Source organism: Myxocyprinus asiaticus, chromosome 10 (genome assembly GCF_019703515.2).
Source record: "Myxocyprinus asiaticus isolate MX2 ecotype Aquarium Trade chromosome 10, UBuf_Myxa_2, whole genome shotgun sequence".
NCBI lineage: Eukaryota > Metazoa > Chordata > Actinopteri > Cypriniformes > Catostomidae > Myxocyprinus > Myxocyprinus asiaticus.
Window position 1 is genome coordinate 37413053 of NC_059353.1, and position 288358 is coordinate 37701410.

The window sequence follows — 288358 nt, forward strand, 5'->3', positions numbered from 1 at the left end:
AATTACATTAATAATTATAATTAGAAATATTAATCTCAGGATATTCTACAGTAAACTGAGCAAATACAAAGGCTGCTGTGCTATTAACTTACCTGCCACATCTGCTGAGGTTGAAACAGACATGGAAGGAACAGTAGGATCAGTGGATGCAGATGCTGGTAAGTGCTCCTCGCCTGCAGAGGATGGACCTGATGAAAGATGAAAAAAAAAATAATAATAATAATAATAATAATAAAAGCTAGCCATGTTAGATGTCATATTAGAAGGTAATGCAACTGTCTACCAAAAACAAAAAAGATCTCACAAAAGGCATGGTTTATTGGGATTGCTGAAAACTCACCTGCTGTATCATCATCAGCTGTAGCACTGGCACTTGGGGCAGGTGGCGTTGGTTGTGCCCCACCTCCAAAATATTTCAACACTGTTCCTAGGGAAGTTTCATAAGAGTACATAGTTGACAGAACAGAATGTTATTTTAACAGCATAAATTATTATACACAGCAGCAAGCCATCTGTACACCTAAAACAACAACTCTTAATCTATAACTAGCTAATTGAGGCATAATGATATTGTAATATAATAGCAAAGACCCCAAAATGGAAGGCTAATATAAATAATGTTAAGCTGTTATCAGTACCAAGTTTATGGAACAGAAGCTTATTTTTATTACAGAAATATATACCCAGGAACAAGTTATTTTTACACAGAAGACAAAAACTTTAATCTAAAACTAGCTAAGTAATATGATTTATTATAATATATTAAGATGTCAAGGTTATTTAATAAAACGTGAAATTTCCTAAAACAAGAAGATATGCTACCTAGGCTATGTTAACTAACTAGCCAGCTAACATTAGCTTGCAACATAGCCTAGCTACTTAACATACCTTTATCATGCTGTTTTTTCTCTTCCTCTGTTTTCTTCTTTTTCTCTGCACCAGAGGGATATGTCCTTTTTTGTGACATTGCTGTTTTGCTGCAATGCTGCTGCCTCTTCAATCAACTAACTGTCTGACTGTCTTGCATCCTGCAGCCCGTTAACATAATATTGCGCTTAATATTGTGTTTTTGTATAATTACCATTGTCCATTTACATAATATATCACAAAAAATAAAAGATAAATCAAGCTGTCATTTCATGTGCTCTTGGGAGCCCTCACAGGGGCCCTAAGCAGCCGCTTAGTTCGCTTATGCCTTGGGCCGGCTCTGCTAAGGCTTATCGTTCGTTCCTGTCCCAGTACTCTGAATTATGCCCTTCAGCCGTCTTCCTACCCTACAGATAAGGCCAAGGTGACTTATGTCACACTCTGCTCTCCGGTCGGGCTCGGGAATGGGGAACGGCAGTGTGGGACAACGAACACCAGTGCTGCTCGTCCTTCTGCATGTTTTCTGAAGAACTCACCAAGGTTTTTGATGGTTTTGCTTCTGGAAATGAGGCGGCGAGAGAGCTTTTGGAGTTACATCAAGGTAATCGCTCTGTTTCCAACTACATTGAGTTTTGCACTCTCGCAAATCTCTCGGATCAGTTCCTGGCTGGGCTCTCCGACTGGTCAAAAGACGAGATCTACTCCCTCGATCTCCCTAAATGACTGGACGATCTGATTAATCTGGCGATCAGAGTGGACAACCGTCTTTCCCTGTGACGTCGACAGTGGCATTCCACTTCCTCCATGTCTGAATTGTTTGTCTCTTCAGATACCACACCTGATCCCATGTTGGAGGAGGAGCCCATGCAAGTTGGGAAAGCTCAGCTTTCCCCCAAGGAACATTATCGTTGGCTGGTTAATGGTCTGTGCCTGTACTGCGGTTGACCGGAGTACACCGCCGCCATCTGTCCAGTAAAAACCCCAGCTCACCAGGAGGCAAGGGGTTATTGGTGAGCATGACACCCCTTCATAAATCCACTGACAGTAAGACCCTTCTCCTGGCTAAAATCCAGTTTCATCACGATTCTTATTTCATTCAAGCCTTGGTTGACTCTGGAGCTGAAGGGAAATTTATGAACTTGGACTTGGTTACTAAATGGGCTATTCCGTTGCATCCTCTCACAGATCCTATTCCGACCAGTACTTTGTGCGGCATTTCACTCACCATGGTTACTCACACCACTGCGCCCATCACTATCACCATCTCGGGCAATCACGTGGAGGAGGTATGTTTTCTTGTTATCTGGTCACCTTTGGTTCCAGTGGACCTGGGACAACCCTGGCTGGTAACACATAACCCCTAATTTTAACTGGGCAAAAAATACAGTTTTGTCATGGAGTTCGTTTTGTCTGTCACAATGTTTTGTTTCTGCTTTGTCCCCTGTCTTGTCTTTCTCTGTGTCACAAGAGGAGCCGGTGGAACTCGAGGGGGTGCCTGATGTCTATCATGATTTGAGGGCGGTGTTCAGCAAGTCCTGAGCTGCTTCTCTTCCTCCGCACTGCCCATACGACTGTGCGATTGACCAACTTCCTGGTACTTCTCCACCACGTGGTCGCTGAGAGAGAGGCCATTGAGAGGTATATCAGTGACTCTCTGGCAGCAGGTATTACTCGTCCTTCATCCTTTCTGGCTGGGGCAGGGTTCTTCTTCATGGAAAAGAAGGATGGCTCTTTAAGACCCTACATTGATTATCAGGGGCTGAATGACATCACGTTTAAGAATCGTTATCCTTTGCCGTTGATGTCCTCAGCCTTTGAACTCTTGCAGGGGGCCACTTTCTTAATGAAGCTGGACCTACGCTATGCTTACCATCTTGTCCGGATCAGGGAGGGGGATGAATTGAAGATGGCTTTTAACACACCCACTGGGTATTTTGAGTGCCTTGAATGGGCCCAACCAAGGTAAAGGCAGTTGCCGATTGGCCAACCCTGGACTTCCATAAAACGGTCCAGTGGTTTCTGGGGTTTGCCAATTTTTACTAGCGATTCATTCAGAATTTCAGCCAGGTAGCTGCTCCTCTGACTTGTCTAATCTCCACCAAAACACGTTTCTGTTAGTCACCACAAGCGCAAGCTGCTTTTGAGAATCTCAAGTGTAGCTTTGTCTCAAACGCCATTCTAATAAATCCTGACCCTACTCACCAGTTGGTGGTGGAGGTTGACGTGTCGGAGGTGGGGGCTGTTTTATCTTAGCAGTCTGCATCTGACAGAGGTTGCATCCCTGCACTTTTTTCTCTCATCGTCTCACCTCGGCAGAACGGAATTATGACATCGTTAATTGGGAGTTGCTGGCTGTCAGGTTGGCGTTGGGTGAGTGGCATCATTGGTTGGAAGGGGTTCCATTCGTGGTTTGGACCGACCACAAAAACCTTGAGTACATTCACTCTGCCAAATGCTTAAATTCTAGGCAGGCTTGCTGGGCACTGTTTTTTGGCAGATTCAATTTCATCATCTCATATTGCCCCAGGTCTAAGAACGGTAAGCCGGACACATTGTCTCGGTCTTTTGAAATTGAGAGCACTTCAAAACCTCCAGATATCGTTCTTCCTCCTGTTAAGGTGGTGGCTATGGTGTCTTGGGGAATTGAGGCCAAAGTCCGCTCTGCCTTGCGTAACGCTGCTGTTCCCACAGAGTGTACAGTGAATCTGTTATTTGTTCCTGAGTCAGTCCGGACTCCCCCAGTGGGATCACTCCTCTAACCTGGCCTGTCACCCAGGAGCTTCTCGCACCCAGGCATTTGATAAGCAGCAGTTCTGGTGGCCTTCGCTGTCACAGAACATTCGTGAGTTCATCTCTGCTTGTCCAATGTGTGCATGTGGTAAGATTTCCTGTCGGCCTGTGGGGCTTCTTCAGCCGCTGTCAGTCACTTCAAGACCCTGGTCACATATTGCCATGTATTTCGTTACTGGTTTACCCCCGTTCGATGGCAACACAGTCATTTTGACTGTGGTGGACCGGTTCTCAAAGGTGGCTCATTTAATTCCCCTCCCCAAATTACCTTCAGTGAGGAAGACAGCGGCTGTTGTCATTGACCACGTTTTTCGCATCCATGGCCTCCAGACAGATGTGGTTTCAGACATGGGTCCCCAGTTTGTCTCTAAGTTTTGGGAAGAATTCTGCCGACAACTACTGGCTACTGCTAGTCTGTTCTCGGAATTTCATCCCCAAACCAATGGGTAGGCAGAGCGAGTCATCCAAGATTTAGAGAGGTTCCTGCACTGCGTGGTCTCTCGGGATCCGCTGACTTGGAGTTCTAAACTCGCCTGGGTCGAGTGCGCACATAATTCTCTGCCGGCTTCGTCTAAGGGTCTGTTGCCATTTCAGTGCTGTTTAGGCTACCAGCCTCCTCTGTTCACCTCCCAAGAACCCGGTGCTTTTGTTCTGTCCGTGCACACTTTTCTCCAGTGCTGAGTGTTGCCAGAGAAGCCTTTCTCCAGACTGGCAATCAGAACAAAGAGTCGGCAGACCGCCATAGTTCCAAACCCCCAGCTTATGTGTGTGGTCAGAAAGTTTGGTTGTCTTCCCATGACCTGCCTCTAAGGCTGCCCTCACGTAAGCTGGGACCTAAATTTATTGGACCGTTTACCATCTCTAAGGTGCTTAGTCCAGTGGCGGTTTGGCTCAAATTGCCCCCCCCCCCCCTTTTTTTAAAGAATTCTTCTGGTGTTTTATGTCTCGAAGATTAAGCCTGTTTTCTGCTCTCCCCTTCATGCCAACTCTCCTGTTCCCACCTCAGGGGTTGATCGATGGAGCTCCAGCTTTTTTGATCAGGCGCCTCCTTGATGTGAGGCGGAGGGGCAGGGGATATAAATATCTGGTAGACTGGGAGGGCTATGGTCCAGAGGAGAGAAGCTGGGTTCTGGTTCAGGACATCCTGGATTGCGCCTTCATTGACGATTTCCATCAGCGTCATGGTGGTACTTCGGTGGACACCAGGAGGCGTTCTTAGGAGGGGGGGTACTGTCATGGTCTGGGTGATATCACTCTGCGTTCCTGTGTGTCTACATGTTGTTGTTTTGTTGTTTTTGTGTCATGTGTTCGCTCTGCAATGCGGGCAATGCAGTTTACATTTCCTTGGAAACGCTGATTTGCTCCACTCACAGCTGATTGTCTTCACGTGTGTCTCGTTATCCCTGCCTATATATTCCCTCTCATTTCTCGTGTTCATTGTCAGATTGTTCGTGTAGCTGGCGTGTCTAGTCTTGCCTGTCTTGTCTCGCTTTCTCTCTGTTTCCCTAGTCTGGACGATTCCTGTGCTTATTTCATCACCTGGATTTACCTCTGTGGATTATTACTGGACTGTTACCTGTTTGTTTACTTACCTCATGCCATCGTTGCTGCACATCGCCGGGATGTCCTTCATCTATCAACTCCTGTTCTCATCTACAGTTCCTGCCTGCTCGGTTCTACATTTTGTTTATGTAAATTTTTTCTCAGTCACCTGTTTGTATGTTTACATCAATAAACTCATCAATTTACCTCTGCTATTTGCGTCCTTGTTTAAAACTTCCTGACACCTGGTATGGTATGGTTTTAAGCCCTAGGTAGTGAACAGTGTTGGAAAAGCTACTTTAAAACTGTAGCATGCCAAGCCTAGGGCCCTATGAAATCTGTTTATTTTTTTCTCCCCAAATTCAGTGTTTTCCATTGTATTTTCTCTGAATTCCAGGTTTTAAAGTTTAATTACATGTTATCATTAAAAAAAAAACAATAATAATAATAATAATCAAATTAATTCATAGAATTTTAATCAAATGAGAACAGAACAATTACTTTTCAAGAAACCATTGCATTATATTTATCAAATGAAGAGTTTCTGTACTGATGTACAATAAAAAATAAATAAATAAATAAATAAAAAAAACTTTTTTTTTAAATTGTTACATTTATTTTTTTATTGTTATTTATTTATTTTTATATGGTCAAATACAATGTTGCACAGTAGAGCATCAGTATTAATGAAAGCAGTGATGAAATGAGATATTGCTTAAATATAATGTATTTATTAATTTTATATTATTATAATTACTACTACTACTACTACTACATTGAATATTACATTTTACTATACAGAAGTAATATATTTCTGTTGCATCTTTTCAATTTCATGTGTCTAGTGAAATCGAGCTTTTTTTTGCCATTTTTGCAGAACACCGTATGTTTTTGATGACTTCTTACCTCCCGAAAAGCAGTTCGCTAATGGGATAATGTGCTTATTAAACTGCAAAAGGCTATGATTTACTTATATAAATATATAGTCTGCATGTGCTTCGCTTCACAGTTAATAAAGTGCTCTGCTCCTTGTCATTAATACACACACAGAGCGCACATTATATTAATGATGCGGTTAGTGTATAAGCAGCGGCTTCTCAAATTCACTTACTGTTGAAGCTCATGCAAACCATATATTTGTTTAATTAAATCTCAGCCTTTTGTGGTTTAAGCATCACACTAGGACATATTACTATTTTAATTTGACTAATTGTGCATTTATACACTCATTTTATCCCAAATACAGTATGTCAAATTCTGTGACATTCCACATTTTATAGGTAATTATGTTTTCATGACTGGAATCCGCGATTCCGTGTTTTCTGCATCGGGGAAATCACAGGGCCTTAAAAGCTACAAGATACTCATTATTTGTGTAGAACTACAATCAATAGTTAGCTACAAGCTACTAACAAAAAGTAGATAACTACAAAGTAACTACACATTAAAACATATCATATATATCATTTATATTAAATAATTTCAACTCATATCAATATTTAATTTCCATTTCATTATACATTTGTAATAAGCAGAATAATCTACAGTCATATGGCTTCTATGGTCATTATTGCAAAATACACCCTTTTTTCTGCTCTGCATCAGGGCCCTGACAACCCTGTTGGGGGCTATTTTGTGATAATGTCCAGCTGACTGCAGATTAGCCCTTACATATTAAACACTTAACACTACTTGTTGGAAAAAGTAGCTCATGACTGGAAGAGCTACACTTCTGAAAACAGCTGAGCTTCTGGCGGTTAAGATGCATCATTAATTTTAGTTAGTAATTCCCGAACACTGGAGACGTAAAAATAAAAAACCCAAATACAAAAAATAAAATTAAACATTTCCAAATATTTTAGCAAAAGATCATTTCCATTTAGTGGTCTTGATGCTGAGCAAACCAGTTATGTCAATGCCCATGCATATTCTGAGCTGTTCTTGCAGTGTTATTTTCCGGCATGTTTAAACAAGAAATTATATCGCTGTTTATGTCAGCCCTGAAAATGACTGTTTGTGTTTGTGTTCTGTATTAACATAAGAGATTTGTCACTGACAGCAGGTATGTTTTGAATACCCAGATCATGTATTTCAAAGGGGATTACAGATATGTTGATAGACATAGGGCATGTTCTTGTATGACTGGTAAACCACATTGAATGAACAATGAGCCTGAGTAATTCTTGTGGTGTATGGCAAGGATAACATGTAAAGTATTTTGCCTTTGATATGGAAAAACATTCTGTCTTAAATTACAGTCACGTTTGGAGATTGGTGTCTCTCAGAGAACGTGAACATGACTTTTTCTCTCTCTCCTTAGATAAAAAGTCCTGAGATCAGTCCTGCCAAATCTAAACAACTGAGGTATAAAATCTTTTGACTAACAACCACTGGGGTGAAACAAACAATTGTTTTGTCAATAGAAGAGGTTCACGAGCACTGAAAAAATTATTTCCATAGCTAGTATTTTTGTCTCGTTATCTAGTAAAAATATCTTAAAGCCTTTAAAGCATGATACATTTACTTGAGAAGCAAACTGACATAAGATATCATGGCTTGTTTTCAAAGAAATATAATATTTCAGTGCGGTTTATGGTTAAAATAAGAATGAAAATTAGGGTAAGAAAATAAACTTGAAAAGTTTTCAAGTTTATTAATATTAATGCCTAATAGTTTTTGCTCGTTTTCTGTTTGTTGTGCTTTAAACATAAACCTCAGGAAAATGGACACAAAACTTAATCTCTTTTTTCATTTTGCTTCTCATGTTAATGTACTGTACCTTGTTTTAAGGATGTTTCGAAAAAAAACATTTTGCAGTGAGATTCCAAGCCTATATTGCCCCTTATCACAGAGGTGTCCTGACCTTATTCAGTGACCTAATCCTATGAGCTCATAGTCTGTGAGTTCTGCATGATTGCTGCTGCCCTAAGAGATGGCAGGAGGGAGTTTAGGCTCCAAGTGAAACTCTGCTAGTTCCCTCTGCGACAGTGACCTCATTGTACAATTCGCATTATCAGTGCGGTGTGAGAGAGGTGAGCCCTGCCGGACTAATCCCTTGACCCCCAGTGCATTAAAGTGACCGTTAGTGGACGTGCAAGGTCAGTCTGTCACTCCCCAACCCCCCAAAACCTAGCTAGGGGGAGTTAGTGGGGGTTGGATTGTGAAGGTTGCTGTAGAGGGGTAATGGATGCTGACATAAGGGACAGCATAGATGATGTCGGAGTCTATAATAATGCTTGTTTTTCAGGGGGAGCGCGCTTTGAGCAACTCACACGGCTCAATATCACTTGCTGATCCCCTGAGAAAGTGAAGGCCCTTCTTGTTTATTCAGTACCGTTACACTGTGGTGATTTTACGAGGTTTAAATAAAAAAATATCTGGACATAATGGATAAATTAATGCAAAAATAAAAAAATTAAAATGACAGAAAACAAAGTTACATTTCGCTGCTTGTCCTCCCTTTAAATTGATTCTGCGAAACTGTCCAAGTTTACATTAAATATTGCTAGGACCTTTTATCTAACATATAAGAAGTACTTTGATAAGGGATGGAACCTTGCAATACAATATTGTATTGATATCTGGGTTGCAATATGATAATATTGTTATCATTTATGTTTAGTGTATTGCAATTGTACAAAAAAGAAGAAAAAAACATGTTGTATTAATACATTAAATTGTTTATTTGCAAGCAACAGCAGTATGCAGGATTTTGTTTCTTGTTTTCTTATCTCTAGTGTTTTGCAATTAAAAATTATGAACATTGTCTGGTGTAGTCCAATTACAAAGTAATTTATTACTGTAATCTAATTACTTTTAGTCAAAAAAGTAGTGTAATTTTAATTTCTTGTAATCAGATTATAGCTACTTACTGCCTTTTAATTAATTTAATTACTTTTAAGTACATTATAGGGTTATGCTTATTTTGAATATATTATTTGTGTAAAATATATGAATTATGACCCCGTAATGAGTCATTGTGAAGGAGAAATGTGAGGTGCTGAGTGAATGACTTGTGTGTAACAATGAACAAGGAAGAAATATAGACAATATTTTGAATTTATTTAGTGGAAAAGTGTTTTAGAAAGTGATTAAAAGCTAAGTAATTAGTAATGTGATTACTTTTTCAAAAAAGTAATTAGTAAAGTAATCTTATAACAGTTTTAAATACTGTAAATAATTAATTATTTGTAGTGGGTTACTCATTTTTAATTAGCTTACCCAACACCGATTGTGAAATATTGTGATCTTTCACTCACTTGTTTCTCATTCATCTTCATTGGGCTTCAGTGGTTTGCACAACAAGTAGTGAAAACCATGCTTTACTTCACCTTAGAGCCATAGAAGTAACTTCACATCAGACTTTATGTGGTGGTGAAATGCTCCAATAAACTATTTTCACAACATGAAGCTCCTTTAGCAGTGTAGTCATTGTTAACAATGGTAAACAGTTGGAAGCCCCTTTCAAATGGGATTATATCAGGTCAGGTGCATTTAGACCTTGATTACCCTTGACATATGTTTGACCATTCTGTTACTGCTGCAGAGGCAAGACTTATTAGGGGCCAAGAAAAAAAGAGGTCATCAAGGCCAAGAGCCCCCTCCCCCACACACCCCTAACATCGCAAGCAAACAATCATTGGGTACGGCAAATGACTGATGAGCTGATATTGGATACTTTGGCTTAATTTCTAGAAGACACGTGAAGATCCATTTGCATAGAGTGGAAATATCTGCCATCAATGTCATAAAAAAATGCAACAAAATTGACTCTGGACTACGTTACAGCACAAGTAGTGTAGAGTAACGTTACTTTTAAAAGTAACACGGGAAGTAAAGCGTTACGTTACTTTTGCGTTATTTTGCGTTACTTTTTTCTCACAGCCATTTTCTCTTCTGCTATGCATTCCATACAAATAAGCCATGCACTGCATACAAGAGACATTACAGGTCATGCTAGCTACTGTACAAAACAACATAGTAAGCAAACATATATTTAGAAAGTAGGTCTTCATGTCATATTTATAATAAAGAATCAATTACATGAACATGCATGATTTGTATTTCCATCAACATGGCAGCCAATAGGAATAATGAAGAATGACCACTGTCTTACCTAAAGCAGCATAGTCCAACACTTGAACCTGCATCATATATGTCATCATGTGCTGTGCCCATCGACAATGTCATCTCACTGCACGCTTGTTTTGAGTTGATCCACGGTGCATACAGACGCTACTGGTTGATCGCATATAACTTCAAAGGCGCATGTTGATACAACTTGGATGGAATTGTTTTTTAATGCTACCAAAAGGTCCTAAAAACGGTTTATTATAAAACAAAAATTTAGAATCTTTTTAAAAACTAAGACATTTTCTCTGTGTACACAATCGTTGTAGAATGTTGCTTGAAGCCACTGATCCAAAGTCCAGTTAAGGGGATCTGTAACACGGAGAAGTTCGGCTACATACGTCAGTGAATTGAGTGAGTATTTCACCCTGTGTATCAAGTCGTGGCCAGTGGAAGACTTATAATCCCTCTGCCTAAATGTGTTTACTGATTTTTTTAATGCAGTGTGTATTAACACATGAATCAATCGCGTTTCACTCAATCGAATGTTGACGTCATATTATGCTAAAAAAAATTCCTGGCTTTTATAGCTAAAGCATGCGTGTTAGCGAGTTGATTAACAGGCGATGTCTGTATCTAAAAGGTTATTGCTCTTTTACCTGCAAGGAGTGACTTCCTTTCTACACCATTGACTGTTGGGTGCTAGAGTTTCTTGGTTGGGTGTTCCAATTTCTCCCATTCATTTAAATAGAAGTGACTCGTCTCTGCTAAATAATCTCTGGCCTCACACTCTATAAAACTACAATACCCATCATTTACTACATCTCCTCCCCGAAGTTTGTACACTTTTACTCCTGATTTCTCGCAATACAGGTAAAGCAGAGGTGTACAAATGTAACTCTGATATTATGGTCTAAAAAAAAATAAAAAAATATTGCATTACTTTACTCGTTAATTGAAAAAAGTAATCTGATTACTTAATGTGCATTACTTGTAAAACGTTACCCCCAACACTGAGCACAAGACTGGGATGTCTGTCTGAATGTGTATTCCTTTAACAGTGGGGCTTTATAGGGTATGAAAGACATAAACTACCTTGCAAACTGTCAAGTCACATAAGTACAGTGTGATGTCAGCATGCTAACTGACACACCACCGCAATTAATATCATAATATATAAACTATCATGTAGATAAACTAGCCAACCTCACTAGTAGACCATACTGGATGAGTACTTGACAACTGTGATTAGTTTGCTAAAATGAAATCTGTTTGATTTTTTTCAAATTTATGGATACCACTGAAAGTTTGAGTATAATCTGATGTTAAAAATATGTCAAATGGCGAAATAAGATGGCAGACAAATAATTTCAACTCAAGTGTCTGACTTGCAGATAATGCAGACAGTAATTAGAAATCTTCAGAAGTTTAACATAGTGGCGAGATACTCAAAAGAGTGCACTGACTGCGAAGAACTTGACATCACTTAACCAGCTGGGCCAGGTGGACTTTTATGGAGGCTTAAAACCAAACGTCCTGGTTACTTTCGTAACCTCCGTTCCCTGATGGAGGGAACGAGATGTTGTGTTGATGTAGTGACACTAGGGGTCACTCTTGGGAGCCCCAAACACCTCTGCTTGTTTGAAAAAAGGCCAATGAGAATTGGCGAGTGGAATTTGCATGCCACTCCCCCGGACATACGGGTATAAAAGGAGCTGGTATTCAACCACTCTTTCAGGTTTTGTGCTGAGGAGCCGAGAACAGGTCCCGGCCATTTCAGCGGGTAGTACAGTGTTGTGGCAAGAGGGACACAACGTCTTCTTACCTCCATCAGGGAATGGAGGTTACGAAAGTAACCAGGATGTTCCCTATCTGTCACTCATTTGACGTTGTGTCGATGTAGTGACACTAGGGGTCCCTATACAAAACGCCACAACTATCTGAACTGTGTTACATGAACTGGTGGTGCGTGATGGGCAGACCGCTGTGTGCCTCATAGCCAGCACACCAGGCCATCACATAACCTCCCCCAATGCTCTTATGAGCGTCGAACAGTCCATCAGGAACAAGTCGACTGCCCAATGATAGGGACAGGCAAGCCCAGCTGAGGCTTCTTTCACTCTCTTTTCTCCCCAAAAAGAGTGGAATTTGTTAACCAACTGGGAGCCATAAGTGTCTGCATCGGGGGGTGTCCCTCCCAAGGGGAAGACACCGTGGAGACCACACCCTGCCCACAAAGGGGGTATTTTGAGTGGAATACATCACATGGTCTTACTGAGTCTTGTCAGAAGTATGTCATGTGGAGAGTCCCCATGGTAGGTCCTACCCGAAGGGGGAGGAGTTTCTACAGAGCATGGCGACCGGGGGCAGAGGGGCCTCTGCCCAAGGAAGACGCAGTTTGCCAACAGGGAAACGATTTTGCGGAAGATATCACATGGGGTCGCCTTCGGGGAACCAGCACATGTGGAGCACCTACCTCAGTACATCATTACATCAGGGCTCATTAGCGCATGTACTGGGCAGGCAGCGATTTTCTCCGCAAACTCAGCTGCCAGACGGCTAAGGAGGAAATTCATCCATGGATCACAGTCTGTGAACACGAATGGGAATCAGGAGCGCACATCTTCACCTCAAGGGAGGGGAAAGGCGCTATGCGCAAGTGGTACACCCGGCCAGCTGTCCTGGAACTTACCTGCTCATGCCTGCCAATACACGGGACAAGATCAGCTCAACCCGGAGATTGTGGAACCTTGCAAAGGTGTTGGGTGTTGCCCAGCCCACTGCTCTGCAGATGTCTGCCAAAGAGGCGCCACTTGCCAGGGCCCAGGAGGCCACCACACTCCTGGTAGAGTGGGCTCGTAACCCTGTAGGAGGTGGAATGTCCTGAGCCTGATATGCCATCGCAATGGCGTCAATGATCCAATGGGCGATCCTCTGTTTGGAGACAGTGCTTCCTTTCCGCTGTCCACCAAAGCAGACAAAGAGCTGCTCGGAGCTACTAAGTCTCTGTATGTGATCCAAATAGATGCTCGCACTGGACACAGCAATGCCAAGGCTGGTCTGCCTCCTCCTGAGGCAGCGCTTGCAGGTTCAAAACCTGATCCCTGAAAGGGGTCGTGGGTACCTTGGGCACATAGCCCGGTTGGGGTCTCAGGATCATGTGAGAGTAACCCAGACCGAACTCCAGGCACGATTCGCTAACAGAGAACACCTGCAGGTCTACTACCCTTTTGATGGAAGTGAACGCAGTCAGGAGGGCAGTCTTCAAAGAGAGTGCTGTAAGCTCAGCTGACTCCAAGGGCACAAAGGGAGCTCCCTGTAGACCTCGAAGGACTACAGAGAGGACGAGGCGCGGTCTGTAGGGATTCAACCTCCTAGCGCCTCTCAGGAACCTGATGATCAAGTCATGCTTCCCCAAGTACTTACCATCTAGCATCACAGCATCGCGATGAGCCGAAATAGCGGCTACATACACCTTCAGGGTGGAGGGTGACAGCCTCCCCTCCAGCCTCTCCTGCAGGAAGGAGAGCACCGATCCGACTGCGCATCTCTGGGGGTCTTTGCGTCGGGAAGAACACCATTTAGCGAACAGACGCCACTTCAAGGCATACAGGCGCCTCACAGAAGGCACCCTAGACTGAGTGATTGTGTCTACCACCGCGGGTGGTAGGCCACTTAGGTCTTCCATGTCCCATCCAAGGGCCAGACGTGGAGATTCCAGAGGTCTGGTCATGGGTGCCAGATGGTGCTACGTCCCTGAGAAAGAAGGTCCTTCCTCAGGGGAATTTGCCGGGGGTGCTGTTGCAAGGAGCGTGAGATCCGAGAACCATGTCCGGGTGGGCCAGTAGGGTGCAACAAGGATGATCTGCTCCTCGTCCTCCCTGACCTTGCACAAGGTCTGTACAAGTAGGCTCACTGGGGGAAATGTGTATTTGCAAAGTCCAGGGGGCCAGCTGTGTGCCAGCGCATCTATACCGAGAGGTGTCTCGTTCAGGGTGTATCAAAGCAGGCAGTGGGAGGATTCCCGGGAAGCAAACAGGTCTATCTGTGCTCAAACGAATTGACTCCAAATCAGCTGGACCACCTGAGGGTTGAGTCTCCACTATCCCCTGAGGGTAACCTGATGTGACCTGCTGTGGTGTTGAGGTCGCCCAGGATGTGAGTGGCTCGTAGCGACTTGAAGTGCTGCTGACTCCAGAGGAGGAAACGGCGGGTGAGTTGTGACATGCAACAGGATCGTAGACCGCCTTGACGGTTGATGTATGCTACCATCGCTGTGTTGTCCATCCGGACCAACACGTACTTGCCCTGGATCAACGGCCAGAACCTCCGCAGGGCGAGCAGTACTGCCAACAACTCTAGGCAGTTGATGTGCCAAAGTAGCCGCGGGCCAGTCCAGGAGCCGGTGTGCACACAGTGAGACTAAGTCCAACTCCAAACCAAGAAAAGAAATGCTCTGAACCGGGGAGAGCTTGCTCTTTTCCCAGCTGACCCGAAGCCCCAGTCGGCTGAGGTGCCGGAGCACAAGGTCCCTGTGTGTGCACAGCAACTCTCAAGAATGAGCTAGAATTAGCCAGTCGTCGAGACAGTTGAGGATGCGGACACCCATTTCCCTTAACGGGGCAAGGGCTGTCTTGTGAAGACACGAGGGGACAAGGACAGGCCGAAGGGGATGACCTTGTACTAGTATGCCTGGCCTTCAAAGGCAAAACCGCAGGAAGGGTCTGTGTCAAGATAAGACCGAGACGTGGAAGTACGCGTCCTTCAGGTCTACCGCCGTGAACCACTCTTGATGCTGGACGCTCGCTAGAATGCGTTTTTGCATCAGCATCTTGAATGGGAGTCTGTGCAAATCTCGGTTCAGTACTCGCAGGTCCAGGATCGCAACCCACCGCCTTTCGAATGCTGTAGAACCCTTTCTTCATTTCGGCTGGAGGGACAGGCTCTATCGCGCCCTTGCGCAGAAGGGTAGCGATCTCCACACGCAAGGTAGTGGCGTTCTCGCCCTTCACCGAGGTGAAGTGGATGCCGCTGAACCTTGGCGGGCACCTGGCGAACTGAATCACGTAGCCAAGTCAGACGGTCCGAGTCAGCCACCGTGAGGGGTTGGAAAGTGCGAGCCATGCGCCCAAACTCCAGGCGAGTGGGACCAAGGGAATGATCACGTCGAACATACCGGCGTGTGGGGCCTCGTGGCGGGGCGGAGCTCGAGGTGCCATGTCGAGGGGATTCAAGCCCCGTGGCCGTGCTGAGTCCAGGCACATCAAAGCACTTACCTGGCTCCTGCTGCCCACCATAAGATTGGCCGAGGAGGGGGGAGGAGGAGTCTCATCCCCGTAGTCCACCGGAACCAATCCGGTGTGGGTGCATTTGTGCCACAGCTGGGCGCACAGGGGCGGGGGGTCCGCCGCTAGTGCGCCATACCTGCAAAGATGGGACGGTGGACGGTGGTCATGACGACAGCCGTGCGCACCGGACATGTGACCCAGGGAACAAGAAAACCGCTCTTTTGTTGCCTCTTGGACATGCGGCGAAATTAAATGAAAACGAAACAAAAGATTCTCCTCCCGTCCCTCCACCAGGGGATGGAGTGGTCTGCTCACCAGCTCCAGAGAAGCGGGTCTCCTTGCCCCTGAGTCGCCCGTCTCAGGGGCGCTTCGAAGCCTTCCTCGGGTTCTTAGCGGCCGGCCATGAGATGGGTGGAGTCTGCTTCCTGTGTTGGGCTCCACACTGGGGCTGGGCCATGGGCTGGTGTTGTTGCTGCAGGAGGATGCCCTTGGCAATGAGCAGACGGGGTATGGGTTCTTGAGCCGTGCAGGGGTAGGATGTGTTGTGTGGCCTCCATCTGCTGCTTCACCACCAAGACCTGCTGGGCAAAGTCCTCGATGGTGTCGCCGAACAGGCCAACCTGGGAGATGGGGGCATCAAGGAACCATGTCTTGTCAGCCTCTCACATCTCAACCAAGTTGAGCCAAAGGTGGTGCTCCTGGACAACCAGAGTGGACATCGCCTGCCCGAGAGACCGTGCCGTGACCTTCGTCGCCTGGAGGCATCCGACTGGACGAGCCCGCTCTCTGATGCAGCGCTCGATAACTCGTCTTCTTCCTGGGCTCCGAACAAGAGGTCAAACTTGCCCTGAGACGAGCCGGCGATCTCGTCTGAGCACATGACTGGGGCAAGCGAGCGTGCTGGGGAATGGGAGGTCCGTGGGGGCATACCCGGCAGAGGTGGTCACATTGATGTCCCCAAATCGCCCCCAGTGTGTTCTTACGAATGCAAGCTGCGACCGCAACGTTGCCATGGTCATGTTCTCGCAATGAGGACAAGACCCATCCATGAACGAAGTCTCCGCATGGGCAGCGCCCAGACACGTAAGACAGCGATCGTGGCCATCAGAAGCGGAGAGATAACGACCGCAATCAGGAATAACACACAAACGGAAAGCATCTTTAAAAAGACGTTCCATGTGTGCCGCTCTTTTAGAAAGAAAATATACTCTTTTAGAATATACTCTTTTTGTTGTTCTGCCGAAGCGCCCAGGGGCATTCTCTGCACTCCACGGGTGCAGAAGAGGAGAAGCCGCTGAAATGCACCATAGAATCCAGCAGATGAGGTGAATGAACTTTGCGGATGAATTCAGCTTCAATGAATAGAACCGCTCGGCTCCGAAGAGAAAACCTGAATGAGTGGTTGCATACCAGCTCCTTTTATACCCGTATGTCTGGGGTAGTGGCATGCAAATTCCACTCACCAATTCTCATTGGCCTTTTTTCAAAAAAGCAGAGGTGTTTGGGGCTCCCAAGAGTGACCCCTAGTGTCACTACATCGGCACAATGTAGAGTGAGTGACAGATAGGGAACCAATGCCACAGGTGTTCAACATACTCACAAATCTCAATGCAGTGCTTTACATGGCAGTATTTAGACAATTCAGTGGTTCTCAACAGTTTTTTCTTCAAAACCTAGATTATACATTGGATATTAAGTGGTCAACACAGCACCATAATTATTTATTGTACAAAAGTAAACAAAAACATCCTTTTAAATGTATAAAATAAAATAAAATAAATGTATTACTAATTTACTGGTCTCATGATCTTGGCAGCCAATAACTCACCATTTAAAACACATTGCGGTTGGCACAAACCATGTTTATCCTTGTTGCATCTATTGAAGTCTGGGTCATATTTTCTTTCACCTTAGTTTTGTTCATTATAGTTTTGTTTATGGTTTTTAAGGATGAAGACATGTCCCAAAACCCGTCCATCTTGGGAAACAAAGAATAACAACAAAAATATGGCAATTGTTTTCTCCTTGCTTTTAAAAGTTGTATGGTTAATTACACTGTATTGTTTGTATTTAGCATTGTTACTCTGCTATTCACAACCTTATTAGAAACCCATCAATTGAGAACCACTAACCTCTGATTACTGAATACAAGGGACCTTTTTAAACTGTTGCATAAGGATATAACAGCTCTTTTTGTCAGAGCATGGGACATCAAATTTGTGCCTTATCTAAACATTCAATTTGATGCATGGGACCCTAGCAGTAGAGCCAAAACTGTGCATTCCCATGAACTAGCTTATATATTGTATCTTCAAACAAGATACGCTGCTGTGCATTGTTCTCCAGAATATGATTTTTCAGCCTGCATGATGAAAATATGTATTTACTTTCAGACATCTTTACAAACAATACATTGTATCCAATCATTTTTACTGCACTATAAAAACTTATTTTGCAAGACTACATATTAGTTGATATTAGCTGGCAAGATAAATGCAGAAGGTCATGTCAAGACAAGGGATATTTCATCCAATTAGCATAACGTTTCTTTACATTGAAATCAGTGCTCTCAACATTGCTTTCGGTGCCAGTCATGGGGGCATACAAGGGTAAAGATGACATAAATTACAACATAAATGACATAAATAAAACTATTGGTGTGATCTATTTAAAGCATATTTTTATTGAATCATCTTTAATGTTTGAACAAGCATCCAAAGCAACAAACTAAACAAACCACATACTGTACGAGTAACCCAGATACAGCAACAAATGTAGTTAGGTTGCTAAGACAATCCCTAACAGTTAATAGGAGACAGGGCTCTCTTGTGTTAGATAAAACTTTTATTTTGATATCAGCCTTAGTATCTTATATACCTTGTTGCTTATATTGTTAACCCATTGAATGTTAATAGCCTATTCCCAGAAATGAGTGTGCTAACAAGTATACATGAATGCTTAATAACAAGAATAACCATGAACACAGCATTAAATAGTGCAATCTAATGAAAGCATTTTAATTTTGAGTGTTCTTTTGAAAAAAGAAAAACAATCAGGGGGATTGTTTTCACCTTTCACTTGAAATTTAGAAATAGTGTAGAATCTTAAATATTTCTAATTAATTTTACATAATAACTTTTCTCAGTTTTTTGTTTTTCAAAAATCCTATTTATTTATTTATTTTTTATAATAAAACAGTATATGGATCAAATTTAATCACAAGAACAGTGGCAATAGAACATGAGCATTTTATCAATTTTTTTTTATGGTTTTCAGAGTTGTCACACTCTTACCAGTAAATATTAAACATATTTAAAAGGCAAAATACAGTAAATCTAAAATAAATGCTTCTAATTAAGGACTTTTTACAAATACATACCTACAATAGATGTAAACACTGCACTGCGCATCTTAGATACAATCAGAATCAACCCTCTGCTCATTAAGTTTCAAAGTAATCATCAGCTTATGAATTCCTTTAAATTACTGCCCTAGGTTCAGCTACATCAACATACCAATTGAAATACATAATGGCTATTCAGTATATGATGTTTGTATGCTCATTACCGATGATTGTCACAACAATGATTAAAATTATGCATTTCTTATTCATGAAAAATTGCACACATGGGACAAAAGGAATTTTAAGTTCTCAGGGAACTTCAAGTTCTCAGGTTTATCTTGACACAGTATTTAATTTTCAGGGCTGCATGTGTGTTTGATACTGTATGTTTTTAACCTTCTCCTCTTGTAGAGAATACACAGCTTGTATTGTGTTCACAAGTGGAAAGGAGGACCAATTAAAAGAAAATTATAGGAAATGATAACTCTAGATGGGTAAACAAAGTCTTCTTTATATTTATGTTCACAGAAACAGTGCAACAACTGAGCTATCTCTTAAGTGCTGAAGTGCTGAAGAAAGACTCCAGTTTATCATTGTATCAAAACTCAGGGTTTAAGTCAATTTTCAAGAAGACATATTGACACTAGTCAAATAAGCAGAGCTATAGACAGACAGACAGACAGACAGACAGACAATGGATGGATGGATGGATGGATGGATAGATAGATTAACTGTAAAAGGCACACCTTGTTAGATAATAAATCTAACAAGGTGTGCCTTTTACAGTTTCTAAAAATAAATAGGAAAGAATTTCCCTGTGGCTTTCCACCATCTTATTTTTAACAACACTAAGACCTGCAATCTGGTCGTCTTGCAGGGCAGTGTAATTATTTCTAATTGCATTCCTCTTTGGGTTTCACTGCAATGACTAATAACTGTTAAAAATATTTAGTCATTTCTCCTGCTCTGAATTCTTGGTGTGCTTAAAGCGGAACACACAGTAGACAACAGTTATATCTTTATTACAGAGTTTCCTACTCCATTTAATACCGCTGCAAATGCAGTTTCAACTCCCCATCGCCTGGACTGAGTGCCAGAACAAATCAAATCAAAACAAATCAAATCACTTTTATTGTCACACAACCATATACACAAGTGCAATAGTGTGTGAAATTCTTGGGTGCAGTTCCGTCGTGACAGTGATGAGACATATACCAATCTACAATAAACATCAAATTTACACAACACAATTTAAAATCTAATATACACATAATTACACACTACACAATATACAAATAATAACATACAATGTACATTATACAATACACACAATATAGAATACACATTATACAATAAAAATAGTATATACAGTATATATAAAATATACAGTAGGTTGTATTGTACTGTATTGACATTCAGGCTGTCGGTTGATAGTAAGTTGCCAGTGTGTTGTTAAGAGAGAATATAATTTATGACAGTCCGGTGTGAGATATAAGAGTAATAAGAGTAATAAAGTGCAGTGCTGATGTATTTTGATCGTGAGAGATCAAGAGTTCAAAAGTCTGATTGCTTGGGGGAAGAAGCTGTCATGAAGTCGGCTGGTGCGGGTCCTGATGCTGCGATACCGCCTGCCTGATGGTAGCAGTGAGAACAGCCCATGGCTCAGGTGGCTGGAGTCTCTGATGATCCTCCGAGCTTTTTTCACTCACCGCCTGGTGTATATGTCCTGGAGGGAGGGAAGCTCACCTCCAATGATGTGTCTGGCAGTTCGCACCACCCTTTGCAGGGCTTTGCGGTTGTGGGCGGTGCTATTGCCGTACCAGGCGGAGATGCAGCCAGTCAGGATGCTCTCTACAGTGCTGGTGTAGAACCGTGTGAGGATGTGGCGGTTCTTTCGAAACTTCCTCAGCCATCTCAGGAAGAAGAGGCGCTGATGAGCCTTCTTCACAACGGCGTCAGTGTGGACAGACCATGTGAGATCCTCAGTGATGTGGACACCCGGGAACTTGAAGCTGCTGACTCTCTCCACTGGTGCTCCATTGATGGTGATGGGGCTGTGTTCTCTTTCTCTTCTCCTGAAGTCCACCACAAGCTCCTTTGTCTTACTGACATTGAGGGAGAGGTTGTGCTCCTGACACCAGTGTGTCAGAGTGTGCACCTCCTCTCTGTAGGCTGTTTCATCATTGTCAGTGATCAGACCTACCACCGTCGTGTCATCAGCAAACTTAATGATGGCATTGGAGCTATGTGTTTCCACACAATCATGTGTGTACAGGGAATACAGGAGTGGGCTAAGAACACAGCCCTGCGGGGCTCCAGTGTTGAGGGTCAGTGATGAGGAGATATTACTGCCCATTCTAACCACCTGGCGTCTGCTTGACAGGAATTCCAGGATCCAGCTGCACAGCGAGCTGTTTAAGCCCAGAGCCCGGAATTTCTCATCAAGCTTGGAGGGCACTATGCTGTTGAATGCTGAGCTGTAGTCTACAAACACCATTCTCACATATTACTGAATGTGCGGTTGAGTCATTATATTGCAAAAGGCTTGGTCAAAAGAATACTTTTTATGACTTAATAGCAGGTTTGGGGAGTAACGGAATACACAGGATTTAAAATACAAAATATAAGTAACTGTATTCCACTACAGTTACAAAAAAGTATTTTGATTACTGAAGAGATTACTTTGCATTTTATTGTCATTTGTTTCATTTAATATTTAGTCCTTTCAGATGGAAAACATTTATACATATAAATGATGCAATCCAAAGTGCATTTGAACAGAGGTGAAACACTTTCTTATGATGTGTTACATTCATACGAGCAGACAGAGAAGTAAATTTGAAGTAAGTTTGGAGCAGAAGAAATAGAAATAAACCTTGTGTAAATTGTCAGCTTTACGCTAAGCTAAAATGCTATTTCTAGCCATTTTACATGCATGTTACCAGGCACGATCATATTTTTTTATCAAGAAAATTCACGTTGGATCATAATTAATTTTTTTTTCTAGTAAGACCTTTGATATTAGGGCAAAAATCGTATTCTTGATCATTTTTTTATTGTTTTCCTGTAAAAATATCAAAAAATCCTTAAAACAAGATCAATTTGATTTATCTTGTTTTACAAACAACACTGCATAAGATATTTAGGTTTTTCAGAGAGGTTATTTTTAACATGTGTATTTTGTCTTGCTGTACTGGTTTTTATAGTCAAAACAAGTGAAAAAATCTACCAGTGCTGAAGAATTAATCCAAAGTATTCAGAATATGTTACTGTCCTTGAGTAATCTAATGGAATATGTTACAAATTACATTTTACAGCATGTATTCTGTAATCTGTAGTGGAATATATTTCAGAAGTAACCCTCCCAACCCTGCTTAATAGAGGTACATTTTTTCATAGAATTGAAATGAAAAAAGGAAGACCTTCACAGACATCACTATTAACAAAAAGTGGTATAAGGCATCTTTTGTTTGTCTTAAGCAGGAAGTTTCACTGATTTCTCTTTAAAGCACAGTCAACACATCAGCCTAAAGGTATTTTTGAAAAACAGAAATACCTTAGTATGACTAAATAACTAAACCAAATATGCAACCACTCATTTTTTCTTGATTAAACACAAAGATCTGTTCTAACAGCAACTTACTAAAAAAGTAACAAAGGAATGATGTAACAACTGGTAGTAAATGAACTGTCTTGTGATCTTTTCACAAAGAGATGCTCGAACCACTGCACATGAAAAGACAGGACAGGTCACATCGGGGCCTTTGAGTCCTGCTGTAGTCACAAGACTTATCTGGTTGCTTGTGCCAGACAAATAATGACTTCATGCCATCATCTTGCCCATTTATACATGGGGCCATCTGAGGATGCAAATCAGGTGCTTAACCTCTGCAATCTCTAACCCAAAAGCCTAAGGATGAAAAACTCAGCAAGTCCAATTACAGACTTACAGTGATATTTGATGACAGTACTGAGCTTCCATTACACGGCTCATAATACACTAAAGACACATCGTTGGCGCAGTTTCAACTATTCTGTGCCAGATTGGCCATCCCTCAGAGGACTCAGGTTCCTCCAAAATCCCATACTTCTTTCTTTACCACTTTATTTTATCTCCTGATCTTCAACCCTTCCCTGTATATCCATTTCCATTAGGTACTTAAATTCAGCCTGATTAAGCCCATGTAATGTACAGTCTCTATAGATGTGATTAATGACAGCTGAAAAGTGGAGGTTCTGACCCCAACTCTTTCTGTTCCCTTAGAGATGGGTCAGAACAGGGCCTCCCCAAGGTGGTGAGTCTTTCTTCTGTCTGGTTTCATGAAGGCGTTTTCAATGATAACTGCCATCAAAGTGACAGGAGCTTTTATGAAAAGTGTGTCCCGCCCAGCGTTGAATAGATGGACGGTGATAGCGATGCTCATTGTTAGCATGTTGGCGGAGTAGTGTATCATATAAAGTGGGCAGAGCCTGCAAGGCATGGTGGTGAATAGGCGTGTAGGGTGTCCATGCCCTTTGGTGCCCTTCCAGGTGTGGGAAACAGAGGGCAGAAAGCACCTGCAGGGCCTTCACACTTAATCTCATTGTATCGCATGCCAATATGGTGGTTGTTTTTTGCAGCCATCGTGTGATATTCTGAGCCAGAGAGTCTTGTTTCATTTATCACGTTGTCCATGAATGGACCAAGAGTTTCCACCTAATACACTGACAAAGACATATACACAAGCATGCATCACTCAAAACCTGCCTGTTTTACAGTGAGACAATGAATAGGCTCCTTAGATGCATGAGATGCTGCCATAAAGCCACCAACGAAGAACAAAGAGTCAAATGAGAATTAATCTCTGCCACATGTCCTGAGCCTACACTCAATGAGCACTTTATTAGGAACACTATGGTCCTAATAAAGTTCCTGACATGGTCTTCTGCTGTTATAGCCCATCCACCTCAAGATTCGAAGTGTTGTGCATTCTGAGAAGCTATTCTGCTCACTACAATTGTACAGAGTGGTTATCTGAGTTACTGTAGCTTTTCTGTAAGCTTGAACCAGTCTGGCCATTCTCCATTGACCTCTCTCATTAACAAGGCATCTGACCCGTATTTGTATGATTTTATGCATTGCACTGATGGCACACAATTGGCTGATTAGATAATTGCACGAATAAGCAGGTGCAGAGGTGTTCCTAATAAAGTGCTAAGTGAGCGTAGGTCTCATTAATGATTAATGAACATATCCCCACCACTTTTTGTCCCCTTCCTGATTTTGTCCACACCACTTGATAAATTAGCACTGCAGAGATGTATCTAATACAAAAGAAGCCTCTCCAGTTGTCAAGCATGTGCTTTCATTTTGTTTGTGTGAGTTATAGTTAATGGCGATTCTGTGCTAGAATTTATTTTTTACACTGAGTGGTCGGTTGAAGATCATGTTAAATTATTTGTGCATAACATAATTAATATTAATAAGCTAAGCTTTTGCCATTCTGTGACATCATAACCAGCTCATCCGTGAATCCCCCCATTCCAACTGTCCTAACCGCTTTTCAAAACAAATTGACGCCCATGGTTCTGAACATGAAACTGATGCATCAGTCATTATGTTATACTGCATAGTGCCACCTATGATGTTTTTGTTTTCCTTTGCCATTCCTTACATTCCTCATGGAATTTCAAACAGGACCCTTTGCAGTGGTATCAACTCTAAATGACAGCATTTTTCTAGACAAGTTTTAACAAATAATACTGCTAAGGTTACATAAGCATCATTAGATGTCCTGTAATAAGCACTTTGCAAGCATGGCTTGAGCTCTTTACACTTAAGAACGTAAAGCACCATTCACATTTATATGAGCAGTGGTAGGGTAACACGGGTAGATTCAGGGGGATTTTATCTAACATAAAGCTGGAGCATTGTGATATACTATAGATACAGTGGCATTTTGGTAAAGGGGATAAGGAAAACTGATCTGTATTACATATGAGAAAAGGTCAAGGCAGCCAATCTAAGCATGAGATTTAACTTTGTAAGCCTGGCACCAACCACAATGCACGTGTTGTTCTAAGCCATTCTCTGTAGTGTACCCTTTATCTTTGCCACCTCTGCCCGAATTTAACCTAAAAGCAATAGAAAAATGTTCTCTGGGGGTATTTTTCTGACCAGAACTGAAACAATAACTAACTTGAACTTCCTTGAAAATAGAAAGAATATCAATCATTAAAGGGATTGCTCACCCTAAAAAAGGAAAATTATGTCATCATACCAACCCTCATGTCTTTCAAAACCTTAAAGAATAGTTCACACAAAAAATAAAATTCTAACATTATTTACTCACCCTTATGCCATCCCAGATGTGTATGAATTACTTTTTTCTACAGAACACAAACAAAGATTTTTAGAAGGATATCTCAGCTCTGTAGGTCCATACAATGCAAGTGAATGGGTGCCAACATTTTGACACTCCAAAAAGCACATAAAGGCAGCATAAATGTAATCCATATGACTCCAGTGATTAAATCCATATCTTTAGAAGTGACATGATAGGAGTGGGTGAGAAACAGATTGTCATGGTTACTAGCGTAACCTCTGTTCCCTGATGGAGGGAACGAGATGTTGTGTCAATGTAGTGACAATAGGGGTCACTCTTGGGAGCCCGAGACACCTCTGCTCTTTGATAAAAGGCCAATGAAAATTGGCGAGTGGTATTTGCATGCCACTCCACCCGGACATACGGGTATAAAAGGAGCTGGCGTGCAACCACTCATTCAGGTTTTATGCTGAGGAGCCGAGACAAGGTCCGGCCATTTCAGTGGGTAGTTCAGCGTTGTGGCAGGGGGGACACAACGTCTCTTTCCTTCCATCAGGGAATGGAGGTTACGCAAGTAACCATGATGTTCCCTATCTGTCACTCACTCGACGTTATGTCGATGTAGTGACACTAGGGGTCCCTATACAAACCACCGCAACTGGCTGAACTGTGTTATGTGAACTGGTGGTGTGTGATGGGCAGACAACTGTGTGCCTCGTAGCCAGTGCACCAGGCCGACACGTAACCTCCCCCAACATAGTTATGAGTGTCGAATGGCCCTTTGGGGACAAGTCGACTACCCAAAAGATAGAGACAGGCAAGCCCAGTCATGGCTTCTTTTTTTCCAACTCCCTAAAAAAAGGAGGAATATCCGACTGGGCCGACCAGGTCTAGTCAGGGGGTGTCCCTCCCAAGGGAAGGACACCGCGGAGACCACACCTCACCCAGAGAGAGGGGGGGATATTTAAGTGGAAAATACGTCACATGGTCACTTGCCGAACTATGTCGGAAGTATGTCATGTGGAGAAGTCTCATGGTAGATCCTACCCAATGGGGGAGGAGTTACTACAAACATGGAGACTGTGGCAGAGGGGGCTATGCCCAAGGAAGACTCAGTTTTCCAACAGGGAAACGAATTATTGGAAGATATACATTGCATGGGGTTACCTTACAAGGAACCGCCACATGCAGAGCACCTACCCCAGAACAGGGCTCTTAGTTAGCACGTGTACTGGGCCGGCAGTGAGTCTCTCTGAAAACTCGACTGCCACAGGGCTCGGAGGTAGTCAACCAGGGAACATAGTTTGTGAACACTACTGGGAATTAATGGCGCACGTCTTCAGCTCACAGGAGGTGAAAGGCGCTATGTGCAAGCGATACACCCGGCCACCAATATCCACTTGTATTCCGTGCCACTACCCGGGATGAAACCGGTTCCACCCGGAGGTTGTAGAACCTGGCAAAGTTGTTGGGAGTTGCCCAGCACGCTGCTCTGCAAATGTCTGTTAAAGAAGCACCCCTGTCCAGGGCCCAGGAGGCCACTACTTGGTGGACCTGCAGGAGAGCCATGGCGTGCAGGGCAGAGGCGGCTTGTCCAGCAGCACTGTAGGCTTTGGCCGTCAGGGACGACGTGAACCTACAGGGCTTGGACAGGAGCTTTGGGTGTCCGCGCCAGGTGGCGGTGCTTTGTGGGCATAGGTGCATCGTGAGCGCCTTATCCACCGGGGGAATCGCCGTATAGCCCCTGGCCACCCCGCCATCAAGGGTAGTGAGGGCGGGGGAACTGAGAAATCGGGAACGGGCAGTAAAAGGTGCCTCCCACGATTTTGTCAGCTCCTTGTGCACTTCCGGGAAGAAAGGCACTGAAGCGGGGCATGGCTGCTTTGAGCGGCACTGCGAGCCCAGGAACCAATCATCAAGCCGCAAGGGTTCGGGGAGAGCGGAGGATTCCACTATAGCCCGATGCTCGTGGCCGCCCGGGAAAGCATGTCCGTCATTTCCGCATCAGCCTGTGACTGGGCAATCCTCCCCGAATGGGGGAGCACAGCTGAGGCTTCTGCATCCGACTGGACAAGCCCGCTCTCCGATGCTGCACTCGAGAGCTCATCAGCTTTGTGGGCTCCGAACAAGAGGTTGAACTCACCATGAGATGAGTCGGCAGACTCATCCGGAAGCCCGATCGGGGCAGACAAGCGTGCTGGGGAATGGGAGGTCCGTGGGGGGATACCCGGTGGAGGCGGTCCCATTGGGGTCCCCAAATCGCCCCCAGTGCTAGCCACGCTGGCCTCATACCTGTAAGTAGAAGGACCGAGGCGGGGAGCTTACGAAAGCAAGCCGCTACAGCAACGTTGCCATGGTCATGTATGTTTTGTACCCGTATGTCTGGGGGAGTGGCATGCAAATACCACTCACCAATTTTCATTGGCCTTTTATCAAAGACCAGAGGTGTCTCGGGCTCCCAAGATTGACCCCTAGTGTAACTACATCGACACAACGTCGAGTGAGTGACAGATAGGGGACGATATTTATGTCCATTTTTGCTAGAAATGTTTCCCCCTGCCCAGTAGGGGGCATATGCATAAAGAATGTGAATCACCAAAAACACAAGAAGAAGAATGTAAAAGTGAAAGTTAAAGTGGAGATTGACTGAGCAGGGAGAAGAATTGATAGAAAAAAATTGCCTAAAATATTTATCTGTTTCTCACACACTGTTTCTCAAATCGCTTATGAAAACATTGATTTAAACACTGGAGTCATATGGATTACTTTTATGCTTACCTATGTGATTTTTGGAGCTTCAAAATTTTGGCAACCTTTCAGTTGCATTGTATGGACCTACATATTCTTCTAAAAATCTTTATTTGTGTTCTGTTGGAGAAAGAAAGTCATACACATCCAGGATGGCATAAGGGTGAGTAAATGTTGAGAGATTTTTCAATTTTGGTGAACTGTTCCTTTAATGTTAGTCTTAGTCACCACTGACTTTAATAAAATAAAATAATAATAATAATAATCATACAACTGAAGTGAATGGTGACAGAGGCTAAAATGTTGCCTAACATCTCCTTTTGTGTTCCAAGGTAGAAAGAAATTCATACATATTTTAAAAGACATGTGGACATTAAATTTTTGGGTGAACTATCCCTTTAAGGAAAATGTTCACAATTGTTTGTTTGAGATTATATCTCAGTAACAATTTGTTTCTTTGTTGTACCCATTATTAGCTTTAGGGAAGACATACAGTATTTACTAATCTTTCGTCTTTAAGGAGAGATTAAAAAGGTTAGCAGGATGTATTTTTGTATCATGCACAGTGACGTGAACTTGAAGGCATTGTGGATTAAGAAAAATAAGTATGTCATTCCCATGACTAAGTGCTTTCCCAGAAACACAGACTTCTGTTCAAAACATGCAGATTTGATATATTTATAGCACCATACTGGACTGTTTGTACATAACCCTTCCTGATCTTATTAATTCCTTATTAATGCACAAGAAAAGATCAGTCCCATGAAAATGACATGTTTTTGGTTGCATTATGAGGATTACTTTTTTCCCTTGCAGTTCCCAAATGTTTGTCCTGCATCTTTTTCTCTTTTTTTAGACTCAGTTTAGAGCAGAGAGGATGAAACATGCTATTTTATCAGCAGGTCATTCCTGGAAATCGGTTGATATGTCTCGTATGAAAATTTGTTTGGGTACTAGTCCAACAGGCTGATGGATTTAAAGTGCATCTTTTTGGATGTAATGTCAGGACACGACCTGACCTGGCCTGATGGGGGGGGGGGGGGATTTGCAAAACCATCTGTTGGACAAAAGCCCTTGGAAAGCACACTAATATGGACTTAAGATATTATTTTATGCACAGGTGGGAATAGGATGGGATTTGGAGTTTGAAAACAAAAGGTTAGAGAAATAAAGTCAAACAGAATTTGATTATGTATTGTTAACTCATACTGCAAAAGCAGGTATTAGTTAGAATTGATCAAAATGTTAGAATTAAGGGAAACTGTGACTGAGTGTGTAGATGCAATCTGGCCAAGCTCACAGAGTATGTTTACATGCACTCATTTTCGTCAATCCGAATAATTTAAATCCGATATCAGTGCTGTTTATTTGTCCCTTAAATTTTGCAATCCGATACAAATATTCTTTTACCTGTGCTTTACATATAGTCCGAACAAAACTTCTGCACATGCAAAGAGCATCAGTTGTCATGTTCTGAAGAAATGGAGAAAGGCAGAGAAAGCCACTCCGTGCTTGTCACAAAAAGTCCATAATTGCCGTTTTTGCTTTGTTGACATATATAAAAAATATGCCAGAAAAGCTTTCTTCTAATGTTACTCACTTTACTCAGCAAACAAAGAGAATTAAAGGCAGCATCCCAACATCCTGTCTTAACCATATTAGCCTCATGCATGCCTATTGCTTCTCCAATGACCAGGCATCTCTAGATGAGTACAAAGATTGCGGGAGAGAGTTGTTTACAGATGTGGAAAGGAAACAAAATATTGGAATCATACAGCATTCTTTTTTGCTTTGTGGGATGTCATGACAGAACATATGAGTTCATAAACACACTGTTTACTACACTGTGCATGTGGGCAATGTATTTTTTAATCGGAAAGTACAAAGTAGTTAGATTCAAAGGTTTACATGGTTAATATTCTTCTGTTTCAAGAGTAGATCTGGCTCAACTTTACCCACTCACAAAGTGCATGGATTAAATCAACAATAATTAAGCATTTTCTCGCACTTTCCAACCCATCGTGGTGGCTGATCCGGACCGTCCGACTCGGCTACGCGATTCAGTTCACCAGGCACCTGCCCAGGTTCAGTGGCATCCGCTTCACCTCGGTGAAGGGTGAGAACGCCGCTACCTTGCGTGTGGAGATCACTACCTTTCTGCGCAAGGGCGAGATAGAGCCTGTCCCTCCAGCCGAGATGAAGAAAGGGTTCTACAGTCCTTACTTCATCATATCGAAGAAAGGCGGTGGGTTGCGACCAATCCTGGACCAGTGAGTACTGAAATCGGACTCCCGTTCAAAATGCTGATGCAAAAGCGCATTCTAGCGAGCGTCCGGCATCAAGATTGGTTCGCGGCGGTAGACATGAAGGACACATACTTTCATGTCTCAGTCTTACCTTGGCACAGACCCTTCCTGCGGTTTGCCTTCGAAGGCCAGGTGTACCAATACAAGGTCCTCCCCTTCACCCTGTCCCCTCGCATCTTCACGAAGGTCGCAGAGGTTACCCTTGCCCCGCTAAGGGAAGTGGGCGTCTGCATCCTCAACTATCTCGATGACTGGCTAATCCTAGCTCACTCTCTCGTGAGTTGCTGTGCGCACACAGGGACCTCGTGCTCCGGCACCTCAGCCGACTGGGGCTTCGGGTCAACTGGGAAAAGAGCAAGCTCTCCCCGGTTCAGAGCATCTCTTTTCTCGGTCTGGAGTTGGACTCGATGACAGCGCACCTCACGAACGAGCGCGCACAGTCAGTGCTGAACTGTCTGAAGGCATTCAGACAGAGAGCAGCGGTTTCACTGAAACTTTTTCAGAGGCTTCTGGGGCATATGGCATCCTCAGCGGCAGCCACACTGCTCGGGTTGATGCATATGAGACCGCTACAGCACTGGCTTCAGATTCGAGTCCCGAGATGGGCATGGCTCCAACTGGCACATCGCGTTGCCATCACGCCGATCTGTCACCGCCTCTTCAGCCCTTGGACCGACCTTTCATTTCTATGGGCAGGGGTTCCCCTAGAGCAGGTCTCCATGTGCATCGTGGTTACAACAGACGCCTCCAAGATGGGCTGGGGCACCGTATGCAATGGGCACACAGCCGCCGGCTCCTGGACTGGCCCGTGGCTGCGTTGGCACATCAACTGCCTAGAGTTGTTGGCAGTGCTGCTCGCCCTGTGGAGGTTTTGGCCGTTGATCCAGGGCCTAGACCTGTTTGCTTCCCAGGAATCCTCCCACTGCCCGCTTTGGTACGCCCTGACCAAGGACCTTCTTTCTCAGGGACGGGGCACCATCTGGCACCGGCAACCAGACCCCTGGAATCTCCACGTCTGGCCCCTGGACGGGACGCGGAAGACCTAAGTGGCCTACCACCCGCGGTGGTAGACACGATCACTCAGGCTAGGGCTCCCTCTATGAGGCGCCTGTATGCCTTGAAGTGGTGTCTGTTCACTAAGTAGTGTTCTTCCCAACGTGAAGACCCCCAGAGATGCGCAGTCGGATCGGTGCTTTCTTTCCTGCAGGAGAGGCTGGAGGGGCGACTGTCCCCCTCCACCCTGAAGGTGTATGTAGCCGCTATTTCGGCGCATCACAATGCAGTAGATGGTAAATATTTGGGGAAGCACGACTTGATCATCAGGTTTCTGAGAGGTGCTAGGAGGTTGAATCCCTCCAGACTGCGCCTCGTCCCCTCATGGGACCTCTCTGTAGTCCTTCGGGGTCTACAGGGAGCTCCCTTTGTGCCCTTGGAGCCAGCTGAGCTTAAGGCACTCTCTTTGAAGACTGCCCTCCTGACTACGCTCACTTCCATCAAAAGGGTAGGGGACCTGCAGGCGTTCTTTGTCAGCGAATCATGCCTGGAGTTCGGTCCAGGTTACTCTCACGTGATCCTGAGACCCCGACCGGGCTATGTGCCCAAGGTTCCCATGACTCCTTTTAGGAATCAGGTGATGAACCTACAAGCGCTGCCCCTTGAGGTGAAGACGTGCGCTCTTGACTCCCAGTCGTGTTCACGGACTGTGATCCCTGGATGACTTTCCTCCTTAGCCCTTTGGCAGCTGAGTTTGCAGAGAAACTCACTCACTTGCCCAGTACGTGCACTAATGAGCCCCTGACTGGCTCCACATGTGCTGTTTCCCTGAAGGCGACCCCATGTGATATCTTCCGTAAAATTGTTTCACTGATGGCAAACTGCGTCTTCCTTGGGCAGAGGCCCCTCTGCCCCCGGTCGCCATTCACTGTAGAAACTCCTCCCCCTTCGGGTAGGACCTACCATGGGACCTCTCCACATGACATACTTCTGACAAGACTCGGTAAGACCTTCTTTTTGGGTGGCGTGTGGTCTCCGCGGTGTCTTCCCCTTGGGAGGGACACCCCCCGACGCAGACATTTATGGCTCCCAGTCGGTTAACAAATTCCACTCTTTTTGGGGAGAAAAGAGAGGGAAAAGAGGCCTTGGCTGGGCTAGCCTGTCCCTATAGTTGGGCAGTCGACTTGTTCCTGATGGACTGTTCGACTCTCATAAGAGCGTTGGGGGAGGTTACGTGACGGCCTGGTGCGCTGGCTATGAGGCACACAGCAGTCTGCCCGTCACACACCGGCAGTTCATGCAACACAATTCAGCTAGTTGTGGCGTTTTGTATAGCGACCCCTAGTGTCATTACATCGACACGATGTCGAGTGAGTGACAGATAGGGAATGTCCTGGTTACTTTCGTAACCTCCGTCCTCTGATGGAGGGAACGAGACGTTGTGTCCCTCTTGCCACAACGCTGAACTACCTGCTGAAATGGCCAGGACTTGGTCTCGGCTCCTCAGCACAAAACCTGAATGAGTGGTTGCATACCAGCTCCTTTTATACCCATATGTCTGGGGAAGTGGCATGCAAATTCCACTCGCCAATTCTCGTTGACCTTTTTTCAAAAAAGCAGAGGTGTTTGGGGCTCCCAAGAGTGACCCTTAGTGTCACTACATCGACATAACGTCTCATTCCCTCCATCAGGGAATGGAGGTTACGAAAGTAACCAGGACATTTATATTAAGGTTTTTCAGTCCTACTGAGCTAACTAATGTAGTTAACTAATGTTACACATACATGTATAACATTAGTTAAAGAACTAACAATGTACAGTACTTTTACAAAAGGTATACATTTTTGTTAATGTTAATTAAAAATATTTGAATGGACTTTTAACATTAAAAGCTGTATATGTAAAGATTAGTAAATGCATAATGAACTAACATGAACTAACAATTAACAATTTGAAAATGAACAATAGACAAAAAATAACATTAATCAAGAATAATAAATTCATTAAAAAAATATTGGTCATTGTTAGTTCATGACAACTAATGCATTGACTAATGTTAACGTAGATACAGTGTCAAGAAAATGTATGTGAACCCTTTGGAATTAGTTGGTGTTCTGCATTAATTGGTCATAAAATGTGATCTTCATCAAAGTCACAAGTATAAACAAACACAATGTGCTTTAGCTAACAACACACAAACAATTATAATCGTTCATGTCTTTATTGAACACATCCCAATTAACATTCACAGTGCTGTGGAAAAAGTAAGTGAACCCTTGGATTTAATAACAGGTCGTTCCTCCTTTGGCAGCAATAGCCTCAAACAAGTGTTTCTGGTAGCTGCAGATTTGACCTGCACAACGTTCAGAAGGAATTTTGGACCATTCGTCCTTACAGAACTGCTTCAGCTCAGCCATATTCTTAGAATGTCTGGTGTGAACAACCTTCTTGAGATCATTCCACAGCATCTCTATTGAGTTAAGGTCTGGGCTCTGACTGGGCCACTCCAAAAGGTGAATTATTATTTTATTTTTAAGCCATTCTGTAGTGGATTTACTTCTATGTTTAGGGTCATTGTCCTGCTGCATCACCCAGTTTTTACTGAGCTTCGGCTGGCACACAGCCACCCTGAAATTGTCCTGTAGACATCTTGTTAAACTTGGGAATTGATGGCAAGTGGTCCAGGGCCCGAAGCAGCAAAGCAGCCCCAAATCATGATGCTCCCTCCACTGTTGGAATTATGTTTCATGTTAGCATGCAGTACCCTTTTTATGCCATATGTAGTGCTGCATGTTCTTCCCGAACAATTCAACCTTAGTTTCATCAGTCCACAAAAAAATATTCCAGCAGTGTTGTGGAGTGTCAAGGTGGTATTTGGCAAACTTCAGGCATGAAGCAATGTTTTTGTTGGAAAGCAGCAGCTTCCTTCGTGGTGTCCTGCCATGGTCACCATGCCTGTTTACTTTTTTCCATATAGTAGACTCATTAATAGAGATGTTTACCAGTTCCAATGATTTGTGTTATTTGGTCAAACAGATTATATATATATATATATATATTAAGCAGCTGTCCCTCTGAAGGGTTTTATGTACAGGGTGGAAGGGGCTGTGGTGTGCCATTCAATGTATACAACTATAAACAGTGTCAGTAACCCTTCAGTTCAGATTGCCTTTTCTGGATGATTCAGTTCCAGGAAGCATAAATCAAATAACTTGGCATGCCCCAATACAAAAATCACTCTCCAACAAGATATCCTTATTTGTATACCAGTTATCCTCTGATGCTTACACACTCCTCAACTCTGCAACACTTGAAAAACTTGAGTCTTTTGGGTGTTGCTAAGTGGTTGCTAGGGCATAATGGCTGTTAGATTGTTGCTTTACTGGCCCAATTTAAAAAAGACCCCTCCCAAAGTGTCTATGATATCCTGATCCCTAGATATGTTTGGGGACATTTGCAATAAAAATATGTTGGATTTTTCACTTAATGGTAGTCTGCCCTAATATTCTGAAATAAAAATCATTTAGAATATAAACCTTACACCTACAATGTGTTTTCCAAATATCAGCATTTTTCACTCAAAACAAAAGGTTTACTATATACTGTATATACTCTAAAAGGATAGTACCACCACTGAGATTGTGTTCAGTGTAAAAAAGAAGCCTATGCCAAGCCTGTGGTCATGTTTCTAATCAAAAAGGTGTGCTGTGTCTATTGTACTCTGTCTTTTTTGACCCGAACAAAAAAGTTGTTAGATATTTTCTTACAAAACAGAAGGGTTAAACAAAATTAATTCCTACATACAAATGAATCTTTGACTAATTTCATTATTTTATGACTGTTCAATCCCAAAAAAGCCAAGAAAAAAAGTCCAGACTGTGAATCCCACCCAAAAAAGCTGCATACAAATGTTACAGATTAATTCAGCATGGGATCCCGGCAGTACATCACTCAATGCTTAAATAGGAGGGGAAGGAAAAAAGGCTCTTATGAGATTAATAGCCGCAACATTAAGCTGTTAAAATCTTATCTTCGATGAATCATTTAGAGAAGTCCTGGAATTTATTAATGCTCAATAAGGGGGGTTAAATAACAATTAGCGGTCTTTGCCTCCATCAGATAGGGATCAATCCGACATGAAGGGTTTTTGAGTATGTGGTGTGGCCTTACAGAATTTAAGACTACTGTGGTTTTCCTGATTAGCTCTGTCCTCTCTGAAGCTGATGCATATCCTGCTGCCTTTCAGTAAACCACAGATCTCTCCTTAACCAGAGCTGACAGATACTATTTTTTTCTGTTCAAACCCAAAATTTCCTAAACCCAGTTTCCATAAACACAGGAGTCAGTTGCTTACTTTCAATATACTGAATCATCCATTTGAAAATTGAATTTTTTTTATTTATTTTTTTGTCTCCAATTAGAAACATCAAAGTCAAATCTAAAATGTATAACTCCAGGGAATGAATGTTCATCAGAACCACATGTATCATCTTCAGTGGTGATCTGCTCACTTTGGGTTTTAATCTGCAAAATGAGATGAGGAAATATGCTATCCCAATGCAAATCATAATAGTAGCCTTGTTTCCCTTTCAGAAGTTCTTTGATTGTTTAATCATTTACAGCATCACCAAATTTGACAAGCCACTCTACAGCATAAATAAATGGGAAGTTGGGAGTTTATAGAGGGAGGAGACCAAATCGAACTTAACCCAATCTCGATGAAGTGTCCAAATGTCTGAGCACTCTCGCTAACGATCAACGAAGCTGACTACACTGCAGAATAAATCTCTTATTTACATTGTTTACCAGCTTCTATGATAATTTATAAGGGCGCCTACACATTAGAGTTTACTTTGCAAGGATGCAATGCATTGCAAGGATGCATAGGAAAAATGCAAGGGCTTGAGAAACCTTTGACACAACAAGAGTAGGGGGTTGGAATAGTTATTATAACTTTCCACATTGGCAATATAACTTTATAAAAGAAAAAAAAAAATTAACAGTCAAAATAGTCTCTTCAAAACCAAAGCAGTGAGGTGTGAGGGATCTTTTCTACCAAAAGTTAGGCTAATATATTTCATAGAGTTCATTAGTCAAGGGCACTTGGATATTAATATTTCAAGATAAGATCAACATTGGTTTTCAAGCTGGGTGACAGCAGTCTAGTTTTTGTGTTCAAATATTTTTACATTCTGAATATTTATTTTTAATTATCTTTACATTGTAGGGACATAGGAGTACTTTTGACAGAGAAAATATAGGTTACTGTATGGGGTTTAGGGGTAAACCCTGAGAGAAAATTTATAAAATGTAAAAGTCTGAATGGACCATTTATATATTTTTCTAAAGTGAGAATCTTATAACAATAAACTAACATGTGACGAGTAGGAGGGCGTGGCCGGGCCATAATGATGCACGGTTGGCACTGAATCAGCTGATCAGTGGGAGAGCTATAAAAAGAAGAGCCGGAGATGCCAGTTAGAGAGAGAAAGACGCACGCGGCCGCATTGCATGTGTGTCTGGGTTTGTTTATGTTTGTTTTATGTTGAGTTTCTTATTAAACTTTATGTTTACTGTTCAGCCGGTTCCCAACCCCTCCTTGCCCATCCTTTATCTGTTACAGTGGTACTGAAACCCGAGAGGGAGGAGGGATGCGCTGTCGCGGAGTCCTCACCGCTGCCATCCGCCAGGGGAGCAGCCGCAGCCGTCTGCCTGGGAGCGGAGGGGTCGTTGCCGGCCGCCGAAGAAGGGGAGGAGCGTTTCCGTCCGCCAGGGGCCAGAGGACTCACTGCCATCTACCGGGGGAGGAGCGAGCTGGCGTCCGCCAGAGGGTGGACTCTCTCTCTCTCTCTCTGTGTCTCCGCTCGCCCTTTCCGTCACCCCACACCTCCCCTCGTCTCTCCCCCAGGTTCACAGGAGGCGGGGTGGACCACCAGCTGACAGAACGGCCGGAAGAGCAGAGAAAGGGGGGAGTAGGCACCGGCCTGAATCGGGCGGGGGAGGAGTGTTACGAGGAGGAGGGCGTGGCCGGGCTGTGATGCTGCACAGCTGGTGCTGAATCAGCTGATAAGCGGGAGAGCAAGATAAAGGGGAGCCGGAGATGCCAGTTCGAGAGAGAGAGAGATGCAGAATGTTACACGGCCGTCTGCCTGGGGACGGAGGGATCGCTGCCGTACGCCGAAAGCCAGAGGAACCGCTCCTCTCCTTCTTCAGCAGATGGCAGCGGTTCCTCCGGCTCTCAGCAGACGGCAGTGATCCCTCCAACCCCAGGCAGATGGCCGCGTAACATGCTGATGAATAAAGCTAAATTTAGATGGAAAAAGATGTTAGTCTAAAAAGGTGACACAGGAACTTGTCCTGTCACAAACCTACTTTAGTTGAACCATCCAAGTCATTTATCAGACAGATGAAGATAGTTTCACTTTGCTTTATTCTCATTTTCTGCAGTGTTTTAGCAAAATATGCCAGTCTCCATCTACATTGCTGCTCACTGTGTCTCCGCTGCTGTTGTTAAAATAACCACGCCTGTAACTCTAGGTAGCCTAATCAGGCTTTGTGCGACGTCACGTGTGTATCGCGAGGGAGAGAGGCAACATGCACGGAGCAGGAAATGAAGCGTGTTCAGCGCTTGAGAAAAAGATGATATAGCCCTGATCGCCCATGAGTGCTTGTGGTGTTTATAGCTCCATTGTTTTGATGCACTGCTCATTAAAACTTTAGAAAGGTTAAGATAGGACAACCGTTGTCATTATCTCACAGTCCGGATGGAACCAAGCCGGGGTCCGGGGTCCGGACTCGGACCGCGGTCCGCTAATTGGTGACCGCTGTTTTAGGGTAAGGATATCTGTTTTGTTCACCTTTCATTTATCTTTTTGAACATTATCGGTTAGGTTTAGGTTCAAGTGTTAGGTTTGGGAGGTCCGTTTTACTCATTAAAACATCTATCTAGTATTCATCTGAAAAACCTTGCCTGATTCCAAAATAGTTTCACTCGCTTTGGCCATTTCATGGAAATTTCATGAGATCAGGCTGTTATTGTCTAGCCCTACTACTGCAAAGTTTAGTTAGTGTAAAAGACATGGGGAGAAGAACATAGAAGATCGATCCATATAAACCTGGATGTTTGAGAGATATAGGCTGATCTTGTGGAAACATAGGTGCAAATTTGATATACTTTTAAGTATTTGTAAAAAGGATAGAACACTGCAGGTGTTTCTTCCACTATCAAGCATGTGACATAATCAGGTGTTGCCTTGCTGTTGACTATATTGTTGCCATATTTAGTCACCATCTAGGGCAAGAAACGATGCAGATGTATACAATTAATTTGGACAGTTAGGTGATTATTTGTTTTTAAACTTTGTAATGCCTGGTATCATGCATTGTATCATGAACTAACAAAGTACAGTATTTTTTTCTGCATTAATGTTAATGCAGTAAAATGTTATTGTTTAATGTTAATGGTAACACTTTACAATAAGGTTTAATTCATTAACAGTAGATAATGCATTAGGTATCATGAACTAACATAAAACAATATATTTTTTACAGCATTTATTAATCTTTGTTAATATTAGTTTACAAAAATACAACTGATCATTGTTAGTTCATAGTGCATTAACTAATGGTAACATATTAAACTTTTAAACAAATAGTTTTTTAGTATTATGCTATTTAGCAGTAGTATCTGAAATTAACATTAACCAAGATTAATAAATGCTGTAAAAGTAATGTTTATTGTTAGTTAATGTTAGTTCATCAACAACGAATGCATTTGTTAACTAATAATGCAACTGTGACTGGTCCTGCTTGACCCGCTCTGAGCAGGATTTGAACCAGAGTCAGCCAGCATGGAAGACAGGCACGCTAACGAGGAGGCTAAAGGCCTCTAGCATCAGTCACTAATGCACCTCCTGAGTACAAGGGTGTGAGATTTACACATACCGCGCAGCTATCATGTACCAGCTGGCTCCCGTTACACAACCTTATTGTAAAGATTTACCAATAAACCATTAAAAATGTATTTAATAAATAAAGGTGTACAGTACAATAACTATTTGGTAAGGAAAGAACATAAAGAACAACTAAGTATATGGGTCATGTCAGCCTAGTTTCTAGATCTCAGTCCTATTACACCTGTGCCCTACTGTACATGATCTTACAAAACTGTGGCAGAAGAGCTAATAAGAATAAAGAAAAACTAAGGCAGGTCGGAATGCTTAAACAGAGAAATGTTAAAGTTGTCTCTGCATATTAGGTTTGGATAAGAGAGACTATTTTAACATTGGAAAAGTTAAACACAATGAGAAAAAGTTTGAGAGAAAGATATGACATTTAGGACTATAAACCTTTGTTCAACACATCCTGAGCGAAATTATCAAAGTTCTAAATAACAATCTGTTCCCTATTTTTCTGTCCAAGATCCAAAAACAAACCACCAGCCACTGCATTGCAGGGAGTTTTTTTGTTGTTGTTGTTGTTGTTACATGCACCTTTCCCCACTGATACTTCTACTTGAAGTGCTGTTCCAACTTCAAGTTTCATAACATCATCATATTCAAGAAGTTATTTCTTGTGCAAGGACAAACACAGGGCAAGCAAACACAAGCATGTCCCTACGTGGCTTTGACCTTGATTGTGATGGTGTGATCTGTTTTGGGGTGGTAAATAATGTTCAAATTGTTTGGGAAAGACCCATCAGTCATGCTTGAGAAATGACTAAATCATTGCCACAATGAGGTAACTGAAGTTGAGCCAGTATCACACACTGAGTTTATGGTGCTTTTCCAGGGGGATTTTCTGAAGTATCGCTCTTGTCTTATTTTAAGAAAGATTACTTGTACAGTGTGAGTGGGTGAGTAACAAAATATTGTATATACATGATGTAATTGTTCCTCATCCATTGCAAGGTCTTAATCATGGCTACAATACTGTCAGTGTTTGGAAAGACAACCGCATTGATTAAGAAGTGAGACTCTTAATTGTCCTGTTTAGTAGACAGGAGCCGATCAAATAATGTCTGTATGAACAGGTAACCAAAGTCAATCCAGTTTTCTAACTGGCGATATCTTTTATTAATGCCCGGAACTAACAAATAACGATAGTAAATATCAAAAGTTAGTAATGTATCTTTAAGGATTTTTGTTTTTTAATTATTATTATTTTAACTATTACATTACAGCCAAAAGCTCATCAATCAATCCAGTTTTTAACCCAAACACATAACTGGAGTTATAACTGTAAGCATATTGTCACTTTAAGGGTTAAGGGTTTTCTTAACTTAAGTGGTTTCTTGCAACCGGCTTCTTTAACATTTGTGTAGCTTAACAAAAGTGGTCTATCAGGATCTGTATCAAGATACTTTGAATTCTGTCATTTTCAATGCATGATTATATACATCAGCTCAATCAATTTTGACAAACCTGGAACATAGAGATACATGAGGTTCTCCACATCCCCAGCACACACATTTTGATGATGGAGCATCTCACGTTACCAAAACAGAGACACTTTCCTTTTGCAAGATTTGTGCAAACACATATGCAAGGCATGAACACATGCCCACACTTACATATGCACAAATATACATGTACAAAAACACACGTTTTGACCTGTTCAAGATGTGTCAGCATTGAATTCACTGAGAGGTGGTGGGTGACCTCTCTGTTCAACCTGTGCTGGTTTCATCAAAGTTATATGAGCAGTGGCATGAAACTGGATATGGACCAAAATGTGGGCACTTAACCCTCCTGTCAACAACTCATTCATCTAGCACTACTCATTGTTGGCTTATTTTTTTCTTCGTTACATTCCTTTTACAAGAATTAGCAAACAATGAGCCTGACGGGGGGATTCACTAAGAATGAATTGCACCCACAAATAGATGTTTGTGTTGTTTTGCACCTAATTCACTAAAGGCATTACACAAATAAGACAGTGAAACAAACACGCCCACAAAATCAGTTTTAAGCAAAACTCTTTAAAATGCTGAAAGTGCGCTTGACTACTGCATGTCTGGACATATGCCCAATTATAACGGTTGATCACCATTTGATGAATTACGGCTGCTACGATCAACAGAAAATGTACACAAACAATTTTACCATCTGCTTTTCAAGAGCAATAATAGTGCAGCGTTAATTGCACCAGGCAAATAGTGTTAAATAGTGCTGAGTTTTTTTAATAAATTCTATAATAAGCCTAATTTACATAGTAAGGAGGCATGTTGGTGCTGAAAAGAATAACAATGACATAATTTAAATACTCTGTTTTAGCATGCTAGTTAAACTAGATTGAGGGTGGTTAGTGAAAAATACCGTAATACTGTGTGCAAAAGTGCCTGGAACTGTTTATTGAATTTGCCCCTGAGGTTCTTTTTCATTTGAGACTGATTTTCATGTGAAGTTTTCCTAAGACCCATCAGTCAAAAAAACAAACTCAAAAATACTTTTTTTTGGATCAAGCTTTTAAAGGAACCGTTCACCCAAAAATGAAAATTTCTCTCATCATTTATTCACCCTCATGCCATCCCAGATCTGTATAACTTTCTTTCTTCTGCTGAACACAAACAAAGATTTTTAGAAGAAAATCTCAGCTCTGTAGGTCTATCCAATGCAAGTGAATGGGTACCAAAATAATTTGAAAGCTCCAAAAACACAGAAAAGAAGCATAAAAGTAATCCATACAACTCCAGTGGTTAAATCCATATCTTCGTAAGTTAAATGATAGGTGTGGGTGAGAAACAGATCAATATTTAAGTCCTTTTTTACTGTCAATCTCCACTATCATTTTCACATTCTTCTTATTTTGTTTTTGGCGATTCACATTATTTGTGCATATCGCCACCTACTGGACAGGGAGGAGAATTTATTGTAAAAAGGACTTAAATATTGATCTGTTGCTCGCCCACATCTATAATAGCGAACCTGAAGATGTATATTTAACCACTGGAGTCTTATGGAATACTTTCATGCTGCCTTTATGTGCTTTTTGGAGCTTCAAAATTTTGGTACACATGCTCTGCATTGTGAGGACTTAGAAGGCTGAGATATTAGTCTGAAATCTTTGTTTGTGTTCAGCAGAAGTAAGAAAATCAGAAACATCAGTAAATGAGAGAATTTTCAATTTTTGGGGTGAATTATTCCTTTAAGCCCCAACATTATAGGGATAGTAAACTGAAAAATTACAATTCTGTCATCATTTAGGCAACTCACCCTCACAAAAAAATTACAGCCTCAGTCACCATGTATTTTCATTGTCTGGAGAAACGATGCAAAGATACTGCCTAAAATCTCCTTCTGTTTCAAATAAGAAAGTAATGTGGGTTTAGAACAACATGGAGGCAAGTAAAAGATGACAGATTGTTGATCTTCGGTTAAACTATCCTTTCAAGGTTTTGTAGTGGATTTGCTTCTTTCTCCTCTAACTCCATTAGATCATGTGTGCTTTGGCTGTAAATGGTGGGCTCTTATAGGTCAAGAATGTGTTGACGTCATGACATGTCTGAGGAGATGAACTGTCTTTTTTTTATATTTAAAAGCACAACAGAACAAACCTACTCATGCTGTTTTTACTCACTGCCTATCACAAAGACAGCATAACCACCCAGGCCCTCTCAAACAAAACAATCAAAGAGAAACATATCTGAGGTTATCTGCTCTAAGAAGAGCAATAGTGCAGTTGAACAAAAAGCATACGTGTGTGCACATGCATAAACACAGCAACAAGGACACATAAACCATATACTACAAAAACATGGCAAGGAAAGGAATTCTTGTTGATTGCACGTACGGAAAGTCTTGTAATGCCTTTGGCTGAGCATTTTTGTGGGATAAACAAATTACTTCAAATTTAATGGGCAATATTGTTTGTGATTCTTAATGTGGCTGTGTTTAAGAGGCTCTATTTAGGCCTCTGGATTCCATTTACTGTAAATTCTTACATCTATAACTGAGCAATTATTTTCCAAAGCAGCTTATCCCTTTGAAGTGCAAAGAAGCACAAGTTTGGTATAATCATAATGCCATCAGTTCTAGTTTGGTAACTTTAAATAAAAGGCATTGGTGTAAACAGCTCATCAAAGTTGCTTATAAAATCAGCTTAAGCCTTCTTGTTCTTTTGATCTTAAACTCACATTTCCAAGCTAAACCAAACATAAACCCAACAGAATGCAGACTCCCACAATTACTGTATGTCTCATTCACACTGTCTCCTTGTAAAAGTCAATAAACAAACTTTTACAACTTGCAATCGTGAGCCATTGAATATGCACCGATGCACTCACAATGTAATACATTTCATATTTCACTGCATGGATTCCTGCTTTACAAATGCAGAGCAGCAAAACTGGTGTCATATTAATAGAAAAGTTCTCCCGAAAATGTAAATTTTGCCATCATTTACTCACCGTCATGTTGGTTCTTCTAACTCATATGACTTTTTTCTTCCATGGAAGATGCTGGGAGATGCTAAGCAGAACGACAGCCTCAGTAACCATTCAGTTTCATTGTGAGGCTGTTTTTTATAAAGATGTTTTAAAAACAAAGTAGCTTCTGCTGTAACATGCTACTTTTTATAACAAGTAGCAGTGTAATGCAGCAGTGTAAATGCTTTTTGAGTGAACTGAGGCAATAATACACTCTCTTTAGCATGGAGAAGTATGAGATCCTCACTGTTATTGGGTCCGATTCTGTAATTACTGCTCAGATTGTAACAAAACATATAATATGTCATATGTTCACTACTTAGTTTAACTGCCTCAAATGAGTAGTTTGTAGCTTGACAAGCTACAGTTTCAAAGTAGCATCCCCAACACTGCCCACTTGGGGTGTAAAAGAGAAGCTGAATTGTTTGTTATCACTGGGTAGCATTAGGCTCACAAAGGGATTGCTTTTTTTGACATGTGAGAGGGGTGTCAGACATTAAATATTTAACAGCTCTCGGGCCATTTGCGCTTGGTGTTTGACTGTGCTATTGGTCCTGCTGTGCTCTCAGCACTGACTGTGGTGAGCCACCACCCTGATCCACTGCCAGTGTGACTTAGTCAGGGCTCTGCCCACAACAGCTGCCACACGACACTCACAACTCCCAGCCCTTTAAGAATAAGTATCAATAGTGCAGGATGAGAGCCCGATTATTTTGACTAATTGTGAATGCCCTGGCAAAGCTTAAAGGAATAGGTCACTCAAAAATGTAATTTTTGTTGTCATTTACTCACCTTCTTGTTGTTCCAAAACCATATAACTATATTTTTATCTGTGGAACACAAAAGGATGTTTTAAGCAGAATGTTAGCCTCAGTCTCCATTCACATTCACTGTATGAAAAAAAAGAGCAACGTCAATATTCTTCACATTTTCTTATGTTGCACAGAAGTCATGCTGGTTAGAAATGAGTAAATATAATTTAAATCTCATTTAAATATAATTTTTGGGTGAATTATCCCTTAAAAGTGTGTCATTTCTGCAGCACCAGCGGAGACAAACAGAATTGCAACTATAATGAATGTTTTCCAAAAACAAGATCATTTTTAATGATTCTTATTGATTTGGGAATGCAATGCCAAAAAATTTGTATTTATTTATTTATTCCCTTTCTTGCTTATATCATAAATATGGCAATCTATGATGAGAACTTGAATATGTTGACATCAATATGGAAGGGACACTCAAGGTGTATGAAGGAGCTCAGCATGTATACAATTTGAATAACATTCACAAAACCAAAAATACAGAACATTTGGCTGGTTTTATAAGGTTATTTAAGCCGGTTCATGGTTCACTGAGCACTATCACATGAGCAAGAGTACTCAGCTGGTAAAGTACGGCACAAGCAACGCCAAGGTCGTGGGTTTGATTCTCAGGGAATTCATATACTGATAATATACTAAAAATAAACCTAATAACCTTGAATGCACTGTAAGTCGCTTTGGATAAAAGTGTCAGCCAAATGCATAAATGTAAATATATTAGCACAGCTGTGATTTGGCTGTAGGCATGATAATAGTGGTAATCCCAGCCATGCTGATAATGGGATACAACAGCACCACAACCAGTGTAGACCGATTTCCGAACAAATGACTCAGTTCTTTTGAATCTACAGTGTGCAACATACTGCACAGCACTACTAGTGTAGTGCAGGTTATGCTTAAGTATCCTGAGACTTAGTCGCAGCCTCAGATGACACACCCATGGACTGCTCGCACAGTTCGTGCTCTACATCTGATGCACATTACACACAAAAGTGGAATACACATTCACGGTCAACTCAGCGCAGATCTGATTGGCTGATTCGATGGAACTTCCATGAGTACATGCACACAGGACTTTTTATCAGTCCCCCTGGAAGCCGAGTTGTGTTCACAAGGTTCCTCTTGATAGAATGAGTGCTTTTGAGGACGAAATAATCACAGAATTTGTTAATGGAACCGTTAAGGAATTGGAATCGTTAAGAGGAATCGGAATAGTTAAATTCCTTATGATTCCCATCCCTACAAGTAAGTTACATTTCAGACATCATTAAATGGGCAGTTTTTTGGTCTATTTTTGCTCTGCCAATAAAAACTCCAAAGCTCCAAAATAAGCCAAAGCAGGATCTACATTTGCGTGTCACCAAGCAACGCAGAGACTGATAGCCTGTCTGGAATGCTGCGAACACAGACAAGTGGAGTGATACAAAGGGTGAAATGTTTGTTGTCTTAACCTCAAGTCTGTTAAAAATTAGCATGTGGGTCTGTTTTAAAGACCATAGGCTTTTTCTGGTACTTCACATCATAATGAAGACTTATTTAAGTTTTGATCCAGAACAAGGTTTGCCAGTTGAGAATTATTTATATAGGATAACAGATTTTATGAGGGCAGTAAGATGACAATGCCAACTAAAAGTCAGAGAGGATTAACAGACTTGTTCTACAACCTTACAACTGACTGAATGCAACAGGAGTTTCAACAGTGGAATTCTTACAAACTCAGCAAGTGTGCTAGAAGTGAGAGAGTAGAATGACCCTCTGAAAGCAATATATCAGCCTGTGCCATGTGTAATTCATAAGACATTTTCTCCACATCTGCAGTCCACTGGTTCTGGTTATGTTCCAGTTCTAGTTAGAAAAATAGACAAAAAAATAAATAAATAAATATGTTGACTGTGTCAATTGAGATTAAACAGGCAAGAATACTTCCCAGCATACCGACATAAAAACCAGGCAGCAGACAAAGCAACATTGCAATTGTGGTGTCTACAAATGGTTGAGACATATGCGCGGCTTTGAAGTTGTTTCCTGCTCTTAGGCAGTTCCCCTTGTTTAAGGGCACTTTGGTTTTCGGTCCAACAGGTCCTAGTTCTTTCTCGCCTCTCTCTTTCAAAGTCTTCCAGTTACGGGAAATACAACAACATGAAACAATTTTAAGATGTTTGACCCCATTTACAAAATGTACAGCATAAAGATCTGGTATATTTAACTTTAAAATATAAACCAGGTTATTACAGGAATTAATTTTTAATTGAGCTTTTTTATTATTATTATATTTTTTTTAATTTTTTTATTTAAGTTAGTTTTGACTCTGTGTCAGTTTTGCTTTTGTCTTTCCAGTATTTTGTATTAACTGTAGCTTTATATGCTAACTTATATGATTTTGTCGGGGTAATGGATAATGGATAATAAACCACTTAGAGTCAGGACTTCAATACATTGGAAAGAATTTAATGAAGTTAGATTGTTCTCTACGATTTCAATCATACATGAACAGAGTGAAAGTCAGAAGTGAAGAGCTAGTTAACATAAGAGCCATGAGTAATTAGTCATATGAAAAATTTGATTCAAGGTGTCAACATTAACACATTTTTCTAAGATTCTTATAGGTTACAACAAAAAATATTCTAAAATAATTAGGGGGTTAGAACAATAATCAAGTTACCATCATAGGCTTAAATGGGCTGTCACACTACACATTTCATTCACACACATTCAAACTTATCCGAAGGTCGAAGACCAAAAACACTAGCTCATGCAAAGCAATTTCAAACTACGTAAGAAAGCTCAAGTTTGGTGAACTCTGACCTGCAAATCTGGATGACGAGAAGACGTGTGACCAATAGATTGAAACTTTACAGACTGACCTCTTGGCTCAGTTCAAAGAATACAAATTCAAAACCTCATTTTTTGTTGTTGTTGTTGTTGTTGTTGTTGTTGTTGTTTTTGCTTTTTGCTGGAAAGTGAGTAGACGCATATTCTAACATTTTGCTTTTAATATTATTTGTCATTTGTTATTTATTATTAATTAAAAACTAGAAGCCCTTGCACGTGACATCATTTCCTGGTCCATTGCGATGTCTAAAATAGGTTAAATATCAGTTGTGAACACTCCGTGTTTGTTAATCTCTTTGAGGTTCCAATTATTTCACAATACAATAAACAAAAACACAGGTAAGGCCATTTGATGGGAGAAAAATGTTAAGTGTTGTAGGTGAAGTTTAGTAGTATAACAATTTTTGTTTTGGCATCAGGCATCTAGTTTATCCAGCAATAATGGCACTGGGATATCTTCACTCAAATGCTACTGATCGCAGTTTTTTTAGAGGATGTACAAATCCTAATGATTTGTCACTGGAACACTTTTGAAGTTAGTATTTGATATATCTCTCTTGATTTTGAGAGCATCTCTGGTGTGGGTGATGCTGAACAATCATGATGGGTGCTTTCACACTATCACTTCTGGTGCTATCCCAGGTTCGAATGACATAAAGTTTGATTCGATTGGATGATGTGAACTCTGTTTTCTGAACTCGGTTGTACACTCATGAACCGCACCAGAGTCCGCTTGAAAAAGTGGTCTGGGGTACGGTTCATGTGAACTCCAGTACGGTTTGCTGCTGATATGAACGCAATCGTACCAACCATGGAAGTAAACCGCTATTCTTTTTCTTTGCAGGCTCCCCATCATAATTATTATGGTATATTCACTTATATATATATATATTTATGTTTAATTTGCCCATTATGGATAACAATGATAAAAGGCAAGTGAAAATGAAAACATTTATCATGCGTACAGTAACTCTGTACTTACACTTCAATGTTTGCAATAAATAAGTCTGAAAATGTCTGTCTGTATTTTACCTCAGTTTCAGTTAACTTGTTAACATTCAGCTGATCTGTTCGCCACCGAAGTTTGTTAGAGGTATACTATTCATTATAGATATAACTCGCTCTGGCTTTCAAGAAACAGGAGAAAATCCAGACTTTAAACAAATAAATAATTAAATGTGTAGGACGTTTGGGTTGTAGGGATGTAGATATAAAATCAGTGATTGAATGTCTTATGTTTACTCTCTGTGAAGAGAAGATTTTCTATTAAGTCAATAGAGGCACTGTAATGTTTGGGTTTAGCAATATGGCGGCAGAGTGGCTTCATTTTTATGACATCATCAGCAGTCCAATTCTATATTATAGATCAGTGGGTATACTGCATTTCTCTACTTGCTTGTCTTCAAATCATTCACCTTCAGAGAGCAGCTCACATTCTTCACATCTCTTGAAACACATCCGCGGCCTTACGGCAGACAAATGCTAACATTCAATACATCATTGCACATTCAGTGCATTCATTGCAGACAAACGTAAGTGTCATTCTGTGCATGGAACGTTTTGGTGGTAAATCCAAAGAGACAAACAATACTTCACTTACCATAGTGAAGCTGATGTCTTCTTGGCTTACATAGTTACAGTGGTAAAAGGCTGCCACTTGTGCTCACATTGATGATGCTATCGCACCAGGGTTTCAGAGCCAAATAATTCGATGGGAACAGAGACCAGCGAGGGCAGAGGGAGGGGGGAGGAAACCTGAGTTCGGACCAAGCAATCGAACCAAGTGTGAAAACACCAAGTTTCCAGTGGCCCTTTAAAAAATAAAAACCAAACCATGAGAAAATTGAATTGTTAAACCGCTAATTTATAGGCTATATATTATGAATAAACACATTTATTATAACAAATAATTCTCAGTATGAAAATTAATAATTCGTATTAATATATATATAATTAGGAGGCACTCGAGGCTGTAGGGATCCTGTTTAATGATTGAGGAAAGCACAATTCTAATACAAGATGAATCTAAGAACTACTCCAACCCTACAATTTCAGTAATTAAACAAAAATAAAATATGTTCTCATTTATTTTTTGTTAACAATAGCAACATTGTTCTACATCTCTCCAAACAAGAGCAAGACCACTATTCATTGAAAATCAACTTTGAAAAAAGTTTTTTAATAATCACAGATATTCACACAGGCTCGGCTCCAGCTCTAAGATATAAGATGGCCCATGGGACCCTCCGGGTGGGCCGAACAAGTGGAGGCATGGGTGTGGGTGGGGTTGTCAAGGTTGGCCAAGCTCATGAATGTGGAGCCGGGCCTGTATTCACAGGAATTGGTTTTCGAAAAATGTGCCTGTTGCAGGCCACTGGCAACATTTCACAGTCTCCCAGTTACAGGAAATACAACAACATGAAACCATTTAAAGATGTGTGACCCAATTACAACATGTACAGCACAAACCATCTGGTAAATTTGACAATACAATGAAAACAGCTGAAAATTGTGTCTAGCAATGTATTCATTAAGATGTCATAGCAAAGTGGCATGTTTATGAGGTAATTTTCTGTTTGTTTACATCTTAAAATAAAATTGACCTTTGGTTTCAGTCTGAGAACATCTGTAGAGCAAATTATGACTTCTTAATCGGGGAAAACCAAGTTATAAAGACCAGTTATCAAAACAAAATGTACTACATAAGAATGTAAATCCTAAAATACGGAGACAGAGTGCGAGGTGTGATTAAAAGAATTAATGACAAACTGGGTAGTAGGGACCATGTTTACATGGTAAGCCTTTTGTGGTTGCCTGTAATGGTTTGCAAAACAAGGAGGACAAACTGTATGGTCACAGGGTGTAACAGAGAGGAAGGACAAAACAGCACAGGCTGTTCCTATACAGCCATCATAACAGTTACAGTCTCACCACACATTAAAATAGGAAGGCACATTTAATGAGCTGCTAAATTACCTTTCAATTAAACAACTGATTACTTTTTTATTATTAACTTCAATGAATATGTTCTAGGTTGGTAAGTAAGGAAGGATTTGCAGATGGACTAAATATTCTTGAATTTAGAAGCATGCATGGTTTTACAGAGCTTGTTATATATAAACGGTTATTCATTATATTACAGGATTCATGTTAATGTGTATTTGCAAGTACTGAGTAATACTAAATGACTACTTTTACGTGGCAAGAAAACAATATCCCTTTAAGCCCAGTTAAGCCAGTGTGTTAATGCGACCCTGCCCTTACCTGTTGTAAAATCACTGTAACAGACATCTCGTTTTTTTTATTTTTTATAGTAATAATAATAACTGTGCAATATTTACTGTGGAAAAAAAAAATTATGTGAACCCTTTGGAATTACCAGCATTTGTGCATTAATTATTTATAAATTGTGGACTTATCTTCACCTAAGTTCTAATAATAGATCAACACATGACATTCAAATAACTGCACTTGTTCTTGTCAATACTGAATATACTATTTAAACATTCACAGTCTAGGGTTGAAAAAGTATGTTAACCTCTGGGCTAATGACTTCTAAAAAACCAATTTGGAAGCAAGTGTTATAGTCAATTAGATGAGATTGTAGGTGTGGATTGCAGAGGTGCCTTTCCCAATAAAAACAGTACAGTCTGGGTAATGACAGATTCTGAACTTCTCAAAAAGCATGTGAACCATACCCTGGTCAAAAACAAATGTCAGAGGATCTTAGAAGAAGAATTGTAGAGATGCATGAATCTGGAAAAGGCTACAAAACAATTTCTAAAGAACTGGATGTTCACCAATCCACAGTACAACAAACTGTCTCAAACGGAGGAAATTCAGCACTGCTGCTACTTTTCCTAGGAGTGGGTGCCCTGCAAAGTTCACCCCAAGAGCACAATGCGCCATATTGAAAGAAGTGAAAAAGAACACAAGGGTAACAGCAAAGGTCTGCAGATATCTCTTGAACTTTCTAAAGTCTCTGTTCATGTGTCCACTAAAAGAAAAAGAAGAATGGTGTTCATGGGAGGACACAACGGAGGACATTACTGCTCTCCAAAAAAACAAAAAACAAAAACAAACTAAAAATCATTGCTGCATGTCTCAAACTTGCGATAGACCACCTAGATGCTCTACAAAGCTTCTGGGATAATGTTCTGTAGACAGAAAAAAAAAAAACAAATATTTATTTTTTTGACAAAAATCCAAAAAACTATATTTGGATGAAAAAGCACTGCACATCAACACCTCATCAAAATTGTGAAGCATGATGGAGGAAGCACCATGATTTGGGACTGGTTTGCTGCATCAGGGTCTGGACAGCTTTCAATCATTGAGGGAACAGTGAATTCAAAATTGTATCAATATATTTTACAGGAGAATGGCAGGATAGCAGTCTGCCATATGAAACTTAAAAGAGGTTAGGTGGTGCAACAAAAAAATGACCCAAAACACACAAGAAACTCAACAACATTATTTAGATTTTGTGGCATGACCCAAAGAGGGCTGTTCATGTATGAAATACCATAAATATTAATGAACAAACAGATTTGTAGGGATGAATGGTGTAAAATCCCTTCTCAGCATTTTACAAGGTTGATCAACAGTTACAGGAAATGTCTGGTGGAAGTTACTGATGCTCTACCAGTTATTAAATGCAAGTGTTCACAGACTTTTTCCAGCATGGACTGTGAATAATAAAACTAAAATAATGTTTAATAAAGACAATTACTTGTTTGACATTATTTAAAGCAGAATGTATTTGTCTACAGTGGCGTGAAAACATATGTGAACCCTTTAGAATTAGCTGGTTTTCTGCATTAATTGGTCATAAAATGTGATCTCATCTTCATCAAAGTCACAAGTATAGACAAAACCTAGTGTGCTTAATCTAAAAACACACAAACAATTATAATCTTTCATGTATTTATTGCACACATCCCATAAACATTCACAGTGCTGTGGAAAAAAGTAAGTGAACCCTTGGATTGTAATATCTGGTCGATCCTCCTTTGGCAGCAGTAACCACAACGAAGCGTTTCCAGTAGCTGCGGATTAGATGTGCACATGCTTCAACATTCAGGAGGAATTTTGGACAATTCTTCCTTACAGAGCTGCTTCAGCTCAGCCATATTTTTAGGATATCTGGTGTGAATGGTTCTTTTGAGGTCATTCCACAGCATCTCTACTGGGTTAAGGTCTGGGCTCTGAATGGGCCACTCCAAAAAGTGGATTTTCTTTTTTTTTTTTAAGCCATTCTGTAGTGGATTTACTTCAGTGTTTAGGGTCTTTGTCCTGCTGCATCACCCAACTTTTACTGAGCTTCAGCTGCCACAAAGCAGCCCTGACATAATCCTGTAGGATATCTTGATAAACTTGTGAATAAATTTTTCTCTGGATGATGGCAACCGGTCCAGGCCCCCAAGCAGTAAAGCAGCACCAAATCATGATGCTCCCTCCACCATATTTCACCATTGGGATGATGTTTTCATGTTGTTATGCGGTGCCCCTATTATGGCATACATAGTGCTGCATGATTTTCCTGAACAGTTCAACTTTAATTTCATCAGTCCACAAAACATTTTCTTAGTAGCGTTGTGGAGTGTCAAGGTAGTCTTTGGGGAAACTTCAGGCGTGCTGCAATATTTGTCTTGGAAAGCAGCGGCTTCCTTTGTTGCTTGTTTAATGTTTTCCGTTTAGTAGACTCATGAAAAGAGATGTTGATCAGTCTCACCAACAAGAGATGATGATATAAACACAGAGATGGTGCGCAACAGTGAAAGCTGTCCATGTAGCGTATGGTCATAGAGTAAAATCGTTCCGCAACCCTGGCAGGGCGCACTGAGCTGAAAGCCCCAGGGACCTGCAGTACATTAATACGGCCCTGGGTAAGGGGTGTTTTTCTGCACAATGTAAAGTGGAGAGCCTAAAACCCTGCTTGCACAATCTCAAGTGGCTATTTCTGTTTTTGAAAACAAAGGTCAACAGCAATATGATGAAAGACAGTTCAGTTACTCGTAAAAGTTCAGTTAGTAGTAAAACAATTTTATTAATAAAAATATTACTATGAAACAACTCTTACATCATGTAATACAGTTAATTCGCTGTATGGCTGTTTACCATTGCTAAGAACTGTAGCAACTTGTCACATTAATCTATCTGCATGAGTCTATCTGCATTTTACAATAGCTTTGAACATGGCTTGTCTATTTAGAATTGAGAATCAGAACTATCTGTAACGTAATGTGTAACAAGGACTCAGAAGCACATACATAAACAAATAACAGCATCATGTGCCTTTCTAAACAGTGCAAGAAGCTTCAATGAAAGCTTAATCGCAGCTGCTAAGACTGATAAGAACGGAGAGAAAAGGAAGGAAGGCGGGTGACTGCAGCGGGCGGGCAGGGGCCGGGTTAGTGTACGAGGTCTCCAGCTGCCCGGGTGTCAAGGTTAGTGGGACTTGGAAGCAGAGAGATAATCAGCTTTATTAGCGCTGCTAAAACCAATTTAGGAGCAGACTCAGAGGATCAGACGGGCCAGCTGTCCATACCACCCCCACTCACTTCTCATTACCACCCTGTTTCAGTTTATTCAGCAGGAAGGGGAAAAAATACATCCCAAAACAAACATGTATTATAATGTAATTATTAAGCCTTTCTTTAATTTCTGGATAATGGAAAAACAATTATGTAGGAATTCACTGTCAAAGTTTTTTCATTATTTGGGAAAAATTCTTGCACAATTATTAGTATAACATTTTTAAATATATTAATATTTTGCAATAATAACAACATACTATTCAATAGTTTTAATAATAATATTAAATGCTACTATTTAATGTACAATTGAAATAACTGTAATAATTGTAAAAATATATAATATTTCATAAACTATTATTTTACATAAGTTAATAATAATAATAATAATTGTTACTATTTAATTTACTATTTAAATTATGATATATTACTATTACTATAAATACTAGTATTTTCGAAGTTGTATAAACAGTAAATAAATACTGTTTATTTAAAAACCACTCCACAAATATCACACACAACTGCATGCTCTGCAAACAGCAAACTTCATTTATGTCATAGATTTATTTAGCAAAGTCAATTTTATACTATGATTTTGCATGGCACCCTAAATGTCTTTTCCAAGGAACACATAAATAACCAACGAAAAACATCCTTAACTGCTGACCCTTCCAAAAGTGAGTGTGATTACATCATAACATTTCCTTGAGTGGCGTCTACTCTGTAATTACACGGTGGGAAGGAAAGCACAAGAGAAGGAAGTGGGAGGGGCATGAACTCAAATTTAGGGCATACTCGTCTTAAAAAGAGAGCCTGAATTTCCACAAGTCCCATGACAAGGTGGCCCAGACAGACAACTTTAAAAGTCTCAACTTAATCACTTTCCAGTCGTCGAGAGAGATCAGTCCATGCCATCTCACTCTTAGCCACAACAGTCCGACTGGAAATGAGAGCACTGTTTACCTGCAAGTGGACGTGAGCTAATTACCTTATTTAAAATGGCTAAAATTAGCCTAAAATGCCGCAGAATACAGCATGCAGGTGATGTGAATATTGTGGCAATGTAGGCCAAAGGAATGTATTGCATCATGGTTGTATCTTAAAAAAGGGAAAGTTAAAGTAACATCATAACATTTTATCAAACTAATGGCCTACAAACTTACTTAGAGTCAAACAACTGTGAGACAGTACAGTGAACCTTGATGCACTCCTCTAGACCAGGGGTTGCCAAACTTTTTTTTAGCTGAACCTCTTTGACCTAAAGGATTTTCTTGAAGTTAATTTTGGAACTGTTGATTTTTCTTTTTTTCAATTCCTATTGTTATTTTAATGAACCTTTATTACATCTTTTGTCCTTTTCTAATAATATTTATACATTTTATTTAAATAAATTTACCATTGACATTATATCCCAGAGACAAAAAAAAAAAAACAACAACAAAAAAACCTGTAAAATAACCTATTTTTATCTGTCATTTCCATGATAGTTTTTGTATGTACACTCACTGATCACTTTATTAGGTACACTATGGGCCTAAAAAAGTGCCCGACGTGGTCATCTGCTGTTTTAGCCCATTCACCTCAAGGTTCGACATGTTGTGCATTCTGAGATGGTATTCTGCTCACTACAATTGTACAGAGTGGTTATCTGAGTTACCGTTGCCATTCTGTCAGCTCGAACCAGTCTGACCATTCTCTGTTGGCCTCTCTAATTAACAAGGCGATTCCAGCCGCAGAACTGCTGCTTACTGGACGTTTTTTGGGGTTTTTTGGGCACCATTCTGAGTAAACTCTAGAGACTGTTGTGCGTGAAAATCCCAGGAGATCAGCAGTTCCAGAAATACTCAAACCAGCCCATGTAGCACCAACACTCATTCCAAGGTCGAAATCTCAGGAATCAAATTTTTTCCATGATTCTGATGGTTGATGTCAGCATTAAGTATAGCTCCTGGTCTGTATCTGCATGATTTTATGCATGACACTGCTGCCACACGATTAGCTGATTAGATAATCGAAAGAATAAATTGGTGTACAGTTGTTACAAATAAAGTGCTCATTGAGTGTACATTCAGTATCTTATTTAGTCAACATTTACATTTTCAGTAATTCTAACGACTTTTCATAACAACGCCAAGGCTGAAGCAACCATTATAACCTGGGGTGGGGGAACATTTTCTCCTTACAAATAGCATTTTTTTTTTTAGGAAATGAAACATTATATTTATTTTCTTAGGAAATAAATAATATATTCTATTATATTTTAAAAGTTTCTGCAGCCTTGCAAGGAAATAGTAGCTTGCCACCTAAACGACACCTATAAGACCCAGCAGAAGCCTCCTTCAACCGGTTGGAACCATCCACAATTGATTTTCGGTAGTAGGGCATCAATGTCAGGGTTAATTTAGGCCTACTTGTGCATTAAAATATGCCATTTTCTCACTCTCTTGCTCTCTGTCTCACACAAATATGTGCAGCCTGCCCAGGGAGAGAGAGAGTAAAGATGCATAGGAAATGAAAACTGATGTGCTTGGTTTAAATTGTGTTCTTTCTTGTTTTTTGTTTTTTTATCAAATGACATGTAACATTTTGAATTTTCCGTCAATGTTTTTAAAACTCGATAAATGACAGATTTCGTTACACAACCTTTTCACTCTCTCACGAACCCCCTGGAGTTCCCTCACGAACCAACCGCTTTTTGGGAAACCCTGATCTAATGCAATGAAATCCACCTAGTTTTAAAGTGGCCTGTGGCTACTGTACCATAACAGGCAAAATCTAAAGAAGTACTAAAAAGCCTATGCAAAATTCCAATTACCAGTAGACAAATGCAATACTGATGTTTTAAAAATACTCTTGAAAATGACAATTCTACTGAAAAAAAAATGGGATTACAGTAATTGGCATAATGTCTGAGAACTATATACCGTATTTTGTTACATTAAATGAGGTTCCTCGGGGTGGAACATCCTCATTAACTGTCTCATCTATCTCATCTCTCAAGACAAACCATTTAATAAACAGGATGCGGGAATAGGTGACAATGCAGGTCACATTAGGCATGTTGCGTGGCACCTTTTCATTGGTCCAACACGTTCAGCACCTAAAAGGCTTTTTAATACATGTTTGGGTGACCTGATGTAGTACATACTGACTTTTGACACCCTAAGCTCTTGTCTACCTGCACAGTGGTCATCTTGCATGTGACCATACACAGAGGGAAAACACCGCTCCCACAAGTCTGCTTGAGCCAAATCCAACTTAATCCGCTGTTTAACAGTTGTTTAAACAACGACTATTAACGTTAACTGGGTTGCCTCTGTAGGCTTGAATTGGAGGCATTTACCTCTCGCAAACACAGGCACTGGGGCCTCAAGGGTTGCCCAGAGCAGAATTTAATTTGAAAAAGAAAGCAGCCATTCTCCCTCCCTGTCATCCCATTTGATTCAAATCAGCTGAGGTGAGCTCATATATTATGAGTAGCTTGTTTTTCATTGAAGGTGTTTGGAAGGGGGCAAGATCATTTATTACAAACAAATAATCATTATTTTGTAAATCCTTACAAAAAAGACATAAAATGTCATGCAGACGTGTGTGCAGGGAGTCAAATGAATAGATGAATCATTTTTTTAACTGATGAATGCCATGCATCAATTTCAGGTATGAATAAATAAATGAATTGGATTCCCAATGTTTCATATGAGAGACAGAGTTGACATTTTAAGCGAGTGTGTTTGATTAATTCTGTAAAGCAGTGTGTGCAATACAATGTGACAAAACACCATGCAGTTTGTAATGCTACACTGCTTGTCTTCCTTTTAAAATTCGATAAATGACAGATTTCGTTACACAACATCTTTACTCTCTCACAAACCCACTGGAGTTCCCTCATGAACCCACCGCCATTTGGGAAACCCTGATCTAATGCAATTAAATCTACTCAGTTTAAAAAGCTACCTTGTTTTGAAAACAGCATAGCTACTACCATGCTCCTAAAGAATTTAGCTAAATTAGTAATGTTGCTACTTTTAGTTAGTTACTCCCCAACACTGTTTTGTTTTTAGAATCAAAAGTGAAACAGCATTAATGTAGACTTGTGTGCACTCTTATGATACTAATCCCAAAAGAAGGTGACATCAGATTTTTGTGTTACATCCACGTACATGCCACAAGCCTGAACTAACAAAATGGGTGATTCTGATAGATCTATGTGCACATCTCGGTCTATTTATTTCTGTGTTTGCAGAGTGTGTGTCTGTGTGAGAGAGAAAGAAATGAGGCTGAATACATCCTTCTGTTCCTATGGCTGCTTTCAGAGGTAATGTGGCAGCAGGTCTGACAGGAGTGGGTTAGAGGTGTTGCGCATTAACTCATAAGAGGGCAAACACTGCTGAAAAGGGCCGGGTTTCAAACAGGGCTTCAGGGGATTGAGTGATTTACTACATCTCTGCTGCATTATAAACGCCTCTTGGCTTTAATGAGCTTGTACAGTATTTTCTTTTATTCCGGCACCATGACTTTCTGATTGCAGAACATTAGGTGATTATTCATTCTCGTGCCTGAACGCAACCCTTTCAATGCTGTACACGTTAAAAGGATAGTTCAATCAAAAATAAAATGTGGTCATTATTTACTCAACCTCATGTTGTTTCAAACCCGTATGACTTTCGTTCCTCCATAGGCCACAAAGAGAGGTGCTTGATAGGATGTTCATGCAGCTCTTTTCCATACCATGAAACTGAATGGTGACCAGGTGCTTTCAAGCACCAAAAAAAGCACCATAAAAGTAGCCCATATGATTCGTGCTGTATATTCCAAGTCTTATGAACTTATAAAATAGCTTTGTGACAGAAATTTAAGTCTTATTCAGTTGAAATATTCAGCAAATAATGACAAAAAATGTTCTTACAGAAAGCTATCATGTGGCTTCATCATATTTATATATAGCCTACAAGTCATATGGACTTATACATTGCTTTTCTGGTGCTTTTTGTCATTTTTGGAGTTTGAAAGCCACTGGTGAAAATTCATTTTCAATGTATGGAAAAGGGCCGCAACAACATTCTGCTAAACTTTCACCATACAGATTTGAAACAAAATAATCATTTTTGGGTGAATGTGACAGTACACATACATTTATTTTTCTAATCACAGTTAAAAACATCCAGTACTGTATATCTTGTCTAGCAGTTCTCTTTCTCTGTGATTGTACTGCAGTTTGATCCAAATAACATACTGGTTCCAGCTTATTGAAAATGTACCAATAATTGTGGACAATTGGACACTGGAACAAGCCAAGAACAAATAGGCCACATGGCATTTTAAACAATTCAGTGGCACTCATTCAGGTCTTTTTATGAGTTAAAATCCCTCAGTCTGGACACTGAGACCATACAGACACCTGAGATATATATTATAAGACCACAACTCTTGCTGTTGGAAGGGGAGAATTGTTTAGCTTTATTTTTTCTAGATTCTGAGTCAAAGTCATGGCTAAAGATCATTCAAAATTCTAAATCCCTCACATCACTATCTAATGGTAAACTTATAGAAATACAGTTATCACATAAGTAGACATTTATGATTACAAAAAACACAATAGCAATGAATCACAATAGTGATATCTTAACCATCCTCTGTTTCTATAGATCATCACCGCATTATCATGTTTCTCGACTTAACACCCACACAGCCTAAAGCAGGGTGTGACTCCCATGTAAGTGTGTCACCCACATGTCACACAACCAAAACAAAGAAGCCTGAGCCTTAGCTTACCTGAGGTAACCGGACACCTCTTAAAGAAGTGATCAGTTAGCCTGAAAGTGCTTGCCAACAGGGAAAGCATTTAAGTCTGACAAACATCCAGTAAATAAGGGCATCGTCATGTAACTGACAGACTACCACTGCTATATCAAATTCTGGTTTTTAGATTGAGATTTAGAGAGACTACTCAATCTTCATCCCTGGTAAAGAGTACAAGATGCAAATTTTTATTTAGGCTCAACAACACTTTAAACTAAGTTACTGTTGGCTGGAAAATATATATTGACACATGTTGTATATGGTTAATTAAATCTGATTTACCAGCATGGAACTGCATAAAGCTGTTTTTGAGTAGGATCAGTGCACACTGCCAGTGAAGTCTGACATTTAGGCTAATTGTCTGTTGAATTGTTAAAGAGAAATTCTTGAAATTGCTTGTCTTTTGCTGCAGGCATTTCTGTATCAGACTTCCCATAACAAGGGGCGTGTCTAGGATTTTTTGCCAGGGGTGGTAAAGGGGTGGCAAAAGTCGAGTAAAGGATGGCATCCATTAAATTTGTGTGACTGGGGGATGGGGGAGTGGTAAGTGGGGTGGCAAAGGTCATTTTTAGGGTGGCAGCTGCCACCCCGTGCCATCCTTCTGGCCCCGCCCTGCATGGTCCATAATGTTGTTATGGACCATGCGCAACATGGACGGGTTAAGCCGTTGCGCACCGTCTCCCGGACGCAAGCGGGGTCCAAGTTGGGGTGGCAAGTGGGGTGGCAAACCTCCGCCCTTGCCCAGAACCCTTCAAAAGCATCTCACCACCTTTTCCAGGATCTCCTGCTAGTCTTGGTAAATACACACCATAGAGATGGTCAGAAGAGGGGAAGAGTCTTGGAAAAAATGACTAATAGATAAAAGATTTAATACTGTGTGAATCCTAAATAAAATGTAAGTTTAAGCAATGAAGAGAAAAATATGTTTATTAAAATGTGCAGTTATAGGAAGAGGCTATCTTTCGAGTAATAACATTACAACTGATCATCTTTATCATGAAAATCAGCCGACTCCAAACTTGTGGGTCTGCTAATCTAATGAAGTTATTATTATTACTACTATTTAAGTACACTCCCAATGTACTTTGCTTTTAAAGCAATGAGCAACCAAACTAAGACTTCAAGACAAGCCAAGGACAAGTTTTCCTGCAGGAATGCTCTGTTGATTCAAGCCTCCAAAGAAACTGCCAAATCCTTCTGTCAATAAACACACGAGATGTAAACACAGTAATAGGCTGGAGGTATTTGTGTGGAAAGGCAGTACAATCCATCCTAAGATGATGCAATTTGCACTAATATGACTCACTAATAATCTCTTTGAGGTAATCACAAAGCATTGAAATCTTAAAAATGTGTCAGGTTACAATTCACATACACAAACACCCTTTTTTAGCATTATTGTTGAGAGAACAATATAGTTAGTAGTACACTACATAATAATAGTACTAGACAAGAGAATCACTGGGGTCGATCAAAGCAATGAGCTAATTGAAATCTACCTATGGTGAAAGCACCACTCACAGCAAAGGCTGTGACTATGTGAAGGAATTCCACAGCTTTTTTTCTCATTATCAGAATCAGGGCTAATAAATAGCAGGTGAGGGAAGAGATACAACAATGTCAACACCGCAATCGGAACCAAGCACTGGCAGCTCTCCAAACCTCTTCTTGACAAATAAATGCTTAATACTTACGTCAATAGTTTGAAACACAAAACATAAGCTAGAAAGAGGCTAATGGCCAGTGTTGGGAAACGTTACTTTTAAATGTACTGCGTTTAATTTAGAAATGCATTAAAAATTAATATGGTACAGTTTTACTTTCTGTGGAAAGTTCTGTGTTAATTCATCAATAGGCTGTGACACTCTCTCTTCCAGGATGGTATGTGCTGTTTGGATTGCAGGTATTTTAAGTCAACATGAAATCAAAATCGACCCCTATTTACTTTAATAATACACATTCCTGGTCTTTTATGCTGAATGGTTGTTTGTAAGTGTTTTTCTTTATAATCTTTCATCAAAATAACTTTTTCTGCAACTGAAATGACTTTCCTTTTCCGCTTTCATTACATCATAATGTAAGCACGGTTTAATGGTTAATATTAACTGATAGCTAAATTAGGCATTGTTTCAGGCTACTGTTGAACGTAATGCAGCTTTTTTTAAATCTTGCCAATATTTAGCATTAGTGTAATAAAGATTACTGCAATAATAGCAAATAACAAACCATTGGGAAACATTGACATGCCTTCAATGGTAAGCTTGACCTTCAGCCTCCATATCCCTGCCAAAATAACTCCTCAAAATTGGGTGCCAGAAGTGTTTCAGGTCCAATGTAAACTCACATTGAGGATTTGCCACTTTTCACAATCCTATCAATTCACAAAAGCTTAAATTGTGTCCTACTCAACACAGTTTTCTTGTTGTATAGCCTGTTATATTCAGAAATGGGAGAAAATATGGGTTGCAAATACCATTTCATGGTAAATTTTAAATTCAAAGGGTATATTTTTTGTTGTGGAGAAGGTTAGTTCCCCTATACCCCTATAGATGTTGCACCGCTTGCACTGATATCTTTGTTGATAATTGAGAGTGATGTAGTTTTGTTGCACCATGTTGTGCTGCTTGCTTGCACTTTAGAAATTGTGTCACACTGCGTAGGCCTGTATGACTATATGGGAAAGTGAGGGGTTTTCAATTGGATTTCTCTGTAAAAAAATAAAATAAAAAAAAAAAAAACAAAAACAGAAAAGTAGTGTTCATTACTTATTTGAAAAATATTATGGTGAAAATTCAAAAAGTAGTACTCTATTTTCAACAAGTTATCCAATTATGTAATGCATGTTACTACCAAACACATTACCCCCCAACACTGCAAATGATATGTTGTCTTTTCACATGGACAGTAAGTTAGATCAGCTGAAGAACTGCACACTCTTTTGTGGAGAGCACACAACTATTCACACAATAACTGATGGACATGAAAAAATGTTTCCTTCCCACTGTCGCCTTTGGCTTGCTCGCAAGGGATTGTAAGGCACTATTCTTCGCAAAGCTGCTTTGGGAAGATTTGTATTGTAAAAAGCGGCATTCAAATAAATTTGAATTGAAATGAAATGAACCCAACCGTTATAAATTGAGATTAAGCTCCGGGGTCATGCAGTACAAACCTGGAAATTGCAACAAAAGTTGAAATAATAAGGATAACTTGGCTGTCATGCTCACTTGACTTATTGTTATACAGATATAATCTGCTAGTGTGTTCTGTTGTGAAAACATGGAGTTTGCTGGTCTGTTTTTTTTTTTTTTTTTTTTTTTTTTTATTTAATCCATTTGATGGTCTGGAACATTTTCTTCCCAACAAATCTGACCTCCTATCCAATCAAGCAAAGATTAGACTCTCAAAAAAATAAACAAACACAAAACCCTTAAGTAAACAAACAATCATAAATATGCAAAAAAAATTAAAATAAATAAAAAGCTTTTACCAGTTTCTAGTGTCTACTTTTGTTCTCCTAATAGATCACAGGTCACTGTCTAGCTGATGTTACGTGACCATAGTGGGTTTTTTTGTTTCCTGGATTAAGCTACTGCTTCTGGAATGGGGGCGGATGGAGCAAGTGTCTATGTGATGTTAGTTTGTGTTGCCAAGGCTGCTGTGCTCAGACAGTCTAGATTCTGGTAGTGTTTTAATGAGATTCCACAGATCTGCTGTGATTAAGGTAGCACTCATAATACAGGCTGCAAACTGAATAACCTTAGTCATCAGAACAACCTCTTCATCAAGAAATAGTTCACCTAAAAATTAACTATTAAAGTTATAACTGACCTTAAAATTTTAATTCTGTCATCATTTACTCACCCTCATGTTGTTCCAAACCCGTTTGACTTACTTTTTGGAACACAAAAGGAGATATTACACAGAATGTTAGCATCAATCATCTTTCTCTTGCACTGCATCTTTTTTTACATAGAATGAAAGTGAATGGTAACTGAAGCTAGCATTCTGCCTAAAATCTCCTTTTGTGTTCCAAAACAATAAAGCCAAAAGTATACTTCAGTCAGACGTGAACGCTGAGTGTCCGCATACAGGGCGCGTGATGTAAATCTTGTGAGCACTGAACACACACATCCCGATTTTTCAAACAACGAGTCTTTGAACAAGCAGAATGTGCCTGGAGTTATCTGCACAAATTTTTGGGTCTACAAGTTGACAACACTTACAATCATCTTACAACAAGTGTTGAAGGTAAAAACAACAACAGTGAATGTGCAAGTCAAGTGCATGTGTGTGAGGTGATCTGGAGAGACCTGCATTTGTATAATTTGAGTCAGAAGGAACAGACATAGACATCTTTATGGGTCTAAACTACTGAAGACAAAGTCCGGTGTCTCATAGCAATCTTTGCGCGAATGCGCCAACCATCTCTGTATTCGTGCACAGTTATGTGGAGTATACTTTGACAGGCAAGTGTTCGACTGTACGCAGACTCTGAACGTTCACATCAAATAGTAGTATACTTAGGGATTAAGTCATACATGTTTGGAACAACATGAGGGTGAGTAAATGATGACAGAATTTAAAATTTTAGGTCAATTATCTCTTTAAGGAATGTGTTTGAAAGGTTTGAAAGGTGTTTGCAGGTAATTCAAGGTTTCTGCAGGCATAGCTACAGGCTCAGGAGGATTGCAGTGGTTTGAGAAGTGTTAAGTGACATGCAGCAATGACTACAGCTGGTTGGGGGTTTAAGGCAAACAGGAGGCCCCAGGACATTTTCAGATGGACTGTCCAGTTTACAGCCTGTTTATTATAAGTATGTTGAAATGCCCTGACTTCTTGTCTCACTACTATCAATTGCAATTGTATTGAAAAGACGGACTGAGATATTTATTAAAACATATCCTTTCTGCATAAGAAAGGAAGTCATGCGAGTTTGGAACAACACAAGTGTGAGTAGATGATCGCAGAATTTTCATTTTTGGGTGAACCATTACTTTAAATCCTTCATTGCATCAATAAAAAGTTTTAATAAAGATTAAACTTGTCATTTGCTGATAATTTCAGAAGGTATCAACAGAGAAAACTCAATAAATGTACACCTGTACACTAGCTGACCTCAATTGTGCAATAGTGAGCATGTGCAAATCAGGTTCATTTTACCTCCTATGATCCAGAGATCAAGTTGCTCAGATATCTTGACCTGTGAGCACTGTACCGTGAAGTGTAAGTTGTTCGTGTAGCACTGGATCATGGCTTGTTGGTAGACGTGGTCTGAGCCATTAGTTGCATTGTAAGCTGGAGACACTATCTCCTGTTTGATTCAAGCAGTAGAGGACTGTGTTCACAACAACTGCATTCCACAGGCATTATAGAATATGCAGGCACACTTTCAATGGGCAAGTGATTAGATCCCCAAGGCTAGTTCAAGTACCTAGGTAAAAGAAGGGATTGTTTAGTCAAATGATGCTGTAAGAAATGGTAGGATCAAGCTGTTTTAGTTAACAAAACCAACTTCTGTGCTCTTTGCTTATAAAAAGGAATTGCAGAACTGAATTATTAGAAGAGAGGATTGATTATTGGGAACACTTCCCAAGATGCGTAGATATTTAATTGGAGATATGCAAGTTGGGTTACAGCAGGATAAAACATTGCAAATGGAAACACTGAAAGGATAATGTTGATTACGGAAAAAAGGTACAAAGTGTGCACAGTTTGCTGGAGTAAAAGATAATGGTAGTGCTTTATTTTGCAGTACTGTTCTACATTTATGTACTATATTATTACAACAACAATAATAATTACTAGGTACTAACCCTAAACCTAACCCTAACCTTAACCCATATTAAGTACATGTAGTTACTAATAATACTTAATACTTTTTTGGTTAAGTACACTGTAAGTATAGTGAAAGTACATGTATTGTAAAGTAAAGTGCAACCAAGATAATGCAGCAAAACTACATCTCTGAGAATCTCAAAGGGTGTCAGTGAGTATGTAGATTGGCATGAAAATGGGAGGATAACATCAGAAGGGAAGCAATCAGAGTCAAGATGTTGTCAGCTGGTTGCATACACATCATGCACCTACTGTAGGCCCCAAAAGATAGGCAAAATGTTTGCTGTGTAAACCATAGAGTTAAATAGTCTTTTGATCCAGTAAACAACTCTCATACAACTCTCTCTTATGCAACTGCTTAAGGCCCACAATAAACCTTTGTGTGACTTATTGTTCATCAAATGCCCAGTTTTTCTACAAAGCCACAAAATGCTTTTGGATGCTGGTAACATGAGAATTCATTTACTAGCTAAACGGATAATCTTCAAAGGTGTTTAAGGTACTATTTCAAAAACATATCAAGGAACATTTTATGGTTGGTAGATAATCTTTCTGCAATTAAAATTTCCAATATAAATCTTGGTTTTCAGAACTATGAAATTGTACAAAGCCTACAGTACCTGCCAAAGGAACAATCATCCTTTCTTTTTGGCAAAGGGACATCAAAGAAGCCACAAAGCATGTGTGCAAAGGCAAGCAGTGAAGAGTAAATTCATTCCTCTAGCAGTGAAGCAATGAAAGGGTTACAAAAGCACAACAGGGCAACCTAGCAACCTCTGACCTTCTCTTCCTGTGGTGCTCCCAAGAGGAATCAAGTAACCCTGATGAAGCTTATATTATCCTACAAGTGATCCACAAACCTTTGTAGTTTAAACTTAGCTTGGGGGACTTGGTCAGACAATCTCAATTCAATCATATGTTAAAAGAAGAAGAAGAAGAAGAAGAAGAAAAAGAAGAAGAAGATGAAGAAGACTGGACCTTGTCAATGAGTCAAACCTGAAAAGATATCAAAAAGATCTTTACATCAGAAAAGCTTGTACTAAATAGGGGAAACGTTTTGTACAGCATGTACTGAATTTGGGCAAAACAGATAGGAGTCAGGAAAAGTGTTGACACATCCTCATACAACAGCGTATGCAAGGTACGTAGATGTTTTATCTGCCAGTTTACTGTTAAGCCTAGTTCCTTTAAAGTAACAGATATACTGACTTTCTGTCAGTATATCTGTTATCTCCTACATTCATACGTCCTTATTTATTTATAGACCATCTTTTTCTGTGTGGCATTATTGAGAAACACGAAAGTGTCGTCAACAGTTTGGAGGGAAAGCTGTATTGGAGAGCCTCACCCAAGCAACTGGCAAGAAGGACGGTTTCCTTTTTTTTAATGCATACATGAACAATGCATATCTCAATCCGAGTCCATATCAAGATGTGGCCTCACCCAAGGATCCTTACAACTCTACCTGGTTTTTCGGGCTGAAAAGGAGAAGATAGCATTCAAAGCGCTATGACAAGAAAGTGACGCACATTTCTTCAGCATTTTATCAGCTCATCAATTCCTGTCAGTTCACGTTTTGACAGTGCCACCAACCCTGAGAAATTAAACAAGAGCACCACAATTCATCCACTGTTAGGGAATGCAACCTAGATTCGGAGTTACCGCCAGATATCAGGTGCCAAGAAATTAGATGATTGAAGATATGAGATATTTCTGCAATAAATCATTATTATGTCAAGCATTATAAATCAAGAATAGATGTATTGTGAGTGTTACCTCTAGAAAACCTGGCAAATATTTTCTTTACCGGAGGTTACCTTGTCTGTGCTAAAATAGGACTCTGTGTGTATGAACCTTCAAGACATGTTCTACAGACCTACTTTTTGTAATCTAAAGACATGAGTGTGGAAATCTCCTGGAGAATTTTCAAGAAATACTAACCTAGAGTCAATATAGCATTGGGTAAAGGTATCTGATTAATCACAATCTTTATTTGAATGATCCCAATATTGATTCTTAAAATCCCCAAATCGATCTTTGATTTTTAAAATTTACTACAAATTACTACGTCATACACTAAAAAAAAAAAAATTTAAAAAAAATAGTTTTGCAGCTTTTTCAATTTACTTAATTAAAATGAACTAAATCAACACAATTCTAGAACATTTTGTCACAACTTGATTTCATTGCATTCTAACCATTTAAATTCGTAAAATGGAAGTTTACTTATTCCAGTTGAGTTGGGACTACTTTTTGTGTTGTTAATGTAGCATTGATGAAACTGAGCAGGGGATTTCCATTTCCCAGCATGCTTTGCATCGGACTCGAAAGGGAGAGTAAAATTAAGTGTTATGTTTTTGTGCAAGATGAATATTAAGGGGGGTATTTGTTAGTGTTTAATGTTTTGTTATGTTGAAATTTAGAAGAGTTTCTGTTATTTTGGAGTTTTGGGGGTTACCATTATGGTGAAGTGTGGAGTTTGAGCTAACGATGAGGACAGGTAGATGTCCCACATAAAATTGATTGCTTGCTTTGTAGATTGCCAACCATAGAATAGTTACTAAACTACACTCTGTAGTGCTTCCAACCACCCTGTATTTACCATGCTAACATTCACTTTCAATAGTAAGTACATAAAAAAATAAAGATATTTATTTGAGTTACAATGACATGTCTAATTTTGTTGGTTTTACCCAAATCAACTAGGTTCTTTCTACACAAAGTGTTTGAGTTGAGATTACATAGTAATTTTAAGTTAAGAAAACTCATTTCAAACACGTGAAAACACTATCCATGATAGAATCAAGTTCAGCGAAAGAGTTTTTTTTTTTTTTAGAGAAGTTTGGTCACTGTTTATAATTTTTCTAATTAATATTTTTGGTAATGCAGCAATCGGTTCTCTGATAATTTACAGCATTGGCTGAGAGAGAGTTTCTTTTATACTAAAAATTTATATTTTGTAATAAAAATGGACATTAAAGCAAATTGGGAAATCTGTACTGATATCCAGCCCTAATCAATTAAAGCTTAAAGATAAAATAACCTATAAGTTCATTTTGCTGCAATGCCAACAGAGGACAAAAGTCGATAATATTTAAAGCAACATACAAATTAAAATCAGACAGCTGCATGAACTGAAATTTTCATCTCTGACAAATTAGAATCTAGACAAACATTCTAAGACTATTGGGGAACAATTCATTACATAACAGTAGAAATGCAAAATTAGATTAAATAGTTAATTATCCTGATATCTACATGTATCAGAGACATGTTGGTTAGCTTTCTTATGCAGAGCGGTCACACACCCTGAAGATGGATAAAATTGTATTGCGAGAAGACGGAAGTGTTGATTATGGAAACGGGATCTTGAGATCTTGAAGGGGATGAGATATTTATGGGCTGTAAGAAAATGTTGAAAATCTATATCTCTACATCTCTGAGAATCTTAAAGGGTGTCAGTGAGTAGATAGATTGGCATGAAACTGGGATGATAACATCTGTATATGAACTTTCCAAACATGTTCTATAGACCTACTTTTTGGAATCCAATGCCAAGGGAATGGAAATCGTCTGGAGAGTTTTCGAGAAGTGCTACCCTAGAGTCCTTTATCATTTAGTGAATTAGCTTTAAGATAAAAGAACTTAATTATAAACAGATTTTCAGAGATAAAACAACAGGATATTTCATTGAATAGAATCCTATCAAAGGGTATTCCTGTAGTACCTTTTAGGACACACAGCTGGTCAAACCACCTGTTAACAACCAAATTATCATTGGAATGTAACAGAAAAAAGCTGTGTGTGCTAAAAAGTAAGGGCTTCCTGTCCTCCCTGTAAAATGGGTAGCATAGACCAGCACAGGGGACATGGCACAATTTAACACACAGAAAGTGTGGAGTTCAAGGAGAAATTGGGGTCAGAGGTGAACTCCTCCCATGACAGAGGTTCTCATATTCTACAAGGTGGGGAAGAGGGGATCCAGGGCATGTAATCAGAAGGGTGAAGGAGACTGCACTATAAGTTACACACCTGTCAGGCTTGAACATGGAGAGGTGAAAGGGGGTCACCATGCAATTTGTTAGCTCATTGGATTTTCAAAAATACTGTGACGAAGTTGTCCGGTGATTCTTCTTGGTGTCAGCACTTAAAAAAGGTCACATGCTAAGCTGAATGTGTGTAAGCACACCATAACACCCATAAATAACCAGGTCTCCTCTGGGAAAATACAAGATAACATGCAAAAGACACACTATACGTTGTTCGGGATCTTTTCCAGACCAGCGCAATGGGTGATGATAATCCAATAGGTACATTTTAATTGCATAACAATAGTAAGGGCTGATGTCAGAGCTGTTGCATAGTGGGTAGGTCACATGCTTATGACCCATAAGAGATGTGTGCTCACAAGGACATGGGTTCAAATCCAGCCTGCATCATTTCCCAATCACATACCACATCTATATCTCTTTCCACTATTATATCAAATAAATGCAAAAAGGCCATAGAAATAAAAATGTTAACAAAAAACAAAATGACAGAGTGATATAATAACAGATTGATCTAAAGTTAAATATAAAGCATAATAAAATAAATAAAAACATTTAAATACAACATCATGTATTTATCCATTTCAAACTATTCAATGATCTATTCAAAAGCTACAGAATAAAAATATGTTTTTAAAAAAGATTTAAAAATGGCTAATGATGAAGTTGACCTCACATAGAAAGGGACACTATTCCATAGATTAGGACCTATCACAGAAAAGGCACAGTCACCCTTAGGCCTATAGTGGCAATGAGGAACCCTCAATAGAAGTTGATCAAAAGACCTGAGCGCTCTGGTGGGGGAGGAAGGATGTAGAAGGTCACTGATATTTTGGGGCGTGAGACCAGATAGTGCCTTGTAGACAAAAATCTACATCCTAGATTTTAAAATCGACCCTGAATTTCACAGGAAGCCAGTGTAGAGATGCTAAAACCGGGGAAATGTGATCCCTCTTTCTTGACCCTGTTAAAAGCCTAGCTGCCGAGTTTTGACCTAGCTGTAGGCAGGATAACGCAGTCTGGGGCAGACCAATGTACAATGAGTTACAATAGTCTAACCTTGATGTTATAAGTGAGTGGATCACAATTTCCAAGTCTTTATGGGAAAGAAAATGTTTTATTTTAGCGATAGATCTCAGGTGGAAAAAGCTACCCTTGACAACAGCATTGATCTGCTTATTGATAAGTAACAAGGAGCCTAAAATCACTCCAAGACTCCTTACACGAACTTGTACATTTGACGACAGAGGACCTGACTGGGAAACCAGGCCAGGTAAGGAGGACATGGAGGAACCTAAAATCAGAACTTTGGTTTTGCTTCAATTTAATTGTAAGAAATTGTTTGCCAGCCAATTTTTAATATCTCTGAAGCAATTTAGGGCATTCTCAGATGAACAATTCTTGTCTACACTCACTGGGAAATAAAATTGGGAATCATTAGCATAACAGTCATAAGATATGCTGTACTTCTGAAAAATAGAGCTCAGAGGAAGCATATAAAGGGAAAATAACAAGGATCCTAAAATAGACACTTGAGGGACACCACACTGCAATTGAGCCGAAGTAGAAAAAAAAATACCTAAATTTACCCACTGGAGGGTCATACCCTGGATGCCAACCATACATTCTAAATGATAGAGAAGAATATTATGGTCGATAGTGTCAAATGTGGCACTGAGATCTAATAAAACTAAGACAACAGGTGAACCTGAATCCATGGAGATTAAAATATAATTAGTGACCTTCAACAATGCAGATTCAGTGCTGTGTAAGGGTCTGAAACCAGACTGAAATGTGCCTATTTAGATAGGTGTAGAGCTGCAAATAAACAACTCTCTCCAAAATCTTGGAAATAAAAGGCAGTTTTTAGATTGGTCTGTAATTGTTGTGTATTGCTGGATCCAAAAAAGGTTTTTGTAACAAAGGATATGGAATTGCATGTTTAAAAATAGTTGGAACAACTCCACTGGCTAATGATTGTACTTCATAAATAAATATGGAATGAGTGACCAAATTTGTTCACAGATGTTTACTTTCTAGCTAGCTAAAATTTGATGCCTGTATTGTAAAAATGTTATCTTCTATTTGTTGACTGGCTGGTCACAATGGTAATAAAAGTCAAGTCGTATGATATCTTACGATTTTGGCATCTAATTCAAGTAATTACAAGTTGTGATGAGACAATGTTGTGTAAAGAGTAACCATTACAAAAACCAAGAGTTCTGGCAAAATTTGTCTCTCATTATTTTTACATGCAAATCGGCTTAGCGGCAAACTCTTCATTGACGCCACAGGTTTGCTGCAGGTTCACCACTACCGTGACAACAGGGGGGCTTTTTACCCCAGATACTCTCCTTTCACTTATTGGATGTTATTTAAAAAACTTTTGATTTAATCACCTTGAACAAAAGTGAAAATGATAAATAAGTATTATTTCTCAAAATAAATGTTGAATTCAAGGATTTTCATTAGCTACATACATTTGCAACATTTAAAAAATTATTACAAATTAGATCAAACTGCCTCAGGTTCAACTTTTAGACACCACACGCAAAGATATCCTGGATCAGGAAAATTTTGCAGTGCATAGTGATAATCAGGTGTTTAGGAAAGTGCTGTGGTAGTTTTTGTTGCTATTTAGTGTTTTGGGAGAAAATCAAATCAAAGGCCTTTAGCCCCGTTGTATCCTAATCCATAATTCAACTCAAATGTTTTTATTAAGATTCAGACCTCTTAACATAATGACCCAATAACCAAAGCAATTCAGGCAGTTTACAGTAGTATAGTAATCTAATCTGAAGCAGATCTGCATCTCACCCCAGACTTTTTTGCGACAGTCTTGTATGCAAAATGTTAAATATTAGATTGAATCTTAATGATTACTGCATATCTTTCCGTTTAGAATGGAGTTAATGGGGGTAAACATACAGTATGTGGCAAGTAGTACTGAAGAGAATTACACAAAGTTCCCTGCTGCCCTCTAGTGCCTAAAGTAAAGAGTTTTCCGTTCAATTTATTGTTATACAAAAAAAAAAAAAAAAAAAAAAAAAAAGAAAAAGAAAAAACAAAAACAAAAACAAAAAAAAAGCAGGCCAAACCACACAGAACCACACATTACGGGAAAGGGGCATTTTTCCAGGTCAGCGTCCAACTTCAGAGGCCTTTAATTTGTTTCTCTCTCTCTATCCCTGGAAGCGCAACTTTGTCATTAGCAGAGAGGATATTATGGTCGGGCGCGTGCTCTGGCACCAGCACTGCTAACACGACATGAAGGAAAGAGTCGTTTATGAGTCACAGATGAGCATTTAGCTCTAGATAATATCTAGGGTCAGGCAACAGCCATGTACAGTCACACAATTAGTTTATCTCACAGACTGGATTTTTTTTTTTTTTTTTTTTAAACGCTCCCAAACTCTTACACAGTGGGGTTCTGCAAATGTGAATTCTGAAATAATTTACCAAAGAAGAAATGTATCAGATATTTTCCTGTGAAACAGTAAGTGGTTCAAGTGGTAATGTCAATCAAATAAGCCATAAAGAGATAGTTCACCCAAAAATGTTAATTCTGTCATCATTTGCTCACTCTAATGTTCTTCAAAACCTGTATTGCTTTATTGCTTTTCTTTCTTTTTAAGTTGCACGGAGGAAAGAAATTCATGTGGGTTTCAAACAACACAAGTGTGAGTATTTGACGACAGAACATTCATTTTGGGGTGAACTATCATTTTGTTGCTACTAAAGCATCTTCCGGGATCTATATAGATGGCAATCTAATCTGCCTAAAATAAATAGGAAACCTGCTATCATGTTTCTAAACCATGGGCTCTGAGTCATTGGAGAGGAGAGTAACCAACCTCCCACCCCACCCCAACTTTCCTGTTCTTTGAAGTGGCCACACTGGTCAAACAAAATAAACCTTCCCACAACAAACCAGCCCAATCAGCACCTGCTAAATGGCGTTTCCACTAGTTTAATGGAAACTTTAATGTTAAAATGTTAAACATGCTTTGTGATAACATCGATAGGGCTATAAAACTAATGGGTGTGAATTTGGGGTGTAAAGGAAGTCTAGACATGATGGGGTTCCCACTGAATGATTCACTAATATGCCTAACCTCAACGTGCATTCAACTACTTACTCCCATTAAAAGGCAGACAACAGTACACTTCGAGTGGGTATTTTTAACTAAATCTACATTGAGATAAACAAAAGAGGCACTGATTCTTGGTGTCACTGCTTGTACATGGTTCAAAGAAGCAATGTAGCATATGATAAATGATATAGAGTCTAGTTTTGTAAATGTTTACATGACACAGTTAAAAGTAAAAATAAATAAATAAATAATAATAATAATAATAATAATAATGGTAAACATTAATTTATATATATACTTTCTAACATTTTTCTCTGTACACTTATTTATTGTCTTTAATAATCAAGGTCATTTAGCTATCCCTCGGACTCATCTACGCTCTATGGGTGACAGGGCTTTTTCTTCTTTCTTCTTTATAGGGCTCTTTATGGGGCTTTATTTTCCAAAATTGTGGAACTCGCTTCCAGCTGATATTTAAGAAGCACAGACTTTTGGTATATTTAAATCTTCTCTAAAAAAAAAAAAAAAAAAATTTCAGGGCAGCTTTTTTAGTTAATTTTTTTATTTTTTATTGTGCTTTAATTATTAACTCTGTTTTGATATGCATGTTTATATACTCTTTTTGGTTTTTATGCTTTGTATTCTTACATTGATCTTTTTCTATGTAAAACACCTTGAGAAGCTACCTTTAAAGGCTCTGTATAAAAATACATTCTTATTTACTATTAACAATGGTTGGCCTTAAAGGAATATTCCGGGCTCCATTCAAGTTAAGCTCAGTCGACAACACTTGTGGCATAATATTGATTGCCACAAAAATATACTTTGTCTTGCCCCTCCTTTTCTTTATAAAAAATGTTTTGTTTTTTTAAAATCTGGATTCCAGTGAGGCGCTTACATTGGAATGAATGGGGCAAGTCCATAAATGTTAAAATACTCACTTGTTTCAAAAGTATAGCCACAAGACAAAACAATATGAGTGTTATGAGAAGTTATAGCCAGTTTTACAACTTTGTTACAATGACAATGTAATGTCAACAAACCTTAAAACAACTGTAAAAAAATATGATTTAAACAACTTTACAGCTCAAATAATACATGAGTTTTAACAGAAGGATTAATGTAAGTGCCTCACTGCAACCTCGATTTTTGCTTTTTGTAAAGAAAAGGAGGGATGAGTCAAAATAATTTTTTGTGGTAATCAACATTATGCCACAAATGCTTTCAAATGAGCTCAACTTGTATTGAACCCGGAATATTTCTTTAACAAATAGCTATAAGATTAAAATAAAAAGTACACTAAACAGCCAACAACAATCACAATTCAGCTAAAACACAAGATGAGTGAATTTTATTTACTCATTTACCTCATTTCCATTCATCTTGGCCCAACTCTATTAACACAGAATTTTTTAATGAAATGGCATCCAAGCACTGTATATTTCACAATTTTTTTTTATTTTTTATTTAAGCTCATATATGTGAGGCTGAGAAAGTAGCATACATATTTTTGTTAGGCATATGGGGTCTGTTCTTCCAGAGGAAAAATATATACACTGGCGGCCAAAAGTTTGGAATAACGTGAAGATTTTCCTCCTATGGAAAGAAATTGGTACTTTATTCACCAAAGTCAACTGATCACAATGTATAGTCAGGACATTAATAACATGAAAAATTACTACTCAAAGAGTTCTCATCAAAAAATCCTCCACATGCAGCAATGACAGCTTTGCAGATCCTTGACATTCCAGCTGTCAGTTTGTCCAGATACTCAGGTGACATTTCACCCCACGCTTCCTGTAGCACTTGCCATAGATGTGGCTGTCTTTTCGGGCACTTCTCACACACCTTACAGTCTAGCTGATCTCACAAAAGCTCAATGGGGTTAAGATCCATAACACTCTTTTCCAATGATCTGTTGTCCAATTACTGTTTCTTTGCCCACTCTAACCTTTTTGTTTGCAAAAACGGCTTTTTCTTTGCAATTCTTCCCATAAGGCCTGCACCCCTGAGTCTTCTCTTTACTGTTGTACATGAAACTGGTGTTGAGCGGGCAGAATTCAATGAAGCTGTCAGCTGAGGACATGTGAGGCCTCTATTTCTCAAACTAGAACCTCTGATGTACTTATCCTCTTGTTTAGTTGTACATCTGGCCTTCCACATCTCTTTTTGTCCTTGTTAGAGCCAGTTGTCTTTTGTCTTTGAAGACTGTAGTGTACACCTTTGTATGAAATCAGTTTTTTGGCCATTTCAAGCACTGTATAGCCTTCATTCCTCAAAACAATGATTGACTGATGAGTTTGCCATTTTGTACCTAATATTGACCTTAAGACATGCCAGTCAATTGCATACTGTGACAACTCAAAAACAAACACAAAGACAATGTTAAGCTTCATTTAACAAACCAAAGAGCTTTCAAATGTGTTTGTTATAATGGCAAGTGATTTTCTAGTACCAAATTAGCAATTTAGCATGATTACTCAAGGATAAGGTGCTGGAGTGAAGGCTACTGGAAATGGGGCCTGTCTAGATTTGATAAAAAATTTCTTTTTTTTAAATAGCGATGGTGCTGTTTTTTTACATCAGTAATGTCCTGACTATACTTTGTGATCAGTTGAATGCCACTTTGGTGAATGAAAGTACCAACATCCTTCCGAAACAGCAACATCTGTACATTATTCCAAACTTTTGGCCGCCAGTGTATATATTTATATATGTTAGATGGTATTTGTTTAAGAAGTCAGCTTTGAATTTAAATACTTAAGTAAATTCTTGTTGGTTGAGTGTGTCAACAATACATGTTAACTAACTATTTACCTCTGGATAAGTGTACATTTCAGTTTAAAAAATGTATAATGGCATTTCTTAAATAATTACACTTTTGCTTGTTTGTTTGAGCAAGCTTGTGAATGTCAGAGCAGATGATTGGAATGGTAATAGTAGAAGTGAAATATTTCCCTGTACGTTAATAGACTAACATCACAATCCATTTAATATACAGTCTAAAAAAGTAAATATATAGATATAAAAATGACGCAAAAAAAATAAAAATAAATAAATAAATAAATAAATAAAATCATTTGTTTATTTAGGAACATCTGGACTAAATTGGAGCCATAGTTTGTGTACCACTAGATGGCGTAATCTTCACTTATCTTCAACCTTGCTTCAAAATTGAAGCATTTGACTTGTCAGATCGGCCATTTCAAATTTATGAACGTCCTAAGAAGAATACTTATTTTTTTGCTTTTACTACAGTAGGTCTCTCTACCACTAACATTTTAGGTCAGTCTTGGATAAGGTAAATCTGTTGTTGTTGTTTAAATATTATTTGACAGATGTGAAGCAATTGCTAGCAGTCAGGTAGAATATTATCACACCTTCTAAGATGTGTTTTATGTTTAATTTAATTACATTTGATGCAGACCTCTAAATGGCATAATTTATGCCGTTCATGCCACTCGTGAACAAATCGCTGTTTTTAATTAATCTTTTTAGTAAACAAAGCATTCTCATTCACTCGTTTATGTTTTTTTTTTTTTTTTTACAAATCAGTTGAATCAATGATTTAGTGATTTTCTCAACTCATTACACACATTTGTTGCCACCTTACTGCTGTAAAAATGTGATATAATACGGAAATGGTTACTGAACGCATCAGTGAACGTATCTCTTTGGAGATTCAAAACACTCAAGTCAGTGGGATCAAAATTAATCATAATCTCGCACCCCACACAGGTTGAAAATGTTTCCGGTTACACATGTAACCTCGGTTCCCTGAGATGAAGGGAACGAGACATTGCAGTAAAGGCTTTTGGGGAATTCCTTCTCCGATGACCTAATATGAAGCCCTTGTATAATAACGCCAATCATATGATTGGCAATGGTGTTTGAGCCCTGCCCCTCAAGGCGTGCAGTTGGCCTATATAAGCAGGTGCTCAGTCACCATTTCTTCAGAATTTTCTGACTGAAGGACAAGAGCGTATCGCTCATACCTCGAAACTCTGAAGTAGTAGTGCGTCCAGCTTTCGCAATGTCTCATTCCCTTCATCTCAGGGAACCGAGGTTACATATGTAACCGGAGACATTTGCTTCAGATCACGGTTTATTCAACATTGCGGATAATGCATTTGGGGAATGGATTCCCATCATGCCACACTACATGACGTCATACCCAGAGAGATACACCAGGGTATAAACACTTGTAAGAATATGTAAATGAGGTCACAACATATTTCGAGTGTAAAATGTAAAGAACAACCCCACATGGTGACAACCAGATGGGAAGGTAATCTTAGGCTGGGGATATAGATGAGTCATATAATACACACAGTATAAATTTAACCTCTTCATAACCAGAGGTTGGGAGGGAGGTTTATTCTTATTGGAAGTGCTTGTGACTTTAGAGAGAGTAATTTGAATAACAGCCTACACAGGCGGTTGTTTTAAAATTATAACAGGTAACCCACCATAATAAAGGAGCTTGGGCTCACATGCTTGGTGTTAGGATAGTAATCTCTCTAGGCAGAGGACTCGAAGATATTGATGCCACGTCTATATTATAAAACCTCGCGAACGTGTTTTGCACAGACCATCCTGCTGCAAGGTATATGTGCTGCAGGGACACACCGTTTGTCCATGCCCATGTAGAGGCCATGCCTCTAGTTGTATGCGCTTTCACACTAATAGGGCATTTTGTGCCCTGTGAATTATAGGCAAGGGCGATCGCGTCAACGATCCAGTGAGAGAGCCTTAGATACGGACATGCCTTTTGTGCGTCCTCCATAACAAACAAAGAGCTCATCTGACAGCCTAAACATATGTGTGTAATGCCCACACAGGGCATAATAAATGCGCTAACTGCTCATCCGAATTAAAAGGTGGGGGAGAGAAAGCTTGTAGATGAACTACCTGAGCCCTAAAATGATGTGGAAAGCACCATAGACACATTTTTGGGTTTGATGGTGGCCTTTGAAAGTCCCGGCCCAAATTCCAGACATGAACTGTCAATTGACAGTGCCTGTATATCACCCACCCATTTAACTGAAGCCAATGCCAACAGAAGTGAAGTCTTTAGAGAAATTACATGTAACTCAACGGATTCCAATTTTTTGAATCTATGTGAACTTTTGCAGTTAATCCAGGATGGACTTCAAAGACATTAGTCATTAATCTTGCAGTTCTTACAAAATCTTTGTTTAAACACTGACCCTTAAAACTTACTTAGTTTAATAATTTTGGCAATATATTGGCATTATATTCATTATGTTAGCCAGAGGGGAACTGACCCCCACAGTGAGCCTGGTTTCTCCAAAGGTTATTTTTCTCCATTAACCAACATCTTATTGAGTTTTGTGTTCCTTGCCACAGTCGCCTTCGGCTTGCTCACTGGGTTTCTAAATACAAGTATTATTTACTTACTTATTTTTAAACACAATGCACAATAGTATTTGATCTAAACAATGATGACTCTAAGACATAGATATTACAGTTTCATTTTTTGTTAATGCATGATTTTCTGTAAAGCTGCTTTGAAACAATGCGTGTTGTGAAAGGTGCTATTCAAATAAAAATGACTTGATTTGACTTGACTTGAACGGAGGGCTCGTGAGCGTTGGGAATGCAGCAGGGCAAGGGGGGTTCAAGCACCTCACTCCCCTAAGGAACATTATTATCAGATCATGTCTGCCTATAGAGGAGCCAGCCTCTGGGGTGTGAAATACTGAGATAGTCGCTACATAGACCTTAAGCATTGACAGATTAAGGCCTGCATCCAGCCGCTCTTGAAGGAATGTAAGAATTTTCGCTATGGAGCAATTTACTGGGCCCTTGCCGCATCAGGAGCACCAATCTGCAAACATGGTCCATTTTAGCTTGCAAAATGGTGTTTATTATTACTGACTGAGCCAATTCTGGCTCATTCACTGTACTCCATTCAGGGGCCACACTTGTCCATAGCTCTGGCTGGGGATGCCAAATCATGCCCTGCGCTTGAGAGAGGAGATCCCTCCTCAGCGGTATTTCCCATGGAGGGCCATCTAACATCTCCATCATTTCCAGAAACTAGGACAGGTTGGGCCATTTTGGCGCGACCAACAGAACTGTTTCCTTGTCCTCTCTGACTTGCAGATGACAGAGTGAAGGAGACGTATTGGGGGAAACGCATATTTGCATTTCGCCGGCCACTTGTGAGCCAAGGCATCACCCCAAGCAGGGCTTTAATAACAAAGAGGGTAATGGTTCGGTCTCCGCGGAGGTGAATATGTCGATTTCCGCTTGCTGAATACTTTCCAAATCCTCAGAACCATCTGAGGATGAAGTCTCCATTCCCCGCCATCGGTCCCTGGTGCGACAGCATTTCTGCTCCGCAGTTCAAGCAGCCTGGGACATATGTCGCTCACAGGAAAAGGAGATGGCACTCACTCCACGAGGAGGCGTTGCGCCAGGCACATCATTGGTAGAGATTTATGTACGCCACTACTGACATGTTGTACAACTGGATCAGAACGTGATGATTCGCTATGTCGGAATGAAACGCCTTCACAGCTAAGAAGACAGCCACGCCACCTGGACAGGTGTGAAAGCCGGGCGTCCATCGCACAGCGTGCCCCAACCTGTGTTGGTCACCAATTTTCGCCTGAAAACCTGTCCCAACATAATACCCTGCTGAAATTTTTTTGGAGCTGTCCATGGAGCTAGAGCAGCCAGACAGCGGCGAGTCACAGTGACATGCACGTGATGTTTGAGCCAGCACTGGAGAGGTCTCATGTGTAAAAGACCTAACTGTATGACGGCTGATTTTACCGTCATAAAACCCAGCATTCCCTGAAATTACTTCAGTGGAAATGTATTCCCCAGTTTGAACTGAGACAAACACTGATGAATGGTACGAACACGCTCGATCGTGTGGTGCATGCAAGCTCATGGAGTCAAGTCAAATTCCCAAAAAGGATACTTGTTGGCTGTTCAAATTATGAAGTATTAAGTCTCTATGCTCGAATAACAGAGTCTCTGATCAGGCTATTAATAGCCAAACGTTGAGGTAAATCAGAATGCGCATGCCACTCATCTTCAATGGGGCAAGCGCCGCATCTGCACATTTCGTGAATGTTTAGATCTATTGATGCAAATCAGTCCTGTGGGCAGATATGCAATAAGAATTTCTGAGTTAACATTTTAAACGGGTGTTTCGCGCAAGCGCGCGATTCAAGTGTCTCAGATCTAAAATGAGTCAAAGCCCCTTGTCTTTTTTCGGAATGAGAAAATAGTGGCTGTAAAACCCTTTGTGGGTATGGCATTCCAGAACAATCCCTATTGCATTTTTTTGCGAGGAGAATTTCTTCCCGTAACAGCGGCACGTGTCGTGACAGAACCATGGATAGTAGAATGTCATTGAAGCGAGTTGGCCAGCATGCAAAGTGGATCGTATAAACGTGTTTGATCATTTTTTGCACCCAATCTGGCACACCCGTGAGAGCTTGCCATGCATCCATGTAATGAGACAGCAGATACATTGGTTCGCTCACTATAGGAGATAAAGCATTGATCGCCATAGTTGTGCATATTGTGTGGGATGTTAGAAGCGTGAAGAGAAATTGAGCCCTTTCTTTGAGAATATATGCACGTATCGTGCAACCGCAACGAGCACTTTTCTCTTTTCTTTTTTAAAGCAATTTTATTTGTACACAACACACAGAAACAATATTTTGCATAACATCCCGGTCCCGACTTCTGCGGGAAGGGGGAGTGGAACAGCGTGTGTGTCAAACCAGGCTTTCTTCGGATCTGGGCCGAGAAGAACAGCGGGCTCCAGATTTCTCTTCACAGCGTTGTGCCAGTCAGGAACGCGTCTGCTGCCCAGGAGGGTTTTTTCTTCGGCACGGGGTTCGCGCTGAGGCTGGCGAGGCTTTTGCTTGAGCCACGGTTTATGTGGTCTTACCGATGGCTCAGTGGCAGCGCTGAAGCAGCAGGAGTTGGGTTCTTCGCCGGGCACAGGCTCGAAGCAGAGTGGGAGCAGGGCGGATGAGAAGAAGCGATTATTTTTGGCAAAAAGTGCTTCATCGCTTGTGACTGCTGTTGCGCCGCAATGAAGTGTTCAGAGAAGCCTTCCACAGAATTGCTGAAAAGGCCATCAGACCCCGTGAGTGTCGAGGAGGGCGGCTTTTTCCACGTCATGCATGTGAGAAACCAGACATGCCAGTCCAAAATCACCAGATTACTCATCACTTTTCCGATGGCCTGCGTGTGATTTTTGTAGCACACAGCGCCAAGTCTGTGGGGGTACGGAGCTCCTTAAACACTTTAGCTTTTGGGCCTTGCTCATCTATATCTTTGAGAAGCTTGGCATGGAAGACTTGAAGCATTGCCATGTTATGGAGTGCAGAGCTGGCCTGGCCAGCCGCCGTATAAGATCGTCCAGCCAGTGCGGACGTCAGTCGACACGGCTTGGAGGGGTGGGCAGGGTGGGACATCCATCCCATAGTGGTAGTTGGGCAGAGATGGGCTGCAACTGACTCTTCAACGGGGGAAGCTTCAAATATCCCTTCTCCTCTGCATTGTCGTTAGAACTGTAGCTCCTCTGATCTGGACTTGAGATGAGTAGGGCGCGTGCCAGGTCTTCGTGAGCTCTGTGTGGACCTCCGAAAAAAATGGTGCAGTTTTCCGGGCCGCAGTCTGCTGCTGACGGCCGGCCTGCAGGAACCACTTGTCCAGGCGGGACTTTAGTGGCTCCTCTGGAGGGGACCACTCAATACCGAGATCCTCAACTGCCTGTGTTAGGATGCGAAGGAGCACTCTGTCAGTGGTCTGTGCATATTCCTCGCCCTCGCTGGGGGAAGGGGCAGCAACATCCTCCGTGGACCATTCACTCATGTCAAATGCTGCGAGGGACATGGCATCATCTCCTCCTTCATAACCACCAAATGTGACCAGACTGTGCTCTCCAATACAGGGCCAGATTACGTCACGTGCATACTGCACTGGCGAGGATGCTACGTGGGAAGATCAAGGGGCTCGTGGGGCTTGCGCCGGTGTGAAATCTTCCTCGGATTTTTCCATATCTACCTCGCGGCCCCACTGTGCCTCCTCATGTGGTCCCTCAGAACTTAACACAGAGGCGGATAAGAGGGTGAGGGAGGTGGAATCCTCCCTCAGAACGAGGGCGACCTTCAAGCGGAGTGTACGGAGACTCAAGCTCTCACAGTGAGGGCAATCTGTCCCCATGAGAGCTGCTTCGGCGTGGTTGCGGCCTAGGCAGCGAGCACAGCTCTCATGCTGATCTGGCGGAGCTATGTGTCGCTCACATGCAGGACACTTATGGAACGAGCAAGCAGCTTTTTTTTAGAACTTTTAACATCCCGTGTATGGATTTTATATATAAAGGACACAGCTCCTGCCAGAACCCTATGGGAAGCGGGAAGGAGCCTTGCTGAGGCGCTGTTGCCAAGGCGATGACTGTCTGAAGCGTAGAACCTGTTACCAGTGGCGAGGTGGAGAGAATCTTCGCCGGAACACTTCAGGGGGCGGGTGAGTCTTTTGCTGCAGGTGCAGAGAGTCAGGCAATGAATCATCCTGTTGCGCCTGCAGGGAAGTCCCGTCCGCTGAAGGGTGTATGTCGACGGCAAAGAGGGCTTTTCAAGACGAGATGTAGTCGTAGTCAAGACGAGACGATGTCAGTCTTGAAGGGAAAAATATCTGAAGAAATGGTGATTGAGTGCCTGCTTATATAGGCCAACTGCACGCCTAAAGGGGCGGGGGTCAAACACCATTGCCAATCATAGCATTGGCATTATTATACAAGGGCTTCAATTAGGTCGTCGGACAAGGAGTTCCCCAAAAGTGTTTTCTGCAATGTCGAGTGAACCGTAATCGAAAGGAAATACCTGTTACTTAAAATAAGAGCACCATGCAAATTATGTCAAAAGTGACTATGATCTGTGACTGAAGGGTTTGGCTGCTTGCTTACATTCAGAGAAAACATAATCAGACTATTTTATAATCTACATTTGGCTGGACGGTTAAAAAACTAAAGCCATTTTTATCAGTGTTGACATCAGGCCCGGCTCCAGCTTTAAGATGTAAGGTAGGCCAAAGGACCGTCCAGGTGGGCCAAACAGTTGGAGGAGTTGGTAGGTGGTTGCCAAAGTGGGCCAAGCTCATGATTGGGTGGGCCAGGCGCCCCTGTGGAGCCAGGCCTGGTTGGCATGGTTATTGTGGCGAGTCTTTGAAGCAATGACTAAAAATGGTTGAAGGAACGAAAACAAAACCCGAAAACTAACTTGATTTTTTGCAGAACTTAACCAAAAATGGGAACAAAGTGATTTTCAATTGTTCCGGAGTGAAAACTTTATTTTTAAATGCTGGTAACCATTTGGTTAATTAATTTGGTTCCAATAATTGTTTCATGAAACCAAAGGCTAAAGGATTTATCACAGTAAAATTTTGGAACTACACTTTATGTTGCCCAAAAAATGTATCATGTTTTATCTTTATCTTTAATCTTTAATCTTGAAGAAAACTGCTGCATCACACATTTCTTAATTTTTCGACCTTTTTAACTGCTATGTATAATTACTGCATACTCATGCACGGCTAATCCAGTTACAAGGAAAGCATTATTAGAGGTTAAAAGTACATTTCTCAGTTGTTTCCAAGTCTTCACTGAATTATTGTTAGATATGATGCATTAATACAGATTTGATGCTGCCGGGTTTTGACTGAGAAGCAGATCTGTAATTAAAAGTATACTATATTGTTAATAAACTGTATGCTTGTTATTATTTCTATGGTGATAAATCCACCACTTAAGAAAAGTTTTTAATGCTTACTTTCGCTTATTTTGGTGATGCAAGTGGCTTATTTTGGGTTTGTTTTTCCAGATCAGGTTGCTTGATTCTCTTGCGAAATCTGGCAACTGTGCACTTGGCATTTCACCCACCCTTTATCACAGAGTACTGTCATTTTAAAAAGAACGTTATTAACTGTTCTTTTATATTGTTCTTACTGGATACCAAAGGCTTTGGAACTTCTGAACTGGAATGTAAAAATAAAGTTTTTGCTCTGAATGAACCAAAATGAAAAACATTTCGTTTTTAGTCCCTGCTTTAAAGGGCACTAGTTGGGGCTGTTGTAAGGCTTAAATAAATTTTAAGATGGCCTGGGATCCATTTTCCATCTTGAATTTATTTCAGTACAGGAGATACATGTGAATGTTTTTATAAGCTATGCAAAACAGTGAAAACTTTAGGAAAATGGAAAAGACATGCATGGTGTGCTCATTTTATGTGTCATGGAAGCAACTTAAATATTTTTTAAAGAGTTTTAGTCCATCTACTCAGCATAGCCTCCTGTGTTCAAATGTCTTGAATGTTATGTACTTGGAGAACTTTTATGCAAAATATAAAAAGAAGGAAAATCTCTAAATTGGGCAGTAATCACCATAGATGTGTAAGGATACTTTAAGAACCCCTCTTTTTATTGTTAGGTTTTCAGTATCCTTAATTTGTGTACAACACCTTATAAGGCCTTTTGTCTACTCAGTGAGAGTGATGTTCAGATAGAACCAACTTGCTCATTAACATTCCAGCCCCTAGGGCATGCTGGCACAGGAACAAGGCAAATGGCTTGTGAGCTAAACTTTTGACGTATAGGAAAGGCAAAGCAAAGCAGTGAGTTGGCTACACTCTAGCACTCAAGCATGACTACAATAGTGACAATAGCTTGCCTTTTTTGATCTCAGCCTACAGTATATATCTCTTCTGGCTGTAGGTAATGGTGAAAGAGATATAACAAGATTGCTTTCTTAGTTCTACTGACTGATCAGCAGGGCCGTTTCTAGCTATAAGCGGCCACCAGGGGGCCTGCAAAGGAAGGTCATTATGATTATTATTACATTTTTTTTTTTTGTATATTGTGATTTATAGTCATTTATTGTTAATTTGTAAAGTTCTTTATTGGTCATTTATTAAGATTTTGTTATTATTATTTTTTTATTATTTTGCGTTTTGTGTTATTAATTTATTCCAATTTTAAGTAATATATTAAAATTTGCTGAAGACTGTATTGTGTTGTCATTCTTGGGTTGGCCTGGATCTGGAAAGGGGCCTCCAAGTAGGAATTTGCTTATGGTCCCTATATGCTCAGAAATGGTCATGTTGATCAGACCTGCTGATCACTGCATTTCATCAATTGTTTTATATGTTGCCACTGTGGATTTAAACCAAATGACAAGAGTTTTTTTAAAAAAAAAAAAAAAAAAAAAAAAACAAGTTTAGACTGCTTACTTCGATTACAATAATACAGAAACGTTTGTAATCTGTAAATTACAAATTATGTGGAATCACTTGGAAAGTGTAATCATCCTGAATAGCTGCAAGTAGGCCTACTTTTTTTTTATTTTATTTATTTTATCCATTTATGTATTTTGTCAGTTTTTGCTTTGGTATTTTAACTTTGAGACAATAGACTTTACACAATAAACATGGTAAATGTGCTATTTCAATCAAACCTTACACTGGACATAAAAGTGTCACAGATTAAACCTTCAGTGTGTGTGTGTGTGTGTGTGTGTGTGTGTCACATTTTTACTGTTACTCAACTGTTTGTCATTCAACTTTTACCAAAGTTGGAGACATAATCCTTCCCCTGTCCACCAGGTGTCGTTGTATAGCGTTTATCTCCCCAGTTTGTTTTAGCAGAATATCATGGGCTCTGCGGTTTAGTAGCAAGTGCATTTATTCTGCAACGAAATGTTAATCCTAAACGACAAATAAATAAATACATAATTAAAAAAATAGTTTTCATTTTATTTCAAGATATATATAAATCAAAAGGAAGTAGTTATTAAAATACAAGCCTTGTCAAAATGTGGTTCCAAATTTAAAATGGAGGAAAAAATAGAACAAAAATAGACTGTAGAATTATTGAATACAAATCATAATTATTTTATTTTCATAAAAACCTCTAAAGTGTGACTAGGGAGACGTAACATTTGTTGCTTTGATTATTTATTTATTTATTGTTTGTCTAAAGAAAAATGTATATAGTTCTATGACTACGAGACGATATTAGGGTTAGAGTTTAAGAGTAGTTTCTCGTTGAAGTTTTGCACTGCAGTGACCTCAATAATGAGTCTAATTTCCCATGAGTTACTGTAAGTTGCCTATTGCGCGTATAACATGTTTAAGCTTAACAAACTCTCACTTGGACACTTTAAACTGTTTCATGATTTAAACGAAACCGTATAACACGTTGTTATGCAAAGGTTTTGTTCAGTGAAACTTGTAATCAAACTGTTCTTGAGCCTATACCTTTGCTTTCATTTAACCCGGCCCATTTGGAGAAAAGAGTGGCCCAAAACTCGAAGTAAATGGGGGGAGAAGTGGAGATACAGGGGAGGGCAGATCGTATTGAAAACAAATCAAATCAACTCAACAGATCTCCCACCTCACATCACCGCTGACGACTGAAGAAACTTTCGTGGTGTACATTTCTGACGTTCAGTCTGCCTTGTAGACGCTTAAATTGCGTTTTAATGTACGAATAACTAAACTCGTTGCAAGTCGGTGCGCGCGTGATGGATCGCTTAAGTTCGCGAGATACAACTGTAGCGCTTCATATCAGTGACTGATGCAGTTTGCACAAAGTTCCTCTTGTAATGCAAATATCTGCTTTTGCGAAACAATATAAGACGCTGATGGAGTTCCGTGAAAGTATGCAAGCCACTTTTAGCGATTTTATTTTAATTATACGTTAGCACGTTGTTGGACGACTGAGCAACTAACGAACTTTACAACAACATCTAAAAGGTAAGTGTTCCGTTATGGTTTACTGTAAAGTTCACTGTAAAGACTAACTAGTTTTGTGATAGATTTAATCAGAGATATTATGAAGGAAGACTTTTTGTGTTTACATTTTTCTGTTGTTTCAGGCGACATTTAAATGTTAAATGCACTAAAATATATGACTTGCTGACGAGAAGAGGTTTTGGCACGTCACTCTTCTTAACTTGGTTGTATATTTAATGACACTAAATATTTCGTCTGAAACTTTTGTCAAGTGTCCCAGGTAAATAAATCATGTCATCTTCAGTAAACTGGCGGCGTTGCAACTATGAGCAACTGTGCATTTGTGATATGCTACGACATATAAACAAGTTTACTGCTATAAAACCGAGCAAGCGCGTAAGTGAGAGACATGATGCGCAGTTTAATTAATTTTTTGTTTTTACCAATTGCTTTATTACACAGCTCTGTGATTTACAATTATCAGTAATTACTGTCAACCATATGTGTATTGTGGGCTTTTTGTTGACTTTCTTAACAGACCCAAGTACTCCCGATTAGCCTACTAAGAAGGCTACTTCAACTATTGAGATGTCCTTAAAGCATACAGGAAACATCTGTCATGTTTAGTTCTTCAGCTTTTATTGGTTTTATTGACGACTAATGACGTTTAGGCTGTGCTTTTTGTAATATTTTGTCACCAGTTGTTTACAAATATCGATATATTCTAACTTTGTACTATGAAAAAAAAAAGAAAAAAATCAGTACATTTTTACACAAACATTGCAAAGAATTTAATGTATTGTGTAAATGACGTTTTGTGTATTTAAAGGATTGGCAAAAAGTGCGGCAAGAGTATGCCTTGTTTTCCCCCAAAAAACAGAAAAGTGTGTGAGTGTGTTACATTTAATGTGATGCCCAGTTGAGGGCATTAGCATAAGAATAAAAGGTCTTAGTGAGTTTACCATTGTGTGCAATGAGAAGCGCCAGCAGTCAGAGGCAAAGCGAGTGAAAGGATAAAAAAATAAATAAATAAATAAATAAAACGGCCTATTCAGATTATTCAGCCTGTTTTGGGACACAGTCATCAGCTTCTGAAACATGGGTCGACCGTGTCACTTTCATCTTCCTGTCCTGCTGCTCAGCACCATTTTCACACATTTCCCTCTTATCCCACTGCCTAAATCAGGGCTGTTCACTCTTGGAATTTGCGGGAGATTTTAACAAACCCTCATAAATGGGGACCTTGAATGACATTGAACATGGACTGGAGTTGAGTTGAAAACCCAAATGACAATCAGGAGAAAAGTTTTAATGAGAGTACAGTTACAGTGCAGTTGTGTAATTCCATTGAACCTAGCAAGGCTCATGTTTTAAATGTTTTAAAGCTGATTTTCAAGATAACTCCAGATGGACTGATTAGCACTAATGCAATGTGGTTGTGTATATGGATGTTGCTTTTTAAAGTGAACAAAGTCACGATGAACTTGTCAGATCTTAACTTGACTTTCCATAACTGAAGATTCTGTCATTTACCCACCCTCATGTTGTTCCAAACCTGTATGATTTTTCTTTTTCCATGGAACACAAAAGATGTTAGACAGATTGTTAGGGACTGGCAGCCTTAGTCACCATTTACTTAATTGCATTTTTTTAAATACAGTGAAAGTGAATGATAACTGAGGCTGTCAGTCCCTAACCTTTTGCTTAACATTTCTTTTTTGGGTTCTAGGGAGGACAGAAAATGGGTTTGAAACAGCATGAGGGTGATTCAGTGATTATAGAATTCTCATTTTGGGTGATCTATCACATTAAGATTTAAGGAAGGAAGTTTCTCAGCCTCTGAACTAGAACTACACTCTGCTTTGTCTCTAGGACAACGTGGTGTGTCAGGCCTTGAATCTCTTAGCCAAGGAAGAGCTGTGTGGAGTGTCTGAAGTACACTTGTGCCTCAAAGTGAACTGATGAGACTTTAATGGTTGTTAAAAGTGCTGTGAAAGATAGCTGTGTTTCAAGTTTGTGTGTGGAGTTTCTAGTGTGAGATTAGGGCAAAGTGGTGAGAAAATAGTGAGAATGTGAAAACTGTTAGCTGCTTACATTCATTTGGCCCTCTCAAAGGCTGTTCTTTGAATCTCATCTCCTCAGCTTTGGCCTATAGGACATGGGACAATCCCTGCATTTTAGTAGCTGGTGTCGGACAACCCTCCAGACATCCGCCTCATTCTTTCACAAGTGTCTGGGGTTAATTAGGATCACATCACATCTGGTTCAAAGTTTTCTTTTTTTTCATCCTCATGCAGCTATGGAGAATATTGTTAAAGTCCCTACCGATGTCATCAAAGAAAACCATGAAACCACACACTCATCTATGTAAAAATAGACTGTAATAAGTCTTTAATAAGCCATTACAAAACGTATGGCAAATCAGTGAAAGGCCAGCATTTGACTGATTAACATCATTAGGCACTGGCAACAGTTGCCATGCCAAGAGGAAATATTGCCCATTACAAAGGGTTCTAGTGCCTTAGAAGAAATAGCAAGTTTTCATTTTGAGTAGTAGATCTTTTACATATTCTTGAGACTCACCATGTGTTATTTTTAATAATGGAGAAATGCTCAAGTGATTTTATATGAATTCCAGATCCCAATGGATTTAGGATAAAGAGAGGGAGCTGTATGTTGGTTTAATGCATACTCATGGCACTGCAATTATGTGTGCCTTTTGTGTGATATTTAATCATTTTAATTTATATGCACCACTATAACAATTCAAAGTTATTCAATATTACCATTTTGACAATTCAATATTACCTACATATTTTTGTACTTAAAGATCACATTAAAGTGATGATGCAAATGAATAACTGAGCGCGTTTACATACACGTTCTTACACCATTTATGCTTAAAAAGTAGACAGTGCCTTCGGTCATGTAAACGCAATAAACCGCGTTCCTTTATCGGCGTCAAGGCCATATATGGCTTGTGAATAACCCGATCAACACTGGTAGATTTTTGCCCATTACGCCGATTTCACGTGCCTTGTAAAAACCTTACTGGTGTTCTTACCGGCTCATCCAATGTGTGCACATGTTGAGCGCATGCCTCTTCATGGTTTGACGTCAAAAGTAGAGAATAATGTGATTATTTCAAATGTCAAGTAAATGCGGATTTCTTGCCTTTTTTTAAATAAGCTGATTTAAGAGATGAATCAGCATATTGGTGTGCATGTAGATGGGCTCATTGACAGTTTTGAACTGATTTACAGAAATGAATCTAACGTACCAACTCCGCCATTTTTGCTTCTTAAGTTCTTAAACTTCTTAACTTCTTAAAATCAGAAATGCTATTAAAACACCTCTGTCTGAACGCTTTCATTTTTGAGTGTTGTAAGACAAGGAAACATCACAAAACTTGTCTTATGATCTGATGAGACTTTAAGGAAACTTATTGTCAAATGAAAAGCATGTTAAAATGATTGTGATATTCACATTTTTGCTTAATTTTATATCGTCAGCAAAATCACAAATATACAATGAATTATCAATATATCGCCCAGCCCTAATGTTCAGCTTCTTTAGAGGCCTGTTGAGATGTAACCTTTAACTTTGTGCTCTGTCTGTTATTCTTTCTCTCTCACACACATGCACACTTTCTCCACCATTTAAAGACAGCTGGAAAATGAACAGTTGAAATGTCTTCTGTTTACATTAAGTTATATTTGACTTGTCATAACTGTGCAGGGACTTTATACACAGTGTACTCCTAACATTTCCCAAACCACACGTCCACCTGTGATTCATGCAAACCACCAGACAGATTGGTGGAGAATGGACCTACATTTATTTTATTAGCTGACCAAGAATAAACATTGCACTCAACCAAAATTATACGTTTGCATTTGAATTGAACCAGATGCATGTACCAGCGATGTGCAAAGACGCGGACTGTTTGTGTGTCTAGAAAAACTAGGCTGCATGCGGACAGTCTGCGCGTTCTGTGCTAATGACGGAATTTGCATCACGCACACTGTGCATAAGGTGCACACCGTACAAGCACAGGTAGACAAGTAACTTGTAAGGTGTTGACCGTTCTCAAGCCTCGCGCTGACACGACTGTGTTGATCAAAGTGCGCACACCACAATTTTATACTGTGAGCTGATAAAAGAGTGGCAAAAATATTAAGGCAACCGACAAAAAAGGCAATATATATTAGCCTGTTTACCCTTAAAGTAAGCATTTATGGTGATTGCTTGCTTTTGACTCAGAAATGCTGGATTAAGAAGTAAATTGTGTGCATGGTATAGATAATGCAACCAGTCTGACAGTGTGAGGTGTTCCACGTGCTTTTATACAGATGTAATATTGATATAAGAGCTGTCAAAATTAACGCGTTAACGCATGCGATTAATTTAAAAGGTTTAACGTGTACATTTTTCTTAATTGTGATTAATGCATAGACTTTGGGAAATGGTGTTACTTGAATTGATGCTATTTTAGTGCATTTCTATCTTTATGCTATGGAAGGCTTTGTTTGGAAAATGTTTATAAAGCATTATATTGTTATATATTGTTTTCTTTTCTGAGAAGGAAATAAATGCATTTTGAAAGGAAAATAAGTATATTTAGAGTCAAATTTCAGCTCAAAATTATGCGATTAATTGTGATTAATTTAATCGACAGCACTAATTGATATTAATCAAAATATAGCAAACTATGTCACTCACAGACAGTCCTTAAAGCAATATTCCAGGTTAAATACAAGTTAAGCTCAATCGACAGCATTTGTGGCATAATATTGATTACCACAAAAATTTACAAATTTGACTCGTCCTTACCTTTCTTGCAAAAAAGTGAAAATCTGGGTTCCAGTGAGGCACTTACAATGGAAGTGAATGGGGCCAATCCGTAAATGTTAAAATACTCACCGTTTCAAAAGTATAGCCACAAGACATAAACATTAATTTTAGTGTGATAAAATTACTTACTAACCTTTTCTGTGTAGAGTTATAGCCAATTTTACAACTTCGTTGCTATGACAATGTAATGTCAATAAACCCTAAAACCCTAAAATGACTGTAGAAATTATGATTTAAACAACTTTACAGCTCAAATAATACATGAGTTTTAACAGAAGAATTAATGTAAGTGATTTTACAAAATTATAAGCTTCACATTTCTGCCTTTACACTCCAAAAATGGGCCCCATTTCACTTCCATTGTACTGTAACTTGAATTTTGGCGCTTTTCTTTAATTTATTTTATTTTATTTTTTTTATTATAAGAAAAAGAGGGAAGAGTCAAAATTATTTTTTTGTAGTAATCAACATTATACCACGAATGCTGTCGATTGAGCTTAATTTGTATTGAACCTAGAATATTCCTTAACTTGCACTCAAATGACGTCAACTTGCTCACTGCTACAATAGGGAACATTGTTATAATCAAATGTGGCCTAAAATGTTTGAGAAGTTTGAATAGGCATTTCACTTCGCATCCTTCTCAATGAGAGAGAGAATGTAAACCCATCTGTGCCTGGATTGGCTTTATGTGCCGCTTACTATCAGCTCTGTAAAACAAATCATAATTCAACAGCCACCATTAAATCAAAGTACCACGTGACAAACTGTGCACTCTGAGGGTTAGCTTTGATGTGCTAGCTAATTAATTCCTGAAGGGCTAGTGACAGGCTATCCAATGGTACATTAGGGGAACCTCTTCACTCATTATTACAGTTACTCTATCATCTTCACAGCCTGCGAATCGCCTCACAGTTTACCCTCTCCCTGTCATACTCAAACAATAGCACAGTGTTCCAATTGTTTGTTGTCAGAGCTAATCGGATGCAGAAACTGAGTTTGAACTGCTTAGAGGCCACAGGCAGTTCGGCATAGTCGCCGGCATAGTCTTCTGTTTCGGCTTCCAAGACGGGGTTATTGGAAACTGAGAAGTCGATGCAAAGGAGTTGTGATTTCTCAGGCGTGCTCCCAGCTCCTGACTGGGCTTGCCAGGAATGGAGTGGGCAGATAGATTGTTTCATTGCGTTCCATAGGATGAGCAGGAAGATCCAAAGAATCCCTGCCAAGCCACAGACTCCTCTCCAACAGACTGGAAGACTTGCTGGATGTGCTAAGCAAGGAGAAGCCATGTGGTAATCTTTAGCAATCAGCCTGCTCCGTTCTCTGACACACATGTCCACTCCCGCCTGTGGCCTCTCCCTGAACGCCGTGCTGGCCCTTGGCCAGGCTGAACTGAGCTCACTGTGGAATTCTCTCACTACGCTGTGCTGGATAAGAATCACGTGTGTCCCTGTCATCATCTCGCAATTCCTAACCCTAGCTTAAATATATGACTCCCCACATTATGGTCTGTAGAACAGCAAGTGTCTCAAAGAGGAAAACAGTAACAAGAAAGGGCAGGGTATGGTCTTTTATTGTTCCACACATTAATTGCTGCCCTGAATAAGGAGTTATTCACCCACAAATTAAAATTCTGTCTATTTACTCACCCTCATTTCATTTCTAACCCATATGTCTTTCTTTCTTCCATGGAACACAAAAGGAGAGACTTTCAAGAATGTACATGTAACACAGTTCAATGGAAAGGAGGAGGCAAGAACCGGCTTGACAATATAAATAATATTTTAATAATAAACTTAAACCAAAAAGACAAATACACACACAGGTGTCGGACAGTGTTACTTGCTAGGACAGTTTATTTTGAACAAGAGGGGTGAAAGGTTACGGAATTTAACATGGGAGAACAATATCAAACTGATGCGGAATGATAGAAGGGAGAGCAATGTATGTAATTGTAACTATATCAGATATTATTAATAAAACACGGGAACTCGTGTGGGCATTTTTTGCCCCATATTTTGAAGTTTTGGGATATTTTTGTCAATTTTGGTGGCATTTTTGCTCCGAGTCCCCATTAATTTCTGACACTATTGGCATTGTATCTTTCTAAGGTATTTAAAAAATTTGTTTTAGACATATAGTTGCAAGTAAACAAGATATCCCCACATATTTGTCAAACTACATTGTGTTAATGTTTGACAGTTAAAACATTGCCTACCATAAAATCAAGTCAAACAAGTTTGATCAGTGGTTAAACGTTTTCAGACGGTTCCCTCGTACCTGAATGAACGGCTCCTTTCCAGAATAATACGAAATATGCATAAAATCACCGTATTACATTTCTTGTATAGTGACAGGGCAGAAAGTCTTGGAGAAGCTAGAGAAGAGACGACAACGGCGGCAGTTTATGAGAACTGCTGTGCTCATGATGCTGTGCCCTGCGGGCTTCCGTCGTGCCGCGCACAGTGCGTTTTAGTTTATAAACAGATTTAGCACTCATAACTTTCTTCTTCCCAAAAATTCAGAAATATTATGTATTTTTTTGTACTTTGTAAGTGTGGTGAAAAATAATTGTAGTGAAGTTGAATACTTCATTTTTAATCAACTCAAGTATAAAAGTACTATTATTTATTTATACTTAAAGTTGAAAAATGTGAAACATTTACTCAAGTACTGTAACAAGAGTAGTTGTAAATCGTTACTTTCCACCTCTGCTTATAGAGTAGGTTTGTGTTAAGAATGGACTGAAATGTCAATTCTTTTTCACTGATAATCTTCCCCTCATGTAACCTGGTACAAACTGCTGTGACCAGATCATTAGTGAGTTGAAGGTATGATGCATTAGCAATTATTATTTCTTACTCTTAAAAGCTCCTCCTTTTGTGTCCCACGGAAGAAAGGAAGTCATACAGGTTTGGAATGATATGACCGTTGGTAAATGATTACAAAATTTTCATTTTGGGGTGAACTATTCCTTTAACAAGATTTCATAACTATCAGCTAGTCATATTAGTGCTGATTGATAAACTGAATGTATCTAATTGGCCCGTAGTTTATCACTTACAAGCAGAGTAAGTGTCAGGTTGTGAAGCAGCTGGTAAAGTCAGGAATCCACACAAACACTGCCACAAGTTGCAAATGTCAGTTTGTCTCCATCCTTCAGACCACTGGACAGCTGACAGATCACTGCAAAAAAAGCAAAATAAAAAGCAAAAAAGCAGCACAATAAGATCACACATGCTGACATCATGAAAAAATCATGACAGAGAGTAAGATGGGTAAGAAAACAGAGCCTTACACACCTTACTACTTACAGAATTTAGGAGACTGATGTATGTACCTAAAGGATCAGGGATGACTTGCTCTCTGAGCATGATACTGTACTGATCATAGAGTTTGGAATGTGCATGTAGTGCATAAACCAATCAATTAATTGGTATTATAAAACTGATAGATCAGACTCCAAATGCTGAGCCATGCAACATTCCCATAAACATTCTATATTAATATGCCAAGTTGCTACGTTGCTTTCCAACTGTAAACACTAGGCTATTGAGCTATGTTATTTGGTGAAAGAATTGTTTATTCCAATAAATGTAACTATTTATTGACCATTACTGTATTGTATGATATTTACATAGTCACTGTCATTTTATAAATGCAAAAAGCCATGAGAGGCTGTGCATTACAGTGATTTTACCACATTTAAATGGATTTAGGCCCTCTACTTGTACACCCTTGCACACCCCTTACCTGTGGTAAAATCACTGTAACATAGACTCTAGTGGCTTATTACTTTCATAAAATGACAGCAACAACAATATGATAAAGACAGGAATGTTGCTTTAGTTTACACAATTAAATACTTTAATTTGTAGTATGAAAAATGAGACTTTTGTTTTAAAAAGTAAGCTGTTTAAAATGTTATTTGTTCACTTAGGCCATGTCCACACTAATGTGGACATGTTTTTGGTGGTGGACAACACGTTCTACTGGGAATGAAAGGTCTAAATGTAGAGTAATCAGTGTGCTTTTAAAACGAAAATGTATTAATGTGGATGTGGCCTTTGTAAAAATATAAACCTTTGTTCCATTAAGTTGGAAGCCACAAAATCTAGGCAATGTGCTTGTTTTGCGGTTGGCATTCATAATGTTTCCTTAGCCTAAATTATATTTACACCACACCCCCGTGCTACTGAGCCAAACTGTACAATAAAATACATCCAATTCAGTAAGTTAGCTGCTAATTACGTTGAAACTACATTACACCACAACTATAATTGCCTTCAGAGGCGTATAATTAACATTTATGTCTGTTTCTCTCTGGGAGGACAGACAGAGGCATGACAGCTGGGTCTGTAGCGAGAGAGCGCTAACAACCCGTTTGGTTCAGTGACCCAAGCAAATGGTGTGCAGAGAGAGCAAATTCTTTCATGAGCTCTGTGATGTGACAGGCAACAGCTGTGCCACGCTCTGTTAAAGTATCCTCTCAGTAAGCCTCACCTTATTTATAAACACTTGTAGTATACACACAGCTCTCATAATGATTTAATTAGGGACACAAACATATACAGCTACATTCTCTGTGCATTCAACGGAGCTTTGCTTTGACCCTCGCTGAGAGTGTTCTTTAAACGATAGAGAAGGATTCTTCAAATGGTTCTGTGTAGGTTTTAATGTCAACATCTGTTTCAGATTTTGAGGAGGACAAAGAGATCAACTACAGGATATTGCAGATATGCGTGGGGTTTGAAGTAGGGGGGAAGGGAAGGTCAGCCTTTGGTCTGTAAGACATTTTTCCTGCTGGTCAGTGTGGCATAGCTATGCCTGCACTCAACTGCCAACTCATCAGGTTTGTCAGTGTAAGCAGTGTTACTGCTTAGCACTGAAACATCTGACCTCTATGGTCATTCATAATTATCTGAGCTTCAGGTTGTCATGGAATTAACAAGTGAGATATTATGACTCCAGCATTAAGTCAGTGTAGCAAAATCATCTTCCAGAATAAAAAATAAATAAAATACAAGCTCCATTAGTTTTGATTAGGGGTGTAAATATTTGCTCTGACAACGATTCAATTTGATTACAGTTCTTTCCTAGCGATTACGATGCATATTGATATCTGAAATTTGGTCATGATTCGATTTGATTCAGTTATTCTGGAATGATTAATAATTATTTTTAAGAAATATGCAAAAAAAAGATTACTTTTTTTTTATTTAACATTCTTCATTTAGACAGTACAGACATGCACCAGACTTGAGCACTAGAGTCGCAGATGCATTCAGGACCAAGGAGCTTCGGCTTATATGTGTGGCTGCATATATAAACAGAAAAATAATGTTACATGCATTATAGATGTGAATGATATGTTATAGACATGATACAGTACATATAGATATGTTACATCCATTATAGATATCCATTATGAATAAAGGATAACAATGTTTGATGCACCATAATGATTTGATGCAAACACACTGTAACAGGTTCTTTGTTTGATCAATAAATGAGGAATACACATCTCCCAACCCCCTGTCCAATGCATCGACCTGTAAAATAAAAGGGAGAGAGAAATCAGGAGAATGTAGAAGCAGTCCACCACAAAGTGCAGCTTTCACTTGAGTAAAAGCCTGTTGGCACAGCTCTGTCCACTGGACCGGATCTGGCGCTCCCTTTTTAGTGAGATCAGTCAGTGGGCTGGTGACCGTCGAATAGTTAGGCACAAATCTACGGTAAAAGCCAGCCAGCCCCAGGAACTGTCTCACCTTCTTTTTGGTCTTGGGTCTTGGACAGGCCACAATTGCTGTGGTCTTATCAATTTGGGGACGCACCTGTCTCAAGTGGAAGCCCAGATACCATACTTCCACCCGCCCAATTGCAAACTTCTTGGGGTTTGCCGTGAGCCCTGCCTACTGCAGCTCAGGACTCTCAGGACAGCCCTCAGATGCTGCATGTGCCGCTGCCAATCATTACTATAAATAATGATGTCATCTAGATAGGCAGCAGCATGCGCATCGTGTAGGCATAGGATTCTGTCCATAAGCTGCTGAAACGTAACTGGGGCTTCATACAAACTGAACGGAAGGGTCACAAATTGGTGTAAACCAAACGGAGTGGAAAATGCTGTTTTCTCATGGGACATGGGAGTCAAGGGAATCTGCCAATATCCCTTTGTTAAATCCAATGTTGAATAAAAGTGAGCTGCGCCTAACCGATCTAGCAGTTCATCAATACGAGGCATCGGATACGCGTAAAATTTAGACACCGAATTGACTTTTCGAAAATCCACACAGAACCGGACCGACCCATTGGCCTTAGGTACTAGAACCACCGGGCTGGACCAGTCACTGTGGGATTCCTCTATTACTCCCATATCAAGCATGGCCTTAAGTTCCTCACGTACCACCTGTTTCTTGTGCTCGGGTAACCGGTAGGGGCGTGTACGTACCACCACCCCTGGGGCCGTCTCAATGTGGTGTTCTATGAGATTCGTGCAACCAGGCAGAGACGAAAACACGTCAGAGAGTTCTCTTTGCAACTTGTCCACCGCCATGATTTGAGACGGTGAGTGACTTGGTTTTGGGTTTTTAAATTCACCTGCGGTCCTAGCTCCTCCCTTTCCGGAACCACCATAGCCAAAGCCATGAGGATCTCCTCTCTCCAATGTTTTAGGAGATTGAGGTGGTATATCTGCAGTGCTCTGCCCCTATCCCAATTTTGAGCATCATCATGAATGGACTTTTGAATCATGTTCTTAAGGGTTTTATTAAATTGTTCAACCAGGCCATCTGTCTGAGGATGGTATACACTGGTCTGAATCAAATTAATCCCCAGTAATTTGCGTTAAGTGCGTGACATGAAAGTAGTGCCTTGGTCAGTGAGGATCTCTTTCGGGTTCCTCACTCAGGAGGTAATTTTGAAAAGTGTCTCTGCAACACACTGAGTGGAGATGTTGCGAAGAGGCACTGCTTCTTGATATCACGTTGCATAATCCACCAGAACCAACACAGTGTCCATGTGCTGACCATTCTAATGGCCCGATGAGGTCCATACCAATTCTTTCGAAGGGGACACAAGTCAGCTGTAGGGGGCGCAATGGCGCTTTTGGGTTGGCCAGTGGATTCTCTATTTGACATTCGCGGCACGTCGCACACCACCTATGAACATCCCTGTGAATGCCTGGCCAGTAGAAACGAGAGAGCCATGAGATGGTTTAGTGTTTTCGTTTGTCCTAAGTGACCTGCCATTGGATTATGATGAGCTGCCTGGAATAATATTTCCTGACAGCTCTTTGGCACTAACAACTGAGTTGTATCTTCCTTTGTCTGAGGGTCCTGCATCACCCAATACAACCCGTCTTTTATAATTGCAAAATATGGGTATGAGAGGGCAACTGCAGGTTGAAGTTGTTGTCCATCGATTACTCTCACTTGGTCAAAGGCGTGCTTAAGGGTTTCGTCTTGTGTTTGCTCCAGAGGGAAATCCCCTAGGGGTATCTCTCTAAGGGGCGGGAGAGTCGAGCCCTCCCCCTCCCTTGCATCATCCAGACATGCAGCTGACGCGGTTGGCCACAGCAATGCCTCCCCAGCCAACGTGCTGCAAATCCCACACCGTATTACACTGTTGCAGGACCCATCCACACACATTCCCTTCAATAAAGTTTGGAATGCCAGCCAATTGGTCCCCAGAATTAGTGGATGGGTGAGGTGGGGACTAACCGCAGCCTCAATACTATGCTTTTGTCCCCGGAATTGAATTGTGACAGCCACTAAAGGGTATTCATGTACATCCCCATGTATACACCTCACCCTCTCCCTCTGTGCTGCATCCAAAGCCTTGTCTTGAACCAAACATTGGTGGATAGAGGTTTGATTACATCCCGAATCCACCAAAGCTTGGCATGTACCCCCTTGAATACTCACTCATATCCTGTATGTCCCTGCTCGATTGGGGGCTGCCTGTGGCACATCAGGGACCCAAACAAACGCCCCCACCTCCATCGCCTGGCATTGGTCCTGAAAATGTCCGGGTTCCCCACAGCGCCGGCCTCCCCCCACACCCTTGGCAGCAGAGTCACCAACCTGTGGGGGAGAAGAGAGAGATACAGGGGGAGCCGGCTGGTTAGGGAAACCCCGAGAATGGAGCGCCGGATTTGGAGGGATGCAGCCCCATTTCTGGGGTGCAGGTAGGGGAAAAGGGGAAGAGGAGGTGGAAGGACGAGAGGAGGCAGGAGAGACAGAGAGAGAAGGGGGCTCACTGACCCCCCCGGGTACACCACCAAATGGTCCTCAGCAAGCTGGATTGCCTCTGTCAGCGTCACTGGGTGGTGGCAATGGACCCACTCAGCCGTTCCTTTTGGTAACCTGCCGACAAACTGCTTCAGTACCACGAGGTTGATGACAGCTTTGGCATCACGATCTTCTGCCAGCAGCCACCTCCGACAGGCATTACGGAGCTGTTGGGCGAGGCGAACGAGCGACCAAATTCGCTATACGGCAGCATGCGGAAGTTTTGCCGGTGATGTTCAGGGTTATGGCCGACCCACTGCAAGATGGCCCACTTTAAGTCCAAGTACTCCAGGACGTTCGTGACCGGAAGTTGTTGGGCCGTGAGCTGGGCTTCTCCGACAGCAAGGGCAGCAATCGGGCTGCCCACTGGGTGTTTGGCCAGCCCCATGCTTCAGCCGCCCGCTTGAAGAGCTCAGTGAAGGCCTCTGGATCATCTTGCTGCCCCATCTTAGTGAGTGTGATGTGGGGCGTGGCTATGGCTGCGGCTGGGGTCGTGGCTGGAGTACTCCCCTGGGCCATCAAGCTCCGTAATACCTGTCGGTGTTCCGCCTGGGCTTGGAGCAGGACCTGGAAACGATGCTCATGCTCCGCACATATGTCCAGGAGGGCTTGATGTTGCATCTGGTGGATGCCGGCAAGAGTCTTGATGACTTCGGCTAATGGCGAGGACTCCATGACAGCACTTCTTCCTCAAGTCCCGGGTTTTGGCACCACTGTAACAGGTTCTTTGTTTGATCAATAAATGAGAAAGCGGAAGCCAGATAAATTGCCACGTTCTCCTGTATTGTATTCAATTTGATACTTTTCAGTGCAGACAGAAACACACACAAACACACACACACACAGAAAGGCACGTGTCACTCCTCTCTCTGTGGCTCTTAGTTCTCCTTTATCTCTCTGTCGCCTCTCATTGCAACATAGAACAACTGTTAGGGAAAATTGCCCACAGGTGTAACTCCTTACCGCTCTCATCTCCCGGTCTCGCTCTCCATTCACAAGTCAGCGTTCGACCATACCCCCACCTCCACACACACACACACACGCACGCACGCACGCACGCACGCACACACACACACACACAAACTAACAGTATGTAACTGTGGAAGAAGCATTTTGATTTGCATATCATGTAACGTTAACATTTATTGCACCAAAAATTATGAATGAAATATGTCTTATGCATGCATGTTTAAATCGAGCAGGGTCATTAGTAGCATGTAAAAGTGGTTTTACATGGGATGTGGTAACTGCAAGTTCCTTACTCATTTTGGTATAGGGAGAGAGGTGGCTGAACGGAGACGGCTATGAGACACCGTGCTAGATTTTTTTTTTTTTTTTTTTAATCTTTTCATGGCTGCCGCGTGTCATTAACTGGTTAGTTCTCTTCAGAACCATCTGAAGTCGCTTCCTATCCCTATATTCTGTGGCATTCCATATAAAGGGAATGATGTCTGCCCACCTATCATATTTATTTAAGCTGAGTTCTATTTGTGTTTAAAAATTTGTTAGATAAATAACACATTACAAGATATACAACTAAAGATATACAACTAAATGTCACAGATAAATAAAATGAGTACATTTTACTTAACTTTTCGAAGCTGGTGTTTCCAGCATGCACCTGGCTTGAATAATTAATGAGTTTGCATGGTTTCACTGTTTGCATTTTTATTGTTGATTTTATTGTTACATTTGGTAACTTCTTGTTTTTTGAAGTCCATTTTCTACTCAAATTACACATTTTTAAATAAAATACAGTATATATACTGTAGATATCTGTTGATTGTCACTGTTATCGTGTTTTGTGCACCAAGTTTTGAGGTCTGCGTGCGTAGCTCTGTGTTTTGTTTTAACCATCAGTAATGCAAGGTGATGTTCTCTAATAGACTACATAGCATGCATGAAGTTTTCCTGAAGAAAGCTTCTGCATGTAGTTTTACCATGTTTATGTTCAATGTAATGTAAAGTTTATTTAAGTACCATGTCAGTTAGATTTGTAAGTAAAAGTTACTGTATTTACTGAAATGTTTGTTAAATTTACTCACTTTAACCTTTTCGCATGTGATTTTCTCCTGTACTGATGGACCCCCCAGTTAAAAATCTTAACTTACTCTTCACACCAGATGCACTAAATGACATATTATATCACAGCAGGTGCACTGAAGGTCAGATTATTTATTTTCAAAACATATAATGTGGTTTTTAGATGTTTAGTATGATTGATTATGATAGATAAATTGCGATCGTGAATGCGCTTGCCGGCTATGCGTGCCGCCATATTGTTTACATGCAATGCGAGATGGGAATCTTAGTTCGTCATAGAAGCATAGAAGGTTCTAAAAATCTAGCCCTTCCACTTTCTCAGACCCAGGAGTAGTTAGAATTAGTGACGGATGCAATGGGAGAAGTCTCGAATGAACTGACTAGTTGTATATTCTTTGTTTGACATCAGAAAACATGGCAGCATTGCTGCATCAAAAAAGTACACACCAATGGTAATGGCTTTAAACTTTTATTTAGTGATTGTTTGAATGTTTGTAACATATAAAAATAAAGATATTGTGATGTTGAAAAGACTATTTGAGCAGCTGGTTCATTATGACAACCTTTTTCAGTCCCTCTTTTGTTGGTAAACAGCACCACGAACGCAGATCACACCTGTTTGATCGTACGTGTCAGAGCCCATCCAAGATTAATCACATTTGTTTAATCATACGCATCTGAGCCCAGCCTAGTGTAATCACACCGGTTTGATCATGCGAAATGGTTAATCAATATTATGTCATGAAGTTCAGTTTACTTAGAAAAACTGTGTGCAAACACTTGCGAAATAAAAATTATGTAAATCTTACTAGTCATTTTTTTCAGTATTCTTCTGAAAAGGAAACACTGAAGGAAAATTTAAGAAAATAAACATTCATATTTCTGTCAGACAGGAAAACATTGGCAGAGTACAAGATGACAAAAAAATAAAAATCTCAAATTTAGTGTCCTTCCTCAAGGACAAGGTTTTTAGAGCATTTTAGAATGCCATAATATACTGTTCTCTAAAACTCTATAAAATAGTTTCTAAGTACCGTTTTGACTTTAAATTACCAAGATCAAGGCAGGGTTCTCCTAACCTGACCTCCAGTATTAGCGGTTATGCATTATGAACTTTATTTATGAATTTTCTCCTTGTAACAAATTAATGCAAGATATAATGTACACGCTTGAACAGTGTGGGAAATGATAAAGCTTAACACAAGAGAAATGAGATTTGCAAATTAAATGTAAAAGTTTCAAGAAGATGGCATAAATGTTTCAAAAAGTGGTAATACATTGTCTAGAGTTGCAGTTATGCAACTAAATATATTCAAAGTGCTGTAATGAGTAATGTAATTATCGCTAACTTTGTGTAATTAGTAAAGGAACCCCATTATAATGTGGAAAAAGTCATTTGTAATGTATTATTCATTACCTTCTTGGACACTTTATGTTTGTAATGTTCCGAGATTACAAGACAGCACACCACATGCAAACTGACACTTAATGCAAGATTAAGATTAAGTGTAAAGAGATAAGAAAAAAGCTTTTTCACTTTGCTCTTTGTAAAAAGTTAAACATTGGTGGGTATTTCTACCTCATCTGACCCTTAAAATTAACCTAATGTGGTCAGGTTGATTTATTAATATTGCAGAATATGTTTGAACCAAACTAGATAATTTACCTAGATATTCCATTTTTTTATGTTACCTGACAAAGCATTTTTATGCTATATGAATGAACACATTTGTATTGTCCTAGAAACTTCTGAACAGCAGATTAAGTTAAATTGGACACTACAGTGTGAAGAAGACAGAGGTAATTTATGTCTTCACCATGGTACTATGCAAGAGATAGTACCACAAAAGACTAGACAGATCAGATGTCTTCAAATTAGAGGAAGTTTTGAACTATGTTTGCATTCCATTGTGCTGTGTGAAAGGCAAGCCGCAACACAGTAGTGGCAAAGAGGATCACTTGAAATGAAATGAGGCTCCAAGGCAAACACATGTTAGTGTTCATGCCATTAACATTCTAGAAAGTGTTAATTTGTTCATTTAGCATTTTGTTTATTTAGCAGTTAGTTTTTTTTTTTTTCTGATTAGAGCATATTTGATGATTTGGGGGTGAACTGGAGAGAAACTTCTTAAATTCCAGTCATCATTCATTGATGGAATATTTTCAGTACTATAAGGCTACAATGTGATGTTTTTTTTTTTTTTTTTTTTTTCAGGTTCCATTTGATTGTTCAGTAGGGCCAGAGGGGCCTCTTTCTTTTTTATCTCTTGCTTTTGTTAATCTGTCTATTTTTTCACCCTCAGTCCTGTGGGGTGGATGGTACTTTTCACACCTGTTGCATCCTTTTTAAAGTGAGTACAGGCACAAAAGGAAACAGTCAAAACTGTCATGTATTAATGGTAGAAAGTTTCCTGGAAAAAAACATTTGACACTTTGGGAGTTCACATAATTGCTGTTGTTAAGAAGTCAGAATAATTACGTTCTTTACAATAAAAGAAAAGTTGCTTAGAATAACCAGATGAAGTGGATTGTGTCCAGGTTGAATTCCCTTGCATTTGTCAAACTATTGGCTGCAAGGGAAATTAAATTTAGAGGAAGGATAAAGGGAATGAAATGTCCTTCCTCTAGTCTGCTCTTGCATTCCCACCTTGGTAGAAATGGTCAGGCCCATTCATTATCTTTGTAAAGGAGTTGGTCTACATGGCCAATCTTTGAGCTGGAGCATTTTGCGAGCAGTCACGGCTGAACTTTCTGTCCCAGCATTTGACGGGCTAATGCAGTAGGGGGCGGTTATGGAGGATTAGCCCACAAGCCCTGCATGGTCCCACACCCCTCTGTCATGTGGACCCAAGATTCTGATCCTTTTCACACGCTGCACTTGTCAGAGCAGCCACGCAGAAGAACAGAGTTGCTTTCTTGTCGTTTTTCACCCTCACCGCCAACTGTCCATTTGGTTCCTTACACCTGTATAGTCCTATCAGATCTTCTTGTCAAAGAAGATCAGAGTAAGGCTTGATCTACAAATTTTGAAAAGAAAAGGGCATGCCCTTTTGACATTGAAAATCTAGCAAAATGGATAATGATTGATTGATATATCAGTTAGGCCAATAAATTGTCTGATATTTGGCCATTTTGTGATTATCAGCAGCCGATAACCGTTCGAGCTTGACTGATTAACAGGAGCATTATCTACTAGGGCTAGGAATTGCCACAGACCTCCCGATTTTATATTACAACGATATTTCCTAGCAGATTCAATATGTATTGCGATATTGCGATTCTGTAAGTATTGTGATTTGAGGTTTTGATATAATAACTTAATAAATTAAAAAAAAAAAAAAAACGTTAAGTCCTTTTTCCCAGAAAGAAATGTCTATTAAAGAACAGTTGTGTCTGAAATGACAATTGTTTTCACTCTGTAATATATAATTTGCAGGTTAAAGATAGGGATGTGCAAAATTACCAATTTAAAACTACCAAACGTCCAGTCAGTGCATTGTCTGAGCTAGGCGACTAGTTAGTGCAAAGGAGCCCATGTATAAGGCTGCGTTATGTCCATTTGTACTCAACAAATAAATATGTGCAATATATAATTGTGATGAGGAGGAGCAGCCGAGGAGAGGGATAAAGACGAGCCGGATGCGGCAGTTTGAGAGAGAGAGCCACACGCAGATGCTGTGTGTGCATTTATGTATCCTGAGATAGTCTGAGATTCTATGCAGCGTTCTCATAGACAACACTATTCTTACAAAGTGCTCCCAGATGACTGACAGAGAAATAAAGTGAGAACTCACAATTTGCGCATGTTCCGCGAGACACGTTCGCGCCACAAGCGTTGGTGCCAAAGTGCAAATGAACTTTGAACAAAAATGCAAATCAGACACGCGAGTCGGCGGCATTTCTTTCATCTGTTCTTCAAAATGTAATCGGGTGTATTTCCTCAAGCACGCGTCTTTGTGTCTAGCGGCATTTCTATTCGACAGTGGCAGATAAATATGTGCGAAATTACCCGCCACTGCGCATGAAGACCCTGGTAGTTAGATTATAAATATTGTGGGGGCGCAACATGTAGTTTACGCCATCCAACAGTTTGATAAGCCTTTTTACAGCTAAACTATTTATTAAAACAGTGTCAGACAGAAGCTGCAGAATGACTTCTGACAAATACTCTCCACAACACCTCTCAAATAAACATTTGGATTATGCATAATAACAGGAACATTGATCACAGCAGAGGATTTTGATGTCCGACAGTGAATAAAGTGCTTTGATGTAGCAGTGGTGCATTAAAGGACAAAATATAAAGAATTAAAGAGATAAAACTTATCAGAGGGAAAACCTGTTAGTGTGGCTCAGTGGTTAAGGCTCTGGGTTACTGATCAGAAGGTTGGGGGTTCAAGCCCCAGCACTGCCAAGATGCCACTGTTGGGCTCTTGAGCAAGGCCCTTGACTCTATCTGCTCCAGGGGCACCATATCATGGCTGACCCTGCACTCTGTCCCCAGCGTAGCTGGGATATGTGAAAAAAAAAGAATTTCATTATATATTTGCAAATGTATAATGTGTGATAAATAAAAAAAATATTATTAAATTAACATGTATTTATATTATCTAAAAATTAATTTTTCATCAGGGAGATGATTTTAAAATCGTTTGGCTCAAGAATCTTGATTTGTAACAGAATCAATTTTTTTTCCCCAGCCCTATTTTCTACCCCTTGTGCCAGTTACAAAATCTCCCAACAGTTTATTTTTGGATTTATTTTTTGTGAATTTTGATAAATATTGTGTCAAAAACTGTTCTAATTTAATCTCAGTTGCTATTATTACATTTTGTTAGCCTATATCACATAGATTTGAGTTATATCAGCCATCCCACTCTTTATTTATCAGTATCGAGAAATTGTCTGGCATCGGCCATTGAGAAACCCATATCGTTCGACCACTAATGGATATTATTAAAACAGCAATCATTGATCGTGTTTGACAGGCATTTATGATTCATTGTTACTATGTGTTTATTCCAAGACAGATTTGGCTGGAGTAATAAGTGTTACTGGCAAATTAAGATTACCAATGCCAGTAATAGCATGTGTGAGTGTGACTAATTTCCAGGGATTCATTTCATTTAGCATTCATTTAACATTCTCTTCTAACAATTGTGGTAATGATATGGAACAAGAAAAACCTTGGATAGCTTGAGATCTGGAAGGTGGTTTCCAAAGGAGAGGTATAGAAATGTCCCAAGTGTTTTAATTGGCCAGTATACATTTGATGACAGCACTCGGGTCACAAACCACATTAGGGGGACTCACTATTAACTTATAAATGAATCCTTTGACATCTACATCTCCAAAGAAAAGTCTAAAGATGTGAGAGTGAGACAGGATGGCACATTTACATTTTTGGCTAACAAGCACTCAGACAGACTCTGGCCAACTCCAACAGTCCACCTCTAATCGGCTTACCTTGGCACAGGGACGTTTGACTGGCAAAACCAAATGGTGATGAATGTGGCCACAGGTAGTCTTACCGGATGCTGAATATAAGAAAAATAATATTTTGGACTAGCATGTTGAAACAACATTCAAAAGGTTAAAAGTGAAACATAATTTAGTTTCCATGCAGAATTGTCATATGTTGCACAGTAATATGCTAGTTATTTTCCGTAATTGGTTCATATTCTATGATAAATACAGGTATGCATTGTTATTTGAAAAGGTATTTTGTTGTAATCTTATTGCAGATCTTATTGCAGGAACACATTAGCCTAAATTTTATGAAAGTTATCCAATTTGCAAAATACATTACAACATTGTTCTATCACAGTTTACAAGCAATGCAGAATAACAAATATCAAATTATTGAATACCAAGATATTAAAGTCTAATATGCAAACATGAAATGTTTATCCACGTTTTGTATTGCAAAATTAAAAATGCATTTTGCCCATCTTTTGGACATTCAAGGGGCTTATCATTAAGGGGTTTGTCTTAAAACTCACTAATACTTTGTATACAAGAGATTATAAAGGAGCTTTTCTCTTTTGTCATTCACTTCCAGTATTGGCAGTCAGATTTCTGCTCAAGCCAAACATTGAAACCTTTCTTCTTTGTTTTTTATAGCGCATTTTATGGTGAAAATCCTATAAATGTTTTCCTTAGACTAATTGATTGTGAACGATAACTTATTAACCTTTAAAAACAGACCTACCTTGAGCTCCGAGGTTGTTCATCGATGGTATATTCTTCCGTTGAAGCCATCCATCTGCCGTATTTCAACTTAATTATTTAAAAATTGTGTTTGATAGCAGAATTCATGGTAAACAACTACATTACTTATGGTCCAGCTGAGGACGCTTCACCAATCAGAGAACCGTGGCCAACCAAGCCCACAAAACATGCTTCGGAGCGACCGCCCACTCCCATGACACACCGTAATTGCTGTAACCGAGTCAGTGTCTCTTCACCCTTAAATTACTTATCTATTTGTAATTATCTGAATATTTAGCAATAAATATAAAATATATGGTTTTTATACTTATCAAAAACCTCAAATCTATAGTTAAATATAATTTTTCTATTTAATATTTATTCCCATCTTTTTTTATTCAGTGACATAATTTACAATGCTTCATCGAATTGTAATTCATGCCCTCATTAAAGACGGTTAGGACACAGTCACTAGTCTTTATGTTCGATTTTCAAATACTTTTTTGCCTCAAAACAAAGTTTGTGATGTGATTTACCTCGGAGCTGGTTGGTTTGGTTCATGGCTTAAAACTCTTTTATGAAGGATTTTATGAAAAGTCTATGGGAAAAAATACTTTCGGAACCCAAACGGCTGAATTATTGGGTGAGCACTGTTGCGCTCTGTAAGATCAGTCACAGTAGGATCAGTTTGCTTTGTATACCAGATATCACCATCCAATCAAATACTGTTGGTTTCTATTTATCTTTTGCTACACTTATCACATAAGCCACTTTGTAGAGTATCGAGCTGAAAAGTATAGTTGCCCCCATGTTTTAAACAAAATTGGGTTTTTCATCAAGATTAAACTGAAACCTGAGTGCACACTTAGTGCATACTTGTTACTTGACTGCATGCAAAGCAGAACTGACCAATTATGTTGGGTTTAAATAAGGACCATCATAGTTTAAGTATGTATTAAACAGACTCATCTGCTAAAGAACAAACAACATAGGCAGCCACAATCAGAGACTGAAAGGCCTCAGTTTGGACCTTCTTTCAATCCTAAACCAGGCACTGTTTGCTCTGAACCAAGGATAATCTTGTAGGTTACACAAAGTTAAACAAGCGGCGTGCTGCCAAGTCATCTGCCTTCAGCGCAGGCTCTTGAGTGCTCTGACAGAGCTATCGTAGAGGAGGTACTTTGCACGCTCTCTGCTTTGTCTCTTCTGGTAACATGGCATTTCTACAACTGCTCTTCTAAGCTCTCAAAATAAACAGACACGTCATTAAACAGGATAGAGGGAAGTGAAAGATTTTCTTTAGAATTGAAGTTTATATAATATAAACATTTCAACCACACATCACAATTGCCAGTTGGAAGTTTTAATGCATTTCCAGCAAGGATATCTGAGGGACGCAACAATATTATAAAATGAATTTAAGCATAGTGTTGTAAATATTAAAGTTTGTGTAATATTTTTGAAAACCTGTCAATATCAGTTTGTGACACAAGGTTGTTAGTTTTTTCACGATGCCTCTTTTTGACTGCTAATTTACTGCGCAGCATGTTTCTTGTCACCTGTGGTGTGACCGATTCGATTAATGTTCTTAGACAAAGTACATTTTGTGACCTTGCATAAATCAATTGTTGTTATGCTCTCTTTCAATGGCTCATTTAGACTGATCATGGAGACCACGAGTCCAACCACCACAGAGAAGGAGTGCAAGGCATCCAGCTTGGATGGCAGTAGTTTCACAGACCTCCCCAAAAAGCCTTCACCGACCACAGCAACTCGAGGTAAGACAAACTTCTCAACAGTATAGAACTGCATTAAATATTTTAAATCTACCCGTCCTATCTAGCAACATTAACTTAAAGGTGAAGTGTGTTTTTTTTTATCACTTTCTTCAGACATTGTTCAAACAATATTACTTATAGAAGTTTCAACTCCATAGTACACTAAACAATGTTACACTAAACAGTTTTTAAATGCACAGGTAACCAGATAATTACTTTTTTAACGTTATAGATTACATGATATTATGTGATAGAATGTGTTAAAATATTGGTTGAGCTATGTAAAGACATTTAGTCTATAGTGTATAAGAAATAATGTCAGGTTCACTCTTGTACTTGTTAACTCAAAGATGCAAAAGAACGAGGGAAAAGAATGGAAGTGAAGCTGCCCATGTTTAAAAGATGCCAGTGAATGTGTGATGAAAACCCTTCTTTAACTAGGTTGAAAGACCTTGTTCTTACCTCCAGGGTATAAATGTTATAAATTTCTTAAAGCTTTGGGGAGAGCAGTGGACCACGCTGTCCATCTGAGTCCTCTGACAAACATGAAGATGGTAAAAGACCTTTGAAATGCTAATGACCCTCTCATATTATGGCATTTTACTGTTTAATGAGGGGTTTGGTGGCCTGCCATAAGAAAGCAACCATCATGAATTGTTTAAGAAAAAAGCAAAAATTGGGGCATCTGGGTGCACAGTCTCTAAAAAGGTTTTCCATTTTGTCTTTGTATTTGCATTATGATGATTAAACAAAAATGATTTGCATATATAGAAACTTGGTAAAAAGTTTGGAGTATTGATTCACAGTGTTGTGCTGATTACAATCAGTCGCTGGCTACAAAGGATTTTAAATACAAACATCAATGACGCTGAAAGACCTTCTCAACACTGTAGACTAGAAGTTATGTATTACTAATCGTGGAGTTTTTTGCAGTCTTTGGCCATTCGGGGCCTTGACTGATATGGTAATTTAGTTTACCAAAATAGGACATAATATAGTTCAGTAACACCAGTAGAGTTTGTTGGCCTGCCAGAGAGACTTAATGAAAAAGATCAGGATTTTTTTCTTCGTTTGAGTCTTCGAAAGTAGTACATTATAGCCACATACAATTACTCTTTTCTGATAATACGTTCTGGTTATTGTGGGCACTGCGATTCTGCGTATGATCGTATCATCTAAACATGAATAAATCAGCAAAGCTGTGTATAAATTATGTATTAATTCATTTATGTATGTACAGTATATATGTATGGTCCACTAAATGGAAAAGTTGACTGCTGGGTAATTATTATCTTTGTACTACATTGTCTGTAGATTTTTCAGTCTGTTAATTTAGTTTTCTTTGCCTATTAATTAGCATTCACTTATGCTTTGATAAAGAGGATACAGACATGTTGGCTTCTCAGTAGCTTTGCGTACAACTTAAAAGATTATACTTAATGTATGATCTGTGGAAAAAGTAACGGAAATGTATATTATAAATAGACATTCACTGAACATTTTATTAGGAACACCTGTACACCTACTTATTCATGCAATTATCTAATTAGCCAATCATGTGGGAACAGTGCAATGCATAAAATAATACAGATACGGGTCAGGAGCTTCAGGAGTTTCACACCAGCATAGATACTTTTGTCTTTGCGAACAAAAATGGGTTATTTTTCCAGTCAGTGGTCGTTTTCACATGCTTTAAACAATTTGGCTACTACATTGAGATTCCATACTTTCATTTGATAGTTTAGAAATGCCCACTGATTACTACATTGAGATTCCCTACTTTCATTGGATAGTTTATAAATGCCCATCCCGGTTTGAAAATGCCCACAGATTGGGAAACAGAGACCTATACTTTTCAGAATGGGGAAATAATTTCCACCGTGGCATGATTGTTGGTGCCAGTCGAGCTGGTTTGAGTATTTCTGTAACTGCTGATCTCCTGTGATTTTCACTCACAACAGTCTCTAGAGTTAACTCAGAATGGTGCCAAAAACAAAAAACATCCAGTGAGCAGCAGTTCTGTGGACGGAAACACCTTGTTGATCAGAGAGGTCAACGGAGAATGGCCAGACTAGTTCAACCTGACAGAAAGGCTGTGGTAACTCTGTACCACTCTGTACAATTGTTATTGTACCACTATGTACAATTGTAGTGAGCAGAATAGCATATCAGAATGCACAACACATCAAACCTTGAGACGAATGGACAGCAGAAGACCATGTTTGCACTTTATTAGGATCATAGCATTCCTAATAAAGTGCTCAGTGAGTGTATTTTCTAGTTATGCTCAGCTCTAATATATTTCACTGGCCAGAAATTGCTGTTTGTGAGTGCAGTATCTATAAAATCCTTATTCAGTCTGTACTCATGAAGGGCAGGAAAAGTCTTGGAAATTCATTGTCCAAAAGGTGCCAGAACCCTGTATATTTGAACAAATTCTTGGACTGCTATAAAAATGTTTCAACAGGTACCCATACTTCCCATCTATATAGAAAGTGTACAGCATGGGGTGCACAGTTCTGTTTCTCTAGGCCTGCTTTCCTGCATGTGATTGTCAGTGAACCTGAAGACCTTGATCTGCTAGTTCAAGTGTGTTTGATAAGAGTTTAATCTTAACTCTGCTGGAAGGTAGACCTCCAGGAGACTGGGTTGAGCATGGTCTGGTGAATTTATTTAATTCATTTTGGAGCCATTCAATACCTTTTGTTTCATCTCACTTGTATGTGTATTTACAGCTTTTGCTCAGACTTTATGGTGCAGAATTAGTTTTATTGAGGTCAGTATAGTGGTTAAAGGGGATCAGGAGGATTTATTAGACGTTCGGGCCAACTTATGTTCAGTACCCGTTCTGAGACAACATGTTTTCGGTGTAGGTACATGATACAGAGCAGGAGTGTTGAAAGGTGTCAGCATTTCAAAGGAACATCTGAAATTCCTCCTGCCACAACCATTTCTTCTCCAATTCAGGCCAAATTTAAAATAGTCGTTCTCAATTTTAATATGTTTTTACATGATGCTGACCAGAGTCCTTTTTAAGCAAGTCAGTCGACTTGGCTGCCATCTTGGTAATGCCCTTGAGCAGTTACTTCCTTAAGTTTCAATGGCATATGTCAAATCACCAATAAAATCTTCTTTTGCTCAGATATGGCTAAAAAAACTGTATTTTTCATATTGGTCTAGCTAATGTGCATTCTAGAATAAGGACTGTCGTAAAGACCATGCAGAGAGTTTGCCAATAAGGTGATTTGCTCTTTTAATTAAAAGGCGTGACTTAATTTCCTACAACTGCCATGTCAAGCAGTGCAATTTGTCTTGTTCATTTATAAACAAGTGACCTGTTTCCTCCTCATACTGAGCATGTTTACTTGCACAATCTTACAACGATTATGCTTAATAAGCCTACAACCTGTGTGGCCATGTAAACACATTAAACAGCTTTGATTTATCGGAGTAAGATCATAAATGGTTCAAGTTAAAACCGATCAGCACATGTCCCAAGATCGATCTTTCACCCTGTACAATGCGAGTACTGAGATCTACAATGTGACCCAATTTTGTGCTATGTGACTAAAAATGTCTGTGATTAGCCACTAGCTGGTACATTTTAAGATTTAACTCACCAGTGGTTGAGTAGAATATTATTGAAAAGTTCAGCACAGCATGAACTTTCACTGCATGTTGAGAGTTTGGAGTTTGGTTTGACTTGTTCCGTGTGTTGAAATATGAGATCCACACAATCGATTTGTCTCTTTTACTATCCTCTCTGTTCTTTACAGTAAGTTGTTGATCAGAAACAACAACAAAAAATAAACATTTAATTCTAATCACACATAGCACAGATGCTGTCAAGAAGCCATTTGACTCCTCTCTCGTTAATTCTATCAAAATGGATAGCAAGCACAACAACGCAGCAACAACATGGGCCACCATCTTGATTGTTTTGGGTTCAATAGATCACATGACTGCGTCACGTGACAACAAATACATCAGCCTTTTCAAATATCTCAGTTTTCCCTGTCCACACTACAACACGAAGATGGCATTCAAAAATGTATCCACTTGGAAGAGCGTTTTCAAAAAACTCAGTTTTTGCTGGATAAAAACAGTGTCTCAGTGTGGACGGAAAGCTAAACATTGTGAAACTAATGTGTTTTTAATTGAAAACATATTAGTGTTGGCGTGGCCTTAAAGACACAGTACCATTTTTTAGCATGAGGTCCCCTGTATAATTAACCTTTTCACATGTGAGTTTCTCTTGTTCTGACGGACCCCCTAGCGTGAGTTCTTTAATGCAAACTGTAATAATAAAATAAAAAAAATCTTACCTTACAGTTTACAACGGATTATATATTATCAAACATATAATGTGGTTTTTAAATGTTAATAATGATTGATTATGATAGACAGGGTTTTTCCTGGCTCAAAATGAGGCAGAGGTGGTACCATCCTGATCATGTGCACACATACACTTGTACCATGCCTTCCTCTGGCTGAAGCAAACACTTACAAGCGACATATTTTAGTTGTTCTAATAATTAGATGATTGAAGAAAATGACAATTATCAACTTATAGCATATTTAAAAAAGTTAATCTGTTCAACATTAAATTAATTAAATACAACATAACAGCTAATGTTTTAATTTATAGCTAACCAACAGCAAGCTTCAGTAACCTCTTAAACCAATAATAAGATCATCTCTGATCTCAGGTATGTGGGTGGGTAGGGACGATGTGTAGAGACCAGTCGGCCACTGTTTTACAGCTTGGATTGGACTGATCGCTTAGATTGACAGGTCTTGATTTACCATGCACACAACTGAAACAATGCTGGATCTTATTACTTGTTACTTATTCTATGTAATTATGTTTCTGGTTTATTGTGGCATTTACAAATGTAAGTAGTTCTTAGGTTCAGTAAAACCCTCAGATCACTTGTTTGGAGAGTTGTTTGGACTTTTGATAAAAAAAAGGCTACCTTGGTTCCAAATACCATAACTTGCTTTGAGATAACAATACAAAATTTTGCCCAGATACAGTTTACATGATTGTAGTCAACATGTCAAGCATGAATAATTAACAAAATGAATAAATAAACTGCATCACTTTCTCAGCAGTGTTGTAACATAAGAGCCTCCAAACATGAGATATACATGTTTGCATTTTTGAGAAAATCAAGATTATGAATGGTTAGTAATTTTTAAGTCACTGAAGTAAGGCCATGAAACACATAATAGATTTTGTAGACTCCAGTTTTCGCTCACAAAATGAGCTTTTGTGAGGCACTTTTTGTGTTAGAAAGGCCATATCGGATCACACTCTTCTTCTGAGGTAAATTCACAGCATGTCTTCTTCCAAAAACGATAATGAGCTCAAATGGTAAAGACTGTACCTCTCGTTGGTTTCATACGGATTACACAATCAGAGAATATTTGTTTTCAATTTAAAATGGTTCATTTAAAAGTAGACAATTCAAGCTTTCTATAGACATATTTCTCATGTCTGCGAGGCAAGTATACGCTGAGTTTTGGTTCATTTTCGTGATGCGCTCCAGACAGAAGTTCACGGAGACCGAGACGGCAGAAAGCGAATCCTGTATGATTTCTTTATTTCTAATGATTTTTTTTTTTAATTAATTGTATTTATTTATCACACATTATACATTTGCACATATACAGTGAAAATTCTTTTTTTCCACATATCCCAGCTAAGCTGGGGTCAGAGTGCAGGGTCAGCCATGATACAATTATTTTACAAAACCACAACGTTTTGCTGTTATTGTGAGTGTACACAAATAAAAGTAAACCTTTATAGTTTCGAATGATGTCTTACTCTTAACTGTATGACCAAAAATGACAGAGTATTTCTTTCTGCTGTTATCAGGGAAGAAGTCAGGTGATCGCAGAGGATTGACTATGTTATGTTATCAATATAAAAAAAACGTCCTGGTTACTTTCGTAACCTTCGTTCCCTTATGGAGGGAACGAGATGTTGTGTCGATGTAGTGACACTAGGGGTCACTCTTGGGAGCCCCAAATACCTCTGCTTTTTGAAAAAAGGCCAATGGGAATCGGCGAATGGAATTTGCATGCCACTCCCCCGGACATATGGGTAAAAAGGAGCTGGTATGCAACCACTCATTCAGGTTTTGTGCTGAGGAGCCAAGACAAGGTCCCAGCCATTTCAGCGGGTAGTTCAGTGTTGTGGCAAGAGGGACACCAAACGGGATGGACAGAGGCAGGGAGCCGCTTTCTTACGAAGGCAAGCCACGACCGCAACGTTGCCATGGTCATGTTCTCGAAATGAGGACAAGACCCATCCACTAACGAAGTCTCCGCGTGGGCAGCACCCAGACACATAAGACAGCGATCGTGGCCATCAGAAGCGGAGAGATAACGACCACAATCAGGAATAACACACAAAAGGTAAGACATCTTTAAAAAGACGTTCCGTGTGTGCCGCTCTTTTAGAATTGATAATATGCTCTTTTATTAGAATATACTCTTTTCTTTGTTCTGCCAAAGCGTCCAGGGGCATTCTTTGCACTCCACGGGTGCAGAGGGGGAGAAGCCGCTGAAATGCGCCGTAAATCCAGCAGTTTGAGGTGAACGGTTGAGAGAATTTAATTCAGTGCACTGAATGCAACCGCTCAGCTCCGAAGAGAAAATCTGAATGAGTGGTTGCATACCAGCTCCTTTTATACCCGTATGTCCAGGGGAGTGGCATGCAAATTCCACTCGGCAATTCCTGTTGGCCTTTTTTCAAAAAGCAGAGGAGTTTGGGGCTCCCGAGTGTGACCCCTAGTGTCACTACATTGACACAACGTCGAGTGAGTGACAGATAGGGAACAACTCAAACAGGAGCAATTCAAATATTGAATTTTGGGGGCATTTCCGACCCTGCATGACACTATTTTGAGCCAACGCCTGATTAGTTTGCTTGTTGTTAAGCTTAATGGAAGGCTATTGTCTAAGTTCTACTGGCACTATGGAGATTTTTTTATAGTGGTTTAATTTCACAGCAGTGGCAAACAATGTCGAAGTTTAGGGCAAACATTATCCTTACCTGGCTGTCACAAATGAATACATTATAACTGAAATATATCCATATAAATTGCTACCGAATCGAATATGTATCAAATAGAATGGAGAGTCTGTGAATCAGAATCGAATTAAATCAGGAAAGCTGTATCAATACCCAGCCCTAGGCACATACAGATTTTTGTCCATTACCCCGATTTCACATTGCATGTAAACAACTTTACCAGGGTACTTACTGACTTATCCAATGAGTGTAAGTGTTTTGCGCATGACTGTTAATGTTTTGATGTCAAAAGTAATGAATAACTGGATGATTTCAAATCTCATGAAAATGTAGTTTATATTCATTGTCAGACTTTTTTGAAGAAGCTGATTTTTGGTAGTTATCAGCATATTGGTGTGCATGTAAATGCACTCTCTCCTGCTCAAATGCTGAAAATGTGACTGACTGGCTTAGAAATGTTAACACATTAAGTTTGGCAGAGTAATGCTCTGGAGTTCATAGTTAGCAATGTACATCACATATGTTTTGAATGGTGGTGGGTTGTGCTCTACAAGTGCTTTCAGTTAACAGTGAAGACACTATTCTTCCTAAGTCTCCGTAGAGACGGTGAAGAATGGGAAAGGAGGTTGGGTGGGAGGGGCAGAGAGCAGTACAACAGGCAGCCAGAGGAAAAGAGGGAATGCACCAGGGTCAAGCCACTGACAGAGAAAAATGTGGCTTAAAAAGCTGCTCCATCCACAGCCCACTCTAAAGGGACAGCCACTAATCTTCCTGAGAAAGGGATTTATTCTCTTTTCTTTTTTTCTTCATCTTGCCTTTCTGTTTCTTTAAATGAGGCCCTTCCGCTGCAGTGGTTTTTTTGGCCCAGAGAAAAGTAGTCAGAGAATGGGGATTAGGGATGCAGATTGATAAAGATTTCCTGATTCAATATCAATTCTTATGGGGATATTTCTGTTACAATGTCCATTTTGCTTACATTTGAAAGAAATTCTCTCTTAGCCAATGCTGTTAATTATAAAAGGACATTCTAACCTTCTAGGTAACCCTTGTAGGTACAATTTGAAAATATACATTTTACAAATCAAATTTTCATTTATTTTTCATCATATTGGTCACATTTTGGCTTTCGAAAAATGTTCAAATTCCAGGGCTCCAGACTAAAAAAATGACTAAGGAGCCATTGGATCCTAAACTGAAACATTAAGGAGCCAAATGGCTGTTTTTAGTCACCAAATCACAGAATTGCTCGATTTAGATTGCTGTTCAGAAACAAGATGGAAGACAGCTGATAACCCATTCATCGAAGGTTTAATAAACAGTATACAGTATATAGTTGAGAAGATAAGTTTGCATTACCTTTTGTCTCATAAATGTTCACACCCCTTTCTTAATTTATACAAATATAAGAGACAAAAGTTTTTTTTTAAATTTAATACTGCTCTTCACAATCTACATTACAGATAATTACATAAAGTATAGTATGCATATAGTAGTGTGTTGTCTTCTTGTGCATCAATGAATGTTTGCACCTCGTGTAATAGTTGTGTCCCTCAATTGTCCTAAGTGTCAAAAGCTTTGTCGGGTCTAAAAGAACGGCAAAGTTTAAAAGTGCATCTCAAAACACCTGCGCTCTGTTATATTCTTTGTGCTAATTTTGTTAGTGCAACAACGCATACGGTGTGAACTCATATGATTTTCATTCTTCTGTTGAACGCATTGTTTTTGGTTTTTTAGAAATTCCTGGCCGATCTTTTTCATATTATGAAAGTGGTGCTTTCACACATATAAAGGCGCAATAATTTCTATCAGAGCTACAGCAGAGGGCAGCATTTTCGGTACAGCAGAGGGCAGCATAACAACTTAACTTTATGTTTCTCACAAAAAGCTATTATATGGCTTCAGAAGACTTGGAAACAGAACATGAGTCATATGGACTACTTTTATGGTGCTTTAGGAGATTGAAAGCACCATGCCTGCAAAAAAGAAGAAAGTTATAGGGGTTTGGAATGACATGATGATTATTAAATGATGAAAATTTTCATTTTTTATTAAGCCATTGAATGAAATTAGTGCACTAGCGGAAACACCTGCTATAACACTACAGATTCTGTGTAAAAAACACAGAATCTTTGTATTGGCTTTGAAACCATACCTCATACACCTCACAAGAGTGGTGTACACCCGAGAAGTCCTGCAGGTAGCCTACAGGAAGGCCTATTGACTGAGTCTAATTTTCTCATCCTGTCAGAAGTACGACCGCCCACTATCTGGAACAGACTACTGTCTTTTGCTGAAGATTGATATAATTTTAGAGTAGGGAATACTTTTTTTCAGTGGCATTCTTTTCCCAGTCGCCTAAAAGGTGACCAGGACTGTGTAAAACCATATTTAAGAGACCTAGTTTCGATCCTTCCTTGGCAAAACAAACTGAAATACTATTTTATTTCTAGAATTTTGTGTGTTCCAGGGCTTTAGTGCTTTAGTTGTACGCATGTTCTTCAGTCGCAGCACATTTTGACCAAAGATCAATTCTATCTGTTTGGAAACTAACCTCTTTCACGAGCAGTTAAAGGGATTTGCAAAGTTTCCTTCGTGTGGCTTTTATAAACAGTTAACCAAATGGCTTTTCAAGATCCCCCTTCTCTCTTCATCTTAAATTTCATATGTGGGACTGGCCAGCCCCAAAAGAGGATTTAAAGATTAGATATGGTAAGTGAAAGCAGGGGGATGTCTTTATTTTGTTTTGTTGAAGGTATTTGATTGTGGTGTAAAGTCTACTTGAAAAACAAGAGATTTGGAACAAGAAGTTGGAGAACTAGCTCATGCTTCCTTCCACAGTCATTAAATAAAGTAAAAGTCAGAGAAGTTGTGCTCTACATACAGAATAAGATTGGAAAGATGAAGTCCAGTGCACTTTTCCTCAGAGTTTGCTTGAATTCATGGGTTTTAGTCTTTTTTCTACTCAACATTTTGATGTCTGGTCTTTAAAATGTCTGGTGTATTTCAAACATTAGTGTGCTTGAAAATAAAGAATAATATATGTATACTGTTAACATCTGAAGAGTTCTGAAGAATATTTAAAAATGTTCTGGAAATACTTCTTTTTAAAAAGTGCTCTTACACATCACAAACTTTGTGTGAGAGAAAGAGATTCTTGATTACAAGAGGGAAGACAAACTCATTTTGACCCAGTTCTTAGATGTTGTATCAGTCAGACATAACCTATTGAAGGAGATACAGCTGCCACACAAAGATACAATGCATAACTGACTAAGAAATGAAAGACTGTGCTTCTGATATTACTTTAATGCTGGAAGGCTCTACCCTTGCTTCAAAGACCCTTGTTAAAAGTCAAAAAGAGGGAGCTTTAGGCAACGTCTACACACATAAATCTCTCCATACGAGAGACATCCACACACACGGAGTCCAAAGACCACATGTTACATTCCAAGCCATTTACAAGCAGTAGGAGAGGAGTATGGAGCAATATATGGATGCTTCAGGGGATTAGCCCACTCCCCCTCTCGTTCCCTCTTCATCTCTCCCTCCTTTCTTCTACTTTTTAACGCCGTGCCATTCCCTTCATGCACCATTTAGTCCTGGCTACAAATTCAAGAAATGGTTCCTTCCTGTTTTTGGTTCCTGGTGTGGATTCATTGGTTATGGATACTTAGGGTGTGTTCACACTTGTAGTTCTGTTCTCTTGGTCCTCTTGGTCCAGACCAAAAAAGAAAATGATACATTTAGTCCTGGTTCGCTTAGTGTTCACACTAAACCAAAGGCATCAGGAAAAAGTCACAACCTGATTGGACAGCTTTTATGATGTATATTTTTTGACGGAACTTGCAGAACATCCAAAACAATGCTGGCTGCTGGGCGAAATGCACTCGTTATTTTTATATATGTATATATAGTGGTATTTTTACCAGCTTAGTAATAAAATGTGTAAAGGAGTCAAAACAGCGCCAGGAATTCCTCCGTTGCACACACAAACGAGGATATGCTGCAAGGACGGCTGATGGCGGTTCCGCCGCCTGTACCAAACTGTAATGGGCAACATAGCTCTTATGATGAGAAGAACCAGGTATGCTTGAGGTCAGTATTAGGCAAATTACTTACTGTTTTTGGTCCATTTAGACGTCTTTGGTCCATGTTGCATTCATATATCAATCTAACCGCACTAGAGTTCGTTTGGAAGCGGACCGAGACCCACTATTCAGGCGGTCTACGTCCGCTTGTTTGGTGCGCACCAAGGTTTGGGTGACAGCGTACACACTTGTTCAAATGAACCGCACTAACAGAACATTCGCACCAGAGTTCGTTTTAATCTAACCAAACCTGCCAAGTGTGAACACACCCTTACTCTACAGGTGTCCCGATGGCTCTCGTTATATCATTTCAGCTCCTGTGAGTCTTAACTAGTCAGCCTTAGAAACGTAAAATATTTATGAATCCTTTGTGTTATAAATATATATTTGTGTTTGTGTGTATATATATGTTACATTTTTACTATTTTTTTAGGTATTTTAGATCTCTTAAACCTATCCCTAAACCTAACCACTTTTCAATAACAGGCAAATGAATCTAATCACAATAATTTATTCCAAAAAAAAAAAAAAACAGTAAATAAATAAAGGTATTCCAAATGACGATGTGCAGCATTCAATGTGTCCTCTCTGACACCATACAACAGCTTTGTGTGACGTAAAGAGTGGAATTTAAGTTATTAAAGGGATAGTTCACCCAAAATTGAAAATTCTCTCATCATTTATTCACCCTCATGCCATTCTAGATGTGCATGACTTTCTTTCTTCTGCAGAACACAAACAAAGATATTTAGAAGAATATCTCAGCTCCGTTGGTCCTTACAAAGCAAGTGAATGGTGACCAGACCTTTAAGCTCTAAAAATCACATAAAGGCCACATAAAATTATACACAATACTCCAGTGGTTTTGTCCATATCCTCAGAAGTGATATGATAGATGTGGGTGACAAACAGATCAATATTTAAATCATTTTTTACCAGAAATCTCCACTTTCACTTTTACATTCTTTCACATTTTGAAAGTGAATGTGGAGATTTATGGTAAAAAATGACTTAAATATTTGTCTGTTTCTCACCCACACCAATCATATTTCTTCTGAAGATATGTATTAAACCACTGAAGTTTTATAGATTACTTTAATGTGGCCTTTATGTGATTTTTGGAGCTTCAGTGGTCTGGTCACCATTCACTTGCATTGTCAGGACCAAAAGAGCTGAGATATTCTTCTAAATATCTTTGTGTTCTGCAGATGAAAGAAAGTCATACACATCTAGAGTGGCATGAGGGTGAGTAAATAATGAGAATTTTTTGGTGAACTATCCCTTTAGTTGCTGAAAAACTCTCCCTGATCCACTCCATGAAGGCACTCATATTTCATTCAAACAAATACATCACCTAGAATATGAAATTTGGCAATCCAGTTCCTCAAAATTGCTAAAAGAATCATTAATGAAATTAAGGAAAAGGAATAGTTAAGGGAAATCAGAAACAGAATAATTAAATTCCCTACAATTCCCATCCTTTTGAACTAGTCCAAGCCATTGCCACTAACTCTTGCAACAAGGTAATAAAAATGTAATGTTAGAGGGTAAAATGCTACCTCCAAATCACGCTTGTCACTAATTATGCAAATGCTATTACTTTCTGGTTTCAACACGGAATCCGATCCCGGGTCTCCCACACTGCTGATGCAATGCGATTCCAGTTGCGCTACAAGGGAATGTAAACACACTTGAGTCAATGCAAAAATGTCTGATGGGAGATGGGTGATTTGGCATAATGTCGCCAATCCTATGGCACTGGAACTCTTGGAAACAACATGTCGACTTCCCGTGTGATTATATTGAACACACAGCAGAAGAGTTAGGCAGTGTTAGAAATGTGTGAGAGCTGTAAACATAAACTTGTGTCAACATTGCTACTTTCTTTGGCTTGGGTTCAGGTAGCACAGAGTGAGATGTAGTGTGTCCAGTGAACAGACGCATCTGTACTGTCATTAATGAAAACGGTGTGAACTCTACCCACTCGAAGTCTTGATCCAGGCCACCAGACCAGTGAAGCATGACAGGAAGAAAATGTTAGATGTCTTCCAGATAGGATAAACAAAGACAATATTCACTTAATAACACCGTCTTATCATTCCCAATAAAAACAGAACCTACAGTCTCATATTTTTCATTGCCTAATAATACAAAAACACTTTTTTATAAGTGTTTTGTCCATTTATTCTCAAACATTCAAACATCTAATAGTCAAATTGTCTATTAATTTGCTGGGCTGTGTCGAAATACTGCCTCTCTCTTATGCTCTCTGATGATTCTCATGAAACCTGTAAATGGTAATAAGAATCATCACGGAAAACAATGGGAATAGTGAAAGAAAAACATCTGGACGCATTATGGTAATGAGAATCGGGGGGTAAAATGTGCTCAAGTTTAAAAAAATATAATGGGACAAGGCAAAAATGTTTTATTATTCTTATTCTTTTTGCTAAATATAATTTAATACACACACACACACACACACACATATATATATATATATATATATATGTTAAATATAACCAGGACATTTCTTTTGACAGCTTTCACAATAATCACCCAAATGTGTCATTGCAAACCCGTATAACTTTCTTCTGTGGAATACAAAAGATGATGTTTGGTAGAATGTTAGGGACTGACAACCTCAGTCACCATGCACTTTCATTGCATCTTTTTTCCATACAGTGAAAGTGAATGTTCCCTGACATTCAGCCTAACATGTTTTCCATGTTCATATACACCCTTTTTCCACACCCTCAAAATGAACCATACCTATTCCTATCCATCAAACACTCTGTAGGAGCTTTCTCTAGTATTTATGTGCCCTTTGGTGAAGTGATGAAGTCTTAATTATAGTATTGGAAAGACTGGTTGTGTCATTAGTTTTTAGCAATTAGGACTATTCAAGCATTTAGCAGCATTCAGCAACATCAAATTGTGTGCAGAAAATGCACAGAAATGTATGATAAAAATTGTAAGATGCAACATTACAAATACAGTTAAAAGCACAGCTGGAAGGCCTCTAGAATATGCAACTTTCCAGGAGCATTTTCCCACAGATTGCCGGTTGGTGTATCAGCAGGTTGTCCTACATTGAAGACAGAGGGAGGGGGGCCCGACAGCACTAGTCATTATTGGAAACGCTCCAAGGACAGGGCCTAGACGCGCTATAGTAAACTGTGCGACAAGCAAAATAAGCAGCAGAGGTTGACTGTTTAAATGCAGTCAGCCAAATGAAAACAAACAAAGAAATCCTCCGACTGCTGGTGGACACAGTGACACAGAAACATGTGGCATTTCCCTTGGCCATTCATTCAAGTATAACTGTAAGTGACCAGTGCTACAATACCTCTGTCTTAAAGGGATAGTTAACTCTAAAATAAAAGTTCAGCCATCAATTACTCACCATCATGTTGTTTCAAACTTGTATGACAGACGTATGACATGTCAGTCTCAGTATTAACTTTCATTGCATCTTTTTCCCTTTCTTTGTATTTTTATGTTTTTTTTTTGTTTGTTTGTTTTTTGTTTTTTTTTCACAACAAAATGACGGTGAGTAAATGATGATAGAATATTTATTTTTGAGTGAACTATTCCTTTGAGAGATGATTTTGGTCAAGCTAAGAGACCTTACCTGAAGATGAAAGGTCTGTTTTTATCCACACTATGCACTTTTCTTGATTTCCAAGCAGAAATTTGAAGCTTTACGTGAGGCTTGCCATTTTAGCTAACTGGCTTTTTTGAGTTTTGTGAATTTGATTGATTAGAATGAGTGCTCGTAAACCTGTTGGTCAAAATGTCAGAAAATAGTGTCAAGAAGTTAATATACGAATAGCTGTTTAATCAAATTTGCTGAAACATTGGCCTCTGGAGTAAACCTCAGGATATACAGTATCATATGTATTGCTCACTTATGTCTTTCTGTGTGGCCTGTGGGCAGTAGGGAAGGCTGCCAGAGACCAAAATCTTTTGGAATTTTGAAAGCTTGTACATGGGAAATGAAATAAAAATGTTTCCTTTCTCATTTGCTTCTTGTAAAAGCCAACTCAGACTGCTGGCTGCAGCATACAGTCTCAATAATTTTCAAAGCAATTTTCCCAAAATAAGTCTGGCTAATGTTAAGAGAAGAAGTAAAAAAGCATAGCTTTTAGGAAAATAGACATGATTTCCAAAGAAATCCATGCCATTGGAATACTTCTTCAGCTGGAACCACCGCCTACACACCCAGTCGCTTCAGAAACAGTTTTTGACCATGCAAAGGATGTGTTTAACTCCAAGTTCAAGGTCAGCCTAAATCTTAAGGTATAAATAGGTGTGAATGTAAAACTCTGTTTTGGCTTCAGTAATTTCCCACAATGTAAACTTTGCATTCTTTGCATTGGCTTCAAAGAGAAAAAAAAGTTCATCGCATGGTATCAGCAGATACAAACTTGTTCCTGGCCCCAACGTTCCTTTAGCCCCCCTCCTCCTTCTGGAGCCGAGCAGTTTAACATGAATCCAGACAGATAGTATGTTATCTGTGACTCAGATGGCATGAAATCAATGGTATAAACAAGTCATGCACTTGAAATGTTGTGGCATAGAGCCATGTAGTCATATGCAGGTAGGCAAGATCCAAATATAACAGGCAGCAATGTAAAATCTTAGGCATTTCAATTATATTTGTGCATAATAAAATAAATTATGGGATTTGATGAGTTTAGAAGAAAAAATGTTATTACAGTGTAATCGAGTGTATCATTAAAGATCAGTAAAGATATGTACATGTGTACATATATTGTAGACATCTTTATTGTTAAATTCGTATCACTTGAATTCATATTTATTAGTGAATGTTTGAATACGACTTAGCATTTTCTTTTTACGACTGCAACTGCATCATTCACAAATGTTTTAGGGGCTTATTTCTTTAAAATTTTACAGAACATATTCATAAGGGGCAGCTTATCAGAGACCTTCTGTAATAACCAGTCCAGTCCAGAATTGTCCAGCTATTACTGTACATCGTATTGTTGCTAAAACAGAGCTGCTGGCCCAAAAGCATTTCTGCATGGTAAGGTGTGGAGAATCACAGAAACTCAGACCTTTAACACCAGCAAAGTTAGAAGCAGACAGAGTACAAGGAAGGTACTAGGAAGAAGAGAATAGGAAGGCTACACAAACAGTCAGTATGTTTACATGCACTTTAAAAGTTAGATTAGATTCAGAGACTATTTAGCAGAGACCCTCTTCTATTAAAATTAATGAGAGAAATTGGAACACCCAACAGCAGCCAACGGTCAATGGATGTTGAAAGGAAGTCCCGCCGTACAGGTAAAAGAGCCAATCACCTTTCCAATTAACCAGAGTTTGCAGTTTGCAGTGACATGAGCAAATTAAGCAGAGTTTGTGCAGGTGAGCTGTGATCTGGGTAGGGTTGCACCAGCTGTGCATAAGATCTCACGTAAGTTGGGACGTAAAGTTCACACTAAGGGCTTAGTAACTTCTAGTTAGTTTGTAACTAAGTCAGTGCTTAATTTGGTTGCACCTCCTGTTCTTAAGGCAAGACTAAACTAGTAGGTCATAAGCGCTCTGTAAAGTAATGCATAGTCGCATAATATGACGTTTACCTGTATTTATCCAATAAGCAGCCTTCAAATTTATACACAGAAGTGTTAAAAAGCCATGAACTTCAATTTGATCTTCTTATGGTTGATGTTCAAACCTTGTTTGTTCATGTAACTGTCAGCTGTAATAAATTATATCCCCATTAAAATACGATACGTAATAAAAGTAGATTTGATATAGTATATTTGCCCTGTGTAAATAACAATATATAGGAACTGTATCTAAAATAAATAAGGGTTGATAAATAAATACTAATACAACAGGCTGGAAAAATAGACATTTATTCATTTTTATATCCTATATATATATTTTGAATGTGTTGAAACTTGACACTGGACGAAGCACCCTGAAAACTGCACCGTTAGAACGGTTTCATGCTGAAGAGCCACTTAAAAGCATGTTTTTTTTTTCTCTTTTGTAAATGTGAACTAGTGTAAATGTCAACATCATACTGTATGTCAAAAGGATTGATGCCTGTCTCGCAAAACATGAGCTCATTGATGTCATAAAATATCAGTCTGCTTTTTTATTCCAACCGTTACTCCTGGTCGGAGTCTTCCATAAATATTTAGTTTATATGTAGGATTATGTTCTACCTAAGTTTAATGGTGTAACGCTCAAATATTTAGTAGTGCGTAAACTGTGACTTAGTGCCCATTTACGCCACAACTAGGCTAAGTTGTAACTTACATATAGCTAGTGCAACCGGCCCCTGGTGTGGGCATGATGAGAAGAAAGTTTACATTTAAAAACTTTAGCTGCCAGTGCAGTAATCTGACCGAGAGGGTTTAATAAAATCTGCCTATTCTAGCTTTTTGTTTCCTCCCTCCTCATTCTGTACTGTTCGGTTAATTTGTTATGTGTATTTATTAGTTCTACATTGATGTTTGGGACATAGCCAATTAGCAGTCTGCTCCAGGTAAAGTTTTTTTTTCTTCTGTCAAGGCAGTCTTGCCCTGCTGGTAGCGACATCGAGGCATCTGAAGCCAGAGGGAGCTGTCCCTTCCCTGCAAATAGCAGGAGGGAGAGAAGAACTTATTTTCTCTCTCTAAACCTGCCACTTTAGAGCATAAACATCATTGCCTTTACAAGACTGTGGCAGTCTCCTGATATAGTTCCAGTGATTACTGTGCCTCAATCCATTTTACAATCTTGTTTGCACAGCCACTGAATAGCTAAATGGATTGAGAGCAATGTCGACTGAGACCTTGTTACTGACAGACTAAATAGGGATTTTAAGCCAGTGTGAAGATATTCTCTTTCTTATCTGATTGAAGCAGTCAGTGTATACTGCATGTGCACAAACCTCCACTGTGTCATCACACAGATATAATTCAGCAATGTTTTGATTTGTCTTCTATTCTGCTGATATATTTCTGTGGGAAATCATTTGAAAAGGCAAACTACATTACCAAGAATTAATGTCAACTTCATTCCCCAAGGAAATATTATCATATACACACACTAATTATATTTTATTTAGTGTATTGAAATTAATTTCAGAGGATTTAATATTTTATTTACTGTGAAAAATAAATTATATTTGTGGTTTTATTTTTAACCACAGACACTCCTGTATAATCAAAATAGTTCATCCAAAATGAAAATTGTGTCAATTCTACTAACTCTCATGGCGTTCCAAAGCCATATATCTTTCTTTCTTCTGTAGAATAATTTTTTGCTGAATGTTTACGCATCACATGAGCCATATTGACTGCTTTTTACTTTTACAGTATTGTCATGTTTATTCTGTTGGTTCATGTATTTCATGTCTTTTATTTTGAAAGTTTAGTTTCTGTTTTATGTCATGTGGTTCCTTTGTCATGTGATTTAATGTTTCCCTCCAGGTTCATGTGTCTTGTTTTCATTGGTTTATTGTTTGATTATCTTGTTATCAGTTCTGTCTGTTCATTGGTTCCCTCATCTTTGTTTTACCCCTTGTCCATTTATTTAACCCCTCATGTTTATCATTGTCCTTTGTCAGGTATTGTGTTTGTCTAGTCTATGTCAAGCTGTTTATGTTTGTTATGGTTTGGATTCACTTATGTAAATAAACTGCACGGTTCATTTTTACGTCATCATCATTGCCACCACCAACATTACAGAACGTCACAAGTATGTTTACGGTGCTACTTGTCCCTTTCTTTCGAGGCTTTGCAGCCCATTGTCACTATATGCTTTCATAGTAAGGAGAAGAGCATGTTTTTGTGTTCCATGAAAGAAAGTCTTGCAGATTTTGAACGAAACGAGGGTGAGAAAATAATTGCAGGTTTTTAATTTCAGGGTAAACTATTCCTTTAAAAGGTGCTTGTCTGTTTGTTTAGGCTTCCCAAAGCTATAAGCTAACTGTTATCAGAGGTTGCTGTATATTTGGTACCCTATGGAAACAGGAACCACATATATATTTGGTATGTGTGTCAGAACAAGACATGTCTGAAATATGTTATTGCAGGTGGGTTCATGCTAACTGTGGAAAAGGAGCCCACATATCCCTCTTAAATAGACCTTATGTTCTCGTCTGTTTGTGTAGACCAATTTTGACACTTTGAGAGACCTTGAGCTGGCAGCTTGTCAAACGGTCTGAGACAGTGTAATTGGCATGTAACTGCCAATGTTAATGGTCTCCAATAGAAGAATGCTCAGTGTGACACTTTCATGGTCAGTCCACAAACTTTGAGACTCCGAGCATGGTTTATACATTTAATATCCATCCATCCATCCATCTGAACTGTTATTTTAAGATTTCAGAATTTTTCTGTGATAGCAATTTGTTTACGAAAACTTAAATCTCTACACCCTTGTCAAAAATCCAACTATACTGTATCTAGGTGTTCAGCAATACAGTAACCATGTCTTTTCCAAAGAACACACAATACGCTAATGCAGGGGCTCCATCTGATACATACTGAAGAATCAGATGTATTCACATCCAAAAGCTGTGGCACATCTTCATCAAGGTGGCAACTGTTAAACTTTAGTGCACTTTGAGATTACTGTGTGAGAGAGGAGATTTGCTTTTTAATCAGTTTCTTGGTAAAGCATGGCTCTGTTTTACACCACTGTTTCTATTGCAACAGAGGTTTGAAGACCAGATGTTTATTCCTTTGTGTGTAGAAATAGGCTCCTCTAATTGACATCTTCGTTTACATTGGTAAGCATAGGTTTGGATTTAATTCAGTGTTACAATATAGCTCTTATAACATTAAACAGACACAGAATAAAATCTGAGACAAAAATTGTAAAAAAAGACAATAAAAAGATGACTTAAGTTGACAGGCACAAACTCTAAATGAGAAACATGAACACTTTGGTGCTTTGATTACTGTCTAAATATCTTTGTAACAGAGAACTTCTGGGAGTCATTTAGATTTTTGGCCTAATGACAAACTGATTTAAATCAAAGGTTCATCAAAGGTATCGTGTTATGAATATTTACTGTTATTGTTTTTAGTTTTTTTTCAGAAAGAGAATGTTTGAAGAATCTTCATTTGGTTATTTTTCATGTAAGTCTTTGCAAGGATAAATCCACAGCCCATAGTAAGTCTCAGTACGAGTCATTTAATTCAGGTAAATCACCTGGTATTGGATAATGTTGTTTAGATACTGTAGAAAGAGCAGGTCGAACTGATTCAATGTATTTTGCTGGCTAAGGGGACAGCAAACTTTTCTCTCTCTTATTGTGTCATCCTTCAAGAGTGTAATTTTACCTGTCAGTAATTATCAAATTAAGGTGTCTAAAGTGACGCCCCTCTCTATTATGTGTTAATGACCTGCCTCTTACTGAGGGAGAGTGTATTGTATTGCTCTTCCTCGCTGTCAGGCTGTGACCAGTCTGCCAGTGGCTCTTAGTCTCCACTTGTTTTAAGTGTTCACAATACATATCTTGAGGACTCTCATCTTCTCTTTCTTTACCCTTACCTAATTGCTCACAATTATCAGTCCTAATTTTGCTCCATTGTCGTTTTTATGACCAAAAGTAATGAAATCTGACTTATTCTGACAGGTTGATACTCTTGAGTGGTTCCAGATTTTACAGTTAAAAGAAACTTTAGCACAAAGACATAAGTGTAAGAGCTTTTGACTGATGGTTATGACTGTAAATTTTTCTTTAGACAATAAGTTTGACTGCATATAGAATATTGGGATAACCATATGTAATTTAAAGCTTTCCTCTGTCCATAGACGGCGTAGACAGTAAGGCTAGGTGGTATGACAGTATATACCATGCAGTGGAAGAAATGTGTCTGCTGTACCGCTTATACCACACTAGATATATCTTTGTGGCTATAAGCAGGACTGCTTTACATTATTTGTACATGAGAACAGGAAAGAACATAGAGGAATGCAAGCATTCAGATCGTGACATGTCACTGAGCACTTTATTAGGAACACCTGTACACCTACTTATTCAGGTGATTATGTAATCAGCCAATTGTGTGGCTGCAGTGCATAAAATCATGTGGATATGGGTCAGGAGCTTCAGTTACTGTTCACATCAACCATCAGAAAGGGGAAGAAATGTGATCTCTCTGATTTCAACCGTGGCATGATTATTGGTGCCAAATGGGCTGGTTTGAGTATTTTTATAACTGCTGATCTCCTGGAATTTTCACACACAACAGTCTCTAGAGTTTACCCAGAATGGTGCCAAAACAAAAAACATCCAGTGAGTGGCAGTCCTGTGGATGGAAACACCTTGTTGATGAGAGAGGTCAACGGAGAATGGCCAGACTGGTTCGAGCTGACAGAAAGGCTCACCATTTACTGTCCTTTTATTTAATGGAAGAAAAAGAAAGATGCAGTGAAAGTTAATGGTGACTGAAGCTAAAGTTTTTATCTCCTTTTGTGTTCCACAGAATAAAGTAAATCATATTGTTATACGGATTTGGAACAACATAAGCTAAGTAAATTATGACAGAATTTCCATTTTTGGATGAACTATCCCTTTTAATGCTGTGTCCTGATGCTGTAAATTACAGCACTGGTTTTGGCATTTCCCCCTTCCCCTGTTTTTCAGTCCCCTATTTAGCACTACAGGCTCTATCTTCAAACAATTGGCTGGTTGCCAGCTTTGTCTCTGTCCTAGTTAGCACTATGCCATTGAGTTGTGAGGTCAGTCACTGGCACTTTTCAGCGAAGTGTTGGAGGGCTGTCTCAGACCCCTCTCAAGTGTTACCCTAGACCCCTCTCCTCTGTTTTAGCCCTCCCTGCGGCTAGCACTAAGATAAATATTGCCCTGTGCAGAGAGCACTCTGAGAGGCAGACAGAGGCAAGCTTCTGCTCGTCTGACAATATTTACAAGAGCTCTGAGAGGATTTAAACGAGTGTGTGAACAAAACGTAGTGGACCCGGAGTTGACTTTTGATCCGACACTATACAACTTTGGGCACTTTTATATCCCAGGCGTTGTTGTTGTTTTATTATTATTACAACTAATTAATTTCAAGTTTTACTTTTTGTTATAGTATATGAAGGTTACATTAAAACTTTTGTGGAAACTTTTTACCATGCCTTCATTCAATTATACTACTTTACAAATCCCTTGTATGTATAGATTTGTTTGTTTTACCCTTGTCCCAGACCAAGTATTTAAATCTTAAAATATGAAAATCCATCATAAGACTTGAATTAGCACATATTAAAAGAGCGATTTTTGTGAAGTTAAAGATTTTTTTAATTTTATTTTATTTTTTATCACAAAGAGTGATCACTTCAATATCTATTGCATATAAAAAATAAAAAATAGATTAGGACTACCTTACAGTTGTGGTGTCCTTTCCACTACAACGAACAATTTGACCCTAATAAAGTTTTTATTTGTACACTAACTTTTAAAGTTAAAGTTGAAGAAGACGACATTGTCAGTGTTTTTTAAAGTCCACTGGGTCAAAAGTTCCCAAAGTTGAAGAAACACCAAGAATATGTTCTTATGTTTAACTTTTAATTGCAATGCACAGAAAAATGTAGCACACTGTGTTAAAGATATTGTATGAATAAAATAGCTTTGAATTTACATCAAATTTCAAACCCTGTATCAAAACTAAGACCAAACACACTGAACTTTGAGGAAGGGCTTCCCCACACAGTAGCAACATGAAGCATGTTGTCAGGGTTGTCCAAGCAAATATATTACTCAGTCATTCACAATGAGGAAGTACACACATTTATTTGAATTGTTGACTTTATCGTATAGACTAACATTTCCCTACATTTCCTCTCTCTGACCTCAACCAGTGTGGGTAGGAAAAAAGCTACATGTGTTACTCGTGGCTTCTTGTTTATTTAGTTTTTTGCATGCAGTGCTGCCAAGTAAACATTTCAGTTGCAGTGTGTTTGAAAATCTTCTTAGCAGACTGTGATTTTAGGGGTATGGGGGGATAGCAGGTTTTTCTATATGCCACATTAATGAGACCCTTACATTAGACCATGTCTCTTGTGCCTCTTTACCTGGGTTCACCTCAGCAACCACCACAACATAGCTGTTGTTTATTTACTGTAAGATTTGTGGCTGTAAACGAACAGGATTTAAAGCTGACACATTTAAACATTAATTAAAATTTAGACTGAATCCTTATTCATCCTGTACGTGGGTATTATGATAAAGCCCATACTGCCCCATGTTCAACCACTTAAATTATATGTTCAGCATCCAAAACATCTTGGTAAGGTTAGGCAAAGCCAACTGAAAAAACGTTTGCAGGATAAGGTCCTGTGTAAACATTTAGAACTCTAAAAGTGGTAAACAGGTGGACCCCTAAATTAGGAACAATGGTGGGAAAGGCCTGACTAGACTAAAAATGTTTCCCACAAGAAAGGGCACTCACTGCATAACACAAGGCAACCATAATGATTTATGACTCTCAGGCAGCACTGCACAAAGAAACGCAAGTCCCTTAAGCCTTACTCATCACGGGAAGGACTTAAGCCCAACATGTCCCTTGTTCCTCATTTATAAAAAATAAATAAATGGCAGTTACAGTAAGGTACTTACAATGGAAGTGAATGTGGCCAGTCCATAAATGTTAAAATACAAGACTCATTACATTATACATGTTAACATGATAAACGTGTGATAAAATCGCTTACTAACCTTATCTATGTAAAGTTGTATCCATTATTATAACTTCATTGCCATGATGATGTAACCCTGGTAAACCCTATAAGCAATCTTATTTCCAGTATTGGGTAAGTTACTCAAAAATAAGTAATCCACTACAAATTACTAATTATTTCTCTATAAATGTAATTATATGTAACAGGGTTCAGTGGAAAGGAGGAGGCGGGAACCAGACGAAGCATCAAAGTAATGTTTTTAATAAACTTAAACACAAAGACACACAAATGAAATCACATACAGGGCAGCTGCCTGTAGCTCTATCTCTCCCGAACTGCCGCATCTCATTGCACTTATCCCTCTCCTCGGCTGATTAGCCCGATTGGGTGCACGCCCGGCCCCGCCCTCCTCCTTGTCACATTATATTACTTATCTGATTACTTCAACTAAAAATTAATAACATTACTAATTATTTTACTTTTAAGTTTCTTTCTAAATCACTTTTTTGAGAAAAGTTTTTGGTTTTCCACACAAATTCAAAATGTCTATATTTCCTTCTCATTCATTGTCACACACTTTTCAGCTGTCACAGAAATGCTAACAGACGTACATATAAATGTATATTTTAAATGTATTATACAAATTACTTTAGTGCAATTAATTTACTTAAAAGTAATTACTTTCATTGAAACTGTAACTTACTGTAACCAGTAAGGCACTTTTTGCCTTTATTTTAAATAAGCGAGGGTCGAGTCAATTATTTTTTGTGGTAATAAACATTATGTTACAAATGCTGCCGATTAAGCTTTACTTGTACTGAACCCAGAACATTCCTTTAACTAGCTTTAAACACAATAATACTTGGTCATCCAGCGCAACCAGCTGTTTTGCGTTTTGATGAGCAGCATGCACAGCAAGACAAGCACCAAACCAACGCAAGCCAGCAAAAGACCAGCATGGAAATTAATGCTAGTCTAAACTGGCCTTTTAAAAAAGGGTAGAACCAATAATCTGAGGGTATGATCATTTGATGTAGTCATTACCTCCATGACCCTCATACTCATGGGTCATCGAGGTTTCAAGACTGAGCCTTCAACTTTGTGAATCATGGTACAGGCGGAATGCACCCCTTTTGTTTGGGAGAAATAACCTCTTATGCTCCCTTCCCCCACTGTAATAGGAGGCCCCCATTCCAGCCTGTTAGACATTTTCCTTCGCCTTCCCCCCACCACTCTGTTGCTCTCCCGTAAATTGAGCTTTCCTTTTGGAGGCATTAATTAAGAGCCTAATCCTCTCATCTACAGAAAAAGAGGGTGGCTGATGGGAAATGTTTCCTTGCAGTTCATTATCTATGTGTCCAGTGGCGCTGATGCTGGCAGTACCACTCCAGGTTGTAAATGCTGTAAAAATTGCAACCCTCTATAAATCATCTCACTTTTGCAGCATGACTGCATTAGAAGGATATCTCTATATAAGACGGTTCTGGTTAAAGAGAAGAATGATGCCAATTTCTGCGCTGGTGGTAAAAATGGCTTCTTTGAACCACGTAGGGTCCAAACAGCTGAGTAAAAAGCAATGGACAGCACTGAAAGGCATGAGCCGCAGGGATATGGCAGTGAGAGGGGAAGTTTCATCTCTGGGAAGTGATGCGTTCACAATGGAGAAGAATTTTAATGAGGGGTCTTATTGTAAGTGGCATTGAGACAAGTCATTTGTGACCTGGAACACCACAAAAAGGATGTTAAATGCTGAGTAACAGGAATGAGTGTTTTTCTACGATTGCTTACTTCATTCCAGGCAGCCAGGAAGACCACAGCTGGATGTAGAAGAACAACAAAGAGGGAAGGAACAGAGAATGAACCAAAGTTTGTTTGGTTTATGAAAAGGACAAAATTGCTCAGTGTTTGTTGCCCAAGGCATTATAAGCAGCAATGCAAACAAAAAATGGAGGGCCCCCTACAGAGGGCAAAGGAGAGGTACCTCAACCAGCCTGTCTGACCCCCAACCAAGTCACTCACAAGGCCAATAACTTTGTGCCTCCACAGCTGTTTTGAATTTGAGGGTTTACAACAAATTCCTTAAGATAATTCCCTCAGAGCATGTTGAAGTCAGAGCCAGGGTTTGGCTTGATAGTCAGGGTCCTGTTTTATGTTTTAGATTAGATTAGATTCAACTTTATTGTCATTGTGCAGAGTACAGGTACAGAGCCAATGAAATGCAGTTAGCATCTAACCAGAAGTGCAAATAGCAATATATATATATATGAGAATATACAATAAAGATTTTTATGGAGTGCAAAGTTATGAGGTAGAGAAGCAGAGACCAGCTCAATGCAAATGTCTATGAATACAGTACAAGGTGCAAATGAAGATGTATAAACACTGAAGGTGCATGAATGAGCTATAAATATGTAAATATATACATGGCCGGTGACCATAACAGTTCAAGTGGCATCAAGAGGTAGAAATTATGTGCAAAGAAATGTGCAAGGAAATGTGCAAAAGAAAATATGTAGTCCGAGTGGGATGTAGTGTTCAGTGCCTGAGTTTAGAGTTCAGTAGGCTGGCAGCTGAGGGAAAGAAACTGTTCCTGAGTCTGTTGGTGCGACAGCAAAGACTCCTATAGCATCTTCCAGATGGGAGAGGAGTAAACAGACCATGGTTGGGATGAGAGGTGTCTTTGATAATGCTTCTCACTCTCCTTAGACAGCATTTGTGGTGAATGTCTTTGATGGAGGGTAGCTGAACACCAGTGATGTATTGGGCAGTTTTCACCACCCACTGGAGGGCCTTCTGGTCTGAGACAGTGCAGTTGCCATACCACACTGTGATACAGTTTGTTAGGATACTTTCAATAGTGCAGCGGTAAAAGTTCAGCAGGATGTGGTGGGACAGGTGAGCTTTCCTTAGCTTCCTAAGGAAGTAAAGGCACTGTTACGCCTTTTTGATCAGAGTGGAGGTGTTGTAGGTCCAGGAAAGATCCTCAGAGATATAGACACACAGGAACTTGAAGCTAGTCACACGCTCCACTTCATCCCCATCTGTGTAGATGGGAGTGTATGTGTGGCCCTTCCTAGTCCGACGGTAGTCCACAATCAGCTCCTTGGTCTTCTGGGTGTTGAGTGTGAGATTGTTGTTGGCACACCACACATGTAAATAGACTATTACCTTAACTGTATCTTATCACACATGGAAACACCTCTAACAGAGGTTAACAGTCATGTCTTGTAACAATGGGAGAATCTAAACAAGCAAGATACAAATAAGATAACAATTCCCCAAGGGATAGTTCACATGCAAATTCTGTCATCATACTCTCACTATCACTTTAAGCAAAACTGGCATCCTTTATGCTACACTGGGGGATAACATCATTTCTTAATTTTGAGTGTAGACTTCTTTCCACTGTTGTTTTCCCCCAAACATCTCAGATAACAGGGTCTCACCTCCATGTGACCCCCAGCAGAGATTCCCTTTAAAGGAATCACTGCGGCCCTTGAGCCTCTGCTTTGTCCTGATGTGAGAACACTTCCTCCCACTGCCATCATTCCTGTTGTAAAACGCCTTTTGGTGTACCAGTATTGCTGAAGCAGCGCTGGCCAGTCTACTGCAAGGCTGTTAGTACATCCATTGTGTTAATGTCCTTTGTATCAGCTCCAGTGCAGAGGCCAAAGGACGGAATGGAAGACCAGAGAGGCCAGCGTTCCCAAGAGAAGATGTAAAAATGAACTCCCTTTTCTGTTTTTAGATTAGCAAGAGCTTAAGGGAGTGCACAACCATAAGCCTGTATTGGAAACCCTCAATCACGCTAAGCTCATGCTTTCTGTTGGGTTTGCTCACCAGTTTCATGGATAAGGAAGGATAGTGTGTACTCTAGGGAGCAGTAAATCACTAATTCAAGCAAGCACCAAAAGCACAAAGTAGCTTTTAAGATGTTGTCTAAGTACCATTTTGAAAACCACAAATATCATGGGTGTTGTGACCCAGCAACCAGTCATCCAATGAGATTTCAAGGTATGCTTTATGGATGTCAGATCTTTAGTAAGATTGTTTTAATCCACCCATTTTAAAGACTAACTTCAGTTTTTAGGGCTTTGCCACTCCAAAAACCTGCTGAAAAAACTTTAAACCAGCCTAAGATGGTTCAGTGATCTGTCCTGTAATTATCTGGTTTAAGCTGGTCTAGCTGACCTCCCAGCCTGGCCAAGCTGGTGTTCAGCTGGTTTAGCTGAGAGGCCAGATGAAGTGCCCAAAAGCCAGCCAACATACCAATCTGACCAGACTGGGAGACCAGTTCAGGCCAGCAAATTATCTAAGGCTGGTTTAAGGTGTTTTTTCAGCATGGAACCTCATAACATCTCCCTGTGGATAATAGACCTTTTTGTGCAAAAGTACTTAATCCAGACAAGATCCATGTGTATTGTAGTACCATTACAGACTTTAGTGATAAATCTGGGCTTGGCCAGGTAAGTGATTAGCTTTGTGTAATTAGTCTGAGTGAGATCTTCTAAGTGCCATCATTACACCAAAAGCATGCTAATGTGCAGCAAATCACATACCAGTATCACACTTAAACCAGAGCTGCAGTGTTTCCCAGCTTTCACTCGTCGAGTCTTGTATAGACTTTTCTTGTGTTGTGATGCATTGGGGTTATTTGCTGGTGACCCTAGGCCACAACTGCCCTGATAGCTTTTGTCCCAAGACTGAGACTCTGTGGAAGTATCGAGACAATTAAGGTAACTAGTCCAGTGCCTCAGAGAGGTTTAATAAATCACATTGAGCTCACTGCTTGGCTTATAAGGGCCAACAGCTTGCTGGAAATTATGTGAATGATTGGATGGATTTGGCCAGTTGTTTGACATGGCTTTAGATTGCCGGAGAGAAGCCAGCACGGCCCTGCTTTGTAAACATTAACAGGAAAGGCACATAAGGTCTGTTGAGGATCTGGGGCTACTGTATTTATGACAGGGTCTTGTAAACAAAGGTCCTACCATGAACTAAACCTCTTTGTTGTTAATGGCAACAGGAGGATCTTGTCATAGAACTCCCATACATTCATAATGTACAGTACCTTGCATCTTCTTTTTCTTGCACTTTATAATAACTCTTATTAATAATTCACCAAAACATATTATAGAATGGCTAACGTGCATAACTGGTGTGCTTTCAAATATATGTATGATAATCTATGAATCAAAGTTAAACTAAATTTCTTATTATATAAATGTACATAACTAAAGGATCTGTTAAACATTACACGAGGCATTTTTTTTTGTTGCTAATGGAAACAAACTTACTATAAATATGTAAGAATTGCATGAATTATAAATGACATGTATTTTCACTCCAAAACCAAAAATTTCTTCATCAGTATTTTTGTCTTGTTTTCTAGTACAAAATATCTTTATAGATATTAAGTTCTTAATATCCTTAAAACAAGATACATTTACTTGAGAAGCAAAATTACATAATATATTAAGTCTTATTGTCAAAGAAAGGCTTATGTTTAAAACAAGAAAGTAAAACCTTTTTGTAAATGGGGTAAGATATAGACTTGTGTTTCTTTTGAATTTAGTTTGTTTTCTATATTTTTTCTTGGTTTACCCATAAACCTCACTAAATGTTGTTAGATTTATGTGCAAACAAGACTTAATATCGTATACCGTTTTGCTTCTCATGAAAATATATCTTGTTTAAGGATGTTTAGATAATTTCATAGGAAAACAAGACAAAATGTCTAAAGCATGTACAGTTAACAAGATACATTTTAAAAACAGACAATAGTACATTTTAACAGTCATACACTACTCATATATAACAACAGATAAGCCAGTTATGCTTGTTGTATTGGTGCCATAATGTAATCTACTTGGCCTTTGCAAGAAATCCCCTATTAATAAGAAATGTATCATTTTACAAAGCCCCTGGGTGTTAAAAGAAAAGTCATTCACTTAATACTTCCTTTCAGTGCTGGAAGCAGTTTTCTTGCTCTCCCCTAAACCCCTAATCCTGCTGTCGCCACAACTAATGCCTTGGGAAAGAACCATCAACACAGATGAAATAGGGATGTTATATGGTGTGACATTTCCCAGGTGCAGAATGGATAGAGAAGGCAACCTTTTTTTTCCCTCTAAGTGTTTAACTGTTGCATACTCATGCACACTGATGTGTGACAGTTAGTAAAAAAGGCCTAACCAAGTTGTTCAAAATGGGAACAAATTGCATGTTACCAGGATCGGCTGAATCCACTGGTGGCTACCACTTGGCCTGCAGCTTCCTGGGGTTCAAGGCTGCTTAGGGATCTAATGTGGTTTGCATGGTGCTGTGTAGTTAGGCCCCTTGCCAGCCTATTCTGTTGGAATTTCCTGTCTGAATCGACTCCCTCCTGCTCCCTCCCTCCTTGTTCCTGGAGTGAGACAGAAAAGCTTTTTTAATTACACTGCTGCTGCTGGCCTCTCAGGATATTATTATTGTTCTTGAGTGCTTCCTCTAAAGATGAGTCGCTCACAGCACAAAGCCGCCCGTCTATCGGCTCCGTTCGGACATGAAAAGTGAATGTTTTCCTCCTCTACTTTGAGTACCCATTGATAATGTCTACCACCTGCCATTGTCTTTAAAAGGACATCAAACCCCATCCTAATTCTGCAACAGAACGTGTATGGTTGGTTCTCACCAAGTCCTGACAGGATGTTTTCCACATGTTAGAGATCATTATGGGGCACTGAAGAAATAATATTGAAAATAACTTAAACACCCTCTGAGCATGTGCGTATTAAAAGCCAGTATGTTTGAGTTATGAGATAAGTTCCTGTTTCTCAACTGGTAGAGAATGGTGCTAGCAGCACCAAAGTTATGGGTTCAGTTTCCAGGGAACTCACGTACTGGTAAAATGTATATCTTGTATACACTGTCACTTTGAATAAAAGTTTCTACTAAATACATACATATAAATTATTGTGGTGGGTAAAAATATCGATTTTCTGATGCTTTGCGATCTTCATTTGAACAATCTCAATATCGATTCTTAAATCCCAAGATTGATATTTTACTCTACGCACAACCAAATTCCTGGCGCAACCCTTTACTACAATGAGAGGAAATCACTTGAATTAGCAACTAAATTTCATGTTATGCAACTAAAGTCTCTTTTAATACCCTTTCTGTTCTCTACACTCAGTTGTTGATCAAAAACAACAACAACAAAAATAAACATTTAATTCTAATCATGCACGGCACAAATGAGATAATGCCATTAGAGTCCTGTCTCATTAACATGCGCTTATCTTCAGACGCTCTTTACAGAAATGCCGGGTTTGTTAAAGAGAGAACCGGTTTCAGCACGTGTTCAACAAATCAATGTAAATACTTGTAAATAGTAAATATTATGCAATTAAACAATAAACATGTAACAAAAAATTATATATGAAATATAATATCTTATGTATTGATTGAATACATGGATTTGTTAATTTAAAAAAAGCCAAAATTTGACCAAAGTGATGAAAAACTAATAAAATGTAATTATTAAAATTTATATTTTTGTAATGTACCTAGGTAGAAAGTCCCCTTTATAATTAACAGCATTAGTTGGGAGATAATTTCTTTCAAAAAGAAAAGGGACATTATAACTGAAATATACCCATATGAATCTAAATAGAATTTAATTTAAATTTAAATCAAATCGAATCGAGAGCTTGTGCATCGGAATCGACTCGAAATCAAAACTGTACCAATACCCAGCCCTAATAAAGACACTTAAAATAGTTAAAGAATATTCCTTTAAACAGGATTAATCTTCTGCATTTAAGACAACCCAAGGCCCATAAGGAAATTTAATGTTTGAAATAAAATGAAATAATTTTATAAAATAAAACGTCATGGTTACTTCGAAACCTCCGTTCCCTGATGGAGGGTACGAGACGTTGTGTCGTTGTAGTGACACTAGGGGTCACTCTTGAGAGCCCCAAACACCTCTGCTTTTTTTTAAAAAGGCCAATGAGAATTGGCGAGTGGAATTTGCATGCCACTCCCCCGGACATACGGGTAAAAAGGAGCTGGTATGCAACCACTCATTCAGGTTTTGTGCTGAGGAGCCGAGACCAGGTCCTGGCCATTTCAGCAGGTATTTCAGCATTGTGGCAAGAGGGACACAACGTCTCGTTCCCTCCATCAGGGAACGGAGGTTACGAAAGTAACCATGACGTTCCATATCTGTCACTCACTCGACGTTGTGTCAACGTAGTGACACTAGGTGTCCCTATACTAGGTGCCACAACTGTCTGAACTGTGTTACGTGAACTGGCGGTGTGTGACAGGCAGACCGATGTGTACCTCGTAGCCAGCGCACCAGGCCATCACGTAACCTCCCCAACGCTCTTATGAGCGTTGAACGGCCCATCAGGAACAAGTCGACTGCCCAGCTGTCCCTACAGGCTAGCCCAGCCGAGGCCTCTTTCCCTCTCTTTTCTCCGCAAAAAGAGTGGAATTTGTTAACTGACTGGGAGCCATAAGTGTCTGCATCGGCGGATGTCCCTCCCAAGGGAAAGACACTGTGGAGAACACACCCCACCCAACAAGAGGGGTCTTACCGAGTCTTGTCGGAAGTATGTCATGTGGAGAGATCCCATGGTAGTCCTACCTGAAGGGGGAGGAGTTTCAACAGAGCATGGCGACCGGGGGCAGAGGGGCTTCTGCCCAAGGAAGACACAGTTTACCGACAGAGAAACAATTTTGCGGAAGATATCACATGGGGTCGCCTTTGGGGACCCAGCACATGTGGAGCACCTACCTCAATACAGGGGCTCATTAGCGCACGTACTGGGCCAGTCAGCAAGTTTCTCCACAAACTCAACTGCCAGAGGGCTAAGGAGGAAAGTCATCCAGGGATCACAGTCTGTGTGATCCCTGGCTGGGAGTCAAGAGCACACGTCATCACCTCAAGGGAGGGGAAAAGCGCTATGCATACACCCGGCCAGCTGTCCCGGAACTTACCTGCTCGTGCCTGCCAATACACGGGACAAGACCGGCTCAACCCAGAGATTGTAGAACCTCGCAAAGGTGTTGCCCAGCCCGCTGCTCTGCAGATGTCTGCCAAAGAGGCACCACTGGCCAGGGCCCAGGAGGCCGCCACACTCCTGGTAGAGTGGGCTCGTAACTCCGTAGGGGGTAGCATGTCCTGAGCCTGCTATGCCATCGCGATGGCGTCAATGACCCAGTGGGTGATCCTCTGTTTGGAGACAGTGCTTCCTTTCCGCTGTCCACCAAAGCAGACAAAGAGCTGCTCAGAGCTTCTAAGGCTCTGCGTGTGATCCAAGTAGATGCGTAAAGCTCACACCGGACATAGAAACGCCAAGGCTGGGTCTGCCTCCTCCTGGGGCAGCGCTTGCAGGTTCACATCCTGATCCCTAAAAGGACTACAGAGAGGTCCCACGAGGGGACGAGGCGCAGTCTGGAGGGATTCAACCTCCTAGCGCCTCTCAGCAACCTGATGATCAAGTCATGCTTCCCCAAGTACTTACCATCTACTGCATCGCGATGAGCCGAAATAGCGGCTACATACACCTTCAAGGTGGAGGGGGACAGCCGTCCCTCCAGCCTCTCCTGCAGGAAGGAAAGCACCAATCCGATTGCGCATCTCTGGGTGTCTTCGCGTTGGGAAGAACACCACTTAGTGAACAGACGCCACTTCAAGGCATACAGGTGCCTCGTAGAGGGAGCCCTAGCCTGAGTGATCGTGTCTACCACCGCGGGTGGTAGGCCACTTAGGTCTTCCGCGTCCCGTCCAGGGGCCAGACGTGGAGATTCCAGAGGTCTGGTCGCGGGTGCCAGATGGTGCCTCAAACCCGTGGGTAGAAGGACCGGTGCGGGGAGCCGCTGGGGTGGCTTGCTTTCTTACGAATGCAAGCCGCGACCACAACGTTGCCATGGTCATGTTCTCGCAATGAGGACATGACTCATCCATGAACATTGTCTCCGCGTGGGCAGTGCCCAGACACGTAAGACAGCGATCGTGGCCGTCAGAAGCAGAGAGATAATGACCGCAACCAGGAATAACACACAAACGGAAAGACATCTTTAAAAAGACGTTCCATGTGTGCCACTCTTTTTGTGAATGAAAATATACTCTTTTAGAATATACTCTTTTATATTCGCTCTGCCGAAGTGCCCAGGGGCGTTCTCTGCACTCCATGGGTGCAGAGGGGGAGAAGCCGCTGAAATGCGCCATACATCCAGCAGTTTTGAGGTGCGTCTTTGGAGGGAATTGAATTCAGTGCACTGAATAGAACCGCTCGGCTCCGAAGAGAAAATCTGAATGAGTGGTTGCATACCAGCTCCTTTTATACCCGTATGTCCGGGGGAGTGGCATGCAAATTCCACTCGCCAATTCTCATTGGCCTTTTTTCAAAAAAGCAGAGGTGTTTGGGGCTCCCAAGAGTGACCCCTACTGTCGCTACATCGACACAACGTCGAGTGAGTGACATAGGGAACTCCAATAAAACAACCCTAAAATAAAATAATAAATATAAAAGAAAATATTAATATATGTGTTTACTCAGTGTTAGCCAGAATGTTAGCCTCAGTCACCATTCACACATTTTATGGAGGAAAAAAAAAAAAAGATTACTGGTGGAAGCATGGAAAGTGAATGGTGACTGAGGGTGACATTCTGAAGATGGAAAAAAGTCAAAATATGAGAAAAAAATGACAGACTTTTCATTTGTGTGAAAAGTGTATGTCTTAGGTCCTGTTACTGGTCACCAATTTTAATCACCTTTTTGCCTTTACTATTTCATTTGAAATCTTTCTGCAGTGTGACAAATACATTTTTAAAGTACAAATATTCAATGTATTATCTCACATAATATGAGGTCATTAATGTTGCATGCACAAAAATTATAAAAGAGTTAGGAAAATGTTTTTTAAAATAGTTTTAGATAGAATTTAGCACATCACTATGCAGGACATGTCAGCATTCCAAAAGTATTTCACGTTACAGTAAATATCCAAATATGGTTGGTAGGAGGATGCCAGTGTTGTACGCTCTAGGGAACAGAGTGGTACAACCATAGAAGCACACCTGTGTAACCTCCAGAGCACTGGACTTTGGCCCAAGAACAATGGAGCTGTCTAGGTGATGGAATGAGCCCTCTCAGGCAATCCCTGCCTCGGTACATCCTCCTGAGGCCTTTTTCACCTTCTGGTCAAAGTTCACTGTATCGCACTCCAGATTAAAGGGATAGTTCACTCAATAATGAAACTTCTGTCATCACTTACTCAGCCTCACACTTTTTTCCATGGAACACATAAAGAGATGTTATGTAGAATGACATCCTCAGTCACCATTCACTTTCATTGTATGGGGGAAAAAAAAGATGCAATGAAAGAGAATGGTGAATTAGACTAACATACTGCCTAACATCTCCTTTTGTGTTCTACGGAAGAAAGAAAGTCAAATGTGTTTGGAACAACATGAGGGTGAGTAAATGACAGAATGTTCTTTATATGACGTTTGGTCTGTTGCAGTATGATATTTACGTGACATTTCATGTGGAAAATTTCACTAGCTTAGAAAGAAAATAAATTAATTTTTTTTCTAGTAATGAATGACTTTCTCTGAGATCCAAGATAGTCCCAGCGTTTTAGCGCATATATGATCCTACACGCTTTTCGACTGCGGTTCTCATCATTCTTAAAGACAAGCATCCCTTGAGTTTCCAAAGCTTTACTTAAGTGCTGTCATACTGCACGCTTGGCCGGAGCATCATTCAATTCGTTATATATAACATATGCATGCTTATTCTCCTACACATCCTCACGCAAGCCCTCATTATGCTGGCCCCTACACCCAGATTTTAAAAATGCCTCTTAATATCCAACTCGCCAAGGAAAGGGAGTCCACCTAATTGGCAGGGAAAACACACTACCACAGCTTGAAAGTATGCAGTCACTTTTTCCTTCAGGTCTCTAGCTTTTCAAGAGGGATTTTAAGCCATTGCATGTCAAGCCTTCAATATAATTGCTGTTGTGAAGTTATGCTTACCTGTCAGTTGTGTTTTCTGCCGTGACAGTGATGAAGGGATTGAAGGGTTGATCATTTCTCCAGGACAAATTCCTCTGGAAATACCAACATTTAAATTTACTGCAAGTTTACACACTATATTATGACTGTAGTTCAAAATCATTAGATAATATAAATCATGCATGGGTCTTATGGGGAAAACACTCTGCAGAAGGACTCTATGTTCAGAATAGCACAATAACATACTACCCATACACCCTGTCTAAACTGGACGTGCATGTCAAAAGCAATGGAACCCATTATAATCAGTGATGCTGTCTACACTGGAAGCGGCCATTGTGGCACATTGCGCTGACAGTAATCTGGTGTCCTGTACCATTTTGCGCTGCATACGCTGGCGCTACTACTGCCAACAACACAAATAAATGGTATAGAACGTTCCTGTCAATGCATCCAGTGTACACAGCCTCAAGCCGTTGTGTTGTGTCTCATTAATGGACACGCCCAGTATGTTACTAATAGGGTGTCACTATTTCTCCAGTATATAGTAAGAATTCGGTTTATAGTATGCATATACCTGGATGACCTATTTGCCAAAATGTTCAGTACACTGCGTGGATCCTGTCACACAAAACAGTGTGCTCAATTTAACATTTCATTTCCATAGTGACGAATCCACTGTAAGTAATTACAGCCGCAATTTTAAACATCTCTGCTTTGTTTCATTCAGCCGCAGGTTGTGTATTTTAAGTCTTTCAGTGCAAATCATGCCATTAAGAAAACACAGTTTCACAATGAATAAGACGCTGTATGCCATACATTATACATTACGTGGCAGTCAAATAATAATACCAACTGACTTTTAAAAACACATCCACGCACGAAAGACAGAACTTGAAACGACATTTAATGCTCAAGCAAGCCTAATTTTAACTGCAGCATGACTGCAGCATAGTTTTGTGAAATGAATGTCTCCCGAACAGACATTCAAAAATCATAATTTTTCATATGAATCTACCAAGGAGATATGTAATACCTGGAAAAAAATGTCTAATCATATTTGCGATTTAAATGTTGCTTGCAATAAATTTAGTTTCGTCAGAGTACACAGTTATGCTGCATTCCATTCAAGTTGAATGAGGGATATTCCTACTTGATATCTCCGACCATAAATGCATTCCATTCCCTGATATTCGGAAGATGACATTTAAGGAAACAAAACTGCAGTACTCCCGTTAGCTTAGCAGGGGTTTGAATCTCATTAGAGATGTCTCCTAGCAACCCAACTGATAAACAATGCTGCAGCGCTAGCATTTGTGCTTCGGGTTTACAATTATCAAAAGAGGTTATAATGTTTTATACACCTGTTTCTGCAGGCGTTTGTTAAACAAGCTTTAATATCATGTAATGTGGAAACTAACTCATTTATCGATATTACTTAATAAAGTAAATGTTTATCACTTACTTTGTATATCTCCCTGAGTGTGGACATGTTTGTGTGACATCATGCACCTGCATCTCAGCGAAATCAGAGTTGAGAATTTCTGCACGAGCCTACAAGTTGTAATTCTGAATTCAAGATGCATACCATTGCACTTTTCCTAGTAGGAAGTTGTAAAATCTGACTTTCTGAGTTGAATGGAACGCAGCACTACTTTTCAAAACTTGATCCGACACTGAATGCTCAAGCAGCCTAATTTACACTTAGAAAACTCCTGATGATGCTATAACAATGCAAAAAGCACTTACCAATTTACTTGAAGTGAAAATCAGTCCTCCTTTCCTGTATAATAAATTAAGCAATCACACAGTCATGCAGAACATCTCGTGTTTTTAAATCCATAAGGATCTCTTTCTCAACAGTGATAGCGGCAGTGATGACGATCTCACACTCTTCACTTTCAAATTACGTACATCACTTAAAGCGTGATTGCGTCACTCAGGGCCAGCTAGAAGGCCTCGACCGGGACATATCCTATAGATCACACCCACCAAGAACAAATAAATAAATCTGATTGGCTGATGAATCTGAAAATCTGACTTTAGTTGCTCATTCATTTGCACTGTTGAGGGATTCTGTGGAAATTTTGAAGGCCTGAGGGGGTGGAGCTCAGACTCAAGCGCTGCTGTGGGCATGCGATTTGTGAAAAAGCTGTCACACTTCACTTCTAGCATCAAGACTGGATAAACTTTTCATTTTTCTCTATTTGTTTGTAGATTAATTAAGAGTGGAAAGCGATTAAAAATACATAGGCAAAAAGGTGTATGAGAATGAAAGGATGAAAAATATTTATTTATTTGGCATGTTAGGCCAGCAGAGAAGGCTTTGCTGGCCCTGAGAATTCGCCACTGGTTTCATTATTAGATTGGACTGCCAAAAGTTAAGACATGTTTACACAATGCAAAAAAATGCAAAATTCTATTTACCGTAATTTTATCAAGGTGGACGCCACTCTCATGAGGAGGTCATGTAACAACAATATAGCGCATTACTACTATTTACTACACTACACTACACGAATACTTGAAAATGTTATTGTTGCATAATGCCAGCTGTTTTGCTTATCAGAGAGTGTATACTGCAATAGAGAGTGCCATATAATGTAAACTGCCCTGAATTTAGTAATTAGTAGTATTCCATTCTGAATATAACCAGATCATCTTTTTCTCAATTAATCAATAACCATCAAGGTTTATTGGAAGTAGCGGAGTAAATCTCTCCTTCTTTAATGTTCTTGAAACTTGAAGAAGAAGAATGCATGCTTGAGAGTCACTGTGATGACTGGATTGAATGTGGCTGGTGTAGAATGCTGACGCACACAGGTCTCCTCCTGATGGGCCCCTTGAAGGCCCCTATGGCCCTTCCCCACCCAGCTCTACCCTGAGCTCCTCTCAGGTAGAGATAATGATCTGAGGACTTTACCCCCAGAGTCTCTGTTCTCAGGTCAAGCTTGATTCACTGATGCCTGTGACGCCACAAGAATTTTAATACAAGCAAGGAATGGAGCCAAAGATCTGGCCCCACTCTTCTAGACACACACTGTGAAATGAGCAGGAGATGGCATATTTCATGGATTGGGCCATATAGTTGATCCAAAAATAGCCTTAGGAGCTCATTAAGAGCAAATAGTAATGATAAACGCAAATTTATGATGCAGACAGTGAACTCTATTTAGTGCTCACTCAAAGCTCTATAATCACCACCTCAAGTAAGTTTCAGTCATTAATGAAAGCATGTTGGTTTTTAACAAGACCCCTTTAAAGCAATGAACCATTTTATGACAGGAAGAGCATGTTTTGGCTCCCTTTTTTAGCCCAGACAAATAAAATCTCATAATTAAATACTGTAATCCACTCATCACACATGTAAGACCATTAATATTGAGGAGGGTTGCTGAAGCATCTGTACGTTTTCAATTATCCCGGAGATGAGTGGGCCAGGCTATATGTGCATTCCTTTCTGATGGCGCAGAGCAGTTTGACTAACTTGAGTGTACTGCTACAGTACATGGCCTGGATGTGTAGATAGGACTTTCTTTTTTAACTACTATGGATGTCATGTCCGATTGTGTTTTAGCAGTTCTTCTCCTTCATTTGCTGTGTCTTCTCCTAATTTCAAAGGGAGGCCCTCACTGCAGTGGGCTGTGTGAGAAGCTCAGCTCAGTCTATATTATGTTCAAGATTTAAGATTCTACAGTTTCATTAATGATTTATTCTTCTTCTCCTATGTAATTCTGCCAATATTTTACACAAAACTTTCATTTCTGAATTGATTGCATGTGGCAATTTAGTTTAGCTGATCTAGCTCAGGTCGTCAACATTTTCTGACCCAGAGTGCACACACCCAAACCCTCTGCCAGCCCAAGGAACTGTTAATTTAAAAATGATTGATTTTCTCATTAACACTGTATAATGTCTTCCATTGTCAAACATTATTACATGCTTTACATCCTTTGCCATTTTTTGGGTTCATTGCACCAATGTTTTGTCCGACTGAGAGAATAACATTTATGTCATCATTTACTCACTCTCATGTTCTTCCGAACCTGTATGACTTTCCGTCTTCTGTGTAACACAAAGAGATGTTAGACCTATTCACCATTTGCATTAATTGCGTACTTAGTCCATACAATGAAAGTGAGTAGTGACTAAGGCTGTAACCTTTTGTGTTCCATGGAACAAAGAATGTTATATGCATTTGAAACAACATGATGATGCGTAAATGACAGATTTAAAATTTTTTATTGAATTATCCCTTTAATGGTGCTTTTATGCTCTATAAAATCAACTGAATCAGAGTATATAAGATGTTGTTTCCTCTGTAACCACATTTAGAAATACATTTTGAAATGCAGAATATTTTAAAGAAATGTCTATGTTTTATCAGTCCACTGGTCCCCTGCAGTACTTTCATAGACCCCCAATGGACCCCCCAAATGAAAATTCTGGATCTAACTAATTTCGTTTCTTTTTCTCTTCTGTCCTTTACTTCACAGCTCCTCATTTATTCTCAACCTTCCACACACCAATTCCGATCGACATGCGCCACCATGAGGGAAGGTACCATTACGAGCCACACCCTCTTCACCCCATACATGGGTAAGTTTGTTAAGAGCTTCAACATCCATTTTCCTCTGTCTGCACAGATGGAATCACCATTAAGAGATAGAACATGTTCAGTCATCTTCAGTTAAATGTATGCAGCTTCAGTGCTTGCCATGGCCAGGTCATGGTCCAGCACAGCCGTTTGTCTTCTGCCTGGGAGATCGTTCAACTGCAGTCTGCTGCAAGCAGCACATGGACTGTAAGAGTTCAAACAAAACTCAGTAAAATTTTATCTGTAACTTTATTATGAATTGCAACATAATACATGGTTTAATTCTAACCATTAGAATGATTTAGAACCCTTGCTAATTGACGTGAGCAGTTCAAATAATTAAATTAAAACCGCCTACTAACTCAAAGCAAATTTTACCATCAGAAGTTGTTTTTATCATTATTAATCACGAAGTGCCTTAACGTTTTTATGACAGGTGCAAAAGACTGGTTGATCTTGTATTTGATGCTGCAGGTGGCACAATGACGTTTCTGGTTGTCTTAAAAAATGCAAGGAAAAAACAGTTAAATAATACCCATTGTAGTAGGGACAAAAAAAATAAACATTTTCATGTGCATTCAAATAAACAGATTTGATAGTGATACATACAGTGTGCCCAGCAGCAGTGGCAGGAGAACGATTTATCACGTAAGCTGGAACTGGTAGAAAAAGAGAATTCCTGCCTTCTCTCTCTGTACACTGGCTCAGTGTGACTCAGCCTTGACAGAGGCCCACTAATTCATCAAGACCTTGATCAGGCTGTCCTTTCCACTGCCTGTGCCCAATTCACCTAATTACATGTATGTTGCACAGCAAATTAAGCGTGGTGTCTTTTGTTGGCAGGTCTTGTGCTTTGTTATCCAATGGAGGTGTAGTGTCAAGGATCTGGTTTTGGCAAGTTAGGATTTGGCCCTTGTATGTAGGAGAATTCATTTTACATAAGATTTATGTTGTCACAAAGAACTAAGGAGGTTTCCATTAGCATGTTTTATTTCATCAGAATACAAAACTACTGTCGCATTGTCAACATTTGTAAAAATAATAATAATAATTTAAAAAAAAAATAATTACGTTTGACTTGTAACATATAAATTAAAATAGTGGTTTCCAAATATTCCAGTGTGCTGCAATACATTTGTGAAGAAAATAATCAAAACCTTCCAAAGTAATAACACCCCCCACACATAAATTGGAAAGAGCTCACAAAACATGAAGGTCTGTATGTTTGTAGAGTATGTCAACATGTAAACAGAGTGATTGGCATCCAAAATATAGCTTTTCATTCCCAAAACCTCAATGGCAGCAAATGAATGAGGAAACACCCTACCAAAATCACTAGTATTTTTCTTTTGCAAAACAGTTACACATTGCAGTATGGAACTGAGATCCACCCAACAGTTTTTCAAGTTGTCCAACCCAATATTCTCTCTATAGTCTCAACAGTGAAGAAGAATGTGTCTTGGGGTAATGTGATGATTATACAATGTGACGAAATTAGATTTTTATACTTAAAACATGCTTTGTTCATATTTTCAAAATTGTTTTCTGACAGATTGAACAGAATGCCCCAGATGCTGTTGATAAAGCTTAACTTTAACCTTGTGCGACCCCGCGTACACATGCGTGGACATTGTATTTTGGCTTCGCTATACGCAATGCGTAATTTAAATTCATTTAAACCAAGTGATTTCAGTTCAGAAGACTCTGGGCTGTCAGTAAAGGGTTAAAATTTTGACACACTGAGTCATGTGAAAAAACACCATGGCGCCAATCACAGCAGAGTTTGTCTTTGAGGGAAACGTCAATAAAACTACATCTGGTAAGAAACCTAATAACATGTTTACATTGAAACCTGTTTGAGTCAAAAGATTGGAGTCTCTAGTTTCATCCAGTATGCCATTTTTTAAATTTAAGTGATTATCACAAAATGTCTCGCTGCTAAGCACAATGTACACTAATGTGTACTTTAGCAAATGTTTTCCTTAGAAATCCTGTATGAATCAATGGGTTCATCCAAAACCTAAAATAAATTGTTTTCAGAGGCTTTATATATGGGGTTAGGATGAAAATAAGGTGCATTTTGAACCGTTCTGAGACCAGTGCATACAGTCAGCACACTGAAGGTTAAGTCATTCACTAAATAGGGAGCAAGGGATCATCCTATAGTTTTTCTATGCAGCTAAATGCATTCACTCCTAAAACTGGACCAAAAGTTCAGTTTCAGGCTGCAGATGATGTTTGGACTAATCAAACCAACATGTTTGGCAGACATGAGACAATGGTAATCAGTACATAGATTCAGAATTTATAAAGAATACATTTATTTAACATGTTTGGCAGTAATTTGATGATGCTGGACATTACTTTGAATCAGAATTAATTATTCTAATTTCTGATGTAATGTTTGTAACGTCTCAAAAACATTAATATCCAAAACACCAGGAAACATTTGCTCTAGAACTTGTTTTTTTTTTTTTTTTTTTTTTTTTTTCATGTTTATTATGTGTTACTAGTTACAAATCAAAAAGGGAAATGGAAAATGCACAGAGCAGTCACGCTCTGGTCTCAGGAGGTTAAACCTGTAATATTCGTTCATATTATGAGTTCCATATCAAAGGTTGTCTCATTCACAAATGTTCTCTTATTTATTCATTTATTTTTTGTGTACAAATTCTGCACTGTGTAGCCTTTAAACAAGAGTTAGGTCACAACATATGCACATAAACCAGGAAAATGTCTAATGACTGCTGTTAGACAGTAGTAACAATACCAGCAAAACAAATGCTGACTGTTCTCTGATATTGTCAATAAAACAGAGCTGTCTCTGACACTTCCTTTAGTAATATAGACACTAAAAAGAATGGCAAATGGAGACAGGTACCACCCATGGTGCTACAATGGAAGCCTGCTAAAATGACAGGTAGCTATTAAGAAGAAGCCCTCTAAATGTACCATGACATACCCTGTATATAACTAAGGACTCTTAACGTTCATGTACCAACTTGTCAGAGAGAGGGTGTAACAACAAGACCTTGGTTATCATTCTTTTCAGTAGGGGCCCTCTTTGTCTTATCCCCTGACAGGTAAAGTTGTAAATGATGGCTTATTATTGAGGGTTCAAACACCCTCAGCATTTTTACTGATTTATTTATGCGTTGACATGTTGTCTTGTCGTTTCAGACTGTCTGGCAAACATTGGGAAATGTGGAAATGTAACCAAAACAAGGTTAATATGTGTTTATGTATGTTTAAGAGTTGTCTCTAACTTTTGTTTGCTTACTTCCCATAGTAGTGCCATATGGTGGTCAAAACCACTGTAAATATTATTCTAAATCAGTGGAATATGTGCGGATATAGCTGAGAATTCATATGACCTTATCCTTAAAGTCAACATAAAATCAATATTTACTCTTTTTTTTTTTATTCACTTTGCTGGTCTTATTGTGCATGATTTATTGTTGTACGCTATTTCAAGTAATAATCATTATCTTTCATCAAAATACAATAACTTGCTCTGACTCTGAAGCAACTTTCCTTTTGGCTGATGTCACACATCCCTTTTACTTTTCAACCCCATCCCTACAACCACTGGCTCCATTCTTCATTCCGATTACCGTTGGATGAAATTAAGTCCCGCCCTACCTTTTCTACATTGAACGTGATGTGTCATCCAGAAATACATTTAATTACTGGAGTAAAATGGTTGCGAATGGCGTTTCATGCTAGGGAGGGTAGAGTCACATGGGGTAACCTCCTCGTGGTCACTATAATGTGTGGTTCTCGCTCTCGGTGGGGCGCGTGGTGAGTTGTGCATGGATGCCGTGGAGAATAGTGTGGGCCTCCACACGCGCTCAACAAGCCACGTGATAAGATGCGCGGATTGATGGTCTCAGACGAGGAGGCAACTGAGATTCTTCCTCTGCCACCCAGAATGAGGCGAGTCACTACGCCACCATGAGGACTTAGAGCTTTTTGGGAATTGGGCGTTCCAAATTGTGGAGAAAAAAGACTGTTGTCAATGGTCAGTGCTACAATCAAAAGAACATGATTATGGCCACAAGTACAGATAACACATCTATGCTACCAGTTTGCAAAATTAAGCACTATTGGAGACGAATGTTAATTTTGAGCACTTGCTCCGAATGGGAGGTTGGGGGGGGGGCGGGGGATGTTGGTGTTTTGTGTATGGCGTGTCTGTTTTCTCTCAGATCCTCAAGAACAGAGACGTCTTTATGGCTATACTTTCAAGGGGGCTGATGGCAGAAAGTTGGCAACTGGACAAGCCTGGTAGTCTACAGGCGTTTACTGGAAACTGAGCACGACTCAGGCTGGGTGCAGGTTGGCCTCCGAACAGAGAGGGTATAAATGAGAGACTGAGATGAAGCCAGACTGTGCCAAGCATAATCTATTTGATCAGATATCCACTCTAGGCCTTGCTCATATCTTGTCAAGCAGTTACAAAAAGCTGTTTTTCCAATTTAGAAAAATGCATATTAAGGATTTGGTACATAACCAAAGACAAATAAATTGATGGGGGCAACTTGAAGCAATTTTAATCCTCCTCATTCAGATATCAAACAAATCGAAAAATAACATGCCGTTTTTACAAAACCTTTGGCAACCTTTGATGCTGGCTCGACAAATTATTATTATAATTTTTTTTTTATTTGATGGATAAACAGACATTAAACAGCCAGCTAGCTTGATAGATAGATAGACAGACAGTCATATAGAAAGCAAGATAAACTGAGAGAGAGAGAGGTAGACAACTGAAAGCAGATTAAAGGCCTTTCACAGGTTTGTTTACAATTACATTTTTGACAGTTGGAGTTTGAATTAGCGAGCATTTGGTTGGATATTCCTTCATTCTATGGTTTAGATTGTTTTTGTCTGCTGTGTGAAAACCGTAATTCTGATCAGTTAGAAAAGACATAGCTCACTATCTGAGAACAGTCTAAAGGTCTGTGCTGAGTTTGGTGGATGTAACTTGAAAGTTCTAGGAAGAGATAGTGTGAGAAATTTTTGTCTCGGTTTAGGGATTTTGAAAAAACCCGAAACCAACGTTATAGAATAACAGTATGTTTACTTTGTCATGCCAACATAACTATTGATAGACCAATATATCGGTCAGGCCAATTAATTTGCAGATATTTGGCCATTTTGAGATAATAACTGTGCTCGCTTGGAAAAAAATAAAATGGATGGATGGATGGATGGATGGATGATATTGTGCAGTTAAGGTTGCAGCCTGAATGCCATCAAAACCCCAGAAGAACCCTACAGTACCATCCCCTCTACAATTTGCAGCCTGAGCGCAAACACACCCTTGTGGAACACAGGCTCTGATTCATACGCATGGTCATTTCCACTCCCTGTGGAAACTGAAAGGAGTGTGGGTACATAGACCAGTCTGCTTTATTTAACAATGTCTGACATCTCCTCTCCGTTCAGAAATGCTCCATGTAGGGACTCTCGTGGACTTACTATACCTGCAATAAAAGACATCATGCCTGATCTTTCAGGACATCAGGGGCCTTATTACAGAAAAGTCCTATCTTAAAGGGATAATTCACCCAAAATTGAAATTTCTTGTCTTTTAAACTTTGTGTTGTTTCATTTTATTCCAGTGAACACAAAATGAGATTAAGCATAATGACAGCCTCAATCGCCATTCACTGTCACTGTATGGAAAAACAATGCAATGAAAGATGACTGAGACTAATATTCTATCTAACATCTCCTGTTGTGTTCCATGGAAGAAAGAAAGTCACACAGGTTTGGAACAGACAAGATAGCATTCTAGAGTTAGGGTGTTTCTGTAATACTGCCCCAGGTTCTGATCTTCCTCTCATCTGTATATTTAAGAGGCTCGCATAAACTAACAGGTAGTTGAGGGAGGTAGTTTTTGGAACCACACGCAGGTATCTCTTCAAAGGCCTCTGCCAGAGAAGATCAGGCTTTATGCTCCACTTTCAGGAACTGTTAGAGTTACAAATGTCTCCTGGCTGGTGTTCTTTGGACTGGCACACCTCTATTTAATAAACTGCAAGGTTTGAGGTATCATTCATATATGTTGCAAAAACCGTGCAGGACAAATCATACGGCAATATTTAGTACTCTAAAAATCCCTAAGTTTTTAAAACTTAACTGACCTTAAGCTTACACGAAACCCAAGTTTGTAATAAAATTGAGGTAACAGACATCTGAATTAGTCTTAAAGATGAGCTCTGAGCTTGTCTTAGGTGGGATAAATAAAGTCTGTCATTATCTCAGTACAGAACATTGGTGACAGCAATCAAGTCTTTTTATGTGGCCTCAAGACATGGATTTACATGATGAATACCTTGTTACTCAACACTTAAGCTCTTAAACTATGTGGCAGCTTTTCTTTGTGTTAAACTAATGCAATAATTTTCCACTCTCATTGTCTTTTGCTAGATCTCATGGATTGACTGGCAGTCCTGTTATCTCTGATATCTCTCTGATCCGACTGTCACCTCATGCTGCAGCTACAGGAGAGTCTCCCTTTAATCCCCCACACCCATATGTCAACCCTCACATGGAGCACTACCTACGATCCGTCCACAGCAGCCCCACTCTTTCCATGATCTCTGCTGCACGAGGACTGAGCCCTCCTGATGGTGAGTGGTATACAGCTACCCATGTGCCTATTTGAGTTTACAAAAACTGGACAATTATAAAACAAAATTCCATTTAAAAAGTTTACAATGGCCACAAAAAGTATTTGGACACTTGTCCACACTTAATAATGTATAATTGTCTTTGCAGTATATAAAACAAAATAGCAATCCAAGTGCCATTTATTTTAAATACATACAGCTCAATCTCTTCCTGTAGCACTTGCCATAGATATGGCTGTCTTGTCGGGCACTTCACACGCACCTTACAATCTAGCTGATCCCACAAAATCTCAATGGGGTTAAGATCCATAACACTCATTTCCAATTATCTGTTGTCCAATGTCTGTGTTTCTGTGCCCACTCTAACCTTTTCTTTTTGTTTTTCTGTTTCAAAAGTGGCTTTTTCTTTGCAATTCTTCCCATAAGGCCTGCACCCTTGAGTCTTCTCTTTACTGTTGTACATGAAACTGGTGTTGAGTGGGTATAATTCAATGAAACTGTCATCTGAGGACATTTGAGGCGTCTATTTCTCAAACTAGAGCCTCTGATGTACTTATCCTCATTTAGTAGTACATCTGGCCTTCCACATCTCTTTTTGTCCTTGTTAGAGCCAGTTGTCCTTTGTCTTTGAAGACTGTAGCGTACACCTTTGTACGAAATCTTCAGTTTTTTGACAATTTCAAGCATTGTATAGCCTTCATTCCTCAAAACAATGACTGACTGATGAGTTTCTTGAGAAAGCTGTTTCTTTTTTTGCCATTTTTGAACTAATATTGACCTTATGACATGCCAGTCCGTTGTATACTGTGGCAACTCAAAAACAAACACAAGGACAATGTCAAGCTTCATTTAACAAACCAAATAGCTTTCAGCTATGTTTGATATAATGGCAAGTGATTTTCTAGTACCAACTTCGCAATTTAGCATGATTACTCAAGGATAAGGTATTGGAGTGATGGCTGCTGGGAATGGGGCCTGTCTAGGTTTGATCAAAAATGACTTTTTTCAAATAGTGATGGTGCTGTTTTTTACATCAGTAATGTCCTGACTATACTTTGTGATCAGTTGAATGCCACTTTGGTGAATTAAAGTACCAATTTCCTTCCGAAACAGCAAATTCTGTACATTATTCCAAACTTTTGGCTGCCAGTGTAGATATAATTTAAAATGAAGATGTAAGTATTTGTACAATTTCTGGTTGTCAAATTTTGTGGAACATGTCAATAGTTAATGTGATGAACTACACATACCTGTGGTTTCTCTGCTAAGGCAGCTGTGTGAACCTGATGGAAACTGGCTTCATACATCCACTAAAAATCACCTTGGGACCAGTTGGTTAAAAGTATCTGGAAAATGGCTACGAAAAATTAATCATTTATTTACTTTAATCACTAAATTAATCACTTGTAACATTTATTTGCAGATGTATCTAATGTAATGACATTCAGATATATTTAAGTGTGACTTAGGTGTCAAAATACCTTTTGGGACATAGAAAGCCTGGTAAAAAGGCTGTTTTATTTTACATAAGAAAATCATTAGCTATGCTCCACCATTAATGTGCTAATTTCTGATTACAGAGATGATATAGGGGATGCATCCCTTCAACGGAGAGTGTTAATGGTTATTTTGTTTTTGATACACGAAAGTGCATTTGGGAGGAAGAATAATTATGTTGGTCAAGGAGGATGGATAGATAATAGTTCCGCTCCTCCACAAACTCAAATGCAGCAGAAACACTGTTTATCTCCTTTGTCGTGGTCAAGCATGCTTAAAACATTAGTGTAGACCTGCTCTTTCTTGGCATGCAGGCCAGTATAGGAATCCATGTAAATAGATAAGGGTGGAAAAGAAAACAGTGGAGAATTTCTCAAAGTGTATCTCCCTTTCCAAAAGCCTGGCCCTCTCAGCATTTTTACTATAACAGGTTGGGATGAGTAGCCCAAATCAGAGATAAATCACCTAGCACAATCGGTTGGCAGTAATGGCTCTGCGCTTTCACAGTTAAATAAGCAATGTGGAAAAGATTGCATTAATGACTAAATGGCAGAGAAAATGGAAGGAATTATGTTGAATGAGTGCATATAAAAACTAAAAGCCTCTCACCTTGTTCCCAACAGTTCACATACACTTTAAAAGGTCTCAGAAGCTATTTGTTTAATGAATTGCATGTGAAATGCCTCTGTAATCCTTTTTTCAATTTGATTTTTTTAAATCAAAAACAGTCCAGACATCATACGGTCAACTAACTTTGAAAAATCCTGTCAGCTTCTTGACTGAGCTTTAAGGACCCATGATATTGCTTGATGAGCTCAGCTTTGTATGACTGTAGAATGTATTTCCTATTGAAAAAGGAAGTTGGGGGCGGGGCTTTATGAAGAGCATGTGAGGCACCCTGAGGCCACGTTCATTGTGACCGGGGACTTTAATAAAGCCAGTTTAAAATCAGTCGCACCAAAATATCACCAGCACATTAGTTTCAACACACGAGGGGACCAGGTTTTGGACCATTGCTACTCTCCGTTCCGGGATGGCTACAAATCCCTCCCCCGCCCACCATTTGGCAAATCGGACCACTCTTCCATTCTGCTTCTGCCCGCTTACAGGCAGAAATTGAAACAGGAAGCACCCACCCTCAGAACGATCCAGTGCTGGTCGGACCAATCAGATTCTACGCTACAAGACTGTTTTGATCACACGGACTGGGAGATGTTCCGGTCCGCCTCTGATGACGACATCGAGCTTTACGCTGATAGCGTAATGTGTTTCATCAGAACGTGCGTAGAGGAAGTGATTCCGACCAGAACTGTATGAATCTATCTGAATCAGAAGCCATGGATCAATAGCGATGTTCGCGCGGCACTTAATGTGCGGACCTCCGCTTTTAATTCCGGGAACGCGGAGGAGCATAAACAAGCCAGTTATGCCCTCCGAAAAACTATCAAAACAGCAAAACACCAGTACAGGAGCAAGATTGAAGGACAGTTTAACACCACCAACTCTAGAAGCATGTGGCAGGGAATTAACATCATCACGGACTTTAAAGGGAATAAAAACTCCGCCATGAACACCGCTGCCTCTCTACCGGATGAGCTAAATACTTTTTATGCTCGTTTCGAGGGAAATAACACCGCCCTCGCGGAGAGAGCTCTCGTGGCTGAAGCTACAGAGGTTAGTTCACTCTCCGTCTCTGTAGCGGATGTAAACCGATCCTTCCGACGGGTGAATATCCGCAAAGCCGCGGGCCCAGACGGCATTCAGGGCCGCGTCATCAGAGCATGCGCGAACCAGCTGGCTGGTGTTTTTACGGACATTTTCAACCTTTCCCTCTCTTTGTCTGTAGTCCCCACATGCTTTAAAACATCCACCATTGTGCCTGTACCAAAACAATCAAAAATAACTTGTTTAAATGACTGGCGTCCTGTTGCTCTGACCCCCATCATCAGCAAATGTTTTGAGAGACTAATCAGAGATTACATCTGCTCTGTATTGCCACTCAATCTTGACCCGCTGCAGTTTGCTTACCGCAACAACCGCTCCACTGATGATGCCATTGCATCTACAATACACACTGCTCTCTCCCACCTGGAAAAAAAGAACACTTATGTGAGAATGCTGTTTGTAGACTACAGCTCAGCATTCAACACCATAGTGCCCTCCAAGCTAGATGAGAAACTCCGGGCTCTGGGCTTAAACAGCTCGCTGTGCAGCTGGATCCTGGACTTCCTGTCAAGCAGACGCCAGGTGGTTAGAATAGGCAGCAACATCTCCTCATCACTAACCCTCAACACTGGAGCCCCGCAGGGCTGTGTTCTCAGCCCACTCCTGTATTCCCTGTACACACACTACTGTGTGGCAACACATAGCTCCAATGCCATCAAGTTTGCTGATGACACGATGGTGGTAGGTCTGATCACTGACAATGATGAAACAGCCTACAGAGAGGAGGTGCACACTCTGACACACTGGTGTCAGGAGCATAACCTCTCCCTCAACGTCAGTAAGACAAAGGAGCTTGTGGTGGACTTCAGAAGAAAAGACAGAGAACACAGTCCCATCACCATCAATGGAGCACCAGTGGAGAGAGTCAGCAGCTTCAAGTTCCTGGATGTCCACATCACTGAGGAACTCACATGGTCCGTCCACACTGAAGTCGTTGTGAAGAAGGCTCATCAGCGCCTCTTCTTCCTGAGATGGCTGAGGAAGTTTGGAATGAACCGCCACATCCTCACACGGTTCTACACCTGCACTGTGGAGAGCATCCTGACTGGCTGTATCTCCACCTGGTACGGCAATAGCACCGCCCACAACCACAAAGCACTGCAAAGGGTGGTGCGAACTGCCAGACACATCATCGGAGGTGAGCTTCCCTCCCTCCAGGAAATATATACAAGGCGGCTTGTGAAAAAAGCTCGGAGGATCATCAGAGACTCCAGCCACCTGAGCCATGGGCTGTTCTCACTGCTACCATCAGGTAGGCGGTATCGCAGCATCAGGACCCGCACCAGCCGACTCCATGATAGCTTCTTCCCCCAAGCAATCAGACTTCTGAACTCTTGATCTCCCACGATCAAAATACATCAGCACTGCACTTTATTACCCTTACTCTTATGTCTCACACCGGACTGTCATAAATTATATTATTATTATTATATTATGTTCTCTCTTAACAACTGACTATCAACCGACAGCCTGAATGTCAATACAGTACAATACTGTACATTCTATATATATATATATATATATATATATATATATATATATATATATACTTTTTTTTATATATATTTTAATTTTTAATTTTTATTGAATAATGTGTATCTATATAGTAAAAAAAAAACAAAAAAACAAAAACAGCGTATTGTATACTGTTCAGTGTATGTTATTATTTGTATATTGTGTTGTGTGTAATTATGTGTATATTAGACTTTAAATTGTGTTGTGTTAATTTGATGTTTATTGTAAATTGGTATATGTCTCATCACTGTCACAACAATAAAGTGATTTGATTTGATTTTGATTTTGATGTGTCTTTGTTTTTCAAATAGCCAGTGTGCTTTAGTTACGTCACCCTGATTTGCTACTTGCTAGTTGGTTGCTGGTGGTATTAGGTAAGGGACATTCTCATTCTAGAGAGCATTTTATTGGACAAAATTCTGTGTAGTGCAAGATGAGTCATCAATATTTTTGCCTGTTTTTCCAGAAAACAAAGACTGTCAATTTTAAACATGTATATCTGCTAAAAGGTCATTTTGTCAAATGGTTTCAAAGCTAAAAGACATGGACTAAAAGACAAAACTCTTTGATTTCATGGGATCTTTCAGGTTTCCAGAATTCAATCATGTTCTCCTTTTAACAGCTTTTGTTTAACAGAAGTTCTGTTAAGGTTTGCTGATTAAGATCGGTGGAGACGTCCCCAGGCCTGCTGATCTGCCTTCATTGGTCCACTGCCTCAGGGCTTTATCAGCCCCGGCCTCCACCGCACCCCTCCGTGTGCTGTCTCAGAGCCCCTCTAGAGACACAGTTATATGATCCGGCAAGCGTGGAGAAAATAAACGGCCTTGTTCTGCCATGAATCCAGCATAAGAACATGCCTGTTCTGTTTTAACCTCACTCGGGCATAATTGTTCTTGATAGATCTGTTATGGCATGAATGGCCAAGCAGGCGAGCAAATGAGGTGAAACTTCCCCTAATCTTGAGTGTCCCATAACCTAAACAACATGGAGGTGAACTGTTGTTATTTCAACGGTGTAGACAAGTGTTACAGAAATAGGGGTGGGGGCACTAATGGTTGTCTGAGCTAGCCAGAATAAAAATAAATATACTGCTTGCGTGTATTGCCATTGACACCTTTAGATTGTGGTTTACTAGGTGCAGGTGTGTAGAGCCGAGGAGGGCGGGGCCGGGCTGGAATGAGACACACCCGGTCCCCAATCAGCCTGATGGGGCACGCGAGGGATAAAGGCGTCCGGGGACGACAGTTCGAGAGAGAGAGAATTGCAGACAGCTGTACTGTGTGTTTTGTTTAAATTGTTTATTAAATTATTATTTAAGTTGTCAAGCCGGTTCTCTGATGCACCGTCGCGTGGTCCTCGATCACTACTCCACCCTCTCAGGCGGACTGCAACCGCTCCTCCCCGGGCGGACCGGAGTCAGACCTCCGACCCCCAGCGGACAGAACGCCCCTCCGCGTTCCCGGCGTCCCGTGGGGACTCTCCTCCGCCCCTGGCAGCGGCCCTACCACTCCAGGTGGTCGGGGAGTCGCTTCCCTCCTCCCCCCACGGACGGCGGTCTTCTCTCAACCCCTCCGTGTTCCCGGGGGACGGCAGGGCACTCCTCCGCCCCCGGCAGCGGCTCCCTCGCTCCAGGCGGTCGGGGAGTCCCATCCCCACTCGCCTCGCGGACGGCGGCCGTTCCCCGCGTCCGGGTGGTCGGGCTACTCCGTCCCCCGTCGGACGGCAGCGGCGCTCCCCTGGGTGGACGGCAGTGTCGAGGATCCTGCGACGGGAATCCCTCCTCCTTCCCGGGTTTCAGCACCAGTGTAAGGGGGGTTCAGTGGAAAGGAGGAGGCGAGAACCGGCTTGACAACTTAAATAACAATTTATTAACCAAAAAACGCAACCAAAACACACAACTGAAAACACACAGCACAGCTGTCTGTAATTCTCTCTCCCTCGAACTGTCGTCCCCGGCCACCTTTATCCCTCGCGCGCCCCATCAGGCTGATTGGAGACCGGGTGTGTCTCATTCCAGCCCGGCCCCGCCCTCCTCGGCTCTACAAGGTGTTAACAAATTTACATCAGTTTAGCCAAGGACCTTAAGGTGTACCCAGTAATGTAGTCTAGGGCATACGCAGGTATACGCCGTATGCCCACGTATCTAAGGATTTTGCGTATGCCCACCTAAAATAAGTGATGATATGTATGGCCACCAGTACAACGAGCAGGCTTTTGACCCGGAACCTTGTCTAATAACGCGATGCAAGTACCGTTGAGTAAATTGTGTGTGTGTGTGTTTTTTATTATTATTATTATTATTATTATTATTATCAAAAGTGTACAGAGATTCTCTCTAAACGTGGACGGAGCAGCGGGAGCGCAACTAATCACACAGGCAAGACAGACAGTCCAACTAAGCTTATCCATCAAATGTTCATTTCAGACGTGATTGGATATTTGCCAACCAATCATATGTTCAGTTTCAGTAAGGCGGAACATATCCAGCATCTAATGCTGATGCACAAGCATCTGTGGAGTAAACATAATTTGCACTGTAAATTTATTTCTGTCAGGATTGTATGTGTTTTTGTTCCTGTTTCCTAGTCATGTGATCTGGTCATGTGTTTCCCATGTTCTTGTGTCTTGTCCCCATTGATTCATTGTTTCAATAGGTTGTTAGCAGTCTTGTTATCTTGTTTAGAGTTCTTAGTGTTCATTGGTTATCTTTGTCATGTGTTCTCCCATGTCCAAGTATTTAACCCTCATGTTTGCCATTGTCCATTGTCGAGTATTGTTTGCATGTATTGTTGTTGGTGTACAGCGTTCTCTGTCAAGTTTCATAGTCAAGTCAAATTTATGTTTGTTCATGTTTGTAGTTAGGGTTTTTGGATTTCACATTTGGAAATAAAACTCCACTTGGGTTCATCACACATCATCATCTCTTCATCTACCTGTTGCCAGCATCGTTACAATTTCCCTGATAAACATAAATATTATATATATATATATATATATATATATATATATATATATATATATGTTTATATTATACACACATTTAAATTTAACTTATGCAATTAAACTTTGTGAAAATACTGCATGTTTTTGCACTCATGCTAGTTTTTGATGCTCTTTGCAGATGCTGGACAACTGTGTCCCGTAATTATATCAAACGTCTATTTTGTGTGTGTGAATGCTGTTTTCTCGAGATATTAGATCATTTAAATGTATATTTCTAAGTAGGAAAACAAAAATTCACAGTATGCCCACCTCTTCAGACACTACTACACCACTGGGTGTACAAATATGTATGATTTTGTGTGTGTGTGTGTGTGCGTGCAATGCTAAAGACCCAATGAAATCAAAATTGGTGTTTTGTGTCCTTTAATCCATGTCCATTAGCTTTGAAGCCATCTAGATAACAGTGTACTTATAAATGGTGACAAATAACTTTTAGCAGATATACCAATTTAAAATTGGAATGGACAAAATTTTGGAAATCAAAAATATTGATGACTCATCTTGCTCTACAATGGTCTCTAGAATGAGAATGCCCGTCCCCCAATAGGCGCAACAGTGCCGATCACTTTTTCAGCCATCTTGATTCTGGAATTGTTTTTCACATTTATGACATCCCTATGGAAAAAATAAAAGTCTCCATTAAAGTGTTCTAAGCCACGAACCAAACCACCCAGCTCTGAGGTAAATCACAAGATTACAAGCTTTGATTTGAAGCAATAAAGTATTTCAAAATCGACAAAAAGACAAAGATACAAGACTGTGTACTTAACATCTTACATGAGGTAGTGAACTACAATCCCATGAAGCATTGAAAACGACAATAAAAACAATGGAAACATTTTAAACTATTAATTTTAAGTTGTTGGTTATATGTATCGAAAAATATATTTTATGTTTATTGCAAAATATTCAGATATGGGGAGGTTGAAAGAACCAGTACTTCGATACCAAGTTGAATTTAAATTAAAAAATAATTTGACACATTCGGGTAAATCTAGGATCCATAATTTATCAAATTTAAATTGTGATATTTCCTAGTTTAATAATTAAACCACAAAAGGATGCAATTTAATTAATTTACTGTCTGCATGTGCTGCAAGCTTTTCAGTGAATGTGTAAAGCCTCATATGCTAAAAACTTGCACAGTGCATGTTGTGTAGATGACAGAACAGAGCACTTATTCATTATGACACGAGCAGAATCTGCAGAATATATATTTATCTATCTAATTAAATCGCAGCATTTTGTGCTTTAAATATTACACTGGGCCAGATAAACAACTGCTTTTCCAGAGATGTGAAGCTGCCGTCAAAAACACACATTCTGAGAAGGCTTCATGTCAAAATAAAAGCCAGATTCAGCCTGCAACAGAAATATCGCACTACTGTATAGTAAAATGTAATATTAACTGTAATTATTATTAATAATAAATTATTGCTATTATTAACAATAATATTAATCATCATATTTAGCAATATCTCTCAAGAAAGAGTGCTGTTGTACTAAATAAATGTTTTCATCAATTGTTTATTTAAACTGTGATGCTTTGTTGTGCAGCACTTTATTTGACATCAGGTTTACAGGTATCAGTACCGAATACTGAAATTTTGGTATTGTGGCAACCCTATTTATATATATACAAATATTTTAGTAGTTTGAGAGAGTAGGGAGACCGACCGATGGCTGTGACGTAACTAAAGCCTCTTGGCTATTTAAAAAAGGGGGCAGGCCCTCCCAATATGTCCCACCCAAATTTCTTGTTTCAATAGTAAATACATCAACAGAGGAAATAAAACTGTACTAGTCAAGATTTCATAGGACCTTTCTCTTCCTTCTCTTAGCAGTGACCCATGAACACCTGAAGGACCGAAGTTTGTTTGGCCTACCTCCACCTCCGCCTGGTGCAAACCCCTCTGATTACTACCACTTCATCGCCAGTCACCGCAGCCCTTATGGAGACCTGCTCATGCAGTCAGGAGCTGTGGCTCATCTCCCTGACTACATGAGCCCAGTGGACAGTAAGTTACCCACATCTAGTACTGCACTAACCAACACACAATAAATCCACACTGTGACAATAAAAAGAAATGTGTCATTTTCTCGATGTAGAAATACTTCTGCGTGTCCCAGTTAAATGTGCAAAGACAATTAGAAGGAAGCTGTTTGCAGGTTGAACTTACCAAAGGGTGTAAACACTGTCTCTTTGGCACTTTCAAAACATTGTGTTGTTTATGTGGCTCGAAATGTCAACTTCTGGCTCAACCAATGATGTGAGTTTTGAGCAGGGCCTGACTGTGTTTAAGCAGTGGCAGACAGGTGGATTGTTTGGGAAACCTGTTTGAAAACAGTGATTATTCTTGCAATTACATTTGGTGCTGCTAGTGCCACAAATATTACACACTTCGCCCTCTCAAAGAAAGACAGTGGCTAACTGGAAGGACCTAAACTAGATGCAACAAATAAATTACATATTTGCTACGCTCAGCAAAAACGATTAAAACACATTGATTGTGTAGAAATTTATGGTTTACAAGATTTCCACATCAAAGGACAAGGCTTTCTTTCTTCACCTGTAAACACAAGAGTTCTCAGCAATATATTAGGTGTTTCTCTTACTGCCTCTAATTCAGATTGGCTGCAGGTGTGATGTGTTTTATAAGTATCATTCTACACTTCCCTTCAACCTCACCTTAAAAGGGAGATACAGTCTAAAGGAGGGAGACATATTTTTGCTGTGGCTGTAGTGTAGGCTATGCCAGGTCTTTCATCTCTGTTCTTTGTTTTCCAAGCAGTGTTATGGCAGCCATGTACCCCCTCCTGCTTCTTTGTAATGTGATCCAATTAGTCATGTAATGGACTGGTGTACATTCTTGATCTTATAAGGTACAGATTACTCCTTGGCTTAGTGAAGTGCCATTGTTAAAAGATACCCAGAGGTTTACGATTGCATTTCCTCTGTCATCATGTAATACTGTATCTAGGGGTTAAACAGGGTGAGCAGGTTGTATTTTAGATCTCACACTGGGATGGTGCCAAGAAGGTACATATTTTCAAAATCTACTAGTCGGTGGGTTGCCTGAACGACTAACTGACTAATAAGTTTTAAGGAAGCTCTTTATAATAAGGCTGGTTTCGAGGTTTACTTGGCCCCCTTCCGATGCAATTCTTAGGGGGCATTGCCGTTGACATAAGACACATTCTTGCATTCAAAGCAAACGAGAAAGAGTGCAAAAGAATGTATGCAAAAACAGCTGGCAAAACAGGTTGGGTACCCTTAGACTAGTTGGTTATTGTTGGAGGACTGGTTAACTATTTGACCACTGTCCACTCATATCTAGCAGTTTATTTATTTACAGTTTTCAAAGGAAAAACTCCAAAGAAATACAGCATTGTGAATGAGTAACACTGTGAGAAGGATTGAAAGGGAAAACTTTGAAAGTCAGTGTTGGATGTCTGCTCAGGAAATTTGTGATTGTAAATAATTAAGCACATAAGCTGGCACGAACACTTGTATATACAGTATGCCGTGCTGCTTTGATCCAGTCCTGCCACCCACAGTAACTCTCAGTGCTGTTTGTGCACAAATCCATGCATCCTCTCACATTGCATATTCCAATTACTCCTCCAATCACTAATCAAACATGGACCTTTGCATTTTTATGACTGTAAACATGAGAGTCGATCATGAGAGTTCCAGAATCTCTGACCACGAAGACTGGCCGCCGCGGTGCTGATTGCCCACAGTTTGTGTAGTGAGGCTTGTTAGTTTAAACACCTACAAACAGCAGAACAGCGCTGGGCTTTTTCCTCTGCGGCTCATGTCTTTGGCCGTCTCCTCTACCGGGATTGATGTGGTCTCACTCTGGGCACTCAGGTGTCCAGGGCTCTCTACACCATCCCACAAACACAGGGCTTGCATTGAAGGTGAATGCCAGCTCATGGCACTGTGGCAAGGCCCATGAATAAAGCCCCCCTTCAGCAGAGCAAGGGGCTGATAAATATGCATTGCAGAGCCTAGCGTTTGTCTTGGAATGGTGCACCGATAAAATTCATATGCGTATTTAAAAATCAATTTATGTTCTAATAAATTCAGCAGACCTACCACAAGAGTGAGCGTTCAGCATGCACAAAGTGGCCCTCTTGTTTTTTCCCTGACGATTCCCATTTGCCCATTAGCTGACTGGGAGAAAAGGTTTAGGTTTTCCTGTAAATGGTGATCTTTGTGGTAAAAATGCTAAATGTGCACATGGAAAATCTGTCTGACTTGTCACTAGAGCCAACATGTGTAGCACTGTAAATGTTTTCAGACAGCCTGCTATTTTAAATGCACAAATTGGTCAAACGAGATGTTAACTGGAGCCGTGCAACGTTCAATAGATTGTAATAGACTTCACTGTAAGGCAAAATAACATTCTAATTTGTTGTTCAAGTGAGTGTATGCATTTTAGAATTTCATATAGCTGTAAACCTTACTGTAAAACTGTACTTTCTCCAGTTTGACTTGGCATAACTTTCCTAAAAGACCAAGCTATTTATATACTTATATACTATAATATACATTGACCACAAAAAGTATTTGAACACTTAAGCCACACTTAAAAATGTATGAAAATATACCATATTATTGTTAAATATTGTAATTATATAACAAAATATCAACCCAAGTGGCATTTATTGTGAAGAAATACAGCACAAACACACAATGAATTTTTCAGAGATAGTTCACCAAAAAATGAAGCATATCTCAGTTCTGTAGTTCCATATAACACAAGTGAATGGTGACCAAAATTTGAAGCTCCAAAAAGCACATAAAGACAGCATAAAGTAATCCATACAACTCCAGTGGTTTAATTAATATCTTCTGAAGCGATCCAGTCCTTTTTGTATGGGAACAGACTAAAATATAACTCCTTTTTCACTTTAAATCTTGAAATCAGCTGCCTCCATGGTGATCATGATTTCAAGCTCGATTACACTTTTTAGCACCATCTAGCTTTCTGTTTTTGCGTCAAGCACTAGGAAGTGTAATCGAGCCTGAAACCATGATCATGCCTAGAGACTGCAATGGCAAGATGAACAGTGAAAAATTAGTTACATTTTGGTTTGTTTTCACCTAAAACTGATTAGATCGCTTCAGATGACATGGATTAAATCACTGGAGTCGTATGGATTGCTTTTATGCTGCCTTTTTGCCTAAGTTTTGGTAACCATTCACTTGCATTGTGTGGACATACAGAGCTGAGATTTTCTCCTAAAAATCTTCCTTTGTGTTCTGGAGAAGAAAGAAAATCACATACATCTGGAATGGCATGAGGGTAAATGTTGAGAGAATTTTCATTTTTGGGTGAATTATTCCTTTTAAAGTCATCGCAAAAATGGCTCAGAAAAGTCAAATTAGTTCTGAGAAAAGGTCTGGCATCATTTGGTTGCAGATGCCTCTAGGTTATATATTTTGTTCTTTAATGCAATGAAATTCATACATTTTCATGCAATAAAATTCATACATTGGACAAGTGTCCGAATACTGCATTTATTGAATAATGAATACATACCAAGTTAAGTAAATATTCCAACAGAATACAGTACACACATGCAGTAGCTTTGGTAACAGTATAATAACAGTACTTAAGAGTATTTAAAACAAATCTCTTGTAATTAAATATGCTTAGTATATACCCCCACATCAGTCTTTCATGACTTATATGAGCCAACGCTTAAGACATAAGAATGATGGATTATCACCTCTGTCTTGAATTTAAACCCCAAAAGCTTTGAATGCATGTACTGTTGCTCATCCCTGCAGATACATAAGTACTCTCCTTTCACTGCTTCTCTTGCCAATGATGTGAATGCCAAGTGCATTTGCCCCAACAGGCCCCAAAATAACAAATGGCAGCAAACAATGTAAGGAGTCGGCGTCAGCTATGAGTGCACGTCTTGCTGAAACACTCCAGTGCTGTGCCAAGTGCATGTGCATACCAATGTCGTGCACTTAACATGTTAATTATGGTCTGTGTCTGACAGGGCGACATGCCAAGTGAAAGCACAGTCTCCACTAAAAACAACACAGCAGCAATTCCCCGTCACAGACATATGGATTTCTACTGAATGTAACATGTTCCTCAAAAGGTTAGGGCACCCAAAAAAGAAAATTCTGTCGTCATTAACTCACCCTTATGTTGTTTTTTTTTTTTTTTTTTCTCCCCAGTTTGGAATGCCCAATTCCCAATGCGCTCTAAGTCCTCGTGATGGTGTAGTGACTCGCCTCAATCCAGGTGGTGGAGGATGAATCTCAGTTGCCTTCGCGTCTGAGACCGTCAATCCACGCATCTTATCACGTGGCTTGTTTAGTGCGTTACCGCGGAGACATAGCACGCGTGGAGGCTTCACGCTATTCTCTGCGGCATCCACACACAACTCAACACGTGCCCCACCGAGAGCGAGAACCACATTATAGTGACCACGAGGAGGTTACCCCATGTTACTCTACCCTCCCTAGCAACCGGGCCAATTTGGTTGCTTAGAAGACCTGGTTGGAGTCACTCAGCATGCCCTGCATTCGAACTCGCGACTCCAGGGGTGGTAGTCAGCGTCAATACTCGCTGAGCTACCCAGGCCCCCCTCACTCTTATGTTGTTACAAAATAATATGACTTCCTTTCTTCTGTGGAACTCAAACTGGATGATAGGCAGAATGTTAGCCTAAGTTAAATTTGACTTTCATTGTATAGAAAAAAGATGCAATGAAAGTGAATAGTGACTTAGACTAACATTCTGCCTAATATTTTCTTTTCTGTGCCACAGAAGAAAAACAAACATATGGGTTTGTAACAGAATTTTCCTTTTTGGGTGAACTGTCCCTTTAAGCCCTTTTTGTGCACTCTCATACCCCTATTCCACTGAAATAATGTTGGTTCAATCTTGTTTTGTTTTGCATCAGTCTCTCTAGATTGAGTTGTTGTTGTTCTGACAACTTCATGGACATTATATCATCCCTTGCCTCTGATGTTATTGGTTCGTAGTTCAATGGTTTTAAAGGGCCTGTGTAGAGCCAAAGTTTTGGCCTAGAACCAACCTTTTCTGCTATGGAAACATGGGGAATGGTTCTAGATTGAGCTCCAGCACCCTATTGTTTGATAAAGGGCATCAGTGAATCTTTTGTGCATTCAATGTTATAGTAGTCTCACTGAAGTGCTTCTCAATGGGTGTGATGGGAAATGCAGGCCTTACGGCCCCTGGATGGATGAATGCATGAATAAATAAATCAGAGGCTGTCACTTACCACTAGGGATGTCAAGGTCTGAGAAACAAATTGTGATTTATCAGTTTTACAATTATTTGGAAATGTTCTTATGCAACAGCACTGAGGCAAAAAAGTCATATCGTATCACAATTAAATATGTTAGCGTATGCATTTCCTAGGGATATATGGCGCTAATCACCGCCTTCCAAAAGGAACACTAATAAGTACAAAACAAATAAATAGGAGTTATTTAATGAGAGATGCTCCATCATAGGGCACAACACCGCTTATATATATATATATATATATATATATATATATATATATATATATATATATATATATATATATATTAGAGCTGTCAGAATGAATGCGTTAATGCATGCAATTAATTAAAATAGTTTAACACATTATTTTTTCTTAATTGCGATTAACGCATTTACTGTTAATTCAGCATAAACACTGGTGTGGAGGGCATGTGTCCTCCCGTATTCATTACACTGATGTACACACCACAAACAGACAGCGCCAGAGTCCTTCTACCAAGACGAGCCTACAAGTTAAGCATTACAGTATATGGCATAACGCGGTGGTCTCATAGACATTCTATAGGTGGTACTGTTGTAACACTCTCCTGTGATGGAGCCTCGGAGGTTGTTATCTTAGTAAATAAAATAATCTCTGACAGCTCTTCCCTGTCAGTGATAAAATGATGGAGAAAGGAGCTCTTAGCACTATTTAATGTACAAAACAAGCCCAGATGGGACTTGTGATAGAAATCAAGTATTGTTCAGCCAATGTAAGGCTCATTTTAATTACTACAGAAGCACACAAAATCTTAACTAACCTCAAAACACTGAATGAGACGTTTTGGTCTGCAAGCGCTGCTCATGGTAAGTTTAATGCGGCGCTCTGACGCAAATCATTAATACAGCTTCACGATTGATGTAGGAAAGCGGATAGTTACAGTCTACCGGCAGATTAATATTGTGGAGGATGACAGTTTAAGTGATTTAAAGCCCATTGCAATGAATATGCAACCAATGGGGAAACTAGTTCTTTAAATTAGTCAAACTCCCACTTAGACTTTACTAAACGTTTAATGTTACTTGAATTGGTGCTATTTGAGTGCATTTCTTTCTTTATACTGTGGAAGGCTTTGTTTGGAAAATGTTAATAAAGCATTATATTGTTACATATTGTTTTGTTTTCTTTCCTAAGATGGAAATACATTTATTTTGACAAGAAAATAAGTATATATAGTGTAAAATTTCAGCACTTTCAAAATATGTGATTAATCGCAATTAACTAAAAAAAAAATTAAACAATTAATCGCGATTAAAAAATGTAATCGACTGACAGTACTAATATATATATATATATATATATATATATATATATATAAATGTTTGTTTTTTTTGTTTGTTTTTTTTTTGTTTTTTTTTACAGCCAGACACTGCCTGAAAGAGCAGGATAATGTGTTGAACAGACCTCTCTTTTAGCAATGGCTCAATTATCTGCTGCTTCACTCTGCACTGAGGAAGTAAAGGGGCTTGCAGCCTGTTACAGTGCCTAATTGAGTTGCTTACACAGGAAAGTTTTAAGAATCTGAATGGAAAGAGGGGAAAACAAATGTTGAACTCATTTGTGTGGCATAGCCAGCGGGGAACAGTTCAGGGTCCCGTGATAGTTGCAGCTGCCAAGGCAAACGTCTGCTGTCTGGCTACAGGCAGGACTCTGGTGTTTGAGGTTTTACAGTGTTTCAGGAGAGGGATCTTGTCACTGCTACAACTTGGTCCAACACACAACCCTTCATATACACTCATTCACATGTGCAGGCAAAGTAGGATAGGATTCTGGAGCCCGAAGGGTATTTGGTACAAAATGTTCTCATAGAAAAACTTGATGTCATTAGTCAGATTTACCAGTAAACATATACTCTTTTCCCATTCTGAAAGATCTAGACTTGCCTTTTGTTCCTTACTTGTATGGCAAGCCACATTTATGTGCAAGTTATGAATTGAGCTGAACATGAATAAATGGATGGTTAGATTCATATATTCATTGATCTCTCAAATTAAAATTCATTCAAATTAAGGAAGAGAGGGAACAGAGGATTAACACCTTCCAAATAATGTTTTTTTTTTTTTTGGAATCCACAAAGGCATCCTAATAAAAGCAGAGCAGATGCCTAAAATAACTGTCTCTTTTGTGAACGTGTCGAAGAGTGTCTGTAATTATAAAACCGTATATCAGGCCAGATCCTCAATTAGAAGCACCTCCTCCTTCCCACCATTCTCCATCCCACAGGGTAGGCAGGGTTGCCTGATCCAGTCTCAGCCACCACAGCCTCACAGCCCTGCACATCTGGATTAGCACTCTCCCAGGAACCTGTGCACCCCTAAATTAGAGATCCTTCCTATGAAAACAGACCATCACAGAGTGTGTGGGACTCAGCAGATGGAGGAAAGCCAAACATTTCTACCCCCTGGTGTTCTGTTCACTCTGTGGGCAGCGGCCCATCAACATGGCAGTTTCACAGCAAACTATACACTGATGAGCCAAAACATTATGACCACTCACAGGTGAAGCGAATAACGTTGATCATCTCCTATCAAGGCCACATGTCAAGGTCTGGGTAGATAAAATGACAAGCAAACAATCAGTTCTCGTAGTCAACATGTTGAATGCAGGGGAAATGGGCAGGAGTAAAGTCCTGAGGGACTTTGACAAGGGCCAAATTGTTATGGCCAGACAACTGGGTCAGAGCATTTCTGAAATGTCAAGGCTTGTGGGGTGCTCCAGGTCAGCAGTGGTGAGTACCTACCAACAGTAGTCTGAAGAGGGACAAACCACAAACCGGCGACAGAGTGTTGGGTGCCCAAGGCTCATCGATGCACGAGGGCAACAAAGGCTATGCCGTCTGGTCCGTACCGATAGAAGGTCTACTGTGGCACAAGTCACAAAACTTTAATGATGGTTACGGGAGAAATGTGTCACAACACAATGTATCGCACCCTGCTGTGTATGGGGCTGCGTAGCCACAGACCATTCAGAGTGCCCATGATGAACTCTGTCCACCGTCGAAAGCACTTACAATGGGCATGCAAGCATCGGAACTGGACCTTGGAACAGTGGAAGAAGGTCACCTGGTCCGATGAGTCCCGTTTTCTTTTACATTACGTGGATGGCTGTGTACGTGCGCACCGTTTACCTGGGGAAGTGATGGCACCAGGATGCACTGTGGGAAGACGACAAGCCAGTGGAGGGAGTTTGATGCTCTGGGCAATGTCCTGCTGGGAAACCCTGGGTCTGGCCATTCATGTGGACATCAATTAGACATGTGCCACCTACCTAAACATTGTTGCAGGCCAGGTACACCCCTTAATGGCAGTGGTATTCCCTGATGGCAGTGGCCTTTTTCAGCAGGACAGTGCGCCCTGCCACACTGCACACATTGTTGGGGAATGGTTTGAGGAACATAATGAAGAGTTCAAAGTGTTTCCCTGGCCTCCAAATTCCCCAGAACTAAATCCTATTGAGCATCTGTGGGATGTGCTGGACCAACAAGTCCGATCCACAGCAGCTCCACCTCGAAACTTACAGGACTTGACCACAGGACACCTTCAGGGGTCTTGTAGAGTCCATGCATCGGCGGGTTGGTGTTGTTTTGCCGGAATGCGGAGGACCAACAGTATATTAGGCAGGTGGTCATAATGTTGTGGCTCATTGGTGTATATCATAGGTATAGAAAAACAGATTTTACAGATTTTAATTTATTTTTAAAAAATGGCAGTCGAGCAAGATTCGAACCCGCAACCTCTCGCACTTAAAGGGATAGTTCACCCAAAACTGAAAATTCATTTACTCACCCTCATGTTGTTTCAAACCCATATGACTTGCTGTCTTTTGTAGAACACAATAGCAAATGCTAATCAGAATGTTAGGGACTGAGACCAAACATTCTGCCAAACTCATTTTGTGTTCCACGGAATTTTTACGTGAAATATTCCTTTAAACCAAAAGAATATTCCTCTGAGCCCCATTGACTCATACTCAGTTAAGGGGCTGAGCCCTCCTAAGACTGAAATCCTAGAATCACCCCTGCTGTACATTTTCTGAGACAGAATCTATTGAGGTTTTTATGTGTACCGTATTGAGCCCTTCCTTCCTGCCCATTGAGATTTAATTCAGTTCTGTTGAGGGACATTCTTTGTTTAATAATAAAACAAAATTAAGAAACATATTTCAGCTTTCGGTCACGGCTTTGTTTTCTTGTGGTTCATGGTCTGATTCCAGGCTGGCAAGTTATTGCTGCTTCTCTCCAAGCAAAGCCAACCTCCTGTTTCTTTAAACACTAAATGGAATGTGAAATGTATTTATTATTTTTGCTAAGGGAACAACTTATTCCTAAATTCTATTCAGGGTTTCTTTAGAGGTTTAATGAAGCACTAAATGTGCATACAGGCTTTTGGACCATACATAAGATAGAAAAGCTTGCAAAAAGAGGGAAGTATATGCTGTTCACAATGCACATCAAACGATTGTCTAAAGCAGGGGTTTTAAACTTGACAGACCCAGGGACCCCTACCCAAACAACTAGATTTTCCCAGTAACACTTAATAATATCTACAATTAATAACATTAACAAATATTATTACTACAGCACTATTATATAAAGCTTATTATTACTATTGCATTGATTTAGTTAATAACTTAATAAACAAATAAATAAAAGTGTTACCTACAGTTATTTCTCAGTTGAAATGCTGTTGATATGATATAATTTAATATGAATTTTATATTATATATAGTATAGTATAGTATTTTTTATATTTTTAAAAAATTCTAGATATCTGTTTTGCATATCAGTTCATGGAAAACCTGGTTTAAAACTTTGGTCTAAAGAATGGCATTTGTATGGAGAATGGTGTTCTAATTAAATGGTCGGAGGCTAACTTTGACAGGCCTCTGTTTGAAATGGCATTGATTTTTTTTTTTTTTTTTTTGTGAGGTGCTTGTGTTTGTGCGTAGTTTAATGGACCCATTACATGTTTCCTGTTTCAAGCACCTTTGGTGATGCTCCCCTGGAGGGCATGAAAGCCTCCTGCCCGGCTGATGTTCTCTGTCTTCTTACACCAGGACTAATGCACAGCACCTGTTGAGTACAGAGCAGCTGGACATGCATGCACACACACATAGAAACGTGGCTAAGGCTCTGTAAATAGAGGTCCAACACTCAGCAATTGGTGTGTAAGAGTAAAGTTAAACTCTTGCACCAAAAAGTTGTAATTTAGTAATTTTTTAGTCATTTCGTAATTTTCCACCCTCTTTCTCACCCTTAAAGTAACAGGCTGTTTTATTGCTACTGTACCTTTTAGACATGTACAGTATATAAAACCCACTTACTTATAGGTTGTGGTTTTGCTTTGAGGTCCAGTAGAGTTGGCAGTTCCCCATCCTTCAATAACAGCCTCTTTGCAAAGCTTCCATTAAATTGTAATACAATATAACCTGGGCTGAAATGTGCTGAACAAACTATTCGGGTCAAACAAGCCATTTTTGCAGATTTGTTTCAATAAACTGCCTTTTAAAATGTCCACGTAGTACATTGAACTCTTTGCTTTACCCTGGGCCTTTAAGGAATAAGGATTTAAGGAAATAATTACCCATGAAAAAAACATTCTAAAAGCATCTAATTCAAATCTTCTCTCAGTTAAATGTAAACTGTTTGGCATTCTAAACCTTTTTTGCTTGTATTACAATCAATGTTGCTTAATATTCTCTATTTGGCATGCTGCAGATTCACACGTTAGGTGAGATTGGTATGATTAGGCTGATAAATTATTCATTGTGAGAGCTGTAAACAGGCAGTATAGCAGTAATGCTGGAGATAAAGTGAGCTGAGCGTTCCATTTCCCTTGTCTAGTTCTATGTAAGGTGAGAGTAAAAAATAATGTCTTTTCTCTTCAGTGACCCGTTTTCCAAGTCCCAGACTGACGCCGAGGTTGAACAGGAAGCGAGCGCTGTCCATCTCTCCAGTTTCGGATGCCAGCATCGACCTACAGACCATGATCCGCACCTCACCCAACTCTCTGGTCGCCTACATCAATAACTCCCGCTCAAGCTCGGCCGCTAGCAGCTCTTACGGACACCTCTCCGTCGGAGCCATCAGGTACCATGCCTTTTCGCCAGTCTGTGTAATGTTCTTGTACATATCTTTGACTTTTTGTTTGTAAATGTTATTGCAGGTTGCCCATTGTTTGAACGAACTCAAAATCTGACTTTTTCTGTCTTTCATTTCTCAGTCCGTCCTTTACCTTCCCACATCCTATCACGCCAGTAGCATACCACCAGCTGCTGTCCCAACAGAGGGGTCTGAATGCTTTTGGCCACACTCCCCCACTCTTACAGCCTCCCTCCTCACTAAGCAGCAGGCAGCAGACGCTGGTAGCAGCTGCCGCCTTGACCAACAACAACAGCACCGACACCAGCACAGAGTTCAACCAGGTGATTTTACAGAGATTTATGGTTTCGACATATGTTTCTATATGTGTTCTAGACTCAGGGTTCCCATAGTCATGGTAAACTTAAAAATATCAGGGAATGTTATGATTGTTGTTTCCAGGCCTTGAAAAATCATGGAAATATTATACTCAAGTTATACTCTAAAAATAGTTTAAGATATTGGCGCATTCAAATCTCACAGTGATTTTTTTAATTTATTTTTTTTATGTTTATACACTAAAAAGTATCATTTTTAGTGCTGTCAGTTGTTTCAAATGAAATTTGACTATATACACTTCTTTTCTTGTCAAAATGCATTTATTTCCTTTTTAGGAAAGAAAGCAAAACAATATGTAACAATATAATGCTTCATTGTGTGGTGGTGGCGTAGTGGACTAAAGCACTGAACTGGTAAGCAGAAGGTTGTTGGTTCGATCCCCACAGCCATCACTATTGTGTCCTTGAGCAAGACACTAAATCCAGGGGGATTGTCCCTGTAATAAGGGTCTGCCAAATGCATAAATGTAAATGTAACGTTATTAAAGGTGCAGTATGTAAGATTCAGAAACCCTTGTTATTAATGACACCTGTGGCCGTTAACTGAACTGTAGCCAGCTACCTGTTGCTCGCGCTCGAGCACACACTCCATAGGGACACGAGCGAGCGAGCATCGACTAAAACAATGACGTAACGTACAAAGTGACAGCGTGATTCACCGGCATCATGCTGACAGATGAGGTAGCATAATTAAAATTACACAGTTATGATTGTTTTACTACAAACTTTGAGACTGCATATTATATTTGACTCTCCAGTGCTGGAACAGGGCTAAAACAAAGTGTGGATATAGGTCTGACTATGCGAGACTGTAGTTTGAAGTAATCACTTTTCTTTGCATGATACATTGACTGCATTTATACGATAGCCTATGTCGGCGTTAGCTAGCTAGCTTGTTTTATCAATAGCTGTTAGCTAAATTTGGTGGATGATGACAGTAGCTGTTTATAAAATAGACTGTACATTATAAATATGTTGACACAATTCAGTATTGATGTGATTCCATCACAACTGTCATTTTGATATATATCGATGCGCCATTGTTTTATAATAATAGAATGTATACATTTTCTGGATAACCAAGTTACGTTACACTAATGAATGGGTCTTTTTGCATTATCTTGAACATTGTCTGGCATTCATTTTATGTGTTATTGTAGTTTAGTTAAAATTACACAGATCAATCCTTATGGCACTATATTTCACATGCTTTGCAGTTATGTAAGCTTTCCTGTCCAATAAGAAGAATGTCAATTCAGGGTTGGTTTTGATCCCCAAAACCAAATGAAGTTCCCTCCAGGAATCAAATGCCCTGCTGATGTTCACTCTAGTTTTCGTTTGACCACGATCACATTCCCACTTAGCCAGACTGGATTCAGTAGATAAATGATAAAAAAAAAAATTTTTGTGTGTGTGTGTGTGTGTGTAGGAGTCGGTGTTGTGCTGGGAGCCAGACGTTTGCTGGATTCCATCTCTAAGATAACGTTAACTAGTGTTGCAGACTGTCTGTTGACGCGGAAGAGAAGCTATTACTGAGGCAATGATCTCGGGAGCGCGCATAAATGTCACATCCTTTGGATTTTCCCGGCAAAAGCGACCCACTCCCTTCGCATGAAAGTCAGTCTACAAGCTTTAATAGGCAAACTAGGAAGTCCGAGAAGGGCTCAATTTTTATGTTGCATTACACATTGGCAAAACATTTTTGTACATATTGCACCTTTAACATTTTCCAAACAAATCCTTCCACAGTATAAAGATAGAAATGCACTAAAATAGAATAAATTCACCTAATTGAATTAACTAGTTCCCCCATAGGTTGCATATTCATTGCAATCTGCATTCAATCTCTTAAACTGTCATCTTCCTCAATTTTAATCACCCGGCAGAGTCTGGCTATCTGCTTTACTACAGCAGTCGTGAAGCTGCGTTCATGATTCGTGTCAGGGCGTCAACATCAGCGTCAAGCACCGCTTTGATCTCCACAAGCAAAAGGCGCTGCAGACAACGTCTCATTCTGCATATTCATGATATTTAAGACTTCACCTGCTTCTGTGGTAATTAAATTGCACCTTACAGAGGCTGCAAAGTACTTACTTTCTGTCACAAGTCCCATCTGGGCTTGTTTTGTACATACAGATGGCGTTAAGATGTCTTTTTTCCCCATCGCTGTTGTGTGTGTGTTGTGGTTTTTGCGTCAGTGTAATGACTTCCGGGCAGACACATTGCACAGTTTCCACCCAAGTCCCACCAGTGTTTATGCTGGTTTATGCTTTATTAACGGTAAATGTGTTAAACTTTTTTAATTAATCACATGCATTAATGCATTAATTTTGAGAGCTCTAATAATTTTACAATTCAATCATATTATTTTATTTTTCCAAGGATTTGTACCTGATACCAGCAATCCCTATTATACAAGGTTCCCACAGTCATGTAAAATCTGGAAGGTCCAAGGTTTAAAAATGGTGTTTTCCAGGCCTTGAAAAATCATGAAAATTCATTAATTTTTAAAAGTCATGTACATTTCTATAATGAATATACATTATTCTAGTTATACTCTGCTCAAAAGAGTTTCACTGGTATATTATATTATTGTAAGACTTGTAGGCCATAGTGAATCCTGATTTGTGGGCAAATTTTTCTTTTAATTCTTAATGAATCAGTCGAACCGATTTGGTCTGAATGATTAATTAGTGAATCAGTCTAAATTTAAATGATTTATAAAATGCTTATCTAGTTATCACAATAAATTGGAAAAGTCAAGGAAATTCATTGGTCGAAAGGTATGGAAATCCTGTAGAAAGATTTAACCATCCCTACAAACCCAGCCTGGAAATTCCTGCTGGTCTAAGATGGTATTTTCAACTCTGTCGCTAACCAATTTTTCCCCAACTCTATCTTCTATACAAGTCTTTCCCCCTATGCTGTGTAATGTTCATCAACCAAAGATCCAACAGCTTCTGTCACTGCAATGTAAACAATGTGGCCATCCAGAATATAAACTTCCTGTGCCGCTCTTACCTACTCTCACTCTGTCCGGACAATCGCCAAATCAGTTTTCATTGCAGTTTTAATTCTGATCTCCAAAGCACATACACACACAGTTATGAGAAACACATTTCCTGCACTTTTCAGCAAACCATGTCATAGTTATTGAGTTATGGAAAACATGGGCCTCTGCCATACTGTATTGGCTGGGAAAAAAGGCACAGACTTCTCTTTACTCTGTTCCTCTACGGAGAGCCTGTATGTTCCGAGAGCCTATGCTGTTGAATTATGAATCCATCTGAGGATCAAAGTATGTAGCTGCACTCTGGGCATAATAATTTCTTCCTTTTCATATTTCCATCTGACATATGCTCATAGTGCAGTCTAAACTGTTTAGTCTCTGCGGCGAGTTGCTTTGTAAAATATGGCATCTGGAGTGTGGTGCCTTTGTAGGCGTGAAATCACCACTCTTGCCAGCAGCCAGACCGTCGACATGGTGCCTTCTATGACTCTATTTTTCTTGTTCTCTCTCTTACCTATTGGGGTTTTCTCTTTCAGAATACTGCTGGAGACTCAGCCGTTAGCAGCACAGTCAACCCAATGATAATCAAGAGGTCAAAGGTAAAGACAGAAGCAGACGGACCCCACCCCATCTCACATGGTTCTCAGGTTTGTGGAGTCAATTTCATGTTCATTTACACATTATATCATATCAGTTCGGTTTTGTCATACTGGTACACTGTACAGATAGTAGAAAAATAATAAAGTTTTCAGTGCATAAACTTTTACTGTGAGAAAGAGGGCTGTGCACTGAAATGTCCACTGTTACTCAAACACAAACAAATAGACAATAAAATAGAGACAAATGAGAAACTATGTATTTATTTTGAGTCTTCTTTTATTTGGGAAAAATCAGGCCTTTTTGTTGCCTAACTATAACAAAGTCCCTCTATCTTGTCAAGCAGCTATTTTATAAGTACAGCCCTGCCAAATTTCCATAACGTGTTGGTCAAGATAATGTTTTAATAACATAATTCAACAATTTCTTTCAAGCGTAATCAAAATTATACCTAAAATATACCTTAAATATGATTGATTATTATCATTAATAATAATGAATATTAACAATAATGTTAAATGATATAATCTTTGGTACACATCTTTGGTTTTGTGTCAATGAAGGGGTACTTCAGCCTTACTTATGTTGCTGTGGGGGTTCTTATGGCAAATAAGGTTGGGAAACACTGTTCTAGATTACAAAAGTGCTACAAAAAATGGGAATTGGCTTAAAAGCAGAATGTGAATGTGAAAGTACAGCCATTTTAAGTATTGACTTTTTCTATACAAAAGTTACAAAAATTTAGGTAGATTTTCCACTTCTCATGGTTCCATCAGAATGAAATTTCAAAGGAACTGTTATCAGTTGTTGCTTAAATGCTTTAACCTCATTCCCTTTGACTGGATATCACACAAATTAGCGTGTGGGAGGTGACATTAGATGTGGCCATGAAGCATTCCATTCCCCTGCCTCATTAGAGTTTTAAACCATTTAAGTTTGAAGTTTATTAGAGCTCAAAAGCATTTGAGCATTCCCAGACCCTAAGAGAAACATGTGTTACAATATTGTGTTGGAAACTTGAGCACCAACTACAGTTCCCAGTTATAGTTGACTAAACTAGACCAGGATCAGTTCCCATAGTAAAGAAAAAAATCGCAAATGAAGTCTCTTTAATATACCATGAATTCTGCTCAGATTTTCCAAGATCGCATAGTATGTAATCAAAAGTCAAATATTTCAATATGAACTCAAACATTTGTCATCAAGACCAAATTAAGCTATGCTTATTTTTATTGCTCTATACTCTTACTGTAAGTAAACATTTTTCTCACTTGTTTCCATTTTTATATCTCCTAAGGAAATTTAGGAGACAAATTGGATTCTTGAAACATAACTGTTAAAGGGATATTTCTCCCAAAAAACAATTCTACAGTTTTGCCATTATTTACTCACCCTAATGTCGCTCCAAACCCATTTGACTTTCTGTGGAACACGTAATGAGTAATTTTAAAAACTCAATTAACCCTCTTCAAGCTCCAAAAAAAAATAAGACCACCGTAAAAGTAATCATCATGACTCATACATTAGATTCCAAGTCTTGTGTGGTGAACAGACCAAAATTTAAGTCATTATTGTATATACACTCACAAATCAAATCATTAATAAAATGCTGAAATTAAATATAGGGACTACATTGATAACATCAAACCTTATTGGTTTATTATATGTAATATAATATGCAAATGTAACATACTGCTGAAGTAAAGTTTACTGATGCTATTTCCTGTACAGGATCATATGGATTTGAGGGAGGAACTTGATAAAGATGAATGCAAGCAAGAGCCTGAGGCTGTATATGAGACCAACTGCCACTGGGAAGGATGTTCCAAAGAGTACAACACCCAGGACCAGTTAGTTCACGTAAGTCGCACTCTTCTAATGAAAACCTATTTGGTCCTAACCCATTTTCTTTGATTTTTAATGTCCTCTAAATTAAAAAATAAATAAAAATGGTCTGTTCCAAAACCTAGTGAGCTCCCTTGCTGTCTCCTGCCTATATAGGCAGCTACCTTCTGGTTGGAACTCTCTCCATAGGCAGCAACTCCATCCATATATATTGGGTAAAACAGTCAAGTGGTAATTAGATTTATATATGATATTTATTTATACTTTTTCAGTTTCGAATGAGTATATTAAAAATTTTGGGTTGCCTTTGAGCAATGCATTCCTTCTCTGCAAAGTGTACATGCAAAGCTGGCATAGATTTTGGTCAAAAGAGGATGTCTTAGGAGCTGTTTAGACCGAATGCATTGTTGCGCTAAAAAAAGCTAGATGCAGCACAAAGAATAGAAAAGAACGCAAACGTCTCGAGACATATTTTTAAATGTTGAAGTTCTACTAAAAGTGCAGTTTCTCACCTTTAGGTTTAGGCAGAGTAACTGATTCTTTCCTGTCACTGACATTGTAGGGTTAATGAGCATGTTGATACCCGCAGAGCTCCAGCCAATCTCACAGAATGCCTTCAATTATCACATGTACACACACACACAAGCACTCACATTTGTAAGGCCCCTGTCTCTGTATGCCCTCTGGCCTTTGACCTTCCCCGAGGCCATGTAGTAAATCCTTCTTCATGCCAGCCGCTCTGGAGTGGCCATATCCACCTCTGACACCTCAGCCCCTCTGCTAGGCGTTATTAACAATCTGAGAAGCACACTGTGACAGATACACTTGGGCCTTGAGTCAGACTCACTGCCCTGACTGGAACAAGCTGAGCCAGTCTGGCTCCTCAAGAGATTTGGACATGGAGCTGAGGAATCATCTGGGGTTATGGATCAGTGAGCCACCACCATTCTCCAATTCCACAACAAGCCCAAACCAGTCCAAGCTCTGATGCTTCAGCTAGGAGATATTTTCAAGAACACACACTAGACTGACATGAAGACCCAAACAAACATATCGTCCACAACCATTCAAAAGTTTATAGTAATCATAGTAATAATTAAGAATGAGTGGATGTGCCCAAACTTTTGACTGGCAGTGTATTTTAAGATAAACTGTTGTTGGGGATTTCAAGATTGCTGTCCATTATTAATTGGAACATTGAGAAATAGGATAAAAGGTTTTTGGAAAGCGAGACCAAGTGGGTAAGGTATAATTGCAGCCTGAGTTCACTGAGAAGAAGAAAGAAAGTTGTGGAAACAAAGTAACTTTTAGAGACCAGAGCAGCACTGAGGGTCTGGACTTCCTCCCTACACACACTATTTAGTCCTAAGGCTATAGTCTGTGCTTTCTCCCTGCAGACTAAATTACATACTTCAAAAAACAAAATAATGGCATGGTATTTGGTTTTATTTTTTGCCATCCACTGGCCCATTGAGCAATAATTATGTGCAATACACAGCTTAGTCTATTTATAGATTTGTATTAGTATGTATGTATATATATATATATATGTGTGTGTGTGTGTGTGTGTGTGTGTGTGTCTTATTGTGTATTTCTATATATGCTAATATATTCTATTCACTTTTTATTTTTATTCTATTTTTTTATCGTCTCTGTCTTGTTGTATTGTTTGTGCACTAGAAGCTGCTGTCACCAAGACAAATTCCTTGTATGTGTAAGCATACTTGACAATAAAGCTTATTCTGATTCTGATCTTTCATTTAGGATTACATTAGAATTACATTTCAAGCCGCAACAAACCCAGTCCTTTGTAAAGAAAAGAAAAAGAAATGGGCTATGTAGTATACTACCATACTTCTCATGCTATTTCTGCAGTAAATATGCACACACTGGGCACTTTATTAGGAACACTATGGTTCTAATAAAGTGCCCGATGTGGTCTTCTGCTGTTGTAGCCCATCACCTCAAGGTTCAACATGTACATTCTGAGATGCTATTCTGCTCAATACAATTTAAAGAGTGGTTGTCTGAGTTAGGGTAGCCTTTCTGTCAGATCGAACCAGTCTTACCATTCTCCGTTGACCTCCGTCATCAACAAGGCATTTCCATCCGCAGAACTGCCGCTCACTAGATGTTTTTTGTTTTTGATGCCATTCTGAGTCAAATCTAAAGAATGTTGTGTGTGAAAATCCCCAGAGATCAGCTGTTACAGAAATACTCAAACCAGCCTGTCTGGCACCAACAATCATGCCATGTCGAAATCTCTGAAATCACATTTTTTTCCCTATTCTGATGGTTGATGTGAACATTAACTGAAGCTCCTGACTCGTATCTGCATGATTTTATGCATTGCACTGCTGCCACATGATTGGCTGATTAGATAATTGCATGAATAAGTAAGTGCACAGGTGTTCCTAATAAAGTGCTGGGTGAGTGTAGTCTGTATGCTGTGCATAGTATGCATAAAATACCTGGATGACCTACTGCTTTTGCAAAACATGCAGGATCGGACTGCCAAGAGTTAAAACATTTTTATACAAGATTGAATTAAAAAAATGTGAAATAGCTATTTTTATTTCTGATTCCATCATGTTAAATCAATGCATGATAGTACTGTTTGAAATGTTAATCATTGCATGTTGCGTATTGTCACACACACTTGAGTTGGCAGTGTAAAGTACAGTTTACACTGTGCTGTATGCAGTACACTAGTATTCCATTTGAATTTATATATATCGTGGTACTGAATAATTGACATATATTTATTTACCTTGGTATTTATATGGTACTTCATAGAATGCCATAGAATTAGCATGATACATGTCCAAACACAATGGTAAAACCATATTACCTAATGGTACTCTCTTCAGAAGTTTCTCTTCAAATGTTCCTGGGAATTATTTATATCTACGTAGATACTGTGCATCACAGAGGTTAAAAATCTATATAAGCTGGAACTTGCAGTTTACATTTTTTATGCAGACAAATTATGTAATAAAAAAGAAGATATTTTAATTGCCTCAGGTGTTACAGAGTGTGACTTATCTCCACTTCTCTGACGCAAGGCCTAAAGCAGCAAAATCACCATGAAGACCTATTGTGCAAATGTAATAATTGAAAACATGATGGATGATGCTTTTTGTCATGTCAAACCTGAAGCTCATATTGTCATCACATTAGACTAAAACTGGAACCTTCTGAACAAACAAAAATCTTTCCTGACTTGCCTTTCACCTTATGACTGGTTAAAGATCTAAAGAGGCAATTAGTTTGATGTTTTCACTTTTCTCTACCTTCAGCATATCAATAATGACCACATCCATGGAGAGAAGAAGGAGTTTGTGTGTCGCTGGCAGGAGTGCTCTCGGGAACAGAAACCATTCAAGGCCCAGTACATGCTTGTGGTGCACATGCGCCGTCACACTGGGGAAAAGCCCCATAAGTGCACAGTAAGTGGCAAAATATTTTTTTTTACAGTTTCATGCCCAGTAAAAAATATTTATGGCTAGTAAATTTTCTCAATACACTTGCAACTAGCAGGAGAGGCAAAAAGTTAATTTTGGCCCCTGCACACATCTATTTCTGGCCCCACAAGTGGAGCAAGCTATTGCTTTACAAGGATAAGCATGCTTCTTATTTCAACAGTACATCTGATTCCAAACAGGACACATTTTTCACCTCAGCTACAGTATGTTCATTTTCCTAAAGCCTCACGAAGACATGCTGATCTGCTGTCTTAGGTGCCAACCTCAAAGTCCCAGTGGCTTGAGATCTTATTAAAAACTGAACTTCAAAAAAGACTTTAGAGTGCTGATTGACAGGATGGAGACATAATTAAAGTCTAAGAGAGAGGACGGCGCCATGGGTCTTTATTAAATATTGTAGAGCCAGAGTTTCCACACACATCACCTTCAGTATATATACAAATCCTAGTATAAACCAAAGAGGCACCTGTGACTTTATTATGGTCTTTTTGAGCTAATCTAATGTGATTTCTTCTTACACCGATGGCTAATTATTCATGCAGAGCCTTCACAGGGAGAATTCCAAATTATTATGAATAAGAATTCGCAGGATTCAAAAACACTGGGATGGATTATAATAATTGATGATGACATAGTCTGAATAAAAAACATTTTGTACACTATAAAAGTATAAAAAGCATCTATAAAGTTGATTGATTTTGGGTATAAGCTGCTGTAATGTCTTGGTTTTCTCTTTCACTTTCTCTGCCTAGTTTGAGGGTTGCTCAAAAGCTTACTCTCGACTGGAAAACCTCAAAACTCACTTGAGGTCCCACACAGGGGAAAAACCTTACGTGTGTGAGCATGAGGGCTGCAACAAGGCCTTTTCCAATGCTTCGGACCGGGCCAAGCACCAGAACCGCACACACTCAAATGAGGTTTGCACTTTCAACATCTGTTTCATTATGGTGGTTTTTCATCTCAACTCACGGAGACTAAGAATATGAAGTTGGATTTAAATCAGATTTGATTGCACACTAAAAGCTATCTGTCACTTCTCTACAGAAACCATATGTGTGTAAGATCCCAGGCTGCACAAAACGCTACACAGACCCCAGCTCTCTCAGGAAACATGTGAAGACAGTTCATGGGCCAGAAGCACATGTCACTAAGAAGCAGCGTGGTGATGTGCCACCTAAACAGCACCCCCCTAAAGGGAATGGGGAAAATGAAGCCAGCACAAAACATGATAGGGGAAGAACAGAGGAATCAGTTGAGGCCAACAGCACCAACCGTGGAGTGGATAACTGCCAGCATGTCAAGTCTATCAAGACAGAAAACACAGTGGTAAGAATACGAGTTCAGTGTTCATTTTGTTCTTGACAAATTACATCAACGATGAAAGGTTCTGTCAAAGTTTTTGACAAATGCAGAATTTCAAACTAATGTATTAACCATTGCCTCAACTAAGGTAATAACCATTTCCTTTCCCCTTTACTAACTTGCGAACTTACCATTTTTCTGATTGACCTTTTAATGCTTCTCTTTGAAAATAATGGACAGACCGTACTAAGGTGAGCACTGCAGTAATGTTGTCTTTGTATGCATGGCAATGTCAGTACTTTTTCAAAACCCATCTTTTAGCCTCAACTAAATAAAAGCTGTAATGAAGAACAGAAAAAGTGCTGACTAGCAGATTCAAGTTTCGCATGATCCTTTTTTTTTTATTGCACAAGAATGACTGAAATTCTATGATAAATTGTCAGTGAAATTGAGCTTCTTTGTTCATTACTGTTCCTCTGTAGATGTATCAGTCCAGCCCTGGTGGTCAGTCGTCATGTAGCAGTGAGCCATCGCCACTTGGCAGAGGCACCAACAATGACAGTGGAGTAGAGATGGCCATGCACAGTGGAGGCAGTTTGGCGGACCTGAGTGCTTTAGATGACACTCCTGTTGTTGATTCTACCGGTTCTCCGAGTACTTCTGCAGGAGTGGGTCTCCAGCTGCGTAAAAACAGGGGAGGTCTTCTACAGTTTGAGCACATTAAGAAGGAAAAGCTGAAAACTGTAAGAGATGCCTGCCCCTGGGCGAATACAATGCCTCAAGTCCGAAGTACCAAGCTGCCTCCAATACCGTCCATCGGTGAGTACTACAACATCAAAAAAACAGTACAGGCTAGGGCGTGCCTTTTCATCTTGCGCACGATCGGGCATTCTAGCTTTTTAAATTGTACTTTTTTGACCATGAGCCCCTTATGGATGCATGTGATGCATACGCACTATGACTGCTTTGTGATGCTCTTTAGTACGGTGAACTATAGGCATATGTGCAGATGATGCGTTCAGGTGTCCGAGGCTAGAAAAATTGGACTGTACGTGGACAGTTCGCATGGATTGTGCAAATGATGAAATATAGCAGCACACAGAAAACCAAAGTATACTTAATGGGATAGTTCACCCAAAAAGGAAAATTCTTTCATAATTTACTCACCCTCATGCCATCCCAGATGTATATGACTTCCTTTCTTCAGCAGAACATTTGAAATAAAATAGAAAAATATCTCAACTCAGTGGGTCCTCAATGTGGATGGTAACAAAATGTTTTATGCTACAAAAAACACAGACAATCAGCTTTAATGTCATCCATATGACAGTGGTTAAATTAATGTCTTATAAAGTGATACGGTCACTTTTGGTGTGAAAAAGATCTATATTTAAGTACTTTTTAACATTAATAATCGCTTCAGTTAGGCAGTGGTATGTTCACGTGAGAAGTGACGCATGTGCGACACACCCGGAAGAGCAGCGCTTCTTTACAACTGAGTAAGAGGAATGCTGTATAGACCGCTGTAAACAAATTGTAGCAAATTTAAGCAAAGAAGTCAGAAGATTTTCATTGAAGAAAAGAGGAGATACAAGTTTTTGCTTGTCATATTTATTTATATATACCTGAGTATTTCGACCAGGAGCACAGGGAGATGGAGGAGGCTGGACCAACAATCCTCATAGAGACAGAGAGCTCAGGAGATGTGGTGATGCACATGTAGGCAATGCCAGGCAATGCCAACAGAGGTAGAGAGCGTCTGCTGCAACTAATGGAACGTCGCCATGCCATCGCTGGAAAGACCTCGTGACCTCAGCCCTCTCGTGAACGTGCATACTGCTGCTTACTGGATGTGATGATTTATAGTTAAAAAGTACTTAAATATTTATCTTTTTCACACCAAAAGTGATCATATCGCTTTATAAGACATTCATTTAACCACTGGATTCGTATGGATGATGTTATTGCTGATTGTCTTCATTGTGTTACCATCCACATCATTTATAAGGACCTACTGAGCTGAGATATTTTTCTATTTCTCTTCAAATGTGTTCTGCTGAAGAAAGGAAGTCATATACATCTGGGATGGCATGAGGGTGAGTAAATGATGAGAGAATTTTCATTTTTGGGTGAACTATCCCTTTAAGCCTTAATTCATAGTGATAACACAAAAGTAAAGAAACTTCCCTTCATTAACATTCTTTTATCTGTTTTTTTAGACTCATTGCTGGAGACTCCAAATATGGGCACTCAAATGCTTGGGCCACCTACTCAGTGTTTAGGGGACTTGTCCTCGTGTGAGATGACAATGCTAAGTCAGCTTCATGAGCGCAGAGACAGTTCGACCAGCACGATGAGCTCAGCATATACGCTCAGCCGTAGGTCCTCCGGTATCTCACCCTGCTACTCCAGTCGTCGTTCTAGTGAGGCTTCACAATTCGGAGCCCGCAACAACAATATCAGCTCAGCTGACTCTTACGACCCCATCTCAACTGATCTGTCTCGCCGTTCCAGCGAAGCCAGCCAGTGTGGTGGTGCAGGTGGACTTCCAAGTTTACTAAATCTCACCCCGGCTCAACACTACCGTCTTAAGGCAAAATATGCTGCTGCCACAGGGGGTGCTCCACCCACACCTTTGCCCAACATGGAACGCATGAGTCTTAGAACTAGAATGGCCTTGTACAATGACTCACAGGAAAGTTCTCATTTGCACCATGCCCCAGCTGTAGGCAACTCAAGACGCTGTAGTGACACCAGCTATGGCGCCCCTGGCATGATGCCTCATGAAGTCCCTGCCAATATTCCACGACGTGCCAGTGATCCTGTTCGTCGAACAACTCTCGACCAATTCTCCGTGCAGAGGGTTCAACGGTTCAACAGCATCAGCAACATGAATCTGTCACGTCTGCCTGTAATGGATCGCCGTGTTCTCAACTTGCAGAACAACACTTGGTCTGATGGTAGCTTGCACCATCATCCCTTCATTCAAAGACCACCCAGTATTTCAGAGAATGTTTTAATGGAAAATATGGCCACTGATGGAGGTGATCAGCCCGAGGATGATATGGTACTTCCAGATGATATGGTACAGTACCTCAAGTCCCAGAATGGTAGCTCAAATCAGGACAACGGTGGTCATACACAAGACTTCCATGGTAATATGACCTCTCAACAAAACCAGTTCTACGGACAACGGCGAATGGCTATGGTAAGCAACAATCAAAGCCATGTACAGCAAACAGTGCCTCTTTGCTCAAGCCCAGATCAAATGGCAGACCCGCACGTTGGCTTGAACAAGAACAGCATGCCTGTGCAATGGAACGAGGTCAGTTCTGGTTCTGTGGATACAACTACAAGGCTTCCAAAGCAACAACAACTCAGAGGGAACCTGGCAGTGGTACAGCAGAAGCAGAACTTTGGAGCTTACCAAGGCGTTGGGCCTAATCAGCAGATTGTACCAATGAGCCACAATCTGGCGAGTCTGCAACAAGGTTATCCACAGAGAACCGCCCAAAGAATGAACTCTGTCCAGCAGTATCGGCAAGCAGTTGCCAATCCATGTCAAAATCTCAGTGAACAAATTAATCCTCAACAGGGATACAGACAGGACCTCAATTACAACTCTTCATCAGTAAACGCTAGTCAGCACCTAACATGCAGTGGCATGGGTATGCCCAATGGGAGAGCAGTAACATTGCAAAACCAAGACGTGCAAAATTACCGATCAAACTTTGCACACGTCAATAATGTTAACCAGCAACATTATGTCCCATTCTCTCAGACAGGCATTCAAAATGTAGGCAGAGGACTGATACAGCCCAGACCTCCATCTGGACCCAAAACTCTGAATAGGCAACACTCAGGGCCAAGTATAATCCAGCAAAATGGATGTTCTTTGTCGGGGCTTGACACCTCAGAAGCGCACCCAAAGAGACAAGGTGACATAGGTCAACACAAAAATGGGAACGGCAGCGCTATGTACTATTCGGATGAGATCCATATGTTGGACACCAGTATGGATTACAGTTCTCCCATGTCTCCATGCACAAATCAAGCCCATGTTGCTTCAGTGCCTACTATGATAGCATCTCCTGGGGTTAACCAGGTCACCAGCACAGTGGACTCTTCTCAAACACTCGAGCACACTCAAATAGACTTTGATGCCATTTTGGATGATGGAGACCATTCAAGCCTAATGTCTGGCACATTAAGCCCTGGACTTCTGCAGAGTCTTTCGCAGAATTCCTCGCGACTTACCACCCCACGTAACTCTGTTACACTGGCCTCAGTACCAGCAGGTATTGGCAACATGGCCATTGGTGACATGAGCTCAATGCTAACTGCCCTTGCAGAGGAAAGCAAATTCTTAAACATGATGGCTTGAGAATTATAGAAAAATAAGATATTGAATAAAGCTATAACTAATAAAATGTCAAAGAACACTAAATTGTACTCTAAGGGGAGAAAAACTTGTTTATGCATCTTGTCATGAGCAAAGGCACTGATATACAATATATTATTTTAGAACATTTTCAGGTGCAGCATTTCAGGTGTCAAAGGTTTGCATGAAAATGCTGTTGTATGTAACAAGATTGTACCTATAAATGGCAAAGACCTCAAGATGACGCATCTGTATCACAAAGCCATATGTTGTACGTAAGTTTGTTTGTTAATGCAAATAAGTGTACATCAGGGTAATGGTTATTGGGCTACTGTAAGTCTGATTCTCCCTTTCTCAGCAGTGCACTAAAATGCACTAAGTGCCTCACTTGAAAGAATACAAGTAAGCTTTTAAACTCATATAATGCTATGTAATCTGGTATGTAGCTATACTAATAGTTATGGGTATTTGTGCTGCATTTTGCTCCATTTTGTTTATAGTTATTCATTACCTTCATGTTTTAAATTATGTGTAATTCATATGAACTGCACAAACTTAATTTTTTCATAATGTTCAATGCTCAGATGTACCCCCTTGTAACTTCTAAGGCAAATTTAAGGAATAGTTCATTCAAAAATCATATTGTACTCACCCTTGTGTCACTGCAAACACATATGACTTTCTTTTTTATGCGGAACACAAAAAGAAAAACTAGAAAATGTTACTGTGCCTTGTGTGTTCAGTGTTCACACATAATACACATGAGCCACTGTGAACGAGCTTCTCTCATGAATGTGCAACGGATGTAGTTTTTCACTGATATATTACTTACAATTTAAATCATATGCCTTCAGAAGATTTAGAATATGATGCATGGACTACTTTTATGATACTTTTGGATCCTTTTTTAAGCTTTAAAGTGAGCCCCTATCAACTGCTATTGTATTAAAAAGGTGGAGCGAAATATATATATATATATTTTCATTTTGTGTTCCAAATAAGAAAGTCATACGGGTTTGAAACAACATGAGGGTGAGAAAATTATAACAGTTTTCATTTTTAGGTGAAGTATTATTTTAAAAGGGTATATTCCAAGGAGATGGTCAGTTTCATCTATATTGTCAGATTCCCTCAAAGCACCATTCACATCTGTTCCACATCTGTCATCTCATCTTCTTATGTATGGGCGAAGGACAACATTACATCACTGCGCTTCAGTCTGCGGAGGCCTGTCATCTGTGACGTTCTTTTGAGATATCTTTAAAAGAATATGCAAGTACTCTGTGTGCTCTCAGCGGAGATTGCATCCCAATTTACAGGTTCATCACCCTCTCGAGCTTGTGAAAAACCACAGGCGCATACTAAAATGCAGTGTTGGGGGTAACGCAATAAAAGTAACGTGCATTACGTAATCAGATTACTTTTTTGAGTAACGAGTAAAGTAATGCAATATTTTTTATTTTAGACCATAGTATCTGAGTTACTTTTTAAATAAAGTAATGCGTTGCTTTTGTATACCTCTACTGTCCCTGTATTGCAAGAAATCAGGAGTAGAAGTGTGAAACTTAAGGGAGGAGACATTGCATGATTGGCATTGTATTTCTATAGCGTGTGAGGCCAGAAACCATTTAGCAGAGAGAGACAAGTCACTTCTATTTAAATGAATGGGAGAAATTGGAACACCCAACCAAGAAGCTCTAGCACCCAACAGTCAATGGATGTAGACTGGAAGTCCCGCCGTGCAGGTTGCGCATTTTGTGTTTTTAGCGTGACACGAGGTCATCAACACTCCGTTGAGTGAAACACTGTTTATTCATGTGTTAATACACACTACTTTAAAAAATCAGTAAACGCGTTTAGGCAGAGGGATTATAAGACTAGTATTCCACTGAACTGCTCCGTGTTAGAGCTCCTGTAAATGGGAGAATGGGAGGAGAAAAGCTGACTCTGGATCAGTGTCTGCGAGCAACATTCTACATGGTTTGTGTACGCAGAGAAAATGTCTTAGTTTCTAAAAATTTTCTACATTTTTGTTTTATAATAAACAAGTAGTTTGATTCATGAAACAAACCGTTTTAATGACATTTTGATAGCATTAAAAACGATCCCATTCAAGTTGTATCAACATGCGCCTTTGAAGTTGTGGCATCTGTAGGCACCGGGGATCAACTCAAAAGCGTGCACTGAGATGACAAGTTAGAGTCATTAGACTTATTCCTTGAATGTGTTAGACTGGCATCCCCCACTGAATTTTATCCTGACTTCTGAAGAACATCTCAAGTTGACTCTGACATTGTCAATGGGCACAGCACATGATGACATATATGATGCAGGTTCAAGTGTTTGACTTTGCTGCTTTAGGTAAGACAGTGGTCATTCTTCATTATTCATATTGGCTGCCATGTTGATGGAAAAACAAATCATGCATATTCATGTTATTGATTCTTTATTATAAATATGACGTGAAGACCTACTTTCTAAATATCTGTTTGTTTACTATGCTGTTTTGCCATGAGTGTTGTACAATAGCTAGAATGACCTGTAATGTCTCTTGTATGGAATGCATGGCTTATTTGTATGGAATGCATAGCATAGCAGAAGAGAAAGTGGCTGTGAGGAAAAAGTAACGCTTTCCATAAAAAAATAACTTTTTAATTAAGTTACTTTTTTAAGGAGTAACGCAATATTCTAACGAGTTATTTTTAAAAGTAATGTTACCCAACACTGCTAAAATGACTTCTGCCTTTGATTCAGCATCATAACAAGAAATTCCCACCAATGACAGAGCGATAACTGTTTTCTTAAGGTCTGAATTATACAAGGGGATGAAGGGGTTGATGTTTCATGATGCCATTTTCAGAACTTGACATATGTATAGCTTTTGTACATTTTTAAATACAGTATCTTCATTTTTCTCTGTTTTAACACTGGGTTTATGTTGTCTTGTGGAAATCACATGATCTGCTCCCTGTAGAGCGCATTAAAGCAGGTATCGGCACGAAAGCTTTCTAGCGCACCATTTTGAATTTTAGAATTTAAAAAGTGCAAAAGTAAGCATATTCATTAAAAATGCAGTGGATTTCTCATATATAGCATAAACACTTTCTTTGATTCAAGTTAAAAAATAAATCATTCTAATAATACGTATCAGCATGAGCACAGTCATAATACAGCTAGACACTTTATTATTTTACATAGGTTTATCGAGAATGTTCGGCAAAACTTTACAATAAGGTTGTATCACATTAGTTAATGAATTAGTTATAAACTTAACAATGAATAAATTAAACATTATATATAAACAATATTTTGCAATATTTTAATTATAAAAACTAACTAGTATTCAAAACTGTTCATTGTTAATTTATAATGTAGTTATTAATTGTAACATATTTAACTTGCAGTGATAAAAATGTGTACATGTTTGACAATATTAGTAGTATATGCATATTATATGTAGAAATTGACATTGACCAAGAATAATAAATGCTGTAAATGTATTGTTCATTGTTAATTGCAATAGTTAATATGAACTATTGTTAATTTTTACAACCTTATCATAAAGTGTTACCAGATTTTGGATCAAAAGCAGATAATGTGCATTATATGAGAGGACATTGCACTATCGGTTAACTACCCAAATTTTGTGATTGCATTTATTATTTTTAAATATTTATTCAAAAGCACTTTGAAAGCTGTTCTTTAGAGAAAAGAAAGTCTGGCATTTAAACCCACAAAAATACATACTGAGCACTTTCTGAGCAAGTTCTCTTGCTTATAGTTAACAACTACAGAATTGCCCTTTGAGAATTTCAGCAGGGAACATCGTAATACACTCAGTTTAAAGAAGAGATTCTGATTGATGGCTGATGTGCAAAGGGAGCAAACGATACCAGCGTTACAGCACATCTTGTTGAAGATTTATTTGATCCACACCCAAATTATTTCTCTTGCTTGAGTAATTCTTTATTCTCTCAGAGAAATGGAGTAAAAATAGCCCCGGGGCAAATTTCAGAAGTGCAAAGAACAAGAGGATAGCATGAAAGTGGATTTGACGAGCAGCTGATGAGGCACCACTCTTGACGAATCTAGAAATGTTGCTGGAAATAAGATCATAAACCACCAGATTCTGGGTCCATACAGAAATGATTTTGTTAAACAGTACAATGACAATCAGGCCGAAGAACTGTGACATTGCTCATGCAGATTTTACACAAACTAGAAGATGGATACACCTTTCTGTCTATCTACAGTATCTTCACATACATACACAAATAATATAAAAACTGTTTTCTTAATATCACTGTGGAAAAAAAATCCACAGTTTTAGTGTCAAGTTAATATACACAGATGAGCCAAAACTTTATGACCACTCACAGGTGAATTGATTAATGCTGATCATCTCCTAACAAGGCCACATGTCAAGTTATCATTCTAGTAGAAATGGGCTGGAGCAAAGACCTGAGCGACTTTGACAAGGGCCAAAATTGTTATGGCCAGATGACTGGGTCAGAGCATCTCTGAAACGTCAAGGCTTGTGGGGTGCTCCCAGTCAGCAGTGGTGATTACCTACGACAGTGGTCCGAGGAGGGACAAACCACAAACCAGCGACAGGGTGTTTGGCGCCCAAGGCTCATTGATGCGCGAGGGCAACGAAGGCTATCCCATTTGGTCCGAACCGAGAGAAGGTCTGCTGTGGCACATGATGGTTACAGGAGAAATGTGTCACAACAATGGGCTCGCAAGCATTGGAACTGGACCTTGGAGCAGTGGAAGAATGAGTCCCGTTTTTTACATCACGTGGACGGCCATTTACGTGTGCGCCGTTTACCTGGGGAATTGATGGCACCAGGATGCACTGTGGGAAGACGACAAGCCGGTGGAGGGAGTGTGATGCTCTGGGCAATGTTCTGCTGGGAAACCCTGGGTCTGACCATTCATGTGGACGTCAATTTGACACGTGCAATTTCCTGGTGGCAGTGGCCGTTTTCAACTTCGGTCAAGCCAGCCTCGACTTAGACAAGCACGGTCAAGTTAGCCCACATGTTGTTTCTGTTACGCATATATACAAGGCATTATGGTAAAAGCGTGTAAGAACTGATTTAAAAATAAAAGCGACCTTCTGGTGAACGTGATATCACATTCATTCAGTCAAAAATAATAAATAAAAAATACATAAATAACTACATAAAACAAAATGATTAAATACTAAACAAACAAAAAATATATATAATAAAAAATAACGCCTGCAAACTTAATAATAAAGAATACATTTCCAAAGACCAGCTGACTTTTAAGCACCAAAATGACAGACTGTCATTGAGAAACTTCCTGTTTCCACAGACCAATTTCACTTCAGAATGATAGCACACCACCTCAGAGTGTCACTCACACAACATTAGGACATTCTGGTGTTGAATTTCAAAATTAAAGCCCTCTAAAATGTCATATATATGCTGTTTTCTATAAATTCAGATAGATATTAAAAGGAAACTCCCTGTTTCCACAGACCAACTTCACTTCAGAATGATAGTACACCACCTCAGAGTGTCACACAATATTGCTGATGTTGATTTCCAAAATTAAAGTCCTCTAAAATGTCATATATATGCAGTGTTCCCTTTAAATTCTGATGGATATTCAAAGGAAATTCCCTGTTTCTACTGACCAATTTAACTTCAAAATGATATAGAGGCTGAGCAGCTGGTAGTCTGGTGCAGACACATCAACTTGGAGTTGAACACGCTCAAGACAGTGGAGATGACAGAGGACGCACCAGGAAGAACTATCTCTCATGACCTGAAGTGGGAGACTTATATCGACTCCGTTGTGAAGAAGTCCCATAAAAGACTGTTATTCCTATGCCCCTCGCAGGGGCGGTGCCAGGATTTTTTCGCAGGGTGTGCGCGAGTGTTATATCGTCTGACGGTGGTGGAGGCAATGAGTAGCATTTGTAGTAGCTTATGCTGGTGTTGTGAAAGCAGAATTTGGAGATGAAAACCAGTACAAATTGTAAACTGTGACGCTGAGTATTTAGATACATCAACATATTGACAGTAAACCAATTTTTGTCATTGTTAATATTCATTAAAATTTATATGAAGACAGGCAATCTAGTTACATAGTGGGCAACATTTGTTCAGAAATATTGACAGGTCTAAATCTGTGAGAGTACCCTGATATTTCCACCTTATAATTTAATAGATTTAGTGTGACACATGTGAGAGGTGGTTCCATGAACAGTGCCTGGACATGTACGCTGAGGACCTGGAACAGGCCAGGGCAGACAGCTGGAATTGTAGCTTGTGCCCTTAAATCCCTCTGTGTTGAAGCATGGTTATCTGCCTTTATGTATATACATATGTATTTGTTTTTGGGGCGGTCTGTGTGGGTGCCTTGTGCCACCCTGGGCAACTGCCTAAATCCACCACTGGGTGAACTAATAATTTCTGTTTCCTGTACAGCACCTATGCGGTTTTCGTGTAACAAACGAACGGAGGTTGCGCAATGCACACGAACGGCCAACACAAAATGAATGAATCACTCTGAGATTAATATCATATTTTACGTGTATAAATTATACGTGAATATTCCCAGTACTCTGACAGTTCGATCTCTGTATGGGATTTGCGATTTTTTATCATATTTCTGAAATATCTAACGTGCCTAAAAACATTGAGAAACAAGAAGATTCTTTTTTGTCATTTTGGTGATTAAAAGTCTTTGGAAATGTATTCTTTATTATTAAGTTATTATTAAGTTTGCAGGCATTATTTTATTATTATTATTATTATTATTATTAATAATAACAAAAAATTGTTTCATATTTATTCATTTTGTTTTATGTAGTTATTTATGTATTTTTATTCACTTATTTATTTTTTCATTCATTTGTTATTGACACACTGACTGAATGAATGTGAAATCACATTCAACGGAAGGTCGCTTTTATTTTGAAATCAGTTCTTACATGCTCTTACCATAATGTAGGAGTGTAAATTGGACGTTTCATCACGATACAATCTTATATCGATTCTCTTGGTCTGCGATCCGATATTTGCCGATACTTCAAAGTCTGCCGCGATACGATTTCTATTTGATTCGATTCAGGGCCCTGCCATTGATATTCCAATATGATGTGCCCATTTTACATTTATGCATTTGGCAGACGCTTTTATCCAAAGCGACTTACAGTGCACTTATTACAGGGACAATCCCCCTGGAGCAACCTGGAGTTAAGTGCCTTGCTCAAGGACACAATGGTGATGGCTGTGGGGATTGAACCAGCAACCAGTTATGTGCTTTAGCCCACTACGCCACCACCACACCTACAATTTTACACAATTACAAAAAAATGTTTGCCCTCAAATGCATCCAAAATATATTTTGAATATTTTATTGAGCACTCTGAAATGTGCAAATTTAGTATCCACATTGGGACATCCACAGCAAAATAAGGTACTTCAGATGTTGAAAAACAATATACAGATAATAATGTGAAAAATAACGTCACACACAGGTGATCATCAATCGTTTGATTACAGATTATTTTCAGTTTAATCCAATAAAAGTACTTGTATACCCATGACTTGTTTCCAACTATCCGTGCTATCCGCTGTTTTCTTGTCTACAACTTCCACAGTTATAATGAAAAATTCTGTTACAGTTAACTGGGATAAATGTTAGTAAGGCTGTTGATGTGTAGATGTATAAAGTCTTATCACTGATGCTGGAGCTGGGCAGGAGGTGATTTCTCTTTCCCTCATTAGTGCTGTTCAGAATGTCGGTGTTGTTAAGACGTTTCACGTGATGGTTGAACTGCTCCATGGTACTTTAAAATAGCAAATTCTCATGTAAAATTCAAATGTGTCGCATGCGCAACGATATCTATGGAAGCCCGAATTAATCACACATGTGAGCCACTCTGCGTTTGTCACAGAGCTCGCGTTTTAAGGAGCGCCGCCCGGTTGACGTGCACGCACTGATCCTGTCACTGGTCTGGAGCTCGCGTTGCACAGGAAGACCGGCTGACGTGTGGATGGCAGAGCGCAATTTGGCTTCACAGATTCTGCGCACATCCTTGTCCCACATGAAAAGTGTATTTAGCGCTCATAAAGTGTAATGAATGTAATAATTTTGCTTCATCGCCTGATGGAAATGCATACGGACGTGGCTGACATAAGTATTAAAATAAAGGTGCATCTTAAAAAAAAATGTCTATATCAATAGCTACCCGTTGTATCGATAACATTGGATCGTTGGTTATTGGATCGATGCATCGATCCCGATTGATGGATCGTTACACCCCACCATAATACCTTGTAAATACGTGTACCGCAAAACAACGTGGGGGCTAGCTAGACCGTGTTTGTCTAAGGGTGTGTTCACACTTGGCAGGTTTGGTCCGATTAAAACGAACTCTGGTGCTATTGTTCTTGGTGCGCACCAAACAAGTGGACTGAGACCACCTTAATAGTGGGTCTCGGTCCACTTCCAAATGAACTCTGGTCCATGTTGTGTTCATATATCAATCGAAATGCACCAAAGACGTCTAAACGAACCAAAAACAGTAAATAATTTGCCTAATACTGACCTCAAGCATACCTGGTTCTTCTCATCATAGGAGCTATGTTGACCATTACAGTTCAGTACAGGCCGCCGTCAACCGTCCTTGCACCATATCTTCGTTTGTGTGTGCAACTGTTTTGACTCCTTTACACATTTTATTAGCTCTTCGTTTGTTCTCAAAAATACCACCATATATACATACTGTATATAAATCTAACGAGCGCATTTCACCCAGCAGCCAGCACTGGTTTGTATGTTTGGCAAGTTCTGTCGCAAAATATACATCATAAAAGCTGTCCAATCAGGTTGTGACTTTTTCCTATTGCCTTTTGTTTCGTATCTTTAGTTTCGGTGTTAAAAATGCCAGTGTGAACGCTAAGCGAACCAGGACTAAATGTATCATTTTCTTTTTTGGTCCGGACCAAGAGGACCAAGAGAACCAAACTACAAGTGTGAACACATCCTAAGTGGAGGCTGGCTTGACCACAGTCTCCTCAGCAGGATAATGCGCCCTGCCACACTGCACACATTGTTCGGGAATGGTTTGAGGAACATAATAAAAAGTTCATGGTGTTGCCCTGGACTCTAAATTCCCCAGATCTCAATCCGATTGAGCATCTGTGAGATGTGCTGGACCAACAAGTCCGATCCATGGTGGATCCAACTCTCAGCTTACAGGACTTGAAGGATCTGCTGCTAATGTTTTGGCACCAGATACCACAGGACACCTTCAGGGGTCTTGTAGAGTCCATGTCTCGGCAGGTCGGTGCTGTTTTCACGGCATGCAGAGCAACAACAGCATATTATGCAGGTGGTCATAATGTTTTGGCTCATCAGTGTATATTTCTCTTCATTGAGAAAAGCTCTTTATGACATGTCTATATGACATTGTGTCAGATCTTAAAAATCAAAGGCTTTAAATGCTATTTAAGTGTATTAAAAAGTGTGTCAAACTTTGACCCATGACCTGCAGGAGCAGGTCATCACATTAAATTATATCACTTTACTACAGACTCTCCTTTGAGCAAGTTAAGACTTTCCATCAAAGGACGCTGGCAAATAACACAGGCTCTAGGATCAAAGTGATCTGACCAAGGCTAGGGTTTGAGGCGAAGGCACAACCTCCTCTCCTTACCCGGATATGCTTTGGGTTATGAGAGGCTTTTGGCTTAAAAGACAGCTGTGCATGAATGGTGACATTGTGGTCATAGTGTGAGCTGAACAATGAGAGCCCTCACTTTGATCTGTGACTTTAAGCACCCAGCACTACACCAGGCAAGAGAGATTTGTTGTGCATTTTAGGCCCGCTAGTAAGAGTCATATATATTTCTTTATAATTGTTTTTCTTTAATTATATTTTCTGAAAATAGCCTATAATAGCTATACATCTATAAAAGCTATATATTTATTAATACATTTATGTTTGAGATGAGAACATAATTATATTGTTCATCGTGCATCTCACAGGTATCATGTATTCAGAGAGCCCCTGAGACAGGAAACAAAAAAGCAGTTCGGAATCAAATTAAAAAAGAAGGATCAAAACACCCCCTGTTTTCTGAAATACTACATAATAGTTGGTGCCAGGGCTAGCCATATTGTCTTTTTTACTAGTACAGAGAGAAGGCATATTTGAAGATTTGATTCAGGTGTAGGCCTAATAATTTCACTGGATTTCATTGTGTGTTATGCTGTCTTCACATGCTATCGGAATTATTGTAAATATGAGTTTTTCAAGTTGCACATAAACGACCTCTCAAGTTGTAATTACAACTAGGAAACTCGAGATGATTTTAATATCAGTGTTTCTAAGTTGGGAGGAGTGGTTGCAACATGGCGGAAAAGAGTACGATATCTGTAGTAAATGACATATTTGATTCATTTTTCTATTGTTAGCACTTCCCTTTTCAATCATATTCATTTATGTATATCAACAACCATTTGATGCATTTTATACATTTTTACACTGTGAAAATAGCTTATATTTGACCAAAATTCAATTCTCGTCAGCAAGATGAAAAATATATATTGTGATGTAAAAATTAAAGTTCCTCAAGAAATATGTATGACTGAACCTGGCATGTTTCCTGTTCTTTCGGACAATAAAGCCCTTGAACAAGACGTACTCGTAATTACCACTTCAGAAGTGGGAAGTAGGATAATTCCGATAGCACATTAATTCTCTCATCATTAACTTACCCTCATGTCATCCCAGATGTGTATGACTTTTAAGAACATATTTGAGGAAAAATTTCTAGGTCCTTAAAATGCAAGTGGATGGTAATACAACCTTTGAAGCTCCAAAAAGAACAGACAGTCAGCATAAACGTCATCTATACAACTCCACTGGTTAAATTAATGTCTTCTAAAGTGAAACGATCACTTTTGCTGGGAAAAAGATCCATATTTAAGTACTTTTTATCTATAAACCATCGCTTCCATGCAGCGTATGCAAATTCATGAGAGGGCTGAGTTCACACGGTCTCGTGATGTATTCACGTTGGCATGTTATGGATCTAATCTCAAGTTTTTCTCTCGTTTGAGACATCCACAATGAGCACACAAATGCCCCATTGTGAGTAAACAAACAGATAAAACCAACGAAGCTTCTGAACAGCGTTTCTCCTCAGTTGTAAACAGCGCTGCTCTTCTGGGTGTGTCGCACGTGCGTCTGTTCTCGCGTGAACATGCCAATTTGTTTTCCTCATTAAAAAAAATGTACTCCATAAGAAATGTATTGTAATTTTGAAACATGTATAAAATCATGACCACTCACATGAGATGAAGACTCCAGGAACATCAGTAACCTAATAAAAAGCTGTTTTATTCTACATGGAGAGGGTCCCTTCATGGGGGCTGCCATGTTAGAATCACATGACCAGCAGAATACTACTCACTTAATCTCAGCAATCGCCCTGTTATTAGACACTTTCACTCATGGATTAAATGAATAATGTCTGACTGTGAATTGTGAATTTTTGCACTGGCATCTTTAACTGATAACTATTGCCTTTGAATGGTGCTGCATCCTGGCCACTAAGTGTCAGTGTAAGTCTAACTAGATGCCCTGGATGCTGTGTTCTCCATTTTCTGATGTAGTGTCTAATGAATGCTCTGTAGTGTTTATATATTGACTGGCTGTGTGTATCATCTGAAAGCATTGTTTGATTTTGAGCACAGATGAAATGGTTTTAAGGCGATTGTTTGATTTTGCCAGAAGAGTTTTTTGAATGTAGTTTGAAGATTTGGTTTTGTATTTAAAGTTGTGAGAAATTGGGTGAAGGAATGTGTTTTAGCAATTCAGAAAAACTGTAATGGACCATTAGTCTCAGTCATCATTCACTTTCACTGAATGAAACAAAAAGTGAATGAGGACTGATGCCAACATTCTGCCTAACATCTCCTTTTGTGTCTTTGTGTAACAGGATGTACAGACTTGCAAGTGATTAGGATAGTGTAGCTACCCTGTTGTTATGCCCAGAATGTGCCCAAATCATATAAAGGTCACACTTCACGCACTAAACGTTTTCATTGCAAATGTGACAAATCACTATAAAATGAGATTATTTAATTTTCTGATCATCAGGAATCACACTCTTAACCCTTAAACAGACAAGAGTGGAAAATGATTAGCAAAAAATCATTTCATGTCACTTTTTATATCATTAAAATGTGACATGAAAAGTGACATGTCCCTGGTCTGTCCTGCAACATCTGCAACATCTGCAACATCTGGACAGACCAGGGACATATGCAAGGATCCTTTTTGTGGACTTCAGTTCAGCTTTCAACACCATTATCCCAGCTATTCTCCGGACTAAATTACACCAACTCTCTTTCCCACGTCTATCTGTCATTGGATTACCAGCTTTCTGACGGACAGGCAGCAGCTTTTGAGACAGGGGAAATTCACTTCCAGCACCTGTACAATCAGCACTGGTGCCCCCCAGGGATGTGCGCTCTCCCCACTACTCTTTTCCCTCTACACCAATGACTGCATCGCCAAGGACCTCTCTGTCGAGCTCCTGAAGTTTGCAGACGACACCACTGTCATCGGCCTCATCCAAGATGACGATGATTCTGCATACAGAAGGGAGGTTAAACAGCTGGCTGTCTGGTGCAGTCAAGACAGGAACCCCCAAAACACTGTCCCCCCTCACCATTCTAAACTGCACTGTGGCAGCAGTGGATTCATTCAGGTTCCTGGGCACTACCATCTCACAAGACCTGAAGTGGGAGACCCACATTGACTCCATTGCGAAAAAGGCAGTTGAGGAAGTTCAACCTGCCACTGGCGCTGCTGATACAGTTCTACTCAGCAGTCATTGAGTCTGTCCTCTGCACTTCAATAACTGTCTGGTTTGGTTCAGCTACGAAATCAGATATCAGAAGACTACAAAGGACAGTTCGGACTGCTGAGAGGATTATTGGTTGTCCCCTGCCCTCCCTTCAAGAACTATACACTTCCAGAGTGAGGAAAAAGGCTGGAACAATCACTCACTTGTGTACTGGAAGCTCCTGTCACCAAGACAAATTCCTTGTATGTGTAAGCATACTTGCCAATAAAGCTCATTCTGATTCTGATATGGACTTAAGTAAAACATATTCAAAGGAATTTTTGATATATTTGATATATTTTGGATTTTATGAGTTGTATCTCCCATGATACGTTGCCCTATTGTGGTACAAAAAAGTCAGTCATCAATATTTCTGTTTTATTTGATGCAAAATAATGAGTTTCTGACCTCTTATTTTACAGTGAAACATATACATGTACGTGTGTGAGAGAGAGAGAGTGTGTGTGTGTGTGTGTGTGTTTGTGTGTGTATAAGAGAGTGTGAGTGAGAGTGTTTGTGTGTGTGTGTGAGAGAGTGTGTTTGCGTGTGTGTGTGTGAGAGAGAGAGAGAGAGAGAGAGAGAGTGTGTGTGTGTGTGTATGTGAGAGAGAGAGAGAGAGAGAGAGAGAGAGAGTGTGTTTGTGTGAGAGTGTGTATGTGAGAGAGTGTGCATGCATGAGTGTGTGTGAGGAAGTGTGTGGATGTGTGTGAGAGTGTGTGTGTGTAATAAAACTGAGAAAAATTTAGCTTTAAGTTGCATGTAACTTGTTTAAGTGTTATAAATGTGTATGTGTAATATTGTGGATTAACCAGTTTTCTTCCCTTAATCTGGCAATATATCTCAGGGGATACGTACACTTAAAAATGTGCTAAATAACAGCATGAACTACATATGACTTAATTTTCTTCTTCCACATCTTAAGGCAATTTTCACAATTAATATTAGCAGTTTTATTGTTTTTTGTTTTTTTTTAACTGAAGAAAAGATTAATATATAATTCATTATCACAAAGTCAGCATGTCCTGCAACATGGTGGTTTTAGGTCAGGCTGACTTTAAACAAAAAATTTGAACCAAGTCGTGTGACCCACATACTCAGAACAGACCCAACTATGATAAATGAAAAGATTGGGTGAGAAATTCTTTCTCATACCCCCTATAAGAAACTAAAGAGTATGTATCTTGTGGTGCACATTGCCTCTTTTAGGGTTAAAGTTCCAGATGGCTATTAACCTATTCCATCTGATATCCATCATTCCAAAACCAACTCATTCCTCACTATTCACCCTGGACTCAATCCACAGGCTGATAAGGGAAAATGTTCATTAGTGTGCTGGGATCATGAAAATCATTTCCTTTTTTTTTTTTTTTTTTTTGTGGTGTTTGAACATGTTCTCTGGGGGGCAAGATATTCTCTAGTGTAGAGCCAGCAAAGAGGGGAAGAGCTTTGTAAAACAAGACAGAGGGGGTCAGAAGAAATGAGGCTTGCTCTTTAAATGTGATCCAACAGAAATGTAGAAATCTGAGGAATTCCCAGATCAGAGAAAAATAGTCTTTATGACCCTGGTGGTTTATATATTATATATTAAATGGTATGTAAATCAGGAAGGTTATTATTTGCAACATGAGGTTGAATAAATGACAAGAATGTTCATTTTTGGGTGGAGCCATTCCTTTAAATCACATTCTGTGCTGTAACAATTTATAAAGTACTGGCTTGCAGTTGTTTCAGATGAGATATGTGATTTTAAGAATCTCCAGTTATTACTGAGAGTTGTTTAGGCTTGTATAACATGCTCTTCTTTCTTAAAACTCTTTATAACAACTTTGGGGAATCTTAGCACTTCCCTAAAACAAGCACCTGAAAATAGGGCAGCAAGATAAAGTACCCGATTACACAAATAACAAAAGGCTTAATTTAATACTAAGTAACAATTTCAAACAGATTTGGAATTTTGCTTTTCAAATTTGGCAGGATCCTGATCTCGTTAAATACAGTAATTTCATTGACAACTAAACAGCAGGAGATGGGCTGCTGGCCAGCGTGGCCATTTTGAGGTTTTTAAAGAACCCGGAGGTCAACGGCTGAGAAGATATAAAAGCAGATCAGAGCAAGCATGAGGCAAGCAGCCAGAACAAGCTCAATAAATCTGCTTTGGTCACAGAACTCATCTTTTGGATTAAAACAATCACAATATGCAGATTGTGTGCCACAGTGGCTCCATTTATAAAGATTTCATTCAAGAGCATGTTAAGGAAAAGGAAGAGGAGGCAAAAAGTACTGATTTACTAATGAAAATGTAATAACTAAGTATCACACTACATCCTTTGTCCTCCCTCTACACCATGTCAGCTTTTTAAATAGAAAAAGACAAGAAATACTGGCTTATATATATATATATATATATATATATATATATATATATATATATATATATATATAAAATGTTATTTAAAAAATATATACAGTATAAATATTTTAAATATGTGTTTATATAATTGTTAATTTATTTATAAGGGCACAGCATGTCATCAATTTTTGACAAACACTTCAAATTAATTTCAATTAATGGAAATTATTAATCTGAACAATTATGATTGATACCTATACAATTTATCTCAATTTCAAATGTAGTCGTAATAATACAAAGGCCCGAACAAAATGCCAGAATATATTTAAAATAATTTTCTGGGCACTGTTAGGTTATACAGCTCTCTATTGCAAACTGTCTTTTGTTTGATGTAATTGCTGCTTCACGTTTTGAGTTTTTGGGAGTGTTTTCTTCACAGTCAGTGTTTTCAGAGCTGATTTGTTTTTTAGTATTTTTATTTATTTATTATTTACTTATTTATTTTTTATGAAAAAACACTTTATATAAATTTACATTCAACACCCCCACCTCTGACACAGCAAATACAGATATCTGACAGCAATAAGTCCCGACAGTCTGTAGCTGCCAGTGTCTGCACAGGCACTAAACACATAACTTGATAAGCCTAATAGAATATTTTAAAGTATATCAAATGTTTGATGACAGTTTAAACAGAATTATCTGGGGCATTTTTTATTTTTTTTATTTTTATTTTCACTTTCAGTGGCCTGATCAGAATACATAAAGACATTTCAGCAGGATTTAACCAATTTGTTTACTGTAGGACTGAGGTAATGTTTAAATGAATAAGCTACAGTAATTTTTCTTTAGGAGAAAATTTTAATTTGACCTAAATTACACAGCTTTTTGCAGTTTCTATTACTATTGCCAATTATTGATTCAAAACATTAAAAAGTAAATATCAGTCTACCATACCTTTAAGGCTTTTATCTTGAAAACATGAAATGTGACATCAGTAAAATACAAAACCGTGTAAAGTTTCTTTTGTCTCTTTAAAAAGTAGTTACACTGGTAAATTAGAGCTCTGTCATAGAGCCCAGTTTAATGAAAATACTCAGGACGCTCTCTAGTGGTGGAATGGAAAAAACACACCAGACCAGTCCTGTAGATTTTTTTTTTTCTTCTTTTTTTTCAATGTTAAAATTATTTCTCCTATCCCAGCTTAATGTACAGAGACAAGTTTAGGGTTCCCAGACATTTTGACCAATTAATTGCTATGCTTCTTCATTGAGTTGTTCATAATTACTGGATGGGTACTTCTAAAAATAATTACAGGTGCATCTCAATAAATTAGAATGTCGTGGAAAAGTTCATTTATTTCAGTAATTCAACTCAATTTGTGAAACTCGTGTATTAAATAAATTCAATGCACACAGACTGAAGTATTTAAGTCTTTGGTTCTTTTAATTGTGATGATTTTGGCTCACATTTAACAAAAACCCACCAATTCACTATCTCAAAAAATTAGAATACATCATAAGACCAATAAAAAAAACATTTTTAGTGAATTGTTGGCCTTCTGGAAAGTATGTTCATTTACTGTATATGTACTCAATACTTGGTAGGGGCTCCTTTTTGCTTTAATTACTGCCTCAATTCGGCGTGGCATGGAGGTGATCAGTTTGTGGCACTGCTGAGGTGGTATGGAAGCCCAGGTTTCTTTGACAGTGGCCTTCAGCTCATCTGCATTTTTTGGTCTCTTGTTTCTCATTTTCCTCTTGACAATACCCCATAGATTCTCTATGGGGTTCAGGTCTGGTGAGTTTGCTGGCCAGTCAAGCACACCAACACCATGGTCATTTAACCAACTTTTGGTGCTTTTGGCAGTGTGGGCAGGTGCCAAATCCTGCTGGAAAATGAAATCAGCATCTTTAAAAAGCTGGTCAGCAGAAGGAAGCATGAAGTGCTCCAAAATGTCTTGGTAAACGGGTGCAGTGACTTTGGTTTTCAAAAAACACAATGACCCAACACCAGCAGATGACATTGCACCCCAAATCATCACAGACTGTGGAAACTTAACGCTGGACTTCAAGCAACTTGGGCTATGAGCTTCTCCACCCTTCCTCCAGACTCTAGGACCTTGGTTTCCAAATGAAATACAAAACTTGCTCTCATCTGAAAAGAGGACTTTGGACCACTGGGCAACAGTCCAGTTCTTCTTCTCCTTAGCCCAGGTAAGACGCCTCTGATGTTGTCTGTGGTTCAGGAGTGGCTTAACAAGAGGAATACGACAACTGTAGCCAAATTCCTTGACACGTCTGTGTGTGGTGGCTCTTGATGCCTTGACCCCAGCCTCAGTCCATTCCTTGTGAAGTTCACCCAAATTCTTGAATCGATTTTGCTTGACAATCCTCATAAGGCTGAGGTTCTCTCGGTTGGTTGTGCATCTTTTTCTTCCACACTTTTTCCTTCCACTCAACTTTCTGTTAACATGCTTGGATACAGCACTCTGTGAACAGCCAGCTTCTTTGGCAATGAATGTTTGTGGCTTACCCTCCTTGTGAAGGGTGTCAATGATTGTCTTCTGGACAACTGTCAGATCAGCAGTCTTCCCCATGATTGTGTAGCCTAGTGAACCAAACTGAGAGGCCATTTTGAAGGCTCAGGAAACCTTTGCAGGTGTTTTGAGTTGATTATCTGATTGGCATGTCACCATATTCTAATTTTTTGAAATAGTGAATTGGTGGGTTTTTGTTAAATGTGAGCCAAAATCATCACAATTAAAAGAACCAAAGACTTAAACTACTTCAGTCTGTGTGCATTGAATTTATTTAATACACGAGTTTCACAATTTGAGTTGAATTACTGAAATAAATGAACTTTTCCACGACATTCTAATTTATTGAGATGCACCTGCATATAGAGATATTCCTTGCAAAAATTCATTTCTAGCCTATGTTCGAGCTTCGGTGGAAGCAAAGATTATAAATCATTGACTGAAGATTTCTGTTCCCCACACAATTCTATTGCATGGCTTTAGAAGACTTGGAATATAGACTGAGTTTTATGGACAAATGTTATGATTTTATTTTTAACCTTTATAGAGCTTGAACGCCATGACCACAATGAACTGTCATTCAGGGTTGGGGTTGGCAACTTTGGTTACCTGATTGGAGTAAGATTTTGAAGACATGAACAGCGCCGCATTCAAGGAAAAGTTCAACCAAAAATGAAAATTCTCTCATCATTTACTCACCCTCATGCCATCTCAGATGTGTATAACTTTCTTCTGCAGAACACAAATAAAGATTTTTAGAATATCTCAGCTCTGTAGGTCCATACACTGCAAGTGCATGGGGTCCAACACTTTCAAGCTCAAAAAAGCACATAAAGGCAGCATAAAAGTAATCATAAGACTCCAGTGGTTTAATCCATGTCTTCTGAAGCGATCCAACCGGTTTTGGGTGAGAACAGACCAAAATGTAACTCATTTTTTACTGTACATCTTTCCATTGCAGTCTCCTTGATCATGATTTCAAGCTTGATTACACTACCTAGAGCAATAAATGGTGATAGGAAGTATTCAAGCTTGAAATCATTATCGCCAAGGAGACTGCTGATTTCAAGATTTATAGTGATAAATAAGTTACATTTTTGTCTGTTCTCATCCAAAACCAATTGGACCACTTCAGAATACATGGATTAAACCAGGGGGTCAGGAATTAGCTGGTTAGAAGGTCCCTGTTAGCCCTGTTCTGACTAACTAAAAAATGTTTTACAAGAAACATTTTGATCACAAACATATCATTACATTGTACTACATCTTTTTTGGTTGAGTGGTTTTTTTTTTTTTTTTTTTTTTTTTTTTTGGCTGGCTGGCTGCTAAAAGCATGAAATGTACTTGTGTTTCCCAGTCTCATACTGTTGACATAACAGCTCATGCATGAGCCTGAAAGCACCAGCCAAGCTCAAGCACCCACTCGCATTAGGGTAGAAACAAACTTAATTTGCATCTTTGTATGACAGACAGCAAGAGACGACGATAAGACACCTATTTACTACACTTCACATGCATATCTTGTGCATTTGACAGACTGAGAATTCAAATAAACAAACAGGATTTTGATTTTGCAGTCTTGTGTAATTGTTATTTAAACAGTATTGCTTATAGCAGCATGTTAAAAACCATATAGTGAATTAACCCAAGGACCTAATTTCACCCCCTGTACCTCATCCATTTTTTGGAGTTGTGCCCACACCTCTTTAGTATTTTTCGATCCAAGGCCGTAGATTTGGCTTGAACATTGGGGGGTTTGCAGCGTAAAGCATTTACCCATGTTTCCATTGATCATGGGGGGGGGGGGGGGTGTTATATTTATATCAAAATATATTTTATTTTATTATTTACTAATTGTCTTGAAAATATTTTTTAAAATGTACACTATCTGGGCACTTTGTAGACTTATTTTAGATAGATATACGTGCAGCCAGGGTCTCTAAAGACCCAAATATGTAAGGGTGTTTGGTGAAATTCCCATTTAAGGGTTAACTTGTAATGCATAATTCATGACCCATTCATGTGGAATGATGCCATTTTGAAGACAGAAGATATAATTTGGTAAATGATTATTTAAGTAATTATTAGGTCAATAAGCTAATTCACTTTTTTATTTGTAGAAATCAAGGAGCTTTTAAATACTATTAAAACTAAATATTCTAAAATAGAATTAGTAGTATTTCTATTAAAGTACGGCTGCTGCGAAAGATCATTACAGTGGGTCAGTGATAAGGGGAAAAGTTAATTAGTATAAACGTATAGTGGCTGTCAGGATTGGACAATTTATGTTTTTTTGTATTTTGTATGGAAAGCTGACATGCCAACATGTGCAGCAGCTTTTAATTGTGCTAATCGCCACTCTGCAGGGTCTGGTGTAAAATTTTATTAGTAGGATATTTTATTAATTATTAAAGTGTGCACTTTGTGTTGTGAGGATGTCATTTTTCTGCAGCTGTAGAGCAAGTCACATCACAACTGGTGCTAAGATGGCACCTACTTCCAGGGTAGTCGTGGGGACCCTCTGCCAACTGAACACCGCAATAGAGATGAATGGGAATACTAACTGATAGCTCTATCCAGGTATTTTAAAGCTCCTTGGTACAGTAATACAATTTAAATACATATAGCTAAAATGTATGATCATTTAATATCATCATACATATGTCAGAGAGAGATGGAAAAAAAGTAAATTATTTTAAGCTGCCATGGACTCCTCATCCTCTTATCCTCTTCCTCACTGACACCCAAGGGCGATCTCGCCCGCACCACATGTTGTGTACTGCACATATTGTGTAGCTTTGCTGTTACTGGTATCACTTTTGGAAGTAAAGAGCAGTCCTCCCTTTGATTGGTGAATGTCCCTAAAGCGCAGATTCTACACATCTCCTTATTTTGCTCTCCACAATAACGGTGAACCTCGTTATATTCAAATAATGCTTGTCATTGGCAGGACCAAACACAGGGCCTCCGCTGTCTTCACTGATCCTGGAAACTCTCATCTTGACCAACATAGCAATTTGTGAAAACAAAATATTAAAAATGCACACCTGATGAATAAAGCAGTGATTGAGTAAAATAAATAGATCGTTCTAAACAAAATTACTGCAAAACAACACGTAGCCTAAGCATGTAATTAATTAGGTGAAATAAACATTTCCAGTGAGGTAAATTACAAATGTTTATAAAGATATGCACAAATATAATGAAGTTACAATGACAAACAGCACTATACTGTCACATTTCAGGACCTCGTACATGGACAGCAACTCTCTTCAGTAACACTTATAAAGCGCATCCTCCTGCTTTTATGTTAAGTGTAGTTTTGGGAAATGCACGTAAAAAATAACGCACGTACGTAAAATTGCTCGTAGAAAATGCTCTTAAAAACTAAGATCAATCGTTATTGGGAAACGGGGCCCAGGTCAGTTGAGGTTTTGGATTTTATCTGGATTGACCAGGATAAGATCAGTATAGTATTCAATGATCAGACTTTAAAATGCTACCAGATCTTTAAAAAAAAAAAAAAAAAAAAAAAAAGTACATTTAAATACTGAAATACTTTAATATCAAAAATATAGTTACCAATATGTCTGATTTTACAGTCACTGCCATCCGTTGTAAAGACCGCAGAAATCCTGTCATTCTGCGCATATTCTTTCACTTTTTCGGAGGGCCACACCTTAAGACACGCCTTATTTGTATGACCACGCCCCATGTGCCTCGCTGCTCTAAAATCCTTTTTTTTTTTCTCTTTTTTTTTTTTTTAAAGCACCTTATTTTGCTTTTTTGCCTTTTTCTTGTGTGTTTGAATTCACCTTCGTCCATGGTGTTCTATGTTATTGTTTTTGAATAATAATCACGACATTTATTTATTAAGGGAGAGAGGACATGTTTGGAAAGATTTTATATTGTCCTGCAGAGGGCGCAAACTCCCTATGTCAAACTTAACCAAGGATTTATAGCTGCAGGCCAGAGAACTCCAGAAGGGTTAGGGGGCCCCCTATATCTTTTCTGGCGGTTTGGAACTCCTTCCCCTTTTTGTAGCTCTGCCTGGAGCTACTGTGTATCCTTCTCAACTTAACAGGCGTTTGCATTTTAGACTCGGGAAAACTTTCACTCCATTGGCCTCTTTTTCAGTAAAAGGAGAAAATCAATCTCTCTCTCTCTATCTCTCTCTCTCTCTCTCTCACCCACCACACCACTAAATAGTTAATAAATATCTTTGAATATCTTATTTATTTATTTATTTAGTAAACATGTTTGATTTAAAAACTATCCGAAAGGCAGTGATCTCATTGTTCATTGTGTCTGACCACTAATCCCGTTAAGATGCGCCGCCGCAGTGCCTGCAGAGCTGTGGAGTGAAGGGGCTACAAGTTTACTAATTAGGGAGCATTTGCCACAGACTACTACAACTCCAACAGCCTGACATGCCAAGCAAGGAAAAGGACTGCGTTGTATTTATAGAAACCCCAAAATTTCCCTGATCTTTCAACGAATCTGCAGGATCCGCTTTATATGAACATTGCAGAAAGCTCGTGCATAAACAAAATAATCTCGTGCATGTGTTGGGCATCGACCCATTCGTTTCGGAGTTACCGATTCTTTGTCAATGAGTAGAACATTAACCGAAGAAGGTTGAACTGCTATAAGAGCACAGTTAGGCGGACGAGTTTTCACTCTCTGTGGCGGGACTGACTCGGAATCGTGTTCGGGAACCCACTGGATATTGAATTTCCCGAAACAGTGAAGGATTAATTGAAGACATGGAAAAGATGAATGGTAACGAGGGCTGTTTTTAAACCCAGGCTTCTTAAATATGCTTTTATTTTACGATGTCGTCCTTGCACGTCCAATTTTGCCTTCGTATCTAAGAGAAGTGCAGTGTGTCTTGGATATTGGAGTTGACAACTCGCTGTGGAATTTATGCACAATATACATATATATATATATATATATATATATATATATATATATATATATATATATATATATTTTTTTTTTTTTTTTTTTTTTCAGTGTAAAGTGCTAAATGTTTTACCATGGAAAGGTTTTAACAAAATGTGCGGGCCTTGAGTAAATCTTTCACACAGATATTACAGAATTGAGGATTACAATGCTAAATAAAGCAAAATATGCCCTGTAGAAATGTTCTTCCTGTTGGGTAATCGATGATTTCTACAGGAATGTTTACTGCAACAGTGGCTGGCACGTGTGGGGAAAACAATGTTGTGTTCCTGTGACTTTGCATGCAGTCGGATTGTGCATTACTTTGTGGCTTTTAAAACTTTCCATACTCCTTAAACAAGTCGAAATGTACCGCAGGATCCTGCTAAAAATAAGGATGTACAGTCATAATAGTTGTTAATGATCAAAAATATTGGGCTAATATCAGTATTTCCATCAATGCATTACTTAGTCACAATACAATCAGTTGTCTACAGCTGTGTCCTTGCAAGTGACTGTTTACTTGTTGGCAAAATTTCTTCTGTATCTTCTATAATTCAAATATCTTCTGTATATTAATTATAACAATTTTGGTAAATTCACAAATTCTGTTCTTTTATATTTCTTTCTTTTACTCTAGACAAAAAGGTTGACGTGGAGGTCCATGGAAAAAGGCAGAGCTCGCCGGTGAGATAAATTTAACCCGATTCTACTAACTCAGCAATCTCAGAGCTTGTTTTACACATTGTGAAATTGTTTAATCTTTAATTGCAAAGAAGGACGCCTCCTGGCTAAACAAGAAATATAACTACTACATGAAATGTTGATGATTGAATTGTCAGATGCGCAGATTAATGTTCAGTAACATGAAGCGTGAGGTTGTTCCATATCTTTTTCTTTCATTTCAAATGTGATGTGCCTGATTATTCTCAAATGCTTATTTATGTATCCTCAGAAATTATGTGGGACTAACTATCCAGTTAGCATTGCCTTCATTGTGGTCAACGAGTTCTGTGAGAGATTCTCTTACTATGGCATGAAAGGTAATCCAATGGAAACCCATTTGAAAGCTTGTTACACTAACAAAAATGACCATGGTAGTACCAGTGGTTTCTCATTTACAATGGTATTGTTTGAAGTACCTTAGAGTACCATGTAAGTACAGTACCATGGTTCATGAATTTGGAAATCATTAAACACCATGTTATACTGTATATCATAATAATGTGATATAAGCACATAATATAGCAACAATGTACCAAGGTATGTTCACAGTACTGTTTTCTAAGTACTTTGCCCTGTATGACTCCAGTTACCAGTGGGATCTCAATTAAAATACATAACCGAAAGAAACATTTCTCATGGTGCATAACATTGCTAAATACTGTTTGATTTATTTTTTACATACAGTACATATATATGTATACAAATGTGTTATACAACCCCAATTCCGAAAAAGTTGGGACAGTATGAAAAATGCTGATTAAAACGAAAAGGAGTGATTTGTAAATTATATTCACCATTTGCTTTATAGAAAGCACTACAACTACACATTATATGATGTTTTTCCTTGTGAATTTCATTGTTTTTTGAAAATGTACAGTAATTTCAAATCAGATGATTGCAACACGCTCCAAAAAAGCTGAGACGGGCAATTTAAGACTAATAACAATTTGACGAGTTGAAATAACAAGGTGATGTGAAACAGGAGATGGTAAACAGGTGAGGCAGTCATGTCATAGTATATAAGGAGCCTCTAAAAACAGCCTAGTCCTTAAAGAGCAATGATCATTCGAGACTTGTCAATTTGCCAACAGATGCTTCAGCAAATAATCCAGCACTTTGTGAACAATGTTCCCCAAATACAAATTGGAAGGATTTGGGAAATTTCACCCTCTACAGTGCACAATATAGTTAAAAGATTCAAGGAATCTGGTCAAATCTCGGTGCGTAAAGGGCAAGACGAAAACAACTTCTGAATGCACGTGATCTCTGATCCCTCAGATGTCACTGTCTTAAAAAACATGATTCATCTGTAATGGATATCATGAACATGGGCTTGGGATAACTTTAGTAAACCTATTTTAGTCAACACCACTCGCCGCTGCATCCACAGATGCAAGTTAACCCTTTAAAGCCTGAGCCCAAAATTCCATTCTGTGCCAGAATATGATATTCATTTCAATATTCTTATTACATTCATATTCATATAACATCACACACTTGAACTGTATATACCATATTGAAGAGAAGAACTAGGACTTTCAAATGATATAAATATATGTATGATTATTTAAAGCTAATCATCCTTTATCAATAAGATTTCACACAGCAATTTTTACAAAAATCTTCTCCGGCCACCATACTTCATAAGACAACTGCATTTTCAACCATTTTAATTACAAGCTAGAGGGAAACTTAGAATGTATGAAATATACATAATTTTGTGGGCAATGTAGAATAGCAGACAGATTAGAAATATAATCTATTGTTTAAAAGTTATGACCATTCTAGTGATTAGTGGGAAAACGGAATAAAACAAACATTTAGAATGTTAAGATACATTTCACATGACCACTCCTCAAATACTCCTTTTGAGCACCTGTAATAATAAATTGAGATTGCATCTGAAATTGAAGGACACAAACACTGAAATATCCATTTTATGTGTTCAATAAAACACACACTTTATTTAATTTGAACATTAGAAATAAACATGAATTACACAGAAAAACATACAAAATCAAACTTTCGAAATATCTACAGTAAAAACATTTTTAATAAAGAGTGCAGGAACAGAATATATATAAATTCATAAATACTCAACAACTGCAATACCTGTGGAGAGAAGAGAGGGATAAAAGAGGGGAGGGGGAGGACAATAACACCAGTAAACAAAGCCAAACCTAGGCCTCTTCGCGAAACTGGTCACACTCAGCTGAGTGCCAAGACTGAAAACAGTTCCTATCGCGAACCAAGCAAAGTCTTTTGCCGTTACATTCCGGCGCGCAACAAGCTACTTTAGTTTTATTTTCAGTCCTACTTTTCCGATTGCATAGCCAACATGTCTTAGAGGACTCTTCAAATTTAGGGACATGGGCTATGTGGAGTGATGACGAAGGAGGGACTACAGGCTTTAGTGTATGCAAAGGGAAACTTGTGTGAATATCGATACCTCCCAGCTGACGAGCCAGGTTTTCTCTGAAATCTATCTGGGTTAAGTTCACCGGTCTACGCTCATACCCTGGTGCCGCATGAATGTGTTGCCATTCCTTAAACAATATGAAACTATTGACGACGGCAATGTCTATGAAGTGGAAGAAAATAGCATTTGAACGATTGATTTTAGTTGTTAAAAAGTGGAGTTTTTTGTAGGACGTCGTAAGATTTTATCATTTGGTCTGACCTATCAACACCGCCCATGCTTTTGTTATAATCGCTGATGACAGTGGGCTGGAGGGCTACTTCTTTTGTCCAGTCGCCATCATTTTTTACAAACCTAGTAATTTCGGTTGAGCCATTCGCATTGTGGAAATTGGAGAGGCATGTAACTGCACGCATGTCCTTCCACTGAATTACAAGTATATTCCCCTCAATCCTACACTACTTCCTATCACTATCCCCACGAGCTCTCTTGCGTTCCCATCCTTGCGTTCCCATCCACTGTGATGTCCTTGATGTCTTTAAATTCTGCAGGAAACAGTTTACGATTCACCCTGCATGTCCCACAGGCATTAGTTCCCATTTCTAACCATAAGAGCTGGGGATATGTAAAGTTGCCAAACCAAACATTGTGGCCCTGGCCTTTGAATGGCTGCAGTAACGATTCAACTACTTTGGTGGCCAAGTCAGTGACACGGCCATCACGTCTACCTGTGTAAACATTAAAGTCGAGAGTATACCCCGAGTCTGATGTTGCAATTACCCATAATTTAAAACCCCACCGAGTAGGCTTGCCCTTCATGTATTGTTTAAATCCTGACCGAGCTTTAGACTTGACCATACGTTCATCTGTTGCGAGATTTTGGTTAGGCTGAAAGAGCTGCTGGCGTTTTTGTTTGAGGTGGTCCATAAGATAACACAACTTCCTAAGGCGATCCTGATTATCCTCTGTGGTAGGGTCTACAACATGTAGAGCTGCTAAAAGAGCCTTGTAGCGGTCACGCGACATAAATCCCCTCGCCCACGAGCCCTGAAGTGACTTGGTTTCCCAATGACGATGGGAATCAGGGAGAATTGAAAACTCCATGTAAATGAGCAACCCAAGAAATTTGTAAAATTCATCGGGGGTCACCTCCATCCAGGCTCCTTGGTAGCTGGAATATGATGGACAGTTTAGGACGAGCTCCCACCCCTGATGGTTTGTAAAGCTGCATATTTCAGCAACTTAAAAAGTCAATTTCTTGCAACATCATATTGGAGGTTGACCACACAGACTGACACATGCTACCTAACTCGATACCGAATGGACAGCTAGGCTTAAATGGGAGAGGTTTTGGTGCCTGTGAATCGATGTCAGAGTACGAGGGATAAGAAACAGAGTCAATGAAGCATTTATGCTTTCTAGCTGACTTGGGACCTGTGCAAGAATGGCTAGCCATACCCAAAATAATAAGAGTAACAGTGTTAGTGTTACTGTGAGTATCAGTCATATGAGAAATAGAAACAAACAATACATACACATTCATACATACCCAGTTGATGGTCTTGGCTGGGGATCAGGTTCCATCTCATCCTCCATCTCCTCGTGGTCCGGGTCTTCCTGCAGTATTTCCTGGTACAGCAGTTCTTCCTCCAGTGTGCTCATGCCCTCATGAGCCATGTCCTCCTCTGCTATGAACCTAAGCTCATCAGCAGTCAGCTGCCTCCTTCTCTTGAGGGTGCTGAGCAGGGAGCCATAGTCTCTATCCATCTCTACAACAACAACAAAAATACAACAATTGGTAGCCAGCAGTGTGTTCTTCACAAATCCATACACTGAATAGTCACCAAAGGCTTGCAGACTAACCAGAATGTACAACTGCAGACAGCCCTCTCATACTTTCCTTGTGAACAGGAAGCTACACACAACCTAAAATCATGTCTGTGTGATGGATGGGTAAGGCTATCTGCTAAATTATAGAAAGATATCTACCATTTTTTTTTTTTTATTACATGGAAAATCAACAAGCTAGATAACTTGTCTAACTAGCAGGCCAGTTTCCAGGCAGGTCTGGACAGCGTCTGCTCTCTGCCTCACATTACTTCAGGCGGATTTTTCACAAGCGACAAAATTGGCAAAAAAGTTATTGATATTTAGTTAAAAATGTACATAGTATTGCTAGCTAATGTTTATTTAGCAAGTTTCACAGAAATCTGCTTAAAAATAGAGGCTAGCTGCCTGTCCGATGAACGCCGACGGTCATGTCATTTTTTTCCAGAAATAACTAGTGTTACTCCTACAAATAAATGCTTTGTAACTAAAACGTTTTGACTTTCAATAGACAATATTGACAACACATGTTAAATAACTTGTCTTACCTTGAAAGATCACCTCATTTTTCAATTTGAAGCAGTAAGTCCAACACTGGAGGTAATCTCCCAGCGTATCCTCTCAGGCTCCGCTCAGGCAAATGGAGGATGACGCGTATGACGATACATTTATTATTCACACCCAGTAACCCCTTAACCAATCATATGTGCTTTTAGCTTATATTGTCATGAGTATCTGGCAGTTTTCAGAAATAAAATCGGTGATTGGACGGCGAAGATACTGAGACAGGAACCATTTGAACGCTCCGGCTGGTAAGGGTTAAGACTTTACTATGCAAAGCAGAAGCCCTACATCAACACTGTCCAGAAGCACTGCCAACTTCTCTGGGCTCAGTCTCATCTTAGATGGAAAGTAGAACAGTGGAACTGTGTTTTTTGGTCTGAAGAGTCCACATTTCCCAAAAAAAATTGAAAAACTAAGCCGTTGTGTTATCTGGGCCAAAGAGGAAAAGGGCCATCCAAGCTGTTATTAGCGTCAGGTCCAAAAGCCAGCGTCTGTATGGGCCAGGGGTGTGTCAGTGCCCATGGCATGGGTAACTCACACATCTGTGAGAACACCATGAATGCAGACAGATATGTACAAATTTTGGAGCAACATATACTGCCATCCAGCACCGTCTTTTCCAGGGATGTCCCTGCATTTTCCAGCAGGACAACTTCAAACCACATACTGCCTGGATTTCAAGTGCATTGCTGCGTAAGCAGAGAGTGTGGTTGCTAGATTGGCCTGCCTGCAGTCCTGACCTGTCGCCAGTTGAGAATGTGTGGTGCATTATGAAGCACACCATATGGCAAACGAAGACCCCGTACAATTGTGCAGCTAAAGACCTACATAATGGATGATGGGGGAAAATTCCACTTTTTAAACTTAAACTTGTGTCTTCAGTGCTCAAATGCTTAATAAGTGTTATTAGAAGAAATGGTGATATTTCACAGTGGTAAACACTCGACTGTCCCAACTTGTTTGGAACGTGTTGCAATCATCTGATTTGAAATTACTGTACATTTTCAAAAAGCAATGAAATTCACAAGGAAAGACATCATATAATGTGTAGTTGTAGTGCTTTAAATATAGCAAAGGGTGAATATAATTTACAAATCACTCCTTTTTGTTTTTATTAGCATTTATCATACTGTCCCAACTTTTTCGGAATTTGGGTTGTATATACATGCATTTTATTAAGCTTAAGATAATTATTGTTGCAGTGCAGACATTTCAGTTGTTAAACATTAAATTGAGAATTTGTTGAGTTTCAAATGAAAAGTTGTGTAATCTAATATCACGTTATTAATATTGTATTATCATGCAAATTAAAGCGGTGCTCACACTTTACTTCATCCACTACCTGGGCTGGGACAAGAATCTGTCAACAGCTGTGTACCATGCTTTCTCAAGCCTTTGCTACTTTACTCCACTTTTGGGGGCCTTGATAGCAGACTCCTGGTTGGGGAAGTTCAGGTAAGTGATGTAGTCTTTTTGCAGTTTGATTGTGTAATTACTGTATACTCAGTAGATGAACCAATTAATAGTTGCTGTTGAAGATAACAGCAATAATCTATGCGTGTCTCCATTCACAGAACCATCATCTATCTGTCTATAGTTTATGTGATTGGTCATGTGGTCAAATCTGTTGGGGCCATTCCTGATGTGGGAGACAGCACCATTCATATGTAAGCTTCTTTTGATGCCAGACAAGTTGAAGGATGCATCACTGTGATTGTACAGTTTATCTGTATGGGCATTGTGTTTGTGTATGTTTTGTGTGAGAGAGAAAGTACTGTAATTGTTTTGGATGTGCGGTGAAAACAAAATACTTTTTTTTATTTCCTCATAGAGTTCTGTCAATTCTTGGTCTGATCCTTATAGCTTTTGGGACAGGAGGGATCAAACCGTGTGTTGCAGCTTTTGGTGGTGACCAGTTTGATGAGGAGCATGTAAGACATGACATCACAGTCACTGCAAAACAAATTCCATTAAATATCCAATGAAATAATTTGACGAACGCAAATTTCTCTGTTGTGTTTAAAGAAAATGTTCTTTTCAATATTCGTTTGGGCAGGACATGAAAAAGGGCTTGCCTTTTTTGTAAATAGCCAATAGTCTAGTGCATCACAGCTGGGCAAAACCATGATTAGCTGCTTTTTATTACTAATTGGTTGCAGGTGGCATTAAGGGCCATGGTAAGAAAGGTGATCAAGAACCCGATGGCCTGCACAATACCATCCCAATGGTGAAGCGTGGTGGTAGTATCATGCTGTGGGGGTGTTTTTCAGCATTAGGGACTGGGGGACTTGTCAGGGTTGAAGGAAAGTTGAACACAGCAAAATACAGAGATATCCTAAATGAAACCTGGTCCAGAGTGCTCAGGACCTCAGACTGGGCCGAAGGTTCATCTTCCAGCAGAACAATAACCTTAAGCACACTGCCAAGACAACGCAAGAGTGGCTTAGGGACAACTCTGTGAATGTCCTTGAGTGGCCCAGCCAGAGCCCGGACCTGAACCCAATTGAACATCTAGAGAGACCTGAAAATGGCTTGAGAGGAACTGCAGAGAAGAATGGCAGAAAATCCCCAAATCCAACAAACTTGTACAAAACTTGTCGTATCATATCCAAAAATACTTGAGGCTGTAATCGCTGCCAAAGGTGCTTCAACTAAGTACAGAGTTAAGGGTCTGAATACTTTTTATTGATATTAAAATAAAATTATTTGATATTTCAGTTTTTTATTTTTAATAAATTTGCTGTTTTTTGCTTTGTCATTATGGGGGTATGGATTGTAGATGAATATGGGAAAAAAAAATTTTTAAAGCATTTTTGCATATGGCTGCAACATAACAAAATGTTAAAAAAATGAAGGGGTCTAAATACTTTCTGAATGCATTGTATAATACAAGTGAATAACAAAAAAGAGCCATAAAAGTTTTATAAAAAATGGTCCACACAACCCTAGTTCTTGAGAGAAGTAGTGAGGTCCGATTTGTTAATGAATCCTCTTTTCAGTGTGATCTTTTCGTTGAATCAATTGATCCAGTTCACATAATCTGTCTGAATGATCTCTTTCACAAATCGAACTGATCCGGTTCTTGAGTTCAACTCACTAAATCTGATCAACCCTCCCTGATCAAGATGGCGCCGCGGATGGCTGCCTTGGTTTGTAGCTCTTCAGTTCTTTTGTTGTTTTTGTTTGTTTATCCTGTGTTTAGTAATATTTTTCCAGTCAGTTTTACCAGGGACGAACTGCTGAACATTCGGCAGCATATACCAGACAACCTTTTCCCGGTTTTTGAATATTCGGACGTTTTGGTGGACATTTTAGTCGGAGGCACAGCTGTGTTGTTTAAACGCACTATGAGATGCAGGCGAGGGAGACGAGCAGGCGCGCTGGTCAGGCTCCGTCGGCGCGGTTTTCGAACAGCGCTGCCGAGTATTCATTTAGCGAAACTCCGCTCTCTTCCTAACAAAACAGACGAACTACATCTCACCCGTACAAACAAGGACTTTTCAAACTCTGCTGCCTTGTGCTTCACAGAAACCTGGCTGAGTGAAGCCATTCCGGACAGCGCGTTACATCTGCCGGGCTTCCAGCTGTGCAGAGCGGATTGCACCGCGGAGTTAACGGGGAAAACGAGAGGCAGTGGAACATGCTTTTACATCAATGAAAGTTGGTGTACAGATGTAACAACATTAAAGAGGATGTGCTGTCCTAATTTGGAAGTGCTTTTTATTAACTGTAAGCCGTTCAACCTGCCACAGGCGCTGCTGATACAGTTCTACTCAGCAGTCATTGAGTCTGTCCTTTGCACTTCAATAACTGTCTGGTTTGGTTCAGCTACTAAATCAGACATCAGAAGACTACAAAGGACAGTTCGGACTGCAGAGAGGATTATTGGTTGCCCTGCCCCCCCTTCAAGAACTATACACTTCCAGAGTGAGGAAAAAAGCTGGAAAAATCACTCTGGACCCCACTCACCCTGCCCATGACCTTTTTTAACTGTTGCCTTCTGGCCGATGCTTCAGAGCTCTGAGCACCAGAACCGTCAGGCACCGGAACAGTTTTTTCCCTCAGGATATCCATCTCATGAACAGTTAAATTGCCCCATTTAGCAATAACTATGTGCAATACACAGTTTAGTCTTTTTTATATTTATCAAACACATCCAATCTCTTCTGCCATTTCATTCCTCTGAAAAAAAAACAAAAAAAACATTTGCACTGTACATAACAGATTTGTATTTTGCCTTGTACATAACAGATAACAGATTTGTATTAGATTTGCACTACGTATGTGTATGTGTCTATGTATGTGTGTGTGTGTCTGTGTGTGTATGTACGTATGTGTATAATTATTTTTTATTTTTTATTATTATCTATGTCTTGCTGCTGTTTTTGTATTGTTTTTGTATTGTTGTACACTGGAAGCTCCTGTCAACAAGACAAATTCCTTGTATGTGTAAGCATACTTGGCAATAAAGCTGATTCTGATTCAGTGATCTGGTCGTTAACAGTTAACAGCTCAGTGGAGGGGATGACTGGAAGATATTCTCTGAATAACCATTCCATTAAAACAGTACATTATCTAACTTCTCTTAATCCTTTCTTTTTTCAGACAGATGAGAGGAGAAAATTCTTCTCAATCTTTTATATGTCAATCAATGCTGGAAGTGTCCTATCAACCATTGTCACACCAGTACTAAGAGGTCAGTCTCAAGATAACCTTTTTTTTTCTTTGCAATTATGCAATAAATGTATATGACAGTCATAAAATGTGATTATCATGTCCATGACGGAAACCTTAGATAATCACAACACACTGAAACTTCACAGGTGATGTGCAATGCTTTGGTGGAGACTGCTATGCCTTGGCCTTTGGAGTCCCTGCGGCTTTAATGGTCATTGCTCTAGGTGAGGGTCTTCTCAGTTTCTTTTTGATATTTTAGCTGCTAGGATGGATGGAATTTGAGAAGAGTAAGCCACATGGTAATCCACATGGATTGTATTTGTGAAACCAACTTCACCAAGACTCTCAGTTGGCATGTCTGTATATTTTAGCATTTATTCTGAAATCCCAGTATGTTATTATAGAACATGCTTAGCAAATCCCATTCCCTGAACCGTGAACCCTGTATAGAGGGAGGAGGGATTTGGCTTTGGTCCGCACACTGAATGGACTTTCAGGGCTATACACACATATAGTGATTCTTTCTTTGTGTCGGTTACTATTTAGCTCACCTAGCAATAGTAGATAAAAACGAAAATGGAAAAGTTCGCCCTAAATGGAAAATTCTGTCATCATTTAATGTTGTTCCAAACCGATATGTCTTTCTTTTTTCCATGGAACATGAAAGGAGATTTTAGGGAGAATGTTTCTCTCAGTCATCATCCACTTTTATTACATTTTTTTTTTTTCTCCATACAATGAATGGTGACTGAGGCTGTCAATCCCTAACATTCTGCCTATTGTGTTCCGTAGATGAAATAAAGTCATACCGGTTTGGATCAACGTGTGTAAATGATGACAGGATTTTCATTTTTGGGTGAACTCTCCCTTTAAGGACAGCTGTGAGGGTGGTACATTTGAAAACAGAGAAATAAAATTTTTGCAAATACATTATGACTTCTATTAGCCTATATATGATTATGTATGCACTCTTAGAAACAGCATACTACTACAGTACATCATTACTAGAAAAAGGGCCCCTTTATGTACCCCATTAGACAAATTAGGCATGCAATTACTGTACATTAACAACTCTGCACCTGTTCATGTAGTGGTTTTTATTGCTGGAAATGGGATATATAAGAAGAGTCCTCCTGAGGGGAATGTCCTTGCTCGTGTTTGCAAATGTATTGGGGTAAGTATACTCTCAAAAGTTTATTTCATGTGTTACTGAAGTATATGGAGCATGGAAAGAAGGCTAACAGAAGCTTAGGTATTGAGGAGTCTTCTTTTTACTCTATTTTATTAATGTTTTTCAGTTTGCTATTCACAACCGGTGGAGAACTTCCAAGAACAGCCCAAAACGGAGTCACTGGCTTGATTGGGCAGAGGAGAAGTACCCGGTATGATTATTTGAATTGCTAGCCTATGCATAACTATTTTGTTGCTCTATCGACCAAATCTGCTCAGGTTTTAAAGCATGAGTTTGATTTTTTTTTAACAGAAGAGGCTCATCCAGGAAATTAAAATGGTGTTTAGGGTGCTGGTTCTCTACATTCCATTGCCCATGTTTTGGGCTCTCTTTGACCAACAGGTAAAAGGTTAATCCATGAAATTGTCAACTTAAAGAACAGTGAAAATTCTCTCATTATTTACTCACCTTAATGCCATCCCAGATGTGTATGACTTACTTTCTTCTGCAAAACACAAACAAAGATTTTTAGAAAGTCCATACATATAGTGAATGGTGACTAAAACTTTGAAGCTACAAAAAACACATAAAGGTAGCATAAAATACTTCAGTGTTTTTATCCATGTCTTCTGAAGTAATCCAATCAGTTTTGGCTGAGAACAGACCAACATATAACTCCTTTTTCACAATAAATCTTGACATCAGCAGTCTCTTCGGCAATCATAATTTCAAGCTCGACACTTCCTAGCGCCATCTAGCGCTTTGCGCATGTGTCAAGCTCTAGGAATTAAGCTTGAAATCATGATTGTGCCTAGTGACTGCAATGGCAAGAGTCACAGTGAAATTGGAGTTGTATCCTGTATGTCTGTTTTCACCCAAGATTGATAAAATTGCTTCAGAAGACATTGACTATACCACTGGAGTCATATGTATTACTTTTATGCTGCCTTTATGTGTTTTTTTTGGAGCACCATAGCAAGGACAGAAGGAATGAAAATGTTAAACATGTAGAAAACTGTTAAAAACCAGTTAATTTCATTCTGATAATTTTTTTTCATGACACAAAAGTCTAAATGATTTATTACAGTCAATTTTCATAATTACACCTCTTTCTGTTTCCCAAAAAATAAGGCTTCTCTCTTTTTTAGTTGAACATGATTTGATTCTGAATTAACTGCTGCATCACACATTTCTTTGCTTTAATGCATGCTGTGAATGCAGCCTTCTGTGACATGCTGAAGACCTTTTAGACAACTATATATAATTACTATGTATACATGCATGGTTAATCCAGGTACAAGGAAAAATATTGAGGTAAAAAGTATATTTCTCAGTTGTTTCCAAGTCTTCACTGAATTATTGTTAGATGATGCATTGATACAGATTTGTTGCCGCCAAGTTTTGACCGAAATGCAGATCTGTAATTAAAACAATAATTAAAATTAAATTATTAAATAATTATTACATGTTTAAAATAAAATAATTCTGCCCACATAAGATGACGTTTAGTCCAAACACCCCCAAGCAGTGTGTGCATACATGCAGGAGAGAGAAATTCTGGCTATTAATGTTATAGATTTTAGATGGCTAGATATATTTTTTAAATACTTAAAATATTTTGGGGGGATATATTTAATATTAAGAATACATTTACTGAAAATACTTTATTTTATAAAGGCTTCTGTATACTTTGCTTGTTATGATTTCTATGCTGATAATTCCCCCACAAGGGGAAAAAAACGGAATTGCTTATTATCACTTATTTTGGTTGAGGCAAGTCCCTTATTTTGAGCGTGTTTTTCCAGACCAGGTCCCTTTTGTTCTTGATAGATCTGGTAACACTGCAACTGGTACATCATCCACCCTTAGCACAGAGTACCATTTTATTTAAAAAAAAAAAAAAAAGAAAAGAAAAAAGATCATAATTAAAGGTACTGTAAGTGATTTTTTTTTTTTTCATGAAAAGGTATGCAAAAAAATGTCCTACTTCCTGAAAGATATCACTGAAATAAGTGGCATGAGGCACGAGGCTGTCTCTGACACTTTCTGCCTGTCAATCATTTTGTGCATTCTCATAGTGTTGTTGTTGCAGCGAATTATTGAGGCTTAATGCCATATTCTGATTTATAATTTGTCAGTCGAGGGAGCTATTTCACTACTGTTGTGTTTGACAACCGTGGAAAAATTCTTAGTGCCGGTTTCAACTGTATCCGTGCGGGGTTTTGGAAAGAGGGAGTGTGGCTCAATCAACGGCTGTCTCGTTCTGTTTTTTAGCCGCTCAGTTAGAACGGCTAAAATTGCTTACAGCACCATTAACCTTTCTTTAATTTCTTTGTAACCGGTTACCAATTGGAAAGGAGGCAGTGAAACGCTTGAACTGGAACGAAAAAATACTGTTTCAGCTCAGAACGAACCGAAAAACATTTCCTTTTTAGTCCCTGGTTCAAAGTTTTGGCCACAATTCACTTGCAATGCATGGACCTACAGAGCTGAGATATTCTTTCAGAAATCTTTGTTTGTGTTCTGAGAAGAAAAAGTCATACACATCTGGGATGGCATGATGGTGAGTAAATGATGAGAGAATTTTTTATTTTTGAGTGAAAGCACTGTTCCTGAAGGCCCCCCAACACTACACATTTTGAATATCTTCCTAAACAAACACCTGATTCAGCTCATTAGTAGATACTCCACAGCCTAAATTGGGTGTGTCAGATGTGTCAGTTTTTGTTCAACCAGATAAGCACAAACAGTGGCCAAAAATCATTATGTGCATTATGTGAAAAAATGTGCAGTGTTTGGGGGCCTCCAGGAACAGGGTTGGGAACCACTGCTTTAAGTGTTGTCCCAGTATTTCACTTAAAGGAATATTCCAGGTTCAATACAAATTTAACTCAATCAGCAGTATTTGTGGCATGATATTGATTACCACAAAAATTAATTTGGACTTGTTCCTCCTTTTCGTTAAAAAATGCAAATATCTGGGTTCCAATGAGACACTTACAATGGAAGTTAATGGGGGTCAGTTTTTGAACATTAAAATACTCACAGTTTCAAAAGTATAGCCACAAGTCATAAACAAAATGCATGTTAACATGATTTTAGTATGATAAAATCACCTAATAACCTTTTCTGTGTAAAATTTTAGCCAATTTTACAACTTTGTTGCAATGACTATGTAATGTCATCAAACCCTAAATCCCTAAAATGATTGTAATAATGACGATTTAAACAACTTTACTGCTTGAATAATACATGAGTTTTAACAGAAGAATGAAAGTGCTTTTATAAAACTATAAGCTTCACATTTCTGTGTTTAAACCTTCCAAAAATTGGCCCCATTCATACAGTGCCTCACTGTAACCTTGATATATGCTTTTTCTAAAGAAAAGGAGGGACAAGATGAAATCGATTGACATTAACTTGTATTGAACCCAGAATATTCCTTTATGAGCTTTCATTGTAACAGCTTGATGTTTTAATTTAAGGTTCATAACATACATTTTTTTATATATTTATCCAGAGGTCCACTTATAATGTTAGAAAGTCATATTTTGATATCTCTGACCTGAATTAAATGGTCAGTTTTTTTTGGTGCTGTGGCTTTAAGAAGTGCCTCTTCACATCAGTAACATTATAACTGTATTCTTACCAGCTGTTATTGCAAAATAAAAACCCAACCTAGTATCAAACATTTTTTTAAGGTGGAGCCAGTGAAAATGTTGGCAAGTCAAGTAAAAATCTCACCCAAGTGGGCCAGCAGAAGAAAAAAAATCCTTAATGCCTTAACTTCGAAAAGAAAAAACTGTAATTTTCTTTGTTTTATGCCAGGGGTCCCGCTGGACTCTCCAAGCCACTCGGATGAACATGAATTTCGTAAGTCCTTTCCTTTGGGACTTCCTAATAATATGTTATCACTTAACTGTGATTGGAATCAGATTTATTTAACCATGATGTGCTGATGAGAAAGCAAACGTCACATTTCATAATATTATTTTGTGATTTTGAGTATTTAAGCAACGCATCAAGTTGAGTGATAAGATAACATGGTGTTAACTGATGTCCTTGAAATGACCTGATCATTTGATTTGATCACAATATCAAGACATTGACTTCCCCACTGTTGAATCCAAAGGTTATACATTTCTGAACACTCCCTTCTTTTCCAACAGAAATTAAAGTGCTGGAAGTTGAGCTAAAAATCGGAATAACAAGTTCATAATTTGTGTTTTATAGGGTGGAGCATTTGTACTAAAGCCTGATCAAATGCAGGTAAGACAGAAAGACAGACAGATTGTCAAATAAATATACACATAGTCTACAGTAGTTTCCCAGTGGGGGTGGGGTTTGTCTCATGATGGGATTTTTATTTGTCATTTTTCATTCAATCATTTAATTATTTTATTATATAGATGTATAAAATACATCTAGATATACAGTGTTATTGTATTAATTTATTTTTTAATTGTGTAAAATTAAAACAATTAAAATGGCACTTCACTCTAAATTTGTGTACAAAATTAAATCATTAAAAAGTATTATTCATTATATTTATTTTAAGGCTGGCACATTACTTGAATTTTCAGGAAGCGCTTTTGAGGGATAGTTCCCCAAAAATTGAAAATTCTTACATCTTTTACTCTTTACAAAATTACCTAATTTTGTTTCAAACCCTTCCAAATTGTCTTTCTTCCGTAGAACACAAAAGGAGATTGGAGGCAGAATGTTAGCCTCAGTCACCATTCAGTTCCGTTTTATAGAAAAAAGACGCATTGAAAGTGAATGGTTACTCAGGCTGTCAGTCCCTAACATTCTACTAAACATCTCTTTTTGTGTTCCATCAAGAGGTCAATTTTTAGTTAGTACAAATAAGTAAATACATTATGGTTATAAGAGTTCAGCTGACTAAAAATGTATTTATGTCTATTACATCTCCAAACCCTGCACAAAGCCAGTTTATGACAGATGTTGTAAAGACATTATCAAAAAAACCTAAGCACCAAAAGTTTATTTTTATCGCCTTCATAAACAATGCCTCACATAATGTTCTGCAGAGAGCTTAATGGTTATGGTGTCATTCAGTGGCTGTATTTTTCTTTGTTGTTAAGATGCTGAATGCTTTGCTGATTCTGGTGTTTATTCCAATCTTCGACATGGGAATATACCCACTGATAGGCCTGTGTCGGATCAAACTCACGTGAGTGCTGCAATAATACACAATCACATGAACTCAGTAAGAGCTGGAAATGCCTTGCCCCATTAATTTTTAACAGAGGGACAAGTCAAAATTATTGTCTGTGGTAACCAACAGCATGCCACAGGTGCCGTCGATAGAGCTTAACTTGTTTTAAACCCAGAACATACCTGGAAATTGTTGACTAAACAGTAAACACGAGGTTCAGACTTCAGTTAAGTTCTGTCATGATGTGCTTCATATGATGGATTGTTTTATTAATGGGCAACAAAATAAATAAACCACTGACTTTCTCTTGGTTATTTTCAGTCCACTAAGAAAGATGGCAGCAGGCATGATCCTTGCTGCACTTGCCTTCTGTGCTGCAACTATAGTAGAACTCAATGTCATTGTATGTATATTTACAAATGTTTTAAAAAAATAAATAAAATAAAATGCACCAAAATGCAAATAAGTACAATTTTTAGAACCACTAAAAGCATGTTAACTGAATGTTAACTCAAAATGGCATTTCATCTCCTTGCACAGAAAACTGTCGTAGAGCCCCCTCCTGCCAAACAATGCCTCATTCAGGTTTTCAATCTTATGGATTCAGAAGTCACAGTGCAATTTTCTGAACACAATGTCTTCTCAGGGCCAATCAATTCATATGAGGTAAAGTGAATGTTAGTGAATTAAGAAATATACAGTATATGAAAATGCAAATATGTATTACCACACTTTTACATATCTCGGGTCAGTACTTCTCAATACTGTAGATTATTCAGATTGTTAGTATTAATAAATGTAACTATTGAACATTGGTGTAATTTATCATATTGCTGTTTGCGCTGTTTTATAGAAGCAATAAGCCACTTGAGTCAGTGCCTAATTGAGGTTTTACCACAAAAACCCTCAATCTTAATGTTTCTCAAATATCAGTCAGAGTGATAAAAGGTCTAGAGTAATAAACAAAGCAATAGATATGCTGTGGTAGTAAACTTAGATATGGAAATTATGTAATCATGAAAATATTATTTATGGAAGCGCAAATATAAACTACTAGACTATTACATTTCTCAGGTCGCTAACTATACACTTTTTGTAACAAAGCAGTTAGAAATGTTGGCATATTTTTGGAATGAGGTCACTAAAGACTGGATATATGCATTTGGGGGGGGATTAGGCAATCAGCTTTATGCCCTGCCTAAGAATGCTCCTTAAAAGGTTAGTTCACCCAAAAATGAAAATTCTCTCATCATTTACTCAGCCTTATGCCATCTAAGATGTGTAAGACTTTCTTCTCAGCTCTGTAGGTCTATATTGAACGGTGATCAGGCCTTTGAAGCTCCAAAAAGCAGGTGAAGTCAGCATAAACATAATCCATTAGACTCCAGTGGTTTAATCCATGTCTTCTGAAGCAGTTCAGTTTTTGGGTGAGAACAGACCAAAATATAACTCTTTTTTTCACTGTACATCATAACAGCGGTCTCCTTTTCGATCATGATTTCAAGCTCAATTACACTTCCTAGCACCATCTAGTGCTCTGCTCATGCTTTAAACACTATGAAGTGTAATCAAGCTTGAAATCATGATCGTGCCTAGAGGCTGCGATGGCAAGATGTACTGTGAAAAAAGTTATATTTTAGTCTGTTCTCACCCAAAACCAACTGGATCACTTCAGAAGCGATGTATTAAACAATTGGAGTTGTATGGATTACTTTTCTGCTGACTTTATCTCATTTTTGGAGCTTCAAAGGCTTGATCACCGTTCACTTGCATTGTACAGAGCTGAAATGTTCTTCTAAAATCTTCGTTTGTGTTCAGCAAAAGAAAGAAAGTCATACACATCTTAGATGGCATAAGAGTAAATGATGAGAGAATTTTCATTTTTGGCTGAACTATGTCTTTAAGTGGCTTTTTGCTGTATTTTCATATTTTTACTGTTTCATCTATCTTTCCATAGAAAATGGTTTTGACTTGGGTTAGTCAAAAAAACAAACAAACAAACAAACAAAACTACTATTTTCATCTTACAGGATCCTTTGGAATACACCAGTCTTACACTTTCTGGTGTTTCCCAGCTGCACACAGTTACTGTCAGTCACAATGGGGCACAACATCAGTGTCAGCTCAACTTTACAGAACAGATGGCCTATAGCCTCATCCTGCACAGTCAACCTGATGGCATTGCATGCAAACTGGTGAGTTCAAATCAGTGCTGCTTTTATCAGGTATGACAAGGATCTGGTTCAGATAAAGAGATTTTATCATAGATTTTTATCAGCAAACAGTTCATAATATACTGTATGTTTGTCAGAGTTGCAAATATACATTTTAACATCTTCATTATTAAAAAACAAAAACAGGTGAAAGATCACATCACCAAATCTGAAACCGGGGCTGCATATCTAAGGTAAAAGGCTCCTTTAATACTGGCCAGAAAATAATACTGGCAAAAACATTTGTTATATATTGTTGTCTGTTACTGTTTAACAGCTTTGTTAAACTTTAATTCTTTGCTGCAGTTATCAATACATTCAAGCTAACCTTTGACAAAACAACTGGGACAGTTTGATAGTTTTCAGTACTCTTTTGCCTAAGAATATTTGTCTATTGTAGGTTTATCAATACCCGCTCAGAGAGTATCAACATAACAGTGGGCACTGATGAATTTTATGCGCCTGCTCACTATGGGATTTCACACAATATCAGCATACAACGGGGAGAGTGAGTATTTGAAGCCTACATCTAATTCATACACATAAATAGCTCATACATACTCTTCAAATTGATCACTGTGCATTGACTTTTTTATATAGATACAATGGAGTTAAATGCATATCTGGCTCCAACCAATATCACATTGATCTGGGACTTCTTGATTTCGGTGCCTTCTACACAGTCATACTCAAAGGGGTGAGTGATTGAGTTCAGTTTCTGGTTAATGTTTTCCTGTACCTTTTACTGTACAGCAAAGTTTACTGTGTACTTTATAAGGGCTGAAAGCAATGAGACCTTGGCTGAAGATTTTACAAGCTAAACAATGAGATTTAACTATTGCAAAATATGCATTCAGTTCTCAATTTATCGATGCGTGGATATTTATGGCCCTCGACCTTAAATGTGAGGTCTGCAAAGATCACCTAATTAAACATTGCCAGATTAATCTTAAGCCTTAATTTTCAAAGTGAATTTAATTCTGAGAAAAGGTCTGGCATTGTTTGTTTGCAGATGCAGATTGGGTTTTTTGTTGTTATCTAACACAATAAAATTCATACATTTTAATGTGTGGCTTATGTGTCCAAATACTGTTTTTTGGCCACTATGCTTATCTGGGACAAAAAAAACTGACACAGTTATGTTAATTTTCCAAAGGGCAGAGATGATCTTACTTTTAAAAAGATGGAGGATATCCAAGCCAACAATATTCACATTGCCTGGCAGATTCCACAGTACGTTTTCCTTACTGCAGGAGAAGTCATGTTCTCCATCACTGGTTTGGAGTTCTCCTACTCACAGGCAAGTCAATCAAATGCCTTACTTTACTGTTCATATACTGTGTACATATATTGTCAATTTTAATGCTTTTGTTTGTAGGCACCAGCAAGCATGAAATCTGTCCTTCAGGCTGGATGGCTTATGACTGTGGCATTTGGAAATGTCATTGTATTAATTGTGGCAGAGGGGGCCGGAATGGAACAGGTAAGCTATAGGCATTCTTCTAAACACACACATGGTTTTGCACTGTATATAGGATCTCCCAAAATTTCCTGGAAATGTTTGGGGAATGTTAAAAATTGTATTTCCAGTCCTGAAAAAATTATGGAAATTAATAACATTTTCCATTGTACGATTTTATTATAAGAGCAATTTCTAGCCGATTAAATATTTCAGAGCTCTCTGTATTTAAGAGTGGCTTTGAAAGTGGCTCATCCAAACAGAATTCAAAGTCAGAATCTGTTTCAAAATCATTTTTCTTTCATCACTTTCACTCTTATTTTCTAAGTCCTTGGTAATTTCTCTAATATTTGTAAGTTCTCTGTGTATCTTGGTAATGTGTATATATATATATGTTTTGAGTTACAATTACAGATACATTAAACTTTACCTTATACAATTTATTTGACTAGGTTTCTAGTTAGTAGAGTATAATCATAGAAATGTCACTTTTAGACATTTCTATACCGAGTATAAAGTTTTCTAGTTTTTCTCAGATCTAAAATATGTCATCGGCTAGAAATTGCTCTTTGTGAATGCATTCTGTCTAAAAATCATTTAAAAAAATTCTTACCCAGTAATCACAAACAACTGGAAAAGTAATGGAAAAATCTTTAAATACATAGTGAATTGATGCAATGCATCATTAAATCATTAAATAAATGTTTAAATACATATTTAAATATATAGTGAATTAATTAAATGTATCATTTAATAAATGAACAGATATTTTAATAATTAAATACATAGTGAATTAATTAAATGCATCATTAAATCGGTACATAAATCTCCCATGTATTTCATTTCAGCACTAGCTTTGAATTAATTTCATTTAAAAAATAGCTCTCTGCCTCCATTTTCATTTAAGAGCTTGCTTTGGGATCTTTTTTATTTAAAGAAGAGCATTTTGACACACCAATCAAAGTGGGTGTAATCAGCACTCCTTTTAAATTTTCTCATTTGCTCAGAATGTCAGCAGTAATTGAAAGTGCAAAACGTGCAAAGTTTGATGAAGAGTGAAGAAGAAACAGAGACAGAAGCTGTCGTCAACATTTTGGTTAGCAACTTCATCTGCATGCGTCAACAAGAAATCTCTGATTGTACCAAGCCCAGCCATAGTTGTGGTGTGAAAATAGCTTGCCTTAAACTAAACAAAAATTCCAAAGAAATCTATTTTGAAAGGTGACACCCACTGTCATTACGTGCCGATAACTATGACCCCAAAGATGAAAATGAAAAGACACAAATAGGTAAATGTAAAATTAACCCTAAAATGAAAATAGATGCAAAATAGTGATAAAATGAAATACTAGAGATATTTATTGATTTATTTAATGATTCAATCATTAATTTTTAATATTTTTTTATTACAATTTCATTATGTATTTAATTATATATTTACATTTTTACTTATTTAATTTGACATGTAATTAATTCACTATGTTTTTAATAATTTATTTAAATATTTAATTTTGAGTAATTTAGCCCGCCATACCTGCCCTGACATGAGATGATATGATTTGATTCCTATGATGTTGTAATCCACAGTGGGTGGAGTTCCTCCTTTTCGCTTGTCTTTTGGTGGCAGTCAGCATCATCTTCTCCATCATGGCCTATTTCTACACCTACGTTGATCCAGACCAGCTGGACAAGATTTTCAGAGAGGACGCAGATGATGGGAATGTTGACGGTTACAAGAGTAAGAAGAAAGAGACAGTTTACATGACAGACACGCCAAAGAGCACCAAGATGTAGCCGAGAAAACTTTTGTTTCCTTATGAACTATCTACATTCATTAATTGCGAATAAGCTAATCTTTTTTCAAAGCAAACTGTGTTAGTCAGACCAGTTACGTTATTTTGTCATTCCAGGGCCTTTATGTGGTCTTCCGCTAAGCTCTACTGATCAGGAATCATATTCCAGCTGAATCAAGAAAAAATATACTGTGCTGAGAGAGTTGTGCTTTTACTTTACATGGCACTGTACATGAATAAATATATTTTAAAATGTAATGAACTTTATATATAAACATGTAAATAACATACACTACCAATGTCTAAAATGAATGGTACGAAAATGCCATTTGCACATTTTAAAGCTCTCATTTGTACATCATTTTTTGTCATTTTTGTTATGACCTTTGAGATGATAGTGTTCTTGATTAACTCTTGTCTAACATTGCTGACGCATTAATTATCAATGTTTAAAGATGCTCTCAGTCATTTTTTCCTCATTAAATAAAGTTTAAGCCCTAAAGGAATGAATAGTAATTTTGAAATAAATGTTTAAAATCATGTATGCTCACATGAGATGAAGTTCCCAGTTATATCAGTAGCATAATAATAACTGTGGTATATTTTATGGAGCTGGACTACCTTATGGGGGACTAGTCATAACCTCCCTATTAAACTTGGTAACCCCCAATTATTGGACACATTTGCTCATGGAAGGGATGACTTAGCACATTTCTCTAATGCCATCAGTAACCAGAAAACTTTGCTTTTGCATGATGCTGCATTCCATGCTGCTAGGTATCAATATCTGTCCAAAATAACGGCCATACAGTGCCTTTAGAAAATCATCTGCTCTCTTCCAGTCCATCCTCAGGTTTTCTATAGTTTTTTTAGGTCAGGGCTCTGACTTGGCCACTCAAGGACTTTGACCTTCCTATCCTTAAGTCACTGCATTGTTTTTGATGGTGTGTTTAGGGTTATTATCTTCAGTTGTCAAGCAGAGGGCCACAGATTTTCCTCAAGAAAACATACATGGCAGCATCCATTTTTCCCTTCAATCCTGACCAATTGCCCAGTCCCCGCTGAAGAGGAACATCCCCACAACATAATGTTGCTACCACCATGCTTCATAATAGTTATGGTATGTTATGGGCGGTGTTCTGTGTTTGTTTGTTTTTCAAATATAGCGCTTGGAGTTCAGTCCAAAAAGTAATAATTTTGTCTCATCTGACCATAAAACCTTATGCCACATGGCATCAGAATCCTCCAAATCTGTGACCCTCTTCTCGACAACTGAAAATGGACAGGTGGTTCACCTTTCAGCATGACAATGACCCTAAACACCGTCAAAAATGCCACTTAGTTTTTTTGTAAATCATTTTTGGTCAGTCTGGAAAACATGAGTATTAAACATTGCTGACAATTTACATTTGTTGACAATTTATTGTACAGAAAGACTGATGGACTCAAGAAATAATCAACATTGGTTATTTTATTTATATTTACAAAAATTGTGCTCATCCAGCTAAAAAGGAAATAAACAACACAGTTTTTCAAGAGTTAAGTTCTCTTTGTCGGCACATGATAAGTCTTGTAACCAGGGTGATGACATCAGGGTGTACCACGCACTCTAGCAGATCATTGGTGGATATGTACACACCAGCACCTTCTGCTGGTCCATCTGATGTCACTGCTCTTCCTGTTTCCCGATATGCACGCTGACCTAAACTTTGACAAAATTCATTTTCACCTCTAGGTTCATCTTTATCAGGTTTATCTTGGGATTGTGGTCTACTTTGGCACAGTGAGAAATCATTATGCCTACAACAAGATGTGTCCTTTAGGCAGGTGCATCTGGGTTTGTGAGCCAAATGTACCTCAGAAATGACAGGAATAAGATGAGGGCCAAAGGGAATCACGAAGGAAGGGGACAGGTCAGACACTGAAGTCTTGAACTGTCCACTGTAGTCACGTTTTCCAGACCCTGCCCTAGGTTCCTCTGAAAGCAAGGACGAGCCTTCAATATTGTCTCTCTTCTTATCCATACAGGCCTTTACAGCTAGGTTCAAATACTGCATGTTTTCATCATGAGAAGAGACACCATCCTACAATGCACAACAATCAGGATGACACAGGATAACAGTAGTCATGCTACTATGTCGTATGTTATGTTATCCTTCCTACATGTGTAAGATTGAATAAGAAAACCTCAGTAGGGGGCCTGGGTAGTTCAGCGAGTATTGACGCTGACTACCACCCCTGGAGTCGCGAGTTCGAATCCAGGGTGTGCTGAGTGACCCCAGCCAGGTCTCCTAAGCAACCAAATTGGCCTGGTTGCTAGGGAGGGTAGAGTCACATGGGGTAAAATCCTTGTGGTCGCGATTAGTGGTTCTCGCTCTCAATGGGGTGCGTGGTAAGTTGTGCATTGATCGCGGAGGGTAGCATGAGCCTCCACATGCTGGGAGTCTCCGCGGTGTCATGCACAATGAGCCACGTGATAAGATGCGTGGATTGACTGTCTCAGAAGCGGAGGCAACTGAGACTCGTCCTCCACCACCCAGATTGAGATGATTAACCGCGCCACCACGAGGACCTACTAAGTAATGGGAATTGGGCATTCCAAATTGGGAGAAAAAAGGGATAAAAAAATTTTAAAAAAAGAATACCTCAGTAGGATTGAGCCAGTGGTCGTCATTGTTTAAGCTGGGTGCGCTTTTCAGGGCACACACAATGGTCTTAGTAAGAGCTTCTCCTACTCTGGCCTCATCGTCCATATCCTACGGCAGAATGGAAAAAACAAAATCAAAGCATCACATACTAGGAGCGTGTATAACTTTTTAATGTCCAAATATAAAATTGAGAACACATTTCCAGCATGAAATATGGAGCAACCACATCACTTGCATCACAAATACTGTATGTAATTTCTACCTGATAATGTGACTGATGTCTTTAAAAAATAAAATTTGTATACTATTGCTCAAGATTTTAACAACCCAGCATCAGGGTTTGCGATGCATCATGGGAGCATTGTGGTTTGGGCATATCAGATGGCTATGAGATTATGCAGAATGCATTTTTAGGCCTAGAGGATAGAGGGCCTTGAGACTTCAGCATCTCTTCTCTCATCTTGGAAAAACAAAAACACATTGCAGTGCTAGCTTATATGATGCACCGAGCATACTGGATAGCTGTGTGATAATGCAAGATGCATTTTTATGCCTACTGGAAATGGTGTCTGGTGACTTTAGCATCTCTTCTCTTATCTTGAAAACAGATATACATCACAATGATACTTCATCTCACCCACTGAAAGCAATGTTATCACACCAGAAACTAGATTTACATTTCCTGAAGGAAATACCAATGCTTGCAAGGAAGCAAAATAATAGTTTTAATGTTTTAGGTAAAATGAATTAAAGTATATAAAATTCTAGATGGAGAGAGGGATGTTCAAATATTACAATGACATCATTTGTGTACATTTCAAATGCTGAACATTCTGTCCATATAGGTAAATGGGAGATTTTTCAAACTTTTAATTGTGCATTTCTAAAAAAAAAAAAAAAAAGTATACTGTTTACAAAAACATAAATAGGATCGGGCTGAATTAATTGCACAAGTTTAAAGGAATATTCCAGATTCAATACAAGTTAGGTTCAATCGACAGCATTTGTGGCATAATGTTGATTACCACAAAAACTAATTTCGACTCGTCCCTCCTTTTCTTCAAAAGAAGCTACAATCTAGGTTACAGTGAGGCACTTATAATAGAAGTGAATAGGGCCGATTTTTGGAGGGTTTAAAGGCAGAAATGTGAAGCTTATTATTTTATAAAAGTACTTACATTAATTCTTCTGTTAAAACTCATATATTATTTGAGCTGTAAAGTTGTTTAAATCGTCGTTTTTTTCTATCGTTTTAGGGTTTGTTGACATTACATTGTCATGCTAATGAACTTTACATAGAAAAGTTTAGTGAGCGATTTTATCACACTAAAATCATGTAAACATGCATATTGTTTACATCTTGTGGCTATACTTTTGAAACAGTGAGTATTTTAATGTTTACGGATTGGCCCGCATTCACTGGCATTGTAAGTAAGTCACTGGAACCCAGATTTTTGCTTTTTCTAAAGAAAAGGAGAGACTTTATTAATTTTTGTGGTAATCAATATTATGTCACAAATGCTGTCGATTGAGCTTAATTTATATTGAACCTGGAATATTCCTTTAATACTTGGGTAAATGGGTTTTTAGTACAAACTAACCAGAATAATAGAGTGATATCAAAACAGTGCTGCTTTGCAAGCACTAAAATCAGAGAAGTGTCTTACCATCTCAATCCAGGAGTTCACACTAATGGTCACTGGGTCCACCGACTCCACATAGTGCCACCAGTGTCTGGGGACAAACAGAACCTAATGACAGGCAAAAGAAGTCAGTTAAAACTCAGTGAGTCAAAAAGATCCTCACAGAAATTTAATTCTTAGAATTTTGGAGCTACAATGAACTCTTCAAGGTGAAAGGTGCAGATTGAGACAGTTTGAGAGTGTATGTTGAAAGAATATTTACCACCAGGTGGCAGCTTTGCTCTGTATCGTATCATATATTATTTGGGTCATGAAAAAAAAATCAATATCCTGGCAATATTTATAAGACTACCTGGGGTCTATCGATTTTCACATACAGAGTTTTTATTCTAAACAAACTCTGTATATATTAATAACAAAAGACTGGAACAAACATTGAGTGAAATGTCAAGAACAGATCCATCAAAACAAAGACCATGTACAGAGTTAATGGTATTGCAAGACAGCACTGTATTGATATTTCTCAAACATTCTAGTTAGGGTTTGTTCTAAACCTTATACCCTAAGCATTAAACTTCTGCAATTCATTCAGCCTGAAAAATTTCAGTTTTAAATGTGCTATCCATTTTAGGCGTTTGTAAATTTTTTACTATTCAAGACTGATGTTTGAAAATCTCCTGCAGACTTGCTTTGATAGAATGTTCAGAATCTAAATGTCATAATTTACTCACCCTCATGTTGTTCAAAAGCTGTATGAGATTTCATGTGTTTTTGGAACAACATGAGGGTGAGTAAATGATGACAGGATTTTCATTTTTGTGGGAACTATCCCTTTACAAGTTACAGTGTAAACACAACATTTCTAACAGGTGAAATTTGTATTTCTAGCAAGAGGCAGTGAAGCAGTGTTAGCTCTCTTAGAGAATGGTAGCTTGTGTCTCTCATCTTCATTAGTATGCTGTGAAAAGTGCGAGTGCTCCCAGAGAGTACTCTCGCTGTGTTGGACCACCGCTAATTGCCTTGCCACTGTCTCGCCTTTAAAAGAGCTTGAGCAGAGAGGTTTCACACATGCTGCTGGAATCTGAAGAAGTGGGGGTGTGCTACAAAACACACACATATTAATGTTGTCTGTTGTATCTACACCTCGCTTACACTGACTGAACACAAAGGCGACCTATTATAGTGATGTAGCACCCAGAAAGACTGGATTCCAGAAAGGAATGTTATGGTGAATGCTTCAGAAAAAGTATGCTTAATGACATCACTTCAGGGTCATTTATGCACAAGCTCAAAGTAAGTGCACAGTTATAAATTGGAATTCCTTTGTAATATTTGATATTCAAACAACCAGACCCCCTTTGTCTGCAAATAGAAAACAAGTGAAAAAGATTAAAAACTAGATTTTCAAATTTTCTTACGAAAATGTGAGTGGTGCTTCCCCATGCAAAACTCACTGCCATGATGCTTGGGTGTTTGCCAGGACGTTGCTATGTGGATCCTAAGTGGTTCTGAGTGTTTTTTAGCATGCTGCTCTGCAGTTGCTAGGACGTTGCTAGGTGGTTAGTTTACTGGCAGAGTCCAGTCCCCAAGCTCTATTATATTTTTTGTCCCTAGATAAGCCCCAACCCTAAATATGAGCAATGGTTAAAGTGATGCTTGCCTTAGCGAACACCAATAAAGACAGAATAGAGTGTAACAGTAGTGTACAAGAAGTAGAAATCCCATTCATTTTCTTCAAAGAGAAACTGATTTTAACGATAATTTAAAAACCTTTCAAGACAGAAAAGGGTTAATCCATAAATGTTAAAACAAACACTGTTTCAAAAGTATAGTCACAAGATGGAAATATCTTACGTGTTATCATGATTTTAGTATCGCTTCCCATTTTTTGGAGAACGAGAACGAGAATGATTACCGATACTTCCTTTTCAGCACTTGCCGATACCAGTTTTGTTTTGTTTTCTGAATTCCATATTCAACAGTTTATTACAATTTTATCATCAAAATGAGGTTTAAATAAATGAATTAATTACAACTGTTATCAAATGAAAACAGAACATTTAATTTTCAACATACAGTAATATTATATTATTTTGTATAAATTGAATAGCTTTTTTACAGATCCTCACAGCAGTCTAAAATACAACTTTGGAGTTATTTTCGTCAAATAAAGAGCTGCACAACAGAGCAGCACAGATGTGAGATATTGCTTAAATATAAGATAACTATTATTGATTTATTATTAGTAGTAGTAGAAGTAATATTACAGTGTATTTTACACAACTATAGTGATATATATTCTATAATAATTTTCCATTTAAATGGAGCTTTTATTTTGGCAGAAGCTTTTATTTTGGAGTGAAGCCTTTCAATTTGTGTTTTGATGGTAGCTTCTCACCTCTGGGAAAGCAGGTCCCTACCTGACCCAGTGTGATTATTAAACAGCAAAAGGCTTAATTTAATAAATATGTAGTCTGAATGTGCTGCGCGCTACATAGTGAATTAGCACTCAGCTCGCTGTCATCTGCTACAAACAGAAAATGCGATGCTCATGATGGTGTTTTAGAGCTCCTTAGTATGAGCTGCTGGCTTCACATTTACATTCAAACATTCTTAAAACAAGATCTATTTATTTAAAGCGCGCAGCACATGCAAACGATATATTTATCTAATTAAATCACAGCCTTTGCAGTTTAATAATCACACTAGGACATAATGTGATTTTAATTTGTGCGCTGTATGTTTATGCAATGATATTCGTATGTCATATGGTAACGTTTTTTTGTATCAGTGTGTATTTACACATTTATGAACTGCCCCCATTCATTTCCACTCTAATTGCCTTACTGAAACAGAAGTTGCTGTACCAATTGGAATTCACTGCAAAACAGCTTAGCACTGACCAAATACTCCCATGAAACATTGGGAATGACATCATTTACCTGACCAGGCTTCAGAGTGACTGTGTGGACTTGAGCTCTTCTGAAAGCCGGAAACTTCTTCTGGTCAGGATGGACTACACTGACCTGACTGAACACGCTAGACTCCTCGTATGGTATACGTGTTGGGTAGAGGAAGGGTGTGTCTTCAGGGGGGAAGAGATGCCATCGTTTTCTGGTGACAGAATGCCACAAAACATTATTAAGATCCACCTGAATGAATATGATGCTACTGGCTGGAATTAGTGATCACTCAATATCTTAGTTTCACATTAAGACCAGCTTTAATCATTAGATATTACACAATACACAGAGTGAACTGTGACTAGGACATTTCGAAACAAGGATTCTTAATAAGCAATTACAGAGACAAGACGAGCTCCACAGAGAGATAAGATGGAGGATGGTGTCCATCACTGTCAGTTCAGCTTCACACAGTGGAGAAAATCTCAATAGCTTCACACATCAATACATTTTCTATCTCTAATGCCAGAAACCCAGGACTAGATGTTATGCGATACACCACCAGTCAAAACTCTGGATGCACTTGACTGAATTGATGTTTCTTATAAAACCTTTTGATCTAAAAGTGTATACTTAAATGCATTAAATTGTATGATTTTCTTTACAAAAAAACACAAATAAACAAGTGCCCAGCATACATAGGAACTCAATACTTCAATACTACTGAAAAAGTACCTCAGGTGGATAGATCATAAACTTGGTTGAGAGAATGCCTAGAGTGTGCAGTGCTGTAATCTAGGCAAATGGCAACTACTTTGAAGATGCTAAAATATTCAATATTTTTTATTTGATTACTGTTATTTTGATCGCTAAAGTTAGATAACAGATAAAAAACAAGATGAATTCACTACAAAATTTAAATATCTGGGGTATTTTCATTTATGACCATGGTTCTTACCTGCCTTGGATCTGGAAGACAAGATTGCAACCATAGGAATCAAGATGGCATGGAGTGTTAGCACCCTGTGTGCCGATCCAAAGCGTGCTATCTTGTCCATCACGGCCGGGAAAGCCAAAATCTGACCATACCACATCCTGCAATTATGATGATTGTATTTAAACATATATAAATATACTGGCAGCCAAAGGTTTGGAATAATGTACAGATTTTGCTGTTTTGGAAGGAAATTGGTACTTTAATTCACCAAAGTGGCATTCAACTGATCACAAAGTATAGTCAGGACATTACTGATGTAAAAAACAGCACCATCACTATATGAAAAAAGTCATTTTTGATCAAATCTAGACAGGCCCCATTTCCAGCAGCCATCACTCCAACACCTTATCCTTGAGTAATCATGCTAAATTGCTAATTTGGTACTAGAAAATCACTTGCCATTATATCAAACACAGTTGAAAGCTATTTGGTTTGTTAAATGAAGCTTAACATTGTCTTTGTGTTTGTTTTTGAGTTGCCACAGAATGCAATAGACTGGCGTGTCTTAAGGTCAATATTAGGTCAAAAATGGCAAAAAAGAAACAGCTTTCTCTAGAAACTCATCGGTCACTCATTGTTTTGAGGAATGAAGGCCATACGATTCTTGAAATTGCCAAAAAACTTAAGATTTCCTACAAAGGTGTACACTACAGTCTTCAAAGACAAAAAACAACTGGCTCTACCAAGGACAGAAAGAGATGTGGAAGGCCAGATGTACAACTAAACAAGAGGATAAGTACATCAGAGTCTCTAGTTTGAGAAATAGACGCCTCACATGTCCTCAGCTGACAGCTTCATTGAATTCTACCCGCTCAACACCAGTTTCATGTACAACAGTAAAGAGAAGACTAAGCGGTGCAGGCCTTATGGGAAAAAATGCAAAGAAAAATTTCTTTGAGAATTTTGAAACAGAAAAACAAAAAGACAAGGTTAGAGTGGGCAAAGAAATACAGACATTGGACAACAGATAATTGGAAAAGAGTGTTATGGATCTTAACCCCATTGAGCTTTTGTGGGATCAGCTAGACTGTAAGGTACGTGAGAAGTGCCAGACAAGTCACATCTATGGCAAGTGCTACAGGAAGCATGGGGTGAAATGTCACCTGAGTATCTGGACAAACTGACAGCTAGAATGCCAAGGATCTGCAAAGCTTTTATTGCTGCACGTGGAGGATGTTTTGATGAGAACTCTTTGAAGTAGTCTAAGTAGTAAATTCTGAATATTTTTTTCAAATTGTAATAGTAATTTTTCACATTATTAATGTCCTGACTATACATTGTGATCAGTTGAAAGCCACTTTGGTGAATAAAAGTACCAATTTCTTTCCATGAGCAAAATCTGTACATAATTCCAAACTTTTGGCCACTAGTGTGTGTGTGTGTGTGTGTGTGTGTGTGTGTGTGTGTGTGTGTGTGTGTATATATATATATATATATATATATATATATATATATATATATATATATAATTTTATCACTTTTTGGTGTCAATTTTTTTCAATATAGCAAACAGGATGTTGCTCAGGAAGGTGGATAATGAAGCCATTACCATTTCCAGATGACTTTAAATGAGATGTAATCAAGCCCTCAGCAATGTTTCAACGACCCAATTCATCATTTAAGAGAGGCCCATGTCTACACATACTCTGGACGCCCTAGTTGGAATGGAGAATACTGGCACCTCATGAGCATTTATTATGATTTAAAAAAACTGAAAGCCAGAAATAATAATTCGGTCATTGTTCTCTTGGGAAAAATGAGAAACAAAATAAAATGTCACAAAATATTGTTAAATGTTCACAGAATAACACAGTTATGCCATAGTATATTTATAACTGGAATAGTAAAAAAGCAATGAGTGATTATTTGCTCTTCATATCTGTTATTCTGTGTGCTGCCATAAATTTTCATGAGATGCTGTAACAATTTTAATAAACAGCTTCATACCAAACATACAAAAGTAAAGGTAATCATCCTCAGTGGACAGGAAATACATATTAATAATCATCCCACTGTTTATTATTTAAAGCTGATGCCTTTGATGTGCCCTATGCGCTGTAGTGCTCCACTTCATGAAAATGTGGTTGCTCTCAAGCATAACTGGCATACAGGAAAAGGTAAATGGGTTAATGTGGTGCTTGATGAGGTCTGAGAAAATGATTGATAGAGGGAGAAAATGAGGAGAATTGTGTCTTGTCCAATCGAATGTATTTTTTTTATTGAGCTTATTTTATCAGTTAAAATACTCTAGTATTTGCCTTAATTGTCTGACAGAATATACATCAATGAAAAAAAGATTATTTAATTTTAATAAAATGTATTAATACTGACGCACATTATATACAGTAATAAAAACGTACTATACAGTGTACTTAAGTCACACTTAAATATACACCTGAATGTCACTGCATGAAATATACACAATATCAAACAAAGTGTCATTTATTGTACAGAAAGATAGCCAAGCACTCTTTTCAAGCAAAACATAAAAAAAAAAAAAAAAAAAAAAACGTTTGAAAGGTTTTAATGACATTATAAAAACAGATATGCTGTTCGAATTTAGAACAATGAGAGCAAAGGCACTCATGTGAACTTGAGGGGAACTGACAGACACTAAAAATTACATACAGACCGCTAAAATCCTGTCACTCTGCACGTGTCCTTTCATCCTTCTCACACCCTAAGACATGGCATATTTACACGCCCAATGTGTCTCGCTGTTCTACAACCCTCTTTTTAAATGCACCTTATTTTGCATTTTTGTTTTCTTGTGTATTTTAATTCACCTTTGTCTTTTTCTGGTCACAAGTGTATCAAGATTGAAAATATATACACTGGCAGCCAAAAGTTTGGAATCATGTACAGATTTTTCTCTTAGTGGTTAGAATTCAATGAAGCTATCAGCTGAGGTCATGTGAGGCATCTATTTCTCAAACTAGAGACTCAGATGTCTCTTGTTTAGTTGAACATCTGGCCTTCCACAGCTCTTTCTGTCCTTCTTTGAGCCAGTTGTCCTTTGTCTTTGAAGACTGTAGTGTACACCTTTGTATGAATTCTTCAGTTTTTTGGCAATTTCAAGCATTGTATAGCCTTCATTCCTCAAAACAATGAGTGACCGATGAGTTTCTTGAGAAAGCTGTTTCTTTTTTGCCATTTTTGACCTAATATTGACCTTAAGACACGCCAGTCTATTGCATACTGTGGCAACTCAAAAACAAACACAAAGACAATTAAGCTTCATTTAATGAACCAAATAGCTTTCAACTGTGTTTGATATAATGGCAAGTGATTTTCTAGTACCAAATTAGCAATTTAGCATGATTACTCAAGGATAAGGTGTTGGAGTGATTGCTGCTGGAAATGGGGCCTGTATAGATTAGATCAAAAATTACTTTTTTGAAATAGTGATGGTGCTGTTTATTATATCAGTAATATCCTGATTATACTTTGTGATCAATTGAATGCCACTTTGGTGAATTAAAGTAACAATTTCCTTCCTATACAGCAAAATCTGTACATTATTCCAATTGTTTTGCCACCAGTGTATATCTATTTTATTTTTATTTTTTTACTGAATAATGATGGAGCAACATAATTTGTTTGAAAATAGATAATAATGGAAGTTTGTTTTGAATTTTTTGTTTTTTTAAAAGGTGGCGAGGGGGCCTTTTATCCCACACTTGGGTTAAAAGGCCCCCATAGGGGGGTTATAGTGATATCGTGTAGATATAGAGACGATAGTAACAGTAAGGGCAAAATTTGTCAACTTAGGCAAATACTTTTGAGACCGCAGGTTGCATTTTTGAGTAACAAATTAAGATAATAAGATAATTGTTATAAAAAATTTAAAAAAACACTTCAGAAAAGGGTGCACCATTTCCTGTTAATTTAAATCCAATTTGGCTTTCATAACATCTCAAGTATTCTAAAAACAAATTAATCTGTGATTGGATAATCAATGTAAGCCCACTTTGAACATGTTTCAGAACAAATCTTTCCCCCCACCTATGAAAAACAATGTGTTTAAGGGCAACAGGGGGGCTTTTTACCCCATTTACTATCCTTTTTACCCCAATTACTATCCTTTCATTACTAAATTAAATATTAGATCAAATTACCTCAAAATCAAACTTTAGACATTGCTTGTAATGATTTCATGGATCAGGGACATTTTTCAGTGTATAGTGACAAACAGTGGTTAAGGAATGTGCTGTGGTAGTTTTTGTTGCTATTAAGTGTTTTAGGAGAAAATAAGATCACGGTCCGGTCACCTTGTCAGGTTTAGGTTCTATCTGAAGGGACCGTGGCAGTATCGGCCTGCCTTTGCGTTCCCCCTTTGTGTGAGCGCACAGGTCCGTTTGTTTGGACCGTCGTGCGCGTGTCACCGCCGTACACTCTCCGGTGATGTCATAGTTCTGTCAACCGCTCAGGTTGGGCTTTGTCTGATAAGGACAATGACATCTTCATCCCCTGTCTGTCTTGTGTTTCATGTTCGAGTTTTGTGTGGGCGCATGGGTCTGGCAGTGGGATATCGCTGTGCGTGATTTGCGCCCTCCGGTGATGTCACGGTCATGGCACCTTGCCAGGTTGTGTTTGCCTGTGGAGGACCGTGGCATCATTGCCCCTTGTCTGTTTTGTCAAAGTGTGTTTACATTTTGCCCTTATGTGTCTCAGGTGCCACTGGCATGCTGAATCAGCGTTTCCATGGGAACACTGATCATTACAACCTTCAGCTGCAAGCAACACCTGCCTCGTGTTTGTTTCTCTTATTTAAACCCCTGTGTGTGTCATGTTCGATGTCGGATCATTGTTTACTGCCACTGTGTGTGTTTACTTTTATTGTGGTGTCTGTAACTGTTACTGTTGTAACTGTTACTGTTGTGTTTAACTGTGCTCTGGTGCAGTAGGAGCAGGCGGTGGTTAGTTCCAGAAGAGGAGTTACCTTCTGTGCTCGTTGGCTGCTACCCTCGCCAGTTCGGTGCCCAGTTGTTAAGGAGGAGAATTCCTCAGATCTCTGCCTTTGTCTCAGGGGAGGATCAAGTTTGCCTGGGCTTGTTTGATTTGAGTTTGAAAAGGAACTGTTTTGTGTTTCTTTAATAAATCCAATTGACTGAACTTTCCCTCTGCTCTTGGGTTCTGTCCTTCCCCGCATCTTGACAAAAAGTGCCATTTACCCCAGGGGGTCTTTAGCCCCGTTGTAGTAATGTATGATTTATTGTTCCACGATATATCTCGAAACAGACGGATGACGAAATCACTCCGACAGAAGCACTGAAAGCACATAATAATACCAGGCTTTTACAGTTTAGTAATCGTGCACCATATTGCGATTTTAGTTTAAATGTAATTAACTGTGCAGCCTTAATGGATACTGATGTATCAGGCGTCAAAGTCTGCAGATTTTAAAGCATTATAGATGGTTTCCCAGAGGCCTACTGTCTATTGTGGACTTCCAAGAACCATATAACTCAATCGCAGTCCAAATCACTGATAGATGGTATAAAAATTAGCATCCATTAAAACATATTAAAAAAAATAAAAATACAATTCTTGATTTTTTTTAATGAAAGTGGAATTGAGAGAAAGTTTACCTTAAACATAGCAGGTTTGTCCTGGAAAAGCTGGGCGATATACTTGTAATCAGCATAAGCCCAGAATTCTTTGTTGTGATATGCAGAAAATGGCCCAACAATTGATTCACCATCTTTAGCAGTCCAGCACAGAAACTCTTTAAGGGTTGCTTCAATGTAGGAGCACTCAGTTTCAAAAAGAGGAGCTATAACAAACAAAAAGAAAAACAGAGTAAAAAACCCAAGATGGTTTATTCAGAATGCACAAACTGGAAAGGTCTGTAATGACAAATTATTTTAAGAACTTTAAATATAAAATGGCATTCACAACCCATTTTAATTCTGTAACGTAATGTATTCACAAAGATATTCAATGAGAAATATGTAGGACAGGACTTGATTTTATCTATTGGTATTGGCATTCAATCGTAAAAAGTGGGCATTCCATCATGAAACGGAGCCAGGTGATTTTACGAAGGCAATTTATTTCCAAAGAATTGCATGCAACAATTAATCGTACACAATAAGACCAGGAACATGTATCAAGACGTACTGTAAATAGGGTCAATTCTGATTCATGTTGACATTAATGAAATTTATAAACAAATTTGTTAAATTACACCAGGCAGAAGGTGTTGTGTTGTCAAAAATCCTAATGAAGAATATGAGTTATAAGTTCAGTTACCAAAACTGGTAATGACATTGTGGGGATAAAAGACTGCCTGTATTACTCATAGTATTCTAAAAAATAAATAAAAAATAAAATAAAAAGTAAGTATTTAGTCCCTAGAAGACTCTTCATGTTGTTTTGTTGCTGTTACAAATTTCTCCCATCAATAACATTGAAATTTAAAATATCAATTCAAGAACTTTAATTTATTCAGAATAAAAGACTAACCTTTTTCTCACTTATTATTGTACAATCAAACTGCTGAACACATAGATTTAAATTGAACATATGTGTCCATTGTAAACATATTTAGTGTGATTTCTCAAGACAGTTAACTACCTTGCCAAATTTAGATTGTTAAAAACAAAAGGGAGGAATACTCTTGAGAAAGGAACACAAAGCTAAATGGGCATTGTCTTATCGCAAGCAAATAAACAACATTTCATTTGCTGGGGGTACTCAGTCCTGTTCCTTTTATTCTAACTTCCTGAGAAATTTAGTAAGTTTCAACCCTACTCTAATATACACTGATTATCTATTAATACCTTTGATAGCCTTTTATCTGCATGACTTACCACTATCCGCAGTCCTTTTCCCTATACGGAAACGCATTCTCTCTGTAAGTCTAGATGACAGGTGCTCTACAGTCCATTGCAACGCTGGCCAGTCTGCGGTCATGTTCAGGAACACAGCAGGTTTCTGCAAAGACTGGACAATCCTCCTTGTCTCCTCTGGGGTGAAAGGTTTAGAAGCCATTCTACACAAAGATACAGAGGGAGAGGATTTAAATGGATAGTTCACCCAAAAATGAAAATTCTCTCATCATTCACTCACCCTCATGCCATCCCAGATGTGTATGACTTTTTATCTTCTGCAGAACACAAATTAAGAATTTTAGAAGAATATATCAGCTCTGTAAGGTTCATACAATGTAAGTAAATGGTGATCAGACCTTTTTAAGCTCCAAAATCACATAAAGGCAGCATAAAAGTAATCCATATGACTCCAGTGGTTAAATATATGTCTTCAGAAGTAATAGAATAGGTTTGGGTTAGAAACAGATCAATATTTGCGTGAGAGACAGATCAATATTTAAGTCCTTTTCACTATAATTGTTTACTTCTGGTCGCTCTCCAGTGCGCATTCATGAGAGGACACAGTTCACGCAGCCTCTCACGCAACGTAAGCGTGTTGGCATGTTCACACTCTTCATTGGTTTTGCATACATTTAAAAATGCCAATGCGCTTACGTCACACGAGCAGCTGTGAACTGGGTGCTCTCGTTGGAGAGTGACAAGAAGTAAACAATTATAGTGAAAAGGACTTAAATATTGATCTGTCTCCCACGCAAAGCGATCGTATCGCTTTAGAAGACATTAATTTAACTACTGGAGTCGCATGAATTACTTTTACAATGACTGTCTGTGCTTTTTAGAGCTTTAAAGTGCTGATCACTATTCACTTTCATTGTATGGACCTACAGAGCTGAGATATTCTTCTAAAAATCTTCGTTTGTGTTCTGCAGAAGAAAGAAAGGCAGAAAGTTAGCCTCAGTCACCATTCACTTATCACTCCGACATACTGTAAGATCATGATCACTTACTATGTGTCTACAACAGGAATCAAAAAGTCAAAATCATTAACTACTTAGTCAAAGCTCGGTGGCTAGTATACTGACAACTGTAAATAGACTTGGCAGATGAAGATTATAAAATAGATTTTATGAACAGTGAGCAAATACAAGTTCTTTCTAACACTGTTTATAGTCACTTTATGTACTGCATCTCTACAAGCAAAAAAACTGATTCAAATGTATGTGCGCCTACCTTCAGTCCCTTTTCCGGCTAGTAAACAAAACTCACGTGAGAATCGCCGATGTTTCTCAACAACATGTGGGTTAACGAAACAGCCGCCATTTTGACTCCAAAAAGATCTGAAGCGCCCTTTGGGTTTACAGAATATTTGATCCAACATGGAGAGCAATAACGCTCAGTTTCACGCAGACGTCATTTCCGTCCCGACACCGCCCATGCGCATTAAAGTTTCGGTCGTAGCAGTGTGATATCGGTTGTTATTGTTTCGCTGGGCAGCTGATAAATGATTGACTGTCCAAGTTTTTAACATTTCATGTTGTAGACTTTACTGAATCGCATCAAGACATTTTTAGAACGTGAATCCGCGACTGTTCAATGGGCGCCGTTGAAAGCACCGAGGGTGAAAGGGAACCATTACTGGTACCAGCCCAGTACGCGACAAACACACCTCCGGTGTTCAGCAGGGTGTATGGGAGAAGATGGTTTGTTCTCACCATGTTTTCACTGCTGGGTTTTATGCAAGGACTGGTGTGGAACACCTGGGGACCGATCCAGAACTCGGCCAAACATGTGTTCGAGTTCTCTTCAACAGATATCGCAGTGCTGGTGCTGTGGGGTCCAGTGGGTTACCTGCCCTGGCTACTGTTTATGTGGCTGATGGATAAAAAAGGTGAGTTGTTTGGTTCTTATTCCAGTGTCATGGCAGCAACACCTGTAAATACAGGCAAATTGGATCAAATTGAACATTCTGATCATATTTAGACGAACTCATTTATTTTTAGGGATCATCACAACTGATAATTAGCATATTTAGATTATTACTACTATGTGTAAAATCTTACATGATCACAAACAATGTAAGTCACAAGTTCATGTTTTAACAAATCTGCTATGTTCGTTACAATTTGTGTCCATCTGAATGTCCACTACAGTGGACAGATTGCCATTTTTAACCAAACAAAGTGTATATGGTACATTCAAACCATCGGTCATTAATTTTGACACCTACACATAATTCTATATGACCGTCCTTTTTATATGTCAGTGTGTTTCTTGCAGTTTGTATATACAACAAATTGAACTACAAATTCAAAATAAACGTGTGGGAAAGTGGTGATGAATCAAGTACCTTTGAAATATTTGCTGAGTATTTTAAAATGGTTGATAGTGTTTGTAGGGTATACAATGTAAAAAAGGTTTTATGTGGGTTATTTGTGCTGAGCTGAACAACACCACACAGAAGGACTCATTAAATGCAAATTAAATAAAATTATAGTCATAAAAAAGTTAGCTGATCATGTCACATGTTAGGCCACAAAACCAGTTCCCCTACCTCATGATATGAGTTACCATGTAAGCCTGCCGTCATTAGATGTGGCTTTTTGTATCTACTTTAACAACTTAATGAGATGCTAAGATGTGGGAAATTTAGCCTTCAAGCTCCAAAAGAAAGTTGAAATGGACATAAAAAATAAATTGATGGTTGAATGGGAGTTAATTATATGTCCCTTAATTTATTATAACACTGGCCGGAGAGAGGAGAATGAAAAGATCCTGTTCTCAGTAGTTTTTCTTCTTTCGTATCACAGGTAGGCAGCTGTTCCCTAGAATTACATTATGACTGGCATTAATCTATATTGAATTGACAATATAGGCATTACATAACTCTCTGTTGATGTTGAGAGGATTGTGTGTCTGTAGTAGTTATATGCTGTTATTATGCCCGTCATAGTGATAAACCTATTATCGACCAATATGTGACCATTTCTGTAATTATCAGCATTGTCCTAACTGAGCCAAATTGGCTGATTAACAAAAGGGGTTATTCCACCTCATGTCAGTTCGAAAATCTAATTTCTGTGTTCTTATATTTTTGGGGTGTTAATATTGTGTAAAATAAGTGTTCATTTAAATCCAGCAGTTTTGTGTACATCTTATTTGATATTTTTAAATTGTATTTAGGGATGGACCGAAATTTCAGCTGCCGAAAATGGAATAAAATGCTATTTTCGGTTTTCGGCTGAAAGAGGAAAAAAAAAGGGCTGAACATTTTGGCCGAGAATTTGAACAGAAACTGTTACTTTAAAATCTGGTAACAGAAACACTCACATGTAGAAAAAGCATTGTTTATATTGCACATTAAAGTCCACTTCTCCAGAAGTGAAGTGATCGCTCTTTTGGTCATTAGTACATTAATGAAAAGCGTTTTCCAGGGCTCCGATGATGTGTGTTATTGTGTGTAATAGACATTTCTATATAGCAGTATACACTCACTGAGCACTTTATTAGGTACACCTGTACACCTACTTATTTATACGATTATCTAATCAGCCAATCGTGTGGCAGCAGTGCAAAGCAAAAAAATCAGGCAGATACAGGTCAGGAGCTTCAGTTAATGTTCACATTAACCATCAAAATGGTGAAAAATGTGATCTCAGTAATTTCAACTGTGACATGATTGTTGGTGCCAGACGGGCTGATTTGAGTATTTCTGTAACTGCTGATCTCCTGGGATTTTCACTCACAACAGTCTCTCGAGTTTACTTAGAATGGTGCCAAAAACAAAAAACACCTAGTGAGCTGCAGTTCTGCAGATGGAAAGGCCTTGTTGACGAGGGAGGTCAACGGAGAATGGCCAGACTGGTTTGAGCTGACAGAAAGGCTACGGTAACTCGGATAACCACTCTGTAAATTGTATTGAGGAGAATAGCATCTCAGAATAAACATGTCGAACCTTGAGGCGGATGGGCTACAACAGCAGAAGACCACGTTGGGCACTTTATTAGGACTATAGTGTTCCTAATAAAGTGCTCAGTGAGTGTATATCATATACTGTATAGCTCCAATATGACATTAAATAAGCACCAAGGAACATTAAAGTATTCCATATGACTATGACATTATATTCAAAGTCTCTTGAAGCCATACAATAGTTTTGTGAATCACAAAGGATGCGTTTAATAAGGAAATATATCGTCTGCGTGTGCAGTGCGCTTCAATTATTGAGCGCTGCTGTTGTTGAAACACACTCGTAGCACTCTCATGCATAGCTCGTGAAGTGCTACTGTTTTTAGCGCAGCTCAAAGTTCTTCCTGGAATTTTCTGCCAAAATAAAAGCCAGAGGATTTTAAAGTTATGACTGAAATTGTATTATTGTAATGTACAGTATACAGTAATATAACTTTAGCATTATTGTTAAATTACATTAATATTTAAAAAGTAATGTGATATATAATAATTTTCGGTTACGGTTTTCGGCCCAGTGTGTCCAGAATTTTGGGTTACGGTTTCAGCCAAGAACTTTCATTTCGGTGCATCACTAATTTATTACATATAAAGGCCACTCTGCTCTTGATATCGCCCCTGGCCATTAAAACCTTAATTTAAAATTTTTTGAATCTTATTACACAAAAGGAAAAAGTTAACCTAAAAGAATAAAGGTCTAAACTAAGATCCTCTTTTTCTCATTTGTGTTTTTTTACTCTGAGAACTCAGAGTACTTTCAGAATGGGTTAATTTCTCAGTGTAACATAAAAAATAAAAAAATGCATTAAACTTGTGCAACATGTACCATTACCACATTGATTTCAGTACTGAGTATTTGATTCATTGTTTCGAACCCACACATTATGAAATCTCAGTACCTGTTTTTGCTAGTTCATAAAATTCAAATAAGATTTGGCAGCTTTATTTTTTATTTGTTTCTTTCTATTATAATCTGCTTTAATGTAAACATTGATATTGGGGTAATGACTCTTAAACAGAATTCCACAGATAATAAAAATGGTGGAAGGGGTCTTGGATCACCCTGAATTATGCAATAATTACAGACTGACTGTTCATTATACCGCTTTTTATTAAATAAATAAATACATCAAATATTGGTTTGAGTTTAAATTAAGTACTGTGTGAAGAGACCACAGAGTGATACAATAGACATGAAACTAGCAGCTATGTTTCAGTTCAGGTTTAGTTTCCCTAAATGATTTGACGGGAGTATTTGAAAAATCAGAGTCGTAACCAGACCAGTAGCTTAGTCTAGGCCATATGCAAGCATATGCCGTATATCCACCTTTTCAAAGCATTTTTGCAGATGTCCTCCTAAAAATAAGTAATGATACATTACACTGGGCTCTGTAGGACTCGTGGATATACTGAGCTGGTTCTCCTTCAGTGTTAAGATCAGAATAATCTTGTGAGGTGTCAGTTCTGAACCTTGAAAATGTCAGTTTCAGTACTTCAACTCTTATGTGGTTTGTGTTTCTAACAGAATGTTTGAAACATTTCCCCTAGGGCTTTATAAAGACAATCAAATAGCGATAATTTTTCTCATGATATTGAACTGATACTCCAGATCCATGTATCAATATTTATACTCAACTATTTGTGTATTCATATCATGTCCAGCATTTCAATAAAGAAGAATTAGGTTGCCTGAATAAGTGCAAACTCTGCAAGCAGGGTTATTCAGTGCAGTCAGAGACGCTTATGTTTCTCTACTAGACACGCTGGCCTCTCTCATGCATTTGGCTCTAGGGCCGGGAGATTTTCTGCTTAATTGTAATCTTCATTTGAACAATCCCAAATTAAATTTTTAAAATCCAAAGATCATTCTTTTTAATCCACAACCCACTACAATCATATGGATGTAAAATAAAATGTGTGTGATTAGACACTGGCTGATATTTTTTTCAGATTTCACTCACCAGTGATTGAGTAGTGTAGTGGCGAAGAAGTTCAGCACCAAGATCTTTTCGCTGCTTGCTGAGAGTAAAAGTTTTGACTCTTTCAGTTTAATGTGAGTTCAAAGCTGAGACCCACGCAATCCATTTGTCATTGAATATTTTCTCTTTTAACACCCTTTCTGTTCTCCACAGTCAGTTACTGATCAAAAACAACAAAAGACATTTAATCACACATAGCATGGATGCGATGTTTGACCAAAACAATCACCCTGCCACTGGTCTTAAAGAGCGCCTGTTATGGTTTTTCAAATATTACCTTTCATGTAGTCTGCAAAGTTTCAAAAATCAAAGTGCACGACAAATGGAGTTATTGACTCTCAAAAGAAAGGATCCCGAGCACCGATGGTGCGAGGACCCTATTGTTCTTCTAGGCGTTTATTATTATTTATTTATTTATTTATTTTCCCAAATTAATCACATTTTTGAGGGTCTAAACATACTCAAACTCATGAAACTTTGCGCACGCATCAGAAGTGGCGAAAATTTATATCTGATATGGGTTTCAGAATTAGGTGTGGCTCGATAACGCCACCTACAAACTTTCAACGATGTGCGCTTTACGCTACAATTCACCTACACATATGAAAAGCAGTACACATGTGTAACATGCCAATACCTACAAAAAAGTCTCTTGGACCCATGCCCTACACTCAACAGGAAGTCAGCCATTTTGATTTTTCTCTTACATTTTTGCTCAGTTTTTGCCATTTCCAGGCCTCGTACTTTAACGAACTATTCCTAGAGATTAAATCAGATCAACATCATATACGGTTATTCTAATCTAAAGGCCTTGGTGATGCTAAATTGCGAAGCTTTTGAGTTTTCACTGCACGGAGTGGCCGTGACAGCCTGACAAATTTCGATGTTTCGCCATTAAACAGGAATTTGTTGTAACTCAAACATACAATGTCCAATCTGCCCAAAACTTAACATGTTTGATAACAGTCCCGGCCTGAATACACCTACGTGCCAATATTCAGTTATAGTCATAGTGCCACCTACTGGCAACAGGAAGTGGCATGTTTTACACCGTGATGCACTCCTATTACAAACATGTTAAAATATGTCAGCAAGTGCTAATCCATGCTAGTGTAGTGTAGTGCAGCTATTTTACCACACTAGCAACACTTGGCTAACTGTTGTGATCAGCACTAATACCAAATATATATCTCGATTTTGATCTAAATCACACAATGCGAGATGATATATATTGGGAAAGGTGTTCTGCATTTTAATCCGCTAGTAGAAGTTTTGTTCGATTTGCTTCAAAGTTGCCAACACAAATGCCCAGTAGCCTACTATTTTGTAAAGGCATACTTGATCTGTTAAACTGCATTTCCATGGCATACATGCTTTGAAAAATAGTCCAAAACTTGTTATTATTATTATTCCGTATTCTTTTCCAAAGTGAATCGCATTTTTGAGGTCCTAAACATACTCAAACTCACGAAACTTTGGACACGCATCAACAGCTAATTCCAGGTCTTGTACATTAACAAACTCCTCTCAGAGATTTAATCAGATCAACATCATATTTGGTCAGTCTAATCCAATGGCCTTGGTGATGTTAAATTGCAAAGCTTTTGAGTTTTCATTGAAGGGCGTGTCCGTGGTGGCCTGACAAAGTTCAATGTGAAACAAATCATATTTTTGAGGTCTAAACATGCTCGAAAGATCATGAAACTTTGCACACACCTCAGAAGTGGCGAAAATTTACATCTGATACAGGTTTTAGAATTAAGTGTTCAAAATGGCTCGATAGTGCCACCTACAAAATTTCAATGAAGCAGCCCTCACGCCACGTTTCACCTACACGTGAGAAAATTGGTAGGCATATGTAACATGTCAACACGTACAAAAAAGTCTCTTAGAGCCATATCCTAAACCCGACAGGAAGTCAGCCATTTTTATTTTTCTTTTCAATTTTTGCTCAGTTTTTGCCATTTCCAGGCCTCGTACTATAATGAACTCCTCCTAGAGATTAAATCAGATCTGTTGTGAAATAAAAAGCCTTTACCTCCTTAACTCTCCTGACCTCTCAGAATTACATACAAATACATGACCTGAAGAATGAAATTCATTATAAAATAAAAAGTGCTAAAAAGTGCTACAAAAATTGAATGCCGTTCCCCTGGCACAGCAGCCCCAACATGCACCAGGGTGCGAGGGCCCGTTCATCGCTGCTTGCAGCTTTAATTATGTATTGGATTGTTTTGGGTCATTGTCCTGCTACATCATCCAACTTCTACGAGCTTCAGCTAGCAACAGCTTCCTTCTTGGTGTCCTGCCATGGACACCATGCCTGTTTAATTTTTTCCATATAGTAGACTCCTTACAGAGATGTTAACCAGTTACAATGATTCCTTCAAGTCTTTAGCTGTCACTCTAGGGTTCTTTTTTTACCTCATTGAGCATTCTGCAGTGTGCCCTTTGATTCATCTTGGTGGAGTAGTGGGCTAAAACACAGAACATGTAAGCAGAAGGTTGCCAGCCCGATCCCCGCAGCATCCACCATTGTGTCCTTGAGCAAGGCACTTAACTCCAGTTGCTCTGGGGAGATTGTCCCTGTAATAAGTGTACTGTACTGTAAGTCACTTTGGATAAAAGTATCTGCCAAATGCGTAAATGTAAGTAAATGAGTAGCCACAGTACTTAATCATCTCCATTTAGAAACAAATTGTCTAACTGTGGACAGATGAATATCTATGCTCCTCAAGATAACTTTGTAACCCTTTCCAACTTTATGCAAAGACAAAATTTCTCGATCGTAGGTCTTCTGAGATCTCTTTTTTTTTTTTTTTTTTTTTGCTAGGCATGGCGCACGTCAGTAGATGCTTCCTGTGAATAGCAAACTCAATGTTTGGGTGCTTTTTATAAGTCAAAGTAGCTTTAACCTAAACCTTCGATCTCGTTTCATTAATTGGATGCCAGGATTGCCAACCCCTGACTCTAATTAGCTTTTGTTGAAGTGTTTAGCCTACGGGTTCACATACATTTTCAAACCTACACTGTGAATGTTTTAATGATGTATTCTATATATACAAGAACAATACAATAATTTGTGTGCTATTAGTTAAAATAGATTGTGTTTGTTCATTATTGTAACTTGGATTAAGATCAAACCAGATTTTAAGACAATTTATACATAAATGCAGGTAATTCCAAAGGGTTCACATTATTTTTTCTTGCCACTGTGTGTGTATGTATGTGTGTGTATAAATATATATTATATATATATATATATATATGCGCGCAATTTCACAACATGTTTATTGATGGAATAAATGGACTTTGTACTTTTTTAAAAAGCTACAATTTTACCAGATAATGAAAAACTAATGATAAAATACATTTTGTATAATTAATATTTCTGTAATTTAACAAGAAGGCCCCATGTATAATTAATTACCACATTAGCTGAAAGAGAATTTCTTTCATACTGTAAGCAAAATTTACTTTATAATTGTAATATAATCAAATGAATTGTCATTGATAGCTTATAGATTGAAATCAAATAATGAAATAGTGATGTATCACGATATATTGAATCTTGACGTGTTTCGCAATACATATCGTATTGCCAGCCACCTCATGATACGATATGTATCGCGATACATCACTATTTAATTATTTTCCCCATATAGCCCTATTTTCCCCATCTTCCTTTCACTCGCAAATGATCGGAAATACTTATGTTACCTGAAAATAAGGTGAATTTCAGCAGTTTCAAGGATATGGCATCTCTTGATATTCTCAAACATGTGATTGATTGCTCTGGCTTCCATTTACACAATTTTCTATTAGCTTACACAACCAATCCACCTTCCAGTCCTACATTAACACACATCAACACACTTTATTTGGTATCTTTTTGTTGCTTTGCTTAGAAGGTGAATGCCTTAATGGAAATGTAACAAGTAAAACCTTCCAACTAAATGTTTGCTCTTTATCATAAATGGCAGCATTTCACCTTCCCTTTTATTCTCAACATGAAAGTGATTTCCACAGGCAGTAAAAACCATGTCTGCCAAAAACCACTGAACACAGTTTCTGTATTAAACTCAAAAAAAATTTCTGCTCTGGTGCACAAATCCAGTATAATGCTTATAAAGTTAAGAGTTTAAATATGGCCTCTAGACAAGTCATTTATTCCATCTTAATATCTAGAAACAACTATAATTAAGACATTGCTAGGTTTATTTCACCAAAAAGTGTGAAAAGACTGGCTCTCTGCTGCTATGTGAACCTTTTTGTTTTAGAATCCCAGCTAGCCCGGCATGGCAACATTGGCTCAACCAATGGTGTGAGTTTGGTGCAGGAATATCTGTATGTCTGACAAATGGAAGATGGGAGGAGTGATCAGGAAAACTGTTGTCATTATTTTTGTAATTTCATTTGGTGATGCTATGGCTACAGAAATTACAAACTTCACCTTTAGTTTATCTAATTAAAAGCTAGAAGACAGGCCTGCATAATACAAGATGTTATATCTCTCTAAAATGTCTTCTTTTCTTCCCCTTGTGCCAAAGGTTTGCGAGCGTCTCTGCTGCTGTCAGCATTCTTCATGGTGCTTGGCACAGTGTTAAGATGTGTGCCCCTCAAAGACCTGCACTATAGGCGCTGGTAAGACTCTACATAAAACAATATAACACATATTTAGCAAAACCATTTTGATTAGGCTATTACTACATATAGGTTTCTCTTAAATTGCATAATAATGCATTGTTCTCAACTTTCCTCATGAGAAAACACTCAAAATCTTGCATTGCCCAACATTCAAAATGAATTTATTACATAAAACAGTTTGTTGTGTGAAAATGAAGAATGTATTTTAGGATTCTTTTGAAAAGGGGTGTGCTCAAAATCAACTAAAATCACTGTTACCTCTTTCTAAGCCTTTTTGTGTGTGTGTTTTAGTGTACACAATGTTGTACGCAGTCTTTCTGGACAAAAGGCTCTTTAGATTGGTGAGACATATCATTGGGAATCTGAATTTGAAATCATTTCTTTCCCTGACTGTTTGAGCACAAAATTTGCACATCACAATCGATATTATTATCAGTCTGAGTTTTTGTTTACCAAGTAAGTAATTGTATGTTTTATGAATTTTGAGATATAGTCTAGTGCTCTGATATTCTAAATAGAATGTTCTGCAACTCAAAGCTAAATTAAATTAAAGCCTGAAATTCCTTGCCCACACATACCATGCATACGTAGAATCTTTTCTCCGTTGGTTGCATACACTGAAAAAAATGGAAAGCAGCTCTACTGAAAATATTAAACCAGTACACTTAAAATCACCTTAATACATTAATGTTTGAGATGAGAACATAATCATATTGCATAAAGTTCAAGTAAAATTCAACACAGTCGATAAAAAGTGATATGATTACATTGGTATGAAAAGATTCAATGGATTCAGACTTCTAACGGATAGTGTTCACTCAACATAATTTTTACTGCTTGCTCAATTTTAATTTTAATTAAAATGAGTTAATCCAACACATTTCAGTAGCTCATAGCAAGCTGCAAAGTTCAGTGGATTTATTTGGACAAATCAAATATAAGTGAGTTTAACTCAATTCCTTTGGGTTTATTCAACACAAAATATTTGAGTAAAGCCTACATTTACATTTTATATTAAGGAAACTCATTTTCATTGTGTGGAACCGATGTCCACAATTGAATTGCGTAAAACCAATGAATGTTTTTGTTTTTCAGTGTAGTTTTGCTACTCTTTAACTTCTAAAGTCTACTGCAACAGAGTTGAACTGCTTAAAAAAAATAATAAGACCTTTTCATTTGCTTAAATACATATTGGTGGAATACTCTAACAGGATTATCATGTGCTGTTTGCTTTAGAATTATTTGTACCTGTTAAATTGAATGTACCTGTGCTATATTGTGCTTTGTGTCCTCTTTCCATTTTCTCTCTCATTCTTTCTTATCTCTCTAAGCCTTTTCACTCACACATGGCTAACATCAGCGCATAAAAAATAACTATAGGAGACTTCCCATTGCAGTGTTGAGAAAAGGAAGCAAACCCTTTTACCAATAATCTCTGATGGATTTTCAAGTTGGTTATTTGAACAACTTGGGTGCAAGTAAGTTAATTTGACTAGCAGTATTTAATGTTTTTATTCCCGCATGATGTAAAGCTATATTAAAGACATCCACGGGGATAAATCATGTTTTCTTTTTTGTATTTAAGAACTTGTGGGTTCAGTATGTATTTAGAGAATGGGGTTTTCTGATTGTGGGGTGCTGAAAATACACTATTCATGCATATGTGCTCTCTTATCTGTGTAATTGGCTGTCATTACCCTTTTGTATTAAAACCTTATTGTATTTTGGAAGGTTTGTGGGTAGAAGGGCACACTTTGCAACTGGAATAGTCTAAGGACTTTTTAAACTTTGCATTAGTTTTTGTTTTTCTCATTGATTTCTTTTTCATTTTTGCTCTAAGTTAATTAATGAATGAAATCAGACTAATTAGCTTTGGTTTTAGGGCTCCCACAATTCTGGAACAGACAGAAATGTGATCATGACTCGTTGACCTTCTCAGTTATATAATCTAGAGTGCATTTGCTTGATATAAAACAAGTAAAGCTTTTTAGCACTGTTACATTAGAGAAGCGACAGAGGCTATGTTTATTGTTATATATTTATATATTCTACCAGAAGCACATTGGAACAAATACACACTGCAAGCAGTTATCGCCTACAGTGACTGTTAATATAAAAGCTGATATCAGCAAAATTACACTTAATGGGTTGAATCTGTTGATTTAATACAAAGTGAGTCAGTACTATATTTTGTTTTTTTAGGCCCGATGCAGCTTATAGTGTTTTGTTGCAAAGTACATTTAAAGTGTGTATAAGCAGACTTGTTTCCTTCTATGTAAAAATAATCTCACATTTCGAGTTTACTGGAAATCCATGCAGGCAAGTGGATACTTGTGGATGAACTGTGGAGGTACACCAGTCGTGAAAATACCACAGGACTGTTTGGACTGATTCACACACCTCATGATTTACACTCGAGAGAGAGAGTTTAACAGTGCTTGAGTCATCAGATATGCTACATGTGCTTAGTGCTACTAAAAGCCTTTGGTTCAGTTTAGGTGGCAGATACCTAAAGGGTGTTAGGATGTAGTAGGCCATACACGTCATGCATTATGACCCCATGACTTCAGGATATGCCCTCGTTCTGTAAGTAGAATGAATAGAGAAGCATCATAGCTACCACTAGGTGTCAGCACCTGCATCGAGAAATTGTGAAAGGATCCTCATTGAAGAGGTAAGAGCATCTGACATATCAAGTGATGCGGTGTAGGTTGTTCAGATGTGAAATGTGTTAATAAAAAAGAAGCTAATTTTACAATTTTTATTTTTTTATTTTATTTTTACACATACAGTAAAATTATTTGTAGGGCAAGTAAAAATTGACCAGGCCAGCAGTTTAAAAAGAAAGAAAGAAAAAAAACAACATATTTTTAAGCCCTTTGTTGTCAGAATGCCTGTTTGCTGCAATCATGACTGAAGTAAGCCAAAGAAAATACATTTTATTACAATGCTGTTTGATTACAAATGCTAACAGTTGTTCTCAAATCAACAGCCATTGTGACCATCAGAGCAGATGTATACCAATAGGAAGCAGGGACTGATTAAAAGCTGCTGCTGTGATGTTTGTCAAATTTATGATTTTTGTCTTGGCCGTGACAAGTCATTTGGTTAGAGCTACAGTGGCACAGTGGTTTTCATGACTCCTTTAGAGTCATATAAATCAAGAGTTAGCTTTTTTGACTGCGTTCATTCCTTGCAAGCCAGACTGAACAAAAGGTTCAAGCAGCCCTTTGATTTTGATTCACTTCAGTACATGAACATAAGGACACAATTATTTCATATCGTCACTGGCTCTGATTTAAAGGCCGGCGACATGTTTTATTCTTTAACAAGTCCCTGTTTTATTCTGGCTTTGTTCTAGTTCAGAATTTTTGGCATGATTAGACTCTCTTGGTCAATATAAAACAATCCATTTATAAAACTTGTTTTTCAGTTGCTTTTTGCTCTGATTTAAGTAAGGTATCAATCAATCAGGCAGGCTAGATAATTTGCATTTAAAATTTTGTTAGGCGAGTATTTCATTAGAAAGCACAGGGACTCCTCCCTGACATTGTCCTCGCCAGATCACAGCTAGATGAAAATCATCTAAGGCTAAATCACCACCCCTCCCCTGCCCTCACGTTTCTGCATGCGCAAGACTCGTTTCTCCTTTTACATCTCTCACTTTTAAATTCAAGGTTAGCAGATGATCTGATCATCACCCGAGGATAGATTGCATGGAAGGTCACACGTGATGCGTCTACAAGTTTTTATCCATAATTAAAGGGATAGTTCACCCAAAAATGAAAGTATGAAAAATCCTCTACTTACCCTCACGTTGCTCTAAACCTGTATGTCTTTCTGTTTTATGCGAATCACATAAAGAGATGTTTTAATTAATATCACTGTCTTTTCAATCCAATGTCAGTGGATAGTACCTCACTTTAAAGCTTAAAAACAACTAAAAATAATCCATGTAGCTTGTGCGTCATCCTCAGTCCTCTGAAGTCTAGATGAAGAAGCATTCTGAAATGGTTTTGTGTAAATATTGTAACCATCAAATTAAGTGTGTAGTAACTTTAATTAAACAATAGCACATTCAAAGGCATGCTATGTTTTAAATATTGTCACAGCTGAGGAGCTTGCATGCACTTCACTGTGCACCCTTTAGCCAACTATATTTACAATATATTGTTGCCCTCTTTTTCCTTTTATTGCCTAATTAAAATAAGCTAGCAGAATCAATTCGGAATAGAATTTTGTCGCCTTGATCTAGTTGGCAATATCTGTAGTCCTTTGCTTTCCACCAAATTTAGTGTCAATTTTGCATTGTTCCCAACAGTAATTAACAAAAACCTCAGTTATAAAGATCGGCCCTAAGTTTGGGATTTAGAAACATCTGTGATCCAATTATGAGCGACGTGAGGTGTATCACAATGTTTCCAATCAATTCAAATGTTAACTGCTTCTACATATTCAGGAGAAAAAGAAATCCCAGAGTGCATTCTAGCCTGTTTCATACAGGAAAAATTGCACAGACTTTAGCATGAATAGTGTGTCACAGGGGCCAGTTAAGTACAGTAACATGCTATTGGAATGCATGAACAGCTTAATGCAGAAACAGATGTTGACATACTAGAACAAAAGGGAAAGAAATAGTCGAGGGAGCTTTTTTAACAAGATTTTGTTGATGGGATCAGTGACAAAAATTAAACTAAAAAAAAAAATGGTTTTGTTAGAATTCTGCAATCTTGTATCTCTTAGTGTGACGAGTTGCACATCAATGATCAATTTATTGTTAGAGGGTCTCTGTTACATGATGACATCAGTTACTATGTCAGTGTGTTACTGCATGATATTAGAGCACAACAAAGTCAGAAAAGACAAAGAAAGTATGGAAAAAAAAAACGGCACGCAGTTTCTCCTAGATGCGGTTGAAATTTAATCTAGGAACAAACGCAACATGTCAAGAAGAATTTTAGCGCAGTGGTTGATTGACAGATGAGGTGGCACTTCACTGCTGCCAGAACGCATACAGGATGGACATGCATTTTTTACCACATTCGTATTTGGTTTCTCTAATCCGATCACAAAATGTTTTAGACCCTGTTTAGACCTGTATTTAGGGCTGACCACATGTGATGGGATCACCCGAAACGCATCTTAATACCAGGTGGAAACGGGGTCAAACATTGCTGATGCTGCACAGTTTGCCCTGTATTTTGTCCTGTGTCTCACCAGGGTCATATAATACAATTTGACAAACAATCGTAAAACACAGGAAAAAAATAGCAAAGTTTCACATGGATTTAAAAGACTTTAAGAGTTTAAGATGACTGGTTATTTGTTTTTACCCAAATGCACGTGTGAGCTGGTTTTAAATCTAGGGCAAATATGCCATCAATTATTTTTTTTTTTTCATCCTCTACGGAGTACTACTTCACAGCTTTGTTTTTACTACCCCGAAACACTTTCAAGTCAAGAATGCCACTTTTCCAGCACAAGAAAAAACCTTTTGTTCAATTCTTGACAGTCACCAACTAGAAAGAAGCTTGGCATCATTGACACAAGAAACCTCTTGATCTTTTTAAAAGGGATTGCTGTGACACAAAAAGATCATTTTAGTTTGGTTTTATGTTTGTTTGGGATGTAGAAAATAGCAAAGTGTTTGTCACTCTCTATCTCCACCAATGCTGAGGATCTGTTCTGGGGAAAAAATGCTGCAGCGTTTACTCGGACAGATTCCCGCTGGGACCCAGTCTTTCTCTCTCAGAGATAAAGCTCTCTTGTTTCCTCTGCAATCTAAACCTCACCTCTGCTAGACATTTAGAGCAGCAGCAATCCATGCTTTGAAATCGACAAAGTCTGGTAATTACACATGGAACTTTTTTTTTTTTTTTTTTTTAACTAGTATGTAAATTGACATTGTTCCATTGTCTTATATTAGTAATTAACAAGTATCACTAAATACAGTCGCTCATACTTAAGCTTCAGGATTTGAACAAATACCTTGCCCTGAGTGTTACACAAGTAATTTGTATTTTGTTTGTGCTACAGTCAGGAATGATACCTCATGCAGTTTATTGAAGAGAGTTGTGCTATTGTTTTTCTAAGCAATCAGACTTTTGGGTAAAAGCATCTGCTAAATGATTGAAGCCCTGGCAATCACCCACAATCACCCTAGCATTGTAGTGGAGAGTATTGTATAGGTAAGCACTCACGTTTCTTGAAAAAAATGTGTTATTGGTGTGTTTTATTATATGCTTTTTTTTTTCATATCTACAGGTTAATTCATGGAGGGCAACTTCTAAATGGTTTAGCTGGTCCAACCATTATGAGCGCTGGTCCTTTGCTCTCCACTACTTGGTTTGCTCCTGATCAAAGGGCCACGGCCACTGCTATTGCTTCACTGGTCGGCTACCTGGGGTCAGCCTGCGCCTTTCTGATTGGTCCATTGGCTGTCCCTGCACCCAATGATACCCATATAGTGGGCACATCCATCCACTGGGACCAAAACCAAATCAGAGACAGGATACAATTTGTCCTTTATACAGGTACGCTCAATCAATATGAAGTTATTTTAAACTTTTGCCAAACAGAAAAGCAATCACAAGAAAACAATCCAAAGTGCCTCTCCAAATACCACAATCAAATGTCTTGACGTCTTTTGCATTCATATGGATTCAATGTAATAGGCTCACATTTTCCTGCTTAACTGATTCAGAAAATTAAAACATTTAGGAAGAGAGAGAAATCTCACCCAATAATAGATTGATACAATGACTGTGTTTAAGTTGAAAGATGTTGCTGTTACTTTCAGGGGTGGAAAAGATGAAATGCCACTAGCCTTAGAGGTCAATGAGAAACTTCCTGCAACATTGGGCATCAAGACGCAGCCACATGCAACAGATTTGACAAGCTCTTTGAAGAAGAAAAACTTTAAGAGAGGCAGTGATCTTTTCAGACCAATAAAACCATTAGACAAGGGCCAGGGCTAATGCTGGGTGGTTTGACGGTGTATACCATGCAATGGAAGAAATGTGTCACTGTTAACCATTTATACCACAGTAAATACAATATATCTGTGCGGCTATCTTTAAATGAAATTATGTGTAAATACAGAGCAGTATGTGTCCCAAACAGTGAAGACGAGGAAGATCTCGCATTGTGCAGAGTTGTCATTTTTAACTTGCCATTCAAAAGTTTGGACACATCAGCTCAATCTTTATTTTTACTAATTTCCACATTTTAGAATAAGTCATGAAGTATCAAATATGGCACACAAATATAAGTAAGGGAATTAAAAAGTGACCCAAAATTTTTTAAATTAAGTTAAATTACCTTGCACTAATGCCAGACTAAATTGTTACTGATTCCAGATTTATTAATTTGCTATGAGAATAATCTTTGTTTGGTTGGCATCCATTAAGTTCGAAATGAAAAGAAAGCAATCTATTTAGATGAATCATCTTTTATTGTAAAATGTTTAATTTACTTGGTTATTCAAAAATGATTACTTGATTATATAAACCATTTTTCCTTTTGAATTTCCACTCACTGAGAACATTATTAGCAACACCTACTTATTCATGCAATTATCTATTCAGCCAATCATGTTGCAGCAGTGCATAAAATCATTCATATACTGGTCAGGAGCTTCAGTTAATGTTCACATCAACCATTAGAATGGGGAAAAAATTTGATCTCAGTGATTTTGACCTTGGCATGATTGTTGGTGCCAGATGGGCTGGTTTGAGTATTTCTGTAACTGCTGATCTTCTGGGATTTTCACACACAACAGTCTCTGGAGTTTACTCAGAATGGTGGCAAAAACAAAAAAACATCCAGTGAGCGACGGTTCTGTGGACGGAAACGCCTTGTTGATGAGAGACGTCAGTGGAGAATGGCCAGACTGGTTCAAGCTAACAGAAAGGCTACTGTAACTCGGATAACCCCATACAATTGTAATGAGCAGAATAGCATCTCAGAATGCACAACATATCGAACCTTGATAAACATGTACTGTATGATAGAAAATAGCAGATTTAAAGAAATTATATTATTTAGAAATTAACTAGATGAAAAATGTGGGCTCTTTCCAATTAATTTACACTTATTTTATGATATGGACAGAGCCCAGAGGAGGACAAAACTAGATTTAGGAACTCTTTGTTAGGCTTTGAGATACTGTGTGCCAACAGGTTTTTGGTTTTTATTTGTCCTTGGCTTCAGCACCGCTGTCTAATGAACTTAGTCGCACTATTATGAATTCCAGCACTAGATGAGCTTGTTGGAAGGTGGATATGGCTGTTTCTATTTGCGTGGACAAGGGTTAATGAGCTGATCAGTTGTCTCATTGTGCATTTCCTCCCTCTGCAGGCTTGTAATAAATCTGCTAGACTCATTGTTAACTCTAGATTAATGTGAGCCAACTAATGACCATTTATAATGCTGGTTTGGAAACTCTGTTTAATTTTAATTTAGTATAGGAAAATTGCACTGAAATGCCCGACGCGTTAAGCTCTTTTTCTAATTAACAGAGAGAGAATAAGTCCATAGAATCGTTGTGAGATTTGAAGTAACCACTGTGTACACATGATAAATGTTGTGTGTGTTTGTGTACTTGCAGAGTTTGGGATGATTGCGGTACTTTTCATGGCTGTGCTGTTCTACTTCCCTTCACGGCCGCCCATCCCTCCCAGCGTGGCAGCAGCCAGCCAGCGTCTCAGCTACAGGAGCAGCATCTGCAGACTCTTAAGGTACACTAACTGTCATACCTTACCTGACTTCTGCATCTATTTTAAAAGGAGATGGGTTAAAGGAATAGTTCAACTAAAACTGCCTAAAGCATATATCATCTAAACATGTATGACTCTTTCTTTTTTTTTTCTCCTTGGAACACAAAATGAGATATTTGGCAAAATGTTCAAGCTGGTTTTTTCCGGAGAATAAAAGTGAATGGCCATATCAACAAGTACCATGGAAGTTTCTGATGCAATATATTATAAGCCTTTTAAAGCTATATGATATCTTTTTGTGATATAAATAGGGTAAAAATATCCGATGCATTGCGATCTTCATTTGAATCATCTCAATATCGATTCTTAAATCCCAAGTTTGATCTTTTACTCTACGCGCAACCCTCCACTAAAACAAGAGGAAATCACTTGCGTTAGCAACCAAATTTTGCTCTGTTCGACTAAATTTATATATTTGTCTACTGGCTGGTAAATGTTTACATTTCACTCACCAGTAATTGTGTAGTATAGTGGTGGTGTATTCAGCAGCAAGATCTTATCACTGCATAAAAGTATGTGTAATGCGTGTCCAAAGACGAGATCCACGCGGCCCATTTGTCATTGAAAAATGCCTCTCTTAATACCCTTTCTGTACAAAAAATAAACATTTAATTCTAATCATGCATGGCACAGATAAGATAAACCATTCAAGTCTCTCTTGTTAACTTGAGCTCATCTACAGACGCTATTTACAGAAATGCCGGGTTTTGTTAAAGAGACAGTACCGGTTTTAGCACGTGTTCAACAAATCAATGTAAATACTTTAATTAAACTTGAATTAAACAAACATGTAACAAAAAATTATATATGAAATTATAGTATCTTATTGATTGAATACATGGATATGTACATTTTTAAAAAGCCAAAATGATGAAAAATGAATAAAATATAATTAGTAAAACTTATATTTTCATAATGTAACTAGTTAGACTGTCCCCTGTATAATTAACAGCATTACCTGGGAGATAATCTAATTCATATGTAAGCAAAAGGGACATTATAACTGAAATAAACCCATATGAATCGATATGAAATCGAAATCTTAATTAATAGCTTGTGAATTGGAATTGAATCGAATTGGGATATCTATATCAGTACCCAGCCCCAGATATAAATCATAATTTAGGTAGTTATTTACTGAAAATCTGGTGGAAAATCTCTGACTGAGATTTGAAAGAAGGGAGGTTAAACAGCTGGCTGTCTGGTGCGGTCAAAACAACCTTGAGCTGAACACGCTCAAAACAGTCGAGATGATTGCGGACTTGAGGAACACCCCAACACTGACCCCCCTCACCATTCTAAACGGCACTGTGGCAGCAGTGGAGTCATTCAGGTTCCTGGGCACTACCATCTCACAGGACCTGAAGTGGGAGACCCACATTGACATTGTGAAAAAGGCCCAGCAGAAGTTGTACTTCCTTCGCCAGTTGAGCAGTTGCGAATTCTCAGGGCCAGCAAGGCCTTCTCTGCTGGCCTAACATGCCAAATAAATAAATATTTTTCATCCTTTCATTCTCAATCACCTTTTTGCCTATGTATTTTTAATCACTTTCCACTCTTAATTAATCTACAAACAAATAGAGAAAAACGAAAAGTTTATCCAGTCAGAATTTATTTCTTGATGCTTACAACTGTTTCACAAATCGCATGCCCGAAGCTGAAGCAGCGCATGAGTCTGAGCTCCACCCCTTCAGGCCTTCAGAATTTCTTCAGAATCCCTCAACAGTGCAAATGAATGGGCAACTAAAGTCAGATTGTCAGATTCATCAGCCAATCAGAATGATTTATTTGTTCTTGGTGGGTGTGATCTTTAGGATATGTCCCGGTCGAGGCCTTCTAGCTGGCCTTGAGTGACGCAATCACGCTTTAAGTGATATCATTTGAAAGTGAAGAGCGTGAGATCTTGCTAGCAGTCGGCTGTCATCACTGCCGTTATCGCCATTGAGAAACACGAGATGTTCTGCCCGTGTGATTTGCTTAATTTATTAAACAGGAAAGGAGGACTGATTGTCACTTCAAGTAAATTGGTAAGTGCTTTTTGCATTGTTATAGCAACATCAGGAGTTTTCTAAGTGTTAGGCTGCTTGAGCATTCAGTGTCGGATCAAGTTTTGAAAAGTAGTGCTGCGTTCCATTCAACTAGGAAAGTCGATTTGACAATTTCCTACTAGGAAAAGTGCAATGGAATGCATCTTGAAGTCGGAATTACAACTTGTAGGCTCGTGCAGAAATTCTCAACTCCGATTTCGCCGAGGTGCAGGGGCATGATGTCACACAAACATGTGGACACACAGGGAGATATACAAAGTGATAAACATTCACTTTATTAATTAATATTGATAAATGAGTTCGTTTCCACATTACATTATATTAAAGCTTGTTTAAAATATGCCTGCAGAAACAGGTGTATAAAACATGGTAAATTATAATCTCTTTTGATAATCGTACACCTGAAGCACAAATGCTAGCGCTGCAGCATTGTTTATCAGTTGGGTTGCTAGGAGACATCTCTAATGAGAGTCAAACTCCTGCTAAGCTAACAGGAGCATTGCAGTTCTGAATATCGGGGAATGGAATGCATTTATGGTCAGAGATATCAAGTAGGAATATCCCTCATCCAATTTGAATGGAACGCAGCATAACCGTGTACCCTGATGAAACTAAATTTATTGCAAGGAACGGTTTAATCGCAAATATTATTAGATATGAATCTACCAAGGAGGTCTATGAAAAAATTATGATTTTTGAATGTCTGTTCGGGAGACGTTCATTTGACAAAACAGTCATGCTGCAGTTAAAATTAGGCTTGCTTGAGCATTAAGTGTCGTTTCAAATTCTGGTTTTCGTGCATGGACGTATTTTTAAAATGTAAATTAGTATTACTAGTTAGCTGCGATATAATGTATGATGCCCAAAGGCATAGGGTGTCTTATTCATTGTGTGTTTTCTTAATGGCATGAATCACACTGAAGGTCTAGACTTTAAATGCCACTGCAGTTGAGGAAGTTCAACCTGCCACAGGCGCTATTGATATAGTTCTACTCGGCAGTCACTGAGTCTGTCCTCTGCACTTCAATAACTTTCTGGTTTGGTTCAGCTACGAAATCAGATATCAGAAGACTACAAAGGACAGTTCGGACTGCTGAGAGGATTATTGGTTGCCCCCTGACTTCCCTTCAAGAACTATACACATCCAGAGTGTGGAAAAATGCTGGAAAAATCACTCTGGACCCCACTCACCCTGCCCACTACCTTTTTGAACTGTTGCCTTCTGTCCGACGCTTCAGAGCTCGGAGCACCAGAACTGTCAGGAACAGGAACAGTTTTTTTCCCTTAGGCTATCATCTCATGAACAGTTAAAACTGCCCCATTGAGCAATAATTATGTGCAATTCACAGTCTAGTCTTTTTATATTTATCCAAAACATCCAACCTCTTCTGCCATTACATTCCCTTGCACTGTATATAACAGGTTTGTATTTAGATTTGCACTACGCACTGTGTGTGTGTGTGTATATGTGTATATGTGTGTGTGTGTGTGTATATATATATATATATATATATGTATGTGTATTAGTCCTATTGTGTATTCTATATATACTTTATTTTCTATTAAATTTATATTTATTTTTTTATTCAATTTATAATAATTTTTTATGATTATCTGTGTCTTGTTGCTGTTTTGTATTGTTGTGCACTGGAAGCTCCTGTCACCAAGACAAATTCCTTGTATGTGTAAGCATACTTGGCAATAAAGCTGATTCTGATACTAATTCTGATTCTGAAAGCTATGGTGGAAAGCAGGATTTTCATAATGACTTTGGTCTGTACCTCACACAAGTTATTGTTTGGGTTTAGAAGACTTGGAATTGTATGGAATACGTTTATGGTACTTTTTTGCCATTTTTGGAGCTTGACAGTCTGAATCACCATCCACTACCGTTGGGGAAAAAAAAGAGCTTTGACATTCTGCCAAGATCTCCTTTTGTGTTCCACTAAAGACAAATCATGAATCATATAGATTTGGAATGGCATGACAATAAGTAGATAATAATGGCTGAACTTTCCCTTTAAACACTAAGTACAAGGAATCCAAACTTAGCTGCTTTGAAAATGTCTAAACAAAATACTTATTACAGATGAATTAACAGATTTGGAAGATGAATCTCTAAGTTCCTCATTAGCATTCACCAGAGAATTTGTTTTGGGTACATATAGATGTGCACATGGCAATTGGCATCTGTTATTTTAGGCCTTTTTGTATAATCACTCACTGTCTCTCCCTGATCTCAGCACGTAATGTGTTGATTTTACAAAAGAGAATCTTAATGAACAGGGTCTTGTCATTTTGCCACTGGCCATATGCTGTGGTTGTCATTTAATGCACATCAAAGATGATTTTTCTTTTTCTCCCTGCAAATTAATCATTAAGCCTTATGATGGCACAAGAGGTCCATACTCACTAAATAGAGCATCTTGATCTGTACATTTTGTATCCCTCTAAAGTCCATTAAGGCCAGTCTGACCACCGTGGCACAGTTTTACAGTGAGTTAGATCCCTCATGATGTGAAGTAGGCTCACCGCAAAGCTTGGGGCATTTGCAATATTCACAGATCAGAGGCAGCCATCCCTGCTTTGAATGTATTCTCACAGCAACTCCAGAGGAATTGGTGGAAATCTGTGGACTGGAGAGAAGTGTTGAGCATCCACTGTTGTAGAGAGACTGAGACTGCCAGCAGTTCAGACCCTCTGAGGCACATCAGAACTTTCAAAAGCAACTCTCAGTAACATTTCTGGTTTTACAAACTCCAGAGTTGGAAAAACTACTCCAAAAATATAGCTAGTTAAGCTACCAAATACTCTACAGAAAAGTGATCTGTGCTATGCTAAAAGCTATTGCTTAGAGAAAGTAGCTAGTTATACAGTAAAGCCAAGCGCACACTACACAACTTGCAGTTGGCACCCTGTACACACTTAACAACACAGTCTTTTGTTTTCTGCCATGGTGGTGTACACACTATATGACCGATCGCTGACTGGGTGTTTCAACTACACGACCATTCATCCCCATCTAAAGCTACTCATTCGTCAGGACAGTGCACACACCTGAGGACTCGTTAGATTTCGAACAGGTTTTAAAACCATCTTCGCGTCTGCGACTAGTTGGGGCAAGTTGCAAGGATGCGCACACTACTTTTAGTCACAGACCAGTTGCCAACACAAAACATCAAAAGATACAAGCTTGAGTCGTGTAGTGTGTGCTATGCTTAAGCTACATAAAAAAAGTTGCTACATTTTAGCTACTTAATATTTTGATGAAATAAAAAATAAATGGTTGTGAATTGCAAACCTGTCTTGCTAACCTGTATCACTGATTCATTGAAAAGAACCTGCTCAATAAACTTTTAAGTATGGAAGCATATTAATAACAAAAGTCTTTGTTACAAAAATATTAAATGTAATAATAAATATTCACTTTTTAACACAACTACTATTCCTGCAATGCCAGGATGTGGAAGGTTGAATTTCTAACTGAATTTGAAACACTGACATTTTAAAGGCAAATTTGTAAACTGAAATATAATGGACCGAATATTACCTATTGAAAATTTAAAGATTTAATATTTTAATACTGAACTTAGGAAGGTTAATATGTATTGAATTTTTAATGTTGTAATTTTGTGCAAGATGTTTTCATTTAAAATATTCAAAGCTTAAACAACCATGTTAAATTGCTGCCCCCAAAAATGCAAGCACTGTTAATGCAATGCAAATATTTTTCAATAAGTTCAATTCAGTGTGCTTTTTATTTTTTTTTTGTATCAAAGGCATTTGTCACTAATATACTTTCATACAAAACAGTTAATTATATTTGCTAATCAGGCATCACAAGTTCTGATTCTAAACAACCGACAGGTATCGGACACACGACATGGTTGCTGAAATATTGTCAGGGAAAATGTAATGTTTGTAACATTTTCGATGTTAAAATACTTTCTCCTACCCCAGCTTAATATGCAGAGACAACTATAAGAAAGCTATTCAGTAAACAGTTGTGCCAGTGCTGTGCATGATATTTTGGCAGTTAAAACCTGCGTCTTATTCACTAACCACTCGCAATCTAGTTAAAGCTAACACAATTGTAGTTTAATTCATTGTCTTTCCTTTCAGCACAAACACGCATTCTTTCTATGTAAATAGCGCAATAAACATCTACCATTCATTACTGCCCAAGGAAAGCAAGCGGTAAACTTTTTAAAGGATGCTTGTGTACATTTTCTGTCAATTATGGCAGCAGTGATTCATTAAATAATGGTCAAATAGTGAAAAGTGTTATAACCTGGCATACATTAGGGCTGGGTATCGCCTAGCACCTTACTATATGGTACATATTGCAATACACGTCACGATTGGATATTGTGATACATTGCGATATCATCATTTGATTTGATTACGAATCAATTCCAATTCATTTGGGTATATTTCAGTTATATACTGATGTCTGATGAAGAGCATGTAGCTCAAAACATCACGTTTTTGTCTCTTGGTGAGCTCATTAAATTGATTTGGAAGTAACAGTGTGCCAACTTTGTGCGTTTACATGATATGAATACACAAATAGTTTAATATAAATATCAATACATGGATCTCAAATATTGGTACAATATCATGAGAAAAAGTATTGCGATGTATCGATATTTGAATGTATCAACACAACCCTAGTATACAGTAGATTCCGATGCATTGTGTTATCGAGCACAGTCTGCACAGTCCCGGCAGAGTGTGCTAGATCCTGATGGTCTGCAGCATCCACTGCTATGTAGCGCTCAGAATAGGCCCACAAGATCAGAACTGTGCCGTGCAAATTGAGTTCAGCACAGATTTTGTGGGTGCGTCATTTGGGACACAGCTTATCAGTACTCTGGAAAGCTGTTTGAAATTTTATATATTTATTTTTTATTCCTTTGCTGGCACAGAAATTACACAATTCAGCTTTAATCAATAAAATAGCTTCACTATAAAAACTAAAAACCATCAATGCTGCCGCTTTGCTACTGAGAAATGAAGTTAAACTAACAGCATCGCTATGTATAGTAAACTTGCAGTAGGCCCAGTAGCCGTCTCACATTGTATCTGAATGGAGTAACAGTACATTGGTAGAGCTTTGTAAAGCAGCTAGTCTACTGGGACAGTTCACTGGATACAGGCTGGCTTGTATGTTCATTATAGTGTCTCGCATCCTGTCTCTGAACTCTTCAGTCCTTAGTTTATCCAAGTTTCCTGTGCTCGCCTGACTTGTTGAAACTTCAAAGTGTCAGGAGTCTTAGATTGTATTTTCTTACAGCTCAATTTGTGCATGATTTGTCTCCCACAGTTTTATTAGAACCATTATTTAACGTTTGATTACTGTGATAACAGTGATGATGGAAAAGTATTAGTATTGATGGCCATGTCTGACAAAATCCTCATTCTGAGGCATTAGAACCTAACTGGGCCTGCCAAGGGCAAATTACTTAACATTTAGCTGATGATCCTGCTAGCGCCTCCCAAATCTTTCAAAGGAAAGTTGAAAAGCCTTTCTCATATCCCATAATCTAAATAAGCTCTTGGAAGGAAAATGGTGTATTGATAGTGGTTTTTCCCTGTGGGAGATTAATGAAATGGATAAAATTGGAAGAAAGGGTCCTCCATCAACACTGTTTTAACGATTGCCCACTTCAAAGCCATAATAACTACTAACTGGTTGAAAATGCATGTGACCACCACATCGCATTTGTAGTCTAAACCTTATGTGTTCTGTTCAGTCCTGGATAAAATCAAATGACCGCGGACTCACCTGTCAATCATCCATTGCGCTATAACACTTTTTTTTTTTTTATCTTTTGTCGGTTATGTGCGGCTCTAAAAGAAAATCTGTTCAATCGAAAAATTTGGAAAACCACATACACATGCATAAGACTTCACAAAACTTCTCCGCTTTGTCTGATAACAACATGTAGTAACAGATTATGTGAAGCATGCCCATCCAAAGTTCATTTAATACAGTTGTTCGACTAAAATAACAGTGCACATTCTGCTCAACTTGCATTTGATGATATAAAAATTTGGAAATATAATTGGAAGCAACAGTGCTGAATTTTTGTGCTTTTTATTTTACGCTTTTTGTGCTTTATCAACATGAAAGAACACATTGATGTGTGAGTGATGTAGTATGTGGTCATTATCCAAAATTCTCTCCTTCAAAATCCAATCACAAGTGATAGCAGGAGACACATTTGAGGCGCATATTGCTATCAGGTGTAAATGGCAATCTGTCTCGCCTGAACCCTTGTGATCAGATAACTCAAGACGTATATTAAAACTAGGTGTAAATGGCGCCTAAAAGACACAGTTGCCAAGAATGAAACGGCAACAAGTAAACTCAATACAGCACACTGCTTCTAAAGATAAAGCGTTTTTGGAGAGCACTTGTGATTGGTTTCAGATGCTTTGTTGTTTTATAGGGGGAATGTTCCCTCTAAGGCAAATCGGGGAGACACTGTTTGGGACACTTGAGGAAAATAGTGAATAAAGCGAGTAGGCTGGATGGAAGATTGTAATTGGATTGGGAGTGATTGGAAACCTGCCAGAATCTCACAAAAAGACAGGAATTTTCACCCTGTTTCAGGCCCCTCTACAGCAATTCTGCAACTGGATGGATACTCATAAAAATGCTAATATATGAAGTGAAAGCGTCCTACATAGCAAGGGATTTGTTTGTATCAGGCAGGATTACCTCAAAATTGACAGTACACTAAATCATGCACTGTGCTTGTATTAACGGTTGTATCTTTACAGTAATTTTGTTGTTGCTTGGCTAATGGCTTTAAGAAAGGGTTTGTCAGCAAAACATTCTTGTTAGTCAATCGCGATAATGTTATTAGAATGTATTTTCACTGTGCCTTTAAAGGGTTATCATTTTTTAAACATCTTGCTGATTTTATGCATAGCTTTGCTCAACAGGTTAGTTATAGTTTGTTTTCTACAGATTGTTTTTTTACCAGGTTAGTTATGTACGTACATATAATATAATATAATATAATATATATATATATATATATATATATATATACACCGATCAGCCACAACATTAAAACCACCTGCCTAATATTGTGTAGGTCCCCCTCGTGCCGCCAAAACTGCGACAACCCGCGTCTCAGAATAGCATTCTGAGATTATATTCTTCTCACCAATTGTACAGAGCGGTTATCTGAGTTACCATAGACTTTGTCAGTTCGAACCAGTCTGACCATTCTCTGTTGACCTCTCATCAACAAGGCATTTCCGTCCACAGAACAGCCCCTCACAGGATGTTTTTTGTTTTTGGCACCATTCGGAGTAAATTCTAGATACTGTTGTGCGTGAAAATCCCAGGAGATAAGCAGTTACAGAAGTACTCAAACCAGCCCGTCTGGCACCAACATTCATCCATGCGATTATCTAATCTGTCAATCATTTGGCTGCAGTGCATAAAATCATGCAGATATGGGTCAGGAGCTTCAGTTAATGTTCACATCAACCATCAGAATGAAGAAAAATGTGATCACAGTGATTTCAACCGTGGCATGATTGTTGGTGCCAGATGGGCTTGTTTGAGTATTTCTGTAACTGCTGATCTCCTGGGATTTTCATGCACAACAGTCTCTAGAATTTAATATGCATGGTGCCAAAAACAAGAAACATTCTGTGAGCGGCAGTTCTGTGGATGGAAATGCCTTGTTGATGAGAGAGGTCAACAGAAAATGGCCAGACTGGTTCGAACTGACAAAGTCTACAGTAACTCGGATAACCACACCGTACAATTGTGGTGAGAAGAATATCATCTCAGAATGCTATTCTGAGACGCGGGTTGTCACAGTTTTGGCAGCACGAGGGGGACCTACACAATATTAGGCAGGTGGTTTTAATGTTGTGGCTGAGCAGTGTATATACAGGATAATAATAATCTGTAGAAAACAGGATATAGTACTAATATATAGTATATAGAGTCATCCAAGTCGATTCATTAAGTTTCTGATTGACTCAGGTCATGATTCAGAACAGTGACACTGATTCATTATCAGAACCGATTCATTAAAAAGAACTGAAAAAATCGAGCTGCATTGGCGAATTAGTATTTATTTATTTATTTTATTTTTTATTTTTTTTGGCATGTTGCATGTGAGAACTGTTTGTCAATTTATTATTTTGCAGTCCCTGTTCAATTCACAAGCTTAAAATATAAGGGGACACAAGTAAGTTAAAAAATATCAAATAGGTGTGCACATCCAATACCCAAGTTGGGTACAGGTGCAGCACAAAAAAAAAAAGAAAAAGAGGCTAACAAACGTCAAAAAATGAACAGATGTCCGCACACTCCAAACTTAAATAGAAAAAAGGTGACGTTTCGACCTATTAGGTCTTCTTCAGGCAAAAAATTGTCCCACAGATATTTTTGCCTGATGAAGACTTAATAGGTTGAAACGTCACCTTTTTGCTATTAAAGTTTGGAGCTTCAATTTAAGCATGCGGACATCTATTCCTTTTTTTGACGCAAGTAAATATCCCATTATATTTATTTTCTGAGTGAAGAGGTCACTAAAGCTATTGAGAAATGTATTCCGATGAGCAAGCTTAAGCCATGTAAGACAAAGATTTGCTGCCAGGCATGTCTTGATTCCAGCATTATACTTGCCTGATATCTACATTTGCTATCGATGCTGTGTATTTTCTCTCTTAGGAGACTTATACCTTATTCAGTTACTGGGCTGCGAGATATGATAAATGTTTGCCAACAGTCTGGAAGGTATAGGAAGTAAACTGAAATCTTTGACTCTGTGTGAGATACACAAGCTTTGATGTTAAGCCTTATGACAGCTCTGCAAGATCTGTTACTCCCTCAAAGATAGGCAGTATTCACAGTCAACAGATGCAGCCTCGAACTGTAAAGGAATGTTTCAGGTTCAATAGAAAGTTAAGCTGTATTGACAGCGTTTATAGCATGATGTCGATTACCACAGAAAATTTCAACTCGCCCCTTGTGGTTACAGCAAAACAATTACTATTGAAGCAAGTACACATGGTTTCAAAAAGTGTGGCCACAAGACTTAAACATTGTGTGTTAACTTGAGGTAATAGAATCGCTCACTGACCTTGTCTGGGTAAAATTTTATCCAGTCTTTTAACTTCAGTGTCATAACTTTCACATGATCTGTGCATTGGTGCCAGAAAGGGGCTGTTTACATGGAGCAAACTCCGCTTACAGAAATATATTTAGTAACACTACATTTTATTTCCACCACCTAGAAAAGTAGTTGCACTTCAAAAAAGATTTAGACCAGTGGTTCTCAACCCTGTTCCTGGAGTCCCCCCCAACACTACACATTTTGGATATCTCCCTAATCAGACACTCCTGATTCAACTCATCAGCTCGGTAGTGGAGACTCCAAGACCTGAACTGGGTGTGTCAGAAAAGAGAAGAATACAAAATGTGGTGTTGGGAGGCCTCCAGGAACAGGGATGAGAACCATTGATTTAGACAACTTTACAGCTCAAATTATAAACAGGTTTTTAATAAATAATTCATGAGTGCTTTAACAAAAATGCGACCTTCACATTTCTGCTTTTAAACCTTCTGGAATGGTGACCCTATTGATTTCCATTGTGTGTTACTGCACCCTTGTAATAAAACCAGAATGTTTCTTTAAGATGTTTTCGTACTGTTATTGCCAGCTATTTTAATCAGTCTTTATCTTTGCTTTTTCTTTTTCAGCAACATGCGGTTTCTGATGATAGCGCTTGCTTACTCGGTGCCCACTGGGGTTGTTGCCGGCTGGGCCGGTGTGCTGGACATGATTTTAACACCTGCCAAAGTCAGCCAGGTAAAACCCTTTCCAGTCTCCATGTGTGATTGGTCAACTAATTGCAGGGGGCCTGGGTAGCTCAGTGGTTAAGACCTGGCTGCTACCCCTGGAGTTCGCGAGTTCAAATCCCAGGGCATGCTGAGTGACTCCAGCCAGGTCTCCTAAGCAACCAAATTGGCCCGGTTGCTAGGGAGTGTAGAGTCACACGGGGTAACCTCCTCGTGATTGCCATAACGTGGTTCGCTCTCGGTGGGGCGCGTGGTGAGTTGTGCGTAGATGCCGCGGTGGATGGCGTGAAGCCTCCACATGTGCTATGTCTCCGTGGTAACGCGCTCAACAAGCCACGTGATAAGATGCGTGGGTTGACGGTCTCAGACACGGAGGCAGCTGAGATTCGTCCTCCACCACCCGGATTGAGGCGAGTCACTACGCCACCATGAGGACTTAGAGCAAATTGGGAATTGGACATGAAAAAAGAACTAATTGCATTCTGCATCATTAATTGTATTATATCAGCAAACGCAAAATATATTTGAGATCTTTGTCTGAAAGATTTTCAGAGATGTTCAGAGATAGTTAAAGCACAACTCAAAGGGGCTTGAAGTTGTGATTAACCAAACGCTAATAGAAATAAGGTTATATTTTTAATAAAACTGTCTGGGTTTTATGAATTAATCTATATGGATTACATAGTATAGAAAGAACTGTTCATTTTGGCCAATTCCCATCTGTCCCAATATGTTTGCATTTACTGCATTTATCAGAAATCAGTCACACTTTCTATCAGTTTAATTATTATCACAATGCATTGTAATTTGCCTGGAAGAAATGGATATTGACTCATCAACCTCGGATGCACAAACACAGACTTTCTTCTAGACCACATGCCCAAAAATGGTTTGTCTTTCTATACTTCATCATTAAAAACTGGCAAGCCTGTATGGATAGACTTTGAACTTCAAAACAAGTGGGTAAAAACATCTAATAATGGCTCTGAAAATACAAAGCTATCAACACGATGATAGCCCTTTCCATCCATCCACTCTCCAAACAGAGCTCATCAGAATCTAATCAAACATACATGCTTAAGACACCTTTATTTGCATACTCACAAAGGTACTCCATGTTTGATAGGCCAACCTCAGCATAATGAGATGAACTCTCCACCTCAGACTCTGATTCTCCCCAGCCTCCTCACATTTGCATGCGAAATGTGAGAATTATGGGCCAAAGCAATCATGCAACATTCTAGACCCAACTGAATTACAGGCTTCCGGAGACATGTCGAAGATTTAATGTTTTTTTTTTTTTGTTTTTTTTTGCACAATGTTTTGCTGCTGCCAAAAAACAGAAAGCTGAGGCTGCAGTGGGCCTTACCATCTGTGTACCTCAGCAGAAGGATTGCAGGTCTATTTTGACTGGGTCGCAGATAGCAGGGAAAGAACAATGCCGTGGTTCTCCCATTGAAACATTTTCGGTGGCCGCCCAAGTTGAATTTAGGGCTGGCGATGCAAATTTTGATAACCTTGCAGTCAGCTAAAGGCTTCTCATCTGCACTGCGATAATTCTGCGGTGCAATAAAAGCTTTTGCACAAGTGTAATGGAACCAGCTCACGCTAATGATCTGCTCCACTCTAATCTACATTATCTCTGGCATGCACACGCATGCAACAACCAGGCTTCCCTTGATATTGCAGTGCGCAGACCTCAAAACTGATGTGATCCATTTGAATTCTAGATGTAATGTTCTAGTTTAAAGCACTATGGAGGAAGTAAAACCTCTCAAACAGTAGGCAGCTTCAACATGCCAAACAGCATGGAGGAGAAAAAGAGAAACATTGATTTATGCGGCAAAATGTTGTAGTTTTTTTTTTTTTTCATACAAAATTGTTTTAACGATTTTACTGTAGTACAATTATGTGATATTTTGACAACATGGTTATAGTTTCATATTAAATAATCCATTAGGTAGAATATACGACTAGCTACATTGGCCTAATGAGGAGCCATCCATGGTCTTACCTGTGCTTATTTTAGGGTTGTGCCAAATTCAGAATTTTAGAATTGACTTTCAATTCATGAGTTGGAATTTGAATGGAATTGGCCACACCCCACAGGAAGCTGAATTGGAATTTGAATTGGAATGAAAGGAAGTTGAATTTACTGAATTGTAATTCAAAGAAATTTAACTGTATGTTGAACTACACAATTTCATTAGTCCAAGACAAATAATTATGTTATCATTTTTGACCAAGTATGCCTATTTATTTCCTAATAGGTAGATTTTTTTTTTATTATTATTATTTTTAGCTTATAGACAACATTTTATCTCTAAAAATAAATGAATAAATAAAATTAACATCAAAAGATTGTTTTTGCTGTACAACACCAGAAATGGTCCACCACATTGTTTTCAAAAAACTTCATAAGAAGAGATTCAAAATAGTGAAATAAATTAAATACAAATTTCTATAGGTGGCATTTTAAACCTTATTACATTTTATTATATTTATTATTAATACTGTAAAAAGTGGTGTTTGTAAAACTTAAATTAAGTTTAAGTAAATTAACTGAACTTAAAATGTCAACCTGTCATGACTTTTACATATTAACTGTACATATTACATATTAATTTTAAATATTTAATAAATACACACTTAAATTAAGTGACTTTAAGAAGATTTCTTAAACTCTGTCAGCTTACAGTAGTCCAATGAAAATTGCTTCCTTTATTTACATGGTTTTAAACTCTTCAATATTCTGAGCATCTCATGTACATTTCTATAAATATATATTTCATGAAAAGCAATGTGCTTGCTGTCTTAACTATTATATCACAGTTTTACACATCACATTAACACTTATAAGAAAAACAAACAAACATATAAGTAATGTTTCTGGAAACACCCCATTTGTTATGCATATGATAATATGATAACATATTGCATGTTATACTGAAAAATCAAATGTATTATTAAAAAATTCACTTAAAAACAATCTGAAAAAACAATATTAGTTTATATGAATTTCATTCAATTAATTGTACTTCCTTAAATTCAAATTCGAATTGTAATTTTACATCCTTTTTGCTACCTCAATTCAAATTCAGTCCAAATTCAGGAATTTAATTGGCATTCTTCATTCAATTCTGTATGATGCACAACCCTGGCTTATATGTCATTGCACTGTAAATATAAGGGCAAGTACATAAAAGGCTTTAAAGTCTGGACCTCCAAGATTTGGGGACAAATTATGAAGTTTTCCTCCTGTGCAATACATGTTCTCTTTGAATGATGTTTGAAATGAGGAAATAGGGGATAATAAATATACTGGGCACATATAAATAAATAGGCTCTTCAAATTTTAAAGGGGGGGGGGGTGAAAACTTCCTGTATCTTTTGTTGTAGACATCAACAACAAAAATGTCACTTGATACTTGCCCTTATACTTGAAAACCATAAAAAAAAAAAAAAAAAACTATGCAAAATCTGACCCAG

General features: G+C 38.8%; 4 protein-coding genes across 11 annotated transcripts in view; 3 read left to right on the plus strand and 1 right to left on the minus strand.

Moving 5' to 3' along the window:
- Positions 1–87084: 87084 nt before the first annotated feature.
- On the plus strand, positions 87085–197038 carry LOC127447085 (zinc finger protein GLI2-like). 4 transcript variants are annotated; one of them, XM_051708607.1, is made up of 15 exons: positions 87085–87450; positions 110487–110605; positions 150911–151013; positions 154192–154237; positions 157450–157652; positions 167234–167410; positions 178608–178809; positions 178943–179144; positions 182745–182855; positions 184537–184665; positions 187950–188099; positions 188888–189052; positions 189180–189461; positions 189920–190256; positions 191657–197038. In XM_051708607.1, the coding sequence occupies exons 2-15, from the start codon at positions 110549–110551 to the stop codon at positions 193819–193821; spliced, it is 4329 nt and encodes a 1442-aa protein (XP_051564567.1). In that variant the 5' UTR covers positions 87085–87450; positions 110487–110548; the 3' UTR covers positions 193822–197038. The 4 variants fall into 4 exon arrangements, with proteins under 4 accessions (XP_051564567.1, XP_051564565.1, XP_051564566.1 ...); XM_051708605.1 differs by lacking the exon at positions 154192–154237; XM_051708606.1 differs by lacking the exon at positions 154192–154237 and having other exon boundaries at positions 167237–167410.
- A 19065-nt stretch (positions 197039–216103) lies between these two features.
- On the plus strand, positions 216104–239908 carry slc15a2 (solute carrier family 15 member 2). The gene is made up of 23 exons (XM_051708264.1): positions 216104–216394; positions 217200–217246; positions 217515–217602; positions 223409–223550; positions 223670–223762; positions 223927–224026; positions 226701–226791; positions 226919–226996; positions 227864–227946; positions 228071–228154; positions 228256–228345; positions 231772–231816; positions 232177–232212; positions 233049–233137; positions 233444–233525; positions 233663–233788; positions 235153–235317; positions 235483–235529; positions 235736–235843; positions 235936–236032; positions 236492–236635; positions 236714–236818; positions 238382–239908. Exons 1-23 carry the CDS (start codon positions 216379–216381, stop codon positions 238586–238588), a joined length of 2163 nt encoding a protein of 720 aa, XP_051564224.1. The 5' UTR covers positions 216104–216378; the 3' UTR covers positions 238589–239908.
- Positions 239909–240040: 132 nt separating this feature from the next.
- hspbap1 (hspb associated protein 1) lies at positions 240041–254937 on the minus strand. 5 transcript variants are annotated; one of them, XM_051708267.1, is made up of 8 exons: positions 254845–254937; positions 253594–253775; positions 252370–252554; positions 246740–246876; positions 245821–245992; positions 242903–242986; positions 241233–241343; positions 240041–240671 (listed from the first exon to the last, which is right to left on the minus strand). In XM_051708267.1, the coding sequence occupies exons 2-8, from the start codon at positions 253772–253774 to the stop codon at positions 240120–240122; spliced, it is 1422 nt and encodes a 473-aa protein (XP_051564227.1). In that variant the 5' UTR covers position 253775; positions 254845–254937; the 3' UTR covers positions 240041–240119. The 5 variants fall into 5 exon arrangements, with proteins under 5 accessions (XP_051564227.1, XP_051564230.1, XP_051564226.1 ...); XM_051708270.1 differs by having other exon boundaries at positions 254881–254904; XM_051708266.1 differs by lacking the exon at positions 254845–254937 and adding an exon at positions 254622–254783.
- A 102-nt stretch (positions 254938–255039) lies between these two features.
- Positions 255040–288358, plus strand: part of LOC127446930 (solute carrier family 49 member 4-like) — a 55765-nt gene continuing 22446 nt past the window's right edge. Inside the window, exons 1-5 of the mRNA XM_051708272.1 lie at positions 255040–255502; positions 264107–264200; positions 270468–270736; positions 272812–272941; positions 284771–284879. Of these exons, the coding sequence (XP_051564232.1) occupies positions 255208–255502; positions 264107–264200; positions 270468–270736; positions 272812–272941; positions 284771–284879 (897 nt within the window). The 5' untranslated portion in view covers positions 255040–255207. The remainder of the gene's footprint in view (positions 255503–264106; positions 264201–270467; positions 270737–272811; positions 272942–284770; positions 284880–288358) is intronic.

Bases quoted from the DNA above. Each gene is read 5' to 3' on its own strand.
- LOC127447085 (XM_051708605.1), top strand. From the start codon at position 110,494: ATGGAGACCACGAGTCCAACCACCACAGAGAAGGAGTGCAAGGCATCC. The intron at 178,810-178,942 runs GTACCATGCCTT...TTCATTTCTCAG, and splicing joins CTCTCCGTCGGAGCCATCAG to TCCGTCCTTTACCTTCCCAC. The intron at 188,100-188,887 runs GTAAGTGGCAAA...TTCTCTGCCTAG, and splicing joins AAAAGCCCCATAAGTGCACA to TTTGAGGGTTGCTCAAAAGC.
- slc15a2 (XM_051708264.1), top strand. The intron at 231,817-232,176 runs GTAAGTCCTTTC...TGTGTTTTATAG, and splicing joins CTCGGATGAACATGAATTTC to GGTGGAGCATTTGTACTAAA. The intron at 236,819-238,381 runs GTAAGCTATAGG...TGTAATCCACAG, and splicing joins AGGGGGCCGGAATGGAACAG to TGGGTGGAGTTCCTCCTTTT.
- hspbap1 (XM_051708267.1), bottom strand. From the start codon at position 253,774: ATGGCTTCTAAACCTTTCACCCCAGAGGAGACAAGGAGGATTGTCCAG. The intron at 252,555-253,593 runs GTAAGTCATGCA...TGTTTGTTATAG, and splicing joins GAAAAGGACTGCGGATAGTG to CTCCTCTTTTTGAAACTGAG. The intron at 240,672-241,232 runs GTATTCTTTTTT...TGTGCATTGTAG, and splicing joins ACTGGCTCAATCCTACTGAG to GATGGTGTCTCTTCTCATGA.